The sequence below is a fragment of the Schistocerca gregaria genome, chromosome 4, assembly GCF_023897955.1.
Source record: "Schistocerca gregaria isolate iqSchGreg1 chromosome 4, iqSchGreg1.2, whole genome shotgun sequence".
NCBI classification, from domain to species: Eukaryota; Metazoa; Arthropoda; class Insecta; order Orthoptera; family Acrididae; genus Schistocerca; species Schistocerca gregaria.
In genome coordinates this window covers 705,533,408-705,821,765 of record NC_064923.1, presented here as the reverse complement: position 1 = coordinate 705,821,765, position 288,358 = coordinate 705,533,408, and the positions used below count along the sequence as shown (strand labels likewise).

General features: G+C 42.9%; 1 protein-coding gene and 1 pseudogene across 1 annotated transcript; both read left to right on the top strand.

Moving 5' to 3' along the window:
• The first annotated feature begins 104,927 nt into the window (after positions 1–104,927).
• On the top strand, positions 104,928–287,662 carry LOC126266976 (uncharacterized). Its single transcript, XM_049971711.1, has 3 exons — positions 104,928–105,072; positions 245,471–245,550; positions 284,817–287,662. Exons 1-3 carry the CDS (start codon positions 105,055–105,057, stop codon positions 285,019–285,021), a joined length of 303 nt encoding a protein of 100 aa, XP_049827668.1. The 5' UTR covers positions 104,928–105,054; the 3' UTR covers positions 285,022–287,662.
• LOC126268445 (5S ribosomal RNA) lies at positions 202,365–202,482 on the top strand (annotated as a pseudogene).
• Positions 287,663–288,358: the final 696 nt, after the last annotated feature.

Below are 288,358 nucleotides of genomic sequence, written 5' to 3'. Positions count from 1 at the left end.
AAGGTCAGAACACCATACTATTCACAGACCACAAGCCACTTGTTGATGCTGTAAAATACCTGTCAGTGGAGGCCATCCCACAACATTATCGATATCTGGATTTTATCTCACAGTACTCAACAGGCATAACGCGCCTTCATGATGCAGGCATATTATATTTTTGATTAGCTATCGAGGGTTAATACAATCTCCACCGGACTATGAACAGTTAGCTGTCCTCCAGCACAGTGATATTGGTATTGCCAAACTACTATGTAGCAATCACACCAACCTCAAAGTTGAAACATGCACCATTCCAGGCAGAGGAACATCGGTCCTTTATATTGTCTCCCTCAACAAAATGGACCGCTTTTATGACAAACAATATGATGTAAAATCTTCAACCAACTGCATGGCCTATCACACCCCAGCATCTGCCCCAAGGCCAGACAACTCACTGAACATTTCATGTGGCCAGCTGCTAAACCTGAGCAGAGACATTTGAATCTTGTCAATGTAACAAGTTAGGACGACACACTCAACCGCAACTCTGTCAATTCGAGATACGCAAAGTCCGCTTCCACCACTTCCACACTGATCTCGTGGATCCTGTTACCGAGTCATGAGGTTACAAGCTCCTTTACTCTGCCATAGACAGGTTTCACGATATATCAAAGCAACATCCATCAAAGACATTTCAACTGAAACAACAGCATGCGCTTTTGTCACCAATTGGATACCATGCTTCGGCACACCAGAAACCATTGCTTCAGACCAGGGATGCTAATTTGAATAGGCGCTCTTCATGGCACTCTGCAATCTGTGTGGTATTAAATGTACCCACACGACCTCTACTTGCCATGGCAGGTCTTTGTCTGAGGCTCTAACTTACATCCTTCTTGGAGTGTCTACAAAGAAGATCTCCATGCATCGTTGATCAAAATCTAATACACTGAATCTTCGGTCATAATGACTCACCAGTAACACGGAACAACAAACGTTCAGTCCCACCAACACCTGTGCAACACGTCAAAGAATGCATCTGATGCTCCCATATATCACTGCCCACTCCTCACACCACACTTGGAGAACTGGTACGCATAATCCTTTCAGACTGTAAACAAGTTATGTTTCATGGTAATATAGGCCCATACCAAGCCATCAAACGAAGCACATACACTTTCAACGTTATTATCAATGATCTACATCTACATGACTACTCTGCAATTCACATTTAAGTGCTTGGCAGAGGGTTCATCGAACCACAATCATACTATCTCTCTACTATTCCACTCCCGAACAGCGAGCGGGAAAAACGAACACCTAAACCTTTCTGTTCGAGCTCTGATTTCTCTTATTTTATTTTGATGATCATTCCTACCTATGTAGGTTGGGCTCAACAAAATATTTTCGCATTCGGAAGAGAAAGTTGGTGACTGAAATTTCGTAAAAAGGTCTCGCCGCGACGAAAAACGTCTATGCTGTAATGACTTTCATCCCAACTCGTGTATCATATCTGCCACACTCTCTCCCCTATAACGTGATAATAAAAAACGAGCTGCCCTTTTTTGCACCCTTGCACAGCCATTACCATCACCATCAAGCGACTAAAACCAGCGTGTGTACTTCGAGACAGCAACAACTCAGATTATTCCAATATCTTCAGGTGCCACCACCTCTAACAGCCATGAAGATCGCCGCCCCAATTCTAAACCATCTGTCACCATTGAGCACAGTGTTGCTTCCTTCAGCCCAAATGATCTTACCCGCAAGCTCTTGGATCACAGCTTAATTATAATCACACTTAACAAATACTCTCCTCCGAATGATGCTGCATTAATTCGATGGCTAGATCGCACTTATTCCCTTACATACAACATTATACTACCATTTTGTCTGACGTGCCTGATAACAGCATCCTCACTGTTACATGCACTAGGACTACTCATTCATAAACAACCCACTCACTCAGACTGCATAACACATCAGATTCAGCTGCTGGGGTGAGCACATCCCCAGCGCCACCTCTGCCTCACGTATTTGGCAACATCTAAATACCATTGTCCCATCATTGACATCAATACCATCTACGCATCATAAACATTGCACCAAACTGCACAACACCTACCATTGAGAGTCCGATCATGCCTCGCACCAGCACCTGCCACAGCATTGTCGATCACATGCATTTACACCAGCTATCACTGAGGAATGGTCTGACTATGACTCACACACTGTGCTAGCCATGGTATAGTCAGTCACTTGCATATATGCCATCAAACCACATTCTCCAGCCATCTCTGCACCATCTTGTCAGTTGATGTCCCCATAGACAACCTCCCTTCAGTGCACTGGATTATGGGAGGGGGGGGGGGAGTCCTATGTGAGCAATATCGATAACTATGAGCATCACTGGCAAACAAGCACTGTTTCATCTTTTTATGGGACAAAGATGCTAGGGCATTTTGAGGTGTACTTATGAGTGGATGTGTTTCATGTAATGTGTTGAATCACTAAAGTGTGTATCAGTATCACTGCTTCTCTCTTGTTATTGATATGTTCCTACCATCTTGTAGCGAATTCCAACAAATGTGTATAGTTTTCCCAATCTGTTCTAACGCATCAAGTGACTACCAGCATCTAGTGCATATCTGTGGTGACTGATTCTGTTGTGGAGTACTGTGATTATTTTCGTATGGACGACCATGGAATGAATGGAAGGGAGAGGGTGAAGCATCATGCTGTGACATAGTTTCCTAATTTGGAATGATGTGTGATGTGTGAAGTGGCAGGCCACTAGCTACAATTGCGTATATTCATTTTTACTGTCTTAGTTGCAACACAAATATTGTTCCTCAGTGACAACCTCATTAACGCAGTTGTGAACATTCAATCATTTCGTCATGCGCAAGTGCTGCCATCTGTCGGGCATCACTATAAAAACATCAAAACGGGGATGTAGCAGTCCAAAGCAGCTTATGACTGCCAGAATAGGAAGAAGTGGTTGGTTAACAGTAATCCTCAGTGTAACTGAAATATGTTATTGTTAATTTGCATGGTAATTATTGAATTATCGGTTTCTTTATTAAAACAGCCAATATTCCAGAATTCATTAGTTTTGTCAAAGAATAAAGTCCACTGTACAAAATATATTTACAATGGATGTGCGTATTTCCATAAATCTTATTTCTAAGCTCCTCTAAAAATGACCCAAGTGTGTTAGGGTGTGAATAAAAATTTTGTTTCCTCCATTAAAAAAAAATCTGATCTGAAAGGGTTAAAATTTTAGTATGGCTTCTGCTCACAGCATTTGCACCCATTAGTTCCAGGTCTAGTGTATGTTAATGGTACCTGTTACAGAAGTGAATATGAACTATAGTGGTAAAATAGATAGTGTTCAGTATATAATTAATGTGGTCAAAGCAGTGGTGCACATGAAACAGAAATACAAGGAAGCCCATGAAAACTAAAAGAATAATAGCATTAAATTAACATAAATTATATTTGAAAAGTTGGCAATGCTGTTAGTGGATAAAATTCAAAACAGAAACAAAGGCTAAGTTCTGGTCCAATGACCAAAAGGTACATGTAAAAGTAAACTGTAAGAAAACCTCGTCCTGACACGATGACATCCTCAGTTAAGGAAATATTCGGAAATCAAAATCAAAGCTCTCCACTACGTTATACAATTTCTCTGCAGATGACTGAATTCTTTTCCTGTCTGTAGACCATTGAGTGCTATAGGGTTTGTGCAATTTAAATCACGAAAAGCTTTTAGCACTTATCTTCAACAGGAGTATTTGTGTTGGCTGCATTAGATTTTACGACTTCACAAAATAATAATTATTATCGTAAAATATATTAGCCATTACGTGGACTGTGTTATTTCCAGTTAGAGAAAGTTATTTGAAGATTCCAAGTACTTTCTTTCCGATATTTCTTCTGTACATCTAGGTAACTATGCTGACTCTTTGGCAATGAAGCACTGTTCTTTCTAAAAAGAAAAAGGAAAAATATTCAGTGCTCATTTCCTTTAAAATGGGCTTTTAGGACCATGTAAAATTAATGAATTCTCCGTATCTTTCAAATAATGGAGACAGTGAATCTTCAGGAAACTAATGCAACAATTATACACTCACAGTTAACAGTCACCGGTAGTCATCTCCGACAATATTAATAACGTATGAAATAAATTTCGCCGCCATGACCTAAAATCAAAGTTATCGCGTCCCAAATCCTGACTGAAGCTCTAAACATCCCTGACTGTTGGGTGGTGCCATCCAGTGGGCAACGCGTGGACTACTTCCAACCACTTGCTCTTCCTCGCGTCTGCCAGATCGCGCGGTGTGTTTCTCTTTACAGCCGTGTCCACGCCGGCACAATTGCGCGGCACTCGCTTGTCAGTTGTCAGTAAAGCTTAGTTAACAAGACGACACTGAGTTGCATGCAACTGCGCTACCGGCCACTGGGCATGTGCAGCGCGCGTTTGGGCAACTAGTTGGCGAAATTAAACATTTTTGGCTTGTTCTAACTTTAGCGATAATAGTTGCATGAGTATTAAGGTTAGGTATGTCGGTAGAGAGTAGACAAACTGAAATATTAGAAATTGTTCGGTTTTTGGGTATCAATGCTAGGCATACATATTTGCAGGATTTTAATGACGTTGACTACCTAAACAAACAGCGACGTGGTGTTGCAGTTGAGACAGCCAAACGCGATCTGAACATGGATTCGTAGACAATATCTGAGCTGTAGAGCAAAATCCATGTAATTGAAATTATTGGAATACTTACACAAGGGAATTAAGAAAAATCTGAGCTATAGAGCAAAGTCCATGTAATTGAAATTATTGGAATACTTACACATGGGAATTGAGAAAAATACAGGCAAGCAAAACATCGAGCTGCGGAACAGCCCACGTCTATAACGCTAAGATCCCATGGTTCGAGCTGGCCGATACTTTTTTAAGGAAAGTAGTTGACAGAAGAAAAGGCTATAGGAATCTGGAAAGCTGAATTCTTTATTTAATACTAATGTATTTAAAACTTCACAGCATTGCTTCCCACTCACAAACTGTAGTACAGATGATTAAAACCAAAGACTGCGATTCATTGGCAGAACACTTAGAAGGTGCAACAGGTCTACTAAAGAGACTGCTTCACCACACTTGTCCGCCCTATTCTGGAGTATTTCTGTGCGGTGTGGGATCCGCACCAGGTTGGACTGACAGATAACATCGAAAAAGTATAAAGAAGGGCATCTCGTTCTCTATTATCGCGAAATAAGGGAGATAGTGTCACAGAGATGATATGTGAATTGGAGTGGCAACCATTAGAACAAAGGCGTTTTCCGTTGAGACGGGATCTTCTCATGAAATTTCAATCACCAGTTTTCTCCTCCGATTGCGAAAAAATTCTGTTGGCGCCCACCTACACAGGGAGAAATGATCACCACGATAAAATAAGAGAAATCAGGGCTCGCATGGAAAAATTTAAGTGCTCGTTTTTCCCGCGTGCCGTTCGAGAGTGGAACGGTAGAGAGACAGCTTGAAGGTGGTTCATTTAACCCTCTGCCAGGCAGTTCATTATGAATAGCAGAGTAATCACGTAGATGTAGGTGTAAAAAATTGAAGAGTGTCTTCCAGTACAATTTCTTTCAGCAAGATCAGTGAGCAACTGAGCTGAAGTTTTTCCTTCATGCAGTCACGAACTCAAACACGTTTCTTATCTTTTTTTTTGTCTAGTACAGCGATTTCATTCAAAGAAAGGTTAACACCACCATAACTTGTACAGCTGGCATTTTTTTTTCGGCGATTCATTCCCTTCTGCTCTAAGGCGTGCTGTAGGCGCTCTTCAGCCATTTGGTTCTAGGAAGCTTTATTTGATTCTTTATTTTTTATTTATTATTTCTTGGAAAATGGTTCAAAAGGCTCGGAGCACTATGGGCCTTAACATATATGGTCATTAGTCCCCTAGAGCTTAGAGCTACTTAAACCTAACTAACCTAAGGACATCACACAACTCCCAGCCATCACGAGGCAGGGAAAATCCCTGACCCCGCCTGGAATCGAACCCGGGAACCCGGGCGTGGGAAGCGAGAACGCTACCGCACGACCACGAGCTGCGGGCTTGGAAAATGGTGGAGGCTTATTTCTCGCAACCGGGAATTTACAATTTGCCGAGGCGCGCGCTACACACGTCCGTCCGTTCGCCACTCCTAGACGGAACTGCCAAAACTGTCATTTTACACGGTACTACGGCGCTCAAAAACTTCGAAACTGACGTGCACAGGGGTAGCGCCGTGTCTACTATTAGGCTTAACGCAAAATGGAGTGAGCAGTATGTCCGTTAAGTGCGCAGCAACGTTGCAGTTTGCACGGACGCTCTCCCGCGTCAGCAAAAGTGGAGAACGAGGAATGCCGTGTGAACAGAGCACGCACGTACGAACCATTTCCTTTGACGTGCCGCCACTGCGCTTAACTTGTTCGTTGTTGCGCAAAGCGGCGCGGTTTGGCGTTTCACACCGACAGCGCCCCGCTGAGCCAAACCTCTTTCCTTCGATTTCAGCTGTACATCTCGGCGCGACCGGTGTGAACGCGGCTTAACATGGTGTTCTAAATGTGGCAGCGTTAATTAATGCATCGGTGCTGGACTTCGAGAAAACTCGACAATCACCACACATTTCGAATTTTATTCTCATTTTTTCGTAAAAATATTGACTGTCATACACTTTTAAAGCATTTTTTCGTAAATAGGAAAGCTTCGATGATAATTCTCAGTAGAGAACCTAAGGTTATTTTAAATTCAAGTATTTTCACCTGCAGAACAAAGCTCCGTAATTATTAAGCCAGATACAACTACCGTTCAATGATGATGTGCTCGATGCTGGCGGTATCTGTGAATCATATTTGCATTGAATGTATCTAATATTTTCACTTTAGTAATTCTACTTATTTTAGGTTCAGGGATTTAAACTATCCAATGCTACTGAAATCAAAGAATTCCTTTACAGTTATTTTTTAATAAATCTTCTCACATTGCTGTTTATTGAGTGTGGGTCACAGTGTTAATTTCTTTCCTGACTGTAGACAATACAAATATTATCAATTTAAAAGAACCGCGACCACCGTCTAGCAACCCTTAGCACTCAGTCTGCAGGCCGCAAGTGGCGCATCGGAACCATCCGACCGCCGTTTAATCCTCAGATGAGGATGCAGATAGGAGGGGCGTACGGTCAGCACACGAGCTCTCCAGGTCGTTATGATGGTTTTCTTTGACCGGAGCCGCTACTATTCGGTCGAGTAGCTCCTCAATTGGCATCACGAGGCTGAGTGCACCCCGAAAAATGGCAACAGCGCATGGCGGCCCGGATGGTCACCCATCCAAGGGCGGGGCACCCCCGACAGGGCTTAACTTCGGTGATCTGACAGGAACAGGTGTATTCACTGCGGCAAGACCGTTCCCCTAGCAACTCTTAACGGTCACATAATATTTTCATGACACTCAAAATGAGATTTTCACCCAGCAGCGATGTGTGCGCTGATATGAAACTTTATGGCAGATTAACACTGTGTGCCGGACCAAGATTCGAAATTGGTACCTTTGCCTTTTGCGAACAAGTGATCCACTAACTAAGCTACCAAGCACGACTCACGACCCCTCCTCACAGCTTTACTTCCGCCAGTAAATCATCTCCTGCTTTCAAAACTTCACAGGTGCTCTCCTGCGCACACGCGTTTGAAGAGTGATAATTTCATTCTGGAAACAGCCCCCAATTTGCGGCAAAGCCATATCTCTGTGATATCCTTCTTTCCAGGAGTGCAGGCCGTGCAAGTTTCGCAGGAGAGCTTCTGTGAAGTTTGGAAGTTAGGAGACGAGGTACTGGTGGAAATACAGCTGGGAGGAGCGATCGTGAGTCGTGCTTGAGTAGCTCATATGGTGGAACACTTGTTCATGGAAGGCAAAAGCCCCAATTTCGATGTCAGCCTTAACCACTCATCATCGGATGCCATATAGAATGGCGTAGGGTCAGCACACCGCACTCCGGAGTGTTAAAAACAGGAAGAGTTAAGAGACAGTAATTGACATATGCTCAAGTGCCAGTATTATGTAGAATGACCTGGTGCTTCCTGTCGGAAGATTCAAGTGGCATCCTGGAGACATTTTTTTCAGGTGGCCAAGAACTCGGTTGCGAGAACCGACTTGGTGCCCACAGGCGAGGCAAATATGAGTCGCTCCAGCAGGAGGGTTAGTCATAAGCTCATGTCTGCGCGATCATTGTTAAGCCATACTTGGTCGTGCATCTTGCTTCCATCTGCGGCCAGTTTCCTCCATTTCCTGCGATCGTCAACGACTTTCTTCCACTTGTCACTGTCAATATTAAATGCGAACGTATCACGTTTGACGCAATCCCTAAAGCATAGTGAAGGTCTCTTTACTCCCGCTATTTCACTGAGTAATGTGCGCCGAGGCATACGGGAGTGGTCCATACGATGCCGATGTCCTAACCAACACAGGCGACGTTGCTTGAGGGTGGCAGTGACACTCTGTTGTTTTGCAGTTCTCAGAACCACAGCATCCTTCCATGATATTCCTAAGATGCTCAGTAAGCACCGCAGGTGAAAAGCGTTGAGCTTTCGCTCCTGTTTGGCATACGACGTCCAAGTCTCAGCCCCATACAGTTGAGCACTCATCACATATGACTGATACAAAAGTATTTTTGTCGACAATGTGAGATGTTTGTTGTCCCCTGCACGTGTGCGGAACGCTCCGAAAGTGCAGGCAGCCTTTCCTAATCGTATATTTATCTCGTCATCCAGGGAGAGATCTCCTATCGTTATTGAATCAAGATAGCAAAATTTATGGAATACCTTCAACAAGGAGCCGTCCAGTTTGATGAATGCGAATCTGTGCATCCTTGTGCCATGACAACCGTTTTAGTTACGTTTATAGACATGGTGAAGAACTTGCATGCAGTATATAATTTGTTCACAAGCCGCTGCAGATTGTCTTGAGTATGGGCTACAAATGGAGCATCGTCAGCAAATAAAAGGCTATTTACAAGCAAGTCTTCTCGGAAGCGCTTGGACCTGAGTAGAGGGAAAAAAATGGTTCAAATGGCTCTGAGCACTATGGGACTTAACATCTGTGGTCATCAGTTCCCTAGAACATAGAACTACTTAAACCTAACTAACCTAAGGACATCACACACATCCATGCCCGAGGCAGTATTAGAACCTGCGACCGTAGCCAGATGGCCTCTCGTACCCTGCGGCACGCCGTTGCAAGGAAAGAATGATAAAACTGAGCGCCTGGAACCGCTAGACCACCGCAGCCGGCTGAGTAGAGGAATGTTGTAGAGCTCCCCATCAGCTGTGATATACAGATGAACGCCCAGGTTAGTTTCACGAAAAGCAACTTTGAGAAGCGCTGAGAAAAAAAAATTGAACAGAGTGAGAGCCAATACGCAGCCTTGACGAACCCCACTTTTCACAGCAAACGGGTCAGATGTGATTCCGTAGAAGACCACAGCACCTACCACATCTTCGTAAAAAGTCATCGTCTTTAAGAGCTTTGGAGGACACACTATCATCAAAAGTACCACATACAGTCCTTTCCTTCTGACTGTGTCTAAAGCCTTGTTTAGGTCGATAAAGTCAATGAACAGAGGGGTTTTCTGCTGGCGGCACTTTTCCTGAATTTGCCGGAGTGTTAAGATCATATCAACTGTAGAACGTTAGGGACAAAACCCACATTGTTCCTCAGGCTATATGCGCTCGGAAAACTTCTGAAGCCTACCCAACACCACAAGGGCAAATGTTTTTCTAGGTATAGTCAGAAGTGGGATTCCACGGTGACAGTTGTAATCGCCGAGGCCACCTTTACCTTTGTATAAAGTAACAATATTGGCATCGCTCAAGTCTTGCGGCACAGTACTCCCAGCCCCACATTTCAGTAAGAGGTTGAAAAGCAGCGGAAAAACTGGCTTAAGTTCTACAATTTCTATGGAGATGTTGTCTTTGCCAGAGCACTTCCCACATTTGAGCTGTCCAATTGCTCTTTGCAGCTCCTCCACTGTAGGCGTGACATCCAATTCATGGTAAGATGCCATCTGAGGAATTTCATCCACTGCTTTTGGACTAATGTTGATGGGATGTGAATAGAGGTTGGATTAACGTTCAACCCAACGGTGCAAGTGACGATTTCGATCTGTGATGACATTTCCATCTATTTCCTTAAGTGGTACGCTCTTTTTGGAATGGGTCCAATGGCCCGTTTGATGCCCGAGTACACACCATCAATGTCGTCAGCATTGAAACACTCCTGTATGCCAGGGCAATGTTGCTCCCAATATGACAGTGATTTGAACAGCTGCCTTTTCTTTGCTTAGTAGGAGTGTGTGTAGAATTGCATGGGTTTTTATGCCAGATGACAGTGACCTGACGCTTAGCCTCGAGGAGAGGTTTCACGACATCTACGTTCTCGATGTACCAATCCTGAGATTTGCTTCCACATTACCGAACACATTTCCTGCCGTAAAGGTAAGCAGCGATTTTATCTTCAGCCAGTCTTCAGAAATAGGAGCGGCTGGGTCCCAAGGATCCATCTCTTTGCGTATCTCGTCACTAAATACTTCTACTGTAGTACCGTTTCTTGTTTGGCAAAGATTAATTTTTGTTTTGCAAGGAATTCTGGGAGAGTGAAACTTTTTAGTCTCGAAGCGCACTTTTGTCGCTACCAGAGCATGATACGTGTCACCGTCTGCACTGAGGAAAGAACGTGTATGAAGGAAGTAACGCAGATCTTTCCTTTTAGTTAGAATAAAATCTAATTGGTGCCAACGTTTTGGGCGGGGGTCGATCCAAGATTATAGATAAAAAAAGCACTCCGTCTTCAGGCCACGAGTGGCCTACCGGGACCATCTGACCGCCGTGTCATCCTCAGGGGAGGATGCGGATAAGAGGGGCGTGGGGTCAGCAAACCGCTCTCCCGGTCGGTATGATGGTATTCTTGACGGAAGCCGCTAGTGATCGGTCGAGTAGCTCCGCAACTGGCATCACGAGGCTGAATGCACCCCGAAAAATGGTAACAGCGCATGGCGGCCTAGATGGTCACCCATCCAAGAGCCGGCCACGCCCGACAGCGCTTAACTTCGGAGATCTCACGGGAACCGGTGTATCCACTGCGGCAAGGCCGTTATTATAAATAAAGACAAAAACAATATACAGGTCTCATAGTGCACAGAATAATATACAAAACTAGAAAACAAATAGCTAAAAAAGTCAGAATTAAAGAAAACATCCTGCTGCCAGATGGGCTCTCGTACCCTGCGGCACGCTGTTGCAAGGAAAGAATGATAAAACTTCGTACCGGTGCATGAACAACATTATTTAGTTAATGCAGTATATCACATAAACAGAGAAGGAAAAAGAAAATACTAGAGTTATGCGCGCAACGTACGAAACCGAAGTAAATATGTAAGGCACACTACACTAGGTGAAACTATCAACAAACTATATATAACAGACGCGTCCAGTGATTCAAGTAAAACAGTGCCAAACGAAGCAAAGTAGGCATGGGGCACGAAATCGCTTCGCCAGTTAAGCAGTTTTGTTGATTCCTCCTTTTTTGCTTTATAAATTTCAAGCTCCTCTAACAAATTGAGAGCACGGACTTTTTCCACTCTCTGGAGAATACGCACACTATTCTCAATGCTCCCTAAACAATGACCAGTTTCGGATGATTGCTGTCCCAGAGCAGTTTCGTTCTGTGGCTGTGGATGTTCTATAAACCTTAATAAAAAGAGCGCCCCTTTTGACCGATATAATATTTGTCACAGTTACTGCGATCAATCCTGTATACTCCAGAGCCATCAAATTTGTAATATGTCCTATTCAGTTTTATTCGCAGTTTTTGGGTGTTGTTAACCTGAAAGCCACATCTGACATGACACTGCCGGCCGGAGTGGCCGAGTGGTTCTAGGCGCTAAAGACTGCAACCGCGCGACCGCTACGGTCGCAGGTTTGAATTCTGCCTCGGGCATGGATGTGTGTGATGTCCTTAGGTTAGTTAGCTTTAAGTAGTTCTAAGTTCTAGGGGACTGATGACCTCAGGTGTTAAGTCCCATAGTGCTCATAGCCATTTGAACCATTTTTTGACATGAGATTTCCTAAAACATTTTTCTATTTGCAGGGACATTTTGCCGTTAAATTTCATAGGAATTGTTTCCGTTCGTTGTGTGTGTGAGTGTGTGTGCGTGACTGCTGTTTGTTATACGTTTTGTTTAGCCTACTGCCGGCGTTAGCTACCGCAATCTGCTTTAAAATGCTGAGTTCTTTACGTATTTCGCTTTCGTCCAAAGAAAGACGAAGGAGCCAGTGAACGATGGAGATGAGGAGGCCTTTTTGTGTCGGAGAGGATGGCGCGAACTGGCATTGATGATACTATCTGTACAAGTAGGTTTTCTAAAAATCGAAAACTTATGTTTCTCATTAACTTTCCTAATAGTAAAGTCAAGGTAGTTAATGGAGCCCTCTTCTTCAACTTAAGTAGTAAGAGTTATTTTTGGATGCATGCTACCTATTGCTTGGGCAAATGCGTCGACCTCACGGGTGTCGCCTTGTATCATTATCTTCATTATGTTGTTTGCTTTGTTTTCGTGGCACACTGAGAAGTTGCACGAGGTCCTGGTACTTTTTCCAACAAGTGTTCTCCTAGAACACAGACGAGATATCTGAAAGCAAACGGTATTTACTTTTACAGGGAAAACATTCACCATGTATAAATAAGAACGTAAATAGATAAATATGTTTTAATGAAAATTATTTCAAAAGTAAAAATTATTGGACGAGAAAAATAATTATCGTGATTATTTTCAACTTCGCAAGAAAACAAGATAGAAAGGATAAAGCGAAAAGATGCTATTTATTGCGTTCTACATATTGTGTGACGTGTTTGCATGTATATAGTTTCTCGAGCAAACAAATGTATATGTTCAAAAATGTATGGATGACACTGTTCCTATTCTTTCAGTTCTCAGGAGTGTGAACAGTTTACCAGACGACATTTGACAAGAACTTTCACTATCAATTCTGCTTACAAACTCTAGTGTCACTGCTTACTCCTACATTTTGTTACTATATTTAGATTTGTCCGTAAAAAGGATAGTCCCCCAAAACCTCATTTTCACCATTCAGATATCCAAATTGCACAGTAGATAGCTCTCACAACAGCGGAAATTTTAGCGCTAACATGTTAACGAAAACGACAACTGAGAACAGATGAGACTCAGTACGGGAATACAACGCCAGGGGCGCTGCGGTAGACGTCCTATGAGCAAGAGAAAGAAAGTAGACCGTGTAAAAGGGGCTTAACTTGTGAGCTGTCCACCAAAAATTGTGGGTTACCAAAGCACACTCTTAATGCCCCGTATATTATACCAGTAACAACACCACTTCTCTCCATACCTGGCTGTGGCTGCCGTCTTCTCTGGCTACAGGATAAAGACACGTCCGCTCTCCAGATAGGTGCTGTCCACGACAGCTTGATCACGTCCCGCACTGACCGTAGACTCCACGGGCTGCCTGGTAGCTCGGCACACTACGTTCCAGCTGAACTTCCTTAAGGCTGCTGACCACCAACTAATTGCTCTCCCACCGGCCGTTGTGGCCGAGCGGTTCTAGGTGCTTCAGTCTGGAACTGAGTGACCGCTACGGTTGCAAGTTCGAATCCTGCCTCGGGCATGGGTGTGTGTGATGTCCTTAGGTTAGTTATGTTTAAGTAGTTCTAAGTTCTAGGGGACTGATGACCTCAGAAGTTAAGTCCGATAGTGCTCAGAGCCATTTGAACCATTTTTTGAACTGCTCTCCAGTCTCCTACTTCCCCAGAGAACGATCCCAGAGGCGCTAAAAACAGACTCTGCGATAAAGCGAGACCTGTGACGGAGCGTGCCATACAAAATTTGCCCAACTCTCGGCTTTAGCAGTGGGACCGCCAAAATTTTAGTTTCGCACAGCACAATTAATATGTTTATGCATGCCAGCTTTCTGAATTGTCTGAAATTACATGTTCATTTTATAAAAGTCAGCATGTTAGAACAAAAGATTTTTATTATGACGTTTCATTTTCTGTGGCTATTTCGCAGTTGGAGCAGTGTTCCTGAGAAAGCAGCCCTGCGCTCATCATGGTGGATGGTTTTCTGACGGAAACATTCTTACATCCTCTGTTGTCGGCTCTGAATCCCATTAACTCGAGCTGGGCCCGCTTTGGGGAGAATAGCCAATCTACAGAATCCAGGCGATGGTCCAATATGTGGTATCGATAGCTCCGATGCCACAGCGTAGGCCCACTACGAGAACGGACGAACTACGCCGACCACAGCGCCCTCTAGCCGACGCTGTGGAGCTCAACGAGCGCCGCTCAGTTTTCGGCCCATTTCATCAAGAGCAGACGGCCTGGACACATCGCATCTACTATCAGAGTGCGTTGGCTTGCTATTGAGACTTTGTACTACTTAAGACGGGAATACGTTCCGCACCTCCGTGCTCATAATCGTAAAGTTATGTAACCATTTATTAACTTGTGCCGGCCGGTGTGGCCGAGCTGTTGTAGGCGCTACAGTCTGGATCGGTGCTACCGCTACGGTCGCAGGTTCGAATCCTGCCTCGGGCATGGACGTGTGTGATGTCCTTAGGTTAGTTAGGTTTACTTAGTTCTAAGTTCTAGGGGACTGATGACTTCAGATGTTAAGTCGCATAGTGCGCAGAGCCATTTGAACCATTTTATCAACTTGTTTTTGCCTATGTCAAATATCTTTAATTTTACACCTAGTACCGAAGTGCTTTACCTCTCCTGCTCCTACTCGCTTTCTTCATTTGGCCTATTTTACAGATCACAGGAGCACACACACGCGGGATACAAAACAGTATGTGGGTATTGAAAGCCGGGCTGGCGCGTGTGCTCCCTAACCTCCCCCCTGAGGTAGTGTAGCCCTATGCATGTCACAGCTGCCATACAGCCCCACTGAATAATTGTTAGCAGCGTTCATTCTCTTCTGCGTGGACCGCGGTGGTCTCGCGGTTCTAGGCGCGCAGTCCGGAACCGTGCGACTGCTACGGTCGCAGGTTCGAATACTGCCTCGGGCATGGATGTGTGTGATGTCCTTAGGTTAGGTAGGTTTAAGTAGTTCTAAGTTCTAGGGGACTGATGACCACAGCAGTTGAGTCCCATAGTGCTCAGAGCTATTTTTTTTTCTTCTGCGTGGTATCAAATGACAGACACCGCAGCAGCATTTCGCCACCAAGGGAGAAATGCCTCCACCTTCGTAACTCAACAGTTGGCATCATTGGTATGAGAATTTCTGTATGGTGCGCAAAGGTGCAATTGGCACCAAACAAAGATAAGTCCAAGGTCATCCACATGGGTGCTAATAGCAATCCGATAAATTTTGGGTATACGATAAATCGCACAAATCTAAGGGCTGTCAGTTCGACTAAATACCTAGGAAGTACAATTAAGAGCAACTTAAATTGGAAAGACCACATAGATAATATTGTGGGGAAGGCGAAACAAAGAGTGCGCTTTGTTGGCAGAAAACTTAGAAGATGCGATAAACCCACTAAAGAGACAGTCTACATTACACTTGTCCGTCCTCTGCTGGAATACTGCTGCGCGGTGTGGGATCCTTACCAGGTAGGATTGATGGAGGGCATCAAATGGCTCTGATTCCTATGGGACTTAACATCTATGGTCATCAGTCCCCTAGAACTTAGAACTACTTAAACCTAACTAACCTAAGGACATCACACAACACCCAGCCATCACGAGGCAGAGAAAATCCCTGACCCCGCCAGAGGGCATCGAAAAAGTGCAAAAAAAAGGCAGTTCGTTTCGTATTATCGCGCAATAGGGGTGTCAGTTCACTGATATGATACGTGAGTTGGGGTGGCAGTCACTGAAAGGCAGTTTTCTTTGCTGCGAGATCTATTTACGAAATTTCAATCACCAACTTTCTCTTCCGAATGCGAAAATATTTTGTTGACACCCACCTATGTAGGGAGAAATGATCATTATAATAAAATAAAAGAAACCAGAGCTCGAACGGAAAGATTCAGGTGTTCCTTTTTCCCACGCGCCATTCGAGAGTGGAATGGTAGAGAAGTAGTATGAAAATGGTTCGATGAACCCTCTGCCAGGCACTTAAGTGTGAATCTCAGAGTAACCATGTAGATGTGGATGTAGATCTACTGGCTTGTTCCGTAGCCTCTTCTGTACAGCTCCAGTTGGCGGGAAGCCTTTGCATTGAACGGTTGTGTTGTAACAGTGTAACGTATGGAACCGTGCGCAGATGGTCGGTCAATGCGATTTAAGCAACGTGCAGTCATTGAATTCTTGACAGCAGAAGCTGTCACCCAGAAAGAGTTCCATCAGAGAATGAAAGCAGCTTATGGTGATTGCGTTGTTGTGAGCAGTGTGCGTCGTTGGGAAAGTTAAATTTTAAGAGGTTGAGGCGGGAACATCTGACGTGCGTGACAAAGAGTTGGACGTTTTGTGACAGCAACCACTGAGTTTCACAACCAAATGTTGACAGACTGATTAAGGGCGATCGTCATATCACGCAGAGAGAAATTGCAAGCACAGTCGGAATTTCACATCATTATGCTTCTGAAGAAGACGTTGAGAGAACTGGGAGACCGTGATTGCGGAAACAGAGTGTCGACTTCTTCCGTGACGGCTTCAGAAAACTTGTTCATCGTTGGCAGAAATGTGTCCAATTGGCTAGTGATTACGCGGAAAAGTGAATATTGGTAATTAAAGATCATATTCTAAGGATTATTTCTGTGTTTGATTTATTAAAATATTCCCATCCAAACCCAATTAATGGATGTGGAGGCATTACTTTTCATTCAACCCTCGTATATTGCTTTACTTTTACTTCTCTACATGCCTGCCAAGTTTCATCACGACTATGGGAATGTTTATTTCTGAGTTCAGTTGGTTATGGCAGACTTGGAGAAACTTCTGGACTCTCTTCCTGGCAGAGACGAGGTAACTCCTTGCTACAGATACTCTGCCTCAGCGATAGCTGCCTGGCAGCGTTCTTTCACTCGCACATCTTTGCAGTCGATGTATTTCTTATGCTCTTGGATAACACGTTAAAATTTACAATTTTCATTATATCTACCTATTTCAAGGTGTAGCTTCCTATATTCTTTTCTATTCACGACAGCGAATGATACAGTTAAAAAGAAATGACGCAATTTTCCTTGCATGTTGCTTCGCGGTGCGGGCCTGTCAGATTGTTGATGTACTATTCGCCGTGAAGAGTGGACCACACCTCATCTACATGTGCATCCATTTGATTTTCTGGAATTCAAACCTAAGTGCCTGGCAGAGGGTTCGACAATCCATCTTCAGACTATTTCTCTACCGTTTCACTCCAGAATAGTGCGCAAGGAAAACCGACATATAAGTCTTAATGTGCGATAGCTCTCTTATTTTATTGCAATGATCATTTCTTCCTCTTTCCGCTGGAATCACCATAATACGAGGGTGAGTCAAATGAATACCTTAAATTCGTAATAACAAAGCGAATTTTCACGCCGTTACCCTGTTAAGTTGGTAAGCGTGCTACTATCAGCGTGCAGAATGGCCTGTAGGTGGCAGCATAGTGCAGATGCACACTAGACGCACACATACCGTCGCAGTATCGGTATAAAGATGGCCGCCCCACTTGCGACTTGCACCAGGGTAGAACAGCGTTCTGTTACTCGATTTTTGCATAGTGAAGGTGTGAAACCTATTGAAATTCATCGACGAATGAAGGTTCAGTACGGTGATGCATGTTTGTCACAGCAGTAAGTCTTCGAATGGAGTAGGAAATTCGCTAATGGTGTGACTTCAGTGGAAGATGTTCCTCGTCCAGGTCAGTGGAAGCCATAGTGAAGGAAAGCCGCATAGTGACACAGCATGTTTACAAATTAGTCATGGGTCAGCACACCAGTCTGTGCATGATGTGCTCCAGTTTCACAAAGTGTCTGCAAGATGGGTGCGACGCGCAGCTGACTCCTGACATGAGAGAACGACGTGTTGATGCTTGTGAAGAACTACTTCGGCGCTTTGAACGAGAACGTGATGGCTTCCATAGAAGAATCGTTACTGGGGACGAAACCTGAGTTCACTCCCAGCAACCGGAAAGGAAGAGAGCGAGCAAAAATTGGCGCCATTCCTCATCACCAAATCCAAAAAAGTTTCGAACACAACCATCAGCAGGGAAGGTTATGCTGACACTCTTTTGGGACGAAAAAGGCGTCATTCTGGAGCATAACATGCCTAGAAACATCACTGTCACCAGTGCATCATACACAGATCTCCTAAAACATCATTTGCAGCCTGCAATCAAATCAAAGCGACGTGGATTGTTGTTAGCAGGTGTCCTTTTGCAACATGACAATGCAAGGCCCCACACTGCCCGTACAACAAAATGGTTCAAATGGCTCTGAGCACTATGGGACTTAACTTCTGAGGTCATCAGTCCCCTAGAACTTAGAACTACGTAAACCTAACTAACCTAAGGACATCACACGCATCCATGCCCGAGGAGGATTCGAACCTGCGACCGTAGCGGTCACGCGGTTTCAGACTGTAGCGCCTGGAACCGCTCGGCCACTCCGGCCGGCCCTTACAACAGTTGCAACAATCACAGACCTGCATTATGAGTGTTTTTCTCATCCACCATACTCACTAGACCTTGCCCCAAGTGATTTCCGTAAGTTTGGACCACTCAAAAGACGCAATGGGAGGAAAGAAGTTCCTTTCTGATGAAGAGGTACGCCACGCGGTGCATGAGCGGTTGCACGGACTACCAAAAGAATTTTTTGCTAAAGTAATGTATGCACTTTGTAACCGCTGGAGGACTTGCATTGAGTGTAGGGGAGATTACGTTGAAAAGTGTTACAGCTTTGTACCGCTTCTGCACAATAAATAATATTTAATAATATATTTAACGTTTTCATTTGACTCGCCCTCGTATTTTTGCATTCAGAAGAGTAAGTTTGTGATTGAAACATCGTGAAAATATCTCGCCGCAACAAAAATGGTCTTGTTATAACGATTGCCACCCCAAGTCGCATACCTCTCACCCATGTTACGATAATTCAAAACGAGCTGTCCGTCTTTCAACTTCTTGTTTTCTTCCGTCAATTCTATCTGGTACGAATACTATACCGCAGAGCAACATTCCAGAGGAGGACAGACAACCGTGGTGGAAGCAATCTCTTTAGTAGAGCTTTACGTCTGTTGCGTGTAACGAATACCAGTAGAACGTTACCTATCACCATGTGTAGAGCCAGTACTGAAGTGTGGAGGAGGTTATGTTATGGTATGGAGTTGTTTCTCGTGATTACGGTACGGTCCCTCACTGGGCTAAAGAAAACGCTAGATAGAAAAGGATGAGGACGTATTTTGCAGCACTGTGCGCTGCGTACGGTAGTGGAAGAGTTCGGAGACTATGACTGTTGCTGCCAGCATAACAACTCACCATGTGCTAAAGCAGCATCCGGGAAGCGATCGTTGCGGACAATGGGATTCCTGAAGTGGACCGGCTTGTTCCGAGTCCCGACCAGAAGCCAATGGAACGCTTTTGGGGAGAGTTGGAACGTTTACTTTGCTCCAGATTTCTCTGGTTTCGGTTCTGGTTCTGGTTTTGTCATTCTTCCACATATTATCAGACACCTCATCCAATGTGCCCCAGGCAGAGCTGAAGCCATCATAAAGTCGAAGGGTGGACACACGCCGTATTAATATCGACTAACATGTGATCGGATACTTCTGATCAGCTAGTGTACTAATAAAAGAGAAGAAAGACTGTTTCAGTAGACTGCTCTGTAGATAAAGAGGAGAGGTGTGCAGGTAGTGAGAGCGCATTACTCTTCAGGTAGCTATAAGGCGAGATTGCTGCTGGGATACGAGGCGTACCCTTACCTGTGCTCCGAAGCTGGAAAAGTGTGCAGTTTCTACGTGTTTTTGTGGAAGATCGTTCCAGACGCGCGTTCGAGATGCCGAGAAAGATTCTGAGAAAGTAGTTGTGCTATGGAACGGTACAAAGTGGGTTTTTCTTTCTTGAGAACGAGTTTTTGAGGCAGAAATGTTAAGAGTCCGAAATGTGTAAGAAGCGATGGACAAATTTAGGAGACGGCGGGATAAACACTGTGACAGTACCTACGTTCATCCGAACGAAGTAACGTAATAACTGTGTAAATACTGGATCTTCAATAAGATCGAGTACATAACATAACAATACAGTCAGTTTCGCAAAGATATTTTGTTTTGCCCCTAGTATGTTTTGAAGCAGTTTTGTGATTGATATCGTGGCATAAGATTGGTGCGCGTTTCTGACAAGCTTTGGCCTCCGAAAACTTATATTGCTACGCCAGTCTTTTTCGAACATGAGGGGCGTTCAAAATTAAAAAAAGGGTCAAAACAACACTCACGGTATAATTGATGACCCTTCAAAATTAATCACCAGAGGCCTTAGCACAACTGTCCCACTGTTTCAAGAGTCGAAAAATTTCCTGTCCCCAGATTTCCTGTGGCTGCGACAGGAGCCCGTCCTCCACCACGTCCAGTTTGTCGTCCGAGTTGAGGCGCTTCCCTTTGAGATGTTTTTTAGCGGACCAAAGTCGTGGAATCGCAGGGCGGCATGTCCATGCAATAGGGCGGATGCTCCCTCTGGAACTTGCCCTCTGCTCTTACTATGACCTTGGAGACGCGTGTACGCTCGTTTTCGTGGAGCCTAATCACTCCCTCCATGAGCAGCCCAGGCCGTTTGCTCTTGGTGGACTTGCGTAGGGTACGAAGTATCTCGCACTAAAAGTCAACATCTTCCGTGTTCGAGGAATTCGATGAGTATTGGACTTCGGACGTGGGAAAAGACGGCGAGCGTCACCTTACCTGCTCTGAATTTTTTAGAGGGAGGTGAAGACGCATGCTCAGATTGTCCAGATGTGTCACTACGTTATCACAAAGCAGCGTATGCGGATTTCAACAGGTTTGGTTATTACAATGCTTCGTACCTTTTAATTCCAACACTCCTTGTAAATGTAGCGTATGAAATAATGCAACACAAGGCAGTTGAGATAAGGAAACAGGTCGGCGACTGTAAAGTAAGATGTTTTCAACAAAGGACAGACCTTGGCCTGAAACAAGAATGTAAATTACGAAAAAAAATTTTTTTAAACTGAAAAAATTGCTCCAAGCAATTACAAGTAAGCGATAGGAGAACTCAAAGTATTTTTTTAAAAAAACGTTGATGCAGCAGGAAATTGAAAACTAAATGGACAGAGAAAACGCGAAACGTAAAAATGTGCTATAGAATACGTCAGATACTATGTGCAAATTCTTACAAGTAAAACAGGTTTATTTGATAAAACATACGGTGTTGTTTCAAAGTTTAGAGAGTTTTAGTGATGGAGAGAGCAAGAAAAGATTACAATGCCAGGGCAGGACATAATATTCGCGACAAATTCTCGGAGATACTGTACATTATTTACGTTTATATAAGCTATAATGAAGAAAATAAAATCAAAAAGAAAGTCGCTATTAAAAAAAAAAGCTACAGCTTAAGTTTAACTACGACGGTTTTGTTAACAAAGTGGAACCTCCTTTTCGAGACTAGGTGGGACTGTAGGCCGGAAAAAAACATACAATGCGTTTTATACACTGAAATAATTAGTAAGCTCCTTTTGAACCAGATTACTGCGTCGTTTATGCGCGGCACGAAGACGCAGGCGTTTCACCAGGATATTTCGGTCTCACTTGTTGCACCAAGAGTCGCAAATAAACTCGGACAGCTGAACACAAGACCCCCACCCCCAGCCGTAAGCTTAAAGGCTTCATCGTATCTCTGTAGGTGTAATAACGGCTTTAGTCGTCAGCTATCATCTGTCATCACTGTCCGTCCCGATAGCTGAATGGTTAGAGTGACGGACTGCGTTCTAAGGGGCCCGGGGGATTTTCTCCGCTCAGGGACTGGGCGTTTTCTTGTCTTCATAATCTTCTCATCTCCATCCGGCGCGCAGGCCGCCCTATGTACTAAGACTTGCACCAAGGCGGCTGGACCTGCCCCGTAAGGTGCCTCCCGGCCAATGACGCCAAACGCTCATTTCCATCGCTACCGCTATGTTCGAACAACACGCAAGTGTTACGGAGACGCTTCTGGAACTCAAACGGGAATCCCTGGAGGGAAGAGGACGATGTTTTCGAGGAACGCTACTGAGAAAATTTACAAAACTGGAGTTTGAAGCTGACTGCAGAACCATTATACTGCAGCAAACATACATTTCGCATAAGGACAAAGAAGATAACATACGAGAAATTAGGGCTCGTACGAAGGTTTACAGACGGTCGTTTTCCCGTTGCCCTGTTTACGAGTGAAGCAGAGAATGGTATGACTACTAGTGGAAGACTGTGCCCTCTGCCACGTGCTGTACGGTGCCTTGAGGAGAATGAATGTAAATGTAGACATTAAATAGTAAACACCACCCAATGCTCTGCAAAATTATATTTATTTCGTCACGAATCGTCTTTCGGCTTCTGACGGTCGTTTGCTATATAAGGCAGTCACCCGAAAATGGTTCGTGACGAAATAAATATAGTTCTGCAGAAAGTTAGGAAGTGTTTCCTATATAATTCTACTAGCATGTTCTGCAAAACACCCAAGAAAATTCTGTTGATTGTAAACGGCGACAGTTTCTTCATGCGAATCTTACCGTAGCCGAAGTCATCGCCATTATGCAAACAATTACATCATCATCATCATCCATGAGCATCCTGTATGTCCACGAAGACTACCACTTTACTTCCCTTCCGGAGTGTAAATTAATTTCCTTATAACAATCAAAAAGCCTGATCTCCTGTGTGCTTAAAACATGTCGTACAATACATCCGGTACACTGGAAATTCTTTCTTGACGCTAATATATTAAAAATACCAATCTATATATCATAACTTAATAATAAAAATATACATAAGTAGTTGGTTAAGAATATAAGACGAAGATAAGTAACTTAACACAAAACAAAAGAAGCGAATATATTACATTATTTCCTTAGTATCAATATTGTACAGAGTTACTGTACTTTAGAAAAGTAAAAATGTATTAAAAATGGTGTGGATGCACTTTGAGCACACATTAATAACAGTCAGAAGAGGTTTCACATTAAAATGAGGTTCCACTGCATTCCGAGTAAGACGTCAGCAATTCTCAAGATTAAAATTTATGTGTGACGTACTAAGAGTAGGTAGTTTTCTTTACACAATATAATAATTTTTCTTTTAAAGTTACTACATCCTGCCTATAAATTCATCTGTTGAGTAGAATGATGTTGTCGTTCTTAAATTCTTTTACTTTGTTTTTAAACGTTAGTTGGCTATCTGTCAAACTTTTAATGCTATTTGGCAAATGACCAAAGACTTTTTTGGCAGCGTAATTCACCCCTTTCCGTGCCAAAGTCAGATTTAACGCAGAATAGTGGAGATCACCCTTTCTTCTAGTATTGTAGCTATGCACTTGGTTATTTTGTTAACTGGGATGTGTTATTAATAACAAATTTCATAAGTGAAAGAATGTATTGAGAAGGTACTGTGAATACCCCGAGTTCCTTAAATAAATGTCTGCAAGGTGATCTCGCGTGAACTCCAGCTGATTACACGCTTCTGTGCGATGAGTACTTTTTCTCTTAATGTGAATTACTCCAGAATAAGATGCCGTGCAAAAGTAATGAATGAAAATAGGCATAGTATGCTAATTTACTAATATGTTTATCACCAAAATTTGCAGTAACCATAATGGATTAAGTGGCTGAACCAAACCGTTTCAGCAGATCATCAATGGGTTCCTTCCAGTTCAATTTCTCATCAGTGCACACACCCAGTAATTTTGAATATTCTGGCTTAGCAACAGACTTCTGCTCAAAGTCTATATTTATCAATGGTGTTCTGCCGCTTACTGTGCAGAAGTGTATATACTCTTTTTTTCTCAAAATTTAGTGAGAAAGCATTTGCATAGAACTACTTACTATGCTAACAAACGATTACATCGATAGGTCGTGAGGAGAACCAAAGTGCTTAGGATCTTTGGTAGTGTTAACTCTGCCGCGTGGAGCGCGGGCAGAGCAGAGAGTCTGGCTGGAGTAGGGAGTGGAGCAGGGTGTTGTGTGACGCTCCCGCGAGTTGGGGCGCTTCCAGGGTTTGGCAGCATGTAATTGTGCTCGACTTGCCATGATAGTTTCTGACACGGTGTTGCGGACGGGAAGCATTAGCTGGTGCACATCAAGAGCCCGTTTCGCCAGGTGACAGTGTCGAGAAGAAGGCGCGCCATCATCCAGCTTTTGCAACAGCGGCGGCCGACTATGAGTGACTGTCGCCACCTCCTCGACCGACGACTTCAAACCTTCAATCAGCCAACAAATAAAACTGGAAGCACGTAAAGTTTTAGAACTGTATGGCAGACCTCAGCTTTGTAAACTGGGCAATTTGTGTCACCAAATTACAGCAACGAAGCATGAACCTTTGTAGCTCATTGTCCCAATTTCGTTACCAAGCAGGATCCCTTCGTTTTCCGGAATGAACCGGAGTTTCGTTGAAATTCAAACACCAGCATTAAAGTAATATCATTTCATTTCACTGCTTTAATTTCAAAGTTCAGTTAAAGTATTCACAGCTGGCTACTATATTTAGATTACATGAGCACAAATTAAGAGTGCGAGTTTTGTTACCATATTTTAACTTACCTGTGACTGCAGCTCAGTTTGGTATGTACTAAATTTTACTATTGTTAATTTTTCAGGATCATTCAATTCAAGTTCAAAGTTAAATCTCTTATTTCTAAATTACGTACATTCAAGTAGCTTTTGAAATGCTTGTTGAGGTAGCCCAAGACTAATCTTATTTTATTGAATTTCGTAGTGCTTCAGAAACAAAGTTCACTATTAATTTCAGTCACCAAATTAACTTTCAGTTTTCCGGTTTTATTAATTCTTTTGCTAAATTAAGTCAGAGTGTAGCGAGATGTAGCCCTTTCCTCCCTCTTTACCGACAAATTAACTTGTGTGACGATTGCTTTTCCCAAATTTCCATTAGGTGCACGCGGTTTAATGTTTCACTGTCATTAAGGTCGATAAGTGAGGGGGAGGTTACAGGCGGTCCATTGTCGTCACTAATGAGAGCAGGTTCTGTCACTACGCGAGTCTGGGAGAGCACATGTATAACGTAGATATGGTGAGCTGCCTACTGCGAAGTGTATTCGCCCACGAGATACACTTCTCATTCCAGGCTTCTTGATGTCTGTGTGTGTGTGTGTGTGTGTGTGTGTGTGTGTGTGTGTGTGTGTGTGTGTGTCTGTGTGTGTAGAGGGGGAGGGGGGGAGGGGGGGGGAGGGGCATCATTTGCTACTCGTGGTCACGTTTGATGTTTCTGCAGGGTAAAACAAGAGCCCGTTAGTTCGAATAACTTACGGGTTTGCTCCGGGTGACGTCGTCGAACCCGCCGATATTTCGACAGGAGCACACATTGCCGCCCGGCAGCAAACCCGTGGTGAAAACAAGTAACCTGGCTTGCAAAATCACAAGGCCTCTCGCCAGCTGAATGCGTGTGGGACATGATTAAGCGAGAACTTACTCCAGAGCCTCGAATAACCATTACAGAAATGCTTGGGGTAATCCATCGCAGGACCCCCTTCGGCACCTTTATGACCATTTTTTGTGTGAATACACGCTTGCATTGCCGCCAGAGGCGGGTGCACTGTGTTTTAATGCGACTGTTTGGAAGATCTTTATTGTCCCATGTGGTTTCATTTGGTCTATATCAGAAGAAAGGTGTTATTTCACCAGGCTCCTTTTAAATACATCACACAAGAGTGATCATAGCTTCAATTTGCTTTACAAAATAACACATCTTGCACTAGAGTGCTGAACTAGTTATACCTAGAAAAAACGGTGAGTCTGTTATCACAGTACAAGATCTTGCACGTATGTGAAGGAAACTATTGTATTTAGTGAATTATAGCCACTCTGTGAATGTGCCAGCAACTTAATCAACAAAAGATATTTGAGAACAGATAATAATGGAGGAAAGAGAACCACTTGCATGAATATTAAGAGCTCAGATGGAAAGCCAGTTTTAAGCAAAGAAGGGAAAGCAGAAAGGTGGAAGGAGTATATAGAGGGTCTATACGAGGGCGCTGTTCTTGAGGACAATATTATACAAATGGAAGAGAACGTAGATGAAGATGAAATGGGAGATATGATTCTCCGTGAAGAGTTTGATACAGCACTGAATGACCTGAGTCGAAACAAGGCCACGGGAGCAGACAACATTCCATTGGAACTACTGACAGCCATGGCAGAGCCAGGCCTAACAAAACTCTACCATCTAGTGAGCAATATGTATGAGACAGGCGAAATACCCTCAGACTTCAAGAAGAATGTAATAATTCCAATCCCAAAGAAAGCAGGTGTTGACAGATGTGAAAATTACCGAACTATCAGTTTAATAAGTCACAGCTGCAAAATACTAACGCGAATTCTTTACAGACGAATGGAAACACTGGTAGAAGCCGACCTCGGCGAAGATCAGTTTGGATTCCGCAGAAATGTTGGAACACGTGAGGGAATACTGACCCTACGACTTCTCTTAGAAGCTAGATTAAGGAAAGGCAAACCTACGTTTCTAGCATTTGTAGACTTAGAGAAAGGTTTTGACAATGTTGACTGGAATACTCTCTTTCGGATTCTGAAGGTGGAAGGGGTAAAATACAGGGAGCGAAAGGCTATTTACAATTTGTACAGAAACAAGATGGCAGTTGTAAGAGTCGAGGGCATGAAAGAGAATCAGTGGTTAGGAAGGAGTGAAACAGGTTGTAGCCTATCCCCGAAGTTATTCAATCTGTATATTGAGCAAGCGCTGAAGCAAACAAAAGAAAAATTCGGAGTAGGAATTATAATCCATGGGGAGAAAATAAAAACTTTGAGGTTCGCCGATGGCATTGTAATTCTGTCAGAGACAAGTAAAGGACCTGGAAGAGCAGCTGAACGGATGTAGTCGAATTTAATCGGGTGATGCTGCGCGAATTAGATTAGGACATGAGGCGCTTAAAGTAATAAAGGAGTTTTGCTATTTGGGGAGCAAAATAACTGATAATGGCCGAAGTAGAGAGGATATAAAATGTAGATTGGCAATGCCAAGGAAAGCGTTTCTGAAGAAGAGAAATTTGTTAACATCGAGTATAGATTTAAGTGTCAGGAAGACATTTCTGAAAGTATTTGTATGGTGTGTAGCCATGTATGGAAGTGAAACATGGACGATAAATAGTTTGGACAAGAAGAGAATAGAAGCTTTTGAAATGTGGTGCTACAGAAGAATGCTGAAGATTAGATGGGTAGATCACATAACTAATGAGGAAGCATTGAATAGGATTGGGAAGAAGAGAAGTTTGTGGCACAACTTGACCAGAAGAAGGGATCGGTTGGTAGGACATATTCTGAGGCATCAAGGGATCACTAATTTAGTATTGGAGGGCAGCATGGAGGATAAAAATCGTAGAGAGAGACCAAGAATGAATACACTAAACAAACTCAGAAGGATGTAAGCTGCAGTAGGTACTGGGAGATGAAGCTTGCACAGGATAGAGTAGCATGGAGAGCTGCGTCAAACCAGTCTCTGAACTGAAGACCACAACAACAACAACAACAATAAGGAGCAATGCTGTGTGGACTTCTCCTTGACGCGAGCGAGGTCACTGAAGATAAAGCAGGCCTAACACTTCTGCTTAACTCAGGTATGCAGCGAAGTGGATAGGCGGTACGGCCGCATGATTTTAATTTTAACAAATGCACAAATTCCACTCCTTTCTACCCCTGATCTGTTTCAAAGTGCAAATTTAGACTGTTTCCTTTGTTATTTGTTGTTCCTTGTAAATGGTAAACACTGATAATTTAATTGAACAATGATAGAGACTAAGGTCGGGAGTGTTGCTACAAATTTTTACGATCTCGTTGTTCTTTTACTCTTTGTGACGAAGCTTTGCAATTTAGTGGCCGAATAGTTCAGAAATCAAGTCCATAACCAGGTTTTTCATAGTTGAACTTACACAGTAATACTTTAAATCATTAGATAAAATATTTGTTTATCGTCGTAATGTTTTTGTAACGATGTAATTAAAATTGTCAGCAGAAGGGAAATTGTTTCAAAACCTAATTTTTTGTGAGTACAGCACAAGTAAGCGTAGGGGCCTACTCCAAATTCTCTAGTAATAAACCGTATGGATATGAACTCTAAAAATCACAAACTCGTATTTCACCCAGGAAACGACGTCTTATTATTACAGAACATAAAGGAACACAGTTAACTGAGTAGTAAATATTCTCCTGATCTTCCGACTCTAATCATTCCGAGAAAATATAGCTAACTGCAGCCTTACGACCCTAACTGTTGCCACCGTAATAATGGGAAAAAGTAGCTTCACAAGTAATGTCAATCTAGCAAGCATCTGTTTGAGTATGAAATTCTATTTCAGGTTTTATGACCACAAAAAGAAGAATTCTCTTTCAGTGAAAAGGTGCCAGGGCGCTATCTCATTACTAAGCATGGCACGTTTCGCTGGTTCAGAACAGCTCGTCGGTGATTCTCCGAGCTCGCTAGAGTCACTTAAACGGACATCTCCAAAGCCAAATAACTGAAACCTATTTTTTTTAGGACAATGACGGCTATCGTTTACGGCGGCTAGTTGTCCTTACTTTGCTATCGTTCTCCTTGTTTCCAGAGGCAATAAATCCTTGGCCACTCAGTGCTTACAGATCTGGTTCCCCAGACGATTATCAGAGGACCAATTACTTGCTACCGAGCGAGGTGGCGCAGTGGTTAGACACTGGACTCGCTTTCGGGAGGACGACGGTTCAATCCCGCGTCCGGCCATCCTGATTTAGGTTTTCTGTGATTTCCCTAAATCGCTGCAGGCAAATGCCGGGATGGTTCCTTTCAAAGGGCACGGCCGACTTCCTTCCCCGTCCTTCCCTAATCCGCTGAGACCGGTGACCTCGCTGTCTGGTCTCCTTCCCCAAACAACCCAACCCAACCCCAATTACTTGCTTTCTAAGTTTTTACGGGATGTCCCGAAACTTCTGGGTCAAACCTATAAAATACATCTGAGTGTTTTTACGTAAGAAATCAATGGTTGGCAAGGAATACTTCAGGTGGTTCGGAGTCTGCAATGATCAGTGCGTGTGAAGAACATATTTGTAAACTTATTATCTTTAACGACAAATAATGTCCTGCATCAAAGTAGGTTTGAAAAGCAATACGTAATCGTTTATGAGTGCCAGGAAAATATGTTAAACACGATTTGCATACATTTTACAGGCACTTACAATCATTCAACGTAGCGCAGCAACGTGTACCGTTCGGATATGCAAACAAATGTACATAGAAAAGTTTCAAACCGACGTCGTCCTAATTGGGATAAATTTGTCACCCTAAACAAAACTGGGTCTTTCAAACTGCAGAGAGGTAAACAATATATTCTATAAAGAATTGTTCATATACTGAAATCAGTAACCTTAATTAACTTTAGAAGAATGGAAACTGAGAGAAACCAATCTCAGGGAAGGTCAAGAGGGTTAGCACCCCGTTTGCGGGACGGAGAGATGCACAGGCCCCGGATCAAATCCGCCCAACGGATTAACGAGGATCTGCGCCAGCCAGTCTGGATGTGGTTTTCAGGAGGTTTCTCACATCCCACTAACGAATAACGAGGTGGTACCCAACCCGCCTCAAATATACGATTCGTAAACATTTACAATACTTTCGCCTGAATAATACTACATGCAGACATTTTGGGTAGTCGTATTCCGTCGTGAGGTGTAATGAGGTGGCGATAGCAAGGGTATTCCGGCACCAGTCAAACTAACCATGGCACATCCGGTAGTAACCATGCTGATCCTGCGCTGGCACAAGAAAAAAAGGATATCTATCTCAGGGGAGATCAGATTGGGTTCCGGAGAAATATAGGAACATGTGAAACAGAACTGACCCTACCAACTATCTTTGAAAATATGCTGAAGAAAAGCAAAGCTTCGCCCATGGCATTTACACACTCAGAGAACCCTTTTCGCAGTGTCGACTGGAATATAATCTTTGATATGCTGAGGGCAACAGGAGCGAAAGATTGTTTACAACTTGTACAGAAATCAGACTACAGTTATAAGTGAAACTTCCTGGCAGATTAAAACTGTGTGCTCGACCGAGACTCGAACTCGGGACCTTTGCCTTTCGCGGGCAAGTGCGCTACCAACTGAGCAACCGAAGGACGACTCACGGCCGGTACTCACAGCTTTACTTCTGCCAGTATCCGTCTCCTACCTTCCAAACTTTACAGAAGCTCTCCGCAATATCCTTTCTTTCAGGAGTGCTATTTCTGCAAGGATCGCGTCTGTAAAGTTTGGAAGGTAGGAGACGGATACTGGCAGAAGTAAAGCTGTGAGTACCGGGCGTGAGTCGTGCTTCAGTAGCTCAGTTGGTAGAGCACTTGCCCGCGAAAGGCAAAGGTCCCGAGTTCGAGTCTCGGTCGAGCACACAGTTTTAATCTGCCAGGAAGTTTCATATCAGCGCACACTCCGATGCAGAGTGAAAATCTCATTCTGGATACAGTTATAAGTGTCGAAACACATGAAATGGAAGTAGTAACTGAGAAAGGAATGCGACAAGCTTGTAGCCTATCTTAGGCATTATTGAATCTGCATATTGTGTAAGGAAAAATTTGGTAATTGAATTAAAGTTCAGGGAAAAGAAGTTAAATCTCTGAAGTTCGCCGACGACATTGTAATTCTATCGGCTAATGCAAAACAGTTAGTAGAGCAGTTCAACAGAATGATCAGTGTCTTCGAAAGAGGTTATAAGGGAGAAATGATCATCACAATAAAATAAGAGAAATCAGGGCTCGCACAGAAAAAAGTGCTCGTTTTTCCCGCGCGCCGTTCGAGTGTGGAACGGTGGAGAGACAGCTTGAAGGTGGTTCATTGAACCCTCTGCCAGGCACTTTATTGTGAATAGCAGAGTAAGCACGTAGATGTAGATAGAAAATTCATCCTTGCCAATGGGAAGGAAAGCTGTTCTGCAAAAGGTATATTTATTAACATTTACGACAAACTATCTTGTATGAAGGACAACCACGCTGAAAGCAGACATCTTGAATAATAATAGCCACTAACGTGTTCATGTGGAGTCTAAGCTTCGAAACCTGTCATTAAATAAATTATTTGCAAAAGCAGCCAAGCAGTTATTCAAAACATTTACGACAAACATAAATGTGACGAAGTATTTGCTAAAAATATGCACTTCTACTGTAGACTTTCATGGAAGGCAATCGTTAACGATTAACGGTGTAGACAAGAAGCATTTGCTGTGTGGTGCCGCAGAAGAATGCCTAAGATTATATTCATGGATCAGGTAGCTAATCAAGATATACTGTGTCAAACTGAGGGGGGAAATGTTTTATGGCACAGCCTGAGCAAAAGAAGGAATCAGATGATTGCACACATCCTGCAAGTTCAAATAATCACCAGTTTAGTAATGAAAGGAGTGCGAGGGTTAAATATCGTCGAGGGAGACCAACTCAAAATTACAGCAAGTAGTTTCAAATAGATTCAGGTTTCAGTAACTATGCAGTGGTGAAGAGACACACGTGATAGACAGGCTTGGTGCTTTGCATCGAATCTGTCTTCGGAATGAAGACCGCAACGCCATCAGCAAAATTTGAGGAAATTGTAAGGGAAATTTACTTGGCCGTAAAATGCGCACTACAAATCAGACAGTATGGAATACTAGTTTTTTGGTTTTAAGCAGAAACTGAAATTAATTACTGCGGAGAAAACCGTTAAAACTAGCTGGAGCACACGGTCATTGTTGATGGTAGATGCATTTTTGTTGGTGGCCAAACGGACTTTAGGAAGAACGCTGTAAAACTTAGAGGAGCTTACATCTTTTAATGCGACATCTTTTAATATCGCAGTCGATTTTCGGGCGGGGCCGGGAGCTGTTATTTACAGACGAAACGGAATCGTAGCTTGGGGCTGTGGCCAGACCATTTAAGGTTCCGCGCTTGCATTCTAGTTTGCAAAACGCTTCATGATGATCGACAGTTAATCTCACGGACGCTGTAGCAATTTGGAAACGCATAAATGCCAGAATACTAATTGTACTCGGCCTTGCGTCTCCACGCCACGATCTGTTAAGCTCGTATTGGTCGTTGACGGTAACAATAAACCATTATAACCCACACCCACACCGTAGCGGTCGCTCGGTTCCAGACTGTAGCGCCTAGAACCGCTAGGCCACTCCTGCCGGCACACAGACAAGAAAGATTAGTTACCGATACGCAAGGAACTCAGCTATAGTGCATCCTATCAGTACAAAAGCTAACGGACAAGAAAGCGCAATACGAGCAGAAAAGTTCTTGACTTACTTTCTAAAACAAAAAAACGTATTGTAATCGAACGAAATCAGCCATAGGCTGACTGCCGCTATATCTTTGAAACGTTATTTATCAAATTATAATTACATTTCACAAAGTTACTGTATGTAAGTTATTTAGATATGGAGTTATTTACACTAAAAGTTAGATTAGTGCGTATTTTTGTGCTTTCCGTCGTTTTCCGAAGTTACATTTACATACAATTACGTGGGTCTGTCCATGTAATACTTCATAGTGTAGCAAGAATTACACCTATTTTGCAAACAACGTATTTAAGCAGTGGGATTAAATAAAATGTGAACCCAGAGTTAAGTTTTATCTATGGATTATGCGGCACAGTTCCGCAGTGCCGATCTTCCTACAGTTTGTTCATCGTCGAGGCTTTTACCACTGCGATCGTCTTTTCAACGTCAGCAGCGCCGTCTCTGAATTGATGGAAACCCATATTTGCTAAACTTACTATTGTAAGGTGAGGGGGACCCAGCGATCTGTATTATTTATTACAAATTTCAGCCGTCTTGATTGCAACACAGTCCAGTAGAAAGTGGAGAACCGGCATCGTTTGACCAATAACCATCTTCAGAACTTTCACTGTAAAAGGAATATGCTCTTACCCAAAACACGTTTCATGTTGCGTATTCGGCCTTGCGACGATAGGCACTTGTGTGCCTCAACGAACTGTAGTCATCCATCTGTCTGGTGCGCTACGTCTAAACTGCAAGTTCTGCCTTGAAAGGTCGTGTGAGAATTGATGCGAGCCAACCTATAGGGATGCTAGGCGGCAGAATTCGTTTCAACCGGGCTTTGTGAGCGGCACACAAGTACACTCTCTCTCTCCTCTTCCTGCTGTCATGATGACGAGCCCTTCTGACCAGAAGTATAGAAGCTTTGTCTTCTGATAATGAAGTGGACGTGTTTAACCGACTTCCTTCGTGTTACAGCGTGAGTGCTGCGTTTATGTGATTGTACATTACATGGCTTTTCAAATCATGAAGACTTAAATTTCTTTCCGCTATACATTTTGCAGTCGTGTTTAACGTTGGAAACTTTACGTTTTGTTTGCGTTTTCAACAAATTTGGATCACGTGGGGATCAATATCGAATTTTCATTCAGTCAGCCAAGGTTCACTCAAAAAACGTGCTGGATTCGATGGTAATTTAAAGACAGCAAGTCCGCTGAATTGAATTTGCACATGAAATACGTTATCTTGCACTCAGATACTGGATATTACATTACGTTGAGCATAACTGGGATTTTCAAAGGTTAATTATTTTATCACCACTTTCCATGGCCTTTGTTGAAGTTAACTATCCACATGTTCCATACGTCCCCACGAGTTGACTCAAGAACTATGTTCTCGAAATGTGCCATATTCACTCTGGTTGTATTTAAAGTTATGAGGAGATATTCTGTGCTAAGCAGACATTGCAGTTTTATTAAATAAAATTTTCAGCTATGCACATAAGTTCGTGGTGCTGTTGTACTTCGAGACACTAGCCAGCAATGATGGAGACATCGAGATAATTTCTGCCACCATACTAGCTCAGAGTTTTCATATTATTAGACAGAAGTCACAGATTCAAATAGCATTTGTATTCCTTGAATTGTATCTACGGTATAAGATGCAGTTCCTTTGCATGAGCAATTAATAACTGCAATGCACTGTTTAGTGAGGTCTGTAATTTCAATCTTGTCTTAGTTAATTCTGGTTACGCCCTCATTTATTGTATCATTGCTCTGCACTTTACGACAGTACTTGCCATTCAGAAACTTAAATAAAATCAAACAGATTGCGCTTATTCACATATGGGTCTAATGTAATATAAAGGAGTATATTTTAGGGCATAAAATGGCAATCATAGTCTCTTATGAACCTTAAATTACATTATAAGTAGGAGGGCAGACTTTCAACTGTACCTGAGAAACTATACAGTGGTAGTTGACGATTGATATTTCCAGGAACCGATTAAAGCGAATGTATGAGGTGAATATGGTTGTTAATTCGCTGTAAACTGTTACCTAGTCACTACTGGATTGTACTGCTGTTAATACTATCAAAAACTGCAAAAGAAAATCCATATGTCTCTGATCAGCAGATAAATTGTCTGTCAACTTATGGGTTGTAGTTATACAAATCAATTAATAGTTACTTATTCGCTCTCATCATTACCTGGTCTTCACTTGAGATGTTACATGAGATGTTATATGACACCACGCATTCATATAACTGATTCACCTAGAAGAGGAATGGAGTCATCTCCTTCATTACGGATGCACAAATACATCCGACTTAGTGCGAGAATCTCAGGGTAACGAGCGTGGAGTAACTGGACAGGGACTGCGGGTAAGTGGCCCTTGGAGGGAATGTAGGCCGGTCGTGAGGCGTACCGGTATGGTGCAGTGGATAACGCACCTGCTTAGTAAGCAGGAGATCTATGCTTCGAATCCCGGTCCGGTACACATGTTCACTCGCCGCTACTGATGTCCCAATCCAGATGACATCAGTAATCGCTTCCCTTTCCTTTCTCTGATCCTCCACCTTCAAGTTGACACATGTAATGTATCACAGCTACGGGTCCCGCGGGGTGTCTTTTCTTTCGGGCATGTCTTAAAGAACAGACACCACGCATTCACACACCTGAAATGCGCTGAATCAGTTGTTTTAGACTGCGCCTGTTGTTGTCCAGTAAAGCATCTCGGTTCAACACGAAAGTGTATCACCCAACTTCCACATTAATATCTCTGAGCACATGAACAAATAATACCCTTATCGCCTTATCGTTGGACTGGAAGCAGAGACCTTGGTCTATAGCCAACATGACTCTCTGTCCTATGCATTTTCTCCTACACTACTGGCCATTACAATTGCTGCACCACGAAGAAATGCACGTGATAAACGGGTATTCATTGGACAAATATATTATACTATAACTGACAAGTGATTACATTTTCACACAATTTGGGTGCATAGATCCTCAGAAATCAGTACCCAGAACAACCACCTCTGGCCGTAATAACGGCCTTAATACGCCTGGGCATTGAGTCAAACAGAGCTTGGATGGCGTGTACAGGTACAGCTGCCCATGTAGCTTCAACACGATTCCACAGTTCATCAAGCGTAGTTACTGGCGAATTGTGATGAGCCACCGTTGACCAAACGTTTTCAGTTGGTGAGAGATCTGTAGAATGTGCTGGCCAGGGCAGCAGACGAACATTTTCTGTATCCAGAAAGGCTCGTACAGGACCTGCAACATGCGGTCGTGCGTCATCCTGCTGAAATGTAGGGTTTCGCAGGGATCGATTGAAGGGTAGAGCCACGGATCGTAACACATCTGAAATGTAACGTCCACTGTTCAAATTGCCGTCAATGCGAACAAGAGGTGACCGAGACATGTAACCAATGGCACCCCATACCATCACGCCAGGTGATACGCCAGCATGGCGATGACGAATACACGCAATTTGCGTTCACCGCGATGTCGCTAAACACGGATGCGACCATCATGATGCTGTAAACAGAACCTGGATTCATCCGAAAAAATGACGTTTTGCCATTCGTGCATGCAGGTTCGTCATTGAGTACACCATCGCAGGCGCTACTGTCTGTGATGGAGCGTCAAGGGTAACCGCAGCCACGGTCTCCGAGCTGATAGTCCATGCTGCTGCAAACGTCGCCGAACTGTTCGTGCAGATGGTAGTTTTGCAAACATCCCCATCTGTTGACTCAGGAATCAAGACGTGGCTGCACGATCCGTTACAGCCATGCGAATAAGATGCCTGTAATCTCGACTGTTAATAATACGAAGCCACTGGGATCCAGCACGGCGTATCGTATTACTCTCCTGAACCCACCGATTCCATATTCTGCTAACAGTCATTGGATCTCGATCAACACGAGCAGCAATGTCGCGATACGATAAACCGCAATTCCGATAGGCTACAATCCGACCTTTATTAAAGTCGGAAACGTGATGGTACGCATTTCTCCTTCTTATACGAGGCATCATAACAACGTTTCACCAGACAACGACGGGCAACTGCTGATTGTGTATGAGAAATCTGTTGGAAACTTTGCTCATGCCAGCAAGTTGTAGGTGTCGCCACCGGCACTAAGCTTGTGTGAATGCTCTGAAAAGCTAATCATTTGCATATCACAGCATCTTCTTCCTGTCGGTTAAATTTCGCGTCTGCAGCACGTCGTCTTCGTGGTGTAGCAATTTTAATGGCCAGTAGTGTACATTCTTACGTAAAATATTTGGTGTATGAAATCTCAGTGGTACTAGCTGTTTTGATCCTAGCTGGATGATCGAATGGACGAGCAGACTTCAGAAAGTACGTTGTACGTTGTTATGGCAAGCCTAGTAACGTTTTTTGAGGCGTGCTCTACAATTATGGGGGACACAGATACATGATAAACCTGCCACTACTATTGTAATTCAGCATGCTTTTACCTAGATAACAGAAAAACCTTTCCCTATGTTTTCACGTATACTATGCCCCAACAGAACAAATAACCCTGTTACGAGGAAAGCCACGTATAATCCTCTTACTAAAATTTAGTTTAGTTTCCAAATAAAGTACACTCTGGGAGGATAGTCCTGGTAATAGGAAAAGCTAATCAATAGAGTTACCCTTTTTACAAGAACTGACCGTGTGATGTGTCTAATGGATAAGTAAATCAGACTATTCAATTCTTTCCCTAAGATTTTACCAAGCAGTTAAACAGAAATGCAGTGTAAATAATATTATACTGAAGCTAGGACAACTCGGTTCCAAGTTCATTTAGTAGTTTAAACCATGTACTAGTGGTCGCCAGCCTACCCTGGCAATGAAACAGTGATGTATTGGAAAAGCAGAAGTATGAATTTTGCCTACTTTCTCCCTACTGTAATTTGGTTCTTCTACTTAATATTACTACACGTAAACAATACTAGTGAAGACACCGGAATTTCCTTTCGACAACTAGACCCTTATACATTACGTTTAAAAAGAGAAAAAAAGCTTAGTAGATAACTTCAAGGAAGCTACAATAAAAAAATTTGCAGTGGGGGGGGGGGGGGGGGGACATATAGAAAAGCATTTTCTATAATAAACGAACTTAATTACTAAAATATTTAGATACTAAAGCACAAACGTTTTATACTGAACATTCCAATTCACAGCAAACCTCTTTCTTGCTAGAATATATTTTCGAAAAAGCTATTATTCTTTGAACTAACTCTGTATAGTCATTTACCTGGTTCTAGTAACTTTGCTACACTCTGAATTTTACGCAAGCAAACTTTTATCATAACGCTTTGAGATTGTTAAGAAAACACAAAAACAATTTAAGTGGTGCCTCTTTATATTAACTTGGCACTTCATGTAAAGTAGGATACGCGGATTCATCAAATACTAGAAGGAACCCCATATAGGTGTATGGTTAGGATGAAATAACAGGATGAAACACATTCCGTAAAGTTCAAGAATGATTATTAAAACAAAGTTTAAAGTAATGGTTCACTGTGTACAAAAGTAAATTTGCTATAAAAGTCTTAGCTGTAGGCATTGGTGTGGCGAACAATTATGGCGGCTACACTACCCACAATACGACCTGTAAGTCTCTTGCTGTACGGGTTCAATTCCTCTTCTTGGCGTCGGTCAATTCTACATAAAGTAGCCTAACAACTCGCAGCTATGCCAAACGCCGTTTGCAGTTTCCATCCCAGGCATTTTGTGAGAATCTCCAGGCACAGCTTCTCCTGCTCCACAAGGGTGTTACCACAGTCACTGCTGCCTACAGACTATGTGACTTACTTCCCGCGCTTGCTCTAGGTAGCGCTCCAATTCGCCTTTGCTCCATTTTCCACTCCGCAGAGAAACTTTCGTTTTAAACAAAAGCACACTGGCTTTTACATAACACCTATTTCTTATATAGTTCCTAAGCACGACCAATTCTTATATTGTCAAATTTGCATTAACATGAACAATTTACACGCACACAAATATTTTTAAACACGAGAGGACATCAGAAAATTATTAAAGATAATAAAGAATTTACATAGTATTTTACACGCATTACTCACATACATTACTAAGAACTTCAGTCTTCAGTACAGTACACTTAACTTTACACACACAGAAAATATAGTAACAATGTGCGAAAATGTTAAAACAAAAAAAATTATAAAAAATTTAAATGTACCATAAACAAATTTTGTTATAACATGACACTATTTTTGAATATAGTCGCCAAATGTCTAACGACGATTGCGGCTTCGTACTAATGACTCTATTACCCAGAGAGAGATACCTGCTCCTTCATCAGGGAGAAATTCACAAACTGCTTTGTGAACGTCCATATCATTAAAAAGTCTGTGTCCCTACATGTTCTTTCAGCACGTTCATGGGGCAAAATCTGGACACGCCGATCAGCAACATCAGCATCTGTGCGGCCTTAGTCAAACTTATTGGAGCATTCCGCCATAATTTCACATTGAATCTCTCTACAATTTAGACGTTTTGCCCACAAGAAGCGTCTCTCTCGATACTTCAGCTTTGGAAAAAGTTTCCGATTGCCACGACATTTAATTCACGCTATTTGATCTCTCTGTTACTCAGCAGAAGAGTGTCTGGAAGAAGCCCGGAACACTTACTCTCTTCTGATAGTGCGCCACTCTTGTTGCCCAGTAGGCAACGGCCTTTCCGCAGTGGATACACCAGTTCCCGTCAAATCACCGAAGTTAAGCGCTGTCGGGCGTGGCCGGCACTTGGATGGGTGACGATGGCCGCCATGGGCTGTTGACATTTTTCGGGGTGCACTCAGCCTCGTGATGCCAATTGAGGAGCTACTCGACCGAATAGTAGAGGCTTCGGTCAAGAATACCATCATAACGACCGGGAGAGCGGGGTGCTGACCACACGCCCCTCCTAGCCGCTTTCACCTCTGAGGATGACACGGCGGTCGGATAGTCCCGGATTGAAGACGGATTGCTTATTGCCCAGTGGTCTTAGCGTGGGACGATATGTGTAGCCTACGTACAACAGCAATGTTTTAAAGAGTGTAGCTGAATTTTAGGTGCCACTGTAATGCATGTATTCAGAGAGGAGGCCGCTACTCTGAACAGCCTCTAAAAACCTAAGTTGAATCTATAAGGTGTAAAATGTTTGTCTACTATACAATAATTATTCGTTTCTGACAGTTAGTTCCTCGTCTCAAAATAAGTGATTCAGGATCATTCACTGTCTGCAAATTTTCGCTCTTAAAGTTTGAAGTACCCTCTAGATGTAACAGTTTACACCATGAATTATTTTTTAAACTAATTATACATGATGAACACCAATGAAGCGTCGTAAATTATAATAATAAATTTATTATTTGCTGGTACAAAGAATTGTGCAAATGCTTGCTACACGAGAAATACGCCCATTTGCAACTGCATAAGTACAGCGATCTCACAATCCTCTTTTACAATAACTGTGTTTCTCACGTTGTGGTGTGATGGGGTATGAAGTGGAACTTTTCTCTTTTAGACTATCATAAGAACAGATAATTTGGTTCAGATTTTATGAAACGTTTGAAATTGTTCAATAATTTATAAACCAAATACGCATTAATTTTACCACGAAAATTAAATATGTAGTTTGCATCAATTATAATGTTTGAAACACTCAAAGAAGTGAGTAACAATGGAAACAAGTTGATCTGCTATTGCGACATAAAAATTAGGTCGACGGATACAAATTAGCGGAAAACTGAGAAAAAACGGAAGTGAAAGACCGTATGTCAAGTAATTGATCATTTAAGTTAGTAAAAAATGCAAATCCTACAGATACTAGTAAGTGGAGAAAGAAGAAAACGTGGAACAGCTTATCAACGTAAGAGAAACATGTTTAAAATAGATTCATAGCTTCGGTGCATCTAATAGGTAAATAACACGTTTAAATAGGGATCAGAATATATTGTATCCAAAATTATATCCAACATGGATTAAATAACATTATGTTCTCCTATTGATAATTAATATTTCGTTGCACCGTTTGACCAACATTTTACACCATGTGCTTCGACGAGAATACTGCTGATACAAAGCCGAGAGAGAAAGGCACATCAGTCGCAATTAATGCTTTACGAGCTGTGGAAGCTAACACTAGAATGTAAAAAAGCAAAGCCATTAGGACGTCTACTTTCCCCTGACCCTGAGATGTCCGCACAGTCATGGCTGCCTAGTACGTCTCTCTGGTCGTATTTGACCAGACTTGGTCGCGCTGGTAATTAGTTTACGTGTCCTCCTTCTGCTTCATTTCTATCATTAGTCCCACTGATCATCGAAAGCTTTTAGTGTCATAATAAGACGTACCGGGAACAAACACGTCGACAGCTGTTAGTTCGCGTACAGAAAGTCTTTTATAAATTGTGTCAGCCCTGAAAAGGGCAGGTGCTCGAACTGACGACTCTCTAACGCGACGCAAGCTTGGTTACGTCGAATGGTGTTTTGCGGAACTCTTTCAAAGATTCGTACGTTGCCATGGTATGATTGGCGGCATGCTGAATGCGATTCATTAATTCCTCTACGTTTCTAGGTGGCTCCCGTCTGCGTGGGTGAACTAGAACCTTGAAGAATCCCCACAGGAAGAAGTCCGGGGGCCATGTCCTACGAGCACCTCTGCCAATTACTCAGGTGTCGAAGAGTTCATTTAAATATCCGTGCACAGCACGACTGTTATGTAAGGGCGCCCCATCATGTAGCAATCACATGCGTAGCCGTATGTCCAGGGGAACATCTTTCAGCAGGCTAGATAGAGTTTCCTGCAAAAATTGAAGATAACTTGTGCCGGTAAGTCGAAGAGGTAGACGGGCCGGCCCAGTCAGATGGTAACCCACAATGGCTGCCCAAATGTTGAGCGAAAACCGTTCCTGCTGCCTGTGGACGCACGTGACGTAAGGATTTTCCCTTGCCCAGTAATGAAAGTTTCGAGAGTTATAAAGGCCATCCCGAGGGAATGTGTACTCGTCGGTAAACACAATGGCACCGAAGTTGGGATCTCGTGTACCAACGCAGAAACCACCGGCAAAACCCTAGCCAATGTTCACTGCGCGCCACAGGATCTAGGTCTCGGACAGGGTGGAATCTAAATTGATGCAGGCCATCATCCCCAAAAATCTCCCAGACTAACCGATAAGTGTTTCCCATGTCGTGTCCAACCGCTCCAGCACTTGTAGGTGCTTCCTCGAAGTGCTCGACAACAGTCTCTTCAAATGCAGCATCACCATGATATCCCGCTAACGAGCCTGTTTCGCCAAGTCGCCGGTGAGTTGTTGTAGAGGTTTGCCGGTGTAGGTGGCTTCTTGCTGTATAAACGTTATTTAAATTTTGTTCCGTATTTGCAGTTGCTTACTACAATTTTTAAGCTGTTCCTTTATTTTGCTTTAAAAGAAATATTTACATTTAAATTTTTTATTATTTTCAAAATACTACTCAAGGTTTTACTTTCACTTTGTGTGCATGAAACACGATTAGGAAAACTATCATTTTCACCAGATAAGAGTTTATTGCTTTGTTAATTTTTTATGCGGTTCAACAAAATAATACAACGCTACTTGCAATAAGCATAACATTTTTCACTCCCTCTTCAATATTTCAGGCAGTTCACTTCAGCAGCTTTATTTGCAAACTTTGTTGACCACCTGGCTGCTCTCTGAGAATTTTGGCAGTCCCTTTGAGACACCCTTTCCTGCTCTATTCACTTTGCAGGAAGTTTTGCTGCCCAATGTCTTACGATCATTATTATTATTATTATTATTATTATTATTATTATTATTATTATTATTATTATTATTAATCGCTTGTGAGGAACGGTATCAAAAGCCTTCTGGAAAGCTAGGAATATGGAATCGATCTGAGACCCCTTGTCGACAGGACTCATTACTTCGTGGGAATAAGGAGCTAGCTGTGATGCACAAGAACGATATTTCCTGAATCCGTGTTGGTTATGTATCAATAAGTCATTTTCTTCAAGGTGATTCATAACGTTCGAGTACAGTATATGCTCCAAAATCCCACTGCAAACTGAGGTCAGTGATATGGGTCTGCAATTCAATGGGTTACTCCTATTTCCTTTCTTGGATATTGGTGCGACCTGTGCTACTTTCCAGTCTTTAGGAACAGATCTTTCGTCAAGTGAGCGGTTGTATGTGATTGCTAAGAAAGACGCTATTGTGTCTGCATACTCTGAAAGGAACCTGATTGGTATACCATCTGGACCGGAAGACTTGCCTATCTTAAGTGATTTGAGTTGTTTCACAACACCTATCTACTTTTATGTCACTCATGCTAACAGCTGTTCTGGTTTAGAATTCTAGAATATTTATTTCGTCTTCTTTCGTGAAGGAATTATGGAAAACTATTTAGAAATTCCGCTTTAGTGACACCATCATCGGTAACATTTCCATCGCTATCGCGCAGTGACGGTATTGACTGTTTTTTGCCACTGGTGTACTTTACATACGACCAGAATCTCTTTGGCTTTTCTACCATATTTTGAGACAATGTTTCATCGTGGAAACTATTGAAAGCATCTCGCATTGATTTCCGCACTAAATTTCGAGCTTCCGTGAAACTTATTCAGACTTGGGGATTTTGCGTTCTTCTGAATTTGGCATGCTTTTTTCGTTGCTTCTTCAACAGTGTTCTGGCGTGTTATGTGTACCATGGTAGATCAGTCCCGTCACCTATTAACTTATGTTGTATGAATCTATCTATTGCTGTCGATACTGTATCTTTGAATTTGAGCTATATCTAGTCTACACTTATATAATTATCTTGGAAAGAATGGAGACTCTCTCTTGCGTTTATTTTTAGTGGTTTTGGTTGATATGGTTTTGAGCCTCGCTACAATGACCTTGTTTTCACTAAACCCTGTATCTGTCATGACGCTGTCTATTAGATCAGCATTATTTGTGGCTAAGAGGTCAAATGTGTTTTCGCAACCATTTACAATTCGTCTGAGCTCATGAACTAATTGTTAAAAGTAATTCTCAGAGAAAGCATTTAGAACAATTTCGGAAGATGTTTTATGTCTACCAACGGCTTTGAACATGTATTTTCGCAAACAAATCGAGGTTAGATTGAAGCCTCCACCAATTATAACTGTATGAGTGGGGTACTTATTTGTAATGTGATTCAAGTTTGCTTTGAACCGTTCAGCTATTATATCATCTGAGTCGGGGATCCGGTAGAAGGAGACAATTATTATTTTGGTACGGCTGTTGAGTATGACCTCTACCCATAGTAATTTGCACGAACTATCTATTTCAACTTCATTTCAAGATAAACTACTACCTATGGACACAAACACACCACCATCTACTTTATTTAATCTATCCTTTCTGAACACGGTTTGCGCCACAGTAAAAAATTTGGCAGAATTTATCTCCGGCTTTAGCCAGCTTTCTGTTCCTATAACGATTTCAGCTTCGGTTCTTTCTATCAGCGCTTGAAGCTCTGGTACTTTTCAACACAGCTACGACAATTTACAGCTACAATACTGACTGTTGCTTGGCCGATTCTCGTCGTTTCTTTTCCCTGTACCCTTTGAGACTGGAGCCCTTTTTGATCTTTCCCGAGACGTTCTAACTTAAAAAACCGGACACCGCTCCTGCTAGCCGTAACCGCCTCCTGTATGTAGTGGACATCTGCCCTATTTAGCGGAATCCGAAACCCCACCACCCTATCGCGCAAGTCGAGGAATCTGCAGCCTACACGGTTGCAGAACCGTCTGGGCCTCTGATTCAGACCCTCCACTCGGCTCTGTACCAAAGGTCCGCAATCGGTCATGTCGACGATGCTGCAGATGGTGAGCTCTGCATTCATCTCGCTAGCAAGACTGGCAGTCTTTACCAACTCAGATAGCCGCCGGAAACCAGAGAGAATCTCTTACGATCCATAGCGACACACGTCATTAGTGCCGACATGAGCCACCACCTGCAGTTGGCTTTTCCCTGTACCCTTCATGGCATCCGGAAAGACCGTTTGCACATCTTGGATGAGTCCCCCGGTATGCACACAGAGTGCACATTGGCTTTCTTCCCATCCTTACCTGCCCTGTCCCAAAGGGGCTTCATCACCGGCCTAACATTGGAGCTCCCAATAATTGACAGCCTCGATTGCACTGTTTGCCTAGAATTTATACAGGGCCACCAAATGTTGAAGATATACAAGCAATCCCACCCTCTGCGCTTGTAGGGACCTCTCGCAAGGGAACCTCCCCATCGCACCCCCCTCAGATTTAGTTATAACTTGGCACAGTGGGTAGGTCTTGAAAAACTGGACACAGATCAATCGAGAAAACAGGAAGTCGTTGTTTGGAACTATGAAAAAATTAGTGCATTGGGGAGGTTCCCTTGTCAGGAAGACTGGCCACTGCATCAATAGGCGAGGCCGCCCTTGCTGGCTCAGAAGTTCTGTCAACAGTGGCCAATACCTCAAACGTGTTACGAAGGCTAAGGGTACACCCTCGCGGCCAGCACCAAATTTCGCTTTCCGCCCAGGGATTCGCGGCCCCGCCAATCACCGCCAGGCAAGTGTCTATCGGCAGTGACGTCCGAACCCGAGGGCGGAGTGGCACCAGAGATCTCAGGCGATGCTACAGGTTCCAGAGGCGCCAAAGCGCTGCCTCGGGTATCCCAATGTCACCGCGGCCCAGGGCAACAGCCTGGAGCCGGTCGCAAACGGCCAACACAGCTTCCAGCTGTTTACGGACGGTGGCCAATTCCCCCTGAATACGCACACAACAGGCGCAGTCCCTGTCCATCCCTAACAATTATTTTTTTCCTCTCTTATCTCACAAGCCGTCCAAAACAGATGACTGACGACTAGGCGAATGTACACTATACGGGTACTAAAACGCGATGATGCTACAACTCTCAGATACTGTAATACGCCCGAAATGTGTGAACTAAACTATGCAAGTATTCAAAAACACGCAAATAAATTAAGAACTAAACCATAAAACAAATAAGTGAGCTAAGAGTGCCGCGCGGGATTAGCCGAGCGGTCAGGGGCGCTGCAGTCATGGACTGTGCGGCTGATCCCGGGGGAGGTTCGAGTCCTCCCTCGGGCATGGGTGTGTGTGTTTGTCCTTAGGATAATTTAGGTTAAGTAGCGTATAAGCTTAGGGATTGGTGACCTTAGCAGTTAAGTCCCATAAGATTTCACACACATTTCACTTTTTTTTTTTTCTTTTTTTTTTTACTAAGAGTACGACTTGCTGCTGGCTGCTGCTTATCCAACGGCGTCAGTGAGCTCACTCAATTACGTAATCAGTATCTTTCTCGTAAGTTTCCTCGTCCGTTCGTTCTTTGATTCTTGGTTTATTTGTGATATCATCTGAATCTGGCCATTTACGTACGCGTAGTATTCCACCTAAGCCAGTTGTCATGTGGCGCTACATTTATATTCATTTCGGTAACAGCTATCGCTTACCACCCTGTACTGTCTCGTTCTGTTGGCTTTGATCTATTACTATTTTTATATCCATTTAATACTGAATATGAATTACAGTTTACTTTCTAAGCCCCCGTAATATTTGCTATTGTTTGTTTTACTGAACTTACTGCGAGTTTATGCCGCTGTGTACGAAGCTAACGAATGTCCCGTCACGCAACCCGTGCATCATTCAAGACACCATTTAGTTATTTCCGTTATTTTTGCCGCCAGAATTTTTTCTATCCTACGTTGTCATAGTCACTTAGTTGGTTTAGCGTTGTCTTCTTCTACAGCCTTCAGCTTATTTTGCGTTTTTTCATTTGTGTCATAAATAAACAGCACTCGACTTGCTTTGCTATTCTTGAAGTATTTTCAAACAAAGATTTGTTTATCACTGTTACAAATATTTAAAAACTATTCTGCTACATACTTCAAGTTTTTCGTTATGTGCATTAATATGGTACTGGTGTCTTGTTGTAAATATATACTGTGGTCCATCTCTAATCCTATACATCGTATATTCTGGCCTCTCCACATATACTCTGTCAAATGTCTGTTTTTCACCCGTGATATGCAGATGTTTCTTCTGCTGGGTTACTTTTCTGTATCATATCTTGTTTCTTTGTTGTCATAGTAAGATTAAGAAAATTTGCCCGTCGTAACCTTTATAGTGAAGAATGTTAAAAAAGACAGATAAAGTTCTGAATGAAAGAAGGAGAACAACTAACAGCACGAAAAGAAAATTAAGTATGTTGTCAGGTAACTTGGGCACCTGGTAATTGTCAATTACCTAGCAATACGAAGTACGTTATAGCCCCCTGAGGTTAGTATTCACAACATTTTTTCATACTGCTGACATTTCATCTAATAATTGTTGTGGCGGTATTTCCGTGAAAGAATGAGGCACTTCATTCACAACTTCCTGAAATTCTACCCACATTTGTTGCTTCTTAAAACTGAACTGATAACTTTGTCTCCCACAAAAGAATGTAGTATACCTTTGTCCATTTTTTTCTAGCGGCTGGCTGTCGAGTCCATGTTTACTGAACTTCAGTACAGGACCTTCTAATACCTCACTCTTACCATTTGTGGTATTATGGCACTTTCATCGCCAAATCTTCCGTTCACAACTAATTCACCTCTCCCTCTGGTTTGTGTGCTGCAAGACCAGTACTGCTTCAAGAAAGCTTGTACAAGTTCTTTATATCTCTTACGTGTGTTATTGAGCTCTGTTGCCCATAATTTTGCTTATCCTTCTAACCTACTGGTTATAAATTTGAGTTTTTGTTATTCTGTCATTTCAGGAATGATGCCATTAAACTGTTCAACGAAGGCTACTGGTCGTATAGTTCCATAACTAGAGAAATGATGGATTTTCTAGTATTAGCTTAATTTGCTACGTCACTTACATAAACAACACCGCGACCGCTACGGTCGCAGGTTCGAATCCTGCCTCGGGCATGGATGTGTGTGATGTCCTTAGGTTAGTTAGATTTAAGTAGTTCTAAGTTCTAGGGGACTGATGACCTCAGAAGTTTAGTCCCATAGTGCTCAGAGCCGTTTGAACCATAAACTATACCTTTCTTTCTTTGTTGTTCGCACCAAATTTCTACTTTTTCTTTAACTTCATTTTCTATTTTTTCTTGCACCTCAGTAAGCACTTTTTTCTCTCTCTCTCTCAATTTGCCTTGAATTGGACTCTTGTTACCTTTACAAGATGATTCTACATGTGAAATATTACAACTAAGTATTTCACGGTCATTTCTGATATACGCTTCGGTAGCTTTGGGTTACTGTTGTCTTACATTACTAAAGACATTGATTGTTGTTTATATTACACCATTCTTATCCTTAAAACCCCTATTTAAATTTTTTGGTTTCGTGGTTAATCTTTTGATTCATTTCTGTTTCACAAACTTCTAATTTTTTACCCCATTCTTTGGTTTCATAATCTATTTCCTTGCAACATCCTAGGATTTAGCTACGAGAATTGTAACATTTTGTTCCAAAGCATCGAACCTGGCGATATTCTGAGCTGTTCCTACCGTAGCTTCTTTCAACCACTACTCTACTTTATTTAGAGTTTTATTTAATTCCACCTTATTTTCTTTCAGTGTCTCCTTGCGTTCTTTTCTTGTTATTCTTTGTTCTTGCAAAATTAATTTTAGCATAGATCTTATATGCTGATCATTTGGCAAAGTGTCGGTTGATGGTGTACCATGACTTACTTTCTTTATCACAGACATTCTACTAATACTAATGTTCCAATCAAAAATCTTAGAGTGCTATATGCAAGTGCGACACTTACATTACTTTTCTTCCTCGATGTGCTGACGCTGACTCTCGTCGCTGCGGGCTGCACCGCTGGATGCACCTCCGCTATAGCGGTGTGCTGTAATTGGCACTTCCAACGCGCCTTGTACTGTTAACTGTGCCGGCCTGTGCTTACTGCCGCTACATCTGTTGTCTTCGTCTGCCTCACGCTGCTCTGCACGCTACGCTGTCTCGTAGCATGAAGAATCTTCAAGTGATGATTTATAACGTTATCCCACGGACCGCGCATAATGTTAATTTTTATTCACGTAGCAATTCAGCGCTTCCAGTTCCAAACCCACATTCATTGCAAAGGAAATTTTTTGCGGCATCAGATATTACAGTTAAATTAAAGTTCAAAAACTGTGCAAATATAGTTCAAAGCCTACTTATCACAGCTCTCGTGCACTTCTCTGGTCATTTACAGTTCACACGAATCGCAGTCCTTACACAGTTCACTGTTCGGTTACAGTTCACAGTCCTCGCTAATAAAATCTAGCCTTATCATTCTAAAGCACTTCGATTTCAAAGATTTTCCCCACCAGTGATGCCATGTACTACAAACTGATGACACGAGAGGGGAGACAGGAAGGGTAATACACTACTGGCCATTAAAATTGCTACACCAAGAACAAATGCAGATGATAAACGGGTATTCATTGAACAAATACATTATACTAGAACTGACATGTGATTACATTTTCACGCAACATGGCTGCATAGATCCTGAGAAATCAGTACCCAGAACAACCACCTCTGCCCGTAATAACGGCCTTGATACGCCTGGGCATTGAGTCAAACAGAGCTTGGATGGGGTGCACAGGTACAGCTGCCTATGTATCTTCAACACGATACCACAGTTCAACAAGAGTAGTGACTGGCATATTGTGACAAACCAGTTGCTCAGCCACCATTGACCAGACGTTTTCAGTTGGTGAGAGGTCTGGAGAATGTGCTGGCCAGGGCAGCAGTCGAACATTTTCTGTATACAGAAAGACCCGTACAGGACCTGCAACATGCGGTCGTGCAATATCCTGCTGAAATGTAGGGTTTCGCAGGGGTCGAATGAAGGGTAGAGCCACGAGTCGTAACACATCTGAAATGTAACGTCCACTGTTCAGATTGCCGTCAATGCGAACAAGAGGTGACCGAGAAGTGTAATCAAAGGCACCCCAAACCATCACGCCAAATGATACGCCACAATGGCGTTGTCGAATACACGCTTCCAATGTGCGTTCACCGCGATGTCTGCAAACATGGATGCGACCATCATGATGCTGTAAACAGAACGTGGCTTCATCCGAAAAAATGACCTTTTGCCATTCGTGCATGCAGGTTCGTCGTTGAGTACACCATCGCAGGCGCTACTGTCTGTGATGGAGCGTCAAGGGTAACCGCAGCCACGGTCTCCGAGCTGATAGTCCATGCTGCTGCAAACGTCGCCGAACTGTTCGTGCAGATGGTTGTTGTCTTGCAAACGTCCCCATCTGTTGACTCAGGGTTGAGACGTGGCTGCAAGATCCGTTACAGGCATGAGGATAAGATGCCTGTCATCTCGACTACTAGTGATACGAGGCCGTTGGGATCCAGCGCGGCGTTCCGTATTATCCCCTGAACCCACCGATTCCATATTCTGCTAACAGTCATTGGATCTCGACCAACGAAAACAGCAATGTCGCGATACGATAAAGCGTAATCGCGATAGGCTACAATCCGACCTTTATCAAAGTCGGAAACGTGATGGTACGCATTTCTCCTCCTTACACGAAGCATTGCAACAATGTTTCACCAGACAACGCCGGTCAACTGCTATTTGTGTATGAGAAATAGGTTGGATACTTTCCTCATGTCAGGACGTTGTATGTGTCGCCACCGGCGCCAACCTTGTGTGAATGCTCTGAAAAGCTAATCATTTGCACATCACAGCATCTTCTTCCTGTCGGTGAAATTTAGCGTCTGTAGCACATCATCTTTGTGGTGTAGTAATTTTAATGTCCAGTAGTGTATATGCGTTCGGATTATAAAACCTTTCTCTCGAAAATTTCTCCTCGTCGTACACATATATTATTCACTCCATTGTTTAGTGCTTCGCGCTCGGGCATTAAGCTGCTGTAGTGGCGCAGAGCGATTGACAAACTTCTAGAGCGTTTAAAAGCAATACTTTCCGACGCTCATAACCGCGTAATGTCGTTATTATGACCCAAAGTTTGGAGCGGGATCGGTTGCTGGAGCTGATACCGTGCTAGTCTGCTTTTTCTCGTCAAAATAAATGGTCAATATAATGATGTTTCCTTGTAAAACACATTTCGTTTGTCTACATACGAAACAAACAAAAGACAAACATGTAATGATATTGGCCAAAAAATTAATTACTTACGGTGGGTCTGTAACTGAGGTTGTGCGATACTCATATCGTGACAACGATTAGGCCACTTGGCTTGTCACAGCATCCCGATCCCGTCAAATGGTTTTACCAATTAGGAGTTATCTTAAGAAGCGGTGCGAAGTGAGATAAATGCGTCAAATCAGTAATACGAGGGCTATCCACAAAGTACATTACGTTTTGGAATTAAAAATAAAGTAATGGAAAAAATTTATTACATATAGATGAAAGCCACACTTAAATATTACTTTTCTACATAGTTGCCATTTAAATTAAGGCACTTACCCTAGCGATGGACGAGCTTGGAAATTCCTTCGCCGTAAAATTTGGCCGCCTGCGCCTTCAACCACGTGGTTACCTCTTCTTGAAGCTGTGCGTCGTCATCAAAACGCTGCATAGCCAACCACTTCTTCATTGCTGGGAATAAGTGGAAGTCGCTTGGTGCCAGGTCGGGACTGTACGGCGGATGAGGAAACAACTCCCACTTAAAAGATTCAAGAACTTCACGAGTGGCATTTGCCGTGTGGGCCCGGGCGTTTTCGTGAATCAGCAAGATCTTTGAGCCCAACTTTCCCCTGCGCTTGTTTTGTATTGCTCTTCTGAGGTTGTGCAGAGTTTGGCAATACCTTTGAGAGTTTATTGTAGTGCCTCTTTCCAGGAAATCCACAAAAATCACACATTTTCTGTCCCAAAAGAGCTAACCACGTGGTTGAAGGCGCAGGCGGCCGAATTTTACGACGAAGGATTTTCCAAGCTCATCCATCGCTACGATAAGTGCCTTAATTTAAATGGCAACTATGTAGAAAAGTAGTGTTTAATTGTGGCTTTCATCTGTATATAATAATTTTTTTCCAATACTTTATTTATTTTTAATTCCAAAACGTAATGTACTTTGTGGATAGCCCTCGTATTAATGCTAAAGGGAAGACAGATTATTGGAAGAATGCACTGCATATGCAAGGTCAAGTCACATTAATGTTACCATTGCCATGTTCGACGTCAATATGCAACAAGCATTCACAGATGACAGGTAGCAGCATAAGTAGTGGAGGATATACGAGGTGCATTCAAGTTTTAAGGCATCCGATTTTTTTTTCTGATTAACTACTCACCCGAAATCGTTGAAACTGGCGTTACTTCTCGACGTAATCGCCCTGCAGACGTACACATTTTTCACAACGCTGACGCCACGATTCCGTGGCAGCGGCGAAGGCTTTTTTAGGAGTATGTTTTGACCACTGGAAAATGGCTGAGGCAATAGCAGCACGGCTGGTGAATGTGCGGCCACGGAGAGTGTCTATCATTGTTGTAAAAAGCCAAAAGTCACTAGGAGCTAGGTCAGGTGAGTAGGGAGCATGAGGAACCACTTCAAAGTTGTTATCACGAAGAAACTGTTGCGTAACGTTAGCTCGATGTGCGGGTGCGTTGTCTTGGTGAAACAGCACACGCGCAGCCCTTCCCGGACGTTTTTGTTGCAGTGCAGGAAGGAATTTGTTCTTCAAAACATTTTCGTAGGATGCACCTGTTACCGTAGTGCCCTTTGGAACGCAATGGGTAAGGATTACGCCCTCGCTGTCCCAGAACATGGACACCATCATTTTTTCAGCACTGGCGGTTACCCGAAATTTTTTGGTGGCGGTGAATCTGTGTGCTTCCATTGAGCTGATTAGCGTTTTGTTTCTGGATTGAAAAATGGCATCCACGTCTCATCCATTGTCACAACTGACGAAAAGAAAGTCCCATCCGTGCTGTCATTGCGCGTCAACATTGCTTGGCAACATGCCATGTGGTCGTCTGTCAGCGTTCGTGGCACCCACCTGGATGACACTTTTCGCATTTTCAGGTGGTCATACAGGATTGTGTGCACAAAATCCACAGAAATGCCAACTCTGGAGGCGATCTGTTCAACAGTCATTCGGCGATTCCCCAAAACAATTCTCTCCACTTTCTCGATCATGTTGTGAGACCGGCTTGTGCGAGCCCGAGGTTGTTTCGGTTTGTTGTCACACAATGTTCTGCCTTCATTAAACTGTCGCACCCACGAACGGACTTTCGACACATCCATAACTCAATCACCACATGTCTCCTTCAACTGTCGATGAATTCAATTGGTTTCACGCCACGCAAATTCAGAAAACGAATGATTGCACGCTGTTCAAGAAAGTAAAACGTCGCCATTTTAAGTATTTAAAACAGTTCTCATTCTCGCCGCTGGCGGTAAAATTCCATCTGCCGTATTGTGCTGCCATCTCTGGGACGTATTGACAATGAACGCGGCCTCATTTTAAAACAATGCACATGTTTCTATCTCTTTCCAGTCCGGAGAAAAAAAATCGGAGGCCTTAGAACTTGAATGCACCTCGTATAAGGCGTGCCGGGGCGGGGGAGGAGAGAGTGATGCAGAAACCACTGTAGTCGTCGTAATGCGGAAACGTAGCGATTTCTCTGACGCCCAAAGAGGATGACCATTGTAATTTGGACCAAGAGTGGAAGCATTTCCGAAACGGCTAAAGCACGTAAACAGTTCGCATGCCACTGTTCTTTAAAAAAAAGAATACACTGACGCCAACGAAAACTGGCACTCAGGCAATAGTGGTGCACCAGTGGCCGCAGATAAAAGGGGCGATGCGTACGGCCAATAACGGCTGCAACTGGTGCCCAACTCATGGCCCAGATGAACCAAGAGGCTACCAAGAGTGTCCCTGTAACATCCGTTCAGTGAACGTTGCTCTTTATGGGCACCCACAACAGGCTGATGTTTCATGCAGCCGTGCTGACTGCCATTTATCGACACCGAATCGAAGTGGATGTCCACTGAGTGGCGACAGGTCATCCTTTCTGATCAGTCACTTTCTATATGCTATCGGACAGATGGTAATTAGCATGAATGGCGAGAAATGTCTGAAAGCAAATACCTTGCAACAATTATGTTCTTGGGAAAGTTTTTGTGGCATTCTCTGGTGATCTCGTCATTCTGGAAGTCATAATGGATGGAGCCAAGTGTTCATCTACTGAGAGCATGTCACCCCCACATACAGTTAATTTTTCCTCAGTATGATGGCATCTATAAGCAGGACAACGCAACGTGTCACACAGCTTGCAATGTTCAGGAGTGCTTTGAAGAACACCAGGATGAGTTTACCGTACTCTCTTGGGCACAAAACTCCTCAGAGTTAAGTCCTGTCGACAATCTGTGGGAATGACTCGACTGGGCTCTTCGCATCCTGGATCCGCACCAGAAAAACATAGCGCAGCTGGCCATGACACTGGAGTTGGTAGAGTTCCACATTCCTGTCAGTATCTTCCATAACCTCATGGATTCTACTCTTACGCATCTTGAAGGGGACTGCGCTGCTAAAGGTGTTTACTCAGGCTTTTCACAAGTGGTGACATCAATGTGACTGGACAGATTACAAAGCAAATGCAGACAAGACGCTAGTGTGAAAACTTCTAGAGCACTGTGCAGTATTTGGAGTTGAAGAAACCAGAGGCATGCTGGTAGGATAGTACAAGGTCTCTATAGCCCACACGAAAGTGTAACTGGGTGGCAAAACGGATCAACCCATATACAGGGTGTTACAAAAAGGTACAGCCAAACTTTCAGGAAACATTCCTCACGCACAAGGAAAGAAAATATCTTATGTGGACATGTGTCCGGAAACGCTTACTTTCCATGCTAGAGCTCATTTTATTACTTCTCTTCAAATCACATTAACCATGGAATAGAAACACACAGCAACAGAACGTACCAGCATGACTTCAAACACGTTGTTACAGGAAATGTCCAAAATGTCCTCCGTTAGCGAGGATACATGCATCCACCCTCTCTCGCATGGAATCCCTGATGCGCTAATGCAGCCCTGGAGAATGGCGTATTCTATCACAGCCATCCACAATACGATCACAAAGAATGTCTACATTTGGTTGCGTAGACAAGAGCTTTCAAATGCCCCCATAAATGAAAGTCAAGAGGGTTGAGGTCAGAAGAGCGTGGAGGCCATGGAATTGGTCCACCTCTACCAATCCATCAGTCACCGAATCTGTTGTTAAGAAGCGTACGAACACTTCGACTGAAATTTGTAGGAGCTCCATCGTGCATGAACCACATGTTGTGTCGTACTTGTAAAGGAACATGTTCTAGCAGCACAGGTATAGAATCCCTTATGAAATCGTGATAAGGTGATCCATTGAGCATAGGTGGAAAAACATGGGGCCCAATCAAGACATCACCAACAATGCCTGCCCAAACGTCCATAGAAAATCTGTGTAGATGACGTCATTACACAGTTACGTGCGGATTCTCGTCAGCTCACACATGTTGATTGTGAAAATTTACAATTTGATCACGTTGGAATGAAGCCTCATCTGTAAAGAGAACATTTGCACTGAAATGAGGATTGACACATTGTTGGATGAACCATTCGCAGAAGTGTCCCCGTGGAGGCCAATCAGCTGCTGATAGTGCCTGCACACGCCGTACATGGTACGGAAACAACTGGTTCTCCCGTAGCACTCTCCATGCAGTGACGTGGTCAACGTTACCTTGTACAGCAGCAACTTCTCTGACGCTGACATTAGGGTTATCGTCAACTGTACGAAGAATTGCCTCGTCCATTGCAAGTGTCCTCGTCGTTCTAGGTCTTCCCCAGTCGCGAGTCATAGGCTGGAATGTTCCGTGCTCCCTAAGACGCCGATCAATTGCTTCGAACGTCTTCCTGTCGGGACACATTCGTTCTGGAAGTCTGTCTCGATACAAACGTACCGCGCCACGGCTATTGTCCCGTGCTAATCCATACATCAAATGGGCATCTGCCAACTCCGCATTTGTAAACATTGCACTGACTGCAAAACCACGTTCGTGATTAACACTAACCTGTTGATGCTACGTATTAATGTGCTTAATGCTAGTAATGTAAAGCAATGAGTCGCATGTCAACATAAGCACCGAAGTCAACATTACCTTCCTTCAATTGGGCCAACTGGCGGTAAATCGAGGACGTACAGTACATACTGACGAAACTAAAATGAGCTCTAACATGGAAATTAAGCGTTTCTGGACACATATACACATAACGTCTTTTCTTTATTTGTGTGTGAGGAATGTTTCCTGAAACTTTGGCCATACCTTTTTTTAACACCCTGCGGTTGGAAAGTTTTAAGAATGAATCCGCTACTGCTTACTGGTTTGGCGGGCAGTACAGGGAGGGTGGGGAGTGAGTCATTGCCATGTCCTTGAACGCCCTCTAACAGGAAACTGCGTTTCCTTTATTCAGTTCGTTGTGGCAGCTGGCTGAGTGCGGGTCTGTTAGGGCTTGTTGCTGGATTCTGTGTGCGTTAAATTAGACCTAAAAACGGAGCAAGGAGTGAAATTTTGTTTTAAAACCGGGAAATCAGCTTCTGAGACTTACGAACTATTAGAAACAGATTTTGAGATAATTATACGAACCAGTCAAATGTTTTTGTTTGGTTCAACAGATTTAAAAATGGCCGCGAATCATTTGAAGATGACACGGTTCGGCCGTCCTTCCACCACAAAAACAAATGAAAATGTTGTGGAAGTTCGCGACTTAGTGCGCTCTAATCGTAGACTCACAATTAGGGAGATGGCTGATGAACCCAATTTAAGTTTCAATACAGTTCAATTTTAACTGAACGTCTATCGAGTATCCTCAAAATTCATTCTAAAAGTGTTAAGTGACCAGAGACAATACCGACTTTAAGTGTGCCAAGAACTGATTAATCAGATTAAAAATTACTTAGATTTGTTAAACAGGATAATAACAGGTAACGAATCGTGGGTACATGGATATGATCCTGAAACCAAAGTGCTGTCTTCACAGTGGAAGACTCCAGGTTCACCATGACCAAAAAACGCACGTCAAAGTCGGTCGAAGGTAAAAATAATGGTGTTTTTTTCGATTCTACCGATACTGTGCATCATGAATTTACCCCTGGGGGACTGACAATTAACCAGGAATATTACAAATATGTTCTTGAGCGTTTGCGCGAAAAGGTGCAGAAGAAAAGGCCTGCATTGGATGCTACACCATGAAAATGCTCCGGCTCATCGTGCCTTCCCAATAGTTGAATTTTTGACCAAATTCAAAATTAATGTGGTTTTACAACCACCATATTCCCCTGATTTGGCCCCTGCGAATTTCTACCTGTTTCCTAGACTGACATTTTTACTGAAAGGGAAGAGATTTGACTCGATTGAAGACATCCAGGCAAGTACAGAGAGTGTCCTTAACACACTGTAGGAGAAAAATTTCCAGGAATGTTTCCAAAAGTGGAAACACCGTTGGAGTCTGTGTGTCCAGTGAGAAGGGGACTATTTTGAAGGAGATGCATCACAGGAGCATGTAAGTCCCACCATTGTACAATTACAAGTTCATTCTTAAAACTTTCCAATGACACCTCGTCCATCTACCCTTGAGGACCATGTCCACCCCTACAAGCAGTTTCTTTTTCCTCAGCATGGTGGAATCTATCTACAGGGCAATGCCCACACGAGAGTGTAACTGCTCCAGAAACTGAAATGAGACCTTTGGAAGAAAGTGGACGTAGTTCTCGCGAAATTCTGTAGAATAAATTTAGAGAACCTTTATTCGTAGAAGACCGTGCGGCCGTTGATGGCACCATCATCCTGCATCTTGCCTATGAAACACGAGAATATAGTAACAGAAATGAAGTAATCGTGTAACATTGATAGCCGCGAGGCCACATCCAGAGAAGTGCGGCCGCCGGGTTGCAAGTTTTATTTCAGGTGACAGCACATTGGATGACTTGCATGTCAGTGATGAAGTGATGATGAGGACAACACAACACCGAGTCCACGAGTGGAGAAAATCTTCCACCTGCCCGGGAATCTAACCGGGGCTGTATGGTAGGCAAACACGTTGCCACTCGGCTAAGCAGGTGGACTATGGTAACGGAGATAAGTGCACATACAAATGCATGTAGACAGTCCTCTTATTTGTCTCGCTGAATATGCGAATGGATAGCGACCAGGCCAAATATCTCACGAAATAAGCATCAAACGAAAAAGCTACAAAGAACGAAACTCGTCTAGCTTGAAGGGGGAAGCCAGATGGCGCTATGGCTGGTCCGCTAGATGGCGCTGCCATGGGACAAACGGATATCAACTGAGGTTTTTTTTTAATAGGAACCCCCATTTTATTACATATTCGTGTAGTACGTAAAGAAATATGAATGTTTTAGATGGACAACTTTTTTCGCTTTGTGATAGATGGCGCTGTAATAGTCACAAACGTGTAAGTACGTGGTATCACGTAACATTCCGCCAGTGCGGACGGTATTTGCTTCGCGATACATTACCCGTGTTAAAATGGGCCGTTTACCAATTGCGGAGAAGGTCGATATCGTGTTGATGTATGGCTTTTGTGATCAAAATTCCCAACGGGCGTGTGCTATATATGCTGCTCGGTATCCTGGACGATATCATCCAAGTGCCAGGACCGTTCGCCGGATAGTTACGTTATTTAAGGAAACAGGAAGTGTTCAGCTACATGTGAAACGTCAACCACGACCTGCTACAAATGATGATGCCCAAGTAGGTGTTTTAGCTGCTGTCGCAGCTAATCCGCACATCAGTAACAGACAAATTGCTCGAGAATCGGGAATCTGAAAAACGTCGGTGTTGAGAATGCTACATCAACATCGATTGCAACCGTACCATATTTCTATGCACCAGGAATTGCATGTCGATGACTTTGAACGTCGTGTACAGCTGTGCTACTGGGCACACAAGAAATTACGGGACGATGACAGATTTTTTGTACGCGTTCTATTTAACGACGAAGCGTCACTCACCAACAGCGTTAACGTAAAGCAGTAATATGCACTATTGGGCAACGGAAAGTCCACGATGGCTGCGACAAGTGGAACATCAGCGACCTTGGCGGGTTAATGTATGGTGCCGCATTATGGGAGGAAGGATAATTGGCCCCCATTTTATCGATGGCAATCTAAATGGTGCAATGTATACTGATTTCCTACGTAATATTCTACCGATGTTACTACAAGATGTTACACTGCATGACAGAATGGCGATGTACTTCCAACATGATGGATGTCCGGCACATAGCTCGCGTGCGGTTGAAGCGGTATAGAATAGCGTATTTCATGACAGGTGGATTACTCGTCGAAGCACCATACCATGGCCCGCACGTTCACCGGATCTGACGTCCCCGGATTTCTTTCTGTGGAGAAAGTTGAAGGATATTTGGTATCGTGATCCACCGACAACGCCTGACAAGATGCGTCATGCATGTGCAAACAATGTGGGAGGCGAACTACCTGCTGTCGTTACAAGTATTGCCAAATGCATTGAGGTTGACGGACATCATTCTGAGCATTTATTGCATTATGTGGTATCTACAGGTAATCACGCGGTAAAAGCACGCGTTCTCAGAAATGATAAATGCACAAAGGTACATGTATCACATTGGAACAACCGAAATAAAATGTTCAAACGTACCTACGATCTGTATTTTAATTTAAAAAACCTGCTTGTTACCAACTGTTCGTCTAAAATTGTGAGCCATATGTTTGTGACTATTACAGCGGCATCTATCACAAAGCCAGAAAAGTGGTCCCACTAAAACATTCATATTTCTTTACGTATTACACGAGTGTGTAATAACAAATAGGGATTCCTATTAAAAAAAACACACACACAGTTGTTATCCGTTTGACCTATGGCGGCGCTATCTAGCGCGTCAGCTATAACGCCATCTGGTTTCCCACTTCAAGCTAGACAAGTTTCGTTCTTTGTAGTTTTTTTCGTTTGACGCTTCTTTCGTGAGATATTTGGCCCGGTCACGATCAATGGACCACCCTGTGTATGTAGATGCCAAGGTAGGGAGTGTGGCCCTTTACAAGACCACATGTGTTAACGGCGTGCGACGAAAGGCATTTGGGCTGCGCGCTGTGACGGAAGTTCCGGTTCCCGCGGAATTACCGGCCATTTGCCAGAGAGCCGTTGCTGTGGCAAGCTTTTTATTCCGGGTATTGCGTACAGCTGGCCCGTCACGCGAGCGGTTGCTCCACCTCCCTGTCAGCTGGGGTTCCACGGAGGCAGTGGCTGTGGCAGCGCCGGAAGGCTTTCGGGATAGCAACGCCACATATGCTCAGTCACCACCGGAAATCAGCCTGAGATCAACAGCCGGAAGCGACATACACGGCTTTACTTAAAACTTTGTACACTTTTTTAGTAGATAGTACAAGATAACGAGCAATAGTAAGGCGTACTACTCCGATTTCGAAATAAATCGCAAGATAAATTTTATGCGTAACTGGTGTACACCAGTCTTATTATTTCATACATACTACATTTGAAAGGTAAAGGTACATCTCGAGTCTGGACCGTTCATTGTTTCTATTTTTCTTCTATTTTTCAAAACTCACTACACGTTGTTGTTGTTGTTGTTGCCGTCAGTCCTGAGATTGGTTTGATGCAGCTCTCCATGCTACTCTATCCTGTGCAAGCTGCTTCATCTCCCAGTACTGACTGCAACCTACATCCTTCTGAATCTGCTTAGTGTATTCATCTCTTGGTCTCCCTCTACGATTTTTACCCTCCACGCTGCCCTCCAATGGTAAATTTGTGATCCCTTGATGCCTCAGAACATGTCCTACCAACCGGTCCCTTCTTCTAGTCAAGTGGTTCCACAAACTCCCCTTCTCCCCAATTCTACTCAATACCTCCTCATTAGTTATGTGATCTACCCACCTAATCTTCAGCATTCTTCTGTAGCACCATATTCCGAAAGCTTCTATTCTCTTCTTGTCCAAACCATTTATTGTCCATGTTTCACTTCCATACATGGCTACACTCCATACAGATACTTTCAGAAACGACTTCCTAACATTCTTCCTGTTTTCAAGCTTAATCAGTGTTCAGTCTTTCATGGCTATCCACTGGGCCGTCTTATCACTAAATCTGATGAGCGTGGGATGGAGAGTTTTTCTTCTAAGGACAAACAAAGCTCGTTAGCGTTTTGAAAAATTCTCTTATTTCTGACAATTTGGACGCAAAGTAGGCGTAAAGCAACATTTTCGTAAATATCGATGGCGGAAATTGGCGATGTACGATTGAATGTATTTCAGCAGTTTCTTCACGCGAGCCATTTTCTCATTCGCTGTAAATAAAATGTCAAGACGTTTCAAAGCGCTTGATAAAGTTTTTAACCTGCCTTTAGAAACAAAAGCTGTATTGTTATAATAGAAACTGGAAAATAACATTGGAAATTCTACAAAAATTTGTGCAAATACACGTGTCTTTTCATTATATTACCTTTCACATGTAATACGTACGAAATAATATTATTAGTGTTGGAAAAATGTAAATAAAGAAGAAAAGAGCGGGACCAGATCTGGCGATGCAACGATTACGGAGAACGAACGCTATCGGTTGCAATGCACCAGTACATCACTGACGCGTAAAAATTTCTTTGCGATTTTCTCAAACTCGCCTAAGTAGCATGTCTTACTGCTTCCACTTTAGCCGGTTGGTGTGGCCGAGCGGTTCTAGGCTCTTCAGTCCTGAACCGCGCTGCTGCTGCAGTTGCAGGTTCGAATCCTGCCTCGGGCATGGATGTGTGTGACGTCCTTAGGTTTGTTAGGTTTAAGTAGTTCTATGTTCTAGGGGACTGATGACCTCAGATGTTAAGTCCCATAGTGCTGAGAGCCATTTGAACCATTTGAAATAATGCTTTTGGAAATAAATATGCAAGCTCAAAGCGGACTCCATCCGGATGTGTTATCAGCGACATGAGATCATATGTCTTGCTGAAGCTAGATGGACCTACAGCTATTGCTCGTATGTTCTCAGGAAAGAATACCCCATTCTTCTTCCGGTCTTCTTGCCTCACTGTCACAGCTCCAGTCGCTTACAACAGTCTTGATGCTTCACCCACCCTGCCATGATACCTACTATCTCAGGTATTGGTGTGCAATTGGTTTTTATAGACAATAATGCTGTGGGATGTTACTGGCTCTGCCAGGTACTGGCATGCGATGTGCTTTTGCAGAGAATTTAGTTAAATGACGCAGTTTTTTGCTGTTGTATGTTTGCGGTGAAAATACTGGTGGCAATAGCCTTAGAACTTCCAGTAAATACATGGTTATATGCTTTTTTATTCAGTGATCATACACAGGATGCACTATGTCAACAGGTTCTTTGTTTAACACCAGTACAGAATACAGAAAATAAACCCTTCTTTTAAGCACAGAATTCAGCATGTATTTCTCTCAAACTTATTGGCAGTACATTAGTTGTAACCACCATACTGACCCACTGTTCAAACTCGTCTACTGTTCTTACATAGACACACTGTAATGTCCCTATACACAGCTTTAACACAAGGTAGCCTTCTGTTTAGTCTTTCCAACGAATAGCACTATTTGTAGATCGAATAATTTTGTAACGGTGGAGTGTTGTAGTAAAGATGTGTCACCAATACTCACACGGAGTGCAGAGTCATCGTACACTGTTGTAATGGATAGAGTTAGAGCAGCACAGTAAATGTCCAGAGAAGGACGGCTGAGGTGATACCTGGCCATCAGCTGCTGCTTGATGTAGGCTTTTGTATGACTCAGAACATTCCATTTCCCCTCCGTAAACCGCACTTTAACACTATTAGCTGCATTCTCTATCGCTACCACAACATGCTGCTCTCTGTCTGCAGTTGCTTCTATACCAATATGTAAACTCTTTAAAAAACACTGGCGGTAAGTTATTCACTGTAGTGAACAGTAGTGGTGCCAAAGCCTCAAGTGGTATCTTCTTATCCACTACGTCCTCACTGGAATAATCGGTGATGGCGCGTATGATGCGGTACCAACCTTCATCATGCCTCAAGCGGTATTTTCTTATCCATTACGTCCTCACTGGAATAATCGGTGATGGCGCGTATGATGCGGTACCAAGCTTCATCATGCCTCAAGCGGTATCTTCTTATCCATTACGTCCTCACTGGAATAATCGGTGATGGCGCGTATGATGCGGTACCAACCTTCATCATGCCTCAAGCTGTATCTTCTTATCCATTACGTCCTCACTGGAATAATCGGTGATGGCGCGTATGATGCGGTACCAACCTTCATCATGCCTCAAGCGGTATCTTCTTATCCATTACGTCCTCACTGGAATAATCGGTGATGGCGCGTATGATGCGGTACCAAGCTTCATCATGCCTCAAGCGGTATCTTCTTATCCATTACGTCCTCACTGGAATAATCGGTGATGGCGCGTATGATGCGGTACCAACCTTCATCGTGCTGATCAGAGCCCCCGTGCACTTCAGCGAGTCAGGAACAGGCTGGGTGTCTTCAACCGACAATAACAGCTGATTGTCCTGCTCCATCAAATTGACTAGGTGCGCAACAGGATCCCAGGATGCTACCACTGCTGCGGGTCCCGACGGGCTGGGAGACTTCGCTGTTGCGGACCCCGACAGGCTGGAGGACGTCGCGTCCACTGATGACCAAAGAAGAAAAATGGTTACAAGCGATGATAGAAGCACAAAGACCATCTTCCTCACACAACAATAAACATAGACATTAAGCAGGGGCTACTTAATCATCCACAGCTTCTTCCTATTCTGCTGCTGCTGCATCTGGCCGGAGCTAGACGATCTCAGCTGGGGTTTCATGCTGACTGACTGATTGCAACTGAAGCTGCAGACGCTGACGCTGACGCTGGAATGACGAGCCGATCCTTGGCTCGAGAATGGTGCAGTCTAGACATACATATGTCATTCCTGCAGTTACCTCAGCAGGTAAGGCCAACGCGTGGTTGGCCTGTGATGCGGTTGTTGGCCCAGTCCACGGATGAGCCGGTTGCGGGAGTGTTCCGTCCTCTCGTAGAACTTCCTGGCGATGGCGCGGAACCTTTCTCGGAGAGGCAGGATCCCGGTGTCCTCGTGGAGTTGGCGCGTCGAGAAGCGCCTCGCATCTGCCACCAGACCACGGCCGCATACTCTAACAGTGGCAATGACGACTGCGGGTTTAGCAGTGGATACAGGGGGCGGAGGCGTCCAATTGCTCTCCCTTTCACATCACGGATGTGATGCTTCCAGGTGAGCCTGCGGTCTAGGGTAACCCCTAGGTATTTCGCCGTCCCACTCCATGGGATAGTTTCTCCCAGGATTTCGAGCGGCGTAAGCCCTGGCGGCAGAAGTCTTAGAGCTGTTGGGGCCGCCTTATGTGATCGGATGCTGCGTTCCTATTGGCTACCGTCATTTTCAAGCGTCTCTGGCGGTATACTTGAGTGTGTGTGTGGGTGGGGGGTGCGCTTGGGCTTTACTTCCAGATGGACCGGAAAGAGCACCGCTATTTTCAATTTCCCGTCAATTACTGTGGGTGGGTGTGGGGTGGGACATCAACACAGCCCTAGGACAAAGAAATTCAAAATTCCCAATAACAGGGTAGGTGGTGAGGGGCAGGGGTGGTGGGAGGTGGGGACCCACGTGCCGGGTGAGGAAAACGTAACGTCATCCACGGTGGGGTTGGACGTGGTTGGGGGGGAGGGGGTATTTATTTGATAGATTCAATTAATTTAAAAATTCTGGATGTAGCACGGGTAAAATACAAGCAGCGAAGTGTTATCTACGACTTTTAGAGGAGGGAGAGAGCAATTACAGGAGTCAAAGGTCATGAAAGAGAAGCAGTATCTAAGAAGGGAATGAGACAGGTTTGCAGCCTGTCCCCGATGTTATTCAGTCTGTGCACTGAGGTTGCAGTACAGGAAACGAAGGAGGATTTTGGAAAGGGAATTAAAGTTCATGGAATAGTAACAATGACTTTGAATCACTTTGAGGTTTGCCAATAACGTAACTCTGTCAAAAACGGCAAATGACTTTTAAGAGTAGTTAGACGGAATGGATAGTGTCTTGACAGTACACCCAAGGAGACGAGGCTAATGAAATGTAGTCGACAGAATTATACAGTACCATAAAAGGAGAAACTAAAAGTGAATCGTGCTACACAGGGAGCAAAGTAATTAATGACGGCCGAAGTAGACAGGAACTAAAAATCTGAATAGAAACAGCAAGAAATTCATTTCTGAAAAAAAAGAAATTATCATCGAAGATAAATTATGTATTAGGAAGTCTTTTTCTGCAGGATTTTGTCTGGAGTATAAACTTGAGCGGAAGTGAAACGTGGATGATACACAATCCAGATAAGGAAAGAATAGGAAGTTTTCAAATGTGGTGCCACAGAAGAACGCTGAAGATTAGATGAGTAGAATGAATTACTAAAGAAGAGGTGACGAATAGATTTGGGGAGAAAATAAATTTTTGGTCTAACCTGATTTAAAGAAGGATCAGTGGATAGAACATGAGGCATCAAGGCCTTACAAAATTGTCATAAATAGCACATAGGCGTCCAAGAGAAATGACTTTATAAATGTTTCTTGTCTCCATCACACAAAAGGTACCTAGCTTGCGTTTGTATGTGGTGGAGACACGTAACATTTATAATGTCATCTCTCTTGGACGCCTTTGCGCTACTTACGACAATTTTGTAAGGCCTGCATGTTATAGGCAATTATTAACATCACCATTGCTTGCTTTGATGTTGTAACCTGTATGTGTCCTAAGATCCGATGATGGCGGCTTTAGTTTCGCCGAAACCGATAATCATGGAATAAAAAGAATTCCTGCGATCTTGGCTACCAGCTTTTTGTTTACATATCGTATTTCCTGGAACAAGAATGCGAAGCATTACGTGTAAGCTTGAATCCCATTGTATGACTACCATCAATTTTCTTAAATGATCAAGCCAAATATGTGAAACTCTTGCATGGAAGAGTTAAAGCGTCTTCGTCCTGGATGACAATCTTAATTTCATCGTTCTTGTTAAATGTCGTTGAAGCATAAGGTTTATGCGAAAAGTGCTCCTGGCGTATGATTCGCTCATCATTTTCCACTGCTCACACTAACGAGCCTTTAAAAAAAAAGAAAAGCTGGCAGTTGGGTATCTACTCGTTATCTGTGGTTTTCAGGTGCCCATGAGATCATGCTGGCATTGCAAACATTGTGTGAGAAAGCATAAGGAGCATTTGTACTGGTTCGTGGAGCTGTTGCAGTCCCAGTTTTTGGTCTTCGTATCGTCTAAGTTTATCCATCCGCTTTTCATCAACTCCGCTGCCACTTAGTCTGGCAGTACCGACCATCTATAATTTATTTTTCTCAACAGTGAAAACGTCCAAATTAATATTTCCAGTGTTAAACCACCCTGAATCCAGAAGATTCAATATTTACTCTTCCTCCTCCTCATCCTCCTATTGCTGTTGCATCTTCTTATTATAATTACTATTATTATTATTGTTATGAGTTTCTACAGATAGAGATAAGAGCAAAAATCCTAGTACATATCGAATCAAAATAATGCAGCATCTAGCTACATTTATGTGGAGATTCAGTTTGGAATTATTTTGTTATGCCAACTAGCCAGTACAGCCGTGGTGTCTGTCAATCAGTAAGTAGTTCCGTTAATGTAGTGGGTTAGTAGATACGTTCGTACCGCTTTTCCTTAAGTTCAGTAAACACAACAGATACACATAAAAGCGACTTCATTCGTCAGTAATGTATTGTACTTCAATATTTACAACAGTCTGCCAACTATGCGGTAACTTTTCACTTCCCCAATTGTAGAAACCACGTAGTTTAGAGGCGAATAGCACCTCGAGTCATGTTCGGAGAGCATTTTCACCCGCAAGGTAAGCTCCTCGCAGGTTTTCCGTTAGAAAGCTGAAAAGGTGAAAACCTGAGAGCGAAGATCAGGCGAATAAGGTGGGTGCATTATGACTTCCCAACTCAAACCTTGTACAGTGCTTTTTGTCAGTCAAGCAGAATACGGGCGGACGTTACCGTACAGTAGCACAGCTTCACGCAGTCTTGGTGGTCGTTCTTCTTTCACTGCGCCTGCCAAGACGTCTCAGTTGTTGACAATAAATTTCAGCAGTAATCAACTCGGGCAAGAAATACGCATAACACCACACTGTCGAATTCGCATTACACCACACTGTCGCTGTTCCACTAGATGCATCCATATGTTGAGGCGCGCGATCTTTGCACGGGGAGTTGCTGCTTTGTCTGGGCTCAACCACACCTGTCCTTTCCTTATGTTAGCATAAAGATACCATTTCTCGTCACCAGTAACGATACAGGACAGGAATGGTCAGTGTTGTCCACGACCCAATTGATGTCCATAAGGCCACTGGCTGATTTGTAATTTTGGCTTAGAGTAAGCTGATTTTTAACCTTCTCCACTGCATGCAAATATCACACAGTGATGGCATGATCAGAGTTCATCACGTCTCCTAGTTCTGGAGCACAATGACGTGAATAATCATGGATTAATGCATCTGAACGATCTTCATCAAACTCCGGAAGTCTTGCTAAACGTGGCGTCACTGTCAAAACAATCCTCCTTAAAACGAAAAAACCGTTTTCTTGCCGTGCTCTGTCCAATGGCACTATCGCCATATATGGCGCAAATGTTTCTGTCTGCCTCCACTGATGTCATCCCTCAACTAAACTCAAACAAAAGAATATGTCGGAAATGTTCCGTTTTCTCCCATTGGCCCTCCGTTTTCTAGCGTCCACAGCTGCAGTCACTGTCTCCAAATGACAAAATGACAATATGTAAACTCCAGTAGAAACACTGAACTACAAATAAAAAGTTATAATCGACAAATAAAGCCATAACAACCGGAATACCAACAAGTGATACAAAAAGCGCTACGAACTTATGCCTCAACCTAATACTACAGTTGGTGCAAGGCACTATGGACCTTCAGATTAGATGTTCTCTCTCTCTCTCTCTCTCTCTCTCTCTCTCTCTCTCTCTCTCTCACACACACACACACACACACACACACACCTGAATTTTGCTCCACATTCAAAAGCTTCTATTCTTTATCAAAAACACGTAACTTTTAAAAACTGATGTCCAGCTCAATGTAATCGAACGCCCTGTATTATTTATCTAAATTATGTGAAATATGTGATTTAGAGTATTTATGTGTCAAAATCAAGTCAAGAAAAGAAAATATGCGAAAAATACGTCAGCAACGCATTGTTTGTCAACTGTCACAAAGTTATTTTTATGTCTTAAATATCTGTCAAAATACGTTAAGGGTACAACTTACAGTATTTCTGCACCTAAGTTGTTCTATAACTGTGCAAGGCATATGTGCTCTGCTAAAATATCAGGCTAAATAGGCAGGTGACTTGTCATCCTAGGCTTAAACAAGACTGTACCTAAACCAAACTTGACAAAACATCGTTTTGGGGTGGAAGAAGATAAGACACACAGTATTTACGTCAAGTATCACTAACTTACAGTATATCCATGTCAGACATTTTTCAAACAAAGCAAGCAAAGTGTTACAATGCTACCTCCAAGTCTAAAATATCTGACAAAATACGTGTGAGTATCGGCTACTCGATCGTAGGCTTACTTGAGTCAGTATCATCAATTGTATTTTTATATCGCAGAACATTAGACATTAGTTTCTTCCGCTTAAAGTATTGCTGGGTGCGATGAAGAATTACTGGAAAAGTCCATACACTATGTGATCAAAAGTATTCGGACACCCCCAAAAACATACGTTTTTCCTATTAGGTGCAGTGTGCTGCCACCCCACCGGTGGAGAGCCTGTGACCATCGTACGTTGGCTGGGGCGAGGAAGCGCACACAGGGTTGAGATAAGTAATATTGACTTGGTACATATGTACCGTGTATTTGTAAAAAAAAAAAAAAAAAAAAAAAAAAAAAAAAAAAAAAAAAAAAAAAATGGTGTCTTGCCGCTGAAGGTGTTGATTTTAGTCTTTGACTACGCCCATTTAGGCAAGCTGTTTTATACACTCCTGGAAATGGAAAAAAGAACACATTGACACCGGTGTGTCAGACCCACCATACTTGCTCCGGACACTGCGAGAGGGCTGTACAAGCAATGATCACATGCACGGCACAGCGGACACACCAGGAACCGCGGTGTTGGCCGTCGAATGGCGCTAGCTGCGCAGCATTTGTGCACCGCCGCCGTCAGTGTCAGCCAGTTTGCCGTGGCATACGGAGCTCCATCGCAGTCTTTAACACTGATAGCATGCCGCGACAGCGTGGACGTGAACCGTATGTGCAGTTGACGGACTTTGAGCGAGGGCGTATAGTGGGCATGCGGGAGGCCGGGTGGACGTACCGCCGAATTGCTCAACAGTACATCGATGTTGTCGCCAGTGGTCGGCGGAAGGTGCACGTGCCCGTCGACCTGGGACCGGACCGCAGCGACGCACGGATGCACGCCAAGACCGTAGGATCCTATGCAGTGCCGTAGGGGACCGCACCGCCACTTCCCAGCAAATTAGGGACACTGTTGCTCCTGGGGTATCGGCGAGGACCATTCGAAACCGTCTCCATGAAGCTGGGCTACGGTCCCGCACACCGTCTTCCGCTCACGCCCCAGCATCGTGCAGCCCGCCTCCAGTGGTGTCGCGACAGGCGTGAATGGAGGGACGAATGGAGACGTGTCGTCTTCAGCGATGAGAGTCGCTTCTGCCTTGGTGCCAATGATGGTCGTATACGTGTTTGGCGCCGTGCAGGTGAGCGCCACAATCAGGACTGCATATGACCGAGGCACACAGGGCCAACACCCGGCATCATGGTGTGGGAAGCGATCTCCTACACTGGTCGTACACCTCTGGTGATCGTCGAGGAGACACTGAATAGTGCACGGTACATCCAAACCGTCATCGAACCCATCGTTCTACGATTCCTAGACCGGCAAGGGAACTTGCTGTTCCAACAGGACAATGCACGTCCGCATGTATCCCGTGCCACCCAACGTGCTCTAGAAGGTGTAAGTCAACTACCCTGGCCAGTAAGATCTCCGGATCTGTCCCCCATTAAGCATGTTTGGGATTGTATGAAGCGTCGTCTCACGCGGTCTGCACGTCCAGCACGAACGTGATCCAACTGAGGCGCCACGTGGAAATGGCATGGCAAGCCGTTCCACAGGACTACATCCAGCATCTCTACGATCGTCTTCATGGGAGAATAGCAGCCTGCATTGCTGCGAAAGGTGGATATACACTGTACTAATGCCGACATTGTGCATGCAGTAGAAAATCGTATAACGAGAGTAGGATTCGTTATCAATAGGAAGGTAGGGCAGTGAGCGTGTTATTATGAACAGTTCAGTGCTAAAGTTGGTATCATCAGAATCGGTAGCAAACCAACAACGACAACGACAGTCCAGGTGTACACGCCGACGTCGCAAGCTGAAGATGAAGAGACAGAGAATGTATATGACGATACTGATAGGGTAATTCAGTAGGTAAAGGGAGATGAAAATCTAATAGTCAACGGGCATTGGAATGCGGATGTAGGGGAAGGAGTAGAGGACAGTGTCACGGCAGAATGTGGGCTGGGTAGTAGGAATGAGAGAAGAGAATGACTACTTGAGTTCTGCAATAAATTTCAGTTCGTAATAGCGAAACTCGGTTGAAGAATCACAGGAAGAGAAGGTATACTTGGAAAAGGCCGGCAGATACGGGAAGATTTCAGTTAGATTACATCATGGTCAGGCGGAGATTCCGAAATCAAATAGTGGCAAATACTTGATTAAGGTGTACCCAGGAGCAGAATGTTGAAAATTTGGTGGACAAATGTGGTAAGGAATGAGGAGGTTGTCCGGAGAATCGGCGAGGAAAGGAGTGTATGAAAAACACATACAAGAAGAAAGGACAGCGTGGTAGGACAGAGAGGTACGAAGCTTGACATGCTTGTCTGTTAAAAACAATGAGTAACTTCACTTGTTCCAAAGGGAGCTGCAGAGGGCAAAAACTGTAGAGGAAAAAAAGAGATTTGAATGCCTCCAGCAAATAATTGAGGACGTAGTTTGCAAGTGCTTCTCTGAGATGAAGAGATTGGAACAGGAGAGGAATTCGAGGCAGGCCGCATCAAATCAGTCAGAAGAGTGATGAATAAAAAAAAAGTAAATGATCTAATGGATAACGTGGGAAGTTCTCTCAGGCTGTTCGCGTATGTCACTGTTGGTACAGAGTAGTCGCAGTTCTAGAAAATTGAAGCGCAGGAAGACATCCAAATGATAGACGTTTGATGCACGCACTGACAGTGTACCTTCCGCATAAACAAGTGTAATGTATTGTGCGAAAAGGGTAAAGGATCCAATATCGTATGAATACAGGATTACAGAACAGACATTGGAAACAGCAATGTAGCCTACAATTACGGATAATGGGATGTAAGGGGAAAGGTTAGGGCTCATGTACCATCATATGTCATTTCTTGTTACTACCTTCTTGACGTAAATACCACTGAAACAGGTAGGCCTTTGGAAATCAATTTCAATTAATTAAAACACAGATTCAATAAGATATCAGATCTCAATAATGGGGCAATAAAACAGGTAGGCCTTGATTAATAAGAGTTTCAGCTAACCAAAATTATGAAATAGGTCTTAATTTAATACAAAAGAAACAGGCAGGCCTTCAATAATTACAGCTCCAGTTAAGTAAGACTACCAGACATAAAACAAGTAGGCGTTCATGAATAATTGCTTCAGTTAGGTAACCAAGAGTTTGAATTGCCTCCTCACAAGGGATGCACCAGAAGGCTTATAAGGAAGGAGCACAAGACTACTCTAAATAGGAAGGCCAAGAAAGGTTGTAACGAGAGGGCCGGCCTTCCATGGCCCTTTTCGTTGGTACAGACCGGCAAAGAAATATTAACACAGCAAGGTTAATTACGTGAAAGCAACAACAGTAATTAGCTAAACAGTATACCTGCGTCACTGGAAGATACCGTCTCTACAACGACGGCGGAAGGCTCGAGAGAAAACTAGGCTGCCAAACCCAATTGCATACCCTCAGCAATTGCAAATTTTGAGACCCAGGCACCTACTCAGCCAATATAATTAACTTACCGCGTCGCATGCTACTACGTAAGCTACTGGAGCCAGAACCGCCAGTCGCAAACATCACCTGTAGTAGCCATCAGCTCGCCACCGCCACCCGCCATTTTCAACAGATGCTGTGGGAGGGCAAGGCCGCCACTTACACTGGGATGCTACCAGTGTAGTCGAATGAGTGCTAATAAAATACTTTCGTCTGTGAATGATATAAAATCATTCTATGAATAAGCAATCATTGTCAATAGCCAATGTCAATATCCAGATTGATCACTATCATATTTCTATTTTTTTTAAATACCTATTCATGAGTTTCGGCCACTTCTATCATCAGAATCACATTTAAAAAACTCAGTACGCTCTGTAATTCTTCAGGCCATCCCGGGGAGGCGTTGCCTCACCACAAAGAGATTGCGCTGTCAGATCCTGCTAATTTGACGATGGAGATAGAACAGCGACAATTTGTGTTCTACAAGAATAGTTACTCTTCTCGAGATGAAGGCACTGCTCCCAGTTTCCCCGACAGAGGTTCCTGAAGAGATACAAGAAACGCAGAAGGTCGTGTATTTGTCATTTGTCATTTGTTGGCCCGGTATCTGGCCAAATCAGCAGAATTCTCCTCAAATATAACATCAGAAGCGTGTTCCATCCACTCACGAAGATCAAGGCTCTGCTAGGGAGTGTGAAGGATGACCTGCGACTATAGAAACTGGGCGTTTACTACGTACCATGTGAATGTAGTATGGACTACATCGGCCAGACAACCAGTACCATTGATATCAGGTGCAACGGGTACCAAAGGCACACCATACTGAGACAAGCAAACAAGTCAGCGAGTTCCGTGTATTGTTTAGAACTCAGTCATTCTGTGAAGTACAATGATGCCAAGATTTTAACACGAACATCGAGATACTGGGGCAGCGTCATCAAATAATCTATTGAGATGAAAGTCACGGAGGATCTTATTCGAGACACCGGTTTCCAATTGAGCTCGACTTGAAATTCGGCACTCGCTCTTCTGAAGACGCAACGGAGGCAACATCAAGAGCGCAAGGGGCACAAGTATGAAGCTGGAAATGAAGGTAACAAGCAAGTACATGTAACGAAAGACGTCCTTGAAATGGTACCTCAGGCAACAGACAATACAGAAGGAAGTTCTTCCGAATTTAAAGCGGAAATTGGAGGACCATCGGCCTCAAAATAACACTTAAGCCGCTCCTAGCGGGCAAGGACTTCGGATGGAACGCCTAATACGGCATACCACGGAAACAGAACGTCCTAGATCACAGGGTGGCGGCTTTTACGTCATTCAGAACTTAATACTGCATAACTGACAACGGATAACAACCACAAAGTACACGCACAGCTAGCGGAAAGGCCGCGGCTAGAATAAAACGCCACGGTCGCTGCTATTAGTCGGCGCACACCATGGATAGAGAGCCTGACACAGAGCGGACCACAGACGGAGCGCCTAGCGCAACAGACACATAAGTACCGGACTCGTTCCACTCACACCCTACACTGTGCATCCGATATATGACTTATCGGACACAAAAGATATAGTAAACCTAATTGTTGCAGGTTGCTGGCGCTGATCAAGAGCTCAACACCGGCACACAGTCAAAGGTATCGACATGCATGATACCCACTACTAACAAAGCCTAGCCTTGCACGACATATCGCAGGCAGCAAGACAACCGCTACTGCTCTTACCTCCCGACATAACTATCGCAGAGGCTTTTTTCCCTTGACTTTTGCCTTGGCAGTTTTTTTGCTCTGCGCTTCAAACCACTACCCTTCGTTCGACTTCGACCCAGTCTATCTCCAGATGAGGGTGTATTAATGGTTAACCTAAACGAGACGTACGCAAACATCGCAGTATCCACATCTTGCGACACCTCACTTAAACTAACCCTTATGCAGAAATGGCAGTAGAATTTTGAGTTGGCCATTATGCCGGTGTGGGCGTGGAGGGGCTCCACCTCCTTTAAAAAAAAAAAAACTGGAGTCAATATCAGACAGCACCTGAAGAAGACTGCGAGTTACGTAGCTTAAATATCGGCCAGGTAAGACGTAAATAACCGGCACAAACCCAATTATTCAATACACTCTATTTTGTCAGTTACATGTACATATAAAGATACAACAGTGATCAAGACTGACAGTTACACTAAATACAATATTTTGCCTTTTTATGATGTTTGACTATCCTACCAACGACTCATTCCCTCGACCTCGCCACACCGTCACGAACCAAGCCCGAAGAGAAGCGGTTCCTTCCTTCCGGACCGCTCCAGATTAGTTGAATGATTTGATTCTTTCCAATGGATGTTTCAATCCCCTAGATCTTTATCTACATGGTTACCCTTCATCTCTTATTTTATTACGATGATCATTTCTCCTTACGTAGGTAGGTGTCAAAAAAATATAATCGCATTCGGAAGAGAAATTTGCTGATTGAAATTTCGTAAATAGATCTCGCTGCAAAGAAAAGCGCTTTTGTTTCAGTGACTGCCACCCCAACTCGCGCATCATATCAGTGACACTCTCACCATTATTGAACGATAACATGAAACGAGCTGCCATTCTTTACACTTTTTCGATTTCCTCCGTCAATCCTACCTGGTAAGGATCCAATACCGAGCAGCAATATTCCAGCAGAGGACGAACAAGTGTAAGGTAAGCTGTCTCTTAAGTCGGTTTGTCGCATCTTCTAACTGTTCTGCCAACACAGCGCAGATTTTCGATGGATGCAGTTTTATTAATCACATTTGTAACTTTGTAGCCTTCCTCCTCTACATAGTGTGTAAAAGAACGACGTTCGTCCAAGAATACACCCAGATATCTCGTTATTGCGGTTCTTCTAATAAATAGATCGTTTAATTTAATTTTAGGATTTCTTGCTAGGTTCCCATTCAGCTGGACGTACGTAGATGAATGAGGTGCTAGTGACAATATGACACTGACACAATCGTTCAAGCAGATAGAGCGCTGTATTACATTTTATAATTCTTCTGGAGCCAACGCGTGCGACGAGCAAGAAGTCGTCTTCAAACGCTACCAGTCCACTTACATTACCGCTGCCATGTAATTTCTGTAGTATGAGCTCTAATGGTGCATCCCGAAACTTTGGACCACACACTGATCCCTGAGGACAGCCTTTTTATATGACCTTTGTCATTTGCTTTCGTTGATAATTTAAGATTGATGCCTGGAGCGGCAACAGTCTCTCAGGCAGTTGATCAGCGCCCCTGGAGACTGCACCTACCTAAAGCGATTAAAGAAAGACGGCCAATAAAGGTTATTGAAAGTGTCAGTAATAGGATTAATAGATGAAACAGAGAATATCCAAAGACGAACAAGGAGGTTTGTTACAGGTTCATAAAATAAGCGCGAAAGCGTCACGGAGATGATCAGCCAACTCCGGTGGCACATGCTGCAAGAGGGGTTCTGCATCATTGTGTGACTCACCTTTACAGTTCACAGACTACATGTTCCTATAAGTCACCAATATATTGCTTCCTCCCATGTATATCTTGTGAAAAGACAATGAGGGTGAAATTATAGGGATTCGAGCTCACACTGCGGTACTCAAAGTACCAAATGGTTCCAATGGCTTTGAGCACTCTGGGACTTAACATTTGAGGTCATCAGTCCCCTAGAACTTAGAACTACTTAAGCCTAACTAACCTAAGGATATCACACGCATTCACGCCCGAGGCAGGATTCTAACCAGCGGTCGCGTGGTTCCAGACTGAAGCGCCTAGAACCTCTCGACCACACCGGCTGGCCACAAAGTACCATCTGCCACAGAACTTACAGTACAACGGCGATAACTGATCTTTGCGGACAGTAAAGTTCTCGGCTCATAGTCTTATTTCTCATTGTACTGTGGTGAAATTTAGGTAGCGCGCTCCGTATTATTCTGACAACCCAATAATTTTGCTTGTAATTGTCTCACTTGACTGACGCCAGTCACACTAAATACATGGTGGTTATAATGAAACTTCCGTTACTTTAGAGGATCCTCATGAAAAACGTGTGATCGTAGGACAATAAAACCAAGTGGAAACATTTTTAAGGACACGCAGAAGAGAAATAACGTATGAACGACTGAAAGAAACACATATTAATTCCCACGTCACATGTTAACATTCGTTAATTACATAACATGTTTACGTTCCAGGATACAAACGGTGCTCAATGTTATACCTGCTATACCTGCAGGAGAGGACAGATGATTTAATCTGTGAAAAGGGGCCAAAATGAGTGGCTGTCAGTTGCACTCTAACATACTACTTCATTCATTTGACAAACATTAAAAGAGTAAAGAAAACATTAAAAACAGAGCAAGCCAAAAATTAATTTTAGAACTTAACTCTCGGCTAAATGCGCCATTCAATCTCACGCCTCAAGGGCAAAACAACTTTAATTTAAAACCGGCTGAAGGCCGATAACTTAAGCCTCAAAACAGCAACTTGCATTTTAAAAGGCAGAAGGCCGTATCCTAAAATTTCTTTAAATCCGACTGAATGCCCAAACAATCTCACGCCTTAAGGGCAAAACAACTTTAATTTAAAATAAGCTAGTAGCCATACATAAACAACAAGGACAAATAAGAAATGGCAACACATCAAACGGCGCTCAGAAGTTTCCAAGGGTCGGCCTGGAATTCAAACACTAACGCTCGCTTAGGTGAGACAGGCAGTCGGTCCAACAATTCTCAATCCGACGGCAACCTGACCGACAGACAGTTAACGTACCAAGCGACAGGATAACTTCCGCTCTACCCGATCAGCATCGAACAGGGAGTTCAGTGAAACAAACCAGAAGGTATGGGCGCACACAGCGAATTACACATCAGCTGTCAAGCTATACGCCGTGCTGTACAGCCACAGCACGGTGAGGAAAATACACTGCATGAATTTACGTCAACTCCCAGGGCAGGGCAGGTAACCGGAACGTTAACGGCCACAAGGCAGAAGATATCGCTGGTTCATTTCAATTCAAAAATAATCAAGTTATGTCAAACACCATAGGAGGGCGGCTAGAATTTCGCCAGCTTGAAAACACACTTTTTTGCTCACAGGAATGTCCCAACAGCCCACAAAGAAATTCAAAACCACAATGTGAACAGTTGGGGCTGGCTGGTAGATTAAGTAAAGACTCAACTTTCGTGTCCGGGATCGGTGAGCCACGGACCTCGTAGCAATGGGAACAGCCCCTCACAGTCCGACTGCGCGTGGACCCCGCCAGCAGCCCCAACCTTTAACGCGTCAAGGAGACTTCCTCGCTGCTCCACACCAACCGACCGACTGCCTGCACACGGCACAACCAGAAACTACAAGCGCGAGGCCAATTGTTCGCACGTGGACCATGGAATGTTCAGCTGTTGCTGACACTGCTAGTGTGTTGCTTGAAGATTGCACATTGCCTCCAACATTCTTGAGCCATGACAACAGTAACGTCTTAACAGTTGTGGCTCAACTGATGCTCTTGAAGAGTAGCAGCACTATTGCTGTTGTTTTGATAAAACAGCTTAACGATTAAAGCCCTGCGAACCTTGTCCAGACCCTTGCTGACTGTCTGCAGCTGTAATGCACGCTGACTCCTGTGTTTCAACCCTATGTCGCTGCACCAGTACCGGCGAATATTGCAAGTCGTAACACCCTACAAACAACACAAATCCTGCAGTGCATGCACAGTCTGAATATCATTCCTAGAAAGTAGGGTACCAATACGGTAAATAGTTTTTTGTATACACTGACTCAAGTAGAAAAATGTTAATTACAACCATCCTGTACGTTTACTCGTGGTTTCTGTACGGTAAGCCTTAAACCAAAGCTCTGTGATGGATGATACTAGTCAATTAAGGAGGGATGCTAACGCAATATATCAAGAAAAACAAAATTCTTCGTCTCGCCTCTGATATCACCTGATAGTCTGCGTATAGAGTGTGTGTGTGTGTGTGTCTGCGCGCGCGCGCGCGCGCGCATGTGTGTGTGTGTGTGTGTGTGTGTGTGTGTGTGTGTGTGTGTGTGTGTGTTTGCGTGTGGCGTGATTGGTGCTGAAAAACAGATAAACAGTGTAGCACTATCTTTTTATACTACGAACTAGTGTGTGTATTGTGTATGTTGCGTGTGCGACGATTCGGGCTGAGAAATAAATGACCAGTGAAGTTTCTATCATACGTAATAACTTCTATGAAAGAGTGTATAATCAGAAAGGCATTCTATATTAGGTGTAAACCGAATTATGTTGTACTCTTTTGAACACGCTGGCCTTGTCTGCAGGAGGGTGGGTCCTTTATTCGTTATGCAGCCATCCGATTTAGGTTTTCCGTGTTTTCACTAAATTACTTGAGTCAAATGCTGGGATGGTTGCTGAATTAACGCCACGGCGGACTATTTATCTCATTCTTCTCCAACTATAATTGTAAACCTGTAAATCCTCGATTGTAATTTATTTTGTTCTTACTTAGTCTGTAATACCACAAATTGCCCATAATCATGTAAGTTATCAACGGATAGAAAACAACTACTAATACTGCGTGTCTCATTACACATGTTGTCCCGGCCTACTAACATTTCTTGGAAACCTGAGTACTCCATGATAATATAATAGGTTTTGTAAGGGACTGTATCGTCACGCTGCTGCATCACACATGATACCTAATGATACTTTTAAGTTGTATCAAATAATTTTGGCTGCATTACATATCAGAATGATTCTGCTAATGCAGATGAGATAGGTCGTCAAATTCTTTTTTTGTTTTATTTCTTTTATGTTTCTAATATTTATGTTTAAGAAAAGTGACATACGCCATTTGAAAGTTAACCATTCCGGCATTCCTGCAAGGTATTTTAAATTACCTAAAACTCATTATCTTCTGAAACAATTAAACATTAAGCTCTGTACGAGCGCCATATAACATTCTTCCCTAACTGTACTATTGGTCCTGTCACTGGAAAAGTTAAATATAACACTACTGGTTCTTACTATAATGTTGGTTCATAAGTTCGTAGTGTTTTTATTTTGCATGTTGGTATTCCGGTTCCTATAGGTTTATTCATCGATTGTCATTTTTTTATTTGCAGTTTACTGTTGCTACTTGAGTGTACATTTTGTTATTTCGTCATTTGGAGATTGTGAGTTGAGCTGTGGACGCCAGAAAATGCAGTGCCACTCGAAGAAATCGAAATATTTCCGTCACATTCGTCTGTTTGAGTTCTCTAGAGGGGTGACAGCTGCGGTGGCATCTAGAAACATTTGTGCCATATATGTGGATAGTACAACTGGATAGAGCACGTCAAGAAAATGGTTTTCTCGTTTTGGGTAGGACCTATTTGACATTAGTGACTCTCCAAGTTCAGAAAGACCTTCGGGACTTCATGAAGATCATTTAAAAGCAATAATCCACAATGTTCCACGTCAGCATCCTCGAGAAATACAAATGTGACGAACTGCGTGCAATCCACCTTCGTGCGACGGTTCCATGCAGTGGGCTAAGTTAAAAAATTTGGTTTATGCGTACCACGTGCTCTAAGCCAAAATAAAAATCAACAGGTGGCCATATGTGCATCTCTGCTTTCTTGTCATCAATTGACTCGTGAACATCACCATTATATGCAGTCATATCACCAACTCCCCCCCCCCCCCCCCTCTCCCGCCCATGAGCCATGGACCTTGCCGTTGGTGGCGAGGCTTGGGTGACTCAGCAATACAGATGGCCGCACTGTAGGTGCAAACACAACGGAGGGGTATCTGTTGAGAGGCCCGACAAACGTGTGGTTCCTGAAGAGGAGCAGCAGCCTTTTCAGTAGTTGCAAGGGCAACAGTCTGCATGATTGATTGACTGGCCTCGTAAGACTAACCAAAGCGGCCTTGCTGTGCTGGCACTGCGAACGGCTGAAAGCAAGGGGAAACTACAGCCGTAGTTTTTCCCGAGGGCATGCAGCTTTACTGTATGGTTAAATGATGATGGCGTCCTCTTGGGTAAAATATTCCGGAGGTAAAATAGTCCCCCATTCGGATCTCCGGGCGGGGACTACTCAAGAGAACGTTGTCAACAGGAGGAAGAAAACTGGCGTTCTACGGATCGGAGCGTGGAATGTCATATCCCTTAATCGGGCAGGCAGGTTAGAAAATTTTAAAAGGGAAATGGGTAGGTTACAGTTAGATACAATGGGAATTAGTGAAGTTCGGTGGCAGGAGGAACAAGACTTCTGGTCAGGCGAATACAGGGTTATAAATACAAAATCAAATAGGGGTAATGCAGGAGTAGGTTAAATAATGAATAAAAAAATAGGAGTGCGGTTAAGCTACTAACAACAGCATAGTGAACGCATTATTGTAGCCAAGATAGACTCGAAGGCACGCCTACTACAGTAGTACAAGTTTATATGCCAACTAGCTCTGCAGATGGTGAAGAAATTGAAGAAATATATGATGAAATTAAAATAAATTATTCAGATAGTGAAGGGAGACGAAATTTTAATATTCATGGGTGACTGGAATTCGAGTGTAGGAAAAGGGAGAGAAGGAAACATATTAGGTGAATATGGATTGGGGGTAAGAAATGAAAGAGAAAGCCGTCTGCTAGAATTTTGCACAGAGCATAACTTATATAATGGTAGGACAGAGATTTAGGAACCAGGTTTTAAATTTTAAGACATTTCCAGGGGCAGATGTGGGCTCTGACCACAATCTATTGGTTATGAACTGCAGATTAAAATTGAAGAAACTGCAAAAAGGTGAGAATTTAAGGAGGTTTGACCTGGATATACTGAAAGAACCAGACTTGTGCAGAGTTTCAGGGAGAGCATAAGGGAACAATTGACAGCAGTGGGGGAAAGAAGTACAGTAGAAGAAGAATGGGTAGCTCTGAGGGATGAAGTAGTGAAGGCAGCAGAGGATCAAGTAGGTAAAAAGACGAGGGCTACGAGAAATCCTTGGCTAACAGAAGAAATATTGAATTTAATTGATGAAAGGGGGAAACATAAAAACGCAGTAAATGAAGCAGGCAAAAAGAAATACAAACGTCTCAAAAATGAGATCGATAGGAAGTGCAAAATGGCTAAGAAGGGATGGCTAGAGGACAAATGTAAGGATGTAGAGGCTTATCTCACTAGGGATAAGATAGATACTGCCTACAGGAAAATTAAAGAGACCTTTGGAGATAAGAGAACCACTTGTATGAATATCAAGAGCTCAGATGGATACACAGTTGTAAGCAAAGAAGGGAAGTCAGAAAGATGGAAGGAGTATACAGAGGGTCTATACAAGGGCGATGTACTCGAGGACAATATTATAGAAATGGAAGAGGATGTAGATGAAGATGAAATGGGAGATACGATACTGCGTGAAGAGTTTGACAGAGCACTAAAAGACCTTAGTCGAAACAAGGCTCCAGGAGTAGACAACATTCCATTGGAACTACTTACGGCCTTGGGACAGCCAGTCATGACAAAAAACTACCATCTGGTGAGCAAGATATATGAGACAGGCGAAATACCCTCAGACTTCAAGAAGAATATAATAATTCCAATCCCAAAGAAAGCAGGTGTTGACAGATGTGAAAATTACTAAACTATCAGTTTAGTAAGTCACAGCTGGCTCTGAGCACTATGGGACTCAACTTCTGAGGTCATTAGTCCCCTAGAACCTAGAACTAGTTCAACCTAACTAACCTAAGGACACCACAAACATCCATGGCCGAGGCAGGATTCGAACCTGCGACCGTAGCGGTCTCGCGGTTCCAGACTGCAGCGCCTAGAACCGCACGGCCACTTCGGCCGGCTCAGTCGTAGTATTTCGAGAAATGAGATTAGTGTGATTCCTTAACCATTACATGGTCAAATAAAAATTCTTTCACAAGAGTAGCAATCCCAGCGAGTTACTAATTTATCTGTTCGGTGTATGAGTTCGTTGAGTTGTCTATAACTTTCATAAACACTACATATACACATAACAGAGTCTTTGGTCATCTATAATATTCAGAAATCTCATGGATTTATGGCAATGAACTCGTCTAGCCATGTTCGGAGCGCATTTTCATCCGGAAAGGAAGCTCCTTGAAGGCTGTTCGCTAGAGAGAGAAAAAGGAGAACATCTGAGGGTGCAAGATCATATGAATAAGGTACTTCCCAAACCCTTGTATAGTGCTTTTCGTTAGTTTAGCTGTCGCAGAGTAGCACCACTTCACGTAGTCTTCCTGGTCGTTTTTCTTGGATAGCGTCTGAAAGACGTCTGATTTGTTGACAGTAAATGTGAGCAGTGATGGTTGCAACTTGGGGAAGCAATTCACAGTACGCCACACCGTAGTTTTTTCACCAGGTGCATAACATTATCTTTTGTGGATGTGCACAGCTCTTTGCACGGGTTTTTACAGCTTTGTTTGGTCTCAACTGTTCCTTTCCTTTCCTTAAGTTAGCATAAAGACCTGCGGGTCCTAACACACAATGGTTTATCAATAAAAAAATTAGTGGAAGTTTCACCAGCACCACGAACTTGAGACATGGTTACCATGAACGTCCGATAACCGAGAACATCACGAGGAGGTATCTGCTCCAAAGACGTTGCAGTCGACTTAGTACTAGTATCAATACGGACTATCGCAACAGTCCACCGACACTGACCGACAGGGTTGTCAGTAACACAAAAAGGAAAATCAAAACCATCTCCTCGAAAAGCAGTCTGTCCTTTCAACACATCAACCAAAACGGACGAACAGATGGTCATGTTATACTCAGTCTCCACATCCAAAATAGATTTGTAAATAGTAGGCTTCCATCGGAAGACACGATGTATCCTACGACGAGGTATGCTGCCTACTGTGCGTCAGCTACTGGAAACACGCTATTTATAGACGACACGTCACCCAAGGTCACGGAGACCAAGTATAACATGAACATCAGTTCGTCCGTTTTGGTTGATGTGTTGAAAGGACAGACTGTTTTTCGAGGAGGTCGTTTTGATTTTACTTTTTCTGTTACTGATAATCCAGTCGGTCAGTGTTGGTTGACTGTTGCAATAACTTGTATTGATACTACTAGTAAATCTACTGCAACGTCTTTGAAGCAGATACCTCCTCGTAATGTTCTCGGTTATCGGACGCTTATGGTCACTATGTCTCAAGTTCGTGATGTTGGTGAAACATCGACAAATTTTTTTATTGATAAACAATTGTGTGTTAGAACCCGTAGGTCTGGTAAACTTTCTCATAATGATAATATTTATGTCTTTATTCGTGGTAGAGGTGTTGATACGAAATGTAAGATAGTAGGCAATATTGTTGACTTCAGTCCTGAGACTGGTTTGATGCAGCTCTCCATGCTACCCTATCCTGTGCAAGTTTCTTCATCTCCCAGTACTTACTGCAACCTAAATCCTTCTGAATCTGCATAGTGTATTCATCTATTGGTCTCCCTCTACGATTTATGCCCTCCACGCCGGCCTCCAATGCTAAATTTGTGATCCCTTAATGCCTCAGAACATGTCCTACCAACCGGTCCCTTCTTCTCGTCAAGTTGTGAGACAAACTCCTCTTCTCCCCAATTCTATTCAATACCTCCTCATTAGTTATGTGATCTCATCTCGAAACTCAAGAATTTTAATGTGTAAAAAGCTTTCAGCTAATTACAGTATCTCTAATTAATTAACATTGTGAATGAACTGCGCTATAAACAAGAAGTTCTGTAAACTATCGTTGTCATCGGATTGAACTAGCGTTATAAACAGTGATCTGAATTCTGGACTATCGTAAATGAAACACCGAAATTTAATTGTCTTTAGCAAATTACTGAAGGACTGTGATAAATTTGAACTATGTCGTTGTTGGATAAATGCGAATACTGCTAATCTGGTGCCACAGATGAAGTAAGTTATTTTCCACAGACTGATCGTGCTGCCGCGTGGGATTAGCCGAGTGGTCTAATGCGCTGCAGTCATGGACTGTGCGGCTGGTCCTGGCGGAGGTTCGAGTCCTCCCTCGGGCATGGGTGTGTGTGTTTGCCCTTAGGATAATTTAAGTAGTGTGTAAGCTTAGAGACTGATGACCTTAGCAGTTAAGTCCCATAAGATTTCAAACACATTTGAACTGATCGTGCTGGCCTGCATAGCTGCACTAACATGTGTGCGCAATGTAAAAACTGGTCACCGCAGTTAACAAGTATACTTCGTATGGAATAATGTGTGTTAATGTCAACTAAAATGAGGGTTAGAGTACATTTCTGAACGAAGGCCAGTCCACACCCACGTCAACTTTCAGCATCCACATCTACATACATACTCCGCAATCCACCATACGGTGCGTAGCGGAGGGTACCTCGTACCGCAACTAGCATCTTCTCTCCCTGTTCCACTCCCAAACAGAACGAGGCAAAAATGACTGCCTGTATGCCACTGTACGAGCCCTAATCTCTCTCATCTTATCTTTGTGGTTTCTCCGCCAAATCTAAGTTGGCGGCAGTAAAATTGTACCGCAGTCAGCCGCAAATGCTGGTTCTCTAACTTTCCTCAGTAACGATTCACGAAAACAACGCCTCCTTTCCTCTAGAGACTCCCACCCGAGTTCCTGAAGCATTTCCGTAACACTCGCGTGATGATCAAACCTACCAGTAACGAATCTTGCAGCCCGCCTCCGAATTTACATTTATCTATAATTAGGGTTAACTGCCATACTTTACACCAATCACAAATCCAGTCCAAGTCATCTTGTATCCTCCTCCAGTCACTCAACGACGATACCTTCCCGTACACCACAGCATCATCAGCAAACAGCCGCACATTGCTATATACCCTATCCAAAAGATCATTTATGTAGATAGAAAACAACAGCGGATCTACCACACTTCCCTGGAGCACTCCAGATGATACCCTCACCTCCGATGAACACTCACCATCGAGGACAACGTACTGGGTTCTATTACTTAAGAAGTCTTCGAGCCACTCACATACTTGGGAACCAATCCGATATGCTCGTACCTTAGTTAGGAGTCTGCAGTGGGGCACCAAGTCAAACGCTTTCTGGAAGTCAAGGAATATGGCACCCGTCTGATACCCTTCATCAATGGTTCGCAACATATCATGTGAAAAAGGGCGAGTTGCGTTTCGCAGCAGCGATGCTTTCTAAAGCCGTGGTGATGCATGGACAGCAGCTTCTCTGTCTGAAGAGAATTCATTATATTCGAACTGAGAATATGTTCGAGAATGCTGCAACAAACCGATGTTAAGGATATTGGTCTGTAATTTTGAGGATCCGTCCTTCCACCCTTCTTATACACAGGCGTTACCTGCGCTTTTTTTACAGTCGCTCGGGACTTTACGTTGGGTAAGAGATTCGCGATAAATGCAAGTTAAGTAAGGAGCCAATGCAGTACTCGCTGTAAAACCGAATTGGAATCCCATCAGGACCTCGCGATTTATTTATTGTCAACCCATTCAGCTGCTTCACAACTCCAGGGATGTCTACCATTACGTCCTCCATACGGGAGTCTGTACGAGACTCAAACGGCGGTATGTTTGTATGATCCTCCTGCGTGAAAGATTTCTCAAATGCTAAATTTAAAATTTCAGCTTTCGTTTTGCTGTCTGCCGTTGCCAGGCCAGACTGATCAGAGAGTGACTGGATGTAACCCTTCGACCCGCTTACCGATTTTACGTAAGACCAGAATTTCCTTGGGTTTTCAGCATCGAGGTGATCAAGAGAAAATACTACCAAAGCGAGGCAATGAACTAAGGACAAGTTCAATAACATGTCGTTACATTATTGTTATTGGATACAAATCGTGACAATAAGAGAAGTTAAGAAAAAAGAAATGTTTCAGTGAAGAAAACAATAGAGAGGCATATGAGCCGTGCTGCGGCATGCGTTGGCCGGCCGGATTGGCCGAGAGGTTCTAGGCGCTTCAGTCTGGAGCCGCGCGACCCTCTACGGTCGCAGGTTCGAATCCTTCTTCGGGCATGGATGTGTGTGATGTCCTTAGGTTAGTTAGGTTTAAGTAGTTCTAAGTTCTAGGGGCCTGACGACCTCAGATGTTAAGTCCCATAGTGCCCAGAGCCATTTGAACCATTTGGCACGCATTGGTGCTGTTTGTAGGTTTCCTCCTTCTGTTGAAGGCCAGACCGTATCCTTTAGTTGGCGTGATTGCTTTTGTTTTTGTCTTCTTCTCGTCTTGACGGGCGCTACTCGCTTCTCAAGCGTTGCCTGTCCGCTAGTGGCAGTAGCGGCGGTTATCAAAACTGGCTCAAATGGCTCTGGTACTATGGGACTTAACTTCTGAGGTCATCAGTCCCCTAGAACTTAGAACCACTTAAACATAACTAACCTAAGGACATCACACACAACCATGCCCGAGGCAGGATTCGAACCTGCCACTGTAACGGTCGCGCGGTTCCAGACTGAAGCGCCTAGAACCGCTCGGCCACAACGGCCGGCTAGCGGCGGTTATCGATATGCAGTAACTGTTGCCCTATCTTTGGGCGACGTCGTTTTTCCGTGTCGTGTGAGTGGGCAGTTCAACTGGGTACTCAGAAGGAGACAAGTCCACGCAGTTCGGGGACAGGCTGGGACCGCTGGCAGTGTGTGTGGACTGCCGCGGACGGAGGGACCGTGGTCACGAGGGTGCACGACCTCTCGTAAGCCAGCTCGTGCAGGCTTTAAGATGAGTGCATTTCAATTCAAGTAGAGAAACATCCACCATTGTGACAACTCGCGATTTTCAGTGACCCGGATCGAGTTGCTGCTCATAGTGTCGCGGAGGCGAAGAGCAGCGAGCGGAGTGCTTGGGGAAAGCGGGTCTTTCCTCGACTTCTTATTACTATTTACTGCGTTCAGCTTGTTACAATTTGTTAGATTAGATTAGATTAATACTTGTTCCATAGATCATGAATACGACACTTCGTAATGATGTGGAACGTGTCAGGTTAATAAAAGATGTCTGTACAAGAAATTACATTACACAAAATATTGCATGACACTAATGATTAAGGTTTTTTTTTTTTACTTAGTTTATATCTAAAAATTCAGCCAATGAGTAGAAGGAGTTGTCATCTAGAAATTCTTTTAATTTATTTTTAAATGTTACTTGGCTATCTGTCAGGCTTTTGATGCTGTTTGGTAGATGCCCAAAGACTTTTGTGGCAGCATAATTTACCCCTTTCTGTGCCAAAGTCAGATTTAACCCTGCATAGTGAAGATCATCCTTTCTCCTGGTGTTATAGGTATGCACACTGCTATTACTTTTGAATTGGGTTGGATTATTATCAACAAATTTCATAAGGGAATATATATACTGTGAGGTTACTGTGAGGATCCCTAGATCCTTAAATAGATGTCTGCAGGATGACCGTGGGTGGGCTCCAGCAATTATTCTGATTACACGTTTTTGTGCAATGAATACTTTTCTACTCAACGATGAATTACCCCAGAATATGATGCCATACGAAAGCAGTGAATGAAAGTAGGCATAGTAAGCTAATTTACTGAGATTCTTATCACCAAAATTTGCAATAACCCTAATAGCATACGTAGCTGAACTCAGACGTTTCAGCAGACCATCAATGTGTTGCTTCCAGTTTAACCTCTCATCAATGGACACACCTAAAAATATTGAAAATTCTACCTTAGCTACAGACTTCTGTTCAAATTCTATATTTATTACTGGAGTTGTGCCATTTACTGTACGGAACTGTATATACTGTGTTTTATCAAAATTTAAAGAGAGTCCGTTTGCTGAGAACCACTTAATAATTTTGTGAAAAACATCATTTACAATTACATCACTTAGTTCTTGGTTTTTGGATGTTATTACTATACTTGTATCATCAGCAAAAAGAACTAACTTTGCATCTTCATCAATGTGGAATGGTAAGTCATTAATGTATATCAAGAACAGTAAAGGACCTAAGACCGAACCCTGTGGGACCCCGTGCTTGATAGCACCCCAGTTTGAGGAATCAGCTGTTGTTTTAACATTACACGAACCACTTATTTCAACTTTCTGCACTCTTCCAGTTAAGTATGAATTAAACCATTTGTGCACTGCCCCACTCAAACCATAATGATTTAGCTTATCTAAAAGAATTCCATGATTCACACAATCAAAGGCCTTTGAGAGATCACAAAAAATACCAATGGGTGATGTCCGGTTATTCAGAGCATTTAATATTTGATCAGTGAAAGCATATATAGCATTTTCTGTTGAAAAGCCTTTCTGAAAACCAAACTGACATTTTGTTAGTACTTTATTTTTACAAATATGGGAGGCTACTCTTGAATACATTACTTTCTCAAAAATTTTTGACAGAGCTGTCAGAAGAGAGATTGGGCGGTAGTTGTTGACATCCGACGTATCCCCCTTTTTATGCAATGGTTTTAAGTTCAACCAGCGGTATTTTTCCTGCCTGGTGTCCGCTAACGCCTCAGTTACCTGCCCTGGGCGTTAGTGTATGTAACAGCAGTGTACCTTTCCTCGCCTTGCCGCTGCTGTCCGTTTAGGCGTGTAGTTTTCACAGCTTTCTTTATTGTAGGTCGTTTGTGATTCTTCTACTCTGGTGCTAGTGATTCCTTCCTCGTTCCGGGCGCTCTAAGCACAGTATTCTGGGAATGTAGTGCAGTCCGTCGGTTCCGGCTTTGGCGTGTTGTTCCATTCTTGCATTTGCTTTATTGGACGTCAGGTAGCTTCAGCAAGATTTTCATTAGTCATTCGTTAGACTTCCACTAGCCTGAGTTACTATCTTGTTAAATGAATGCAACTCTTGGCTGCCTATCTCATCGCTCGCGATAGTGTTTGTTGCCGGACCTTCTCAGAGGTCGATTCCTGCGGCACCGTCTGTGACTGGTCCTTGTGTTTTATTATTGTATTGTTTATTGCAATACCTTGTAATGCCTACATTAAAGGTTATGTATGTCTAGTTAATAGTTCCGGTCGCCTTCTGGAATAAACCTAACAGTGTAAGGGTTGTGTTACAAGATTTACCATCATCTTATTTCACCCGGTGGGTGGTCAGTTGCTTGTTTCTTTTATTTAACCTTTCTTGTATTTGCTGTTTTACAGCAGGTTTCTAATTGTTTTATATAATAGCCGTTCCTGGTGTGTAAGGCCTTCAGCTGTGATTGTGGTCATTTGCTTTGAAAAAATAATTTGGTATTTGTATTTTAGCAGTAAGCCTTAAAACCATATTTACTGCCATTTCTGGCGTCTGATATCTTCTGCTGTGTGTGTGACCACTTACCTTTTAATATTGCAATACCTGTAAGTTGTACATTGCTGTGAGTTCTTCAATATTCTTAATTTATTTCCATTCTTGGCGTGTAAGGCCTTCAACCTTGACACAGTGGATTGTTTTTTTTTAACATTATTTATCCTGCATTCCCTTGACTATCAGGTCTCAGCGTACATCTTTAAATTATCAAGATACACTACTGAATGGAGTAAAATCAGAGGACTGCGCTCAGATGACAAAACTTTCCCAAAATGTTGTGATCAAGTTTTGAAAATCTCTTGTCTACTGTACAATCTAACGGTGCAAATCAGGGTACAAAAATGCTGCAAAATACAGGGTGTTTGAAAAGAAGTCCCTAGTTTTATGTATAAATTTAATAGGGAAATTAATGAGTACATTAGACCTCAATTTGGGACTAGTTTGTTGCCCTGCACACGTCGAGACGATATGCTACTTCTCGCCACGTATTCACCAACATTTCAGGTGTAACTGTCCCAACTACCGCGGTCATTCTTTCCGGTAACTGATTGATGTCTCTGATCTTTTCACTTTACACAACATTTTTTGCGTGACCCCAAAAGAAAAAGTCCAATGGGATTGAGTCTGGGCTTCGTGGTGGCCAAGGTACTGGGCCAAACCTGCCTATCCACCTTCCTGGAAAGCGAGTGTCGACAACCGCACATACATGGTTACTGCACCTTTGGGCATTCCTAATCGTAGACTACGTCTGGCCAATGACTTCTTCGGGCTCCGAACACACGAAACACGGATCTGTTCAACATCTTCAGAAGTTCTCGGTCTACCTGGAGATTTTGCTTTTAAAACACTACCGGGTTCCTTGAAAGACTTTGGATATGACGGATAGTTTTTGCTGTAGGTGGTTCACCACCATACTGACGTCTAAAATTACGTTGCACTGTTATAACTGGCAACGGCCTTGCTGCCTAGGATACACCGGTTCCCGTGGGATCGCCGAAGTTAAGCGCTGTCGGACGAGGCCGACACTTGGATGGGTGACCATCCAGACCGCCATGCGCTGTTGCCATTTTTCAAGGTGCACTCAGCCTCGTGATGCCAATTGAGTAGCTACCCGACCGAATAGTAGCGGCTCCGGCCAAAGAAAACCATCTTAACGACCGGGAGAGCGGTGTGCTGACCACAAGCCCCTCCTATCTGCATCCTCACCTAAGGATGACACGGCGGTCGGATGGTCCCTAATGGGCCACTTGTTGCTGAGTTACACTGCACTGCACTGCACGCACTCTTGAACTGAACTGAGGGAAAAGAGGAAATAAACAGCACTGGTGCCATTTCAAGGTCAAGCAGACCTGCTAACTGCAATGGAGCCAACCTTGGAGAGTTGATGAATCAAACACCACAAACTAGGATAGTGTATGTCACTTTGTATAGATTCGAGGACACATTAAAACTAGGGAGTTTTTTTATCAAACACACTGTATATCACCAAGAAATCACAAATTAATTACCTTAGATTTTTGCGAACAGTATTCAAAACTTTTCTTCAAATATAACGCATGTATGTTTACACTAATGTTAACGAAATCACCTGTGTTGCCGGTCTGCTTCCCCTTCTGGTGAAACAATCGGTAGATTCGTTTCACACTTCGTTGGCTATCAGTAGCCAGTTATACAATGAAGTGCATGGGATAGTACATACATATACATACGACAGCATTTTCGCTTACATACGGTATAAAGAGACAGTGCATTGGCGGAGTTGTCATTTGTACTCGGGTGATTCACGTGAAAAGGTTTTGGACGTGATTATGTCCGCACAGAGGAAGTTAAAATACTTTGAACGCGAAATGATAGTTGGAGCTAAACGTATGGGACATTATGTTTCGGAAATCTTTAGAGAATTCAATTTTCCGAGATCCACAGTGTCAAGAGTGTGTCGAGAATACCAAATTTCAGGCATTACCTCTCACCAGACAACGAAGTAGCCGACGACCTACACTAAACGACCAAGAGGAACGCCATTTGCGCAGAGATGACAGCGCTAACAGAAAAGCAACACTGCGTGAAACAAGCGCAAAAATCTACACTCCTGGAAATGGAAAAAAGAACACATTGACACCGGTGTGTCAGACCCACCATACTTGCTCCGGACACTGCGAGAGGGCTGTACAAGCAATGATCACACGCACGACACAGCGGACACACCAGGAACCGCGGTGTAGGCCGTCGAATGGCGCTAGCTGCGCAGAATTTATGCACCGCCGCCGTCAGTGTCAGCCTGTTTGCCGTGGCATACGGAGCTCCATCGCAGTCTTTAACACTGGTAGCATGCCGCGACAGCGTGGACGTGAACCGTATGTGCAGTTGACGGACTTTGAGCGAGGGCGTATAGTGGGCATGCGGGAGGCCGGGTGCACGTACCGCCGAATTACTCAACACGTGGGGCGTGAGGTCTCCACAGTACATCGATGTTGTCGCCAGTGGTCGGCGGAAGGTGCACGTGCCCGTCGACCTGGGACCGGACCGCAGCGACGCACGGATGCACGCCAAGACCGTAGGATCCTACGCAGTGTCGTAGGGGACCGCACCGCCACTTCCCAGCAAATTAGGGACACTGTTGCTCCTGGGGTATCGGCGAGGACCATTCGCAACCTTCTCCATGAAGCTGGGCTACGGTCCCGCACACCGTTAGGCCGTCTTCCGCTCACGCCCCAACATCGTGCAGCCCGCCTCCAGTGGTGTCGCGACAGGCGTGAATGGAGGGACGAATGGAGACGTGTCGTCTTCAGCGATGAGAGTCGCTTCTGCCTTGGTGCCAATGATGGTCGTATACGTGTTTGGCGCCGTGCAGGTGAGCGCCACAATCAGGACTGCATATGACCGAGGCACACAGGGCCAACACCCGGCATCATGGTGTGGGAAGCGATCTCCTACACTGGCCGTACACCTCTGGTGATCGTCGAGGGGACACTGAATAGTGCACGGTACATCCAAACCGTCATCGAACCCATCGTTCTACCACTCCTAGACCGGCAAGGTAACTTGCTGTTCCAACAGGACAATGCACGTCCGCATGTATCGCGTGCCACCCAACGTGCTCTAGAAGGTGTAAGTCAACTACTCTGGCCAGCAAGATCTCCGGATCTGTCCCCCATTGAGCATGTTTGGGACTGGATGAAGCATCGTCTCACGCGGTCTGCACGTCCAGCACGAACGCTGGTCCAACTGAGGCGCCAGGTGGAAATGCCATGGCAAGCCGTTCCACAGGACTACATCCAGCATCTCTACGATCGTCTCCATGGGAGAATAGCAGCCTGCATTGCTGCGAAAGGTGGATATACACTGTACTAGTGCCGACATTGTGCATGCTCTGTTGCCTGTGTCTATGTGCCTGTGGTTCTGTCAGTGTGATCATGTGATGTATCTGACCCCAGGAATGTGTCAATAAAGTTTCCCCTTCCTGGGACAATGAATTCACGGTGATCTTATTTCAATTTCCAGGAGTGTATGTGGGACATACGACGGACTTCTCCGTGAGGCGACATTTAGCATTACTGGGGCTATGGTAGTAGGCGACCGACTGCAGTGCCTTTGCTAGCAACACGACATCCCCTGCAGCTCCTCTCCTGGGGTTGGTTGAGACGACTGAAAAACCGTGGCCTGGTCAGATGAGCCTCAATTTCAGTTGGCTCGAGTTGATGTATGGCTCTAGTGTGGCGCAGACATCACGAAGCCGAGGACCCAAGTTGTCAACAAGGCACGGTGCAAGATGGTGGTGGCTCCACAATGGTGTAGGCTGTGTCTATGTGGAAAGGATTGGGTCCTACGGTCCAGCTGAACCAATCGTTACCTGGTAATGACTCACAGTCCCAAACAATGATGTAATTTTTATGAATGACAGTACACCGTGTCACCGGGCCACAATTGTTAGCGACTGGTCTGAGAAACATTCTGTGCAATTCGAGTGAATGATTTCGCCACCTATGTTGCCCGATACGAAACCTGTAGGGGCATAATCGAGGGGTCATTTGGTGAATAAGTTCCGCGGCCGCCACAGTCCCGCAATTATGGACGGCTATACAGGCAGCATGGCCCGAAGGTCCGACACGATATTAGGAGGTATCCCATTACCTTTTGTCACGTCAGTGTATATGTTTAGGGGTTTCAGTGGAACATCTGTTTCACACAAACCTGCTGCAGATTGACGTTAATGGCATGGTCCTGTAAGTTAGCGGATTACTCCTACTGCCTTTCTTGAATATTGTTGTGACCTCTGCAACTTTCCAGTCCTTGGGTACGGATCATTCGTCGAGCGAGCGGTTGTATATGATTGCTAAATATGGAGCTATTGCATCAGCATTCTTTGAATGGAACCTAATCGGTCTTCCGGAATACTTCCTTTTATCAAATGATTTAAGTTGCTTCACTACTCCGAGGACATCTGCCTCTATGTTTCTCATGTCGGCAGCTGCTCTTGATTCGAATTCTGGCATATTTACTTCGCCTTCTTTGGTGAAGGCATTTCGGAAGGCTGTGTTTAATAACTCTGCTTTAACAGCACTGTCATCGATAGATCGATAGTATTTCCATTTCTACCATGCAGAGAAGGCATTGACTGTCCGCTGCCGCTAGCATACTTTAAATACGACCAGAATCTCTTTAGGTTTTCTGCCAGCTTTCGAGAAAAGGTTCCGTTGTAGAATCTGTTATAAGTATCTCGCACTGACGTCCGTTCTAAATTTCGAGCTGCTGTAAAAGATAGTCAATCTTGGAGGGTTTTGCCTTCGTTTAAACTTAGCATGCTTTTTTCGTTGTTTTTGCAGCAGCCTTCTGACGTGTTTTGTGTAACACTTGGAATCACGTCCTTCATTTGTTACTATATTTCGTATAAATCTCTCAAATGCTGCCGATACTATTTCTTTGAATTCAAGCAAAATATGGTCTACACTTACATTGTTAATTTAGAAGGAATGTAGATTGTCTCATAGGAAGGCGTCAAGCGAATTTTTAAATGCTCTCTTGGCTAGATACATTCTTCGTTTATTTTTGGAGAATTTGGGAATTACGGTGTTTCGTGTCGCTACGACAACCCTGTGTTCACTAATCTCTGTATCAATTTTGATGCTCGTTATTAGCTCAGGATTATTTGTTCTTGGAGGTCAAGTGAGTTTTCACCACCTTTTACTATTCGAATGGGCTCATGAACTAACTGCTCGAAATAATTTCAAGTGAATGCGTTTAGCACAACTGCGGATGATGTTTTGTGTGTACCCCCGGATTTAAAATCGTATTTTCGCCAACATATCGGGGGTAAGCTGAAGTCACATCCAACTGTAATTTTATGAGTCGGGTAAGGAAATGAAATTAGGCTCAGGTTTCCTTTGAACCTTTCAGCACTTGTACCATCCGAGTTGGGAGGTCGGTGGAAGGATTAATATTTTCTTCCGGTTGCCAAGAATGACCTCTACCCATACTAACTCACAGGAACTATCTATTTCAGTTTCACTACAAGATAAACTACTACTAATAATAACAAACACGCCACCACCAACTGTATTTAGCCTATTCTTTCTGAACGCGGTTAGGTCCTTCGCAAAAATTTCGGCTGAACTTACGTCCGGCTTGAGCCAGCTTTGAGTGCCTCTAACGATTTGAACATCAGAGCTTTTTATTACCGTTTGAAACTCTGGTACTTTCCCATCACAGTTACGACAGTTTACAACTGTTGTACAGATGGTTCCTAGATCTACATTCTCCATGTGTTCGACCAGCACCCTTTGAGACAGAAGCCCTTTTTGTTCATGTAACCTAATAAACCGCCCAGTCGACGCTGCACAGCCGCCGCTATCCGTATAGCTACCCCCTGCGTCTAATGGGCTTGTGACCTATTTAACGGAAACCGAAACCCCAACACACTATGAAGCAAGTCGACGAATCTGCAGCCTACACTGCCGTAGAACCGTCTGAGCCTCTGATTCAGACCCTCTACTCGGCTCTGTACCAGAGGTCCGCAATCGGTCCTGTAAACTGCGCTGCAAATGCTGAGCTCTGCTTTCATCTCGCAAGCAGGCTGGCAGTCTTCACCACTTCTGATAGCTGCTCGAAACCAGAGAGAATCTCTTCGGATCCAAAGCAACACACATTATTGCCACATCATTGGTACCGAGGTGAGCCACCACCTGCAGCTGGGTGCACCCTCTGCTCTTCACGGACTGATTCGAGCCGTCATGTACACTGTCTACACATTGGCTTTCTTCCCCTCCTTGGCTGCCATGTCTCTAAGAGGATCCGTAAAGCGCTTAACACTGGTTCTCCAAACTACCAACAATCCCACCCTCTGCGACTGCCCGGATCTTGCAGACTGCGGGGTTTCCTTGGAAACAGGACAAGTAGGTGCATCTCTCTGGAGGGACGGTGTCAGCTATAGACAGACTAACTGGAGAGGCCTTTCATTCAGCACCCTATCATGCCTCGAGGTGACCTCCCACTCGACCACGAGCGATGGGTCAACCTCAGTTCCAGCAGTAACTGGGCTGGCCACCAACGTGGACCGTGTGGTGGACTCATGGGTCTTGCTGGACTTCCGTTGGATCTTCACGGCCTGTCCATCCACAGCAGCCTCAATGTGTAATCGAAGCCAGCACAGCCTGGAAGAGAGAGCGAATTGTCACCAAATCGACTCGCATGTGTAACACAGCAATTACAGTACCTATCCATACTGAACGCCTTCGAATACTATACTAAACACGAACAAACGATCATCGACACGGGATACGAAACTTTACTGTAGACCCTGAAGAGAATGCAAGAACTTTGTCTAATAAGATAGATTAACGCGCTGAGATTCCAAAGATTACCAAAGCACACAGGTCAGAGTAAATAATTCGCTCCTGTTTAGGAACTTGTAAAATGTCTCAAAATTGTTTTCATTATCGACGCAAACGGAAATACGAGAACTATGTCTTGTGAATATTAAATTAACATGCGGGAATTCAAAAACTAAACTACCAAACCACACAGATGAAACTATATAATTCACTTCTGGTTATGAACTCGTAAAATGTCACAAGAATCGATTACTTCTCTGCTCCTGCTGTTTCTCAGCAGCCGGCTGCTGCCTGACTGGCTGAAATCTATATTTTTTATGTTTACATATTTACTTCTTAACAGAGAACGAACATACACTCCTGGAAATGGAAAAAAGAACACATTGACACCGGTGTGTCAGACCCACCATACTTGCTCCGGACACTGCGAGAGGGCTGTACAAGCAATGATCACACGCACGGCACAGCGGACACACCAGGAACCGCGGTGTTGGCCGTCGAATGGCGCTAGCTGCGCAGCATTTGTGGACGTGAACCTTATGTGCAGTTGACGGACTTTGAGCGAGGGCGTATAGTGGGCATGCGGGAGGCCGGGTGGACGTACCGCCGAATTGCTCAACACGTGGAGCGTGAGGTCTCCACAGTACATCGATGTTGTCGCCAGTGGTCGGCGGAAGGTGCACGTGCCCGTCGACCTGGGACCGGACCGCACCGACGCACGGATGCACGTCAAGACCGTAGGATCCTACGCAGTGCCGTAGGGGACCGCAACGCCACTTCCCAGCAAATTAGGGACACTGTTGCTCCTGGGGTATCGGCGAGGACCATTCGCAACCGTCTCCATGAAGCTGGGCTACGGTCCCGCACACCGTTAGGACGTCTTCCGCTCACGCCCCAACATCGTGCAGCCCGCCTCCAGTGGTGTCGCGACAGGCGTGAATGGAGGGACGAATGGAGACGTGTCGTCTTCAGCGATGAGACTCGCTTCTGCCTTGGTACCAATGATGGTCGTATGCGTGTTTGGCGCCGTGCAGGTGAGCGCCACATTCAGGACTGCATACGACCGAGGCACACAGGGCCAACACCCGGCATCATGGTGTGGGGAGCGATCTCCTACACTGGCCGTACACCTCTGGTGATCGTCGAGGGGACACTGAATAGTGCACGGTACATCCATACCGTCATCGAACCCACCGTTCTACCATTCCTAGACCGACAAGGGAACTTGCTGTTCCAACAGGACAATGCACGTCCGCATGTATCCCGTGCCACCCAACGTGCTCTAGAAGGTGTAAGTCAACTACCCTGGCCAGCAAGATCTCCGGATCTGTCCCCCATTGAGCATGTTTGGGACTGGCTGAAGCGTCGTCTCACGCGGTCTGCACGTCCAGCACGAACGCTGGTCCAACTGAGGCGCCAGGTGGAAATGGCATGGCAAGCCGTTTCACAGGACTACATCCAGCATCTCTACGATCGCCTCCATGGGAGAATAGCAGCCTTCATTGCTGCGAAAGGTGGATATACACTGTACTAGTGCCGACACTGTGCATGCTCTGTTGCCTGTGTCTATGTGCCTGTGGTTCTGTCAATGTGACCATGTGATGTATCTGACCCCAGGAATGTGTCAATAAAGTTTCCCCTTCCTGGGACAATGAATTCACGGTGTTCTTATTTCAATTTCCAGGAGTGTATTTCTCCCAAGGAGAGACCAGTTTGTCAATCCCATCACTGCAGATTCTTTGACCTTCTTGACAGAGCCACAACGTCCTCTCCGCTTCTACATCTACATCTACATCTACATCTACATGGATACTCTGCAAATCACATTTAAGTGGCAGAGAGTTCATAGAGCCATGTTCACAATTCTCTATTATTGCAATCTCGTTTAGCGCGCGGAAAGAATGAACACCTATATATTTCCGTACGAGTTCTGATTTCCCTTATTTTATCGTGGTGATCGTTCCGCCCTATGTAGGTCGGTGTTAATAAAATATTTTCGCATTTGGTGGAGAAAGTTGGTGATTGGAATTTCGTGAGAAGATTCCAGGGCAACGAAAAACGCCTTTCTTTTAATGATGTTCAGCCCAAATCGTGTATCATTTCTGTGACGCTCTCTCCCATATTTAGCGATAATACAAAACGCGCTGTCTTTCTTTGAACTTTTTCGATGTACTCCGTCAGTCCTATCTGGTAATGATCCCACACCGCACATCAGTATTCTATAAGACAACCGTACTGTAGGCAGTCTCCTTAGCAGGTCTGTTAATTTTCTAAGTGTCCTGCCAATAAAACGCAGTCTTTGGTTAGCCTTCCCAACAACATTTTCTATGTGTTTCTTCCGATTTAAGTTGTTCGTAATTGTAACACCTAGGTATTTAGTTGAATTTACGGCTTTTAGGTTAGACTGGTCTATTGTGTAGCTGAAATTTAACGAGTTCCTTTTAGCTCTCATGTGGATGACCTCACACTTGTACCGCTTCACCAGAGTGAAGGCCTCGTAGCTGTACCTTAAGTTTTGGAATCAGATGAAAATCGGAGGGGGCTACGGTGGGACTGCGTGGATGACGATCGATGACAGTGAAATCAAGTCGTCGGATTGTTGCAGATTTCGCAGCGCCCTTTGTGGTCTGGTATTGTCATGCTGAAGGAAAGGGTGTTCCATGTGAGGACTAACTCTTCGATTTCGGAACGAGATTACAACACCCTGTTTCTCACGCACCAACATAGTTACGTTACACACCATCATGTCACACGCTACAATTCAGAGCGCTCCAGCGGCAGAGGGCTGCATATATGTAGACACGAAGAATGAAGACGTAGAAAATAACGTTTGTTTTATTTAAAAAGCTTTAACAGTTTCCACATACAAAATCGGGAGGCATTACATTTCCGCGCGCCCTCGTAGTGTAGATTTAGGTTTGAGAAGTGCCAGCCGCTGTGGCCGAGCGGTTCTAGGTATGCATCTACATCTACATCTACATCCATACTCCGCAAGCCACCTGACGGTGTGTGGCCGAGGGTACTTTGAGTACCTCTATCGGTTCTCCCTTCTATTCCAGTCTCTTGTGGAAAGAAAGATTGTCGGTATGCCTCTGTGTGGGCTCTAATCTCTCTGATTTTACCCTCATGGTCTCTTCGCGAGATTACGTAGGAGGGAGCAATATGCGGCTTGACTCCTCGGTGAAGGTATGTTCTCGAAACTTGAACAAAAGCCTGTAACGAGCTACTGAGCGTCTCTCCTGCAGAGTCTTCCACTGGAGTTTATCTGTCATCTCCGTAACGCTTTCGTTATTGCTAGAAGATCCTGTAACGAAGCGCTCTGCTCTCCGTTGGATCTCTTCTATCTACCCCATCTGGCACGGATCCCACACTGGTGAGCAATATTCAACCAGTGGGTGAACAAATGTACTCTAACCTACTTCCTTTGATCGGATTGCATTTCCTTAGAATTCTTCCAATGAATGTCAGTCTGGCAACTGCTTTACCGACGATCAACTTTATATGCTCATTCCATTGTAATCACTCCTAATGCGTACTCCCAGATAATTTATGGAATTAACTGCTTCCAGTTGTTCACCTGCTATATTGTAGCTAAATGATAAGGGATCTTTCTTTCTATGTATTCGCAGCACATTACACTTGTCTACATTGAGATTCCCTCCCCCCATGAACCATGGACCTTGCCGTTGGTGGAGAGGCTTGCGTGCCTCAGCGATACAGATAGCCGTACCGTAGGTTCAACCACAACGGAGGGGTATCTGTTGACAGGCCAGACAGACGTGTGGTTCCTGAAGAGGGGCAGCAGCCTTTTCAGTAGTTGCAGGGGCAACAGTCTGGATGATTGACTGATCTGGCCTTGTAACATTAACCAAAACGGCCTTGCTGTGCTGGTACTGAGAACGGCTGAAAGCAAGGGGAAACTACGGCCGTAATTTTTCCCGAGGACATGCAGCTTTACTGTATGATTAAATGATCATGGCGTCCTCTTGGGTAAAATATTTCGGAGGTAAAATAGTCCCCCATTCGGATCTCCTGGCGGGGACTACTCAAGAGAACGTTGTTATCAGGAGAAAGAAAACTGGCGTTCTGCGGATCGGAGCGTGGAATGTCAGATCCCTTAATCGAGCAGGTAGGTTAGAAAGTTTAAAAAGGGAAATGGATAGGTTAAAGTTAGATATAGTAGGAATTAGCGAAGTTCGGTGGCAGGAGGAACAAGACTTCTGGTCAGGCGAATAAAGGGTTATAAATACAAAATCAAATAGGGGTAATGCAGGAGTAGGTTAAATAATGAATTAAAAAATAGGAGTGCGGTTAAGCTACTACAAACAGCATAGTGAACGCATTATTGTGGCCAAGATAGATACGAAGCCCACACCTACTACAGTAGTAAAAGTTTATATGCCAACTAGCTCTCCAGATGACGAAGAAATTGAAGAAATGTATGATCAAATAAAAGAAAATATTCAGATAGTGAAGGGAGAGGAAAATTTAATAGTCATGGGTGACTGGGATTCGACAGTAGGAAAAGGGAGAGAAGGAAACGTAGTAGGTGAATATGGTCTGGGGCAAAGAAATGAAAGAGGAAGCCGCCTGGTAGAATTTTGCACAGAGCACAACTTAATCATAGGTAACACTTAGTTCAAGAATTATAAAAGAAGGCTGTATACATGGAAGAAGCCTGGAGATACTGACAGGTTTCAGATACATTATATAATGGTAAGAAAGAGATTTAGGAACCAGGTTTTAAATTGTAAGACATTTCCAGGGGCAGATGTGGACTCTGACCACAATATATTGGTTATGACCTGTAGATTAAAACTGAAGAAACTGCAAAAAGGTGGGAATTTAAAGAGATAGGACATGGATAAACTAAAAGAATCACAGGTTGTACAGAGTTTCATGGAGAGCATAAGGGAGCAATTGACAGGAATGGGGGAAAGAAATACAGTAGAAGAAGAATGGGTAGCTTTGAGGGATGAAGTAGTTAAGGCAGCAGAGGATCAAGTAAGTAAAAAGACGAGGGCTACGAGAAATCCTTGGCTAACAGAAGAAATATTGAATTTAATTGATGAAAGGGGAAAATATAAAAATGCAGTAAATGAAGCAGGCAAAAAGGAATACAAACGTCTCAAAAAAAGAGATCGACAGGAAGCGCAAAATGGTTAAGCAGGGATGGCTAGAGGACAAATGTAAGGATGTAGAGGCTTATCGCACTAGGGGAAAGATAAATACTGCCTACAGGAAAATTAAAGAGACCTTTGGAGATAAGAGAACCACTTGTATGAATATCAAGAGCTCAGATGGAAACCCAGTTCTAAGCAAAGAAGGGAAAGCAGAAAGGTGGAAGCAGTAAAGAGAGGGTCTATACAAGGGCGATGCACTTGAGGACAATATTATAGAAATGGAAGAGAATGCAGATGAAGATGAAATGGGAGATACGATACTGTGTGAAGAGTTTGACAGAGCACTGAAAGACCTGAGTCGAAACAAGGCCCCCAGAATAGACAAAATTCCATTGGAACTACTGACGGCCTTGGGAGAGCCAGTCATGAGAAAACTCTACCATCTGGTGAGCAAGATGTATGAGACAGGCGAAATACCCTCAGACTTCAAGAAGAATATAATAATTCCAATCCCAAAGAAAGCAGGTGTTGACAGATGTGAAAATTACCGAACTATCAGTTTAATAGGTCACAGCTGCAAAGTACTAACGCGAATTCTTTACAGACGAATGGAAAAACTAGTAGAAGCCGACCGCGGGGAAGATCAGTTTGGATTCCGTAGAAATGTTGGAACAAGTGAGGCAATACTGACCCTACGAATTATCTTAGACGCTAGATTAAGGAAGGGAAAACCTACGTTTCTAGCATTTGTAGACTTAGAGAAAGCTTTTGACAATGTTGACTGGAATAGTCTCTTTCAAATTCTGAAGGTGGCAGAGGTAAAATACAGGGGGCGAGAGGCTATTTACAATTTGTGCCGAAACCAGATGGCAGTTATAAGAGACGAGTGACACGAAAGGGATGCAGTGGTTGGGAAGGGTGTGAGACAGGGTTGTAGTCTCTCCCCGATGTTATTCAATCTGTATATTGAGCAAGCAGTAAACGAAACAAAAGAAAAATTTGGAGTAGGTATTAAAATCCTTGGAGAAGAAATAGAAACTTTGAGGTTCGCCGATGACATCGTAATTCTGTCAGAGACAGCAAAGGACTTGGAAGAGCAGTTGAACGGAATGGATAGTGTCTTGAAAGGAGGGTATAAGATGAACATCAACAAAATCAAAACGAGGATAATGGAATGTAGTCGAATTAAGTCGGGTGATGCTGAGGGAATTAGATTAGGAAATGAGACACTTAAAGTAATAATGGAGTTTTCCTATTTGGGGAGCAAAATAACTGATGATGGTCGAGGTAGAGAGGATATTAAATGTAGACTAGCAATGGCAAGGAAAGCGTTTCTGAGGAAGAGAAATTTGTTAACATCGAGTATAGATCTAAGTGTCAGGAAGACATTTCTGAAAGTATTTGTATGGAGTGTAGCCATGTATGGAAGTGAAACATGGACGATAAATAGTTTGGACAAGAAGAGAGTAGAAGCTTTCGAAATGTGGTGCTACAGAAGAATGCTGAAGATTCGATGGGTAGATCACATAACTAATGAGGAAGTATTGAATAGGATTGGGGAGAAGAGAAGTTTGTGGCACAACTTGACCAGAAGAAGGGATCGGTTGGTAGGACATATTCTAAGGCATCAAGGGATCACCAATTTAGTATTGGAGGGCAGTGTGGAGGATAAAAATCGTAGAGGGAGACCAAGAGATGACTACACTAAGCAGATTCAGAAGGATGTAGGTTGCAGTAGGTACTGGGAGATGAAGAAGCTTGCACAGGATAGAGTAGCTGCATCAAACCAGTCTCAGGACTGAAGATCACAACAACAACAACAGCATTGAGATTCAATTGCCATTCCCTGCAGCGTGCGTCAATTCGTTGCAGATCCATTCTTGACACCGGTGTGTCAGACCCACCATACTTGCAATGATCACACGCACAGCACAGCGGACACACCAGGAACCGCGGTGTTGGCCGTCGAATGGCGCTAGCTGTACAGTATTTGTGCACCGCCGCCGTCAGTGTCAGCCAGTTTGCCGTGGCATACGGAGCTCCATCGCAGTCTTTAACACTGGTAGCATACCGCGACAGCGTGGACGTGAACCGTATGTGCAGTTGACGGACTTTGAGCGAGAGCGTATAGTGGGCATGCGGGAGGCCGGGTGGTCGTACCGCCGAATTGCTCAACACGTGGGGCGTGAGGTCTCCACAGTACATCGATGTTGTCGCCAGTGGTCGGCGGAAGGTGCACGTGCCCGTCGACCTGGGACCGGACCGCAGCGACGCACTGATGCACGCCAACACCGTAGGATCCTACGCAGTGCCGTAGGGGACCGCACCGCCTCTTCCCAGCAAATTAGGGACACTGTTGCTCCTGGGGTATCGGCGAGGACCATTCGCAAACGTCTCCATGAAGCTGGGCTAGGGTCCCGCACATCGTTAGGACGTCTTCCGCTCACGCCCCAACATCGTGCAGCCCGCCTCCAGTGGTGTCGCGACAGGCGTGAATGGAGGGACGAATGGAGACGTGTCGTCTTCAGCGATGAGAGTCGCTTCTGCCTTGGTGCCAATGATGGTCGTATGCGTGTTTGGAGCCGTGCAGGTGAGTGCCACAATCAGGACTGCATACGACCGAGGCACACAGGGCCAACACCCGGCATCATGGTGTGGGGAGCGATCTCCTACACTGGCAGTACACCTCTGGTGATCGTCGAGGGGACACTGAATAGTGCACGGTACATCCAAACCGTCATCGAACCCATCGTTCTACCATTCCTAGACCGGCAAGGGAACTTGCTGTTCCAACAGGACAATGCACGTCCGCATGTATCCCGTGCCACCCAACGTGCTCTAGAAGGTGTAAGTCAACTACCCTGGCCAGCAAGATCTCCGGATCTGTCCCCCATTGAGCATGTTTGGGACTGGATGAAGCGTCGTCTCACGCGGTCTGCACGTCCAGCACGAACGCTGGTCCAACTGAGGCGCCAGGTGGAAATGGCATGGCAAGCCGTTCCACAGGACTACATCCAGCATCTCTACGATCGTCTCCATGGGAGAATAGCTGTCAGTGTGATCATGTGATGTATCTGACCCCAGGAATGTGTCAATAAAGTTTTCCCTTCCTGGGACAATGAATTCACGGAGTATATATATATATATATATATATATATATATATATATATATATATATATTGTGAATAGCAACGTTCCTACGACACTCCCCCGCGGCACACCTGAAACCACTCTTACTTCGGAAGACTTCTCTCCATTGAGAATGACATGCTGCGTTCTGTTATCAAGGAACTGTTCAGTCCAATCACACCATTGGTCTGATGGTTCATATGCTCTTACTTTGTTCATTAAACGACTGTGGGTAACTGTATCGAACGCCTTGCGGAAGAAACACGGCATCTACCTGGGAACCCGTGTCTATGGCCCTCTGAGACTTGCGGACGAATAGCGCTAGCAGAGTTTCACACGATCGTCTTTTTGATACCCATGCTTATTCCTCCTGCCGTCCGGGACCACGGGGCTGCTACCGACGCAGGTTCGAATCTTGCCTCGGGCATAGATGTGTGTGATGTCTTTGTGTTACTTAGGTTTGAGTAGTTCTAAGTCTAGAGGACTGATGACCTCAGATGTTAAGTCCCATAGTGCTTAGAGCCATTTGAACCATTTCGTTTGAGAAGTGCAAGCTGATTTATTCCGGATTGGCTGTCCACTGAAATATCTATCCGAATAAGCCGATGCAAAATAATCAGGTCATCGTCTTTTACCAGGGTCCCGCACCACAGTACTGCAAGAAACACTTCTTTAATTTTAAAATTTTGTGGTGCGTGTTACTTTGTGGTGCGGGCAACTATGGTTCAGTCTAGGTAGACCGTGCTTCTGGTGCCAGACCACTTTGTGTATGACTGAGGTAAGGCACGCCGGACAGCCGTAAGCGAGGGCAGGCCGTGAGAATACTTGGTGTGGACGCCGCCGAAGAGCAGGCGCAGCTAGGTAGCTACTAGCTAGTTAGCCAACACCGAAGCTGTGCGGCGCCGTCCGCGAGTACGACCCCGAGAGGCGGGAGAAAGCACAGAGGGCGCTCTGCTCCATGGCGCCGCGCCGCTATAAGGGGGGCGGACGTCGCGCCGGCCGCACTCACAAGGTGCGTCGCCTCGCTCACGACCACACGCTGCCCCGGCGTCGCCCCGACCAAGACCACGACCACACGTCACCCACACACAGGCAGCGCAGCGCCCTTCTCTCGTCACCTTCCACACTACACCGCCGAGGACATGAAGCCAACACGGCAGGTAGGACAGCCCCTGCATTCATCTCCTTCACCACTTACAAAATTACGCGTCTGTTTCCCACCGAAAGGGCAGGAAGGGTACGGTGGTTTTTCGATTACTCCTTAACAGTTCTGAGTTAACGCTATCGGATTTGTAGGTCCGACTTCTGCATCTACGTCTTCTAACAACCCTACCACAACAAAGGTCAAAATTTAATAATGATTGTGGTGTTGCTCACGCTCCTAAATACTGCATTTTCTGGCAACTACAAAGTTATTATGTGGCAGGTGTCATTATAAATGGTTCAAATGGCTCTGAGCACTATGGTACTTATCTGCTGTGGTCATAAGTCCCCTAGAACTTAGAACTACTTAAACCTAACTAACCTAAGGACACACACACATCCATGCCCGAGGCAGGATTCGAACCTGCGACCGTAGCAGTCGCATGGTTCCGGACTGCGCGCCTAGAGGTGTCATTAGAGCACAGTTAATAAAGTCATTTCATGTAATAATGAATATACTAGGCACTCATTTTTTCGTGTTTCCTACGCTGGTCTCGTTGTAAAATCATGGCTCAATCGTCCAAGCTCGGATGCAAAGAGGCCTATATTTTATTCTGCTGTATTTAAAAGTTTTGTAGATGCGCTTCACAAACCATTCTTGAAGATCACACTTTTGCAGGACAATGGTGATGTAAAAAAGTAATCAGCACTCCGAATTTAAGTTACACTTCTTTTTTATTACTTTTGCTGCAATATCACGTAACACACAAAACATTACTTCACAATACAAAACATACTTGAAAACATCTTCCTCACTGTTAAGGCTCACATTTTATAAACGGCTACAATATGCGCCTTTCCAACATGGCGTCCAAGACTTGACTTTCTCAAGGTCCGACTATCTAACTAACTAACTAACTAATAATCGCTTACGCGCCAAAAAATCAGAGTTACAAGTACGTCAAAGATCACAGTGACAAAAGAAATAATACACATAAGAATAATATCATTGCAACATAAACATATCGATGTATCAAAGTATCTCTACATTAATTAAATCAAATCTGAATGTTGTCTCAGAAATATGTTAACTACTTTACAGAAATACAGTAGAATATTGCTGGTATCGAGAGGTTCAGCTGAGGTGCCGTAATGGTTGCGTAATTCAAGTACCATTACAGTCTGCATGACTGCTCCGCAGTTTACACTAAAGTCCTTGACAGAGGGTTTAGAGAACTGGTTTTAGACTGTTTCTTGACTGTCTTTCCGTCCGAGCTCTTATTTCTCTTATTCTATTATGATGATCATTTTTCCCTACGTAGGTGCAAGCCAAAACAATATTTTCCCGCACGGAGGGAAGAGTTGACGATTGAAATTTAGTTAAATAACCTCGCTGCAACGAAAAATGTCCTTTTATTGGTTGACAACCAAACTCGCGTTTCATTTTCGTGACGCTCTCTCCCCTATTTCTCGATGACACAAAATCAGCTGCCCTTTTTTGAAAAATCCTATCTGATAAGGATCCCACTCCGGGCATTAAAATTCCAAAAGAGGCAAGACAATTGTAAGGTAGACAGTCCCACCTGCTGCGTCTTCTAAGCGCTACGGGAATAAGACGCACTCTTCGGTTCGCTCTCCCCGCAACGTGATCGTTGCAATTTAAGTCGCCTGTAGTTGTAATCCCTAGGTATTTAGTTAACTCAACAACCTCTAAAATTTGTGTATTTTTAATGTGACCGAAATTTAAAGGATTTTTTAGTACTCATGTGGAGGGCCTTACACTTTTTATTGTTTAGACGACCTTACAGATATCTTGTCTAAATCATTGTCCAATTCGTTTCGTTCGTTGCTGACCTTACCAGACCAGTTATCGTCATCAGCGAGGACCCTCAATACGTCTTTGAGCACATCCAGATATCACACTGCACGCGACGACCTTTCTAGCAGGAAGTGTAAAATACACATATTTTTATCGGGAACTTCTATTTACTGTATTTACGCGTCGGAGAATGATAACTTATTTCTCGTCGGAGAGCGATAACATGTATACATAAGTTCATTGGAAACACACAGAATTTCGTATAGCTCCCTTTGAGTTCACTTTCAGGAAATAATGTTCGACCTTTTCTGTTTTTCTTTCCCATTCATTTTTTTCTAATTGGCGATTGTTCTCATTTTGCGGGTATAGAGAACATTGGTATATTCTAACGAATTTTCTACTGCATAGTGTAGTAACAAATTGAATCATTTCAGTGTCTCGTTGTGTGCGATAACGAAATCCCTCATTGCTTCCTTTTTGACAGAACCGCAAATCGGGTAATTCACAAACCTGAACGACACAGAATTATCGTAATCACACAGAAATTCATCTTACTGGAACACTATCAGTTTTATTGTGATATCCGGTATTCTAAAAACACACTTGTGTGCTACCTGTTTAAGTAATAATCACACGCAATTTGGCTGACGAAAAAAACATTTTTAAAATATATAAATCAAGCATTTATAAAATATTAGGACCAAAGCCTTAATCTTCACGTACCATTCACCTTTGAAGCGTCGAAAGAATGGCTTTAAATGCCTCTTTGTGCACTGTAATTAGTCTTATCTTGTGCTTGCAGTACCTATGGGAAGTATATATTGGGGGTCGTTGTGTATTCCTAGATTCAACATTAAAGCTGGGTCTTGCAACTTAGACCCTTATCAGATTTCTTCCGGATAGTTTGCTTGTCTAAGGTGTTCTTTCGAAGGCAGTACAGTCCAGAATCGGCATGCCAGTCAGACAAAATCACAGTGAGCGCTGAGGCAATCATCATCAACTCACCAGGCAGAACATACGTTTGGTAAAACACGGTGTCCTGCTGCGTGAAGACGTCCGTACCCACCTGCTGTACATCCCCTTCCGACGGGTCCTTTTTAAGGGGCCGAAAGCGTAATAATAGCATGGGGAGAGATCAGGACTGCAGGGCGGGTGTTCGAGTGTCTCCCACTTGACTTAACTTCTGCGTTACGATGTTTACGATATTCTACATCCACATCTACATCGACGTGATTACTCTGCTATTCACAATAAAGCGCCTGGCAGACGGTTCAATAAACCACCTTCGAGCTGTCTCTCTACAGTTCCACTCTCGAACGGCGCGCGGGAAAAACGAGCACTTAAATTTTTCTGTGTCAGCCCTGATTTCTCTTATTGTATCGTGATGATCATTTCCCCCTTTGTAGGTGGGTGCCAACAGAATGCTTTTGCAATCGGAGGATAAAACTGGTGATTCAAATTTCATGAGAAGATGCCGTATCAACGGAAAACGCCTTTGTTTCAATGATCGCCACTCGAATTCACGTATCATGTCTGTGACACTATCTCCCCTGTTTCGCGATAATACAAAACGAACTGATCTTCTTTGTACTTTTTCGATGTCATCCGTCAGTCCCACCTGATGCGGATCCCACACCGCACAGCAATAATCCAGAATAGGGCGGACAACCGTGGTTGTAAGCAGTCTCTTTAGTAGACCGGTTACACCTTCTAAGTGTTCTGACAATGAATCGCAGTCTTTGGTTTGCTCTACCCACAATATTATCTATGTGATCGTTCCAATTTAGGTTATTTGTAATTTTAGTCCCTAAGTATTGAATTGGGAGCCTTCAGATTTGTGTGACTTATCGCGTAATCGAAATTTAGTTGATTTCTTTTAGTACTCATGTGAATAACTTCACACTTTTCCTTATTCAGGGTCAATTGCCAATTTCTGCACCATACAGATATCTTATCTAAATCATTTTGCAAGTCGTTTTGATCATCTGATGAGTTTACAAGACGGTAAATGACGACGTCAACTGCAAACAATCTAAGACGGCTACTCAGATTGTCTCCTATGTCGTTAATATAGATCAAGAACAATAGAGGGCCTATAACAGTTCCTTGGGGTACGCCGGATGTTACTTTTGTTTTACTCGATGACTTTCCGTCTATTACAACGTACTGTGACCTTTCTGACAGGAAATCACGATTCCAGTCGCACAACTGAGGCGATACTCCGTAGGCACGCAGTTTGGTTAGAAGACGCTTGTGAGGAACGGTGTCGAAAGGCTACTGGAAATCTAAAAATATGGAATCCATTTTACATCCCCAGTCGATAGCACTTATTACTTCATGAGTGTAAAGAGATAGTTGTGTTTCACAAGAAAGTGTGTTGTCATGAAGCGGCGGCACCCCTTGTCGAAGTTGGTTTTCGACGGATATGCAGCCCCGTATACATTCGGCCTTCTCCACTGGATGTCAACAGGTCTTTGTCCTTCAGCAGCCAAGAAAAGAATAACAGCACGTTCGTCTTGCTTCGATGAATTTGGTAACGATGTCGTCATAATTCACGTTTGAGCATTTGCTGCAGGCACGTCGGAAAGACTAATCTCTTACCCGCACGTCGGTGCTTATAGCCGCAACGGAGTCGCTCTACGTTGTACATACGCTGCAGCAACCATCTGAAGCTGAAACTTTCTGATCGGCCCTTATATGTGCAGACAACGGCCTTGACGCAGTCGATACACCGGTTCCCGTGAGATCATCGAAGTTAATCGCTGTCGGGTGTGGCCGGCACTTGGATGGGTGACCATCCAGGCCGCCATGAGCTGTTGCCATTTTTCGGGGTGCCCTCAGCCTCGTGATGCCAATTGAGGAGCTACTCGACCGAATAGTAGCGCCTCCGGTCACAAAAAACCATAATAACTACAAGGAGAGCGATGTGCTGACCACACACCCCTCCTATCCGCATCCTGAACTGAGGATGACACGGCGGTCGGATGGTACCGACCGGTCACTTGTGGCCAGAAGATGGAGTGTTTATCAGATGTCTGGTGGCTGACTTTCTTCAGCGTCTCCAATGTAGTCTGCCATGGGTCAAACAAACCTGTTACCATTCTCGCTGTCATTCTCCCTATACGTTCAGTATCCTCTGTTAGTCCTATTTGTTATGGCTCTCATACACATGAGCAATATTCTGGGACGAATCGCACAAGTGTTTGGTAAGCAGTCGCGTTTGTAGACAGACTGCTTTTCCCTAGTGTTCTTCCACTGAATCGAAGGCTGCTACCTGCCTTACTTACGACAGAGCCTATGTGATAGTCATGTCTACAAATGGTTACAGCCAGGTATTTCTTTGAGTTCATCGATTTCAGTTGCGACTCGTTGACACTGTAGTTATAGGATATTATGTTTTCTTTCTTTTTCCAATTTATTTATTTATTGATTTTTTTAAAGTGTAATTTAAAGAGATAGAGAGCACCCTGTTCGTTTTTTTTTTCTTTAGAATATATGACAGTGAAAGTGTCAGGGTGGCCGTGAAACAGGCCACTGTGTATCTACGGATATGGTAAGTCACACAAAATTTGTTGTTGTAAAGTGGTGAGAGATACTTTAGATTTATAACAATTAAAATTCATGGATAGGTCCTTAATTGTCGTTTGTTTTTATATTTTTTAAACAAATGTGAAGATGGGTAACACAGCCTCCTTCTTGTGCTTTGCCTTTATCCCGTATCTTCACGGCGTTCGAGGGTTAATTTCTTGATTTGACAATGCTAATGAAAGAGGGTGACTGATTTCCGTTCTGTCGCCACCCCTTACACCCGGTGACGCAAACTGTGCACCTCATCACTTTGCGAGTAGTGTTATCACGTGAAAGTGTGCGGGCGTGTCTCGTAACGCTTCCGAATCGTGTAAGTGACGGGGGACGTGGGTCCGGAACGTGGCTCCGGGACGTGGGTACCAGCCCGGTATTCATCTAGTCTCATGTGGGAAACCGCCTAAAAACCATATTTAGACTGACGGTAGACCGACCTTCGTCGTTAATACGGCGAGGGAATTCGATGCGGCGCCGGTCCGCCTCCCCGAGTGCCGGAGGCTATCCGTGACGATATGGGTGACAGTGCCTGAAATCAGTATTCTTGAAATGACAAACCGCGAACGACAGATTTACAATAGTGTTTTCCTCCATTTTCTAGAAATAAGGGTCACGGACCACTTGCTACTGACAAATATGTCCAGTTTCGAAGCGGTAAGGAAAACTAAAAGAAAATTAGCTGCCTGTAGAAAAGTAACAAAAGCACAAAGGTGATGTTGCAGTGCCCACTAAGACGAGGGATTACGTCGGTACCAACTGTGATGCGTCATCCGCATCGTTCTCGTTTCCTTCACTATATACAACATCAGGGGTATTTCTGTGCACTCCCCCTCACCATAATTTGCTGTGTGTGAATCCTGCACCTCTGTTAAGATTGTTTGCATACATTCCAATTTCCACAACCTGTTTGATGATTGAGTCGCAGCAGGTTGAATCCTAGGTTGGAATCCGTGTCTGCTCAAAACAGATCTTGTGCTTCCTTGTAAGGTTATGACAGGCAACAGCTCATTTTTCTGGGTTCCTGCACTCATGTGCCTCTAATTTTCGTTATAGTGCTGGGAAGCGGTTCGAATAGACTGACCCACGTACATACTATCACTCTCACGTGGAGTATCATAAACACCTTAGACTCCGAGACCATGACTATCCCTGACAGGCCGTGACAGCTCTTTAATTATCTTGAGAGGGTGAAATACCATTTCAGTGCCATCTATACTTCATCCTCCATAGAAAGGAAGAAACTTCGTATGCTGATACTGTTGTATTGCTTTACTAAACTTGGATATGCGCTTTCCGGAGAAAGGTGACTCGATTTCATATGCTCTAAGGGCATGTTGTCTAAATAAAGAGGTTAGATGGCTTATGGCCTCGCCATAATTTTTCTCGTGCGATGTGCTTTTAATTCCATATATCAGAGTGTTCAGCCCACTTTCTTTCAGAATGGAAAGTGAGGCTGTGCCGTTGAGATCGTGGTCTGTGTGGATCGTTTTACCTTTTTTTTTTTTCTTTACCTGTTTGATGTGTCCAGCAACGAATTCCGCTCTTCGGTCATACTCTTCATCTTACGTCCTCATTTACTAGTACCATGGAAGTTATTCAGTAACGTCCTACAACGTATCCTACCATCCAGTCCCTTCTTCTTGTCAGTGTTTTCCACAATTTCTCTCCTTGCCAATTTTGCGGAGATCCTCCTCATTTCTTAACTCATTAGACCAGTTAATTTTCAAAATTCTACAATAGCACCACACCGATTCTCTTCTTTTACGATTTTCCTACTGTACATGATTTGCTTCCACTCAATGCTGTGCTCTTGACTTTCATCCTCAGAAATTTCTACCTTAAGTTAAAGCTGATGTTTGATTCTAACAGTCTCCTTCTTTTCCTGTCCTAGTCAGCTTTATACACCGATGAGCCACACTATTATGAACCACTTGTTTAATAGCTTGGGTTTGTCCGTATTTGGAACGAAGTAATTCTCTGATTCTGCGTATCACGGATCCGACAGTTTGTTGGTAGGTTGTGGACATATGTGGCTCATTTACACTACTGGCCATTACAATTGATACACCAAGAAGAAATGCAGATGATATAGGGGTATTCATTGGACAAATATATTAGACTACAACTGACATGTGGTTATATTTCCACGCAATTTGGGTCATACATCCTCAGAAGTCAGTACCCAGAACAACCACCTCTGGCCGTAATAACGGACTTGATACGTCTGGGCATTGAGTCAAACAGAGTCTGCATGGCGTCTACTGGTACAGCTGCTCTTGCAGCTTCAACACGATTCCACAGTTCATCAAGAGTAGAGACTGGCGTATTGTCACGAGTCAGTTGCTCGGCCACCATTGACCAGACGTTTTCAGTTGGTGAGAGATCTGGAGAATGTGCTGGCCAGGGCAGCAGTCGAACATTTTCTGTATCCAGAAACGCCTGTACACGACCTTACAACATGCGGTCGTGCATTATCCTGCTGAAATGTAGGGTTTCGCAGGGATCGAATGAAGGGTAGAGCCACGGGTCGTAACACATCTGAAATGTAACGTCCACTGTTCATAGTGCCGTCAATGCGAACAAAAGGTGACCGAGACGTGTAACCAATGGCACCCCATACCCTCACGCCGGGTGTTACGCGAGTATGGCGATGACGAATATACGCTTCCGATGTGCGTTCACCGCGATGTCGCCAAACACGGATGCGACCATCATGATGATGTAAACAGAACTTGGATTCATCCGGAAAAATGACGTTTTGCCATTCGTGCGTCCAGGTTCGTCGTTGAGTACACCATCCCTGTCTGGGATGCAGCGTCAAGGGTAACCGCAGCCATGGTCTCCGAGCTGATAGTCCATGCTACTGCAAATGTCGTCGAATTCTTTGTGTAGTTGGTTCTGGTGACTCAGGGATCGAGACGTGGCTGCACGATCCGTTACAGCCATGCAGATAAGATGCCTGTCATCTCGAGTGCTAGTGATACGAGGCCGTTTGGATCCAGCACGGCGTCCCATATTACCCTCCTGAACCCACCGAATCCATATTCTGCTAACAGTCATTGGATCTCGACCAACGCGAGCAGCAATGTCGCGATACGCTAAACAAACCGCAATCGCGATAGGCTACACTCCGACCTCCATCAAAGTGGGAAACGTGATGGTACGCATTTCTCCTCCTTACACGAGGTATCACAACAACGTTTCACCAGGCAACGCCGGTCAACTGCTGTTTGTGTATGAGAAATCGGTTGGAAACTTTCGTCATGTCAGCACGTTGTAGGTGTCGCCACCGGCGCCAGCCTTGTGTGAATGCTCTGAAAAGCTAATCATTTGCATATCACAGCATCTTCTTCCTGTCGGTTAAATGTCGCGTTTGTAGCACTTCATCTCCGTGGTGTAGCAATTTTAATGGCCGGTAGTGTAATTCGCCAATGATTTACGTACACGGTGAAAGTGCTCGATTGCGAACCACATGGTTTTCATAGGCCTTACATCAGGTGAATTTGGACGCCGAGACATCAAAGTACGCTTGCTATGGTGCTCATCAAACCACTGTAACAAGGTTCTGGCTCCAAGACACGGACAGTTATACTGCTGAAATATGACATCGCCGTCGGGGAAGACATCAAGCATGAAGGAATGCAGATGACTTGTAGCTGTCAGCGTGTCTTCGATTATTACTGCAGGTCCCATGCAAGCGCAGGAGAATGCCTTCCATAGAATAACACTGCTCCCACCACCCTACGTCCTTGGCGTCCTGCACGTTTCGAGCCCTCATACACATCGACCACGGCGTTTACGGAGACGACCATCGACCTAGTCTAGCAAAAATGTGATTCCCCCAAAAAGCCAACATTTCTCCATTGATCGACGGTCGATTCCTGATGGTCCCGTGCCCACTGCGATCTTAACTGACCTTAATGAACATGTAGGGGGTGTTCTGCAGCGGAGCCCCATGTTCAAAAATGTACGCTGAATGGTGTGCCCCGAATCCCGAGTACCAGCATTGTGCTCTTTCGGCAGAGACGCCTCCGATCGCCAGCTACCTTGCTTTACAAAGCAGACAAGCGTGCAAGTCCCACGTTTTGTGAATAGTAGTGGACGTCCAACCATTTAGCCTACCTAGTGGTAGTTTCACTGTCCTTCTATCTCTTTCCGTAGATGATTACGACAGTAGCACGTGAAAATTCGACAAGCTTCGCCGATTTCGAGATACTCTTCCACAAGATTTGCCTAATCTGTTATCTGAATGGAGTATCCTGTTTGCAGCCAATATCTTCGCTAGAGTGATCCCCATCCATCTCTGCCGCGCTTACATACTTTTCGTAGCGCCTCATGTGTCTACAACGTCACCAGGTAGCATCCAATCTCGCGGTAGGCAGTGGCCATAATGTTTTGGCTTATTAGTGTATAAACACCTTTCCTTCTTACCATGGTTTGTTTTGCAGCAGAATTCCTTCACTTCGTTTAGTTCACGGCCCTCAATTTTTATAGTCAGATGCTCACAACGCTCAAGTAGAACGTCTAAAGTGGGTAGCTTTGCTTCCTTCTACATTTTCGCAGCATGCCTTATGTTGGGCTGTATCAATGAATTTCTGCAATGATTATTGGTGATGAGGTCAAAGAAAAAGTTATCATCAACGTAATTCCAGTGACAGGACGGGCGAAGGGGAGCGGTATTTAAGTCACAGTCCTTAACTGCACGTGAAGAGAAGATCAACCACGTGATTTGGGGGCACACGACCATACGATCGGTCATTTCGTAATATTTTCCATTATACAAAAATTAAGTGCCAGTCAATCTGTGTCGCAGTAATTTGAAGCCTAGTCTCAATGTATCATTGATAGATTCTTTAGTAATTAGAGATACGGCTTAGAAACTGCGCTTACTTTTATTCGTTTGGTGATATCGGCAAACATCCAGTTCATAATGTGGTGTGCACAGCTGCCAACAATAGTTGCCATTAATTCTGTTCAATACTAAGCCAGTCTGTACGTTGGAGAGTCACGAGAGCTATCAATAATGTGGTGTTCACAGCTGCCAACAATAGTTGCCATTAATTCTGTTCAATACTTAGCCAGTCTGTACGTTGGAGAGTCACTAGAGCTATCAATAATGTGGTGTTCACAGCTGCCAAGAATAGTTGCCATTAATTCTGTTCTATACTGAGCCAGTCTGTATGTTGGAGAGTCACTAGAGCTATCAATAATGTGGTGTTCACAGCTGCCAACAATAGTTGTCATTAATTCTGTTCAATACTGAGCCAGTTTGTACGTTGGAGAGTCACTAGAGCTATCAATAATGTGGTGTTCACAGCTGCCAACAATAGTTGCCATTAATTCTGTTCAATACTGAGGCAGTCTGTACGTTGGATAGTCACTAGAGCTATCAATAATGTGGTGTTCACAGCTGCCAACAATAGTTGCCATTAATTCTGTTCAATACTGAGCCAGTCTGTACGTTGGAGAGTGACTAGAGCTATCAATAATGTGGTGTTCACAGCTGCCAACAATAGTTGCCATTAATTCTGTTCAATACTGAGCCAGTCTGTACGTTGGAGAGTCACTAGAGCTATCAATAATGTGGTGTTCACAGCTGCCAACAATAGTTGCCATTAATTCTGTTCAATACTGAGCCAGTCTGTACGTTGGAGAGTCACTAGAGCTATCAATAATGTGGTGTTCACAGCCGCCAACAATAGTTGCCATTACTTCTGTTGAATACTGAGGCAGTCTGTACGTTGGAGACTCACTAGAGCTATCAATAATGTGGTGTTCACAGCTGCCAACAATAGTTGTCATTAATTCTGTTCAATACTGAGCCAGTCTGTACGTTGGAGAGTCACTAGAGCTATCAATAATGTGGTGTTCACAGCTGCCAACAATAGTTGTCATTAATTCTGTACAATACTGAGCCAGACTGTACGTTGGAGAGTCACTAGAGCTATCAATAATGTGGTGTTCACAGCCGCCAACAATAGTTGCCATTAATTCTGTTCAATACTGAGGCAGTCTGTACGTTGGATAGTCACTAGAGCTATCAATAATGTGGTGTTCACAGCTGCCAACAATAGTTGTCATTAATTCTGTTCAATACTGAGCCAGTCTGCACGTTGGAGAGTCACTAGAGCTATCAATAATGTGGTGTTCACAGCTGCCAACAATAGTTGTCATTAATTCTGTTCAATACTGAGCCAGTTTGTACGTTGGAGAGTCACTAGAGCTATCAATAATGTGGTGTTCACAGCTGCCAACAATAGTTGCCATTAATTCTGTTCAATACTGAGGCAGTCTGTACGTTGGAGACTCACTAGAGCTATCAATAATGTGGTGTTCACAGCTGCCAACAATAGTTGTCATTAATTCTGTTCAATACTGAGCCAGTCTGTACGTTGGAGAGTCACTAGAGCTATCAATAATGTGGTGTTCTCAGCTGCCAACAATAGTTGCCATTAATTCTGTTCAATACTGAGCCAGTCTGTACGTTGGAGAGTCACTAGCGCTATGAGTGGGTCACTGTTGTTCGCCTTCTTTGTGTACTTGAGGAAGGCTGTATACATTGCGGCCTCGAAGACAGTGGTCGAGATTTTCGTGTAACAACGACAGAAAACCCTAGCTTCTTCACTACTGAGTGTATTCCAAAAGCCGGTATGCACGTTCCTCCAACAATCCACGGACTTTCTCTTGATAATGTGTGGCATTAACAAATCCTTATCGTTCGGCAAAGATCTGTTGTCTTTCCACTATGCTAATATTGTCCTTTAGAAGCTTGGGAATTGCTAAAACACAGCTAAGAAAGAGTGTCTGTTACTGAAATTTACTTCAGATCTTAAATCAACGGAGCGAACCAGAACTCCGCCAACAAAATTTAGGAGGCTGTTCAGGGATTTTTTCCGAGTATTTAAGTGTAAGGGGCCCATGGCTTCATGTGGCTCGTTGCAGGGTAATAATGTAATTACCATTTATTAGATTTGTTACCTTTGTTTCTGTGAAAACAATGTCACAGCACTGAAGTAACCTGTAATATGAGATCTCCAAAATGTGCAGTGTGAAACAATAAACAAAATGTAGTATAATTTAGTTGGGGCAAAAGCAGAGCACAGTTTCGTTGTGCTGCTCTACCACTGCGTCCAGTGACCCATTCTCGACTTGTCTAGTGGCCAATTTTCCATCAGAAAACGCATCCTTACTGCTGTGTATCACTATTAAAGTGTAATTAACATTGTCGGGAAAACAAACAAAATGAGATATAACTGAGGTGTATGGAATGAAAGCTTTAGAGTGAAGAGTAAAGTGGGCGTTACGGTTGTTAACAGTGGATACCGTGAGTGAATGGAACAAGTTTGTCTTTAAACAAGACATGCAGCACATACCCTCGACATTTATAGACGTTATGCAGAAATTTTCAGTGCAATACATATGAAAAGATAAATGGAGGTAATAAATAAAACAAAATGCAATTGTTCTACAACTGGCCACCGGAGGCGATTCCTTTTACAAAAATATGAAGCCAATATGCCTGAACAGCCTACGAAAATTTGTCGGTGCCATTTGTGTTCAGGTCGTATATTACGAAACTGTGACTTTGCGACTGTGATGTGGCTGTTTGGTGATACGTAACAGATCATTATATGTGTTACGTTTTGCCGTGATTTTCAAGGAAAAATTTACGTTTAGGTGGATAGCTTAAGTGTACAATGGAAAAGTAAAGTCAAGTCGTATGGTACGTGATTGTCATTAAAAACACGTATGGGAAGCAGACAGTTTACAGCAGTGCTGCTCTTGATGCTGCAGTCCTGTAGCACAGCTGCCCCAAACCTCTGATGTGCAGTTCGTAGTCCAGTGCCTTCCTATGTAGGTGAAAGAGCAGAGGACCCTCAACTGCGCGGTTTCACATTTATGGAACAAAAATGGGCTTCATTTACCAGTAATTTTCTTAATTTATTCCACGACAGGTTTCGAAGCTTAAAGATTCATCCTCAGGTGTCTCCAAATAATTATGGGAATATAAATATGTGGCGGTCGGGCCAGTCAGTCATTGGGATCACACCTACGTCAAACAAAGATATGGGAGTGAAGGACGAGCGACCACAGTGCCTCCCTGGACAGCATTGCCTGATTTCCGTCTCATGTTGCCCAGGTGGGCATTGTGGTTGCTAGTACGGTACTATGCTCCCATGTCTTTGTTTGACATGGGAGTGATTCCCATAACTGACCGGCCCTACCACCACCTATTTATGTTCCCATAATTATTTGGAGGCACCTGAAGATGAAGCTTTAAGCTTCGAAACTGGTAGTGGAATAAGTTAAGAAAATTACTGCCAGCTGAAGCTGATTTATGTTCTATAAACACGTTCTTCAGTTGCGGCTGTTCACTTGATCAAATATTTTGTGTGGTTCCAGCTTGCGGCGGCGCGTGCATGAACAGGATCAGAATCGTGGCGCTCAGACAAGTGGAGAAAAGAAAAGATACATGTTTTCACCACTCATGTGAAGGCTCTAGCGTGCGGCTACACGCCAGTTCCTGGACATAAATGGTGAAAACTGCGCGCAAGCACGCGTGACTACGTCGCGTGACAAATTTCATCACCTCTAGTTTTGCGCGGCGTGCCATTTAAATACAACCACGCCAAAACAAATTTACACGTATTATTATCGCTATCGCAACTGTAATTATTGCAGTTATTAACAGGAACGCGTACACCACCTTTGAAGATTCTCCGCGAGGTGGATTACAGGCGTCGCTGGATCGATGTGTGTACGTGTACGAAGTCACATCGACATCTACATCTACATATCTACTCCGTTAGCCACCTAGCGGTGTGTGGCGGAGGGCACAATTCGCGCCAAAGTCATATTCCCCCCCCCCTTCCCCCTCCCTCTGTTCCACTCGCGGATCGCGCGAGGGAAAAACGACTGTCTGAACGCCTCAGTACGAGCTCTAATTTCCCTTATCTTTGAATGATGATCATTGCGCGATTTGAAAGTTGGTGGTAATAATATGTACTCTACATCCTCGGTGAAGATTGGATCCCGGAATTTAGTGAGCAGCCCCTTCTGTTCAGCGCGTCGTCTATCTGCAAGTGTGTCCCACTTCAACCTTTCTATGAGATTTGTAACGCTCTCGCGATGGCCAACTGTACCAGTCACGAATCTTGCCGCTCTACTTTGGACCTTCCCAATCTCTTGAATCAGACCCAACTGGTAAGGGTCCCATACAGACGAACAGTACTCCAAGACTGGACTAACTAATTTATTGTACGCTATTTCCTTTGTTGAAGGACTGAATCGCTTCAGGATTCTACCAATAAACCGCAATCTAGAGTTCTCCTTACCCGCAATCTGATCATTCCATTTGAGATCATTTCGTATAGTCACACCCAGATACTTGACTGACGTTACCGCTTCCAAAGACTGGGTATTTATTTTTTACTCGTACATTAATGGGGATTTTCGCCTTGTTATACGCAGTGGATTACAATTACTAATATTGAGATATAACTGCCAGTCATTACACCGCTCATTTATTTTCGGCAAATCATCATTGATTTGCTCACAACCTTCGTGTGATACCACTTTCCTGTAGACTACAACATCATTGGCAAACAGTCTAAGGTCGCTGTCAATACCACCAACCAGATCGTTTATGTAAATCGTAAAAAGCAGAGGACCTATTACGCTGTCCTGGGGCACACCTGAAGTTACTCTTGTTTCTGTTGAAGTTACCCCGTTCAGGATGACATATTGCTCCCTGTCTGTAAGAAAACTTTCTATCCAGCCGCATATGTCATTGGATAGACCGAAAGCGCGCACTTTTGTAGCAAGCGACAGTGCGGAACTGAGTCGAACACCTTTCGAAAGTCGAGGAATATGGAATCAACCTGGGAGCCGGTATCTAGAGCATGTTGTATATCATGCACATCAGACCACGTCGTCTGGGTGCTCCATATTTTATTTTATGTGGCGGTGTATTTTAGCTTATAGTGTATCATATTAAATGCGGCGTAATAAGGAGACCAGCTATTCATGTCTCAAACCGTCTAAAAACCGCACTCAATCGTGCCTGTGCGCCATGGACCACCGTTAATCCTCCGCGCGCATTCGATGCTGATCTGACTCGCATTCCTGTACCGAAAGTGGTAGCGCAGTGGTCGACACGCTGGTCTCGCGCGAGGGTGGATGACGGTTCAGAGCACCCATCTGGGCACACAGATTTAGGTTTTCCCTGATTTCCCTAAGTCAAATGTTGGAATGCTTCCTGTGAAATTGTACTGCTGGTTTCCTTCTTCATCCTTAATCTGAGCTTGTCTACATCTACATCTACATCCATACTCCACAAGGCACCTGACGGTGTGTGGCGGAGGGTACTTTGAGTACCTCTATCGGTTCTCCCTGCTATTCCAGTCGCGTATTGTTCGTGGAAAGAAAGATTGTCGATATGCCTCTGTGTGGTCTCTAATGTCTCTGATTTTATCCTCATGGCCTCTTCGCGAGATATACGTAGCAGAGAGCAATATACTGCTTGACTCCTCGGTGAAGGTATGTTCTCGAAACTTCAACAAAAGCCCGTACCGAGCTACTGAGCGTCTCTCCTGCAGAGTCTTCCACTAGAGTTTATCTGTCATCTCCGCAACGCTTTCGCGACTACTAAATGATCCTGTAACAAAGCGCGCTGCTCTCCGTTGGACCTTCTCTATCTATTCTGTCAACCCTATCTGGTACGGATCCCACACTGGTGAGCAATATTCAAGGAGTGGGCGAACAAATGTACTGTAACCTACTTCCTTTGTTTTCGGATTGCATTTCCTTAGGATTCTTTCAATGAATCTCAGTCTGGCATCTGCTTTACCGACGACCAACTTTACATGATCATTCCATCTGAAATCACTCCTAATGCCTACTCCCAGATAATTTATGGAATTAACTGCTTCCAGTTGTTGACCTGCTGTATTGTAGCTAAGTGATGAGGGATCTTTCTTTCTATGTATTCGCACCACATTACACTTGTCTACACTGAGATTCAATGGCCATTCCCTGCACCATGCGTCAATTCGTTGCAGATCTTCCTGTATTTCAGTGCAATTTCCCATTGTTACAACCTCTCGATATACTACAGCATCACCCTCAAAAAGCCTCAGTGAACTTGCGATGTTATGCACACGGTCAGTTATGTTTATTGTGAATAGAAACGGTCCTACGACAGTCCCCTGCGGCACACCTGAAATCACTTTTACTTCGGATGACTTCTCTCCATTGAGAATGACATGCTGCGTTCTGTTATCTAGGAACTCTTCAATCCAATGACGCAATTGGTCTGATAGTCCATATGCTCTTACTTTGTTCATTAAACGACTGTGGGGAATTGTATCGAACGCCTTGCGGAAGTCAAGAAACACGGCATCTACCTGGGAACTCGTGTCTATGGCCCTCTGAGTCTCGAGCTGGGTTTCACACGATCGTCTTTTTCGAAACCCATGCTGATTCCTACAGAGTAGATTTCTAGTCTCCAGAAAAGTCATTATACTCCTCGGTCTGTCGACTGGGCGTTAAATACTAACTTTCCGTCCACCCTTCACCCTCCTGTCTTGCGAACTACACTGAGGCGACAGAAGTCATGGGACATCTCCTACTATCAGGACGGACGCCTTTTTGCTCTGCGTAGGCCGGCAGCTCCACGTGGCATGGACCCAGCAAGTCGTTGGAAGTCCCCTGCAGAAATATTGAGCCACGCTGCCTCTGTAGCCGCTCATAATTGAGAAAATCTTGCCGGTGCAGGATTTTGGGCACGAAGTAACCTCTCGATATGGGAGGCAGTTCTTTAGCTCGAACTTTCCAGTATTTTCTTCAAACCAATCGCGAACAATTGTGGCCAGGTGACACGGTGCACTGTCACCCACAAAAACTCCATCGTTTTTTGGGAACATGAAGTCCATGAATGGTTCCAAATGGTCTCCAAGTAGCCGAACATAACCATTTCCAGTCAATGATCGGTTGAACCAGGTCCATTTCAAGCAAATGCAGTCCACACCACTGTGGATCCACCTCCAACTTGCACACTGCCTTGATGGCAACCTGGATCCATGGATTTGTGGGGTCTGCGCCACACTCGGATCCAGTCATCAGCTCTTCCCGACTGAAATCGGGACTCATCTGACCAGGACACGGTTTAGCAGTCGTTTAGAGTCCAATCTACATTGTCGCAAGCTCAGGAGAGGCGCTGCACGCGATGTCGTTCTATTAGTAAGGGCACTAACGCGGTCGTCTGCTGCCATACCCTATTACCGCCAAATTTCTCCGCACTGTCCGAATAGACACGTTCGTCGTGCGTTCCACACTGATTTCTGGAGTTACTTCACGCAGTGTTGCTGGTCTGTTGGCAATGACAGCTCTAAGCAAACGCCGCTGCTCTCGGTCGTTAAGTGAAGGCTATCTGCCACTGGGCTGTCCGTCGTGAAAGGTAACACCTGTAATTTAGTATTCTCGGTACACTCATGACAACGTGCATCTCGGAATATCGAACTCCCTAACGATTTGCGAAATGGAATGTCCCAAGCGTCTAGCTCCAACAATTCCGCGTTCGAAGTCTGTTAATTTCAGTCGTGCGGCGAGAATCACGACAGATACATTCAGCTGAGTAGAAATAACAGCTCCACCGATGCACTTCCCTTTTAAATCTAGTGTATGCGATACTACCGTCATCTGTATATGTGCATGTCGCTATGCCATAACTGTTGTCAATTCATTGTAGCGCTCTGCGCATCACGCTGTACGAGCAGACAGGAAAATTTTCACGCAATAACCTCACTTACTCAGACAAGTGCTGGAAAACTCCATTTTATAAGCGAACGTGAAACACAAGCTGACTCTGAATAGAATATCCCAACAGAGGGTAGACTTTCTCTTCAATTGCAACGGCCAAGGACGCCATCAGACTTACATGAAACGTATAAAATAGCTTCAGAATTATTTCACTTATTCCATTAGTGCTTCCTTTGTAGTTTTGATGTTGAGCAAGTTGATATTGCCCTTTCTACTACCCACCAGTTTCATTTTCTTTGCTTATTCTTAAGCCGCATTTTATGCTAAGTATTATGTCCAACACTTTTAACAATTCTCCCTTAGATCCGGCCAGAAGGACTGTATCGTCTGCCAAACTTAGCACTGATAATTCATGTTGTACTTCCATTCTTTCATAGAAAGTTTGTTTCACTTCCTCTAATACTTCTCATAATGACAATATACAATAACGAAAAAATCGCAGTACCAAGGAGGAATTGTGGTGCATAAACGAAAGATGGAACGCGTGTTTCTACGTCTGAAAGATGATGTCTGTTCAAATTTCTCACTAGTCGCAAAAGGGTGGCGCTAGTAGCGCCAATATGAGGATGAAAATCAAAGTTGCTTTAAATACACGCTGTCAGGGTCGTGAGCGTCAGTTATCTTTGATACTGGATATGGTGAGTTGATGTGCGTCAAGATTGCTTAAGGCGACAAAGACGCCATTATCAGCACCTCGCTGAGTTTGAACAAGGCCGTGTAATACGGCTAGGGGAAGATGGATGTTCCTTCTGCTATACTGCAGAAAGATTTGGCAGGAATGCTGCCACTGTATATGATTGTTGGCAGCGGTGGTCACGAGAATGTATTGTCGCAAGAAGACAGGGCTTCGGACGAGCACGTGGTACTAGTGATAGGGAAGACAATGGTGTTAGGTGTACGTCTCTCGTGTGTCGTGCTGTATCCGCAGCAGCAGTTTGAGCGGCAGCTGATACCACAGCGACACAACGAACCGTTACGACCGTCACACTTCAGTGACAGCGCTGAGACAGACACCCCGGAGCGTGCATTTCACTGCCCCCAAACCACCGCCATTCAGTAGTGTCAAGCGAGAGCTCACTGGGAGGCAGGTTGTGTTTCCTGATGAAATCTGGTTCTGACTCGGTGCCAGTGACGCCCGTGGCTAGGAGAAGGGCGACTGAGGTCCTGCAACAGACCTTCTTTGTCTACTAGACTCACTGGACCTAAAGCTGCTGTTATGGTCTGGGATGTGATTTCGTATGAACACTCTCGTGGTTATCTCATGCATTCTGACTGTAAATTTGTCTGTCAGTCTGGTGATTTGACCTGCTATGCTCCCATGGGCACCATTCTTGCGGGGGGGGGGGGGGGGGGGGGGAGTTCATCAGGATAACACTCACCCACATATAGATGTTGTAACCAGCACCCCATACAGTGCCGACATGTTGTCTTGCTCGATCGCCAGATTTGTCCATTGGAGTATGTATTGGACATATTCTGACAACTCCAACGTCATCCACGAACGACAGACCAAGTGCAACAACCATGGAACTCCATTCCACAAAATGAAATCCAGCACCTGTGTGACACAATGCATGTACATTTAAAAGCTTGTCTTCAACATTCTGGTGGTCTCACAAATTATTAATCTAGCAGAATTTCACATTTACAATGGCTTACCTCGTGTTTATCCGTGATCTTGCAATGTTAATCACTTAATATTCAGATAAATGTATTCCGGAAATTTCACTTACATTAATTATGTTTTGGTGTTGCGATATTTTTTCCGTCGGAGAATGATAACAGGACGTACAGGGTGTACAGGGTGAGGCGAAAGTCTGGTTACACCCCTATAAAAGTATAACGTTGTAAGGAATCATAATGGCCTCTAGTGTGGGGTGTCTGTAGGTGTGGGCACAACTTTTAAGAGCTATGGTGACAGCGGCAGCCATCTTGAAATCCGCTGTCTTGGATTTGGGTTACATGTTTAAAATGGGAGGGGCACGTCATTTTGAGCAGCCTCTTCCTCAAGAATACACATGTGAAATTTGTTTTAAGATTTGTTTATTTGTTTAGCTGACTGGAATATTCTCCTTCAAATTCTAAAGGTGGCAGGGGTAAAATAAGGGAGCGAAAGGCTATTTACAATTTGTACAGAAACCAAGGTGGCAGTTATAAGAGTCGAGGGGCACGAAAGGGAAGCAGTGGTTGGGAAGGGAGTGAGACAGCGTTGTAGCCTCTCCCAGAAGTTATTCAATCTGTATATTGGGCAAGCAGTAAAGGAAACGAAAGAAAAGTTCGGAGTAGGTATGCAAGTCCATGGAGAAGAAATAAAAACTTTGAGGCTCGCCGATGACATTGTAATGCTGACAGAGACAGCAAATGACTTGGAAGAGCAGGTGAACGGAATGGACAGTGTCTTGTAAGGTAGATATAAGATGAACATCAACAAAAGCAAAACAAGGATAATGGAATGTAGTCTAACTAAGTCAGGTGATCCTGAGGGAATTAGATTAGGAAATGAGACACTTAAAGTAATAATGGAGTTTTGCTATTTGGGGAGCAAAATAACTGATGATGGTTGAAGTAGAGAGGATATAAAATGTAGACTGGCAATGGCAGGGAAACCGTTTCTGAAAAAGAGTAATTTGTTAACAACGAGTATAGATTTGAGTGTCAGGAAGTCGTTTCTGAAAGTATTTGTATGGAGTGTAGCCATGTATGGAAGTGAAACATGGACGATAAATAGTTTGGACAAGAAGAGAATAGAAGCTTTCGAAATGTGACGCTACAGAAGAATCCTGAAGATTAGATGGGTAGATCACATAATTAATGAGTAGTTATTGAATAGAATTGGGAAGAAGAGGAGTTTGTGGCACAACTTGACAAGAAGAAGGAACTGGTTGGTAGGAAATGTTCTGAGGCATCAGGGGATCACAAATTTGGCATTGGAGGGCAGTGTGGACGGTAGAAATCGTAGAGGGAGACCATGAGATGAATACACTAAGCAGATTCAGAAGGATGTAGGTTGCAGTAAGTACTGGGAGGAGATAAAGCTTGCACAGGATAGAGTAGCATGGAGAGCTGCATCAAACCAGTCTCAGGACTGAAGACAACAACAACAACAACAACAACAACAACAACAACAACATATTTGTGTATGAGCTACGATCTGTAAAACTTAGGACATTTATCGGAGTCTGCATTACAGCATATGCTCAATATGACCTCCCTTGCGCTGCACACCCAATCTGAGTCTTTTTTGCTAGTCCTGCAACACACGTCGCAGGACCTGTGGGTCAACAGAGGCACTGGGCTACATTGTTGATTTTTACCTCATATAAACTGAATTCCCCACAGATAAACGTCAAGAGGTGTAAGATGATGGGAACGTGTTGGCGATTGGATAGGAGCAATCCTACTTATCGAGTGACCTCAAATCATTTCATCCAGAAACTGTCTGACTTCAGTAGCATAGTGGGACGGTGCACTGTCTTGATGGAAGAAGGTTGGGCAAATACCCTGGGGATTCAACAGCGTTGGAAGCACATAATCGCGGAGCATGTTAAGATACCTCTCCCCATTCCAGCTTACCTCAATAAATATCGTACCCTAAATTATTGTGTCCTAAACCCGACACCAGACCATCACTTTCTCACCACCAGCCTCTCTACAGAGATTCACCCACGAGGGGTTCGCATATGACGAGTAACAATGATTCTGTTTGTTTGCTTCTCCTTGCACATAAAAATTGCCTTCGTCACTCAGAAACATTCATCGTATGAAGCTTGGATTCCTATTACACTGATCCAGAGCCCATTCTGCAAACTGCACCCGCCAATCAGGATCATCCTACAAGAGATGATGTTGTAACTGTAATTTGTAAAGATGCCATTGCTGTGTGCAACACATACAGATTTGAACGCTTATGACACCAGATATTGCTGATAACCGGCACGTACTGTAATGTGAACTTTTCACAAACAATGCCACAATTTCCGTTGTAGTCTCCTCGTAAGTGGTTGTTTTGGACGTCCACTGCGTGGTTTGTCTACACGGAATTTGTCCAGTAACGTGGACAGTGTCATTTGTTAAATGTCATTTCTGTCAGGATGCCAGACACTGAAGTCGCCAGAAATCACTCTGGTACTTCGTCCATCACTCATTAACACAATTTCAATGCGTTACTGCTGTGCAGGTACCATTGTGGATCAGCCACAACAATATACAACACTTGCAATTTCAAACTTTAACAGGCCATAACTCCTACGCTAATAAAGATATCTTAAAACTGATTTCAGATGAGTATTCCAGAGAAATAAGCTGTTCAAAATTATATCACATGACCTCCTTCCCATTGGAAACATGTAACCCTAATGCAAGATAGCGGATTTCAAGACGGCCGCAGTTGTCGCTATATCTCCTATAAGTTGCACTCCGATCTACAGACACCCCATACCAGACGCCATGAACATTCCTCGCACCGTTAGATTTTTTATAGGGATGTATCTAGACTTTTGTCTCATTCTGTACTGTTAACGAGTGTTTGCCTAAGCACCCTGCAATACAGCTTTTCGACGCCCAAATACCTCCGATGTATGCTAGAATCACTACCTGGTACCACTGCCAATCATTCTAAATGCTCTATCTTCGCTTGCCACAATGTCACTGAAATAATTTAAAACAACAATAATGTCGCTGTTGAACCTATGTGCCGTTAGACTAATCCTTGCCTTCTATGTATGAGCAGCAACGTAAGACAAACACGTGCAGACAGTCACATTTACATGAAAACCGTTACAAATATGAATTCTAAGTGGCATATGTATATAAAACAGCATCGATAGATACACTACTTATCTGGATGCTACTGAATTGTTGTGTGTCTATATACCTGTATTCAGTGATCCATGTACTGTGTGAACAAAGAGGGTATAAACCAAGTGACTTATAAACATCTACTGAGCAATCTGTACGGTATATGACAATCTGAATTAAGTTTGTCACAGGAACACCGTCTCGTACTACTGGTTTCTGGAATAAAGTCATGAATGGATAAATTGTTATGAAATATTGAATTACTGAGCCACTTTCGTGAAAATTTTAAAAAATCCTTCAAGAACCGCAACATGTAATGTCTATAATGAGACTCCTGTTGTCTGGTGAAAGATTGTGTCAAACACATTTTCAGGAAATTTACGTCGACTACATCTATTGCAAATAGATATGTTCACGAAACTACTTCGATATTATAATATTATCCATTGCCGAAAAGTAAAAATTTTTTTCTGCTTAGTTCTCTACCGTCACGCCTATGTGCTTTCACGATCAACTTAAGTAGCTTGACAACAGCTTTTAACTCTGAGAGAATGGAAGTCTGAACGGAAAATAAAATATATTTTTCATAACAATTATTCCTTTGGATTATTGCCTTTAATATTCATATAACTTTGATCTTCATATAACTTTAGTCCGCTGTAAGATAAATGTTCATTTGGATATAGAGAAAAATATTCGGCGCCAGAGGTAAATCTCTGTAATGTTTCCTCGGCATATCTGAAGTTCTGTCGCTGTAGCTGACTACTAGTGGAGTCGTTGCGTAGCAGATGCTCGGCGATCGATGCGAAAAAGACAAGATGGAGGTATTACCTTGCCAATTATTTAATGAAATTAGAACATGTAAAATAATTCCCGCCGCTGCTCCGGTGCGCCGTCCCATGGTAGATCTCTGTCAGAACCTTTTGAATTTTTGTAAACAGGCTATGGGACTGGGATATGCTGAGGCTGAACTAAGGACACTATATTACAACAGCGGTCGACAGTTAAACTGCGTGTCGTCACTTTATTAAACTTTCAAAGTTAAAGCACGCTTTGGTTCTCACATAAATTAAATTAACGACAGCAACTATGTTCGCAGTACATTCATTCGTATACTAAATACACTGAAGAGCCTACTAAATAGACTGAAGAGCCAAAGAAACTGGTACACCTGCCTAACATCATGTAGGACCCCCTCGAGCACGCAAAGTGCCGCAACACGACGTGGCATGGACTCGACTAATGTCTGAAGTAGTGCTGGAAGGAGCCGACATCATGAATCTTGCAGGGCTATCTGTAAATCCGTAAGAGTACGAGGTGGTGGAGATCTCTTCTGAACAGCACGTTGCAAGGCATCACAGATATGCTCAATAATGTTCATGCCGGGGGGGTCTGATGGCCAGCAGAAGTGTTTAAACTCAGAAGAGTGCTCCTGGAGCCACTCTGTGGCAATTCTGGACGTGTGGGGTGTCGCATTGTCCTGCTGGAATGCCCGAGTCCGTCGGAATACACAATGGACTTGAATAGATGCAGGTGATCAGACAGGATGCTTACGTACGTGTCACCTGTCAGAGACATATCTAGACGTATCGGAGGTCCCATATCACTCCAACTGCACACGCCCTACACCGTTACAGAGCCTCCATCAGCTTGAACAGTCCTCTGCTGACAAGCAAGGTCCATGGATTCGTGAGGTTGTCTCCAAACCCGTACACATTCATCCGCTCGATACAACTCGAAACGAGACTCATTCGACCAGGCAACACGTTTACAGTTATCAATAGTTCAATGTCGATGTTGATGGGCCCAGACGAGGGGTAAAGTTTTAAGTCGTGCAGTCATCAAGAGCACACGATTGGGCCTTCGGCTCCGAAAGTCCATATCGATGATATTTCTTTGACTGGTTCGCACAGTGACACTTGCTGATGGCCCAGGAGTTTAGAAATCGAGTTGAATGCTATCTGCAGGACCTGACCGTTATTTTGCACGACAATGGTCAAGCACGTTGCCGATTTGTTTGACTGATGGGGCTGCTAAGTGCTACACCACCTACTGCACTCCCCTGGCTTAAGCCTTCTTAAGTTCAACTCGATTTCTAAACTGAAGGAAACACTTCACGGTATTCGCTTGGGAGCTGCTACAAATTCGTCGGACAACAGACCTCGCCGCTCTAACTGTCAACACAAGTGGCACTGCTAACAGTATCCTACGACTTCCACATCGCTGGCAACGGGTTATATACGATGCTGGCGACTACTTTGAAGGTCAGCAAAATTTTGAAACACGAATCTATTTCGTACGAGCTGTAAATAAATAGTTGCCACTATTAAAGTTCCAACCCTCGTACATGCATGCTCATACAACACACAGATACCTTGTTCAGTTATGTTTAGCGTCGAAGTTTTCGTTTACCTTTCACACTTTTGCTATGTGACCTTCATATCCAGCAAGAGTAGAACTCGTCCCGCACTCATCTTGGGAATGGTGCAGTTCTTCTTATTTCCGTGTTTGGGGTCCTCCGCAGTAGTCCCATATTTTTGACTGCGTATCTCGAGTTACTGCGTTCAAGGCAATTGCCATGCGACGTCATAGTTCAAGTATACTTGTTGGAAGGGGAGGCGCGTAGACAGAATCTTTCACAAAACCGCACAAAAAGGCGTACTCCGTGAGCTTAGGCGACCTCGGAGACCATTGGTGCAGTGCGCGGTCCTTAGACCCCTTACGGTCGATCGATCGCTGAGGCAGTACTTTCGACGAAAATCACGCCACGTAGTTTTATCTGAAACGGGGAACACAAAGCGCCTTTTGGTGCTGTGTTACGGTTCTCTAGACTCGATGTACATCACGTAAAGAACGAGTAAGTGAGCGAGCTAACTACTCCCAAAGGAAGCGCCTGACGTTGTAAGGCCTTCGAAAGCCTTACTTGCCTCCTCACATTTTCAGTAATTGACAAAGAAATAATACTTTCTTATTGGTAAACGAATATTTAAGTTCGTTCTTTACTCAGTCCCATTTCTGTGAAATAGTTTGATGATAATTAGCACCAGTGAGAACAGAGAATTGCTTGTAAGAGTATTACAATCACCGGAAAATCACTTGAAACAATGTGCTGCAGGCAGTGAAAGGACAGCGTTCGACGCAGGGGCGCTAAACCGCTAGAGGTGACACCAAGACAGTGACACAACACAAACTGAAAGCAGCAGAGGACGTAGAGACTGATGGATGTAAGAATGAATAACGACTAATGACATGGGAATTCTGTAGAAGTATTGATCTTAATAACGCTTTTGAAACAATACCAGGTGGATAACACAGGTGTGACTACTGAATAAGAATATTATCAAACAAGTTTTGTTTCTAGCAAAGTTTTGAACATAATCGAAACTGTGGTACAATGAATGGTAATACTTTAAGGTAACAAATGGTGCCATAAAACAAAGCGGGAATAATAAGCTATAAGTCAATAGGAACAATTTTAAGTCACTTAACGTACCCATTTACCTATGAATCAACGTCATGGAAAGATCGCTACGTTAAAGGGGAGCTCACCGTCATCTTGAAGGTAACACAGAGCACGTTATACGTATGTGTAGCAGACAAGTCACAACTGTGTTTCAAGATGAAGACTTTGGAAATTCAGTGACTAAAATTAAAATTTGTTTGTCACAGATTTTCACGCTAACATTTCGGTGCAGGCATATCAACAGACGAAAAGTTAGTCGCGCATATTAAACAGTAAAAATTAACACTTAGTACTTCAAGAAGATAAAAATTCTGCTGATGGCGCGTTATAGTGAAACTCGTACTAACCAGCAACTTACAACTGGAGCCAAGGTAATCCTTTAATTCGAATGTGTTAGTTGAAACCCACCTCAAGCTTATATCTTCCTTTATGTAGAAAACATAGTCTTGTGAATTGTCTTGATTACTCCTTGCTGCTGTAGTGTTACCTTGAAGCTGTGAGAAAGAAGGATAGGCGTTCCAAGACACTGAAGCAGAGACGATGCTGAGGGCAGACGAAACTAGGAGAGATATTGTTACATGAAGTAAACCGTAAGTGGAGAGCCTTGCGAAAATGCAGACGCCCCCTGACGCGGTCCCAGGGCGTATACTCTTCAAGGAATTAACATGTAACTTCATATGTCGTCTAGACGTTGTAGTCGGTTGTCACAGTAGAACTTTGTAACCAACAGGCACTTTCTAGTGTACAAAAGCCAGCTTGATACCAGCCCTGAGAACAGCAACGTCAGTAGACTCACAAAGGTTAGAAAGAGAGAGAAAACGCCAAAGAACTGTTGACCTAGCAGTCCCTAATCCGGGGAGCCTGAGAGGCGGGGCTAAATGACGTATAACAATAATGTTGCAAGTCTTATTTGGCAGAGCAGTTACGTTTAGCTTTCAGCTGAACAATGTTGATACCAAATACGGACTTACTGCAACTGCATTAACATCCCCGCCTTAGGAGCAGTAGAGGGGACCTAACTAAACCATGATTGGCAGGCACCTGCAAGAAACCTACGGGCGTGGCTGGGTGGCTTTAAGTGGGAAAAACAGTGTCCCCACGCGACTCTTTAAAACCCCTAGATTCCGCATTTTGGCAGAGTTCTCAGTCAGACGATCTGGGTGCCGAATTCGCATCCTTCGACTCCAGCTTCGGTCCAGCTCCGTGTAAGTCTGCTCTCTCACTTGGAGTGCCTCAGTGAACAGTGTCAATTTCAGTATGTTTTGTTTTTGTTGTGTACATAGTTCCGCGTAGTCAGCGCGTACACAACTTTCCCAATAAAGCGCGCCCCACTAAGCACAACAGCGCAGGTGCAGCGCTCGTCCGTCACCGCACTACGAGATGGCGCTGTCTTAGAGACGGACCAAATTCTGGTTCCGCCGATCCGCATATTAATATGTCTCGCAGCCAATGAGATTGCTGCTAACGTAGAACCTTTTCTCCTCGCGGATCTCACTCGCGCAGTGATACCTAAACGCTCGAGGTATTATAACGAGAGTACCGACCTCCGGTTAGTCAGTCTGCATTAGTCTATGGTCAAGTTTCAGTCTGCGCCTAAAAAGATTATCATATTCCTGTACATAGCCATGAAGATAAATGAATAGACACTTTGTCAAGTATCAGAGATATGTGAGAATAAGATTAACGTACCAAGACCAAAGGGACTTCAGATTGTCAATTGTAAACAGCATCCAGAATCAAGTTAAGTAATTTCTATGATTTTCATTATTTTGATAAATGTGTGTGAAAATTAATCAAGTTCTGTTTGAAGTTGGTCACCGTCAATCTGCTACTCTAAGGGTGCAAGTGGCATTTCTATCGTCTGACCTAACGGCAGAAGATGAACACGCCACGATAAGACCACGAGACATATTGCTGACACTCGCCTACTTCGTTAGAGCGACAAGTCAAATAATCTGATAGTGATTGTACCGAAGGTCTTACAGTACGCACACCACAGTTTTGCAACTAAGTTGTTACCTTAAGATGCTGCTAGTGTTTTACTGTGGTTACCTTCCACTCCTCGGACTTCTGCACTGGCTTCTGTTGTAACAGTGTTATTCATGCTTTTTCTAACCCTAGAACTAGCATCCAGTGTATCAGTTAGTCCTGACTGGAATAAACAACTATTTTATAACCCTGTTTGTCCAAGAGTCTCCACAACGAGTTCCCTAAAGAGTCTCAACACCTGCATCTCTAGTAAATGCCTGTACCAGTGTTGGCTCAGATAGAAGAAAACAATCAAATGCCTTCACTGTGAATTGTCCTTCTGCCTTTTGCTCCGTACCGCTCGGAAGCGCAGACTGACCAGCAACCCCTTTTTCCCTCTCCCACCTATGTCAGGACACCACATCCCTGCGCATTTTTATTAGTTGATGACAGCATATGCATTGGACATCTACCAGTACACGCGGGAGTGCAGGCATTGTCGGCGCATTTCATTGATGAAATTCTTCTCTGTTTATCAACCGAGTCATAGCGGCGTGTCGTCGCGACGTTTCGGCGAATTTCCTTCTCATAATCTCCAACTTCTCCTGAAGATGCAAGAAGAAAACTCGCTGCAACGTCGCGACAACACGCCGCTGGGCCTCCGCTGATAAACAGAGAAGAATTTCATCAGTCTACCAGTACAGTTTCATTAGTCGCGCTCGTTGCTACGAAGGCAGACTTTCCTCAAACGGTCGCCCAAGGAACGGGTCGTTGGGTCCGGAGTACGCTCGGCTCTGCTTCAGATGGCCTCGACCGACGCGAGGCGCTGCCTTCGCCTTGACACGCTGGGAGCAGAGAAAGTGCAGGGCTGACGTCTGTCGCTGCTTCACCCACTTCTGTTTCAAATAACAACTGACAGCTGACGTCTTAGTGTTCTGCTACTCTTCAGTACGTTTTAAAAGATAAACTACACCCCTTTTGTTATTGTTATACTATTTTACTGTGATTAGTTCGAAGCTGAAAGTTGAGAGTCATTTTCAAGACTGTTCGTGGGCTACATAGAAACAGCTTTCGCCAGTATAGCGTGTCATGAAAGTTCCTGTATCATGTGATCGTCTGCGGTGACGGATCGTGCGGTGTAGTGTCGTGTTTCGTGCCTTTTTGAATAATTAATTTCAATGATGTTGTACCGAGTTTCAGGGAGAGCATAAGGGAACAATTGACAGGAATGGCGGAAAAAAATGCAGTAGAAGAAGAATGGGTAGCTTTGAGGGATGAAATAGTGAAGGCAGCAGAGGATGAAGTAGGTAAAAAGATGAGGGCCAGTAGAAATCCTTGGGTAATAGAAGAAATATTGAATCTGATTGATGAAAGGAGAAAATATAAAAATGCAGTAAATGAAGCAGGCAAAAAGGAATACAAACGTCTCAAAAACGAGATCGACAGGACGTGCAAAATGGCTAAGCAGGGATGGATAGAGGACAAAGGTAAGGATGTAGAGGCTTATCTCACTAGGGGTAAGATAGATACTGCCTACAGGAAAATTAAAGAGACCTTTGGAGAAAAGAGAACGACTTGCATGAATATCAAGAGCTCAGATGGAAAGAAAGGAAAGCAGAAAGGTGGAAGGTGTATATAGAGGGTCTATACAAGGGCGATGTATTTGAGGACAGTATTATGGAAATGGAAGAGGATGTAGATGAAGATGAAATGATGCTGCGGGAAGAGTTTGACAGAGCACTGAAAGACCTGAGTCGGAACAAGGCCCCGGGAGTAGACAACAGTGCATTAGAACTACTGACAGCCTTGGGAGAGCCAGTCCTGACAAAACTCTACCGTCTGGTTAGCAAGTTGTATGAGACAGATGAAATACCCTCAGACTTCAAGAAGAATATAATAATTCCAGTCCCAAAGAAAGCATGTGTTGACAGATATGAAAATTACCAAACCATCAACTTAATAAGTCACGACTGCCGCGAATTCTTCACAGACGAATTGAAAAACTGGTAGAAGCCGACCTCGGGGAAGATCAATTTGGATTCCGTAGAAATATTGGAACACGTGAGGCAATACTGACCCTACGACTTATCTTTGAACATAGAGTAAGGAAAGGCAAACCTACGGTTCTAGCATTTGTAGACTTCGAGAAAACTTTTGACAATGTTGATTGGAATACTCTCTTTTAGATTCTGAAGGTGGCAGGGGTAAAATACAGGGAGCGAAAGGCTATTTACAATTTGTACAGGAACCAGATGGCAGTTATAAGAGTCGATGGGCATGAAAGGGAAGCAGTGGTTGGGAAGGGAGTGCGACGGGGTTGTAGCCTATCCCCGACGCTATTCGATCTGTATAATGAGCAAGCAGTAAAGGAAACAAAAGAAAAATTTGGTGTAGGTATTAAACTCCACGGAGAAGAAATAAACTTTGAGGTTCGCCGATGTCATTGTAATTCTGTCAGAGACAGCAAAGGACTTGGAAGAGCAGCTCAACGGAATGGACAGTGTCTCGAAAGGAGGATATAAGATGAACATCAACAAAACAAACCGAAATCGCTCAACTGGTGAAAGGCAACTGGTCCAGGCGCCGATACAGGGCACAGTTTTGGGAGGGAGTTCACTGTCCCTTCTGCCCTCCCTACCTTCTCCTCATCGACTGTAATCGCCCTTCACTCCCACTTTACGTCTATATCTACATTTACACAGATACGCCGCAAGCTACCGTACGGTGCGTGGTTGACGGTATCATGTAAGACTACCAGTCGTTTCCTATCCTGTTTCAGTCGCAAACACAGCGAGGGAAAACCGACTGTCTATATGCCTCTGTGTGAGCCCTAATTTCTCGCATCTTATCTTCGTCGCCCTTACGCTCAATGTATGTTGGCGGCAGCAGAATCGTGTGGCAGTCAGCTTCAAACGCCGGTTCTCCAAAGTTTCTCGACATTGTTTCTTGAAAAAAAGGTCACCTTTCCTCGGGGATTCCCATCTGAGTTCGCGAAACATCTCTGTAACATCTCTGTTGTTCGAACCCATCAGTAACAAATCTAACAGCCCATCTCTGACCTGCTTCGATGTCTTCCTTCAATCCGACCAGGTACAGATCCAAAACACTCGAGTAGTACTCAAGAATTGGTTGCACCAGTGTCCTACATGCAGACTCCTTTACAGGTGAACCACTCTTTCCTAAAATTCTCTCAAGAAACCGAAGTTGACTATTCGCCTCCCCTTCAGCAGTTCTCAAATACTCGTTCAAAAAATGGTTCAAATGGCTCTAAGCACCATGGGACTTAACATCTGAGGTCATCAGTCCCCTAGACGTAGAACTAACCTAAGGAAATCACATTCATGCCCGAGGAAGGATTCGAACCTGCGACAGAAGCAGCCGCGTGGTTGCAGACTGAAGCGCCTAGAACCGCTCGGTCACATCGGCCGGCAATACTCGTTCCATTTCATATCGCTTTGCAGTATTACGTCCAGATATTTATAAGATTGGACTGTGTCAAGCTGGACACTAGCAATACTGTATTCGAAGATTACAGGTTTCTTCTTCTTACTCATGCTCATTAACATACATTTTCCTACATTTAGAGCTAGCTGTCGTTCATCACACCAACTACTAATTTTGTCTGAGTTACCGTCTATCTTTCTCCAGTCACTCAACTTCGACACGTCACCGCACCCCTCAGCATCATCAGCAAACAACCACAGACTGCTACCTACCCTGTCCACCAAACCATTTATGTAGATAGAAAGCAACAGCGATCCTTTCACACTTCCCTGGTGCACTCCTGACGATAACCTTGACTCTAATGAACATTCGCCGTCGAGGACAACATACTGAGTGCTATAACTTCAGAAGTCTTCGGTCCAATCGCATATCTGTCAAACTACTCCGTAAGCTCGTACCTTCTTCAACAGCCTGCAATGGACAAAGTGTCAAATGCTTTCCGGAAACCTAGAAATATGGACTCTGCCTGTTGCCCTTCATCCAAAGTTCGCAGTAAATAATCTGAGAAAAGGGCAATCTGAGTTTCGCACGAGCGATGCTTTCTAAGACCATGCTGATTAGTGTACATAAGCTGCTTAGTCTGAGGAAAGTTTTAATGTATTCGGACTGAGAAAATATTCAAGGATTCTGTAGCAAACAAAAGTTAGGAATATTGGTCTGTAATTTTGCGGGTCCGTTCTATTACCCTTCTTATACGCCGAGTCGCCTGCACCGTTTACCAATCACTTGGGATTTTGTGTTGACGGAGAGTTTCACGATAAATGCAGACTACGTAAGGGGCTACTACCGTACAGTACTCTCTGTAAAACCGAACTGGGATGTCATCCGGACGTGGTGGTTCATTTGCTTTCTAAACTTTCAGTTGTTTCTCTACACCAGGAACGCTTATTACTATGTCGCTCATATGGGAGCCTGCCCGATGGTCAGATGACGGTACGTTTATACGATTCTACAGTGTGAACTATTTGTTGAACGTGGCATTTAAAACTTCGGCATTCGTTTTGCTATCTTCACCTGCCTCACTAGACTGATCAGCAAGTGACCCGATGGAAGTGGTAAGGTGTGGCGGTGGTTGCTGTTATATACTTCGTGCACATATCTTTCCACAGATGCCGAATCTCTACTAACCTCCACTTGTCGACAGTTATGCGTTCTCTTTTGAAATGAGAGTGCAACAGCCCCTGCTTCCTCAGTATCTTCCGAATTTCGTTATTAAACCGCGGTGGATCTCCTCCCTCCTTTGTCTACTTACTAGGAACATAACAATCCAGACCACGATTTACAATGTGCTTAAACTTCGCCCCTAATTCAGGTCAACTTTGACCACTACAAAGACAATATTTTTGTCAACTGCAATGAACGCTGTCCCTCATATGGCCTCTAATCTATCTTTCTGATATACATTCCACTACTCGCTAAATATCTCGGAGCTTTCCCCTTCGGGTTTCAGCCAGCTCTCGGTCCCAATAATGATTTGAGCGCGAGAACTTTACAGTAGGGCAGTAAATTCGTGAACTTTATTACGAATACTTCTACGTTTTCTGGTAAATTTTGACGAAATATCTTTACTCTAAACGCGCTCTGACTTCCCTTTCTGCGTATCGAATGAAGAGTGTTCATCAGAGCACCTCAGACTATCGCCTAGCCTAAAAAGAACCTCATGTGCATTACACAAGTACTCTGTTACCCGAGTAGGTGATTCCTTCGTATAACACACCCCTGACCTATGAATGGGAGTCCTACAAATCCCCCATCACTCCAGGGACAAAGCGCCAATCAATGGAATGGCATCATTCGCAATCCACAACGAAATCAAAAAAAGCAAAACAAATTTTGAGCACCAGAAGTATTATCGCAACGGTGTTTTCGGATCGTAAGGGTGTTCTACTCATCGATTACGTGCCTAAAGGTGAGACCATATATGCAGCAGCCTACCGTCAGACGCTTCAACGACTTCAGCGCGCCATTAAAAACAAGTAGCGAGAAATGCCAACCAGTGAAGTCATCTTCCTTCACGATACCGCACGTGCGCATGCAGCGGGAGTGGAGGAGGACTTGCTTCAGCGGTTTCAGGGGGAAATGTTTCAACATCCGCCATACATTCCGGACTTAGCCCCAAGAAATTATCACTTATTCCCATAATTGAAAGATTCTTGTAATTTATGAACTTAAAGAAGGAGTTAATCGTTTATTCAAAACCTGGTGACAACTGAGTATGCAGAAGGAATAGAAAAGTTGAGAAAACGGTACGACAAGCGCCTAAATTTGAGCGGCGACTACATAGAAAAGTAGGTTCTGTGTCAAATTCTAGGTAAAATACAGTTTCATTTAATTATAACAAATAAAAATCTCTGTGGAAAAAAAAGTTCTTTACTTTCCGAGTGACCCTCGTATCTAACGTATTCTAATGTAATAATAATTATGTATGGATATCAGTACATTGTTTTTTCATAACGTGCAAAAAATTTTCAATTCACTAACATATAGCCCCTGAGAAGCCTACAGCCGACAGTATGAAGAGTAAATGAATCATGCGATTCATTTCAGAACTATAACGGCAACAAACCTCTCATAACTTTCATATCAAAATTTACACAATACAGAATCAAATTGCATGTTAACAATTACCAATATTTCGCTAAGCGCTACTATTATGAACATTAGGAACACTGGCCCGCGAATTATGGCTATGCGAAATGTAAAACATGTGAATGCTGCTTTAGACGTTTTCTGTTACCTGCGGGGAATTAGTTTTCCTTTTCTATTCCTTATACGAGGCTGTTTCCGTTTCTGTCTTCTCCTACCCAGCTTCCCTTGGCTTCCAAGTTCTACCTGTATACACAAACCGTCCTGAATCTGTTATAGATAGCACATACGGCCACCCTGTGAATGTGGGCGTTCTCCCGGCTGAAGTGTTACCTGTCAGGACTCAAGCGCATTCACGTGAACAGACCCTCACACAAGCCACTGAAACGTATCTTGTGTTACAGCTTGTAAATTATGAATTCCTTGTCACACTCGGCTCTCTTAATTTTCGTGCCGCTTTATTCTCAGAGGGTAAGGTGCAAAATTTGGAAATTGATGTACAGGGGTTGGATAAAAATATGGAAAACCAGCCGGAAATATGTGCTCCAACGTAAATGCAGGTGCAAGATAAGTGTGCAGATTTGACACGGAACGGCACCTGCGCAGTGTGTTCGTGCATTATCCTCCTGAAATGTAGGGTTTCGCAGGGTTCGAATGAAGGGTAGAGCCACGGGTCGTAACACATCTGAAATGTAACGTACACTGTTCAAAGTGCAGTCAATGCGAACAAGAGGTGACCGAGACGTGTAACCAATGGCATCCCACACTATTACGCCGGGTGATACGCCAATATGGCGATGACGAATACACGCTTCCAATGTGCGTTCACCTCGATGTCGCCAGACACGGTTGCGACCATCATGATGCGGTAAACAGAACCTGGATTCATCCGAAAAAACGACGTTTTGCCATTCGTGCACCCAGGTTCGTCGTTGAGTACACCATCGTAGGCGCTCCTGTCTCTGATGTAGCGTCAAGGGTAACCGCAGCCATGGTCTCCGAGCTGATAGTCCATGCTGCTGCAAACGTCGTCGAACTGTTCGTGTAGATGGTTGTTGTCTTGTAAACGTCCCCATCTGTTGACTCAGGTATCGAGACGTGGCTGCACGTTCCGTTACAGCCATGCGGATAAGATTCCTATCGTCTCGACTGCTAGTGATACGAGTTCGTTGGGATTCAACACGGCGTTCCGTATTACCCTCCTGAAGCCACCGATTCCATGTTCTGCTGACAGTCATTGTATCTCGACCAACGCGGGCAGCAATGTCGCGATACGATAAACCACAATCGCGATAGGCTACAATCCGACCTTTATCAAAGTCGGAAACGTAATGGTATGCATTTCTCCTCCTTACACGAGGCATCATAACAACGTTTCACCAGGCAACGCCAGTCAACTGCTGATTGTGTATGAGAAATCGGTTGGAAACTTTCCTCATGTCAGCACGTTGTAGGTGTCGCCACCGGCGCCAACCTTAGCTCTGAAAAGTTAATCATTTGCATATCACAGCATCTTATTCCTGTCCGTTAAATTTCACGTCTGTAGCACGTCATCTTCGTGGTGTAGCAACTTATATTGCCAGTAGTGTAGTTTACTTTCAGAAGCAGAATTATTAAGACTGAAGAATGAATAAGTAAAGAATCCTAGTTGTAGCAAATGCAAGTGTGAAGATAAGCCAATGAGAGTGATCAGTTGATTGTGAAGTATTAATAATACTAATTCAATGCCGTGTATATGTTATAACCAGTTTAAAATAAAATTTTCTTACACTTTGCTTGTGACTTGATTACTTTTTATTACGGTTACAGTAAAGGTAGCTCAAGATATCTTAAGCTCTCTCTCTTTGAGGTTTTTCTGTATCCGCCACTGGTCAGTAGTGGCTGGTAAGCACGAAGTTGTAATTACCTCGCGAGCGGTTCGTTAACGGACCTACGTTTACTGAAATTTCTTTGTTTCTAATATTGTATATATTCGTGCATACGCCATTAATTATGATACATCTGCATATAGACAAGTAGTAAACCTTTAATGTTGTAGGGAAATGCAAGAAGACTTAAAGAGATTCGTCGCTTGGTGCAGGGACTGGCGGTTTGACTTCTACATAAATATACGTACTGCGCATAAATAGCTGGAAAGACCCGTTACGGTGAGATTACACGATCGTTAAGTCACAGAACGCACTCATGTCCTTTAAATGGAGTGTACGTGCGAAGCGATTTAGAGGTGAACGATCACATAAAACCAACAGCAATAAAGGCCGTTCGAACATTACTTGAGTATTATTTCTATCCAAGATCCTTACCGGGAAATAAAAAAATTCAAAGGATAGAAGTTCGTTTTGTACAGGTCCTTGTAGCACACGCGTAAGTGTCACGGAAATGTTCATCCAACTGATCTGGCAGACGCTGTAAGCGAGGCGCAGTGCATCACGATATGGTTTGCTGTTAAAATTCCCAGAGCGTACTTTCCTAGTAGCGTCAACCAGTATACGAGCATTGCTTTCTGTTACATATTATTTCACGAAAAGACCTGACGGCAAAATTTCAGAGATTGGAGCTCACACCGAGGGTTAACAACAATCTTTCTTCCTGCGCACCGTTTGCAACAGTGGTACACAGTGTACTCTATACACGACAAGGTGACTTGCGGACTTTATATGCACATGTAGAAAGATTGCGGGAATGAAAATAAGGAATCAGATAATTCAGTGCCAACAGGTATTGTAAACCTTCACGTTTTCCCGGCGTTGTGGTTCATCATCGTTTCGTCCAGTTGATCATCAGTTGGTGATCTACGCTTAGTCGTGGATGCAGCTTTAAGCTAAGAAACCTGTCGTTACAAATAAGATCGGTAAACTGGGGTTGCGCTTCTTCAGTTATCAAGACGTTCTTCCTGTGCATCCATTGCTCTCCTCAGACCAGATTGTTCTAGGCTTGTCGTTTGGTTTTTGCCCTTGGTCAACTTGCCAAATGCAAATTTTGGACCTGAGTATTTCGCTGTTTTGGACATTTTTCTGGTGCAATTTCTGACAATTGCAGATGTTTAGATATGGTCAGTCCCTTTCATAGTGTCCATTTCGGCTTTACTCCTGTTGTCAATTCGATTGTTTATTTTGTTAGTCGGTCTGGGTTCACTATTTTAATACCACTAGCATTTTCATCTGCGTTTTTTAATGTCGTCATGGATATTTATCTAGTATTTTGTTTCCAGTTTGCCTCTGAATCGGTATTGTTCCTCCATAAATTTTGGACCTCTGATTTTCTTATGATTTGATATTCCTTCTTCTCAGTGTCTTCGAGATGTAATGTCGAGAGCTAAGATAGCTAACTAGTCTGCTAATGCTAAGAATGTGTCGTTAGTGTAAGAGAAAGCCCGGAACTCCTTATCTTTACAGGTAGACTTAATGGATAAATACATTAACGTTACTGGAATACCTCTGCGTGATGCTGTACAAGTGTCTAAGGGATCGGTCCTCGAATAAGCTACTGTGGGGTGGGGGGAATGCAACGATTAACATATTCAGCTAATAGAGATGGCACACCAACAGCGAAACTTTAGGAACTCACAGACGATTACCAACCTCCGGCTACTATCATCACCTCCTATCAACTACAATCATTTTAGAAGACTTTGTGATTCTTTTACGAGAAAACGTGGCTCTCGCATAAACGTCATATATAAACATTCGGACCCAAAACCTATTACAGTGCCACTAATAGAAGCTACGCATATATCTGGTAGATGATAAGATCATACCAAAAGACACTAAAATGTTTTGCACAAATCACGGAATAATTTAGATCGATGAAAGAAGTTTGGGAACCACTCGCCATTTCGAGGATATATTGGTTACCGTGTACATGTTGAAAGATCCATGTTGGAAAGTTCGAACGGTCCATCAGTATCAGAATCATCGAACGTAACGGCACTGCATGTTGGGACGGATGGAGAAATCGGCCGTGGTGGGGCGCGCGCTGTGGAAGGCAGACCACGTAATGAAATTCGCCGACACGTAGGTTCTCGCTGTGGAGAAAAACAGCCGCGGCCGTTCGTTCAGGGAAGCCATCAAAATTTTCAAGCACGACAGTTGTTTCAACGAGAAAGAAGAAAGTCTCGAAGAAACACAAAGTCCATGGATTCCGCACTGCAGCGAACTACCGTTGCAGGTAACAAGGGGAGAAAACTGCAGAAGTAGTGGCCAGAGAAAGGTTCTCAGCCGGCCGTTATGGCCGAGCGGTTCTAGGCCCTTCAGTCCGGAACCACGCTGCTGCTGTGGTCGAAGGTTCGAATCCTGCCTCGGGCATGGATGTGTGTAATTTAGTTAGGTTTAAGTAGTTCTAAGTCTAGGGGACTGATGACCTCAGAAGTTAAGTCTCATTGTGCTTACAAGGGAACCTCCCCATCGCACCCCCCTCAGTTTTAGTTATAAGTTGGCACAGTGGATAGGCCTTGAAAAACTGAATACAGATCAGTCGAGAAAACAGGAAGAAGTTGTGTGGAACTATGAAAAAATAAGCAAAATATACAAACTGAGTAGTTCATGCGAAGATAGGCAACATGAAGGATAATCTGAGCTCAGTTGCGCCGTGGTCCCGTGGTTAGCGTGAGCCGCTGCGGAATGAGAGGTCGTTGGTTCAAGTCTCCCCTCAAGTGGAAAGTTTTTCTTTATTTTTCGCAAAGTTATGATCTGTCCATTCGTTCATTGACGTCTCTGTTCACTGTAATAAGTTTAGGGTCTGTGTTTTGCGACCGAACCGCAAAGCCGTGCGATTAGTAGACGAAAGGATGTGCCTCTAGAATGGGAACCGAAAACATTCGATCGCAAGTTCATAGGTCAACCGATTCCTCCACAGGAAAACACGTTTGATATATTCTATAAGACACTGGTGAGGGCGTGTGCGTCATATGACAGGAATATGTTGTCGACCCACCTAACTTGTACACTTGGCGAATGGGTAAAAAGATTCTTGTACATTGCCCGATTTTGGTTTTCTTGTGGATGTGAGAATTACTCCCAGAAAAGTGATAAAAACATAAGAGTTTGTCACATAAACTGCAACAAATGAACCCAACAATTTCACAGTCGCACAATTTTCCCTGTGCTCTGTCAAAACATATGTTTTTAACGTTCTCAAATTTTTCCGTGTGTAGACCGTCAAATCCTGCATATGTCCAAGCAAATCTGAATATGTCCTGGAATTTTGGAAAGCGAAGTTGATTATGTGAGAGTGCCTGAACTTTGATAATTGTCTGAAAATAAAAAAATAAAATTTTACATTCGAAGGAAGAGTTGAACCAAGGACCTCTCGTTTCACAGCTGCTCACGCTAACTACGGGACCACCGCGCTCCGGATCTCAGATCATCGTTGATGTTGCCTGTCTTTGCATGGACTAATCAGTTTGTATATTTTGATTATTTTTTTCTTAGTTCCACATAACTTCTTCTCGTTTTCTCGATTGATCTGTGTACAGTTTTTCAAGGCCTATCCACTGTCCCAACTTATAACTAAATCTGAGGGGGGTGCGATGGGGAGGTTCCCTTTTTAGAGCCATTTCAAAGATTCTCGGAAGTTCACATAACCTCCTGCCGTAAACACGATTCCAGTCCGCCACTAGCAATAGATGGCGAATCTTCGACATTTCCGGGCACTAGTTCTGTCGACACATCAGAAAAACCAATAAACGACCGGAGGGAAGGTCCCGAAAAGGGTGCCAACAGGCTTTATCACAGGCAATACCTTGCATAATAGTTGAGTGAGGGTAATGGCGAATACAGCAGCTCGTCACAGCGTATGGATATTTGGAAATAATACCTACATGTTATATGCAGTGGAACGACCACAAAAAATCAGTAGTAAAGAATTACGTATGATCTGACAATCAGCACCTCTATGATATGTTATTCCCGATTATTCAGTGAATGCGAATCGGTAGAAATGTATTGCCCAAATGTGACATATGAAAATTTGTACCGGACCGGAATTCGAACGCGGATTTCCCACTTATCGCGAGTGAGAAGTCAGCTCTCGAGCCCCGGTCTGGAACAAATTTTCGAATGTCACAATTAAGAATGGTATTACATCCGAAATGTTCAGAGTCAGTTGTGAAATACAGCATTACGTATATGTCAACCATTCACGTTTTGACAGTAACGAAGCCCTAGCGTAACATATTGCAGAGCCATGAAAATTTGTTCGGGGGGTACTACGCAAACATTGTCTTTGCCGGTGGCAAGCGGCTGTGGTTTATTCCTGTAGACTCTGTCCTTGAGAAGATACCAAAGAAAAGATGAGGGGCCTGGAGATTCGGAGATCTGGGTGGCCAATTAATGTTTCCATTACGTGACACGATACGATCAGATAGGAAACATCACTTGAAGAAGTGCCATGGTCTGCTGAGCGACATGGCAGGTTGCACCATCCTGCTGAAATCACAGTTTGTTGGTTTCCATAGCCAATAATTGTCTAATGAAAGTTTTTACCATGTCGTGATAACATTCACCGTTCACAGTGACAGCGATCCGTTCTGCATTTGAAAGAAAGCATCAAAGGAGCGAGCTCCCACACCACATTTGACACGTTACTAGAGGAGAAGACTATCGTGGATAACTTCTGGCTCTTCAGTGACACGAATGCGACAATTCTGTTTATTAAAGCATTCACTAAGACGGAGGTCAAGACGAGTTTCATCGCTCTTCAGAAATTTCTTAGCGAAACTGGGTAGTTATGCCAGTAACTGCAGTCTTTCTGGCAAGTCAGTGGGCAATCTCTTATGGAAAATCTGAATTGTATAGGGATATGTGCATACGTTATGTGTTAAAAATCCAAGTAACAAAGGTTTGTGTATGCGAATTCTTGAGACTGACGAGGAAGTGACTTTAGGATACTGTTTACCACTGAAGAAGTGAATGAGGAATTTGGAGTCTATCGGCAACATTGCTAGTGTCATGGAACTGATTCACGCATCTTCTTATGATGCGTTTTGATGGGGCCGTACGAACATCACATTTTCTTCTGTACGAGCGCAGGGCTTGCAGGACACTTTGTTCTTTGTTAAGTACAGTTCAAGTACAGCATCAATTTCTTTACTACTCCACTTTCCAGGATTAATATTCAAGGTCGTAGCAACAATCTGGAAACAAACTAAAACTTTATAATTAATTTATGAAATCTTTTATACCCATTTCAAATGGGTACTCTACTTTTAGTAAATCTTAGATTTGTTGGTTGTGCCTTGGAAAGTGGTGTCTGCACAAGTAATCGCAGACAAGACGCAAGTGCGACCAATTCTGCAGGACTGAAACGTTTGGAGTCCTTATCTAGCAGTCACGGGAGGAGACAGCAGCGAATTTGATACCATGCTGATTTAGAGAAATGGAACTCCAGAAAAACTGTCGAACAATTTTGCTGTCTCCATAGCATATTTCTCGTAATGATCGTGGGAGTAAAACGAGAGAGATTAAGGCGTGTAGAGGAGTACATAGAGAGAAGTTTTCTATCTCTCGCTACGAGTGTGGAGTAGGACAGAAAATAGTTGATATATGAAGTAGCCTCTACTACGCTCTGTAGAGTTCTCAGTATAAAAGATAGTGTGACATATTTCGACAGGAGCCAGTGTTGGTCAAAACTAGAAGAAAAGTTCCTAGAGTGTCATATCCTGAAACCAATACCTCTTGAGATGTGGATAAAGCTGTCTTTTCATTCCCGTGTGTGTGTTACATCGAAGCAGACATTGTAGGCAGTGCCGCTTACGATTACTACGCATACTGACAAAAATGGTTCAAATGTCAATGAGCACTAGGACTTAACTTCTATGGTCATCAGTCCCCTAGAACTTAGAACTACTTACACCTAACTAACCTAAGGACATCACACACATCCATGCACGAGGCAGGATTCGAACCTGCGACGTAGCGGTCGCGCGGTTCCAGACTGAAGCGCCTAGAACCGCTTGGCCACACCGGCCGGCGCATACTGACACATGCTTCAAGCCTACTTTGCAAAATCACGCACTCTTTCAAATACACCTGCCTTCATTCGGAAGGGGCCACATACCTTCGTCACACGCTCCTGTAACACCTGCACGTTGTCTGTTGGATGAGAATACACAAGTCCCTTTAAATGTCTCCATAGCCATAAAATTAACGGATTCAGATCTAGTGAACGGGTAGGCCGTGTTACCGGATCTTCTCGAGCAGTCTACCGCCCATGAAATGCTGCGGTACAGTAATGTCACACGGTCCAAGAAAACAGAGTGGAGCCCCGTCGAGCATAAACCAGTGTCGTTGTCTTTGTGCAAGTGTAAGGTCCTCCAATACCAATGGTAATTTCGCACAGAAATATTTAATAGGTAGCACCCGATATTCTGTTTGATAAAGTGTGCTACTACGAGTATGTCACCGACAATTCGCCCTCCTACCATAAGGTCTCCATGGTTGTTCGACGTTTCGCATCTGATCACACTTGCGTTATGTTGAAATTTAATGTGTCGTCTCTTGAGAATCCCGCTTCATGTGTAAATAAGAATAGCGGATTTACAACGTCTATGTATCAATGGGTATTGGTCTCTGCATTTATCATCATTGGAATTTTTCTTCTAGTTTTGGCCAATACTACTTTCTGTATGAATATGTGACACTTCTTTAAACACCCCAAGGACAAGGACATTTTACTGACAAGTGATGTTACAGGTAATTCGCTATTTTATATGGTAATAGATTCAGACAACGTGAAACACGCATTTCACAGTGAAGAGTGCCCAAGAAGTCGAATCAATACAGAGTGCACCCCTCTGGCGGCAACGCTGACGTGTAATCTCGCATTCAAACGATCATAAAGGTACCGAACAACACTCTGCGATAAATTTTCCCAAGCACCTTCCACCTGTTGTTGCATTTCGACAAGGGTTCTTCTCCGCGTCCCATGCGCATTCAGAAGGCGAGAGATCTGGTGATCTTGCTGACCATCACGCTGCGTCGTAGCAGCCGTATGTGGACGCACATTGTCCTGCTGTAAAACCACTGCGTCTTCGTGTCGACGAATTGTCAGCAGCACGGAGGTAACAATCTGTGCAGTGTAGCAGACACAGTTTACTTTAGTTTGCACGACCACTAAATGTGACCGCAAGTTGTAATACCCCCCCCCCCCCCCCCCGAAACCATGAAGTCTGGATGCCTGGAGACCGACCTATGCGGAATATATGTGTGCGACATTCACTCACATGAATAGAGAACCTATTCTTACAGTTTTGTACATGGCTGTCTTTCAGCAAACTTATATAAGTTTCAGTAGCGAAGTAACACAGCCAAGCGGTTGCAAATAATAGTTTAAAACATTGACCTGTGCTTCGACACCTTTAAGGCTGTCTTCATCAGAATGAAAATTTAAAAGCCGTAAAATTAGATTGCGAGAAGCCAAAGTTTAGAGAAGACATGCTCAAGTTAAAAATTAAAAGCTTTCCAGCCTTTGGTGCGTATAGCTCGTAATGTTACGGCTTTCAAATTTTCATTCTGATGAAAACATCCTTAGAGTTGTTCAAAACTAGATCAGAGTATTAATAAATTATTTGCAACCTGGTGGCTGCGTAACTTCTCAATTGAGAAACTGTTGTCAGCACTCTCCAGTCGACTCTTTCATGATGCCAGAGCAGCCGTGCCTGGTGGTGTCGTGATAGCTTGGCCAGAGGCACACGCGGTATTAATGCTGTTGTAGGTAGTGGGTTCACAGTGGTCCTCGGTGACACATCAGGTGCAACGAGTTAACTTTCTTCGCCGAATGTTCTGTCGGACACCAGCTTTCACAGTGTGTCGAACTTGACGTGCGTCTCTTATACCTGCAGATCCAGAACCCGGTCTACAGGTGTGGTTATGTTCGACAGGCCACTGCTGAAAGAAGCGCCATAGCACCTGTACATGTGCCCGACATGTGCAGCAACCCATCTACACTCCTTAAGTTGTTCAACAGGAGTACGTACTCGTTGGCGGGACATGGATCCACCCTATAAAGTATGTTGCACACAGTGTTCGCCTCTAAACTCAGCATAGACATTTCCTGCAAAATCCAAACAGAAGGTGCACAGATAGACCTTCAGAGTGTCATCTGATCGCCGATGACCTTGACAAATGAATCACTATCACTACAATCCCTCACTGGGCACTTATTATACCCTGGCGCCATTGAATACAACAGTTGAGGAGGTTGCAGTTTTCCGGCAGTGTGTATAAAGTTATACTCCATACTTTCCTTTAGTATGGTTCAGGTAAATGACGGTCTAAAATCACAGCCAAAAACTGAAAAACTACGCCATATGGTTTTGAGCAATAGATGATTACAGGTGTATGAAATATTAGACACCATAGTTGTATCAGAAGACAGTGGGACAACGTGTAACATGAATAATTAACTGCAATAAAGAATTGTGCAACGTGGGTACCACGCTTCCGAATATTCACCGCAATCAAATGAGAAAACGAAATTCTCAAGATTATTTTTCACAATTTTTAGAAAAATGTGGTTTTAACTTCTTTCGATGTCACAAATTTGCATTCCAACATCCCGATTGGTCAGACCCACAGCATTATCAGAAGTAATATCTTTCGTAATGCCGGCATGAAAAGGATGCATTTTAGCTTATCCTACACTTACTTTAGCTACGGCGGTAATGTATATCAGCAGCCAAATGTCCTGGCTGTAGGTAACTCTGTCCCGGGATTGCAAGCAAATATTCATATGAATGATTTAGAGAACAGAGTCTTCGGTTTGAAATTAGAATATCTGAGACATAGTCTTCTATAAAAAGTTCATTGATGACGTTTTTATTATTGTTAAAGGCAACAAAGACAGGTTAACGGGTATTTTCAACGAGCAGCATCCAAAAACCAGCTATAAAAGGATAGTAAGACCAGTTTCCTGGGTTTGCTTGTTATTAGCAGAGACAGAAGCTTTGGTTTTCCTATTTTGCGAAAGCCTTCGATGTCAAACGCGACCATTTGCAATGATTAGAATCATACACTCAGGCACAAAATTGCTTACTTTCAGCCAGCGAGTAACTGCTTATTGAAAGTACCATTGGATGAGGAGGACATTATTTTAGAGTTTATTATTCTGAAGCAAGTAGCTTTAGCCACTAGCTACAAACAGTCCCTGATTACTTGGCTTTACAATAAACGTAGGCGGGGAAGGATGCCACGTGCTAACGGAGCTGTAAAATACCTGTTAATGCAATAAAGGGGAAGTATGTCAGCTTCATTGGTCAATGCTTTCCTAAAAAGACATAAGGCTGCGTTTTGTACAAGGAACCAACTTAAATTCAAATTAAGACACGGGTTTGATGATCAGGGCAGGGATTCTGATGCCAAAAAAACTTGGTTCCTCGGGGTATATAAGCTAAGCTGTGGTTCTTTCGAGTCCTTCTATACAGGCCACCCATTATAAAGAGCATCATAATCTGAACAATAAGACAGCTTTCAGTCAGCATCTTCGAAAGCAGCACCATTCTCTGGGTAATATAGATAGTACTTAGGAGTTCTTCAAAATACAACGAAGGGGTTGAAGAAGGACATTTTGGAAGAACTGGAGTCTTAAGAATAAAATAAAACAACGTAATATAATTCTAAATAAAGTGGTAGATTTTCAGTTTAACAAATTCTTTACTCTCAGGTATGTGTTGCAAACGATACTTCTGCAATTATTTAGAATGTCTGTGTGTTCCGCCTCCCCTCTTCCCTCATCATCCCTGTGCCCCCATTTTCCCTTTCCCCTCCGTTCCAAAACTTTTCCTTCTTATTACCACCCTCTCCTTGATTGCAACTGCAATTATCCCACTCTTCTATTTTTCCTTCCCCACTTCCTTCCTTTAACCTCGTCCCTATCCTTTCTCCACATCCTCTCTCCCCACCTCCACTACACTAGGCGCCTTCCCCTCATCCCCTTTTCCTAACTCTCCCCTTTCTCACTTCCTCCAAGTCCCTCGTTGGCTTTGATATATTAATTTGTTCTACTACATGGTAACTATCTGCCGAAGCTGCATGGTGAATCAGATTTCGGTGAGAAGTCTTTGTCTCCGAAATAAATGACCAGTATTTGAGATAATCTGAAACCGGTTTTTCGAAGCGTCATGATGTTTTTAACCTTGGAATTGGCCTATCCATGTTAGGTTGTGTAGTTGCTATAGCGTGCTGTTTAATTCACTTTGATGTATTCAATATATTCACATTGTAATTTACGCTCATTTGCAACCTGTATATTTTAAATTCTTATCGTACCCGAATTGGCTACGATATTTATCCGAGATGTCTTTACACTATAGCTTTCCTGCTCTCTCTCTCTCCCCTGTGTCTCTCTTTATGTACAATTTTCTTATTTACTTTAATCATTCGTTACATAGCTGTTGGTGTCTCTTGATAACTTTCTGATAAGACCACGCCTTCTCTAAAAGACCTGTGTGTTTACTCACACGGCATTGTGGCCATTCGCAATATGGTCTGAAACGTTGGTCCTACGTGTCTTGTGAGCAACCTATGCTTGACGGGCATTATGTTTTGTCATTTTATTTTATGGTACACAGTTTCTCCAAAAATAATTTTGTGTATAATCGTGGAAAATATTTATTGTAGTGCAGAGCTTATATTTTGTGCTCATCATTGGTTCGCACTTTCGTAAATAAACGTTAGAGCTTACTCCGACAATCCTCAATCAAGACTCCACCTTGCCACTTATGCCCCCGCCCTTTTCCCGCTCCCGTCTTCCCTTCCTGTGTTCTTCCCGAACCATTTGATTCCATCTATCTCATCCACTTCCTTTTCTTACTGTTTTTCTTTTTCCGCTCCCCCTTTCCCTTACACCCCATTTCTCTTTCCACTAACCCTTTTCTGGTAATTGTATTGATCACTCAAGTGCTATTGTTTACATAACTTCAATTTATTTTTCGTAATTACTCCTGCATGTGAGCCTACTACAGTATATCTCTTTATGCACAACGTAGACTAGTAAACGTTCATTTCAAAAACGTAAAAATGACCAGGCTTGTGGATATCTTTTGATGGCATATTTTTATTCTTTTTTTAAACATTTGTGTGCGGTTTATGCTCATGTTTGGTTTCCTTGCCACAATTGTGCTACTAAATGGCAACGCTATGTAGACTACAATGTAGCTATACTCTGTTGCAATTCTATGATGATTTACTGACGTTTTCAGTAATAGTCTCTCAGCATGGCACTCTATAGTTTGCAATCATCACTCAGTTATATAAATACAGAAAACTGCTACTAGTCATTTTTTTTAAAAATAGTTATTTATTCCATTAACAGGTTCTCAAACTATTTCATGGTATAAATAACTATTTCAAAAAATGACTGGATGCAGTTTTCTGTACTTACACTGAAGAGCCAAAGAAACTGGTACACCTGCCTAATATCGTGTAGGGCCTCCGCGAGCACGCAGAAGTGCCGCAACACGACGTGGCATGGACTCGACTGATGTCTGAAGTAGTGCTGGAGCGAATTGACACCATGAATCCTGCAGAGCTGTTCATAAATCCGCAAGAGTAAGAGCTGGTGGAGATCTCTTCTGAACAGCACGTTGCACGGCATCCCAAATATGCTCAATAATGTTCATGTCCGGGGAGTTTGGTGGCCAGCGGAAGTGTTTAAACTCAGAAGAGTGATCCTGGAGACACTCAGTTGTAATTCTGGACGTGTGGGGTGTCGAAATGTCCTGCTGGAATTTCCCAGGTCCGTCGGAATGCACAACGGACATGAACGGATGCAGCTGATCAGACAAGATGTTTACGTACGTGTCACCTGTCAGAGTCGAATCTAGACGCATCAGAGGTCCCAAATCACTCCAACTGCACACGCCCCACACCATTACAGAGCCTTCACCAGCTTGAGCAGTCTCCTGCTAACATGGAGGGTACATGGATTCATGAGGTTGTCTCCACGCCCGTACAGGTCCATCCGTTCGATGCACTTTGAAACGGTACTCGCCCTACCAGGCAAGATGTTTCCATTCATCCAAAGTCCAATGTCAGTGTTGACAGATCCTGACCAGGCGTAAAGCTTTGTGTCGTGCAGTCATCAAGGGTACACGAGTGGGCCTTCGGCTCCGAAAGCACATATCGATGATGTTTCGTTGTATGGTTCTCACGCTGACGCTTGTTGATGGCGCAGTACTGAAATCTGCAGCAATTTGCGGAATGGCTGCACGTCCGTCACGCTGAACGATTCACTTCAGTCGTCGTTGGTCCCGTTCTTGCAGGATCTTTTTCCAGCCGTAGCGATGTCGGAGATTTGATGTTTTATCGGAATCCTGATATTCACGGTACACTCCTGAAGTGGTCTTACGGGAAAATCCCCACTTCATCGCTGCCTCGGAGATGCTGTATCCCATTGCTCGTGCGCCGACTACAACACCACGTTCAAACTCAAATCTTGGTGGGTCAAATGTCTCTGAGCACTATGGGACTTTGACATCTGAGGTCATCAGTCCCCTAGAACTTAGAACTACTTAAACCTAACTAACCTAAGGACATCACACACATCTATGCCCGAGGCAGGATTAGAACCTGCGACCGTAGCAGTCGCGCAGTTCCAGACTGAAGCGTCTAGAGCCGCTCTGACACCGTGGCGGCCAGATCTTGATAACGTGCCATTATGGTAGCAGTAGCCGATCTAAAAGTGCGCCAGACATTTGTCTTAAGTGAGCTTTGCCGACCGCAACGCCGTATTCTGCCTGTTTACATATCTCTGTATTTGAATACGCATGCCTATACCATTTTCTTTGGCGCTTCAGTGTATATCGAATTAAGAGTTACGGGTTCTTAAACATCCGAAATGGATAAGCTTAATCAATCTAACATCTGAAAACTATGTACCCCGAAGAAACTTGTGAACGGTCTTCCTCGTCGAACTGAACCCCTCTCCTCTCTTCGCGATATAAGTGATGTATCCGATGATGAGGAGGGGGGAGGGGGTTGAAGGCTTGACTAATACTGAATATCCTTGTTGACACGGCGAATTACTTGGTCCACAAAACTACGGGAAATTAGACATAAATATAATTAAATGCTGATATATCGGTTTAAACCGTTCGGTTGTTTTCGGCGCGAGTCGTAAGGATTTTACGGGTTGTTCCGAAGAATACGGAACGGTTTACAAGTGAAACGTTAGCTGAAGTCGAAGTGTGATTACGGTTAAATTCCTGCAGCTTTACGGGTGACTAATTGTTCTGTCCCGTTTCTCCTCGCATGTATTCGTTATGTCCGGTTCTCCTATTTTCCGTGTGTATATCCTACATCTAGGCCAAATTGTTGGCAAGTAATTTAAGAGTCATGGATGCGTGTCATCCTGCCCTACAATAAAGTTTCTTTTGTTGAAACCACTGCTGAAACGTGTCATTGTGAGAGATTTCAGTTATTATCGTGAAATCCTTACGGAATTGCTTAAGCATTACGTTAACTGTGGAGTTGTTTAAGGGAAGTAGGCGAGTTGTGAGTTTCCTTCCTCGAAAGTATTAGTGCACTCATGAAGAGACGTTGGTTTCCCCATCACAGACTCCAAATAAATAACTCACAGCTCTGTCACTGTGGAACTAATGAGGCTACAGTCGTATTGCTGTCTCGCTTAATTTTCATTGTTATGTTGAGCTACAGACAGCCATCAATTAACCCCTGTTCACCCGCTGCAGCAAACTAAGAAAAATAAAAGATGAACAGCTAACCATAAACATCAGACTGCGTGGAGTACTGATTACCAAGGACACGGGAGTCGTATTTCAACATGAGAAAAGGCACTTAATGATTAACGTGTCGTAAATTCCATTCTGTCATAGCAGACTGTTGTGAGTATTACAACAGATTGGTAACGTCAAAAATAATCCAGAATCATATATTTTCGTTATGAGTGTTACAATATTTGATAACGTTGAAAAAATCTGGAAACATATATTTTGTACAAATTTTGGGGACAAATTCTTCACACTACGACGAGTAAAACAAACTGTGTGTACGAGGCGTGTTTTTTAAGTAAGGCCCGTTTGAATGGAAGTGTGCAACGAAAAGTTATTTCAAGTAAATTTATTTTCAGAAAGAGTTTACTGCTGTTCTCACGTCGTCGTCATCATTGTAACGTTTGCCAGTGAGGTGTTGTTTGAGGTGGAAGAACAGATGGTAATCGCTCGACGCAAGGTCAGGACTGCAGGGTGGGTGGTCTAAAAACACCATGCCTATCCCAAAACACCAACGCGAATATTTTGCACTGGGACAGAGTCTGTTTAGCCTTCACCTTTACATGCGAATGTGTGTCTCCATTCCATGCTGTGTTGCTTCGATTCGGGCGTGATATGCGAAACCCATGTTTCGTCTCCAGTTATGATCTGACTCAAGAAGTCGTCACCTTCGTGATAACGAGTCAAGAACTTCATCGCACGCTCAAATGTTTGGTTTTTGTGGTCCTCTGTTAGGAGTTTCGGGACCCAACGGTAGCACAGTCTCCCAAACTTTAGGTGTTCAGAAACAATGTTGTAATGCGCTGATCTCGACACGTCAGGAAATTGGTTTGAGAGACCTGTTATTGTGAAGCGCCTGCTCTCACGAATCCTCGCTTCAACTGAAGCCACCAAGCCGTCTGTAATCAAAAAAGGGCGACCGGAGATGTCCTCATCATGGACGTTGTCACAGCCATCTTTGAATTCTCGTACCCACTTACGCACTTTTCTTTCACTCATAACAGTATCACCGTACACTTCGCAAATCTGTCGATGAATTTCTGCAGCAGACAGGTTCCTTGCTGACAAAAACCGTATCACTGAGCGAACCTCTCACGCAGCGGGCGAGTTGACTTATTTCAGATAGTAGCTCTCATTCCAGTCTGGAATGTTTTAAAACTACAGCATTTATTTGACCGTCTTAGCGCAACATCGTATCATCTATCGGCAGCAAGTAAGGAGTCTTTAGTATTTAAATCAAATATACAGTTTTTGTACGACACTTGAAAAGACTACGAGTTTTTAAAATAAAAATTGTAATATTTCCAATTTGTGCACTGGCTATTGTCAGTGTAATAGTGTTCTGTTTCATGAAATTTCGGGCAGGATGCCGAATATCTTCCTGCTACAATATTTCTGGCTCTGTCCGGGTAATAGTGGCGAAAATATAGCGAGCTCCCGTAGTTGGGCCTCCACCGCCACGTGCATCGGTGCTCTATTGTCTCTGCACGTGCGCTGCATGAGCGCACGAACTTGTGCTGCAAGTCAGTCAGAGTGTTGCTGCGAGCGTCCTCCGTGGTGGAAAATCGTCTCATAGGTATCAGATCGATCGCCCTCAGGAGGTAAAATCGCAGACGAACCGGCTACGCAGAGCACCAAGGTTTCGTATAACAGGATTCCATGCAGAATCTATCTGGAAACCACCATTCCAACTGGTAAGGGACTGAAAGTCGTATTTCCATTGACTCATTGATGCTGGACTTCACATATTTCACATACACGCTACCATTCTTGTTTGATTGTACTTCATCGAGCTACCAGTAGAAATGCAGTGTTCGGCGATAGAAAACTTGCTGGCTTGGATGAGGCCAGTAGGCTGCAAGTCTGAACCTGAATAGTAAACGCCTCGTACCGTACATTGGATTTGCTGCATTCGTGGAATTGATAACCTTCTTACCTCTCCAGCTAATTAGATAGTTCAATATAATAATTTTTTTTCATAATGCGAGGCCACAGTCATAATATATTTCTTTAAAGTCAGTACCGCCATTAGACTGTTGTTTATTTGCAGTGTTACGTTTACACTTACACAATCATGATTTCGGCTTCAAAGTGCCATTATGAAGTGTTTTAAGTATTATACAGTGCCTAAGATGACATACTGTCGTATTTTAAAGCCGTATTTGAAGCCGAAATCATGATTGTGTAAGTGTAAATGTAACACTGCAAATAAACAACAGCCTAATGGCGGTACTGACTTTACAGCTTTTCTATATGAACGAGTACCTAAAGTCTCTAATCTGTGAGGAAAAGGCATCTACACCAAAGAAAATTTGCAAAACCGAGAGAAGTAGATGAAGCTATAACCGAATTGTCACTGCTCAGTACTTTACCAATAACGATTAGAAACAAAGTTCGGTTAACTTTATATATTTTTATTACGTAAATACTAACGCGAATTCTTTACAGACGAATGAAAAAAATAGTAGAAGCCGACCTCGGGGAAGATCAGTTTGGATTCCGTAGAAATATCGGAACACGTGACGCAATATTTACCCTAGGACTTATCTTGGAAGATATATTATGGAAAGGAAAAACCTACGTTTCCAGCATTTGTAGACTTAGAGAAAGCTTTTGGCAATGTTGACTGGAATACCCTCTTTCACATTCTAAAGGTGGTAGGGGTAAAATACAGGAAGCGAAAGGCAATTTACAATTTGTACAGAAAACCAGATGGAAGTTATAAGAGTTGAGGGGCATTAGAGGGAAGCAGTGGTTGGGAAGGGAGTGAGACAGGGTTGTAGCCTCTCCCCAATGTTATTCAATCTGTATATTGAGCAAGCAGTGAAGGAAACAAAAGAAAAATTCGGAGTAGGTATTAAAATCCATGGAGAAGAAATAAAAACTTTGAGGTTCGCCGATGACATTGTAATTCTGTCAGAGACAGCAAAGGACTTGGAAGAGCAGTTTAACGGAATGGATAGTGTCTTAAAAGGAGGATATAAGATGAACATCAGCAAAAGCAAAACGAGGATAATGGAATGTAGTCGAATTAAGTCGGGTGATGCTGAGGGAATTAAATTAGGAAATGAGACACCTAAAGTAGTAAAGGAGTTTTGCTATTTGGGGAGCAAAATAACTGATGATGGTCGAAGTAGAGAGGATATAAAATGTAGACTGACAATGGCAAGGAAAGCGTTTCTGAGGAAGAGAAATTTGTTAACATCGAGTATAGATTTAAGTGTCAGGAAGTCTTTCCTGAAAGTATTTGTATGGAGTGTAGCCATATATGAAAGTGAAACATGGACGATAAATAGTTTGGACAAGAAGAGAATAGAAGCTTTCGAAATGTGGTGTTACAGAAGAATGCTGAAGATTAGATGGGTAGATCACATAATTAATAAGGAAGTATTGAATAGGATTGGGGAGAAGAGAAGTTTGTGGCACAACTTGACCAGAAGAAGGGATCAGTTGGTAGGACATATTCTGAGGCATCAAGGGATCACCAATCTAGTATTGGAGGGCAGCATGAAGGGTAAAAATCGTAGAGGGAGACGAAGAGATGAATACACTAAGCAGATTCAGAAAGATGTAAGTTGCAGTAGGTACTGGGAGATGAAGAAGCTTGCACAAGGTAGAGTAGCATATAAAGCTGCATCAAACCAGTCTCAGGACTGAAGACCACAACAACATTATGTAAGCTAATTTTTAATTGACAGTAGTTCGTGGAAAATTTGTAAATAAGTTTTTCACAGTATTTCATTAATGAAAATAACCTATGGTCCCCAGTTCCTCACCGGAACTAGAATAATTAAACTAAAACTGAATTTCATACTCATAAGCAATCTTACATAAGAATAGTTGTTGGTACCATGACGCACACTTTGAAGTACTTCACACCACACATGTCACAGTAGCCAGATAATAATCAAATAGCAAACACAAACAACATATTATACTAATTCTCGAGGATCAATTTAAGTAAGATTGTTTACTGGCTGTGGACAGAAAAGTTTTGTTACGTCACTCACCGTATGAAACGTCCCCTTAGAAAAATTTGTACAAGACTGTGCTGAAACTGACACGTATTGTTTTTAGCGCAACGCAATCTGACTTTCAAAAATCCCTACGAAAGAATGGCCCTGACTAACATTAACCTATACCTTTCACAAATCACTTACCTCACCAAAAATCTTCGTTACTCGAACTACTGCAATACAGCGAGCGCCACTACTGCCAGCTAAATAAAAGATTCAAACTATGGAAGGCACTAACTACTGATAGGCATAGTTAGCGAATGAAAGATTTTGATAGAGAGCAAACAATGTGTTTACCTCAACAGTGTTCAAAAGTCATAATGTATATAGCAGTTCATGACATCTAGTCTTACAAATTTCAAAACTCCGCCATCTCTCTCCCCACATCCACCACTGCTGGTGGCTCACCTCCAACTGCGTAACGCTACGCGCTGTTAACGTCCAGCTGCCCAACACTACAATGGCGAGTATTACAAAAATGCCAACCAGCCACTGATTGCACACAGCACTGCCAGTGATTTTTCATACAGAGCTCTATGTGGCGTTACCAATAAAAAAAACCTAAACAGCCTACTTACATAGCCCCCATGCTCTCCACAAAAAATTTTAAAAATTGTTTTGGGCACTTGCCAATACAGATTTGTAATTTTTTTCATAATTAGAATAACAAAGAAATGAAATGCACACACTTATCGATACAATGTTGGTCAAAAGCTAAAATTTTCTCTCAGTCCATAAAGACAGTCCTGATCGTTCATCACAGTAAAATAGCAGTGTTTTTGCTTAATGTCTGAGCAGTGAAAGAAAATGCACACGGAAGTAGTGGATTTCCATGCAGTCTTGAAGAAGTAGTGTTGTCCTTCCAACGGAAAGACAGTGCTGACTCTTGACATCCTGACAGGTAATGGGCCACAACAGAGCAGACCCACTGTAGTCCTAGTATAGATTATGGAATTGGTGGGCCACCAGAGGTGCAGACCCACTGCAGTCCTTGTAGAAATAATGGTATTGGTGAGTCATCAAAGGTGTAGTCCTTGTAGAGATGGCTAGCAGCCAACTGTTGCGACTGTGCAGGTGCACAATCACCATCGAAGAGTCTTGTGGACAATATAGCAAGTCCATAAACCACCACTTGTTCACTCACAAAGAATTTGTTTGAAATGTCCTTAGAACCAGCAATGCTGTTATCCAGTCCCTTGCTGAATTATTAACACACGTGCAAACACTATCAGTCCCTACTTCTGACATATTGTCCATATACTATGACCAACAGAAACGTGTGCAGTGAAATGTAATTCACAAGTTACTTAATTTGATGAACTGATGTCAATTAAAATTTTATAACATAATACAATAACAAAGGTACAAAATACATCATTAAAGAACATAACAGTACAGATAACATTTGTAATAACACAGACTTTACAAAAGAATAGAAATAAACATATACATCAGTGTTACAGGAATTATGACATAAGTAAATACATAAAAGATCAGAATAATTTTTGAAACATCAACTTCACACATGAGCATTAGAACAAAACAGAATAAATAATGTGTAAACATCTTTACAAAGTAAATAACATGTTATTAATGCAAATTATATTTGAGGATAACAGTATTCCTCAACATAGTGAATGTAGCTTAGTATTAGAAGAGAAAAAATTCTATGAAACAGTACACAGAGAAGGAAGAAAATAAATACACAAGTGTACACAAACACATAGTGGGATAACACTAAAGGAAAGGACAGGGTTTGTTTTCAGGGTAACATTTGGTACTGCAGTCCAACCCAAAACTTCATTCCATAGATTGTCCCTCTTATTTCAACATTTGCTCCAGCCAAAAAAAAATCCTATCCAAGCATGCTTTCTGTATTCTGTTCACATCGTCTTTCAAAAATAGTTTTTCTCCACTGTACACTACTTTTTTGGCCAAACCATTTTCTTACACCTTCTCAATGCTTTTCTTCCAATTCATCATAGTTAGTTTCTTATATAGTCTACCCCCTCCTAAGCTAACTTAAACCTACTGAGATCAGATGCTAAACTAAGGGACGACGCAATGCAGCAGCACAAAACAATTAACACAAACAGCAATGAAAAAAATGCAAATTGGCAGAAAAAATGCAGCAATATAGGACATAGCAAATGCAACATTACAACTAATATGAAGCAATGAGCAGCAACAAGAAAAATAAATCAGTAGTAAAACTGGCTTAACAGAGTAATACAAAGTGAAATTAAGTAACACTATGCCTGGCAAACAGCAGCAGCAAATGCAATAACTTATATCTAAACATGACAAAGCTCAAGCAGAAAAAAATAGTACACTAAAGACAACAATGCAGATAAGGGAGATGTCTATTTACATCTTAATGTCTATATAATTAAAGTGGTGCACCACAAAAGCTAATTCTATAAAAAATTACCAAGTAGTTGAAAAGAAAATTAAGTGTGCAGTGACAGTTATTAATCCCTTCATATTGTTATTTCCTTTCGAAGTGCTCCTTTTTCGAAGAACGTGGATCTATTGACAGAAAGTGTTCACATCAGCAAATGCATTTAATTTTATTTCATAAAACCAATGCTGCAACACAGCTGGAAACCAGATATCAAATGAAATAAGCAACTATGAAAGGCAAAGCATAAAAATATCATTCAATAGTCATGTGACATTTCATAAGTTAGTACAAATTCTCTCAACTCTCGCAGAAAGACGCTTGTCATTATCAGGTGTGCAGATGTAAATAAGTATCTCTTCCAAGTAATGAGCGTGTCGTTTTTGCGATGCTTTCTACAAAGGAATGTCAATAGCGTGGTTAATGGCCTCCTTTTTTTCCTTGTGCCTCTGAAAGGCACACACTAATGGCTTGTTTCCAGGTGGCTGTCACGCAGCTGGGTGCCCACGACGCATTACGTGCACGTGGTCACTTAATTTTCTTACCGAAATATTTATGACACCAGTTTCCGCTACAGTGGCAGTCTCATATAAAAATATTTTCACAGGTTGAGAATTTGCGTTACAAATGTGTAGAAAATAAACTCCTATTAATAAAACAGTGTCCAAAAAATTTTAGTTGGCATTGTAATACATTCACGCATTTACACACATTTCATAACTCTTAAAGTAAGATTCTTGGTTTCCAACAACCTTTTTCACAAACCAGAGTCCCTAACCACTACCTATTATTCCTTACCTTATTCGTTGACACGTCTTCAATATTTCAACATAACAGATGCATAGCATAATCAAATAACTCATATAGAATCAGCTTATTGATCATAAACATACCGCAACAGCGTAATACACATCGTCATCATAACATCATAAAACCTCAGCCTAATCTCAAAATCGTCGTTGCTTCCTCCAATAATTTCAAAACCTAAAAAAAATTCTCTGCTCATGTCAAAAGTGTCATCTACCTCAAACGTACTTTAAAAATCATGATCTCATACCAAATACATCATCCAAAGCTCTCATTGTATCACAATGGTTCCGAAAAAAAATGAACATTTCAAAAAGTACAGACAAAATACAATTACATAAGTCTGAAGTTATCCAACTGTGTAATTACGTAAACATCTGTCACTGATGTAGTAAAATAAATATTTGTCTCTCTCAGTTAAATGATCACATAGCTGTGTAATTCAGTGATAGAGAAATGTGGTACCAATGTGTAAAGTTGTAAAAGCAAATACCATATTAGCTAGGGCTCCTTGTGCTTGCCACACATGGTACACAAAGTAAGCGTGTACCCCCCTGAGGATTAATGTAATTATATCCTCAGGTGTTACAGATTACAGCAATCGAATGAAATGTATCACGGAAAGCCTTTGTATCATTGTACTTCAAATACCTTTAAAAATAAATGTTTTAAGTACAAAATTAATCACTCAAATACGTGTACTGTAGCGTTAAACTGTGCATCTTGTTGTAAGATAATCTCTGTGGAAGTGTCGTAGTTATCGTCCTCCGAAAGCTAAGTTCTGCAGAAGTCAATGTACTTACCTCATGATAAACAAAAGTGAAATGCTTTGCGTATAGATATCGTAGTTACTACGCTTATTGCCGTGATTAAGTAAGTACTGTACTGTAACGTATCGTTGTGCTACAGAAGAGGCTGTCTCATTGTAGCTATACCACAAAGTTACTACTAAAACATGTTTTCCTTTCCAGAAGAATTCAGAAAAACTGTGCAGATATAAAATAGATACACCGCAAAAGCACAATGTAAATTGTGTCACACATTAGCAGCGTCGTGATATAATCGTGTAGCTATCAAAGAAACCAAATGCTAAGTCATCTTTAATCTCACAGAAAGTACTTCAAATAAAGAATGTCTTTTCAACTAAACCAAAATGTTGCATTAAAATCTCATTAACAGTATATGTTCTAAGTATGTAAGCCTTATAGTCGTTATGTAATCGTGCAATTAACAAGCAAGAATGTAAAAATAACAACACTGTGTCATCTGTTCACTAAAACAATGCATTCGTAATTTCTGTTTAAAAATGTTCCCTAGGTTCTAGACTGGATAGTTAACTTCAAAACATTGTTGCATGCTAACAGTTTCTCTGTGTGACAACGAATACTAGAAATGTGAAGTGAAATGTTTTACGGCAAAGACAAAGTTAAAAAGCAGATTAACTTTCAATAAACGGTTTTACATGTGAAATGTGGTGTAAACCTTTACTCTTCCTAGTACGCAGAGCTTCAACTTCAACGCAATTATCATGTGGTATACGTCGGATTCTGTAAGGTCCATTGTAAACTAGAAAGAACTTGTGACTCAAGTGTTTCTTCTTATGTGACAATGAATGAGCTTTAATGAGAACTTTCTGACCAATATATAATTTATTTGCATTTGCTTTACCGTGTAATTTTCTCCTTTTGTCTGCAGCAGAATTTATATTTTTAATAGCCAAATCACTTATGTCTTTGTGTCGAAGTTTACGTGTATTTGGAAAAGGTAAAAGCTCTCGATTCTGTTCGGTGGTTCTTTATTCTTCAGTACAAGAACAGGTGGTAAAGCAATGGAGTCATGAGGCATTTCATTCAGCACGTTTTGAAATAAGTGTAAATATCTGTCCCAATGCTGATGCTTTCTGTGACAATAAAGTCTGCAAAGCTTATTGATTTCTTTCATAATCCGTTCAGACGGGTTACAATGTGGTGAGTACAATGAAATAAAAACAGATTTGCTTTTATGGTTTACGAAGCATGCGTGACCAAACAGCAGATCTGAATTGCGGTCCGTTATCTGAAATGACTTCACTAACGTGTCCAACTTCACGTAAGAAATTTTTAACAAATGCGTTGGATACAGACCGTCCAGTGGCTTTACGTAACGGAGTGAAAGAAACAAATTTTGAAGTTAGTTCAGCAGCGACTAGAACGTACGAAAATCCATTAGATGTTCTGACAAGTGGTCCCAAGAGATCAACAGCAGCAAATTCTTTTAATTTAGAAGTAATGATAGGAAACAATGGAGCACGATGCGAGACAGTAGATGGTTTCGCCTTTTGACAACGTTTACAAATAGACAAGACGCTTCGAATTCTCTTTTCCATATTGTTAAAATAACAAGTCGTTCGAAGAATATGATAACATTTTCGTGGACCAAAATGTGCATAGCTGAAATGAATGTACCAAATGAGCTTATTCACGAAATCATCTGGAATGCAAAGTACCCATAGCTTGTCATCAACAGTGCATAGTTTGAACATAATGTTGTTTCTAACCAGATAATAATGCCGAATCTGTGTGTGTGTCTTTTCATTCCATTTACTTTTGATGTCTTTCCAAATCGGATCTTTATCTTGTTCATGAGCCATGTCCTTTAAAGATGTGGTGATGAAGTTTTCAAAGGCGACTTTCTGAATGTAAAGAATACTGAAATTTTTCTCGAGGTTGCTTTCTGTGTTACTTTTCCCAAGCCCAGCCGGTGCGCGTGACAGTGCGTCCGCAACAATGTTCTCCTTGCCGGGAATGTAGACTATTGTGAAGTGGAATTCTTGCAGAAACAATGCCCAACGTTTTAATCTGTCATGATTTAATTTTGAAGACATAAGAAATTGTAATGCACGATGATCACTGTATACTTTTACGTGCTTACCATAAAAAAGAAACGGAATTTGTTAAATGCCCAAACGATAGCTAAAGCTTCTAATTCAGTAACGGAATAATTTTTTTTCAGATTTTGTTAGCACTCAGCTAGCAAAAGCAATGGTTTTCTGAACGGTAGTGTCATTTTCTATGGCTTCTTGAAATAAATGGGCACCAAGACCGACTTTAGACTAATCCGTACTAAGGCAGAAATCTTGTGACAGATCTGGATGAGCTAGTATTGGAGCGTTAAGTAGCGATTGTTTCAAAGAATTGAATTCCAACTGTGCTTGTTCGTCCAATTTGCATATTCAGAACACGACGGTAAAAATTTACGAGACCTAGAAAACTGCGGACTTGTTTTTTTGTGGATGGAACTGGAATGGCTCTGATTGCTTCTAACTTTTCAGGATCCGGCTGAATGCCTTCAGAAGAAATAATATGTCCCAAAAACTTCACCTTTGTCCTACCGAATTCAGACTTTTCCAAGTTAACTGTAATTCCAGATTCTGCAAAAATATGTAACACGCTGTTGACGATGCGATTATGTTGTTCCCATGAGGCTTCTGCTATCAGAATATCGTCCACATATAAGGTGATGTGACGTTTTAAGAACTCAGGTAATATGGAATTTAGCCCGCGAATGAATGCTGCCGAAGACATGTTCAAACCAAAAGGAAGTTTCCGAAACTGATAACAAACGCCGAAACGAAGGAAAGCTGTGTATTTTCTACATTCTGGATGAAGTTCGATGTGATAAAAGCTGGATCTGAGATCAATGGAAGACAACACTTTTACAACCATTAAAATTTTGAAGAAGTTCTTCCAACGTTTACGGCCTGTCTATTTCAGCAATAATGATAGTATTGATTTGTCTCGAATCTAAGACAAGCCTGATCGATCCATTTTTCTTCTCAACAACATGTAATGGATTGTTGTATGAGCTTACTGAAGGCTCAATAATGCCCTCGTCAAGCATAGATTGTATTTCTGTTCTGACACGGTCCCGATAATATGCTGGAATTACATATGGTCTAACACAAAATTTAGTATGCTCACGAACACGAAATTGGTATTGAAATCCCTTGATTGTTCCTGTTTTGTGAGTAAAAACTGTGGAATGTGCTTGTAAAATCTCAAAAAGGTCCTACCTATCAGTGTCATTACAATTCTCAACTGTTTGAATTTTATTCTGAATTAAATCATTAGTTTCAAATGTGCCGTCGATATCATCCCTGTCAGTACTTGTAGAGTGATTGTTAGTGTCTAGTTCCGTAGAAAATTGCGAACTGTTGTCTAACACAAGGTAAAGCCGATTAATTTCCTCGTCATGGTTTGAGAGCCAATCTTCAAATTTCAAAGCTATTGACTTACCTTCTTTCTCTAAACTTATTTCAGCATCGTGAAAGTTTAAGATTGCTTTGTATTCGTTCAAAAAGTCTACTCCCAGTATTATTTCCGTCGACAATAATGGAACAATAAGAAAGTTCATAGCGAAGCTGTGGCTTTGACAAAAGAATTCTAAGTTGTTTTGTTGGCGTACATCTACACTTTTTCCAATGACTGCACCTTGTAATTTAATCTTGCGTAACGGAAGTGTGGGGCAATCGTTCGATTTGTTGCATTTGCTAAAAGCTGTTTCACTAATTACTGAAATGGGACTGCCTGAATCAAGTACTGCCGTAAATTTTACGTCATTTACAGTAATGTGAATCACAGGATATGCAATGCTGTTATGTTTTACGTCGTGTTCCTGGAGTAAGATATTCCTAATGTCTTCCATTTTTACGTAATTACTAGCTACGGCAGCTGCGTCGTCAGTTTCATAAGTACGTTTTGTGGCTTCCTGCGGTATGAGTCATTGCCTATTGTGTCTTTGTTGGCGCGCGTCGTTATTGGGATTTGGAGACCTAACTTCTACAAATTCACCTTGTCGAGAGAGCCCTGCTCTGTTTGAATACCGCCAGTTCTGCTGCAGTTCAGGTCTGTCGTTACGATCATATCGTCTGTCGTCATGTCTGTAGATGCCATAGTTTCTTTCTTGTCGGTCACGTGGTGGAGAATTTCTCCCTGAATCGTAACCGCGCGCTGGACCGTTGCGTCTTAAATTATTCTGTCTCCCGTTATAATAATAGTTCTGGTTGCCATATTGTCTGTTTCTATGATTGTCTGTGTAATATTCATTACTACTGAAATGCGATCTTTCTCTGTAACTATTACTCTGCCAGTGGTTGTCATACGGGTGGTGTCTGTTTTGGTTACGATTTGTGTTGTGAGAATAGCCTTGTCGTGTATTACTTCTGTCATCGCGGAATTGTGACAGGTGTGACCTGTAATTGATGTGCTCCTGTTTTCGCGTTCCGCGATTGTCAGTGTCAATTTCCAGTTCTTTTAACATCCCTGAAAAGCTTCAATGTCGTCTTTGCAACGTCCTGCCAAAATAATATTCCTTAAATGTTCCGGCAATTTCATTTAGCAAATGCGGATGAGTTCTGAAGGGCTGTATGGGTTTGAGAGATATTGATTCTTATGCAACATGTCTTCAAAATATTTGACAAGACTGGAAAATTCAGATTGTTCAAAGTGTTTCATCATCATGATGCTATGTTTTACTCGCTCTTGTGTAGCTTGAGACCAATATGCTGAGAGGAAGGCATGATAAAATTCTCCTTCACTGTGACAACCGTGAATGACCGATCGCATTCTAACAGCTGGTTCACTCTCCAAGTAGCCACACATAAATTCTAATCTGTGCTCTAATGACCAGTTGGGAGGAAAACAATGAGAGAATTGATGGAGCCACGCTTGTGGATGAATGTCGTTGCCAAAATTCTTAAATGTTTTGAATTTACGTGCAGTAATGAACAGCTTATAGTCAGAATCATCGTGTCGGCGAGTAGCACATCGGTCATTGTTACGTCGTGTCAGCGGTTCCATCTCAAAATTCGGCGCACCTTGCCAATTTCTTTCATGATTTCCGAAATGCCCTGTGTTATTATTTTGTGGCTTTTCCGTATTTCTAAGTTCCTCTTCCCGTGTTGGAGCGCGAGTGTCCTCTGAAATATGTAATTTTTGTATTACCTGCGTCAACTGATCTTGAACTTCCCGGATTTCTCTTTGGTGTGCGTATTAATTTGATTCAGATTTTGTTTGAATTTCTTAATTTGTTCATACTCTTCGGTGTCAGTGATGGCTACAGGTCTTGTGTCATTCAAATCAACATCTACCTTTGCAGATAAATTAGTGAACTGATCCGAAAGTTCGGCTACTTTCTCCGATAGTGAGCACATTTCCTCAGTGTGTTTTTCTGAACAAAGTTTCAGAGTATCCATTTGTGTTGAAATCGAATCTACTGTGTCCTTTAAGTTTTCCTGAGTTCTTGCAAGTTGCGTAACCGAATCGGTGGATGCAACTGAGTCCATTTTAGCTTGCAAGGTGTCGTGATTTTCACGAACAATAGTTTGCAGTTCTTTTATGGCTGCTTCGTGATTCTGTAATGCATTTTCATGCCGCGAAAAAATAGGTTGAAAATGCTCACAAATTTGTGTTTTTTCGTCATTACAGATTTTTTTACATTTAGATTCAATGTTATGTAACTCAGTAGTTAAATCTTCACGTGTTTGTTCAAGTGTGGTGTCTAACTTCCGAAGATTTTGTTCCATTGTGTCTAACTGTTGCTGTGTTTATCTCTAATTTTGTTCCTTTGTGTCTAACTTTTGAAGATTTTGTCCCATTTGTTTCTGATTTTGTTCAAGCGTTGTGTCTAACTTTTGTAGCCTTTGTCCCATTTGTTGCATTAACTGTAATAACAGTGAACTGGTGTCTGAAACATGTTCCTCAGTGCTATTCGGCAGTGCATTTGAACCGACAATATTCGCATTTTGAAAAGCAGAAAGTGTGTTTTGATTTATTTGAGAAAACGGCGAGGACGCAAAATCTGAATCTACAGTATTTGCAAGATTGTGTCCTGTCATTTCGGAATCCTGAGGCGAGCTGTTGCCGACAGATCGATCGATAATGCTTCCCTGTTCACTAATTGTTTCACTGCCTACGCCATTATTTGCAGCCCGCTACATTTCCCTACGCACAATTACCAAATTACTACTTTGAACATTAGTTAATTCATTACATGTTCGCGCTAACACACTGCTTTCGTCTTCACCGTCATTTCTCAGCCTAGCCTAGTATTACGTTTTTCACGCGCCATTATTGTCACAATATTTCACACGACAACACAGAAAACCACAATCTGAAGAGCAAAATAAGAGAACACATTAACGTAGCACTGAAAATAAAATCTAGTTAATTGCAAGCGCTGCTGCGAAATACTTGGTGCAAATCTACATGCATGCCACAACTGTTTTACTGTACAACAATGAAAAACTACATCTACAAAGGAAATTCTGTCTATAATTACGCGCTAGCAATAAACAAAAGCTACACTAATTACACAAACTACAAGAAAAAATCAGAAGATTCCAGTGAGGTATCCTCGGCTAAGTTTCGATATATGAAACGTCCTCTTAGAAAAATTATACAAGACTGTGCTTAAACTGACACGTATTATTTTTAGCGCAACACAATCTGACTTTCAAAAATCCCTACGAAAGAATGGCCCTGACTAACATTAACCTATACCTTTCACAAATCACGTACCTCACCAAAAATCTTCGTTACTCGAACTACTGCAATACAGCGAGCGCCACCTAAATAAAAGATTCAAACTATGGAAGGCACTAACTACTGATAGGCATAGTTAGCGAATGAAAGATTTTGATAGAGAACAAGCAATGTATTTACCTCAATAATGTTCAAAAGTCATAATGTATATAGCAGTTCATGACATCTAGTCTTACAAATTTCAAAACTCCGTCATCTCTCTCCCCACATCCACCACTGCTGGCGGCTTACCTCCAACTGCGCAACGATACGCGCTGTTAACATCCAGCTGCCCAACACTACAATGGCGAGTATTACAACAATGCCAACCAGCCACTGACTGCACACAGCACAGCCAGTGATTTTTCATACTGTCATAATTGTAGCAAGCAGAAAGATTGTTTGAATTTATTCGTTGGTAAGGACTGCCATTTATCTAGCAGTTACGCTGATTTTTCTTTGTAATATAAGTTATAAATTATGCCACAAAGCTATAAATTACAAATTGTGCTTTGACAGAGAAATTCAGTGTCCAAGTTACCTACAGTTTCACTACCAATTTTTCATTATGAAAGTTACTTTATTTTTAGCAAATGAATTAATACTGGCTTTTGTATCATTCTATTTCTGACATTATTCATACTACAGCCAAAGATTTCGTTATTACATAATTGTTCAAAAGTTGGAAAAATTGTGTTTTGATAATCTAATAAATTAATGTTCACTTCATTTTCTTTTCATTTTCTGATTATCTCGGTTCATACAAAGGGATGGATGGATACTACATGAATAACGACTTAGGAAAATTATTTACGTGACAGTATGCACGAAAACAATGTTATTTAAGCAATAAAATTCCAACTACACTGGTCAGCCTATTACACTTCTAGTTATAAAAAGTCTAGATATTACTTCACTTTATGATGCCATTGGTTTGTCGAGCTACTTCATTTAGCTATAGAATAGGGCACAGGTTGATCTTCTTGACATACCATAGCCAATAACAAGGGTCCAGAGTACTCTTGATGTTTATGTGAATTACTCTTGCTGCGTTTGTACTGTGCCCAATAAATGCCATACACATAGCTTGTCCACATTAAACATCCGCCAAAACTACCATTACAGTTTTCACTAAGCCGCACTTAGGAAACTTTTTATTTCTGCACTTTTGCATAGCCACACCGGCGAATAAACACAACCAACGACAGCAACAGTCTCCTCGCGATTCCTAACTGCTACTTTTCTGGCGCGCTCGCACGCCCTGTGATAATGGATTTACAATTTATTGTACTTTTTGACAGTAGCTTTTCCCTGACTAGGCCAGCGTGTCTACTTACAAAATGTTAACATTCCATGTGTATTCTCTTTCTTAAATAGTATTTGTAACTTGACAAAATATTTCAAAGAACAATATTCAGCACACAACTAATAAAACAAGCTTCGTAAAACACGTAGAAAATGTATGTAGATGTGTTATAAATTCTACAAATACCAGCCTTGCGCATTGCGGGAACATTTCCAACACTGTATATGGTAGATAAACAATCGTTTTGAAGGCCGTGTACTCTTCCATGTCCTGCCGATTGTAAATTTGTAGTACTCTGTAATGATTTGACGAAAATCTATTGTTCAGGAACACAGTTTGTAGGTGTTGCAGTACGACGTCTGGAAACACCAAACAACCCTCTTTCTCCTTCTCCATATTATGTATGAAGTAACTGCCGGAGGCAGTCCGAACCATGAGGCTAAACCATAAAGTACCATCAGCCTAAGGTCAAACCGAGCGAGGTGGCGCAGTGGTTAGACACTGGTCTCGCATTCTGGAGGACGACCATTCAACCCCGCGTCCGGCCATCCTGATTTAGGTTTTCCGTGATTTCCCTAAATCGCTCCAGGCAAATGCCGGGATGGTTCCTTTGAAAGGGCACGGCCGACTTCCTTCCACGTCCTTCCCTAATCCGATGAGACCGATGACCTCGCTGTGTCTCCTTCCCCAAACAACCCAACCCAACCCCAACTTCAAAATACTGTTGGTTTTTTAAGCATATGAGTCGAGTGTTCGCTCATAAAAAATCTGTCCACCACAGGAGACAAAGGACTCCCCATGACGGCGCAATGCTATGTCTATAGCAACTTTGGGCCAATTCCACACGTCACACCTATGGTCAGTGAGCTTAAATGAATGACTTCATCAACGACCTTGAATATCTGACGCCATATTTATTTATTTATTTATTTATGCATTTATTTTACCTGGCAAGATTAGGGCCTTCAGGCCCTCTCTTACACCTAACCAGGCATACTCAGATTGAACGAGTTACAGTTTCTAAATAACATTAAGGACATTTAACGTATTATGCAGTATTGATGTTAAACAAAAAATTGAGATTATAACAGTAGTACAATGATAATTATAACAATAAAAATAATTATAACAATCAAGAATAATAATGATAATAATAATGATAGAGATGGCGCTGGCAGGAAATTTAAAAATCAAAATGAGGAAGTGGCAGAAAATTTCAAAGTAAAAGATGACACAGGCGGGAAATGTAAAAACATAAGATGGCGATTGCAGGAATATTTAGAAAACTCAAGACGGCACTGGCGGAAAATTTGCAAAATATAAGATGATATTGGTGAAAAATTCAAAATTATTCTACATGGTGGAGGGAAGGAAATTTAAAAATCAAAGATAACGAATTTCGGGAAATTTAAAGATTGCAAGATAGTGCTGGGGTAAATATTGAAATGGCTAGATGGTGTTGGTGCAAAATTTAAATATTTGTAAGTTGGCAGATGACAGGAAATTTAAAAATTAGAGATGGTGGATTGTAGGAGATTAAAAATGACAAAATGGTGAAATGGCAAAAATTTATAAACTGCTACATTGCCCGGGTGGGTGGTTTAGAAATTGCCAGATGACATTGATGGGAAGGTTTAAAAATACAAGATGGCAATAGTGTGAAACTTTAAAAAATACTTGATGGCAGCGGCAGGAAATTTTGAAATGAAATAGCCACAGTGATTAAAAATCCAGTATTGCATTGGTGAGAAAAATTTTTAGCATTCATTAAAATGAATCAGTCAATGACAGTGCATTTTTTTTTACCTAGAACAAAGAGGTCAGTCAGTGTGGGTAGACTATCATGTTGAAAAGTATCTTAATTTATTTGTTGTATTCAGTTATACCATGGCATCTTCTCACCCAAACATTTATGTAAGCATCTTCACCTGAATTAGCACCACATTAAGGAAAAAATACTGCCAGTACAGCAGTATTCCAAAAAAACTGCATGAATTCCTTACCTGCGTAAAGTGTTCCACCCCTGTACTTCACCTCTCTCTATATATGTTTTCTTTCTTAATGTTCCCACATTAGTCTCATCATCACCATAGCGACTCTTTGATTATACAGCTCTGCATATACTGTACTACCTCCTGACAAAATTTAATAACATGTGTGTCGATAGTACCACTAAAAAACTACATACAACTGTTTCAAAACGGCTTCCATATTAAAAACATAAATAGTGATTTTCATATGTCTGTATTTCTTACTTTAATGAGGCAAAAATATTATATTGCAGATGGAATTAAAGGAAAGCAAACAAAAAGTAGGTATTAGTAGACATACATTTTATTGTAATTTTTTTTATATTTTAATCACAAATCATTTTATACTTTGTGCTATCACACACAGTGGATGTAAAAATATTGAAAACATACCCTCAAAATATAGCTTTCATCATCTTCCTAATAAACGTCATCACTGTCTTCCCATTAGAGATCCACAATTTTTTTAAAAAGAGAACAAAAGTAATGAATTTATAAATTTAGAATTACGATATTAGTTCGGCTCTAATTATAAAGTGGTACTTACCTCAACGTTTCCCCTCTCATTATTGATACGATTTTGTGTTGATACTGTTATATGATTAACATCTGTTGTCATATCTGTAACTGTTATAGAAAATAACAAAGATAATCAAGTTACGTATTTACAATTACAATCTTAATTCGACTGTAGTTACAAAATACTTTGAAGTCATTAATTTCAATAAAGATGTCCTTACGCTCGACGTCTCTACTTTCGTTTACATACATTTGGCAACAATTTCATGTTCAACACTCCTCCACATCATCTCACATGGAACAAAACCACATATAAGATTCATGTTAATACTCGGATTGTAGAAGGAAATGTAGCACATGTGTGCCTAATATGTTTCATTTAGAAAGCTAACTCGAGGAGATGCATTGCAGAGCAGATGCGGTAGGCGGCACGTCTTTTCATAAGTCGACGATTCGATGTTACCTGCGAGAGTGGCATTGATACAGTGCGTGAGAAGCATCCTGCGTGCATTATGTATGCATACTGCGAGAGCAAACTGGTGTAAAGAATTTCTGTTGTCAAAGAAACGCCACTGTCCTTCTCCTATGCAAACGTACCGTTCTTCTTCATATATATATATATATATATATATATATATATATATATATAATCCCGCTTTGTAAGTCTTGGAATCTTTGTTTTTAAAATTTTATATATATATATATATATATATATATATATATATATATATGTGTGTGTGTGTGTGTGTGTGTGTGTGATAGTCTCAAGAAAGAAAGAAAAATTATTTCAAAAGCCATCAACAGTATGCATTCCGAAAGCTTTCAAACAGAAACCGGGATATACGGTGCTGTGTAGTCTAAGTAACACATGTGTACTACAAGATGATTTAAAAAGACAGTTTCCTGCAGAGCAGTAACCCAATAAAAATCAACAACAACTACTGTACAGTATCATACTACTTAAATATACGAATGACAGACGCGTGACAAACTGAAATTACCTCGAGTTTAGACTTTAAAATAATAATTTTTTTTGGATTGTGGAACATCTTTTCATCTTACTGCACATTCCGATGTTTTATTCGTTACTTTCACCCTATTGTCACTTTCCAAGGCGAAGCAATGCTAGTTAGTTTATAGGGGGAGTATCATTAACCATCAGGATACTATTGGGTTGGGGAATGATTAATCATTCTCTGCAACGTAGTTGATAATAGTACAGTTTCCTGTCGTAACTAGTTTTAACCAAGTACTATGGATTGGTGATAAGTAATCTACTATATGCTCACCTTGTCACTTATAAATCTTACGTGCAATTGAAAATGTGTTTACATTCAACGGTTTGGCTCCAAAATTTATCTAGACAGCAACTGTCTTACAAATACATGGTCACACAATCACAAACACTAGTAACATTTCATCTCAATATTTGTCAGCTAATGAAGCTGCTCTTACTAATTTGATAAAAATAAATTGATCATTGTCCTAATCTGTGGAAATTAGCTTTGTCTCCCTCGATGTATTTCGATTTCCTTCATTACTTTTACCAATAAATAAGAACACGTAATTTCACAGGAAATCACCATGTAAACTGACCATCATTAATCTAATAGTATCCACCACGCATTCAGAGTGTTGGTGGTCACCACGATCAGGACAATGGTAGTCACAGTGTCAACTGATCATCATTACCTCAATAGCATCCATTTGAAGTAATGATGGTCATCATGACTGCGGTAAAGGCAGTCGCCATTTCAGCTGACCCTCACTTGCCAAATACTATCCACCTTGTGTTTGGGATAATTACAGCGACCATAATGGAATAATGGCAGTCACCATGTAAACTGACCCTCAGTACCCCAGGAGCATCCACCACTGATCAAGGTTATGGTGATGACTGTGATTAGGGTAAGGGCAGTCATCCTCTAAACATATCATCGTTGCCCCAATAGTAACAGTTTACAAATTTTTTTTATGTCTCAGATGGCTAGAAAAAATTTAAGGAAGAAACATAAAGCTAAATGGACAGCAGAAGATTAGCAAAAAGCAAAACAAGCTGCAGCTGAAGGTTTATTGATTAGAAAGTCTGCTAAATATTTGGAATACTTTGTAGCATACTAAAAATCAGATTAAGGAGTGAAAATGAATCAAATTATAGTTTAAGAAGGAATTGTGCACACCATGTTAAGAGGAAACTCAAGGAGCAGGAATTTCAACTTCTTTCAACTTCCCATCTGACCCGTGCCCAGCACAGCATAGAGCAATATTGATACAGTCTCTCCCCGTAACTTTCAGTGAGGTATTATATTAGTCTCAATTTCAGTCCTTTAATCAGCTGTGCCTAATGAGGGATACAGAAAATATTGCCAGTTTCTGTTGAAAACTCAACGACATGTCCACAAGAAACTGGCGTTGCTGCCTCCAAAGAAGACAAGCTTAAGCTGACTCTGTGGTGGAAAGAGCATTTAAACCCATTTCTCAGTTGCTACACATTATTTAATCTAACTTAAAATAACTTACGCTAAGGACGACACACACACATCCACGCCCGAGGGAGGACTCGAACCTCCGACGCGGGGAGCCACGCCAACTGGGGCAAGGCGTACCAGACCACGCGGCTCCACCGTGCGGCTATGCTCAGAGAAGCAGAGCGATTTGCTACATGAAAAATGTGAATAGATCGAAAACGAAGTGACTGTCGGAAGAAGTGACTCAGAATACAGAAAATTCAAAACAATCTTCGATTAAATTAGAAGCAAGGGTGATAACGTTAAGAGTGCAATGGGAATTCCATTGGTAAGTGCAGAGGAAAAAGCAGATAGTTGAAAAGAGTACGCTGAAGGCCTCTGGCGTGTTAGAAATGAAACAGGAGTCGATATAAGAGAGATAGGGGATCCAGTATTAAATTCCGAATTTAAAAGAGCTTTGGAAGACTTAAGATCGAACAAGGCAGAAGAGATGGATAACATTCTACCAGGCCGGGTGGACGTACCGCCGAATTACTCAACACGTGGGGCGTGAGGTCTCCACAGTACATCGATCTTGTCGCCAGTGGTCGGCGGAAGGTGCACATGCCCGTCGACCTGGGACCGGACCGCAACGACGCACGGATGCACGCCAAGACCGTAGGATCCTACGCAGTGCCGTAGGGGACCGCACAGCCACTTCCCAGCAAATTAGGGACACTGTTGCTCCTGGGGTATCGGCGAGGACCATTCGCAACCGTCTCCATGAAGCTGGGCTACGGTCCCGCACACCGTTAGGCCGTCTTCCGCTCACGCCCCAACATCGTGCAGCCCGCCTCCAGTGGTGTCGCGACAGGCGTGAATGGAGGGACGAATGGAGACTGTGTCGTCTTCAGCGATGAGAGTCGCTTCTGCCTAGGTGCCAATGATGGTCGTATGCGTGTTTGGCGCCGTGCAGGTGAGCGCCACAATCAGGACTGCATACGACCGAGGCACACAGGGTCAACACCCGGCATCATGGTGTGGGGAGCGATCTCCTACACTGGCCGTACACCTCTGGTGATCGTCGAGGGGACACTGAATAGGGCACGGTACATCCAAACCGTCATCGAACCCATCGTTCTACCATTCCTAGACCGGCAAGGAAACTTGCTGTTCCAACAGGACAATGCACGTCTGCATGTATCCCGTGCCACCCAACGTGCTCTAGAAGGTGTAAGTCACCTACCCTGGCCAGCAAGATCTCCGGATCTGTCCCCCATTGAGCATGTTTGGGACTGGATGAAGCGTCGTCTCACGCGGTCTGCACGTCCAGCACGAACGCTGGTCCAACTGAGGCGCCAGGTGGAAATGGCATGGCAAGCCGTTCCACAGGACTACATCCAGCATCTCTACGATCGTCTCCATGGGAGAATAGCAGCCTGCATTGCTGCGAAAGATGGATATACACTGTACTAGTGCCGACATTGTGCATGCTCTGTTGCCTGTGTCTATGTGCCTTTGGTTCTGTCAGTGTGATCATGTGATGTATCTGACCCCAGGAATGTGTCAATAAAGTTTCCCCTTCCTGGGACAATGAATTCACGGTGTTCTTATTTCAATTTCCAGGAGTGTAAAATAGAGCTCCTACGCAGACATAAATACTGCACACAAGAACATAAAGTTCCGAATAGCACAAGAACAAGAAAACACACTCAAATTGCTGGATATAACCATAAGAAAAGACATCACAAACACAGATTTGACATATACAGATAAACCACAACAAGTGACACTATCCTAAATGCTACCTCAAACCACCAGCAGAATAAGAAACACGCCACAATCATATACATGTTAAACAGACTGAACAAACAGATTGAACTAAACAGACTAAACACTTCTGATTACCAGAAAGAGCTGGCCATTATTAAACAAATAACATTAAAAATGGACACAAAGAAACGCTAGTAGACACACTAAACAGAAAAATAAAGACACAAATGATTAAATAAGCTAATCAAACCACACATCAACACATACAGCCTGCACTACCACAAAAAAGGTATACGATGACATACCATAACAAATGCTTACGTAAAATAGGTAACAAGGCATAAACATTGCTTACAGAACCAATAACTCAATACTAAAACACATCCTGCAACTGAAATTAAAACCAGAGAGATATCAACAATCCGGTATCTGCCAGCTCATTTGCAGATTCTGTGAAAAGTGTACATTAGAATGACTGGCAGAATATTTGACGCAACATACAAAGAAAACGTCAGAGCACTGAAATACGGTACAAACCATTCAACATTTGCAGGTCGTCTAAAGCAGGAATACCACAGACCAAGTACTATTGAAAAAGATGTCAACATCACATGAGTCAGTAAAGACGACTTTCCAAGAAAATTTCTACATGCACAAAGCATTAACACAAAATAAATAGTTGCTCAATGACCAAATAAATACTGGAGACCAGGAACTACACACAATAAATGAATAAATGACATAAAAAATAAAAGGGGCTTTTTTCATCTTTCACCTTCTCCCTGAATTTCATTTCACTCCTTACGCCTGACGTTTTCCTCCAACTCAATCTCAATCACACTACAATGCAACTACATCCACTCATCTCTGCTTCTCCCTCCACCACTTATTCACAAAAAACGTTCATCATTATTCCTTCAGTGCTTTTACACAGTACACAAATACACAACAACATAATTAGATAGAACAACACACACATAATTAATTGTAGACACAAAGAAGAAATACTGGACAAAGACAGACTAGTGGCGATGTTGGCAACACTACAAAACACAACGACCAATGAACAGCGAACAGTGGCGTAAGAGAAAGCGTGCTGTGTAAAATGTAAAAAAATGCATAGTTCCGCAAAGCAGCGAAAGCATAGACGGCACGTATCAGTGTCTAATGAAGAAATAAACCAAAGACATGCTAGCAATCGGCATTTCCTGATGGGGGCGAAAAACCAAACGGAAATTACCGTAAGTAAAAACCAACAAATGGTTAACGAACTGTTTTTCGATCTTCAAAACAAATAAAATTGTAAATATCTTCAATTGCGGATCACTGATGGCACTTTTCTTCAATAAACCGAAACGCCTCTGCGGACAAGATCACGCATTTTCCTATAGTTGTAACAACGGAGCAAAAATACACTCAGGAAGGGTAATATACAAGATTTACAGAAGCCAAGAGGGAACAATAAGAGTGGAAAACGAAGAACGAAGTGTTCGGATTAAAGATGGTGTAAGACAGATATGTAGTCTTTTGACTTCGATCTGTACATCGAAGAAGCAATGATGGAAATAAAACAAAGCTTCAACAGTGAAATTAAGTTTCGAGGTGAAAAATTATCAATGATAAGATACGCTGAAGATATTGCTATCCTGAGTGAAGGTAAAAGGAATTACAGGATCTGTTGAATGGAATGTACTGTCTAATGATACAGATTATGGATTGAGAGTAAGTTGAAGAAAGACAAAAGTAATGGGAATTAGCAGAAACGAGAACTGCAAGAAACTTAACATGAGAAATGGTGATCACGAAGTAGATGAAGTTAAGCAATTCTGCTATCTAGGCAGCGACATAATACGTGACGGACGGAACATGAAGGACACAAAAACTAGACTGTTACTGGCAAAGTGGGCATTCCTGGCCAAGACAAGTCTACTAGTATCAAACATAAGCCTTAATTCGATGAGGAATTTTCTGAGAACGTAGTTCGGAGAACAGCATTGTTTTGTAGTGAAACGCGGATTGTGGGAAAACCTCAAAAGAAGAGAATCGAAGTATTTGAGATGAGGTGCTACAGGCGAATGTTGAAAATTAGGGGGACTGTTAAGGAATGAGGTTTTCCGCAGAATCGGTGAGGAAAGGAATATATGGAAAACACAAGAAGAAGAGACAGGATAGTAGGACATCGGTTAAGACATTAGGGAATAACTTCCATGGTACTAGAGAGAGCTATAGGGGGTAAAAACTGTACAGGAAACAAAGATTGGAACACATCCAACAAATAATTGAGGACATAGGTCGCAAGTGCCTGTCTTCTCTGGTACAACAGTTTAAAGCTACGTTCTAACATAAACAACGAGGCACTATGCAGAAGATGTCGACATTTTACTCACTGTGCAGTTCGTAAAGTTTGTGTCAGCTGTGGACTATCGTATGTAAAAGACATGTGAACTGTAACCCAAGTTCATTAAATCTCCTAGCCGTAGTTCATAGCGCGCCACTTACAGGAAGTCGTAAAGCGTCCCCCAAGATGTACACGTTAATTACACGCTTCGTTATTTGCGGGTAAGCTTTTGAGTCCACTCTCATACATCCTGTGTTTTTCGCCCAGTATTGCTGTAGTAACAATAACAATGATTGAATAAACCGCTGTTTTATCGCAGGAGAAATCGCGTCCTCTCCTTGTTCTGTCAACAGCCTTTCGAAAAGTGTGTTACACCCTTTCATTATTTCTTATTGTTTCAAACCTCCTCACCTGTATCTAGCTATTGCAACTATTCCAGCGTTTGCCGAATCTTCAAATGACATTTTATTATTGTTAATTTTGTTGTTTCGCGCAGCTCACCATGTTAGTCTATCCCGTGCAAACATCATCTCTGGCTAACTATTACAACTTAACACGCGTTTGGAACTGCATACTGCAGTCAACACTTGATCCCTCCCCCCTCAGTTATTACCTCACCTCCCCCCCCCCCCCCCCCCCCAACACAGAGACATACACAAACACACACTTTCCTCCATAATCGAACTGATTATTTCTTGATGAATCAAGAAATATTCTATGCGTCGATTCTTTGTCCTTGTCAAGTTGCGCGTATTCGTCATGTATTCTATCTCATCATCTAATCTTCAGCACTGTTTATAGTATTACATTTGAAGGGCTTTAAATCCATTCGTCTACATTTAGTGTCTCATTTACAAGCTAATTCTCGGAGCGGCACCTGATTTAATTCGGCTACACTGTTCTTGTTTCACCTTTTAAACACTATCCATTCCGCGAAGTAAGCTTCCAACTCAAAGCTAAAGCATAAATATGTTACAACTTTTCCGTCAACTTTAATTTACTTCACACATTTCTCCTGCGTTTCCGTTACTGTTTACTGAAAGAATGGACTGAATACCATGGAAGGTAGCCTTCAACCCAATGTTACTCCCTTCTCAACTATTGCCTCCCTTTATGTTCCTCGACTCTAATAACTGAATCTAGTTTGTGTGCAAGTTGCACATAACATTCTACTCCCTTTCTCTCACTCAGCTTCCTTCAATATTTAAAAGATTTCATTCCAGTCAACATTGTCAAAATTTTCTCTAGATCTGTAAGTACTATGAACATAGTTTTACGTTTCTTGTCTCTTTTCTATGATAAGTCTTAGCGTTGGTATTGCCTCGCGTATTTCCATATGTAGACCTCACGTGTAAATAGTGGTAAGGTACACGTTTGCTGTTTTGAAAAACTGTTCAGTAAAGTTTCAGTACAACCTCATAAATAAGATACTTCGAGTATATCTATTACGATCTATTTACCCAGACAAGTCATTGTTTTCAAATATTTGTAGAGTAACGACGTATTTTTATAATCATGAATTTTATCCAAAATTTTATTTTTCGATATTCGTCAATGAATACTTAACGATGTTTACTTACAAAGTAATTGCACTTAACATGAGCTACAATCTATGTACTTCTGTTTACTCGCTGGAGAAGTAACGAAACATTACTGAAAAAACTATCAAAAATAAAAATTTAAAGAGTTCGAATTGTTTTAGTTTGTGACAGTAAGAATTTAGCTGTAATAAATTATAGCAACCTCAAAAATTAAACCATAATTCAACACAAGATAAAATTAATTTTATTTTTGCTTTGCTATAGCGCATAAACAGTGTTAAGGATGACTTAACATTTCTGCCATAACACTGTCATTTAAATTCACGTAAACCGCGGGTAAGGACACAGCTTAACATTGTTTACTTGCTCGAGTAGCAACAACTTTTGAAGCACATTTGCGTTCAGCAAAGTATTCAGGATGTTTATCTGAGTAGTACTTATCCACGTCAACCTCGAATTAGTACAAATCGTCCCTCAAAAGCATTTTCCTGCCATCAATGCCACATAGCTTACTGTTCGTAGCAGCCATGTTTTTGTCACTTACAACTGTTTACATGAATTCAGAGCGTGACAGATTTGCCATTATTGATAATCTGAAGTTAGATATAGAGTTGCGGTTTCTTGGTGTATCGTGAAGCTGTCAACTAATATGACCAAAGCACATCACGTACCATGTTTCACATTCCGTAACACTGTTTCGCAGCTTCATATGTTTCCGGAACCCAAACAGGCTGAGGTCAATTTTTACCAGGCCTTCTACTATCCGGTACATAATTCGTGTTTTATTTTGTAACTATTACTTATTAAACATATGGTTCAATAATATTCACACCTCTCGGCACCTGCCGCTTTGGAATTGTGATTATTACATTCTTATTGAGGAATTTCTCCTACATCTTCCATACCAAGAGGAACTTTGGCGAGGCTGGTCCTCACAAGGACTTCAGTGGTACGGAGGGAATGCTGTCTACACCATGTGACTTCATCTAACTTGACTGTCATTGTTCTGTTCATTTACTATCGCCCTACCATCATATTTTCATCTACTTTCTCTTCCCTTTCCATAACACTGCCTTCAGATCTGTTTCTTCTGTATAGCCTTCACGTACACGGGTTCGACAGAAACAAGGAAAAACTGCGAGAAATGCACTCATCAACAAATGCAAATGCTAGTCAAGCCTGCAGGTTTCTCGATGTCAGAACAGAGTTCTGTATGGCTGTGATTTTATCGGATCTAACTGGATTTGAACGTGGTCAAACTGTTGGTTCTCGTATGATAGGTTGCTTCGGTAAGCAACGGAGCCGAAGCTTTTGGTGGTTTCCAGAGGCACCTCATCGAAGATTTATACCACATACAGCGAAAGCGAAAATACATCATCCGCTCACAACTGAGACGAAAGTGTGTGTTGAGTGATCGTGACAGACATTTCGTGGTATTCCACAGACACCGTGGTTACTATGCAAGGCCGCATTACTGCAATGAATTGTGTGACCATTTTGGCTAATCATGTCCACCTCATGGTACAATGCTTGTTCCCGAGTGGTAATGCTGAGTCACTTCTCACGCAGCTCACAAGATTAGTACTTAATACGAGCACGGGGATAAATTGTCGGGTCTCATCAGTGCTATTGAAACTTTGAACACACATGCCAATACATTCAGAAAGAATCTTTCATTCTGCAGTGGGATGTGTACTGCTTTGAAAGGTCTGCGGGACTGAGCCCCGCTTCACTAGTAATCTCTCAGAACTCTTCACACCAACGCACATCCTACTGCTGAGTGAAAGAGCGACTCAGGAAACAGTGTGGGTAACCCATCTCCGCAATATCCTTTCTTCCAGGACCTTCAAAGTATTCAGAAGAGCTTCAATTGCTTGGTTGGTTGGTTTTTTTGGGGGAGGGGACCAAACAGCCAGGTTTAGGAAAGGACGGGGAAGGAAATCGGCCATCCCTATTCAAAGGAACCGTCTCTACATTTGCCTGAAGCGACTTAGGGAAATTACTGAAAACCTAAATCAGGACGCCGGACACGGGTTTGCACCGTCGTCCTCCCGCATGGGAGCCCAGTGTGCTAACTACTGCGCCACCTCGCTGGGTAGAGCTTCTGTGAAGCTTGGAATGCAGGAGAGAGGTACTGGCAGAATCGAAGGTGTGAGGGCGCTCTAGTTCAGCAGGTAAGGGCATTAACTCGTTCATTCTTGGGAACTAGTTCACTGGTGATCGCTCTTTTTTGGGAACCGTTCATTTTTACTCGTTCACCAATCAATTGCGCTTGGTATATGGTTCTTATCAAAAATTGAAAAAATTTGAAAAAAACTAAAGGTGGAAGGCGCCAATAGGGGGCACATGCCTCTCCCCTGGAGTACAGAGTTTTTATTCATAACAGAATTCTCACGCACTTGTAATTTTCATGATTGTGCAAAACCTTTCGTTTAGGCAGCTGTAGCGTCATGTGGCTCACTGCAGTGAAATATTAAGGTGGCGCACGAATAACCGGCCCCGAGTACAGACTGCTCGCCAGTTACGCACGATTTCTTGACCGCTACGGCTCAGAATAGGTAAACATGTAATAATTAGGCAGTGAAGAAATAACATATAAGCTAATGCAAACAACAACTTCGAAACAATAGATGACGATTGGTGGGCGACAATGAGCAGTCTAGTACTCGGGGCTGATTTTCGTGCGCCACTGAAATGATATTGTAGAAGTTATCATATTCTCTTTACAAAAGGTGACACCAGACGCTCCATTATGGAGCACGGGCTTCATTCGGTTGTAAGTCGGTCTGCCTTCCAAAACAATGAACATGCTCTTTTACAGTGGATCAAAGAAAGACGGAAAATGGCTACTCGTGTGTGCCATGCCGACTTCCTTTGCATGTGTAGTAACAAAAAAATCTTGCCTTTTTACAAGTATTTCTTTTGCTGTTTATCGAAATAGTGAAGTAAGCTGATATGCCGTTTTGTTACCTGAAAAGATGTACGTATAACATACCACGTAATAATTTTTATGTAATTTACCGGTCGTGGACGCTGAATAGAATACGAAAAGAACCAGAAGTTCATAGTTCAAGAAAGGTTTGAAACATATCAAGAATTGGCGTGGGCAGCGGACGAAACGAACAAGAACTCGGTACTGAACTTACTATAAGCAGACGCCAGAGGGACTGCGAAGAAGGACGAGCCCGGCAGAGTCGAGACAGACGGGAACGGGACCGAGGCTGGAACGAGACCGGCCGACGTGCCGTTGCGGGAACGTGACCGACCGTTTCCCGTTCCCTGGAACTATAAGTAGAAAGCCGCGACAGAAGTGAACTATGAAAGACCGTTGCTTAGAATTCGTTCCTCGCTCCTTCCGTTCATCTTGACGAACAGTTCCTTTGGATCCGTTAGTTCGCGAACGACCCATCTCTAGCATTAACAGCAACAAACATGGTTCTGGGTTCACGCCTCAGTCCATCGAGAAGGGTATTAACCGCCAGAAACATCTGTCAGGAAGTTTGGATCATATTTAGCTGTCCGTGCAGCCTCAGGACTTCGTATTTAGCAGGGCAAGCGACTCTTTGGCTTCCTCCTCTGTCCTGTGCTCCGATATTGTGGCGCTGATTTCGAGATCAGTTGAGAGCTGTTCTTGTCAGTTCTCATTGACTGTCTTCTCCACTGTATTATTATTATCTGACACAGAAAGCAACAAGAAGACTTCTTGGGTCATATCTCAAGAAGCATTACTTACAATGGCTTTCGAATATGTGATCACAAAATCATTATCTATATTTAAATGTACATCTACATATTTACTCCTAAAACTACTGTAAAGTTCTTGGCGTAGGGTATGTAGCATAGTACTACGTATTAAAGCTTTTTTTTACCATTCCAATGGCCTGTGGTGTGCGGGAAGAATAATTTGCCTTCTCGTTCCCTACAGCAGCGGGATTGAAAAATGTTTCTGAAAACTTTTACGGAATCGCGCAATAATGGGCCGGTTCATGTTTGTTGTGGCGCTATCTCATGACTCAAACAAACCGGTGACCATTCGAGCAGCCATTCTTTGTGTACATCAATATTCCCAGTTTGTCCTGTTTAATATGAGTCCCTCAAACTTGAACAATAGTTGTAAGTAGGCTGTTTACGTTTTCTTATTGGTAACGCCACGTAGCGCTCTGTATGAAAAATCACTGGCTGTGCTGTGCGCAGTCTGTGGCTAGTTTGCATTGTTGTCTGCCATTGTAGTGTCGCGCAGCGGCAGCTGGATGCTAACTGCGCGTAGCGTTGGCAGTTGGAGGTGAGCCGCCAGCAGTGGTGGACGTGGGGAGAGAGATGGCGGAGTTTTGAAATTTGTAAGAATTGGTGTCATGAACTGATATATATATTATGACTATTAAGGTAAATACATTGTTTGTTCTGTATTAAAATCTTTCATTTGCTAACTATGCCTATCAGTAGTTAGTGCCTTCAGTAGTTTGAATCTTTTATTTAGCTGGCAGTAGTGGCGCTCGCTGTATTGCAGTAGCTTGAGTAACGAAGATTTTTGTGAGGTAAGTGATTTGTGAAAGGTATAGGTTAATGTTAGTCAGGCCCATTCTTTCGTAGGGATTTTTGAAAGTCAGATTGCGTTGCGCTAAAAATATTGTGTGTCAGTTTAAGCACAGTCGTGTATAATTTTTCTAAGGGGACGTTTCATAATCTAAGATGGGACGCAAGCGTGATTTGTACGCAGTCTCCCTCGTAGACTAACCATTTTCCCAGTATCCCGCTGAAGAGATAGAATATTGTTTTGTGAATTAATTTACGTGGACAGTTGTAATGGTTTGCTCGTGCATCACATTTTCTTTTGAGATAACGGAGAGACTCATATAAAATATTAACTAGAGTTGAACGTTGTGCAAAGGAAATATCTCTGTCAAATATTTTTTTCTTTTGTCTCTCTACCTCATTTTCTTACTTCCTTATCTGTTATCTTCCTAGCCTCTATCTGTACAGACGTATTAAATGTGTAAATTATTTATGATAATAACAGTTACCATCAAACAGACATATCACATTATACTTCTCGTTTTTCCTTACGCTAATGCCATTTATGTATTTTCAGCAGCGTCTTTCAGGATAATAATTAGCCGGCTTGGACGTTCTCTCTTTAACCGCTATTGTGGCTATCTCATTTAGAAACAACTACCTGTAGTAATTGTATAGGGCCTGCTTTCTATATTACGTACGAAGTCCGATTCGCTAGTGCGAACAAAATTGGCGCAATAGAGATATTTAAAACTCATGGTCGCAGAATAATTGACCAAGCCATCTATTTCTAAAGCGTAATATTTTATGTTCTCAGAATTAGGTTTGAACCGACTGTGTGACGCGAATCCTAAAAAACGTGATACGCTGCCGATTAACCTTACTTTTTCATCCGCCTTACTTACGACTGAGCTTTGTGATCATTCCCTTTCATATCCATACAGATGTAATACTCAAGCATATTCATGACTACAACTTAATTGTTGTTGTTGTTGTTGTGGTCCTCAGTCCTGAGACGGGTCTGATGGAGCCCTCCATGCTACTCTATCCTGTGCAAGCTTCTTCATCTCCCAGTACCTACTGCAACCTACATCCTTCTGAATCTGCTTAGTGTACTCATCTCTCGGTCTCCCTCTACGATTTTTACCCTCCACACTGCCCTCCAATGCTAAATTTGTGATCCCTTGATTCCTCAAAACATGTCCTACCAACCGATCCCTTCTTCTAGTCAAGTTGTGCCACAAACCTCTCTTCTCCCCAATCCTATTCAATACCTCCTCATTAGTTACGCGATCTATCCACCTTATCTTCAGTATTCTTCTGTAGCACCACATTTCGAAAGCTTCTATTCTCTTCTTGTCCAAACTAGTTATCGTCCATGTTTCACTTCCATACATGGCTACACTCCTAACAAATATTTTCAGAAATGACTTCCTGACACTTAAATCTATATTCGATGTTAACAAATTTCTCTTCTTCAGAAACGCTTTCCTTGCCATTGCCAGTCTACATTTTATATCCTCTCTACTTCGACCATCATCAGTTATTTTACTTCCTAAGTAGCAAAACTCCTTTACTACTTTAAGTGTCTCATTTCCTAATCTAATTCCCTCAGCATCACCCGATTTAATTGGACTACATTCCATTATCCTCGTTTTGCTTTTGTTGATGTTCATCTTATATCCTCCTTTCAAGACACTGTCCATTCCGTTCAACTGCTCTTCCAAGTCCTTTGCCGTCTCTGACAGAATTACAATGTCATCGGCGAACCTCAAAATTTTTACTTCGTCTCCATGAATTTTAATACCTACTCCAAATTTTTCTTTTGTTTCCTTTACTGCTTGCTCAATATACAGATTGAATAACATCGGGGAGAGGCTACAACCCTGTCTCACTCCTTTCCCAACCACTGCTTCCCTTTCATGCCCCTCGACTCTTATAACTGCCATCTGGTTTCTGTACAAATTGTAAATAGCCTTTCGCTCCCTGTATTTTACCCCTGCCACCTTTAGAATTTGAAAAAGAGTGTTCCAGTCAACATTGTCAAAAGCTTTCTCTAAGTCTACAACTGCTAGAAACGTAGGTTTGCCTTTTCTTAATCTTTCTTCTAAGATAAGTCGTAAGGTCAGTATTGCCTCACGTGTTCCAACACTTCGACGGAATCCAAACTGATCCTCCCCGAGGTCCGCATCTACCAGTTTTTCCATTCGTCTGTAAAGAATTCGCGTTAGTATTTTGCAGCTGTGACTTATTAAACTGATAGTTCGGTAATTTTCACATCTGTCAGCACCTGCTTTCTTTGGGATTGGAATTATTATATTCTTCTTGAAGTCTGAGGGTATTTCGCCTGTCTCCTACATCTTGCTCACCAGCTGGTAGAGTTTTGTCATGACTGGCTCTCCCAAGGCCGTCAGTAGTTCTAATGGAATGTTGTCTACTCCGGGGGCCTTGTTTCGACTCAGGTCTTTCAGTGCTCTGTCAAACTCTTCACGCAGTATCGTATCTCCCATTTCGTCTTCATCTACATCCTCTTCCATTTCCATAATATTGTCCTCAAGTACATCACCCTTGTATAAACCTTCTATATACACCTTCCACCTTTCTGCCTTCCCTTCTTTGCTTAGAACTGGGTTTCCATCTGAGCTCTTGATATTCATACACGTGGTTCTCTTTTCTCCAAAGGTCTCTTTAATTTTCTTGTAGGCAGTATCTATCTTACCCCTAGTGAGATAAGCTTCTACATCCTTACATTTGTCCTCTAGCCATCCCTGCTTAGCCATTTTGCACTTCCTGTCGATCTCATTTTTGAGACGTTTGTATTCCTTTTTGCCTGCTTCATTTACTGCATTTTTATATTTTCTCCTTTCATCAATGAAATTCAATATTTCTTCTGTTACCCAAGGATTTCTAGCAGCCCACGTCTTTTTACCTACTTTATCCTCTGCTGCCTTCACTACTTCATCCCTCAGAGCTACCCATTCTTCTTCTACTGTATTTCTTTCCCCTATTCCTGTCAATTGTTCCCTTATGCTCTCCCTGAAACTCTGTACAACCTCTGGTTCTTTCAGTTTATCCAGGTCCCATCTCCTTAATTTCCCACATTTTTGCAGTTTCTTCAGTTTTAATCTATAGGTCATAACCAATAGATTGTGGTCAGAGTCCACATCTGCCCCTGGAAATGTCTTACAACTTAAACCTGGTTCCTAAATCTCTGTCTTACCATTATATACTCTATCTGATACCTTTTAGTATCTCCAGGGTTCTTCCACGTATACAACCTTCTTTCATGATTCTTAAACCAAGTGTTACCTATGATTAAGTTGTGCTCTGTACAAAATTCTACTAGGCGGCTTCCTCTTTCATTTCTTAGCCCCAATCCATATTCACCTACTATGTTTCCTTCTTTCCCTTTTCCTACACTCGAATTCCAGTCACCCATTACTATTAAATTTTCGTCTCCCTTCACTATATGAATAATTTCTTTTATTTCATCGTACATTTCTTCAATTTCTTCGTCATCTGCAGAGCTAGTTGGCATATAAACTTGTACTACTGTAGTAGGTGTGGGCTTCGTATCTATCTTGGCCACAATAATACGTTCACTATGCTGTTTGTAGTGGCTTACTCGCATTCCTATTTTCCTATTCATTATTAAACATTCTCCTGCATTACCCCTATTTGATTTTGTGTTTATAACCCTGTAGTCACCTGACCAGAAGTCTTGTTCCTCATGCCACCGAACTTCACTAATTCCCACTATATCTAACTTTAACCTATCCATTTCCCTTTTTAAATTTTCTAACCTACCTGCCCGATTAAGGGATCTGACATTCCACGCTCCGATCCGTAGAACGCCAGTTTTCTTTCTCGGGATAACGACATCCTCCTGAGTAGTCCCCGGCCGGAGTTCCGATTGGGGGACTATTTTACCTCCGGAATATTTTACCCAAGAGAATGCCATCATCATTTAATCATACAGTAAAGCTGCATGTCCTCGGGAAAAATTTGCGGCTGTAGTTTCCCCTTGCTTTCAGCCGTTCGCAGTACCAGCACAGCAAGGCCGTTTTGGTTAATGTTGCAAGGCCAGATCAGTCAATCATCCAGACTGTTGCCCCTGCAACTACTGAAAAGGCTGCTGCCCCTCTTCAGGAACCACACGTTTGTCTGGCCTCTCAACAGATACCCCTCCGTTGTGGTTGCACCTACGGTACGGCCATCTGTATCGCTGAGGCACGCAAGCCTCCCCACCAACGGCAAGGTCCATGGTTCATGGGGGGGGAACTTAATTGTGACGCAATGATATTGCAGTCATACGACACTAATTTTCTGTTTCGATTTTTGGGAACAGTTTATCATTTTTTTAAAAGTTCCAATCTTTGCACCAATTTGAAATGTTATCGAGATCTGACAGGTCATACACTATGTGATCAAAAGTATACGAACACCTGGCTGAAAACGACTTACAAGTTCGTGGCGCCCTCCATCGGTAACGCTGGAATTCAGCATGGTGTTGGCCCACCCTTAGCCTTGATGACACCTTCCACTCCCACAGACATACGTTCAATTAGGTGCTGGAAGGTTTCTTGGGGAATGGCATTCCATTTTTCAAGGAGAGCTGTACTAACGAGAGGTAGCGAAGTCGCTCGGTGAGCCCTGGCACGAAGTCGGCATTCCAAAAAATGGTTCAAATGGCTCTGAGCACTATGGGACTTAACATCTGTGGTCATCAGTCCCCTAGAACTTAGAACTAATTAAACCTAACTAACCTAAGGACATCACACACATCCATGCCCGAGGCAGGATTCGAACCTGCGATCGTAGCAGTCGCGCGGTTCCGGACTGAGCGCCTGAACCGCTAGACCACCGCGGCCGGCGTCGACATTCCAAATCATCCCAAAGGTGTTGTATAGGGTTCGGGTCAGGACTCTGTGCAGGCCAGTCCGTTACAAGTATTTTATTGTCGTGTAACCGCTCCGCCACAGGCCATGCTTTATGAACAGGTGCTCGATCGTGTTAAAGGAGCAAACGCCATCTTCGAATTGCTCTTCATCAGTGGGAAGCAAGAAAGTGCTTAAAATATCAATGTAGGCCTGTGCTGTGATAGTGCCGCGCAAAAACAACAAGGGGTGCAAGACCCCTCCATGTAAAGCACGGCCACACCATAACACCACCGCCTCTGAATTTTACGGTTGGCACTACACACGCTGATAGATGACGTTCACCGGGCATTCGCCACACCCACACCATGCCATCGGATCGCCACATTGTGCACCACGATTCGTCACTCCACACAACGTTTTTCCACCGTTCACTCGTTTAATGTTTACGCTCCTTACACCAAGTAAGGCGTCGTTTGGTATTTACCAGCGTGATCCGTGGTTTATGAGCAGCCGCTCGACCATGAAATCCAAGATTTTTGTCCGACATCCGCAGTGACAAGAGTGTGCCGAGAATACCAAATTTCAGGCGTTACATCTCACCACAGATAATGCAGCGGCCAACGGCCTTTACTTAAAGACCAAGAACAGCGGTGTCTGCGTAGAGTTTTCAGTGGCAACAGATAAGCATTACTGCTTGATATAACAGTAGAAATCAATGTCGGACGTACGGCTAACACTGCCGTTAGGACAGTGCAAATAAATTTGACTTTAATGGGCTATGGCAGCAGACGACCGACGCGAGTGCCTTTGCTAACAACACAACGTCCCCTGCAGCGCTTCTCCTGGCCCCGTATCCATATCTGTTGGACCCTACACGACTGGAAAGCCATGACGTGGCTAGATGAGTCTCGATTTCAGGGTAAGGGATAATGGTAGGGTTCGAGAGTGGCGCAGATCGAAAGACGCCGTGGACCGAAGTTGTCGACAGGGCACTGTGCAAGCTGATGGTGACACCATAGCTGTGTGGGGCTGTGTTTAGATGCTATGGACTGGGTCCTCTGATCCAACTGAACCGATCATTGCCTGCATATAGATATATTCGGCCACTTGAAGACCTTCTGCAGGCGTTTGTAGGCTTCATTTTTACGGTTGACAATGCACTCAGAATATTCTGGACAAATCGAGAGAATGATCTGGCCACCCAGATTGCCCGACATTAATGTCATCGAAAATTTATGGGACATAGTAGAGAGATCCGTTCGTGCACAAAATCCTGCACCAGTAATATTTTCGCAATTATGGATGGCTATAAATGTACCATGGCTCAGTATTCCTGTAGGGGACTTCAGCGACTTCTGGAATACATATGACGTGGAGTCGCTGCACTACGCTGGAGTAAAAGAGTGCGACACGATGTCAGGAGGTATCCGAACTGAGTGTATTATGTATCCACAGGACATGTGGCCTGCAACTGAAAAAATGTCATGATCATCCTTCCATTGGCAAAATATTCCGAACTAAACCCTCATTTAGACCTCTTGGAAGAGACTGCTAAGGGTGAGGTGACATCGAGGAAAAGTTTAATAACCAACGAAAGAGTAACGTTCTACGAATCGGGGCGTGGAATTGCGGCGGCCCGGTTCCTTTCGTCCTTTTACCTGCACCTGCCTGTGAACTCGTTACAGTAGATCGCCGGTAGTAAACCGAGCAGAAACCTGCCTTAGTGCAACTCGTACCAGGCTCCATACAACGTAACTATTCCAAGAATCGGGAAAAGGTCTTAATTTTGAATCAAACGGGGGAATACTGGCAAAGCTTCGGTATATTCTGAACCTTGACATGTACTCGTTCAATGCCAAGTCCGTGCTAATCTTAACACAGTCATGCACAAACCCTTTCATCCACGTTAGCAAGTTTATGGTAACGTATTTCCCGAAATCTGAACAGCTACTAAGCACGGATTGTTCTTAAATGAAAATGCTAGCAATGTTATTAAGTTGATCTGTGTCTAATGCTCTCAGGTTTTTAGTCACCGATCTGCTCAATATGCCACGCGGAATTGCTGTCTTTTCTCACACACAAAATTACTTTAAAAATCCGTAATTTCTAAAAAAAAAAAAAAAAAAAAAAAAAAAACACGCCGGAATAAATATGTCTTCACTTTAAAACACTTTTGAAACATGTAGCATAACTAAAACCGGCAAATAATAACTTCCCTCGGAGCTCATACTACACACGACCGTACCATTGAATGGCAGGACTCCGACTTTTTTACACTGCTGTATGCACTCTATGTGTCCAATACCAAAGACGCGCGAAAAATACTTCGTTCTGACTGATCACTTTTCTTTAAGGTCAACAGAAAAACATTATTTTCCGGCGTTAGTCCGCTCTTTTCATGACTAACCAATCAACATATTACACACTTTCAAACTGTGCTCTTTCCCAAAATAAATATTTAACATCCTGATATTTTGTTTATACTTTACGCTATTAACTAATTTCATTTGCACTCAAATTAGTTGTCATTTTACCATAAACTTACTTAACATATTATAATACAAAATTCCCCTTCGTCTGCATTCACACTCGCTTAAAACTTTCTCACACTAGTTCGTAAAATTTTCATCAGTAGAACAATAACCCACATATTTACTTTAGATCACATCACACATCATTCACACTACTAAAAGCATATACAATACTATACAAGCATAAATAAACAAATAGACTTTCAAGAAATAACCAGAACAATTCACAAAAACATTCTCTTGACCTGTTTCTTGAATGTCTTTGTGTGCTATTGTTCTCTAGCAGGTGAAAATCAGAACTACGTACTCGACTGAACCAGCTTCAGACCATCTGTCACTGTACACACATGTGTCATTCTCACGATACACAGGCTCTACACAAGGGCGATACAAGGCGGCAAGCCTCAGGTGTTCTAAAACTACCATAGATTACCGAGAACTGTCACAAGTACGCGTAGAGCACAGGTTGTTCTCCAAGCACTAACGGTGTTTCTTGTACGTTATGTGTGTTGCAGACATATTAGGCGTTACTTAATTCCGATGGCTTTGGTTCCATATGTGATCACTGTCTTATTAGTTTCCTTAGAAACCGAAAGAAGTCAGCTGCCGGAAACTGTGTGAGGATACATAAAGGATCGTGTAACCCAGGTAACATTTTTGGTCTACATAATTATTCTCCTATCTGTCACTTAAAAACAAGCAGTGTTTATGGCGAAATTGAAACTTTCATTGTTTCATTCAGTTTTTATTCGAAAATGGTAGATTTGTAACATGAAACAGGGATAATGAACTAAAAATAAAAAAACACATATTTATCACACAGCTGTAGAAAAAGTAATATCCTCAAAAAAAGTAGAATGAAAAAAACGCAAAACAAAACCACATCAAACACCCTTTCAAAACTTCGTCGATCTTTTACAAAACATGTTTCTATTAGTCATAAACAACTTTCGCTTTTATCAATTATAACAGGAATGTCTTGCCTTTGTTACTGGTAAAGAAAGTTTTATTAAGTACATAATAACAACTATAATTATAGAGACATTCTGTGTTTGTGCATTTAAGCTATACCTGCATCAGAAGAAATTGCTCTGGTTACCTAAGAGTGCCGACATTACGCGATCAATTAATTTTTATTACTTCTGAAATGGAATTAACATTTTGTATGGATATTGTACGTTGGACTAACACTAAGCGATGTGCGTTTCTAATTATGTGCAAAGCACAAACAAAAAACAAAAGAATGCGTCTGGTCCAATTTTCTCTGTCACACATTCATTTATGTTTCTTTTCCTACCAAAGCTACCAATACTACCGGTAGTCCAACCATTTACAATCTCACTTATGTGCTCTACCAGTACTACCGAACTTTAGACATAATAGTGTGGCGTACACCTGTTTATTGGTTAGCAGTTTCCAATAACAGCTGTGCTGTAGGGTCCAGAAGTAAAAGTCGGCAGTATACAGTATTTAGCGTTTTAGAGATGTTCTCCATTTACTAACGATAGATCTCGCCTATGTGAATAGATATGTTTTTTCGACAAGGACTACTACTCACGAGCGCTCTAAGGCGCTGCAGTCATGGACTGTGCGGCTGGTCCCGCCGGAGGTTCGAGTCCTCCCTCGGGCATGTGTGTGTGTGTTTGTCCTTAGGATAATTTAGGTTAAGTAGTGTGTAAGCTTAGGGACTGATGACCTTAGCAGTTAAGTCCCATAAGATTTCACACACATTTGAACATTTTTTGCACTTCTATTCATACAGCGGGAGTATCACTAAAAAAATCAGGTAGAAGGTAAAGTATCTGAGGATACTGAACGGGTAAATCAGTAAGTAAAGGGAGCGAAAATCTAATACTCATGCGAGATTGGATGCGACTGTAGTGGAAACAGAAGAAGAAAGTGTTACAGGAGAATATTAGCTTGGTAGTAGGAATGAGAGAGACTAATTGAGTTCGGCGATAAATTTCAACTTGTAATACCGAATATTCTGCTCACCAATCACAAGACGACGAGGCACACTCGAGAAAATTCGGTAGATAAGGGAAGATTTCAGTCAGATTACATCATGGTCAGGCAGAGATTCCGAAATCAGTTATTGATTCTAAGGCGTACCCAACAGCAGACGTAGACTTCGATCATAATTTAGTAATGATGAACAGTAGGCTGAAGTTTAAGAGACTAGTCATGAAGAATCAATGAGCAAAGAAGCGGGATACGGAAATACTAAGAAGTGAAGAGACACTCTTGAAGTTCTCTGAGGCTAGAGATACTCCGAAAATGAGTACCTCAATAGGCAGTTCAGTTGAAGAGGAATCGGACACCAAAGAGGCAGGAAATGGAAACGTAAATACAAGGAAGGTAACTGCGAAAAAGCCATGGGTAACAGAAGATATACTTCAGTCGAGCGACGAAAGAAGGAAGTAAAAATATGTTCAAGGATATTCAGGAGTACAGAAATACAAGTCGTTGAGGAATGAAATAGATAACAAGTGCAGGGAAGCTAAGACGAAATAGCTGCATGAAAAATGTGAAGAAATCGAAAAAGGAATAATTGTCGGCAGGACTGACACAGCATATAAAAAAGTCAAAACAACCTTCGGTGAAATTAAAAGCAACGCCGGTATCATTAAGAGTGCAATGGGAATTCCTCTGTTAAATGCAGAAGAGAGAGCGCATAGGTTGAAAGAGTACATTGAAGATCCCTGTGAAGGGGAGCAGTTGTCTGATGACGCGATATAAAAAAAAAAAAAAACCGGAGTCCACAGGAAAGGGATAAAGGATGCATATTAAAGAGAGGATATAAAAGAGCTTTGGACGACTTAAGATCAAATAAGGCAGAATTTCTAAAATCATTGGGGGAAGTGGCAACCAAACGATTATTCATGTTGATACTGTATGAGATTAGTGATATACCATCAGACTTTCGAAAACGCATCATCCACACAATTCCGAAGATTGCAAGAGCAGATAAGTGCAGGAATTATTACATAGTCAGCTTGATAGTTCATCCAAGTTGCTGACAATAATAATGTACAAAAGAATGGAAAGGAAAATTGAGAATCTGTTAGATGACGATCAGAAGAAGAACTACTAGATGTGATAAATGTAATGCACAGTCTAATGAGTACAGAACACGGTTTGAGAGTGATTCTAAGTAAGACTAAAGTAATGAGAAGTATCACAAATGAAAACAGAGAGAAACTCAGTATCAGAATGGGGTCACGAATATGACGAAGTTGAAGAATTCTGCTACCTAGACAGCAAAATAACGAATGATGGACGGAGGAAGGAGGACATAGAAAAGCAGACTAGCATTGGTAAAAGGGCATTCCTGGCCGTCAGAAGTCTACTAGTATCATTAAACACAAGGTAAGAAATGAGAAGGTTCTCCGCAGAATCTACGAGGAAAGGAACGAATGGAAAGCATTGGCAATAAGAAGGGACAGAATGATAAGACATGTGTTGCAACATCAGGAAATAGCTTCCATGGTAGTGGGAGCTATAGAGGGTAAAAACCATAGGGGATAATAGAGATTGGAATGCACCCAGCAAGTAACTGAGAACGCAAGTTGAAGTTCTATTCTTAGATGAAAAGTTTGACACAGGAGGGGAATTCGTTGCGGGTCGCATCAAACAAATGAGAAGACTGATGACTGGAGAAAAAAGGTTGTCAATTGGAAGGGATCCTGCTCTTCCTTGTCTACATTGTCAGTATAGATATAGAGATTAATGATAATGATGTCAAAATAGCGACGATGGTTACTAAATCCATCAAGAAGGCACGGGGAATATTTATGCTGGAAAGCGAAGGTAATCAGTTTTTAGCACCCTACTTAAACAATGGCTGGGTACCACTTAGTTACAATATGGTCAAAGTTTAAACTGATTATAAATCGCAGTCTCGGCGAGTATGTGCTGAGTAAGCAATTAAGGACGGAAAATACCCACCGTGGTTTAATAACACAATCCGTAAAATGCTGAGGAAGGAGAGATTGTGAAAACGTCGACAGGCAAAAGCTGGTCTACAAAAAGATCGTTGCACGAAGAGTACAACTTCCACGTCTTACCTTAGCGACGTATCTTGCCGAGAACCCTACCTAATAATTGTTTTTTCACAATGCGTGGCCACAGTCATAATATATTTTTTTAAAGTCAATACCGTCATTAGATTGTTGTTTATTTACAGTGTTACATTTACAGTTACACAATCATGACTTCGGCTTCAAAGTGACATTATCAAGTGTTTTACCGTCTAAGATTCGATATTTCTGGCAGGGCCTACTGCTTTGTTTCATCACTGAGTATACCATCTTCACTGACTTTAAAGACTGACTTTAAAGAAAACCTACCTAAAATCACTAAGCGGGTAGAAGATTTCCACCGAGTCATTCGTCGACAAGTCTAATGTGGCAATAGAAGACTGCAAATGGAAAGCTAAACCTTTAAATTTCGCATTTAAATAATCATTCACGCTGGAGTATCGTGCAGACATACCATCTTTTGACTGTCGAAGACTTCGTCTATGCTGAGAATACTCTCTGGCTCTTACTTAGTGTGCATTTTTATAGCGATTCTCTCGACAGCGCATAGTCCCAAGCGACTGGAAAAAAGCGCTGGTGATTCCTGTATATGGGAAAGAACGGACCCGCAATATTACAGACCCATATCCTTAGCACTGATATGTTGCAGAAATGTGGAACACATTCTCAGTTCAAATATAATAAATTTCCTTGAGACTTAAAAGCTTTCGTCCATGAATCAGTACGGATATTAGAAAACAGTGCTCGCACGTGATTCAGCTTGCCTTTTTCTTGCACGATATCCTGAGAACCATGGGTGAAGGTTCAAATGGTTCAAATGGCTCTGAGCGCTATGGGACTTAGCAAATGAGGTCATCAGTCGCCTAGAACTTAGAACTACTTAAACCTAACTAACCTAAGGACATCACGCACATCCATGCCCGAGGCAGGATTCGAACCTGAGACCGTAGCGGTCGCACGGTTCCGGACTGAAGTGCCTAGAACCGCACGGCCATCGCAGCCGGCCACGGGTGAAGGACAACGAGCAGGTTCAATATTTTTTGATTCCCGGGAAGTAGTTGATATGGTGCCCCTATCCAGGCTATTAACGAAGTTTCGAGCGTACGGAATAGGTTCCCTGATATGTGAGTGGTTCGAAGCCTTGTTAAGTGGTAGCAGCCAGCACGTTGTCCTTGACGGTGAGAGTTCATCAGGAATGTCCAAGGCAAGTGTGACAGAACCGCTCCTGTTTTCTACGTACATAAATATGGTTCAAATGGCTCTGAGCACTATGGGACTTAACTGCTGTGGTCATTAGTCCCCTAGAACTTAGAACTACTTAAACCTAACTAACCTAAGGACATCACACACATCCATGACCGAGGCAGGATTCAAACCTGCGACCGTAGCAGTCGCGCGGTTCCGGACTGCGCGCCTAGAACCGCGAGACCACCGCGGCCGGCGTACATAAATAGACTGACGGATAGGAAGACTACTGTTTGGTTATGACGCTGTAGTATTCTGGAAAGTATGTCCTTGACTGACTAGGATACATGATGCTTTAGGCAGAATTTCTGTTTGCTGCGGAGAATGGCAGCTTGAGGCAAATGCAGAAAATGTTAGTTAATGCAGATGAGTAGGAGAAACAACCTTGTGATGTTTAAATATAGTATTAGCGTTTTGCTGCTTGTCGTAGTTGCGTCAACTAAATATCGAGGGTAACATCTACATCTACATCTACATCTACATCTACATGACTACTCTGCAATTCACATTTAAGTGCTTGGCAGAGGGTTCATCGAACCACAATCATACTATCTCTCTACTATTCCACTCGCGAACAGCGAGCGGGAAAAACGAACACCTAAACCTTTCTGTTCGAGCTCTGATTTCTCTTATTTTATTTTGATGATCATTCCTACCTATGTAGGTTGGGCTCAACAAAATATTTTCGCATTCGGGAGAGAAAGTTGGTGACTGAAATTTCGTAAAAAGGTCTCGCCGCGACGAAAAACGTCTATGCTGTAATGACTTCCATCCCAACTCGTGTATCATATCTGCCACACTCTGTCCCCTATAACGCCATAATACAAAACGAGCTGCCCTTTTTTGCACCCTTTCGATGTCCTCCGTCAATCCCACCTGGTAAGGATCCCACACCGCGCAGCAATATTCTAACAGAGGACGAACGAGTGTAGTGTAAGCTGTCTCTTTAGTGGACTTGTTGCATCTTCTAAGTGTCCTGCCAATGGAACGCAACCTTTGGCTCGCCTTCCCGACAATATTATCTATGTGGTCCTTCCAACTGAAGTTGTTCGTAATTTTAACACCCAAGTACTTAGTTGAATTGACAGCCTTGAGAATTGTACTATTTATCGAGTAATCGAATTCCAACGGATTTCTTTTGGAACTCATGTGGATCATCTCACACTTTTCGTTATTTAGCGTCAACTGCCATCTGACACACCATGCAGCAATCTTTTCTAAATTGCTTTGCAGCTGATACTGGTCTTCGGATGACCTTACTAGACGGTAAATTACAGCATCATCTGCGAACAGTCTAAGAGAACTGCTCAGATTGTCACCCAGGTCATTTATATAGATCAGGAACAGTAGAGGTCCCAGGACGCTTCCCTGGGGAACACCTGATATCACTTCAGTTTTACTCGATGATTTGCCGTCTATTACTACGAACTGCGACCTTCCTGACAGGAAATCACGAATCCAGTCGCACAACTGAGACGATAACCCATAGCTCCGCAGCTTGATTAGAAGTCGCTTGTGAGGAACGGTGTCAAAAGCTTTCCGGAAATCTAGAAATACGGAATCAAATTGAGATCCCCTGTCGATAGCGGCCATTACTTCGTGCGAATAAAGAGCTAGCTGCGTTGCACAAGAGCGATGTTTTCTGAAGCCATGCTGATTACGTGTCAATAGATCGTTCCCTTCGAGGTGATTCATAATGTTTGAATACAGTATATGCTCCAAAACCCTACTGCAAATCGACGTCAATGATATAGGTCTGTAGTTAAATGGATTACTCCTACTACCCTTCTTGAACACTGGTGCGACCTGCGCAATTTTCCACTCTGTAGGTACAGATCTATCGGTGAGCGAGCGGTTGTATATGAGTGCTAAGTAGGGAGCTATAGTATCAGCGTAATCTGAAAGGAACCTAATCGGTATACAATCTGGACCTGAAGACTTGCCCGTATCAAGCGATTTGAGTTGCTTCGCAACCCCTAAGGTATCTACTTCTAAGAAACTCATGGTGGCAGATGTTCGTGTTTCAAATTCTGGAATATTCCATTCGTCTTCCCTGGTGAAGGAATTTCGGAAAACTGCGTTCAATAACTCCGCTTTAGCGGCACAGTCGTCGATAACAGTACCATCGGCACTGCGCAGCGAAGGTTTTGACTGCGTCTTGCCGCTTGTGTACTTTACATACGACCAGAATTTCTTCGGATTTTCTACCAAATTTCGAGACAATGTTTCGTTGTGGAACCTATTAAAGGCATCTCGCATCGAAGTCCGTGCCAAATTTCGCGCGTCTGTAAATTTTAGCCCATCTTCGGGATTTCTCGTTCTTCTGAACTTCGCATGCTTTTTCCGTTGCCTCTGTAACAGCGTTCGGACCTTTTTCAATTTATGAGGTATGAATATCTCAATTGCTGTTGCTACTATATCTTTGAATTTGAGCCACATGTCGTCTACATTCGCATAGTCAGTTCGGAAGGAATGGAAATTGTCTTTTAGGAAGGCTTCTAGTGGCACTTTATCCGCTTTTTTAAATAAAATTATTTTGCGTTTGTTTCTGATGGATTTGGAAGAAATGGTATTGAGCCTAGCTACAATGACCTTGTGATCACTAATCCCTGTATCAGTCATGATGCACTCTATCAGCTCTGGATTGTTTGTGGCCAAGAGGTCAAGTGTGTTTTCGCAACCATTTACGTTGCAAAGCGATACGAAATCGAATGAGCACTTACGAATTGTAGTAGGGAAGACGCAAGAGTGTCTTCGGGCTATTGACAGAATTTCAAAAACGTGTGCCTCTTCTACACAAGAGAGAATGTTAGGGGTCCCCTTGATGTCGGATTAAAGTAAGACGTTAAAGCAATTCAGAAGCGTCCTGATAGATTTCTTACCGGTAGCTTCGATCAACACGCTTCGTGAACTCAAATGGGAATCCATGGAGCGAGGACGACTTTTTTTTCGCAAAATACTGTTGAGAAATTTAGAGAATATACATTTCCAGCTGACTGCTGACTACTGCAGCCACAGTACATTTCACGTAAGAGTTTCTAAGACAAATAAGAGAAATTAGGGCTCTTACGTAGCATATAGTCAGCCGTCTATCCCTCGTTTGGCAACGGTCTTGCCACAGTGGATGCACCGGTTCCCGTGAGATCACCGAAGTTAAGTGCTGTCGGGCGTGGCCGGCACTTGGATGGGTGACCATCCAGGCCGCCTTGCGCTGTTGGCATTTTTCGGGCTGCAAAAAAAAAAAAAAAAAAATGGTTCAAATGGCTCTGAGCACTATGGGACTTAACATCTGTAGTCATCAGTCCCCTAGAACTGAGAACTACTTAAACCTAACTAACCTAAGAACATCACACACATCCACGCCCGAGGCAGCATTCGAACCTGCGACCGTAGCTGTCACGCGGATCCAGACGGAAGTGCCTAGAACCGCACGGCCACTCCGGCCGGCTTTCGGGCTGCACTCAGCCTCGTGATGCCAATTGCGGAGCTACTCGACCGAACAGTAGCGGCTTCGGTCAAAAATACCATCACAACGACCGGGAGAGCGGTGTGCTGACCCAACGCCACTCCTATCCGCATCCCCCACTGAGGATGACACGGAGGTCAGATGGTCCCGATAGGCCATTCGTGGTCAGAAGATGGAGTGCTAGCCCTCGTTCCATTTGCTAGTGTAACCGGAAAAGATATTTTAGTATCCCGCCTGGAAGGCGGCACGTGGGTCTGCTCCTGATATCTGCAACATAAGCCGAATGAAGGAAGCGAGTAGGAGCAAGTGAGGCAAAGCGCTCTAATCTCTCTCATTTTACATTCGTGATCTCCTCGGGAGGTATAAGTAGGGGGAAGCAATATATTCGATACCGCATCCAGAAATGCACCCTCTCGAAACCTGGCGAGCAAGCTACACTGCGATGCAGAGCGCCTCTCTTGCAGAGTTTGCCACTTGAGTTTGTTAAACATCTCCGTAACGTTATCACGGTTACCAAATAACCCTGTGACGAAACGCGCCGCTCTTCTTTGGATCTTCTCTATCTCCTCCGTCAACCCGATCTGGTACGGATCCCACACTGATGAGCAATACTCAAGTATAGGTCGAACGAGTGTTTTGTAAGCCACCTCCTTTGTTGATGGACTACATTTTCTAAAGACTCTCCCAATGAATCTCAACCTGGTACCCGCCTTACCAACAATTAATTTTATATGATCATTCCACTTCAAATCGTTCCGCACGCATACTCCCAGATATTTTACAAAAGTAATTGCTACCAGTGTCTGTTCCGCTATCATATATAATCATACAATAAAGGATCCTTCTTTCTATGTATTCGCAATACATTACATTTGTCTATGTTACGGGTCAGTTGCCACTCCCTGCACCAAGTGCCTATCCGCTGCAGGTCTTCCTGCATATTGCTACAATTTTCTAATGCTGCAACTTCTCTGTATACTACAGCATCATCCGCGAAAAGCCGCATGGAACTTCCGACACTATCTACTTGGTCATTTATATATATATTGTGAAACGCAATGGTCCCATAACACTCCCCTGTGACACACCAGAGGTTACTTTAACGTCTGTAGACGTCTCTCCATTGATAACAACATGCTGTGTTCTGTTTGCTAAAAACTCTTCAATCCAGCCACACAGCTGGTCTGATATTCCGTACGCTCTTACTTTGTTTGTCAGTCGACAGTGCGGAACTGTATCGAACGCCTTCCGGAAGTCAAGAAAAATAGCATCTACCTGGGAGCCTGTATCTAACAACATCCCTGTTTCCGGAATCCATGTTGATTCCTACAGAGTAGATTCTGGGTTTCCAAAAACGACATGATACTCGAGCAAAAAACATGTTCTAAAATACTACAACAGATTGCCGCCAGAGATACAGGTCTATAGTTTTGCGCCTCTTCTCGACGACCCTTCTTGAAGACTGGGACTACCTGTGCTCTTTTCCAATCATTTGGAACCTTCCGTTCTTCTAGAGACTTGCGGTACACGGCTGTTGGAAGGGGGGCAAGTTCTTTTGCGTACTCTGTGTAGAATCGAATTGGTATCCCGTCAGGCCCAGTGGACTTTCCTCTGTTGAGTGATTCCAGTTGCTTTTCTATTCCTTGGACACGTATTTCGATGTCAGCCATTTTTTCGTTTGTGCGAGGATTTAGAGAAGGAACTGCAGTGCGGTCTTTCTCTGTGAAACAGCTTTGGAAAGAGGAATTTAGTATTTCAGCTTTACGCGTGTCATCCTCTGTTTCAATGCCATCATCATCCCGGAGTGTCTGGATATGCTGTTTCGAGTCACTTACTGATTTAACATAAGACCAGAACTTCCTAGGATTTTCTGTCAAGTCGGTACATAGAATTTCACTTTCGAATTCACTGAACGCTTCACGCATAGCCATCCTTACGCTAACTTTGACATCGTTTAGGTTCTGTTTGTCTGAGAGATTTTGGCTGCGTTTAAACTTGGAGTAAAGCTCTCTTTGCTTTCGCAGTAGTTTCCTAACTTTGTTGTTGTACCACGGTGGGTTTTTCCCGCCCCTCACGGTTTTACGCGGCACGCATTTGTCTAAAATGCATTTTGCGATTGCCTTGAACTTTTTCCATAAACACTCAACATTGTCAGTGTCGGAAGAGAAATTTTCGTTTTGATCTGTTAGGTAGTCTGAAATCTGCCTTCTATTACTCTTGCTAAACAGATAAACCTTCCTCCCTTTTTTATATTCCTATTAACTTCCATATTCAGGGATGCTGCAACGGCCTTATGATCACTGATTCCCTGTTCTGCACATACAGAGTCGAAAAGTTCGGGTCTGTTTGTTATCAGTAGGTCCAAGATGTTATCTCCACGAGTCGGTTCTCTGTTTAATTGCTCGAGGTAATTTTCGGGTAGTGCACTCAGTATAATGTCACTCGATGCTCTGTTCCTACCACCCGTCCTAAACATCTGAGTGTCCCAGTCTATATCTGATAAATTGAAATCTCCACCTAAGACTGTAACATGCTGAGAAAATTTATGTGAAATGTATTCCAAATTTTCTCTCAGTTGTTCTGCCACTAATGCTGCTGAGTCGGGAGATCGGTAAAAGGAGCCAATTATTAACCTAGTTCGGTTGTTGAGTGTAACCTCCACCCATAATAATTCACAGGAACTATCCACTTCTACTTCACTACAGGATAAACTACTACTAACAGCGACGAACACTCCACCACCGGTTGCATGCAAATCTATCCTTTCTAAACACCTTCTGTACCTTTATAAAAATTTCGGCAGAATTTATCTCTGGCTTCAGCCAGCTTTCAGTACCTATAACGATTCCAGCTTCGGTGCTTTCTATCAGCGCTTGAAGTTCCGGGACTTTACCAACGCAGCTTCGACAGTTTACAATTACAATACCGGTTGCTGCTTGGTCCCCGCATGTCCTGACTTTGCCCCACACCCGTTGAGGCTGTTGCCCTTTCTGTACTTGTCCGAGGCCATCTAACCTAAAAAACCGCACAGCCCACGCCACACAGCCCCTGCTACCCGTGTAGCCGCTTGTTGCGTGTAGCGGACTCCTCACCTATCCAGCGGATGGGTGTGAAGCCGTTCATGTACCAAAGCTAACAGTTACTGGAAGTTACAAAGGGAAAGTCTATAATGGCTAGCCCCCCTACAAGTAGAAGCTAAGTTGCTAGGTCGTCTGCTCTTGATCATCTGGGCTGAAAGTAGAGCGGCGCTCGTTGAGCTCCACAGCGTCGGCTAGAGGGCGCTGTGGTCGGCGTAGTTCGCTCTCCTAGTGCCAGCCTACGAGGGTGCACCTACGCTGTGGTATCGGAACTATCGATACCACAGAAGCGACTAGTTATAGTACAGGATACCATCCACCATACCATGCTTTACGGAGTATATCTGTAGATGTCGACAGACACGGCTGTACGACCTTGAATAAGGGTATGTCATTCATCTAGAACCCACTATTTGATCCGAATCAAAGGTTTCAATTGGTCCATGAAACTGATTTTGCGTTCGACTGTCAAGCCGACGACAATACAACGACTGACAGCCGAATCACGTGACACCCGAAGTTATGTCGTTGTACTTTACATGAGCATTCCTTCTAACACTGCACCGCCACGCTGGCGAATATTTAACAGTGCCGAAGCCTAGGCTTTAGGAGGGCCCTCACGAATTGGATGCAGGTGTTTTACCGCCAGGAGAAACACCGCCTGTGCTTAGAGTCGCCTGCGACACGCACATGTGGAGCGTGTGTGGCGCCGGACGGGAGACGGGAGAAAGCACTCTCGGCTAATCACCGCTTGCAGCCGGAGGGACACGCAGCTTAACCGCAGCCTACGGTATACCTTACCGGGTCTCAGCTCTCCTGCTATTCGTCACGCCGCGAAGAGACTTTTTTTGGAGTGTCAAGTGTGCTGATGCTCCCAGCAGAAGCAGGACCGAGGGAGGTGACGCCGTGGTTACCACACTGAACTCGCATTCTGGTGGTGGCAGTTCAAATCCCCTTCCGGCCATCTCTATTTGGGCTTTCCATGATTTCCGTAAATTCAAGATGGTTCGTTTCAGAAGGGCGTGGCCAATTTCGTTTCGCATCCTTCCCCACCTTAGCTTCACGCTCCGTCCCTAAATGACCTTTTTGTCGATGGGCCGTGCGACTCTAAATCTATCTTCTTTCCCAGAAGCAGAGCTACATTATTTCAAGACAGGTGGTAAGTCTACCGAAAAGCAGTTGCTCTAGTTGAGCACAATCTTTCAACATTATCATTATCACTTCACAGATTTATTCTCATCTTTTCTTAGGTCTTTCAGGATCTGCTCTTTCCTGTATCTGTTTTGGCAGTCTGTCTTCATTCACTGTGTTAATGTGTTGTTTTCACTTTCTTCTGTAAGCGTTCAGTATTCTCCCAGTAGTATAAACATTAATTCTGTTCTTATTTCTTCGTCACGTAATCTTGAGTGTCCTTTAATCTTTCTTAAAAATCTCATTTCCGCGATTCGATCTTACTCGTGCCCTTCTTTGTAGCGACCTAAACATCTTTTGTTCTGTTTGTAGTACCACATACGGATACGAAACGTTGAATCCTAGTTTCGGTATCTCGACCTTTACTGTAACTTCTACCTGCCCCTAAACAGCAGAAATAAGAGATTTTTCTATGTTTTATCTGTAGATAATCATCTTTGAAAGGACTGGTGTTTACACTGAAATGCCATTACTCTGGTTTTGAATTTTTATTCTTTCGTAATAATTATCCTTTGAAACTTTGGTCAAGTCTATGCACAGATCTTTGAAGATCATTTTATCTTTTTTGTATGCCTGTAAGACCATCAGCAAGCAGTAAAACATTTATTGTTGTACCCTCATTTATTTTATTGCGGGGCTTAAATTAGTAGGTGAAATGTTATACCCTTGACCGGTCTTTGAGTAGTTGTTAATTTAATATTCTTAATCCTTCCTGTACTGTTTCTTATACCAACTATATGGTATAGTTTTTTAGCGTATGAATTAAATGTCGGGGATAACCTTTGATGCTTATAATTTCCAGTAGTTTAGATCTGTTTACATTATCGAACGCTTTGTTACAAGTCGATAACTGTAATGTGGATTGTCAAGTTGAATTCTCAGCGTTTTTGTACTATTTGTTTTCGAGTGAGATTATCCGTGTAGCAACGACCTTTTCGAAATAGTGCTTGTTTTTCTTCCAACATCACATCAATTATTATCTTAAACTGATTATTTATTATCCAGGCGTATACTTTACAGGCGAAGTTGAGTAGGCTTATCCCCCTGGAGTTTCCGTATGTGTTTCGTTCATTTTTCTTATATAGAGATATTATTTCAGCTTAATTCCAGGCATTAACATTCATTTATTACTTGTAAGAATCGTAGTTCGAAAAACATTCCCCCATATTTCAGAAACTCAGTGGTTATTGCGTCCAGACCACAATTTTTCCTATTTTTTTTTATTCTTTCAGTGCTCATCTTAGTTCTAATGGTGCTGCTGGGTATGCTGTATTTAATTTTCTATAAATGTTATCTCCTGGCTACACCACAACCATTCGTATTAATTTTTCCATATTTTGTCATCAATTTATTTAACCTTACTGTGTCTTTTTCTCTAGTATCAAAGTGTTCGTACTTTGTAACCTATTCATTGTCGGCCTTGAATATCATCTCATCTTAACGAAAAGTCCAGTGCAAGTCCAGACGAAGTTAGGGATCTGACAAAGTTATGTATCTTTATGTTATGGAACCTGTCGACGACAAATATTTTAACTCCAATCAGAATCTACTTATTTGGAGGGAACGGATGGGGATCAGAGATTGGGAGGGGTAGAAGACATTCAGATACAGGGGAACACAGAAAAGGTGAGAAAAATTACTCATTCCATGCCTATGCTTCTATTTCAATAAAGCTTGATTCAATACAAGGACCTTAATACTACTCGTATTTTTTTGTATTCAGTAATAATGAACGAACGAAATACATCAAGGTTATTTATTTGAGAAGTATTTTAACTCTAACACACCCAGTTTGCACTCGCACTATACTTTGTGTCATTCTGGATTGTTCCTGATGAAAAAAACTACTGTTCCTTACCATTTACACGCGATTGTTAACTATAACAACTTAAACCATTTTAAATCGGAACACAACTTCTCTGGACCTAAACTTCCCTGGACCTTCTCCTTTGGGGATGCATAAAAGACGTTGCCTGTCACGATATTCAACAACTCCAGAGAACATGCAGGAATGTATCTTGCTTGCTTGAAATTCCTTTCAGGAGGCAACACTTGAAGGCAGCGATGAATTCTTTCATCCAGCGTGCGGATCAGCGTATCAATGCCTATGGTCACCACTTGTAAACCATTATCTACACTCCTGGAAATGGAAAAAAGAACACATTGACACCGGTGTGTCAGACCCACCATACTTGCTCCGGACACTGCGAGAGGGCTGTACAAGCAATGATCACACGCACGGCACAGCGGACACACCAGGAACCGCGGTGTTGGCCGTCGAATGGCGCTAGCTGCGCAGCATTTGTGCACCGCTGCCGTCAGTGTCAGCTAGTTTGCCGTGGCATACGGAGCTCCATTGCAGTCTTTAACACTGGTAGCATGCCGCGACAGCGTGGACGTGAACCGTATGTGCAGTTGACGGACTTTGAGCGAGGGCGTATAGTGGGCATGCGGGAGGCCGGGTGGACGTACCGCCGAATTGCTCAACACGTGGGGCGAGAGGTCTCCACAGAACATCGATGTTGTCGCCAGTGGTCGGCGGAAGGTGCACGTGCCCGTCGACCTGGGACCGGACCGCAGCGACGCACGGATGCACGCCAAGACCGTAGCATCCTACGCAGTGCTGTAGGGAACCGCACCGCCACTTCCCAGCAAATTAGGGACACTGTTGCTCCTGGGGTATCGGCGAGGACCATTTGCAACCGTCTTCATGAAGCTGGGCTACGGTCCCGCACACCGTTAGGCCGTCTTCCTCTCACGCCCCAACATCGTGCAGCCCGCCTCCAGTGGTGTCGCGACAGGCGTGAATGGAGGGACGAATGGAGACGTTTCGTCTTCAGCGATGAGAGTCGCTTCTGCCTTGGTGCCAGTGATAGTCGTATGCGTGTTTGGCGCCGTGCAGGTGAGCGCCACAATCAGGACTGCATACGACCGAGGCACACAGGGCCAACACCCGGCATCATGATGTGGGGAGCGATCTCCTACACTGGCCGTGCACCTCTGGTGATCGTCGAGGGGACACTGAATAGTGCACGGTACATCCAAACCGTCATCGAACCCATCGTTCTACCATTCCTAGACCGGCAAGGGAACTTGCTGTTCCAACAGGACAATGCACGTCCGCATGTATCCCGTGCCACCCAACGTGCTCTAGAAGGTGTAAGTCAACTACCCTGGCCAGCAAGATCTCCGGATCTGTCCCCCATTGAGCATGTTTGGGACTGGCTGAAGCGTCGTCTCACGCGGTCTGCACGTCCAGCACGAACGCTGGTCCAACTGAGGAGCCAGGTGGAAATGGCATGGCAAGCCGTTCCACAGGACTACATCCAGCATCTCTACGATCGCCTCCATGGGAGAATAGCAGCCTGCATTGCTGCGAAAGGTGGATATACACTGTACTAGTGCCGACATTGTGCATGCTCTGTTGCCTGTGTCTATGTGCCTGTGGTTCTGTCAGTGTGATCATGTGATGTATCTGACCCCAGGAATGTGTCAATAAAGTTTCCCCTTCCTGGGACAATGAATTCACGGTGTTCTTATTTCAATTTCCAGGAGTGTATTATATCCCTTTTCGCGCCCACAATGCATTACAGTGCTACAAAATGGTATTAATGATTCTCGTTTCTTATTCAGTGGAATGTCTTGTTTACGTGAATACGTGATATGTTTTTGAGCAGGTCTTGAGGAGGGGAAGTGGATTATCGAATAAGAAACATAGAGTGTTATTTTGTAATGAACAAAGATACAAAGGCAACCATACAGTCTTCTGTTTGCTAAACAACATTTGCTAGATTCTTTTTCTTATTTTGTTGCCAGATAAAATGTTATTTGGGCTGCTTAAGGTAAATGAGACATTTTCTCGCTGTTGTGGTCTTCAGTCTGCAAGGTTGGTTTCATAAAGCTCTCCATGCAGCTCTGTTCTGTGCAGATCCCTTCATCTGCCGGCCGGTGTGGCCGAGCGATTCTAGGCACTTCAGTCTGGAACAGCGCGACCGCTGCGGTCGCAGGTTCGAATCCTGCCTCGGGCATGGATGTGTGTGATGTTTAGGTTTAAGTAGTTCTAAGTTCTAGGGAACTGATGATCTCAGAAGTTAAGTCCCATAGTGCTCAGAGCCACTTGATCCCTTCATCTCAGAATCAGTACTGCAAACTACGTCCACTTCAACTTGCTTACTGAAGTCAACCCTTGGTCTCCCTCACAGTTATTACGCTCTACTCTTCCCCCTATAGCCAAATTGAGGATTTCTTGATGCCTCAGAAAGTGTCCTATCAACCGATCCCTTCTGTAAGTCAAGTTGTACCAAAACTTTCTTTTTTCTCCTATTCGATTCAGTTCCTCTTCATTAAATATTCGAGCTCCCAATTTAATCATCAGCATTATTGTGTAAGACAATATTTCAAAAGCTTCTATTCTCTTCTTGTCTTAAATGTTTTTCTTCCACGTTTCACTTCCGTACAAGGTTACACTCCAAACATATATATTCAGATTAATTATTTCCAGTCAAGAATTCGTCTACGGCGCAGAAGGAGTCATTAAAAAGAAACAACTTTAATATAGTGTGTAAAAGTCTTTTCATCTCTGCATAGCTACTACAGCATACATCTGTTCGATCCTGTTTACTCTAATCAGAATCAAGCCGTGGTATCCTCTCTAGAATTTTTTCTCCCCTCCCCCCCCCTCAAACAATCATTCACACACACAGATACACACACGCACCTCATTTACCAAATTTACTATTTTGGGTGCCTGCGCATGCATGCTAGCAATCAAAACGTCCTCTTAGCCAAGTTGTACAATAACGTTCTAAAAGCCACGTGCGTTCAGGCATTATGGTATTCAGATTTACGCAGCAACGTTGCTCGTGCCTGTTTACTATTTGAATGTAACCACATTTATTAAGTCGTAGTCTCTTACGTCTTGAAATGCAGCAGACCATTTCCTAGTTCCATCCACAACCCACTTGTCTGTATACATTCCCATCTATCCTATTTTGTTCACTAGGGTGACGAATACGTCTTTCACTCTAGTAGGTATTCCGATCCATTTATTTGTGGAAGCCATCTTTTATATACCTGTTCTAAATGGCAAGCATCGCCGATTTCTTGCCGCAGCGGGTGGGGTGGGAGACAATTTACACTACTGGCCATTAAAATTGCTACACCAAGTAGAAACGCAGATGATAAACGGGTATTCATTGGACAAATATATTATACTAGAACTGACATGTGATTACATTTTCACGCAATTTGGGTGCATAGGTCCTGAGAAATCAGTACCCAGAACAACCACCTCTAGCAGTAATAACGGCCTTGATACGCCTGGGCATTGAGTCAAACAGAGCGTGGATGAGGTGTACAGGTACAGCTGCCCATGCAGCATCAACACGATACCACAGTTCATCAAGAGTAGTGACTGGCGTATTGTGGCGAGCCAGTTGCTCGGTCACCATTGACAAAATGTTTTCAATTGGTGAAAGATCTGGAGAATGTGCTGGCCAGGCGAGAAGTCGAACATTTTCTGTATCCAGAAAGGTACGTACAGGACCTGCAACAAGCTGTTGTGCATTATCCTCCTGAAATGTAGGGTTTCGCAGGGTTCGAATGAAGGGTAGAGCCACGGGTCGTAACACATCTGAAATGTAACGTCCACTGTTCAAAGTGCAGTCAATGCGAACAAGAGGTGACCGATACGTGTAACCAATGGCACCCCATACCATCACGTCGGGTGATACGCCAGTATGGTGATGTCGAATACACGCTTCCAAGGTGCGTTCACTTGAATGTCACCAAACAGGGATGTGACCATCATGGTGCTGTAAACAGAACCTGGACTCATCCGAAAAAATGACGTTTTGCCATTCGTGCACCCAGATTCGTCGTTGAGTACACCATCGCAGGCCCTCCTGTCTGTGATGCAGCATCAAGGGTAACCGCAACCACGGTCTACGCGCTGATAGTCCATGCTGCTGCAAACGTCGTCGAATTGTTAGTGCAGATGGTTGTTGTCTTGCAAAAGTCCCCATCTGTTGACTCAGGGATCGAGACGTGGCTGCACGATCCGTTACAGCCATGTGGATAAGATGCCTGTCATCTCGACTGCTAGTGATACGAGTCCGTTGGGACCCAGCGCGGCGTTCCGTATTACCCTCCTGAACCCACTGATTCCATATTCTGCTAACAGTCATTGGATCTCGACCAACCCGAAGAATTGTCGCGATACGATAAACCGCAATCGCGATAGGCTACAATCCGACCTTTATCAAAGTCGGAAACGTGATGGTACACATTTCTCCTCCTTACACGAGGCATCACAACAACGTTTCACCAGGCAACGCCGGTCAACTGCTTTTTGTGTATGAGAAATCGGTTGGAAACATTCCTCATGTCAGCACGTTGTAGGTGTCGCCACCGGAGCTAACCTTGTATGAATGCTCCGAAAAGCTAATGATTTGCATATCACAGCACCTTCTTCCTGGAGGTTAAATTTCGCGTTTGTAGCACGTCATCTTCGTGATTTAGCAATTTTAATGGCCAGTAGTGTAAATTCCGACTTACACAGTTGTTATTTAGACTGCTTATAGAAATAATTAAAACAACGTAATGTATGTTACAATCTGACGCAGAAAAAAGCCTATGCTTTTCACTGTACGGCAATAACACAAGGTTCTGGTTTTGTTCCAAAAGAGTTACCTTTTTCGACAAAGATTTTAAGGACGAATACTTCATACAACAAATTCATGGCACGTATTTTGCTCGTGTTTTGCTGACACGGATATAACTTACACTTCTAGTGACAATAGGAATTGATTAAACCACTTCTGAATAAGACACATTTCCACTTTCTTGTTTTCTTCTTTAGTGCATCTGGCTTATGACAGGTTTCGGCTGGAGGCTCTCCAACGTCCCCTGTTCTGAGCATCTTCCTTCAACTATTTGTATGTTCTTTCTCTTCTAATGTCATCCATCACTTCAGTTCTTTTTCTACCTCTTCTTCCCGTTTCTTCCACTTTTCCTTCTACAAATCTTTGTTGCAGACAGTTCCTACGCCGTATACGCCGCAACAGAGACTTTTTCCTCTTTCTGATCACTTTCAATAATCTTCTTCCTTCCCCTGTTATCTTCATTACTTCTTCATTCTTAAGTCTGTCAGTCCACTTCACCTTAAGCATTCTTCTCCAACGTCACATTCCAAAATTTTCTTAATAGTTTTCTTCTTTCTTTTTAACTTCCATTATTCACTGCTGTTTAACGCTACACTCCAGACATAACATTTAACAAATCTTTTCCAAAGTTCCAAAGCAATTCTTCTAGATGCTGCTTCACCTTTTCAAATGCTCTCCTTTCCACAGATATCCTCCTCTTTATTTTTTCTCCACAGCATCCATCCCATGTCACTAAACTTTCCAGATACAGAAAGACTTTTATTCTTTTATTTTTTCCGTATATGAATAAGTTAACTGGAGCTTCCCTTTTACTTATTCTAATCACTTCTGTCTTTTCTTCCCTTCTTGCAATACTCTTCAACATGTTCTGCAGCTCCTCTTCTAATTCCGTGAGCACCGCTTAATCATCAGCGTATTTTAGAGCCGTTATTATTTCTCGTCCAATTGCAATGCATCTTGCATCATCTAACGGTTTACCTATCAGTTTTTCTCCATTCTTCTTCTCCATATAGCTTGAGCAGCTTCTGTGACAGTAATAATCCTTCCCTTACACCCCTTCCGATATTGATCCCTTCCGTCTCCTCATTCCCTACTCTGTCATTTTTTACGCTGAATACATTTCCTTTATTATCCTATCTTGCCAGTCGATACCTACATCATTTACATTCTCAACAGTACACTCCAGTGCTCTTTCGAAAGCCTTCTCCCTGTCAATAAAAAGAAGCACACACATCTGGTTTCATTTATATCATTTTTTCTCCAATCATTCTCGAACAAGCTACAGCATCTCTCGTTCTTTTACCTCTTCTGGGACCGGACTGGTCTACCCCAGCCAAAACAGAACTAAATGTAGCTAAATAAATTGCGAAATTGTTCACAACCTGCCGGCCGCGGTGGTCTAGCGGTTCTAGGCGTGCAGTCCGGAACCGCGCGACAGCTACGGTCGCAGTTTCGAATCCTGCCTCGGGCATGGATGTGTGTGATGTCCTTAGGTTAGTTAGGTTTAAGTAGTTCTAAGTTCTAGGGGACTGATGACCGCAGCAGTTAAGTCCCATAGTGCTCAGAGCCATTTTTTTGTTCACAACTGCACAAAAGTCACTCCATATTTACAGTCTATATTATAATGTCTGTAACTTGAAAATAATGAGAGTTATATATATATATATATATATATATATATATATATATATATATATATGAGAAAACTATATAAGAACAGAGTTTAGGTCCATTTAGAGGCCTTTAAACAAATTGTGATGTATTTTGAGGTCAACATTTACGTTCTCAGATTTGTGATCGGTATCGTTGATACTGACGATTCTTCTTTAGTGTGTCACCTAGAAAAGCATTTATATTTTCCTTGAACCTAAAGTGAAAACCATGGCCAGTTTGTTCTATATACTGGAATTAACATTCATTGCGCGTAATTTTATAAATTCCAGATTAATTACATTTGTCAAATAAGTTTTAAAATTGCTGGGCATTTTGTGTCTAGCTTGGTTTAGAAGGCTATTTTTGTTTTAGGCCATTTAAAGATTTTATGATTTTGGCAATTTTTTGTGAACTGTTGTTTAAATGTGGGATACATGCAGTGAGTATGTTTTCTTGTATTTTCCTCTATTAATTACTTGTTTTCTTTTCTCCTTTGTCTCTCAAATTATCTGTTAATGTGTGTCAACAGCTATTAACTTTAGCTAGCTCTTGCAAGAAACTGCCACTAAGGGCAAATGTGTGACAGATGCCTAAAATCAGAAGAGTATTTTTTTTAATTTTCATCAATAAATTTTGATGAACTTCGCTCTTTAAGAAGCTCAGTAATATGTTTCTGTCCAGTTATACTGACTCAATGACCCCTGTTCATGTGCTATATTGTACTATTTGTTGTACAGAACTCAACAAGTTATAGTTTTTTTCGAAATTAAGGCGTAGTCTACTAGCAGATCAGTATTTATCAAATCTTTGAAATACTTAATTTTACGGTCGTCTGTTGCTACGTCCCTAACCAGATTAACTGTAAGATTTGTCAACTGCAAAAAATACCAAGCCTGTGTGACATATCTTTTAGACAGATAAGAAATAAGACTGAACCCAAAACAGCATCCTGCGGGACTCCGTAATTTCTTCAACAGTTAATAACTTGTCAGTGTAAAATTAGCCATTTGTCGGATGTGAGGTAGTGGTTGTTTGACTTTAAAAACTCGCAGCAAAATAAGTACACTACGAATGAAATAGATAGGAAATGCAGGACAGCCAAGGAGATATGGCTGAATGAAAGATGTGAAGAAATCGAAAAAGAAACGACCGTCAGGAGGTCTCATTCAGCATACAGAAATGTCAAACCAACTTTTGAGGAAATTAAAAGCAAGGTCGGTAGCATTAAAGGTGGAACGGAAATTCCACTGTTAAACGCAAGAGAGAGAACAGATATGTGGGAAAAGTGCGTTGAAGGCCTCTGTGAGGGGAAGGGCTTGTGTGATGACGCGTTAGAAGAAGAAATTAAAGTCGATAGGCCTGGCATTAGGGATCCAGTATGAGCGTCAGCATTTAAAAGAGCTTTAAATGGATTAAGATCAAATGAGACAGAAGAGATGGGTAATATTATGTCAAAATTTCTAAAATCATTAGAGGAAGTGGCAACAAACCTACTATTCACGTTAGTGTGTAGTGCAGATGACTCTGGCTATATACCATCTGACTTTCGGAAAAACGACATCCAAACTATTTCCGAAATTTCAAGAGCCAAAAAGTGCGAGAATAAAAGCGCAATCAGCATCCAAGTTGCTGAGAAGGATCAGGTACAGAATAGCGGAAAACAAAATTCAGTAACTGTTAGATGTCGATCACTTTGCCCACAGAAGCAATTCTCACGTTGTGGCTGATAATGGAAGCAAGTTTGAAGAAAAACATAATGTTCTCCGATCCAGAAAAAGTGTTCACCAATGTAAAATTGTGCAAGATGTTCGAAATTCTGAGAAAAATATGAGGAAGTTACAGGGAAATACGGGTAATACCCAATATGTACAAGAACCAAGAGAGTACAATAAGACTCGTAAACCAAGAACGATGCTATTAAGAAGTGGGTAAGACAGAGACGTAGTCTTTCGCCCCTACTGCTCAATCTATACAGTGAAGAAGCAATGATGAAAACAAGAGAAAGGTTCAAAAACGGAATTAAAACTCATGGTGAAAGGATATAAATGTTAAGGCTCGTTGATGACATTGCTATCTTCAGTGAAAGTGAAGAAGAATTACGGGATCTGTTGGATGGGATGAAAAGTCTAAGGAGTACGGAATTCGCATTAAGAGTAACACGGAAAAAGACAAAGGCAACGAGATGTATCAGAAATAAGAATAACGAGGAACTCAACATCAAAATTGGGAAGTTAGACGAAATTAAAGACTTTTTTACCTTGGAAGCAAATTTACCCACAACGCAAGAAACAATAACATAAAAAGCAGGCTAGAACAGGCAAAGAGGGCGTTCCTGGCCAAGAGAAGTCTACTGATTTCAAAAATTGGCCTTAATTTGACCAATAAATTACTGAGAATGTACTTTTGAAGCACAGCATATGTTAGTGAATCCTAGTCAGTGGAAAAACCTGAACAGAATAGAATCGAAGCGTTTGAGACGTAGTGCTACAGAAGAATGTTGAAAAACAGGTGGACTGATACGGAATGAGGAGGTTCTCTGCAGAATCGGTGAAGGAATATATGGAAAACACCAACAAGAAGTGACAGGATGATAGGACATGTGTTAAGGTACCAGGGAATAACCTCCAATAGCACTAGAGGGAACTTTAGAGTTCAAATCTTTCCTTTGCAGTTCTTACTTACATCCAATAGATAATTCAACTTGTAGGGTGCAAGTGCTACTCCGTCATGAAGATTTTAGCGCAGAAGAGAAATTCGTGGCGGGCCGTACCATACCAATCAGAAGACTGACGGCAGAAAAATAAAAATAAAAACTCCTTTAACTACTTTGACTGTACTTCACACAATACAGCAACGTGATTCGAGAGACAAAGCTCTTCTCACGTTGTCGACAATCATGTTTAAAGCAACAACCGACAACATTTTAATGAGAGCATTGTCTCTCGAAAGGCATTGTGTACAGTCAAAACAGTTGAATGCTCTCAAAAATTCTTCGTAGCGTGGCAGTCAGATGCAATAACTAGAGCTCCAGAGAGGCGTTTAGCTCAGACCCTTGTGGCAACAGTTAAACTGTGTAAGTGGACAACAGTATTATTGCACCTGTGACTGAGGACCCATCGGCCGGCTTATTGAGTCGGCGTTTAATCGGCGTTGACAGTATTGGCACAGCAGACCTTAAAACATTCACAGTGCGATCCATATTCCTTAGTGACCACTGTAACGTCACCATGTGTTTCCGATAACGACGGAGTGCAGTAAGATCGTGGCGGAGTACTACGTGGTGTTAGTTATGTCCATCATGTTGATAGGGAGATGGCATTACGACCTGGATTAATTTCACTGTTTATAACGCGGACCATTTAGCTTTGGGCGACGTAAAGATGTATACAGTTGGTTATGGGTGAGTCAATTTTTTTTCTTAATTGGACATCACATCCTTTGTAGCAAATGGAATGACCGCAGGAAAATATCTATTGAAATAATGAGGAAACACAACTACATAAAGCACGTAATGGACTCACAGTTTGGTACTGGATTTTAATACTGAATTCAGGGGTCGTTCTCCTATTGATTATTCACTTTAGATATAAAATATTTTTGTTTATTACTGTTGGTATACCAATGGATGTGTTCCCGATAAACTGTCATCCCAAACAAATATATGATATAAGTCATCCATCGCGTTAGACATCCTCTTTGTTTCTGTAACATATGATTAGTAACAACAATTAGGTCACAAATTTGTTTATTTCAGGAGTAGATTCATTCTGAATTTAACTATTGTCACCACCACTGGAACTCCAGCATTGAATTAATCTATGTTTGGAATATAACCTCTAACAATTGTCGCTGTTACACACATTTGACTGAATAAGTGGCTATGGCGGAATTGTCGGAGGACAAAGTGTACCAAGTAGCGTCAACACAACATGAACTATTTGGCTGCGAGAAAGATATACATACGAGAGTTGGAACTATTTATTTACAGCTCGTACAAAATAGATATGTGTTTCAAAGTTTTACTGAGCTTCAAAATAGTCACCAGCATTACGTATAACCCGTTGCCAGCGATGTGGAAGTCTTAGGATACTCATAGCAGTGGCAGTTGTGTTGACAGTTCGAGCGGCGCTGACTATTTCCCGACGCATTTGTAGCAGTTCTGAAGCGAATGCCATGAAGTGTTTTCTTCAGTTTGGAAATCGAGCTCAACTCACGAGGGCATAAGTCACGGGAGTGCAGTAGGTGGTATAGCACTTAGCAGCCCCATCAGTCAAACAAATCGGTAGCAGCTTCCACTGTACGTGCTTGAGCATTTCCTGCAAAATGATGGTCAGGTCCTGCAGAAAGTGCCGTCGTTCCTGTCTCTATGCTGTTCATTTATGGAACACAACCTACGACCAGCTTAGAGACAGAAGGTTACCGTATATCTCGCACTGCTGTGATCCCGCGTTCTGTTCCGTTTTTTATTAGTCTTTGGTTGGAGGCTAAATTATAACATTGCTTTATCTTCACATAAATCTTTACAAAATTAGTAAATTACTTTTGGAGTAGATTACGTGTCTTCGTACCCCCCAACATACGCTTGTATGACAAATAAACGCAAATCAATGAATGTAAAATTTTGTGCGTAGCACAGGACTGAAGTGTTATAAACTGTCAGATCAATTAACTACACGTTCATAACCAAGCAGAAAGCAATAAAAACGCACATGGATTTTGTGTTCCACACAATCGTTATTATTCACTGCTGCTTTCTGGAACAACCACGGCTACATGATTAATGAAAAGTAAATAATGTCTCCATATTCAGTTAACCGATAGCCACTGAATTTTTTGTATGCAGCTGGCAAGCGCCTATATTAACATCAATTCTTCTGAGACAAAACTTGTTCTTTCAGCTTTATACGATATTTTTTTTTACCAGTGTGTCATTTTCACTTGCCGTAATCACCATTATTATCTTTAAACTTCCAAAACCAACAGTAAATTTAAACAAAAAAATAAAAATAATGAAAAAACAGTCAATTTAATTAGTGAGTTTATACATGGTGTTAGCGGTATAGGTGCAGATATTTCTATAGGTGGCTGGGGAAGTGTACTGAAAAACATTACGTCAGTGTTTATTTGCCGAATAGCATGTTTTTAGGTTGGTGAGAACGTCTACCTACACACGTTGCACGCAAGTCAGTAATGGTATTTTTCCTGAGCAGCAGGTCAGATACTGAAGCGCAGACACGTGGACACAAAAGAAATGGTCCATAGTGAAAGGCGTAGTCCAGTTACGACAGTACAAAAAAAACGAGGTAGTAAATTATGTGCTATGTTTGTGGGAAGACTGCTAGATGCACAGAAAAAACAACTGGCGGAATGAACTGGGTAAATATTAAGATACCAATTATCACAATATCTGTCCCCTTACTCCTAACAACCTGTATTTTGACTACCCAAAAAACAGATTGCGGGGGGGGGGGGGGGGGGGGGTACAGTGTATATCTTTACAGTGTGAATGTAAAGGTGGCTGTTTGGCGCCATCCAAACCCTCCCTAACCAGCTTTTCCCTCGTAAACTTCCATCAGTGTCAGTTTTATAATCCAACTGTAGCATTCCATGTATACAAATCATGTACTTGGTGGCACCTGGCGTCCCTTTCAGCTTGGCGACCAAAGCGACCGCTGCTAATTGCGGTATGCCCTGTACAGAAATCTTACAACTGTTGCTTATGTGGCACACCTCTCACATTAGCACCCCAAGCGGCGGTTTTTAGCACTTGGAACTTAAACCGACCCTGACAGCCATCTGACGTACAAGGTTGGGCAAAATATGGGAACACCAAAAATATAATACATTTCGATGCCGAGTCCGGTGTAGGATTCCTGCTGGCATTCAAGACAGCTGCCAGTCGTCTCGGAATGGATAAAACGGAGGTTCTGTATAGTTTTCAGAGGATACTTGCACCATTCTTCCTGTAAAATAATAGCAAGTTCAAGAAAGGACGATGGAGTTGGATAGCGATCGCATACCCTCCTCTCTAAAGTTGACCACAGAAACTCAGTAATATTGAGATCTGGTGACTGTGGTGGCGAGGAGTAAAGCAAACGTCAACCTGTACCAATAGCATTATTGATTGCCGTACGCTTTCTGCCCTACCTTCCTGTTATTCAGTCTTTTTCTCGTGGTCACCTCCCCTTTAGTAATCCCGTCCCGGAGATCAGAACGGGGGCCCAGTCTGCAATTTTTTGACAGTGGTGAGATCAACACGACACTTTTCAATCACAGGCCACATGTCCTGCGGATATACATTATGTGTCTTTAATACAGTGGTTCCGATTGCATTCTGCATCTCCACGCCGTTGATAATTGCTGATCAGCCACGATATGTCTGCTCAGATCATCACTGAACTATCATCATGTTTCAGTCTTGGGACTTTTGCATTGCTGGTGAGTGGTTTTTGATTTCCAACTCCTCTTGAAATTATCAGTTTACGCAGCTCTCTTTGTATTGTTTTGGTGCTGACAGGGCACGAGTGTAGGATGTTCAGTGCTGCGGTGAATTTTGCGCCTGCTCTCCTCTCATTTTTCGTCATCACCCTTTTCAATGACCGTCTGTCACAATCACTCAACATGCACTTTCGTCAGCGTTGTGATTTGGTGGATGATGTTTCTTCGCTTTCCCTATATGTGGTACAAGTCTTCGATATGTTACCTCTTGAAATACCAAACACTCAGTTACCTTTTTGATCGAAAGCACCCACCATATGAGCACCAACGACTTGGTCCGCAGCTCGTGGTCTAGTGTCTAGCGTTGCTGCCTCTGGATCACGGGGTTCCGGGCGATTCCCGGCCGGGTAGGGGATTTTCTCTTGCCGGCGGACTGGGACTTTGTGTTGTCCTCATCATTTCATCCTCGTCATCATCATACGTGACAGTGGCTACACTGGATTGTGTACCAATTGGACTGTGTAAAAATTGGGACTTTCTGCGGGTGCTGATGATCGTGCAGTTGAGCGCCACACAAACCAAACATCATCATCATTAACAACGATTTGCCCACAATCGAATTCTCTTAGCTCCGACATAATGCAGTCATAACTACATAGAACAATTTTCTGATCACAACAGTTACTTGCAACGTAGAGAGAACATTGCACAAGTGCCGTTCGTGGTCAGATACAACAGCGCAACTGCAGGCTTGGCTAGTATCTTAGTACCTGCATTTATGTTCTAGCATACACTTCTCGCGGCGTTCCCATCCCTTTGATCACGAAAAGGACTTATTTGTAGCAAGACAAGTGTCCAGACGGACAGTGCGACAACATCTCTACCACCGTGACGACGTTTGTGGCGTTCCTAGACGCGGCTACGGAGAGACACGCGCTGGGAGTGGCGCGCACAACAAATACACTGGACACAGGAGGGGCACATTGTCGTATTTACAGAGTGAGTCCGTTTTCTGTGTACAGCATCACGACAGACGTTATCCGTAGGTGGAGGCTACGAGGAGATTATATTCACCATCGTTCTACGTACTCGGCAGCTACCGTGTGGTACAGAATACCACTGGATGCACAACACTATGACCTCTGGTTCGCATAGCTGGCAATATGGACAGAAACCATTATATTCTCCTTTCGTTACAACAGGTGGCTGCGGATCATCTTTGGGGTCTCTGTCAATCTCTCCTTCAGCGAGATAACGCAAGACCACATGTTCCCTGTCTTGTCCTGACCTGCCTCTATATAGAGGGTCCTCGAATGTTGCCGAAGCCAGCTCGTACTCCATATCTCTCAGCCACTAAAAGTGTATGGTTTTAGACTATAGAGAATCTGGCACACCATCATTCCTGGGACCTTGCGACTGATTATCTTAGGCAGAAAGTCGAAGCAGCATGAAGTAACATACTCGTACCAATGCTGCGTGGTCTCGTCACTGAAGCAACGAACTAAACGTATCTCACCGAACATACAAAGCTGCTGTGTGAGGACAGACAGTGGAAAACTTGGAGCTGGCAGAATATGTGTCGATGAAGACGACCTACCGCTCCCCTCCTGACCTGGTCGGCCAAAAGTAGAATGTCTCCACTCCCTTTCTGGTGCAGATCCTTCGCGTCCGGAAGATGCTCATCCAGACAAAATTGGAAGTTACTCGGGCGGTAGAAGTAGATATCCTCGGTGTAGCGAAGCAGCTTTAATCACTTAATAAAGGCGTCTTCCGATCCAAATAGTACACCAATTACATTCTGCACAGACTATATTGACAGAATAGTCCTATATTTATCAATCGCACTGTACCGCTCGCCCAACGAAACATCATTCCTATGCACTGCAAACTTGCGCAGCTCACGCCAGTAATCAAGAAAGGATATAATGTTCGATGTTATGAATTATCTCGTAGGCAACGGTCTATTCTCAAATCGTCAATACAGATTCAGCAAATGATGTTCATGTGAAACACAACTAGCTATTTATTCGCACTAAGTAATGAGTACTATCGACAGGGGATCTCAAATTGATTCCATATTTATAGATTCCAAGAAGGCTTCTGACACCCCGACTCACAAGAGCCTTCTAATCTACGTGGCAATAGAGTACCGTTTCAGCTGAGCGACTGGATTCGTGATTTCCTGCCAGGAAGTTCACAGTATGCAGTGATCGACTGAAAGTCATCGAGTGAAACAGAAGCGATATCTGGCGTTCCTCAAGGACGTGTTATAGGTACTCTGCTATTCGTGATTTACATAAGCGCTTTTGGAGACAATATGAGTAGCTCTCGTAGACTGCTTGGAGATGATGCTGTCATTTGCCGTCTTACAAGGTCATTACAAGATCAAAATCAGTTGCAAATGACTTAGACACGACACAGGTATGGTGAGAAAAGTGGCAATTGGCTCTGAATATGGAAAAATGTGAAGCCAACCCCACTAGTACTGTAAGAAATCCAGTAAAATTCAGTTACACGATATCTTACACAATTCTAACGGCTGTCAATTCAAGTAAGCACCTAGGAATTATAATTACGAACAATTTTACTGGAGCGAACACACAGATGATGTTGTGGGGGAGACAAAGAAAAGACAGCGCTTTATTGACAAAACACAAAGAAGGTCTACGAAAGAGACTGTCTACACTACGCTTGTCCATACTGTTCTGCTAACAAAGTATAAGATACTTACCAGACAGGACTGAAGGAGGACATGGACAAAGTCCAAAGAATGACAGATTTTGTATAGTTGTGAAAGAGGCGAGAAAGTGACACAAATATGACAAGCGAGATGGGGTGGGAATCTTTATAACTAGGGCGTTTTTCATTGCTGCGAGATTTTTTTCACGAAATTCCAATGACCAACTTTCTCCACTCACTGTGACAATATCTTATTGTCTTCAAGCTGCACAGGGAGAAAGGATCATCGTAATACAATAAGAGAAATAAGGGCTCTTACGGAGAGTGAAACGTTAGAGAAAGAGTAGTTCGAAGAATCCTCTGTTGGGCACTCAAGTGTTGAATTGCAGGATAGTACTGTGGATGTAGATGTAGAACTATGGTCGCCACTTAGAGCTTGTTAGGTAGCACAGTAGTTACATATACTTTTAAATCCACTGTTAGTTCATTTCTGATCGATGTGTTACAAGTACAGATGATGTGTGGCCAGTCATTGTGAGGGAGGTATATACAGTAAGTTTACTGTGGGTAAAATAGGTAACTGATCGCCTTGTAGTAGCCTCTTCACCGGACGATGGTATTCTTACACTCTCTCCCTAAGTGCAGCAAGACTGAATTTTAGATGAATTGCAATACTGTAAACCAGAATGATAGAAGAAATAATCTCCATATAAACTACTCGTCCCTATCTTGGATTTAGAATGAAATGTTATGTTCTGTTGCAAATCCCTTTAATAAGCTGCCGGTTCATAACAGGTAGAAGAGTATAAACCCTCTGTCATTCAAAAGCAAAGTAAAAGTGTATTTATTTGCCGCTACATCCACAACTTATCAGAATATTTCAACTCAAAGATGGTAAGGTTCGGTTTGTGGAAGAAAAATCTGCGGTTGTAGGAAGCGTATGAAATGTGGAAAAAGTGTCGATAGCGGTGTCATATTTTGAAAAAAAAATACGTTAATTTACTCGTGTAAGATAGCATCTCATTTTATGACTTCAGTCCTATGACATTTCTGACAAATTATAATCTACTTCCCTGGCGCAAAGAGTTTGCTTTAGGAGCAAATAAAATCCTGGAAAACTGATTGGAGGATCATAAAGCTCTTGTAAACAAAGGAAAGCGGCGCTAGTTTCACCTGCTATATGTCCAGTGGCTTGGGGGAGTCGCCAGTACAGGTAACCCAGAGCACATTAGGCAGCCGTGCGCGACGTGGTTTTCTAAGGCTCGACTTTCCCGTCAGGCTTACGGCCCCTTGGGTGTGGGCGGTGGAGGGGGGGGGGAGGGAGGTAAGGGAAGTAATAGCGTCCGGTGACGACCGCCTGTCACTGGGGAGACGCTGATTTGCGTGCGCCTATTCCAAGTATGAACACGTCACCGCAACTCTCTCCAGGACGAAAATTGCGCACACGTCACATCCGCGCTGTCGGGTCCCAGCAATATGCCCAGCTGCAGGCCTCATGTGTCGGTGTCACTTGCATCACCTACAGCACGCTGAGGAGCTGAAAATGGTCGCACAGTATTGAACTGGGTTGAGCTCTGAGGAACCTGGGATGGCAGAAGAACTGTCTCGATCAGCTGTTTTCTGATGCTTTCAGCAGTGAGGTAAAGCGCATTATCTTACTGAAAATTCCCCTACTCCCAAGTGACAACAGTCGTGTTGCCAATCAACACGACGTATGAGGATGGTTTCGCATGTACATCGGTCTAGCGTGTCTTCTAAGTCGGTAAATGGTGCGTGAAGATGGTTGCGACGCTGCTTTGTGTTCTTAACAGAATAACTGTAGAGTATCAATTGTTTATCAACGAGCACCCTGCCGTCCATAAGCCCTATTGTAGTAAAACAGCAATGCATTAAAAAAATGGTATTCAATATCTACCTGTACAACTTACAATGGTGGTCCATTGATCGTGACCGGGCCAAATATCTCATGAAATAAGCATCAAACGAAAAAACTACGAAGAACGCAACTTGTCTAGCTTGAAGGGGGAAACCAGATGGCGCTATGTTTGGCCCGCTAAATGGCGCTGCCATAGGTCAAACGGATATCAACGACGTTTTTTTTTTTTTTAAATAGGAACCCCCATTTTTTGTTACATATTCGTGTAGTACGTAAAGAAATATGAATGTTTAAGTTGGACCTCTTTTTTCACTTTGTTATAGATGGCGCTGTAATAGTCACAAACATACGGCTCACAATTTTAGACGAACAGTTGGTAACAAGTACGTTTTTTAAAGTAAAATACAGAACGTAGGTACGTTTGAACATTTCATTTCGGTTGTTCCAGTGTGATACATGTACCTTTGTGAACTTATCATTTCTGGGAACGCGTGCTGTTAGAGCGTGATTACCTGTAAATACCACATTAATGCGATAAATGCGATAAATGATGTGCGTCAACCTCACTGCATTTGGCAATACGTGTAACGACATTCCTCTCAACAGCGAGTAGTTCGCGCCTTCCGTAATGTTCGCACATGCACTGACAATGCGCTGACGCATGTTATCAGGCGTTGTCGGTGGATCACTGTAGCAAATATCATTCAACTTTCCCCACAGAAAGAAATCTGGGGACGTCAGATCCGGAGAACGTGCGGACCATTGTATGGTGCTTCGACGAACAATCTAACTGCCATGAAATATGCAATTCAATACCGCTTCAACCACACTTGAGCTATGTGCCGGACATCCATCATGTTGGAAGTACATCGCCATTCTGTCACACAGTGAAACATTTTGTAATAACATCGTTACAACATTACATAGGAAATCAGCATACATTGCACCATTTAGATTGCCATCGATAAAATGGGGGCCAATTATCCTTCCTCCCATAATGCAGCACCATACATTAAACCTCCGAGGTCGCTGATGTTCCACTTGTCGCAGCAACTGTGAATTTTCCGTTGCCCAGTAGTGCATATTATGCCGGTTTACGTTATCGCTGTTGGTGAATGACGCTTCGTCGCTAAATAGAACGCGTGCAAAAAATCTGTCATCGTCCCGTAGTTTCTCTTGTGCCCAGTGACAGAACTATACACGACGTTCAAAGTCGTCGCCATGCAATTCCTAGTGCATGGAAATATGGTACGGGTGCAATCGATGTTGATGTAGCATTCTCAACACCGACGTTTTTGAGATTCCCGATTCTCGCGCAATTTGTGTGCTACTGGTGTGCGGAATAGCCGCGACAGCAGCTAAAACACCTACTTGGGCATCATCATTTGTTGCAGGTCGTGGTTGACGTTTGACATGTGGCTGAACACTTTCTTGTTTCCTTAAATAACGTTACTACCCCGCGAACGGTCCGGACACTTGGATGATGTCGTCCAGGATACCGAGAAGCATACATAGCACACGCCCGTTGGGCATTTTGATCATAATAGCCATACATCAACACGATATCGACCATTTTCGCAATTGGTAAACGGTCCATTTTAACACGGGTAATGTATCACGAAGCAAATACCGTCCGCACTGGCGGAATGTTACGTGATACCAAGTACTTGAAGGTTTGTGACGACTACAGCGCCATCTATCACAAAGCGAAAAAAGTGGTCCAACTAAAACATTCATATTTCTTTACGTACTATACGAATATGTAATTAAAAATGGGAGTTCCTATTTAAAAGAAACGCAGTTGATATCCGTTTGACCTATGGCAGAGCCATCTAGCGGGCCAACCATAGCGCCATCTAGTTTCCCCCTTCCAGTCAGACAAGTTTTGTTTTTTGTAAATTTTTTCGTTTGATGCTTATTTCATTAGACATTTGGCCCGGTCACTATCAATGGACCACCCTGTATATGTGAAGGCTAAACTCAGGAACTACTGTAGTGATTTTGATACAGTTTTCAGTAACAGACTGACTCACAAGGAAGGATTGTGCAGATAATCTATTATCGCTATGCCAGCCAAGTCTTCTGGCCGTAGGCACATACTGCTACCTGCATGAAGCCGTGACGTGTCACTAGTTAGTTGCTATACGAGGGCTATTCGGAAAGTTAAGTCCGATCGGTCGCGAAATGAAAACCACAGTGAAAATCAAAACTATTTCATTTGCAACAGTTTGCTATACTTTCCAGCTACTTCTCTACCTAGTCTCCACTCCGACGTAAGCAAATGTCTCAGCATTGTACAAACTTACCAATACTATCGTCATAGAAGGCGGCCGCCTTTGCTTTCAGTCACTTCTTTACGCTTGTGTGCAGTTCGTTGTCTGTGCCAAAACGTTGTTTACATATCCAGAGATTCCTGCGAGCAGAAATGAAAATCAGAGGGAGCCATGTACGGGCCACATGGTGGGTAGACTTCACTTGTATGTATGTTATCGTAAACACAAACCTGAGAATATGAATTGACAATGTAAATGTGCCATTGAGCTCAAAGCCAAATCACTTACAAGAAACTGAAAAGAATCCTATGCGTGTGAAAGCCGATCTCATTCATAAGCAAACCAATAATTTCAATTTCAGTAGGCTTGGTCAGTGCGAACTGTTTGAAAAAAACGTAGCTGTATAAGAAAAACTGTAATGTCGACCGGTATAAGACTGCAACCTAAAACACACGAAAATTTGTGCACTGGCGTATGGCCCTGATAAAATAAAGATACTGATATAAGCTACATTGCGCAAAGGAAACGAAACAATCACGTTTTACGGACCTCGCCTGCAAAATGAAGAACCGGCAGAAACAGCAACACAGCAAGACTACGCAACAGCTAAAAAATTGCAAAAAAATCTAACTACAACTGATACAGGAAAATTGGGTTGATAAGTTGACACAGAATGCCGATGAAACACACGCTCAACTTTTAAGTTCTAAAATTTCAGTTAGGAAGGAACATATAAAAATATATAGAGTCTAATACGAAATTTCATTTAATCTAATAACTTCCATGGTACACTACATTAACTCAGCAGATCAATAAATAGAATAATTATCAAAAATTTGACTGTGACGATGGTGAACTGGAACAACAATACAAAATTAAAAATAATTTTTTTTACCTGATCAGACAATACCTTGTTCTTCACATTAAAACCATTTTTTATGTCTGTATGCTATCCAACCATTGTTCTGAGTCATTATCGCTCCTCACAATAAATCTACAACTCACATAGATCCACTGCAACTTCCATCTACTGACTGACAAAGATTCTACGACTCCACAGTTCTCCCATCGCAGATACTGTTGCCTAACAATTGTTTCTATGACCACAATTTTTCAAATGTATCATTTTGATTTACAAATAGTAACACATCCAATGACATCATCAAAAAACAGCCATCTTACAGCGGGCAAAAACTCTACAGGGGAGTCCTCGTTGCCCCTGCAGTGTGCGACCGAACATTGTCATGAAGAAGGAAATCCTTGTGGGGTTGCTTGAAATCAGGCAAGAACTCGCAGCCACCCCCAGTCTTAGCATCTTTTCGTGCTCGCTGTGTCCTCAGAACAGCCGGCCGTGGTGGCCGAACGGTTCTAGACGCTTCAGTCCGGAACCGCGCGACCGCTACGGTCGCAGGTTCGAATCCTGCCTCGGGCATGGATGTGTGTGATGTCCTTAGGTTAGTTAGGTTTAAGTAGTTCTAAGTTCTAGGGGACTGATAACCTCAGAAGTTAAGTCTCATAGTGCTCAGAGCCATTTGAACCATTTTGTCTTCAGAATAGAAAAGATCGACGTGACGCGATCGACAGGCATACTACACACGCTGCCCAACACATCTCTGCAAAGTTTCGTCGTATTTTCACTGTCGTTTCCATTTTGCGACCTATCAGAACTTACTTTCCGAATAACCCTCGTATATCCACCACGTGGTGAAGTACATTTTAATATTAGTATCCTCTGTAGTCAAGTGCATGAGCTGTAAATGAAAATTTCTGATAGGCCAAGATTCGAATTTAGATCTCATGCATACCACAAGTTCTCTGTAACGAATTAGGCCATTTGAGCACATCTCCAGGGTCGTACCAAACATTCTCTGTTCCTACGTTGTCCTCAAACAGAGGATTTCAGTCCACAGATGGATGACTGTATTTTACCATGCATCAGGAATACACAACAATGGAATTACATTTGAATTACTTCCAATTTTTACACTATGCGCTAATAAACTTATATATATATATATACACTCCAGGAAATGGAAAAAAGAACACATTGACACCGGTGTGTCAGACCCACCATACTTGCTCCGGACACTGCGAGAGGGCTGTACAAGCAATGATAACACGCACGGCACAGCGGACACACCAGGAACCGCGGTGTTGGCCGTCGAATGGCGCTAGCTGCGCAGCATTTGTGCACCGCCGCCGTCAGTGTCAGCCAGTTTGCCGTGGCATACGAAGCTCCATCGCAGTCTTTAACACTGGTAGCATGCCGCGACAGCGTGGACGTGAACCGTATGTGCAGTTGACGGACTTTGAGCGAGGGCGTATAGTGGGCATGCGGGAGGCCGGGTGGACGTACCGCCGAAATGCTCAACACGTGGGGCGTGAGGTCTCCACAGTACATCGATGTTGTCGCCAGTAGTCGGCGGAAGGTGCACGTGCCCGTCGACCTGGGACCGGACCGCAGCGACGCACGGATGCATGCCAAGACCGTAGGATCCTACTCAGTGCCGTAGGGGACCGCACCGCCACTTCCCAGCAAATTGCGGACACTGTTGCGCCTGGGGTGTCGGCGAGGACCATTCGCAACCGTCTCCATGAAGCTGGGCTACGGTCCCGCACACCGTTAGGCCGTCTTCCGCTCACGCCCCAACATCGTGCAGCCCGCCTCCAGTGGTGTCACGACAGGCGTGAATGGAGGGACGAATGGAGACGTGTCGTCTTCAGCGATGAGAGTCTCTTCTGCCTTGGTGCCAATGATGGTCGTATGCGTGTTTGGCGCCGTGCAGGTGAGCGCCACAATCAGGACTGCATACGACAAAGGCACACAGGGCCAGCACCCGGCATCATGGTGTGGGGAGCGATCTCCTACACTGGCGGTACACCTCTGGTGATCGTCGAGGGGACACTGAATAGTGCACGTACATCCAAACCGTCATCGAACCCATCATTCTACCATTCCTAGACCGGCAAGGGAACTTGCTGTTCCAACAGGACAATGCATGTCCGCATGTATCCCGTGCCACCCAACGTGCTCTAGAAGGTGTAAGTCAACAACCCTGGCCAGCAAGATCTCCGGATCTGTCCCCCATTGAGCATGTTTGGGACTGGATGAAGCGTCGCCTCACGCGGTCTGCACGTCCAGCACTAACGCTGGTCCAACTGAGGCGCCAGGTGGAAATGGCATGGCAAGCCGTTCCACAGGACTACATCCAGCATCTCTACGATCGTCTCCATGGGAGAATAGCAGCCTGCATTGCTGCGAAAGATGGATATACACTGTACTAGTGCCGACATTGTGCATGCTCTGTTGCCTGTGTCTATGTGCCTGTGGTTCTGTCATTGTGATCATGTGATGTATCTGACCCCAGGAATGTGTCAATAAAGTTTCCCATTCCTGGGACAATGAATTCACGGTGTTCTTATTTCAATTTCCAGGAGTGTATATATATATATATATATATATATATATATATATATATATATATATATATATATATATATATTACTTCAAATTTTTACATGACCCTTTACTGAACATTCGAGCGCACAGAGGCTACATGTTTTTTAAGTGCATGTTTTATGTAAATATATATGTTATATAGAAGGGGCAAACATTGTTAGCAAACATCTCGAAAATTCCTTACCTATTTATTTCACACTCGTTTTCAAATTTTTCAACCCAATTAATTCTAGACGCCCTAGCACACCATGAAGCAACAGTACAATACTTATCAATACCTGTAATCCCTACTGATTTACGTTATTGACACTCTAGCTGGTATACGTGCTGCTTGTTAGTCATCTGGTTTCTTGTTTGTTTGTAAACATAACTGGAGCGTGTTTCTTGTTCTGTAAGAAATGTTTAACCCCTGTTCCTTTAATATATTTCCTACCTTGTGTGTTGCTTTTTGTTTTAACAAACAGTTAAAGTGTACCATTTTTTTCTGTTAGTCATATGATGAGTTTTACTGTTTAGTGTTTCTGTGTGTGCAGTAGTGTCTGTGGGTTTCTTTGATGTTTGTGTTCTCTGCTTGTTTCCATTTTTCTTTAGTTGTGTTTTAGTTTTTTTGTTGAGTTTTTGTAGTATATGAGTGTTGTAACCATTGTTTGCCGCTATGAGTTGTATTGCTTGTAATTCTTTTTCATAGATTTCTTTGTTGAGTGGGATGTTATTTAGCTTTTGTACCGTATGTCATATGGCACGTGATTTTTTTATTATTTGGGTGGTTGGATGAAGCGTGTGTAATTGTATCTGCAGCTGTTGACTTTGTGAAGAAGTCAAATGTGTGTTTATTGTCATCTCTCTTTATTGTTATATGCAAGAAATGTGTTTGCTTTTGTGTTCCTTTCTCCATGGTGAATTGAATATTTTTGTGTATATTTTTATGTCTTTATGAAGTTTATCAATTTCCTGTTGGTTCATCTGCCATATAGATTATCTCATCCACATATCTGTACCACTAAACAATTCTGTATCCTTTCATTCAAAAATTGTGTTTTCTGTGCGGTTGATGAATATGTTTGCCAATGTTTCTGATATTGGGGCCCACTGAAAGTCCATTTTCTTGTAGGCAAAATTCCTTTTCAAATTGAAAGTAATTTTGGGATGTGATTCCTTTGAGGGTTTCAGTTATTTCCTTAATATTGTCTGCAGGTAGTTTGTTGTATGTCAGTAAGTTTTCTTCAATTACTTTTATTGTATCTGCAAAGGACATTGAGGTGTTCATGTTCTCTATGTCAAAGAAGATGAGTGGTGCTGTGTGTGGGATTTGTAAGTCTTTTATTTGTGTTATAAGTTCATTTGTGTTTTTCATTGTTCTGCTGTCCTTCATTTCATAATATTGCTTTGTGATTTCCTTCCTGTGTTTTACCATACGGGTATGATGGTGCATTCCTGAAGTTATGGACAGCCGTCAATGGAACGAGGGTTTTGTGGACCATGGGGTAGCTTTGTAAGGGATCCGTGATCCCATGAACATAGATATTAGTATCCGACACCAAGGTCGATAGCAGACAGGAGTCGATTGTCGAGTGCTGCAGCAGGAGGCAGTGAGACTAGTGTCGAGTGAGCAGTAGTACTGGAGAAACGGGCGAGAATGGTGGTCGCGTGGGTAGTAAACGGTAAATTCACCGGAGTATGACAATGAGTACGTCCCCCTGATCGCCATGGGGTTGCCCCTCATCGATACCAATTTGCGAGTGATATGAAACCAAAAGTGACACGTGCCGAATTACGTGTTTCGCGTCAACGCCTGCAACGACCATGGATTGCAGTGAGGATTGTTGTGAATGTTAACCATCATCATTGCGTGTGACGAAGCACTTAAAATCAGCAACCAGTCAAAGATATAACCGTAATTAGATGTGTAAGGCGAAGGTAGCAACTTCCTCAGAATTTGTGTGTTAGTAGAAAGTACATATCAGTGAGTGCATCGCAACCTTTATGGTCTTTAATAATAGACCGACTTTCAAGCATTAACTATTCCGTCTCAGAACAGCCGCACTCGGTTTAAATACCTCTGAAGCCACAGCAGAAAAGCCGATAGCCTTTCATCCATCAAGCACATGGTCATATAATTATAATAATTAAGTGTTTTCGACTTTAGTATTCACACAAAACCCAATAAAGCACAAAGTGGGGGTGTTTCAGCTTCTAAGTGTCAGTGATTTTCGGTTCCTCCGTGAGATGTGTTGTTTTTGTTTATCTGTTAGTTTGTGTTCAATGTCTTTGAAGTAGTTTTTATGTCTGTCTTGAAACGTCCTGTTGGTCATACATAAAAAAGAACCTCAAACACATGAGACGCATACTTATAGATAAACAAAAACAACACATCACACAGAAGGTGCCAAGAACGTAAATAATTATATCTAGGGATGACAGGTGTGACTTCTAAAGTAGGTATAAACAACATGTAAGAAGCTGGAAATACGAAAATCGCCATTCTACCTTCGCCAAACAATTGATAATACATGGACATGAACCATCCAACATGGAACATGACATGACAGTTATTAGACACAATCACAACAAAAAGCTCCTGACATTTCAAGAAAACTTTTACATAAAAATAGGCATTGTAATGGCAAAGAAGGTACTCAATGACCAAATCAATATAAACAATAACTCTCCGATCATGTTTGCCACAAAAACAATAACAAACAGAGATCCGAAATGTAACTAGAATAAGTAACTAATTAACCTTCCTCTCCCCCCTTCTCTCTCTCTCTCTCTCTCTCTCTCTCTCTGTCTCTCTCTCTCTCTCTCTCACACACACACACACACACACACACACACACACACACACAACAAATGGAAATATCAAACCACACACGTGGCACAAACAAAAGATGAGAGAAAAACACTGCACACCGAAAACGCACACATGTTGATCACAAAATGAAAAGTGCAAGTGATGTATGCAATGTGTTGAAATACATGTGGTTGAAGGAACGCCGGAAATCGGCCAACTGGAGCATGGAAACTAATGAACACATCTTCACGATAACACAAATGGGCTAATGATGCTGGAAATCGCAAGTAACACCGAACAATACATTTACATCGCGAAATTTGTGCTACAAAAGTTGCTTCGGACCTAAAAAAAAAAGAGAGAAAAACATGACAAAATGTAACATAGCAACATATTGCAACTACCACGTAATACTTTTATTATATGTATAAAAAGAAATATGTGTTACACTGACGACGCTTCATAAATAAAAGAAGCAAAACGCGTATATCGATAAACGCCTTCAATTAGTTGCATAGACGGAACATACCTCCACGTTTTTTAAGAAAATGTTCCGTTTCATTAAAAGAATTGTAACGCTATATTTATAAAAACTGGTATTTCACTTCTCAGTTAGATATAAAGAAATATTTGTTAGATGATGAAAGTTGCTATGGTAATATCTCCTCAAGAACGCAAAAGGCATGATGAACACAAACTTTGGACTCCAGCTACCAGAATCGCTTTTTGGCCGGAAGTACACTCGGAAAAGACCACGCTTATACAGCCTTAATTAGCCTGAGAAGCTTAGAAGGTGTTGCAGTTTGTGAACAACATAAAAATTCGATTAAATAAAAACAAAAAAATCACTGCAAGCCATAGTCTACGCGAACGTAGCAGTGTGCGCTAAGCTAGTTCAACAATATTACCAAATACTCCTGTCGTCAAGCACAATAGCTACCCACATCATGATTCTAGGAGGCGAAAGAAAGGGCCTCAAGATTCACTACTTCCTGTACGCTTCACTTAGAAGGGAAACTCATCACTACCACCATAGAATACCACTCAGTGCACCAGTCAACGCGAGCGTCACGCCATACAAGTCTGTTTTCTGCGGTACTGTGTAAGCGGCAAACAAGGCCCGGCAATTGGAGATCTCACATCCGCTTCCAGTAGTCTGCTCCCGACGGTTTGAGGTGACACTCGTTCCGCGACATCTGCCCGGATTTTAATTGTTGCCATCAGTCTATTCTACAGGTTTGTCCGCTTTTTTCGGTGTAGACCTTCTGGGAGGACTCGTTCCTACCTTCTTAATCCACTGCTCTCCATCTCGTCAAGTGTCGTTCTACAGAAATTGCATTATATCCAAACTGTCTGTGTGATCTGTTGGAATGAGTGGCTGGTACCTCAATCCAGTGGTTTGGCCCTTTCTGATAGTTCTAAAGACGGCGAAAAACTGCACGTGCTCGTCCTCTAGGCATCCTGTGTTGCGTTCTCCACAATGTAATAGATGAAATGTTGTGTGATTAGGTAGTATACAGAAGAAACTACGTTTTAGAGTCGATGGGTTACTTTCGTCATTCTTTTATATCAAAACAAAGTTCCTTAGAGTGCTTCATACTTCACATTGTTTCTTTTGTCTAGATGCATGTAAGAGCACCGTGTTTGCAGCTATGGGTTATTTATGAATAACTAACTAGCCAAAGTGACTTGTTATTTATTGAATATATACTTTAGGTGTCACTAATTGTCTGTACAAATTTATCACATGTTTCAGCAGTTTACATCACTGGGAAACGAACATTTGGTGATCCGACGGTCACGCGCCATCAGTGTGCTATCAGATGCGTATTTGCATCATTTCTCATGGAATCTGAAATCTAAATTGTTTGTTGTACGAAGTTCGACCATTCTTGCTCTGCACTGCACACATTTCATCGCATTGTGCAGTATTTTAACTCGTTTTACCATCGCCCAACTCATACCTTTCATACAGTGGTTTCTTTGTCTGGTTTCATCATAACGGGAAAAATAATGGAAACAATGTGCAGAACAAAATTCACCGAGGAGTTTGTTCAAATCAGACCTAAACGTGAACTGGACATAATCACGTCCATTCCCGCTACAATCTTTGTGATTTATCCCACCCCAGAACTCTTAGTATTCTGAGGCACAATTCAATCTAGCATTCAATCTTTTTGATACGATAAAAAAAATCACAAAACCCAATAGCCAGTATGTTCTCACGCCTACACTCATCTGTAGAAGTGGTTTTTTCTGCACTGAAGATACTGAAAATAAGCTCGCACACGGATGAAATTTTAATAAACACATCTCATAGGCCTGTAAATAGTGGAGTATCAGTTTGGTAGCATTGGATGAAGATATTTTCGGTACAACACTTTCCTCTTGCGTTAGTGTGTCTTAGATTTGCCCTCTTCGATTCTCTCACAAATCCCATTTTGTTTCCATTGAGCGCTCTAGTTCAGATTTAACCTATTAGATACTTATTCCTCAGTGGTATACAAATGTTCGGCGCTGAAGAATTATTACCTCTAAGACAGCTCTCTCCGCCTCTCTCTTGCTTGCTTAACCTTTTGTAACCTACTGTTGAGGATACACCCTTCAGTTCGCCCAGCACCTCAAACTGCAGTTCACAAGGAGCTACACATGACGTCTCTTGTTTTCGAACACCTATAGTCAGTCGTACACAGTGCAATCACTTGATTCGAGTTCTGATAGTCATCTGCTGCGGAGTAAGGAGTAGCGAAAAGCTAACATGTTTATCATTCGGTCGCTTGATCAAGGACAAGTTCTAATTTGATAATTTAAATATTCTTTGGGTACGAGCAATAATTTGCAACTCACAAGATACATTACGTGAAACCGAATTCCACTAACAAAATTTCAGAGCTTGTTCAGAGATATCTACGGATTATTTTGATGTAAGGTACTCGTGGTCTCCAGTGGTTCATAAATGTAACAATATAATTATATTTTATTCGTTTTGTTATCCTAATTATGTTGGTTTCAGTGGAAATACATCCACAACAGTGAAAAAGCGTGTAATATGCAATCACCAAAACGTATAACACATAGGAAAAAGTACTGTGGCATCACTGTGAGTACACTCTATTTTTTCAATCATGTTTGATACGGATCAGTTTCATTTGTCTCGTTTTTATTTGAATAACAATGGAGCACAATATTCCTTTATTGTAGGTTTGGAAATATGAGCCTCATTGGTAAAGGAAAGATATGCAGTTGTGCTCCTCACATCCATGAGTCCTCGTGCCCATCATTCCCTCTGCCTCTCTCTCTCAACTACTAAGCGGATTACACTGAGGGGACAGAGTGCTGACGATGGTCGTGTGACTAGGGCCTCCCGTCGGGTAGACCATTCGCCTGGTGAAAGTCTTTCGATTTGACGCCACTTCGGCGACTTGTGCGTCGACGGGGATGAAATGATGATAATTAGAACATCGCAACACCCAGTCGTTGAGCGGAGAAAATCTCCGACCCAGCCGGGAATTGAACCCGGGCCATTAGGATTGACAGTCCGTCACGCTGACCACTTTTTTTTTATATCTCATTTTGTTGTCTTTTGATCGTTGCAACTGCTCGGGGCGGACGTCGTAAGACAACCGTTTAAGTTCGTTATTGATCGATTAACTCAGTTTTTTCGTTACAGAGGGCACGGAACCCTCTGACCGAACACGCTGAGCTACCGTGCCGGCAACCACTCAGCTACCGGAGGCGGATGACATAGTCATGGAATACCTGTATTCACATATATTATATCTCGTACACAAGATATAGAAGAGCAGTGGATTAGCGGAGCTGTCATTCGTACTCAGGTGATTCATGTCAAAAGGTCTCCAGTGTAATAATAGCAAAACGACGGCAATTAAGAGACTTCGAACGCGGAATGGCAGTTTGAGCTAGGCGCATGGAACATTCAATTTTGGAATTCGATATTCCGAGATCCACAGTGTCAAGAGTGTGCCGAGAATACCAAATTTTAGAAATTACCCCTCACCACGGCCAACGCAGTGGCCGACCGCCTTCACTAACGAGCAAGTGCAGCGACGTTTGCATAGAGTTGTCAGTGCTGACAGACAAGCAACACTGCTTGGAATAACTGCAGAAATAAATGTGGGACGCACTACGAACGTCTCCTTTAAGACAGTGCAGCGAAATTTGGCGTTAACAGTCTACAGCACCAGACTACCGACGCGAGTGCCTTTGGTAGCAGCACGACGTCACCTGCAGCATCTCTCCAGGGCTCGTGACCATAGCGATCATACCTGTGGCGTGGTCAAATGAGTCCCGATTTCGGTTGGTAAGAGCCGATGGTAGAGTTCGAGTCTGGCGCAGACACCACGAAGCCATGTTGTCACTAAGGCACTGTGCAAGCTGGTGGTGGCTCCATAATGGTTGGGCTGTGTTTGCGTGGACCATTGACTGGAAATGGTTATGTTCGGCTACTTGGAAACCATTTATAGCTATTCGTGTGCTACATGTTCCCAAACGACGATAATTTTTATGGATGACAAAGCACCATGTCACCAGACACAGTTGTTCGTGTTTGGTTTGAATGACATTCTGGACAGTTCGAGCGAATGATTTGGTCACCCAAATCGCCCGACGTGAATCCCATAGAACATTAACGGGACAGAATCGAGAGGTCAGTTCCCGCACAAAATCCTGCAAAGCCAACACCTCCGCAATTATGGACGAGTGTAGAGATAACAGGGCTCAGTATTTCTGCAGTGGACGTCTGACTGACGACTTGTTGAGTCCATGCCACGTCGAGCTACTGCACTATGCCGGGAAAAGGAAATCCGACTGGATATTAGGAAGACTCCCTTGACTTGTCATCTCAATGTATGTTGATCATTTTTGGAAAATTTGTGGTAAGGTCTTAGGGACCAAACTGCTGAGGTCATCGGTCGCTAAGCTTACTCACTACTTAATCTAACTTAAACTAACTTACGCTAAGGACAACACACAGGCCCAAGCCCGAGGGAGGACTCGAACCTCCGACAGGGAGAGTAACGCAGATCGTGACAAGGTGCCCTAGACCGTAGTGGCTACAACGCACGGCATGTTGGTCATATAATTCCTTTGCTTGTGTAATATATTTATTAACTTGATGCCATTTCTCAAACATTTCAGATCGTTTGTAGTCGATAGTTTAGGGCTTCTATCATGTATTCAAATTACTTGAATGTTAGATCGCCTTTGCATCCTTCGTTTTCATTAAATTAAAATTTCTCCTTGTGTGAGCGTCATACCACATGGTTTTGTTTGTTGTCGATCAATAGTGGGTTTCTCTGGACTCTTTCTCACATTTAACGGCTCTTCTGTTATCGGAAATTTACACACTTCTAACCGCCACACTCTGTTCTTTGTATTAAGTAATAGTTTTAGCTCAACAGTAAGTACTGGCATTACCTGTCGTTGAATGTAATTCTCCTCGCAGTCACAAATTCAGATCAATCCTCTACAAAATTTCGTGTCGATAATTGTCAACGATTAAAAATACATATGCTTGGATACTTACACTCAGACATTGCAAACTGCAAAGACATTTGCACTGCATGAGTCTTCACCCATACGATGGCACATATTACACATAGGATTCATTAGCCTTGCAGAATTCCATCCTAAAATTAATTGATCAGTTTCCTTCATAAATACATCTGTGAAACCCTCATTGCGGTTGCGAACAGAGTTCTGCCTAAAAATGGCCACAAATCAATTTAAAAGTTGTTTCAGTATATCTGTTCGACATTTAAGTGAAGTTACATGAGAGCGGTTAGCTTTTAAAGAGAAGTCGGGGCAAGAGATCAAGCGGCAGGAACTTACTATGTAACGAGCCACCGGAGATCACGGGTTCATTATAGCAAAAGATTCTAGAAGTATTAGTGAACAACTTCCAAAATTTTGTCGATGAAGTTTCAGCTCACCCTGGACAGATCGCCGCATCTGTAACCCCTTACCACTCCCGCAAGACACTTATTCCGCACACTGCAAAACGCTTCACTCATCCATGAAACTGTTGGCCACTTCAGAATTTCCTAACTGAAATAAGCACACTTCTTCACTACGGATCTATCTCGAATGTCCACAGAATCAAAGACACAACACTATACTCTTACAGCATGCAGCAGATATATTTTCATGCGTACTCAATTTTACTACTACAGGCTGTGCCAGTCTCTGTCTACAAATACTGTCAGCATTCTACATCTACATCTACATCCATACTCCGCAAGCCACCTGACGGTGTGTGGCGGACGGTGCCTTGAATACCTCTATCGGTTCTCCCTTCTATTCCAGTCTCGTATTGTTCGTGGAAAGAAGGATTGTCGATATGCCTCTGCGTGGGCTCTGATCTGTTTGATTTTATCCTCATGGTCTCTTTGTGAGATATACGTAGGAGGGAGCAATATACTGCTTGACTCTTCGGTGAAGGTATGTTCTCGAAATTTTAACTAAAGCCCGTACCGAGCTACTGAGCGTCTCTCCTGCAGAGTCTTCCACTGGAGTTTATCTATCATCTCCGTAACGCTTTCGCGATTACTAAATGATCCTGTAACGAAGCGCGCTGCTCTCCGTTGGGTTTTCTCTATCTCTTCTATCAACCCTATATGGTACGGATCCCACACTGCTGAGCAGTATTCAAGCAGTGGGCGAACAAGCGTACTGTAACCTACTTTCTTTGTTTTCGGATTGCATTTCCTTAGTGTTCCTCCAATGAATCTCAGTCTGGCATCTGCTTTACCGACGATCAACTTTATATGATCATTCTATCTTAAATCACTCTGAATGCGTACTCCCAGACAATTTATGGGATTAACTGCTTCCAGTTGCTGACTTGCTATATTGTAGCTAAATGATAATGGATCTTCCTTTCTATGTATTCACAGCACTTTACAATTGTCTACATTGAGATTCAATGTAGTCATGCGTCAATTCGCTGCAGATCCTCCTGCATTTCAGTACAATTTTCCATTGTTATAACCTCTCGATATACCACAGCATCATCCGCAAAAAACCTCAGTGAACTTCCGATATCATCCACAAGGTCATTTATGTATATAGTGAATAGCAACGATCCTACGACACTCCCCTGCGGCACACCTGAAATCACTCTTACTTCGGAAGACTTCTCTCCATTGAGAATGGCAAGCTGCGTTCTGTTATCTAGGAACTCTTCAATCCAATCCCACAATTGGTCTGATAGTCCATATATTCTTACTTTATTCATTAATCGACTGTGGGGAACTGTATCGAACGCCTTGCGGAAGTCAAGAAACACGGCATCTACCTGGTAACCTGTGTCTATGGCCCTCTGAGTCTCGTGGACGAATAGCGCGAGCTGGGTTTCACACGACCGTCTTTTTCGAAACCCATGCTGATTCCTACAGAGTAGATTTCTAGTCTCCAGAAAAGTATTATACTCGAACACAAGACGTGTTCCAAAATTCTACAACTGATAGACGTTAGAGATATAGTTCTTTCGAACGCTACGCTCCTGCCAGAAGACTTAATCCACCGTTATCCCAACGGAATCTCTTCTGTCACCGACTTTACTCAATGTGTACTTCAATTACCTACCCTAAGGAGCCAAAGTGAAACTCGCTTAAATCGTCGACGATGTCGCGATTTTTATGATTGGTACGAAACACTGTGTCAGTGTTGCCCGTCTGCAAAAACAAATTAAATGTGCGGTCAAATTGGTACAGAGCCAATAAGATTATTCTAAGCGGCAACAAGACAACAACCATCTATTACTCTAAGAAACGACCCAGACTATATTAATTAGTATGGTCACAGGATTCCATGGCCCGCCAAGTTAGATGCCTTGAGATCGCTTTAGATGTCAGCTTATTCTTTTTCTGCAGCCATGTTCAAGGTAAACGTGAGAAATATCTCCAGACGGCGAAAGCTCTCACCACATTCTTAAACTAGACACGACGTGGAACGAAAGACAACAGTCCAGTCTTCCTGGACCTCCTCTACACTAGTACCACTTGGGGTACATTCACCTCCAGAAACTTCAGTTAATTGAGAACAAAATATTGTTCTGTATCCTCAGAGTACCACGCTTGGGGGTGCATGCGGGACATGTATGACGCCACTCAACTGATACGACTGTGTAAGACATGAAAAAAAGCAGTTAATCTCTAATTTTTTTTTAACTAACTACAGGATGTTTCAAAAATTACCGGTATTTTTGAAGCGGCAATAAAAACTAAACGAGCAGAGATAGAAATACACCGTTTGTTGGAATATGCTTGGCACAACAGTACATGTTCAGGCGGACAAACTTTCGAAATTACAGTAGTTACAATTTTCAACAACAGATGGCGCTGCAAGTGATGTGAAAGATATAGAAGACAACGCAGTCTGTGGGTGCGCCATTCTGTACGTCGTCTTTCTGCTGTAAGCGTGTGCTGTTCACAACGTGCAAGTGTGCTGTGGACAACATGGTTTATTCCTTAGAACAGAGGATTTTTCTGGTGTTGGAATTCCACCGCCTAGAACACAGTGTTGTTGCAACAAGACGAACTTTTCAACGGAGGTTTAATGTAACCAAAGGACCGAAAAGCGATACAATAAAGGATCTGTTTGAAAAATTTCAACGGACTGGGAACGTGACGGATGAACGTGCTGGAAAGGTAGGGCGACCGCGTACGGCAACCACAGAGGGCAACGCGCAGCTAGTGCAGCAGGTGATCCAACAGCGGCCTCGGGTTTCCGTTCGCTGTGTTGCAGCTGCGGTCTAAATGACGCCAACGTCCACGTATCGTCTCATGCGCCAGAGTTTACACCTCTATCCATACAAAATTCAAACGCGGCAACCCCTCAGCGCCACTACCATTGCTGCACGAGAGACATTCGCTAACGATATAGTGCACACGATTGATGACGGCGATATGCATGTGGGCAGCATTTGGTTTACTGACGAAGCTTATTTTTACCTGGACGGCTTCGTCAATAAACAGAACTGGTGCATATGGGGAACCGAAAAGCCCCATGTTGCAGTCCCATCGTCCCTGCATCTTCAAAAAGTAATGGTCTGGGCCGCCATTTCTTCCAAAGGACTCATTGGCCCATTTTTCAGATCCAAAACGATTACTGCATCACGCTATCTGGACATTCTTCGTGAATTTGTGGCGGTACAAACTGCCTTAGACGACACTGCGAGTACCTCATGGTTTATGCAAGATGGTGCCCGGCCACATCGCACGGCCGACGTCTTTAATTTCCTGAATGAATATTTCGATGATCGTGTGATTGCTTTGGGCTATCCGAAACATACAGGAGGCGGCGTGGATTGGCCTCCCTATTCGCCAGACATGAACCCCTGTGACTTCTTTCTGTGAGGACACTTGGAAGACCAGGTGTACCGCCAGAATCCAGAAACAATTGAACAGCTGAAGCAGTACATCTCATCTGCATGTGAAGCCATTCCGCCAGACACGTTGTCAAAGGTTTCGGGTAATTTCATTCGGAGACTACGCCATATTATTGCTACGCATGGTGGATATGTGGAAAATATCATACTATAGAGTTTCCCAGACCGCAGCGCCATCTGTTGTTGACAATTGTAACTACTGTAATTTCGAAAGTTTGTCTGCCTGAAAATGTACTGTTGTCCCAAGCATAATGCAACAAACGGTGTATTTCTATCGCTGCTCGTTTAGTTTGTATTGCCGTTCCAAATATACCGGTCATTTTTGAAACACCCTGTATATGCGACACCCGTTACTGCAGCTCCAGGTAACAGGCCAAACACGCATAAGACCATCATTGGCACCAAGGCAGAAGCGACTCTCATCGCTGAAGACGACACGTCTCCATCCGTCCCTCCATTCACGCCTGTCGCGACACCACTGGAGGCGGGCTGCACGATGTTGGGGCGTGAGCGGAAGACGGCCTAACGGTGTGCGGGACCGTAGCCCAACTTCATGGAGACGGTTGCGAATGGTCCTCGCCGATACCCCAGGAGCAACAGTGTCCCTAATTTGCTGGGAAGTGGCGGTGCGGTCCCCTACGGCACTGCGTAGGATCCTACGGTCTTGGCGTGCATCCGTGCGTCGCTGCGGTCCGGTCCCAGGTCGACGGGCACGTGCACCTTCCGCCGACCACTGGCGACAACATCGATGTACTGTGGAGACCTCACGCCCCACGTGTTGAGCAATTCGGCGGTACGTCCACCCGGCCTCCCGCATGCCCACTATACGCCCTCGCTCAAAGTCCGTCAACTGCACATACGGTTCACGTCCACGCTGTCGCTTCATGCTACCAGTGTTAAAGACTGCGATGGAGCTCCGTATGCCACGGCCAACTGGCTGACACTGACGGCGGCGGTGCACAAATGCTGCGCAGCTAGCGCCATTAGACGGCGAACACCGCGGTTCCTGGTGTGTCCGATGTGCCGTGCGTGTGATCATTGCTTGTACAGCCCTCTCGCAGTGTCCGGAGCAAGTATGGTGGGTCTGACACACCGGTGTCAATGTGTTCTTTTTTCCATTTCCAGGAGTGTATTTCTGCTTGCTATAGCGACCACTCTAGCCATCATCTGTAGACTGTTGCTTTTAATTGGTAGTTGTGGCTTTCTCTGGTGAGCATCGTGTTGGTGTTGCAGGTGGTGCTCACGCTACTGGTGCTGATGTTCCTGGCCGTCCTCTGCAGCTGCGAGACGCTGCCACACTCCAGGACCAAAAGGTGAGAAACTACTACCACTTTGTGTTTTTGCTTCCTCAACAGGCATGGACACTTGGTTGACTCTTCTAATTTGCAGTGGTATAAGATTTCCTATGATCGGCTCCAGGCAGATGCATTCTGATAAAACTTTCTTATGAGCTCCACACATGAGCAATAGATTGCAGCAATATATTACAAAGTCGTGTGATCTGTCCGTCGACCGTAAGTGCGTTTATTTACTGTTGCGTGCATTCTGATAAAACTTTCTTATGAGCTCCACACATGAGCGATAGATTGCAGCAATATATTACAAAGTCGTGTGATCTGTCCGTCGACCGTAAGTGCGTTTATTTACTGTTGCGTGCATTCTGATAAAACTTTCTTATGAGCTCCACACATGAGCGATAGATTGCAGCAATATATTACAAAGCCGTGTGATCTGTCCGTCGATCGCAAGTGCTTTTATTAACTGTTGTACGCGCGCGCGCGCGCGCGCGTGTGTGTGTGTGTGTGTGTGTGTGTGTATGTGTAAATCAAGATAGATCGATAATTGCTCGTAATTGCCAAATAAAATGATCAGTAACGTGCAACGAACCGCCAAAGTGTGGTGATATGGCTTGCTATTTGTGTCTCGTTTGTCTAGGTATTAACCCTTTGACTGGTACTTGCGAGACTCTGGGGACGATCGTCGTGTGCTGAATACAGGTGGAACGACGCGCACGCCAATTCTAAGTATTTTTTTTCTTTTTTAGGGGGGAGAGAGAGAGAGAGTTAGGAGTATTATCTACATAATTTACACATACTCTTATATTCTCTTAAAATAAGGGTAAACGCGATAATTTACTACTGGAGCTGTTTTACGTAAATTGTAAAGCACTGAAAGGCGCACATTGTTACGGTGCGTTCCTTACAAGATAACTTTGTTAGTTTCCGAACACAAATTTTCTGTCGGACTTGGCATGTCGTGTACTTTTTCGTACTGTTATATCTCCTTTCTTCGATTTCTCCTGCATCAGTGACATTTACTTGGGTTTTCACCAAACTGTCCCACGCGCGTTTGTTGTTCTGTCATACAGCCAACAAAATATGATCTGTAGTTGTATACCAACTATCGACGAACAAACTATGTCCATCGTCCAGATATCGTTGGAGTAATATGACAACTGTTTTTCAACTACTCCAGTACCATTATTATCGTCTGTTCCTGCACCAACAAAATCAACTATCTCCAGTACGTTATTTATGCCAGAGTAACAAATTAGAAAACTTTTAATGCCAAATCTGCTTTTCTTTGCATGTATATACTGCTTTATTTTCAACAATCTTTGAAAGGCATCAGGATTTGTCTCTATAGAGTTTTTCAAAGGCGTGGAAGGTTTCCTTGAAAACTTGTCGAAAAAGTGATTAATAAGGCAGGTTTTCGAAAAATAATCCCCGTTTTGAGGTGTCATTAAAGTGCAACAGAGACAGAAAAGGAAGATCTTTGGAAAAAATCAGGATTTGCAACAAAGGATCTGCCCACCAATATTCACTCGAATTTAACATTTTTGCTCGTGCCATAAGAAAATAAGACGCAATAAAAACAATTTCAGAAACATTTGTGTCAATCTACTGCTCACTCTCGAATTTTCTTTGTTTATACACAGGGTAATGGATAGGGATAGTACTTGTTTCCTGGTAAATATCCCCAAAAATTTTTGAATTTGCAAAAACTACAAAGAAACATAGATAACTTTCATTTATATTTACGTGAGCTTTCAGATCTGGTCAGGATCTGTCAAATGGATACTGTTTTTTATTTATATTTGCACGCTTCCGTTTCATTTGTGTTTTGCATGTTGGCTGTGTGGCTTCTTCATCCCAGGATGATCAGTTCTTCGTTTAATTGAAACTAGTGGCGTTTGCCTTCTTGATGTCGTCAGCACTGCAGTAGTATTTACAGATCGTGGAGACTGAAAATCAACACGTGTGGATAGAAAACAATTCACAATAGAATCTTCTTCTTGAAATGGTCCAAATGCTTCTGAGCACTATGGAACTTAACATATGAGGTCATCATTCCCCTAGAACTTAGAATTACTTAAACCTAACCAACCTAAGGACATCACACACATCCATGCCCGACGCAAAATTCGAACCTACGACTGTAGCAGTCGCACCGTTCCGGACTGAAGCGCCTAGAACAGCTCGGCCATGGCGGCCGGCTCTTCTTCTTCCAACATTTTCATAAAGATAGCGATTCTTCAGTATAATTATCCATCTATATCTATCACATCGATAATCAGGAGCTTTTCATCCGTCATGACGGTTCTTTAGTAGTGCTGCTCTCCAGTGAACTTCGTATGCTACTACCGTTGCCGCGCGGGGTAGTCGTGCGGTCTTGGACGACTTGTCATGGATCGCGCGGCTGCCCCCGTCGGAGGTTCGAGTCCTTCCTCGGACATAGGTGTGTCTGTTGTTCTTAGCGTAAGTGTTTAAGCCTAGGGACCGATGGCCCCAGCAGTTTGGTCCCATAGAACTTACCACAAATTTCCAAACATTTTCCACTAGCACTAAGTGATAAATAACCGCTTGTCGCAAAAATTCTACTGCAGTCAAATGACGCATGAACACGTCAGCGATGGATTTCTGTGACGGTCAACGGCAGTCAAAGGGCTACTAGTGATTGTGTAGTTGTGTTTTGTTTCGCTATGCTCACCTTACATTGGGATTGACGAGTATTCAGGGCAGCACAAACCGCTCTGAAAAGTGAAGCAGAAAGCTTAGTTTCAACTTATATTAAGTAGGAATAAAAATATGAAAACACTGATACTCGTAGACTTATCAGAGAATAGAATTTCAAACTTGTGCTTTACAAAGAGATATCCGTGGGAATTTCGTAGTAATAGTCACAATATACTGGACTCCATCTGGTGATACGGAGTTATTCATGGTATAACTTAATGGATCATTAAACTTCTTAACTAGTAAACAGAAGTAACTGAAATTTTTATTGCTATCTGTCCTCGACCTATCTTTAAGTCCCTTGCAAAAAAAATGGCTCTGAGCACTATGGGACTTAACTTCTGAGGCCATCAGTCCCCTAGAACTTAGAACTACTTAAACCTAGCTAACCTAAGGACATCACACACATCCATGCCCAAAGCAGGATTCGAACCTGCTATCGTAGCGGTAGCGCGGTCCCAGACTGAAGCGCCTAGAACCGCTCGGCCACTGCGACCGGCCTAAGTCCCTTGCATTTCATACAATCTAACCCTTCCTATGCATTTACTTCCATACCCCGCATGCAAAATTATGATACATAGCGGAGGGTACTTCGTGTATCACTCTCAATTCCTACCGTTCATGTTCCAGTACCGAAAGGTCCGCGGGAAGAACGATTGTTCATAAGCTGCTTTGTGAGCTCGAATCTGTCAGTTTTATCTTCATGGTCTTTCGGCAGGATAATCATGGGAGGAATCAATATATTGGCTGACTCTTCTAGGAACGTACGGTCTTGGAACTTTAACAGTAAACCACTAAATGGTGCATGACGCGTCTCTTGCAGCGCCTGCTACTGCCTTTGGCCTACCATCTCTCTGACGGTTTCGCGCTTACAAAATTAACTGGCAATGAAACGTGTTGCTCTTTGTGTTGTAGTTGTCTCCAGTCCAGAGACTGGTTTGATGCAGCTCTCCAGGCCACTCTATCCTGTGCAAGGTTCTTCATCTCCGAGTAACTACTGCAACTTACATCCTTCTGAATCTGCTTAACGTATTCATCCCTTGGTCTCCCTCTACGATTTTTACCCTCCGCGTTTCCCTCCAGTACTAACTGGTGATCCCTTGATGCCTCAGAATGTGTCCTACCAACCAACTCCTTTTTCTAGTCAAGTTGTGCCACCAATTCCTTTTCTCCACAAGTCTATTAGTACCTCCTCATTAGTTACGTCATCTACCCATCTAATCTTCAGCATTCCTCTGTAGCACCACATTTTGAAAGCTTTTGTTCTCTTCTTGTCCAAACTATTTATCGTCCATGTTTCACTTCCATACATGGCTACACTTTCAGAAAAGACTTCCAACACTTACATCTATATTCGATGTTAATAAATTTCTCGTCTTCAGAAACGCTTTCCTTGCCATTGCCAGTCTACATTTGATACCCACTCTACTTAGAGCATAATCAGCTATTTTGCTCCCCAAATAGCAAAACGTATCTACGGTTTTAAGTGTCTCGTTTCCTAATCTAATTCCCTCAGCATCACCTGATTTAATTTGACTCCATTCCATTATTCTTGTTTTGCTTTTGTTTATGTTCATCTTATATCCTCTTGTCAAGACACTATCCATTCCGTTCAATGCTCTTCCAGTCCTTTGCTGTCTCTGACAGAATTACAATGTCATCGGCAAACCTCAAGGTTTTTATTTCTTCTCTCTGGATTTTAATTCCTATTCCTAGTTTTTCTTTTGTTTCCTTTACTCCTTGCTTAATATACAGATTGAACAACACTGGGGATAGACTACAACCATGCCTCGCTCCCTTCTCAACCACTGCTTCCCTTTCGTGTCTGTTGACTCTTATAATTGCCAACTGGTTTCTGTACAAATTGTAAATCGCCTTCGCTCCCTGTATTTGACCCCTGACACTTTCAGAATTTGAAAGAGACTATTACAGTCAATATCGTCAAAAGCTTTCCCTGAGTCTAGAGATGCCTTTCCTTAACCTACCTTCTAAAATAAGTCATAGGGTCAGTATCGCCTCACGTGATCCAGCATTTCTACGGAATCCAAACTGCTCGTCCCCGAGGTCAGTTTCTACCAGTTTTTCATTCATCTGTAAAGAATAAGTGTTAGTATTTTGCAATTCTGACTTATTAAATTGATAGTTCGGCTATTTTCACATCTGTCAGCGTCTGCTTTCTTTGGCATTGGAATTATTATATTCTTCTTTAAGTCTGAGGGTATTACACCTGCCTCATACATCTTCCTACCCAGATAGTAGAGTTTTGTCATGGCTGGCTCATCCAAGGCTATCAGTAGTTCTAATGAAATTTTGTCTACTCCAGAGGCCTTGTTTCGACTTAAGTCTTTCAATGCCCTATCAAATTTTTCACGCAGTATCATATTTCCCATTTCATCGTCACCTACGTCCTCTTCCATTTCCATAATATTTCCCACAAGTACGTCACCCTTATGTACACCCTCTATTTACTCCTCCACCTCTCTGCTTTCCCTTCTTTGCTTAAAACTGTTTTTTTTTTTAACTTTCCTATACTCAAAAAATGGTTCAGATGGCTCTGAGCACTATGGGACTTAACGTCTATGGTCATCAGTCCCCTAGAACTCAGAACTACTTAAACCTAACTAACCTAAGGACATCACACAACACCCAGCCATCACGAGGCAGAGAAAATCCCTGACCCCGCCGGGAATCGAACCCGGGAACCCGGGCGTGGGAAGCGAGAACGCTACCGTACGACCACGAGATGCGGTCTCCTATGCTCAGTATGTCTATCTTACCCCTAGTAATATATGCCTCTACATTCATACATTTGTCCTATAGCCATCCTTGTTAGCCATTTTGCTCTTCCTGTCGATTTCATTTTTGAGACGTTTGTATTCCTTTTTGCCTGCTTCATTTACTGTATTTTTATATTTTCTCCTTTGATCAATTAAATTCAGTATCTCTTCTGTTACCCGAGGATTTCTACTAGTCCCCGTCTTTTTACCGACTTGATCCTCTGCTGCCTTCACTATTTCATCTCTCAAAGCTATCCATTCTTCTTCGACCGTGTCTCTTCCCCCTTTCTTGTCAATCGTTGGCAATGCTCTCTCTGAAAGTCTCTGCAACCTCTGGTTCTTTCAGTTTATCCCGTCTCATCTCCTTAAATTCCCACCTATTTTGCAGTTTCTTCAGGTTTAACCTACAGTTCATAACCAATAAATTGTGGCCAGAGTTCACATCTGCCTCAGGAAATGTGTTACAGTTTAAAATCTGGTTCCTAAATCTCTGTTTTTACTATTATAAAATCTATTTGAAACCCTCCAGTGTCTCCATGACTCTGCCATATATACAACCTTCTTTCATTATTCTTACACCAAGTGTTGGCTATGATTAAGTTATGCTCTGTGCAAAATTCAACCAGACGGCTTCCTCTTTCATTCCTCACTCCCATTCCATATTCTCCTATTGCTTTTCCTTCTTTTCCTCTTTCTAGTATCGAATTGCAGTCATACATGGGCATTAAATTTTCGTCTCCTTTCACTATCTGAATAATTTGTTTTATCTCATTATACATTTCTTCAATCTCTTCGTCATCTACGGAGCTAGTTAACACACAAACGTTTACTACTGTGATAGGCGTGGGGCTTCGTGTTTATCTTGGCTGCAAAAATACTTTCAATATGTAGTTCATAGTAGCTTATCCGCGCTCCTATTTTCCTATTCATTATTAAACCTACTCCTGCATTACCCCTATTTGATTTTGTTTTTATAACCCTGTATTCACCTGACAAGAAGTCTTTTTCTCCCCGCCACCGAACATCACTAATTCTCACTATATCTTACTTTAACCTATCCATTGTCGTTTTTAAATTTTCTAACCTACCTGCCCGATTACAGGATCTGACATTCCACGCTCCGATCCATAGATCGCCAGTTTTGTTTCTCCTGATAACGACGTCTCCCCACCCGGAGATCCGAATGGAGGAGTCCGGAATATTTCACCCAAGAGGACGCCATCATCATTCAACCATACAATAAAGCTGCATACCCTCATGAAAAATTACGGCTGTAATTTCCCCTTGCTTTCAGCTGTTCGCAGTACCAGCACAGAAAGGCCGTTTTGGTTAATGTTACAAGGCCAGATCAGTCAATTATCCAGACTGTCGCCCCTGCAACTACTGTAAAGGCTACTGCCCCTCTTCAGGTTCCATACGTTTGTCTCGCCTCTCAAAAGGTACCGCTTCGTTCTAGTTACACCTACGGTATGGATATCTGTGTCGCTGAGGGACGCAAGCCTCCCCAACCATGGCGAGGTCCATGGTTCATTGAGGGTGGGGGCGGGGGAGGAGGAGGTGTAGTGTTGCTCTTATGATGATATCATTTATTTCCTCTATCAATCATATTTGGCACGTATCCAGTATTAGTCAAACGAGGGTTGGATGGACTACATTTTCTGAGAATTCTTCCAATGAATCTCAGCCTGGCAAACTCCTTACCTGCCACTAATTTTGTGTGGTTGTTCCACTTTAAATCGCTCCGTACACATATTCCTTGATATTTTATGGATGTGACTGGTTTCGACTATTGTCATGCAGACGTGCAGATCATACAAAATGAGACTTACTTCCAGTTTATGCCGCCCGCCAAGATGCCCTCGGCTGCGGCAAACTTTTCATGTCGGAATGTGTGAATTGCAACCTACGTCGTCAATTATTTGCTGTATTCCAAATCTCTATCTTCCTCTGCAGTTTTTACCCCCTATTGCTCCCTCTAATACCATGGAAGTTACTCGCTGATACCTTAACAGATGTCCTATCATCCTGTCCCTTCTCCTTGTTAGCGTTTTCCATATATTCCTTTGCTCTCCAATTCTATGCAGAAAATTTTCATTTCTTACTTTATCAGTCCACCTAATTTTCAACACCAGTTTTTCCTCAGGTAATGTCTCATTGCCACATAATGCTATGTTCCTAACAAACATTCTCAGAAATTTCTTCCTCAAATTAGGGGTATTCTAGTAGACTTCTCTTGGCCAGGAATGCCCTTTTTGTCAGTGCCGATCTGCTTTACACTCCTTGCTCCGTCCATAATGGCTTATTTTGCTGCCTAATTAGCAGAATTTCTTAACTTCATCTACTTGTGACCATCAATACTGATGTTAAGTTCCTCGCTGTTCTCGTTTCTGCTATTCATCATTACTTTCGTCTTCTTTCCACTTTCAATCCATATTCTGTTCTTATTATATTGTTCCTTCATTTCAACAGATCATTTAATTCTTCTTCAATTTCACTGAGGATAGCAATGTCATTAGCGAATCATCATTGAATTTTAATCCCAGTCTTGAAGCATACCCTTACTTCCGCCATTGGAGTGAACAATAGGAGTGAACGACCGCGTCCCTATCTTACACCCTTTTTAATTCGAGCTCTTCGTTCTTGGTCTTCCCTCTTACTGTTCCCTCTTGGTTCTTGCACATATTGCATATTACCCTTCTTTCCCTGTAGGTTACCTTCATTTTTGTCGGAGTTTCAAACATATTACAGCATTTTCCATTGTCTAACGCTTTCTCCAGGTCTACAAATCCTACGAACGTGTCTTGATCCTTCTTTAGTCTTGTTTCCATTATCAGCCGCAACAGAGTTGATCTCTGGTGCCTTTACCTTTCCTAAAAATCAAACTGATCGTCATATACCAGGTTCTCAGTTTTCTTTTCTACTCTTCTGTCAGCAACTTGAATACATGAGTTGGTAAGTTGATTCTGCGTTAATTCTCACACTTATCGTCTCTTGCAATCTTCGAAATTGTGTGAATCATGTTTCTCCAAAAGTCTAATAGTATATTGTCAGTCAGATACCTTCTACACACGAACGTCAATAGTCGTTTTGTGGAAACATCCTCTAGTGAGTTTGGAAATTCCGATAGTTTATCATCTGTCCCATCTGTCATGTCTGACCTTATATCGTCCAAAGCTTTTTTAATCCTTTTTCTAATAATTGATCCCCTACCTCTTCCCTGTCGACTTCTCTCCCTTATACAAGCCTTCAATGCGCTCTTTCCAACTACACGCTCTCTTCTGCGTTTAGCAGTGAATTCCCATTGCACTCTTAATATTACCGCACTTGCTTTTACTTTCATCGAAGGTTGTTTGACTTTTTTGTATGTTGAGTTAGTCCCTCCGACAATTATTTATTCACATTTTTCATGCAGCCGTTTCGCCTTAGCTTCCCTGCACTTGCTGTTAATTTCACTCGTAAACAATTTGTCTTCCTGCGTTTTTTATACTTACTTTTTTTCGTCGGTCGGTTGATGTATGTCTTCATTTATCTATGACTTCTTCCCAGTTATTTTCCTTCTACCGATGTTTTTCTTTTCAGTTTGTGTGACTGCCCACTTTAGAGATGTCCATTTCTCTTCAACTAAACTACCTACTGAGCTATTCGTTATCGCAGTGCTCATAGCCTCAGAGAACTTGAAGTGTTCTCACGTTCCACGTCCCAATCCTGAAATTAAAATGTTCATCTCTTTTGATGACGCCACCTAAAATACTCCCCACCCGGAGATACGAACGGGGTAGTAGTTTATCTGCGGAATATTTTACTCCAGGAAATGCCATCATTATCCTCCATCATCCAAGGTTCAGGAAATATAATAATGTGGTAGTCTTTCCATTTCCTATCATGGCCGAAGAACTAGACTATGGTTGTTTTCGCCCATGAGTCTTCGATCTTGATCTATCTGAAGCATCATTTGCTCTGTTCATCAATTCGATACTGGTGCCCGCTGCTGCCAGGTACCAGAGGAAGTATAGGATTGGGAAAAGAAATACCCCTAGCCCTCGAAACCTAATAGCGTCAGGGTCGGAAAAAATTGGCCGATCAGGGTCGGAAAAAACAAGAGTTGGCCGAGGATGGCCAGACAGGAAAGATAAAAGTGAGGAACCTGGCATCAGTCTCATCGTATTTGGGAAGGAGGGGGAAGGAAGTCAGCCGTGCCCTTTGAAAGGAACCATCCCGGCATTTGCCTGGAGCTATTTAGCGTAATCACGGAAAACCTAAATCAAGATGGCCGGACGCGGGATTGAATCGTCGTCCTCCCGAATGCGAGTCCAGTGTCTAACCACTGCGCCACCTCGCTCGGTAAGTGGAAGCCAGGACTCATCTCGGGGTCCCGTGGTTGCCAGCCACGAACTCACTAGGTGCGAGTCCCCTGGAGAGTCTAGGTACTTATGGAGAAGTAAAGCAGAGATGAATTATACAGGAGTGAAACATTTATACCAGTTGCGATTATCGATTAGACTCGTAGCTAGTTGCAAGTAATCGCACCTTCGTAAGATAGCTCAGCAGTGACACGTGTTCCCCACAGTTCTTCACGAATAACAGAAGGTATTATCCTAAATACTGTACACGGAAGAAGCACCTTAAATGCAAAAAAATGTTCCTTTTCGAGGAAGAAGGGTGGAGGATGCCATAATGAAGGAAATAATGTCACAGTCTGATAAAAGCAGTATTTTACGTGTTTGCGTGTCGCGCACAAAGTCATACGGGGGCGAAATATTGACTGTGCTGACGAGAGATAGTAATGATAAGAAAAATTCTTTCGGGCAGTGCTCCAAAGCGAGTTCTTAGCTGTGAGGTCAGACTGAGTACCCAAGTCCAGTTCCCGGCAATGCCAGGAGTTTTCGTTCTAGAAAAGTAGCCTGGCGGGCAGAGCGATACGCTGACCTCTATGCCTCTCTATACCACACGCAAATAACGCCATATCGCAAAGGATGACATGGTTGCCGATCGGCATCGGGTGGTCTGCTAGGCCTTATCTCACAGATCTAGATATATGATATGTTCTAAAATTGTAGACATGTGAATATGCTCTAAAGCTGTAGACATTTGAATATGTTCAAAATTGTAGACATGTGATATAGACAAGAAAAAATTGAAGTGTGCCAGAAGATTTTAATGTCGAAACTAAATGGCGCTTGTGGTGGTTTTACAACAAAATGTCACACAGACACAAACACACACACACACATACGGAGAAACACACATACGTATACCAAATCATTATGATAATCTGTAAAATAGTGAGCTGGTCCAACTTGGAAACACAATACATCGGAGATTCTGCTTGGAATAAATTCTACAAGTTCTTGGTAGGGTTCCGGATGTACGTATCACCAACCATGTGTCTACGCAGAGGTAACGAAGTTCCCGTACGTTACGGGCCGGTGATTGGTGGGTGTGGAGCAGGTGCCTCATAGCGTCCAAGATGTGTTCCATGAAGTTCAGATTAGAGTAATTTAGTGGTCCGAACATCAACGTGAGTTCAGTAGCACGATTTTGCTCTTGTCACAGGCACAGTTATCCTGATTGAAGATGCTACTGCTATCGCGGAAGATATCTAGTATGAAGAGATGTACAGGGGTTGGACAAAAACATAGAAACACCGAGAAAAAGCTCTTCCTTTAAGGTAAACGTAGATGCCAGTCAAGGTTGCAAGTAACGCTGTTATACGTGACTACAAATGGCATCTGCGCAATGTCTTCAATACTTTGCAAGTCAGTGTAATATTCTGTGTAGTTGTGAGCGAATTATGCCTGAGATCAGTGAATTCGAACGTGGGCAAATTGTGCAGGTGCTCCCGTAACCAAGGTGGCCGAAATATCTTGTACTTCAAGAGGCACCAGGTCAGAGATTTATGCCGCGTACTGAGGAAGGGGAAAACATCATCTGAGAAGTCATAACGCGGCCGAAAGTCTGAGTTGAGTGATCGTTACAGAGAGTCATTGAAGAGGATTGTGATGATAAATAAGAGGACGACATCTGCAAAAGTCGCTGCAGAACTGAATGTCTCACTCGCGAACCCTGTCGGCACCAACACGAAGAGAGTTCCATAACCTGGGAATTGCAAGGCCAACTGGAATTCTAAACCACCAATCAGTGAAGCAAATGCCTTTAACAGGAAAACGTGGCACCGAAGCCATAAAGCCTGGACAATGGAGCGATTTCTTTTACCCTTATTTTATTTGCTGCCATTTACCGATACCTGCCACCTAGATGCTAAGACAGGCCGTGCATTTAGAATATCATGTTTTACATATACAGAACAGGTTACTTCTTCTTATTTTAATTCAGTGTAATGATGTTGCAATTTTAAGTAATTGTAAACTTAAAACTAATTGCGGAATGGAAATACCTAAACCTAAGAATTTATGTTACAAAAGGAAAACAAAAAAAGGATAGGGCAAAATTTAGATTTAATGGATGACAGTTTATAGTAGAGGGGAGCGGTTAGTACCATCATCTTAGGCGACCGGGTGTGAAGGTGTTGATATGTTCGTCGAACCGTTGACTTCCGGACACCTTTAATTAGCTGAATTATTATAGCCCTCACTTTTAATCCTTAACTTAGTTTATATGCGTTATGTATAGCTTGTCTGGTAATGTTACTGTAATGTGAGCTTTTGTAACTATTGTAATTCTTCATACCTATGTACAAGTTTAGAGTGGCTCTCTGCGGTAGAGACATTCTAATTCTAATATACACGTTTTATAGGGTACTAACAGGTTTATTTTGTGGTCCCTTTATGTGTCTAAGCTTACTTAATGTTTAGGTTACATCTATATATTTGCTTATGTGAGTTTTGTGCCATGTGCATACTGATTCTTGATTTTTTTAGTCTATCGTTCGTATTCGTCTATCCTGTTGAGTTAATCTTTGTGAGGCATATTATGTTGTCTGTGGTTTACTCGTCTATTCCGGTACACAGTGGATAGTGCAGTAGAGGTTGTATTGGCTAGTACGTTGAATGTACTCACGTGTCTTTGTTACGTACTATGTTGTGTACGGTGTTATTTGTTAATGTATTTCTGTGTTGTCCTGTTTGCCCTAGAATGTTCAACAGTCTACAAGCACTTCTGGGGTTCCAGTTTCCGCGCATGTACTGTTTGAACCGTTGCTGACTGTCATGCGGTGTAGGTACGTGGGATACGGGCCGTATCCGATCAGAAAGTCAACCATTCCACGGCTAGAGTTGGCGCAGCTCATCTTCAGCCGCTCCTGAATAGCGGGGAGTATATTGCGTACACAGCGCCCCTTATCACTAACCTCTCATTCTTGTTGCCGGGTCTCCATTTGCCAGAGTATAAACTGGCGCTTGTTCATATTTGGTACTGGGGAAATTTGCTGAATCCTGTCAGATCTGCCTCTCTTTAACCAATACGATGCTGCACGATATCTGATCGTAATGTCGACTGGGTATATTAACAGTTCCAAACACAGAGATTCATTTGATGTGGTGGAAAATGCCGCAGATAGTCTTAATAGTACAATTCTCTGCCCCCGCCTGCCAGCTGACTCGTTCGCAGCGAGTTTTAGTCGGTGTGCCCGTGCACTCCCAGCAAAGCACAAAACTGAATGGAAGAGCGCACAGTGTTACATTCGTATCAGTGTGGTTGGTAGTCTGTAAATGGGTGAACTTGTACCTACTAGTTCGTGTAATATTTTTTTCTGCTTTGTCTGTCGTCATTTTCCAGTGATTCCTTCATCAGAATATTTGCGACTGTTAGTTTGTTCGTGTTGCATCATTCCATAATTGTGTAAAAATATTCCACTTGCTTTCTCTTCTAGGTGGTCTCTGTGGTCAGCTGATATGACAACTAATTCATCATCCGTATACGCAATTACTCCATCTGGTCTCGTGTCTGTTTCAGTAGCTGAAGGAGGGCTTCAGTGGATATATCCCAGAAAATGGACCCAAAGGCCCTTGCGGGCAACGTTTGGTTATTTTCTTAATAACCTTGCGATCGCCCGAGCGCCATTCTACGACCCTGTCCCTACATAAGTCTAAGAAGTTGTGTACTGGGTCTCAGGTACCTGCAGTTCTTTAATCCTCGCGAACATTGCAGGCCACCAGAGATCGTCAGTGGTACCTACAGTGTCCATGGTTACTGCAATTGCATACATTGGTGTGGTTTCTGAAACTGCTGTGATTGTTCTGTTTATAGCATCATCAATTGATTTGTCTTCCCAGAAACCAAAGTGATGTGCACTAGGGCCACTAAGGGAAATGTGCGCCTGACGCCGGTTACAGAGGAGTCTCTCCTGGATCTTTCAAATGTTCAAATGTCTGTGAATTGCTAAGGGACCAAACTGCTAGGGTCATCAGTCCCTAGACTTACACACTACTTAACCTAACTTAAACTAACGTATGCTAAGAACAGCACACACACCCATGCCCGAGGGATGACTCGAACCTCCGGCGGGAGGGACCTCTCAATCCGTGGCATGGTACCTCAAACCGCGCGGCTGCTCCAAGCGGGCCTGGATCTTTGCTAGTGTGTTTATTAGACAGACTGGTCTGTAATATTTTAGATCTGACGGGTCCCATACGCGAATTATTTGATCATTATTGAATTGGCTGGCTTCCAAACGATTGGTTCTATGCCGTGTCTTAGGGCATCTAGTATGCAGGTTAACATTGGAACGAACTGTAGTGGATTCCATCTGCTTCAGGTGCCTTTTTCTTTTTCAGTCTTGCAATCGCTAACTCAACCTCCTCTTGCGCAAGTGGGCAGATGACAGTTGTTGTGTGGTACAGTCCCTCAATCTGTTATCGTAATGTGGTGTGTTGTTCCTGGTCTGTGGTCATGGCATTGTCATGGAGGAGTTTATCCAGCAAGTTCTCTGCTGTTTCCCTCCATTCCTGTATCATGAAACCGTCTCCCTGCGCGCATACTTCATGTTACTTATTTTTAATTGGTTTGTAATTATCGGCAGTTTCGCAGCAACCGTGGTGCTGTGCTCGGAATTAAGCTGTAACACACTCAAGAGTGTTTCACGTATACGTAGCATCTTGAACCTGTTGTGAAAGGTCGAAATGAACTCTCCCATGAATCCTAAAGTGAGACTTTCATATTTTATCTAGGTCAAAGTGTTCAGATCTTCTCACACAAGCTGGTGCGTTAGATTTTGTAGCGTTTTTGCAGCAATTGGCAGATGTTTCTGTCCCCAGAATGATTCTGTCTGTTTGTTTCGTTGTCTGAAAACGAAGAGAATCACTATGGATCAATGGAAGAAAGTCTTTTGGTGGAATGAGTCGTGTTGCACACTGTTTCCAACTATCGGTCGAGTTTACTCCATAAGAGTGGAACATCGTTGGTATTAGGTGATGATTTGGGGAACTGCGTCGTGCCGTTCCATGAGCCTCACTGGTGCCCTGCAAGGACGCATTACTGCCGAGGACAATGTGACCATTTTGGCTGATCAGGTCCATCCCATGATAAAAAGTTTGTTCCTCACTGGTGACGCTGAATTCCAAGATGCCCAGACCTTGTTCACACACCATAACTTTTATTGAGTATGAGGATGGATTTTCCCAGTTCCCCGGACGCTCCATTCATCAAATCTCAGTATCATTCAGGTTTTGTGATTCACTTTGGAGAGAAGGGTGCGTGGTCGCTCACCACCTCCATCATTGTCACCTGAATTTGCAACTACTTTGCAGTACGAATGGTATAAGATTCCCATGAAAACCATGTAGGCCCCGTAGTTAACCATTCCGGAACGGCTTAAAGCTGTTTTGAATGCCAACGGTTTTCCTACACCCTGTTAAGCATGATAATGTGATGTATTTTTGATGTCTCCATATTTTTGTCCATATCTTTTATGCGGTACACAATAATGTTCATGTAGTTCATAACTGTCATGACGCCTTCGATTACGACTTCAGGCCGCGCGGCCGCTACGGTCGCAGGTTCGAATCCTGCCTCGGGCATGGATGTGTGTGATGTCCTTATTTTAGTTAGGTTTAAGTAGTTCTAAGATCTAGGGGACTGATGACTTCAGAAGTTAAGTCCCATAGTGCTCAGAGCCACTTGAACCATTTTTACGACCTCAGGTCCCATGGGAGTCGTGGTGAATGTTTCCCACAGTATAATACTGTACCAGTCATCCTGCATTCACGGAGCGATGTGTGCTCAAGCAGTCGTTCGCCTACACGAGGTCGTATCCTGGTGTAACAAGAAAAGCGATTCACTCGACCAGCCGACACGTTCACGGTCAAATCTCGATAATCCCGTGACCACTGCAATCTTAATTGACGGTGTAGTTGGGCTATGACATAAAAAGGTATTGGTCGTCTGTACAGAGCCCCATTTTCAACAATGTGTGCTCAATTGTTTGCTCCGAAAAGCTTCGGCCTGCATCAGATTTTTTACTCTGTCGTCATATGTGCTACAAATCTTTGCCTACCCTTCTTTACCGATTGGGGAAGCCTCCGATATCCACATTCTGTGATGAACTGTAGACATCCAACACCTTCTTGCCTATTCTGGTTCCCACTGTCCTGAACAACTTTCGGTACATGCTAACGACAGTCGCACCAGAACAACCAACCAACTTCTCCATTTCCTGGCAATAACAATGTGTCAAAGTCGCTCCCAATTTGAGTTCCTTATCGACAGTAGAATGATTTGCCATTCGTCTCTGCTCTTCTCATCCACTTTCTTCACTGCGTCACATTACTGCAACAGCACCAGTCAGCCTAGGGTCACGCAGTGAGGAGTGGCTGTGTGTGTGTGTGTGTGTGTGTGTGTGTGTGTGTGTGTGTGTGTGTGTGTTTGTGGGTGGGTGGGTGGGTGGGTGGGTTGGGTGGGTCCATAGGTGGTTGGAGGTGCATGGACCGGTCGGTGGGTGTGTTTCTATCAATATACACTGCCCAAAAACCTGATCATTTTTTCGGTACCTTCCAATTGTCACCAAATGAGATGCATAAGTTTGAAATTTGGCTCAAAGATGCCTCTGACCTTCCTCTGCAATGGTTGAAAAGTGCCGCGCCCTGAGACGTCAGTTTCGGACATAGCAACGCTTCAAACAGCAAGGTGTTGACGCATGAGAAAAAAATGACCAGAGTTCAGAAGTTCATGTGAGTTGCAAAGTGGATTAATTACGACACATTGGCACCAAATTGTCACCCCACCTAAGTGGTGTCGAAGAGGTTGCCTGCCCCCAGCCGTTAGAGCAGCCGTGAAGCACCACTCATGTGAATGGATGTCGAAATCTCTGAAGGATACAGTCTGATCGTGCTCGACAAAGGTGTGTGAGTGACACTGAGGGCGTTGCCGAACTAGAGAATCTTAGAAGGACCCTTTAGCGTTTTATTCACGTACATGTCAATGTTGCACCCTTCTCTGTTACCGCCAGAGGAGTGCACGAAATCGGAAGGCTGGGAAAGCATAAACACCCTTTGCTGCTTGGATCACGTTCAAATTTCGTCAGTTGGTTTTGAATGGTCCCTAGTGGTCCCACCTCGTATACCAAAGCAAAAACTGCTGTCATACCACACTTAAAAGGGGTCAGCTGATGTTCAAGGGTTTTCAGCTCCATAATGCCCTTAATGTAGGGTTGTACAGTCCAGGAGGAGGGAGGGGGGATCAGCAATGCTGAATGTTGTCAAGAACGTCGCTCTGTTACTCATCGCATTGCTGTCTTTTTCGATCACAAAATATGGGGGAATCAACGTCCCAAGGGAAGAGGGGGTGCCATTTACATCTGTATCTACATCTACGTGATTACTCTCCTATTCACAATAAAGTGCCTGGCAGAGGGTTCAATGAACCACTGTCTCTCTACCGTTCCACTCTCGAACGGCACGCGGGAAAAACGAGCACTTAAATTTTTCTGAGTGAGCCCTGATTTCTCTTATTTTATCGTGATGATCTTTTCTCCCTATGTAGGTGGGTGCCAACAGAATGTTTTCGCACTCGGAGGAGAAAACTGGTGATTGAAATTTCATGAGAAGATCCCGTCGCAACGAAAAACGCCTTTGTTTTAATGATTGCCACTCCAATTCACGTTGTTGTTGTTGTTGTTGTTGTCTTCAGTCCTGAGACTGGTTTGATGCAGCTCTCCATGCCACTCTATCCTGTGCAAGCCTCTTCATCTCCCAGTACCTACTGCAACCTACATTCTTCTGAATCTGCTTAGTGTATTCATCTCTTGGTCTGCCTCTACGATTTTTACTCTCCACGCTGCCCTCCAATACTAAATTGGTGATCCCTTGATGCCTCAGAACATGTCCTACCAACCGACCCCTTCTTCTCGTCAAGTTGTGCCACAAACTTCTCTTCTCCCCAATCCTACTCAATACCTCCTCGTTAGTTATGTGATCTACCCATCTAACATCTAATCTTCAGCATTCTTCAATTCACGTATCATTAGTGTAAACAGTCTCTTTGGTAGACCTCTTTCACCTTCTTAGTGTTCTGCCAATGAATCGCGGTCTTTGGTTTGCTCTACCCATAATATTATCTATGTGATCTTTCCAATTAAGGTTACTGGTAATTGTAACCCTAAGTATTTAGTTGAATTTACAGCCCTCAGATTTGTGTGACATTGCGTAAATGATATTTAGCTGATTTCTTTCACTACTCATGTGAATAACCTCGCACTTTTCTTTACTCAGGATCAATTGCAACTTTTCGCACCCGACAGATATCTTATCTAAATCATTCTGCAAGTCGTTTTGATCATCTGATCACTTCACAAGACGGTAAATGACAGCATCATCTGCAAACAATCTAAGATTGTCTTCCATGTCGTTAATATAGACCAGGAACAATAGAGGGCCTATAACACTTCCTTGGGGAACGCTGGACATTACTTCTGTTTTACTCGATGACTTTCCGTCTATTACTACGAACTGTGACCTTTCTGACAGGAAATCACGAATCCAGTCACACAGCTGAGGCGATACTCCGTAGGCACGCAGTTTGATTAGAAGGCGCTTGTGAGGAACGGTGTCAAAAGCCTTCTGGAAATTTAAATAATATGGAATCGATTTAACATCCCCTGTCGATAGCACTTATTACTTCATGAGTATAAAGAGCTAGTTGTGTTTCACAAGAATGATATTTTCTGAATCCGTGCTGACTTTATGTCAATAAATCGTTTTCTTCTAGGTACTTCATAATGTTCTAATACAATATATGTTCTAAAAATCCTACTGCAAATCGACGTTAGTGATTTAGGCCTGTAATTCAGCGGATTAATCCTACTTCCCTTTTTGGGTATTGGTATGACTTGAGCAATTTTCCAGTCTTTAGGTACGTATCTTAATGGTTGCATATAATTTCACCCTTTATGTATCCTCCCAACAGCTTTTAGTTTCAATTCTAAGCAGCAGTGTCTCTGAAAAGTTTTCCTTGGCCGCCCATAAGAAAACAGCGTGATTTCGGCGCTGGGCGTCGCCGTTCTGACTTCCATCGCAGAGGCGTCAGAGAAGGGGTAAAATGCGGGTACGACGGCGTGTGATGACATTCCCATCGAGTGACACAAACACCATGCCGTTGTTCACAATTGTGGCGAATCTTTGGTACCAGACATTGTTAATCCAGCTCACATCTCACATGAACATCTGAGATGTGGCCTTTTTATCTGCGTTATTCATAAAACAATCCTTAACGCTAGCGGAGTTCAACAAGATAGAGCACGATGAAAATAACATATATATATTGAATATGCGTCAGATTTTCATCCGGATGACGACTCTTAGCGCCTTCTGGACAACGCCACTCGACTGAAGAGAAATATGCAAAATTTTCCTACGCCCAGAAAACCTAAAATCAGACAACATACATTTATTTGAAGATTACGGAAGTTTACTAATTTTGTTACTTGTTGTACTGAAAGTACGTATTACGAAGGAACCACATAGTTCGTCATCTAATGCAAAAGAAATACGAGGGCTGTTCGGAAAGTAAGGTCCGACAAGTCGTGAAATGAAAACCACAGTAAAAATCAAAAATTTTTTATTCGGAACAGTTTTCCACACCTTCTACCTACCATTCTAAATGGTTTCCGCTCCCGCTTAAACATTTGTCGTTGCGTTCTACAAACTGTCCAGTACTCTCGTCACAGAAAGCACCCGCCTGTGCTTTCCGCCAATTCTCTAATGTCTGCCTTTCGTTTTCTGTGGCAAAATGTTGTCTTCGTAGCCAGCGATTCATGTGAGCACAGGTGAAAAACGAAGGGAGCCAATTTACGAGAATATTGTGGGCGATCAAACAGTTCCCATCAAAAACGCTGCAAGAGCATCTTCATTGCCCCTACAGAATGCGGCTGAAAACTGTGTTGAAGAAAGAATCGCATGAAATTTACTTTATGTGGGCTGCGTAGCTTCAGGCGAAATCTCTCACCAGATCCACATACTTGGCGAAAGAAATGTTGTTTTAGGCATTTATATGTGATCACATTGCGCTCTGAACTGAAAAGAATGACGGGAAGCGATCGACAGACACATTAAAGGCACTACCCAACACATCTGTGCAAAGTTTCATCGGATTTTCACAGTGGTTCCCGTTTCGCGCCTAATCGGTCTTTACTTTCCGAATACGCCTCTTAAGCCACGGAGCTTGCACACAAACAAAATAAGTAACGAAGAGATTTACTCTCCAACAGCCCTTTACACCGTTAATTATAAGCAATTACGTAATGAAAACGAAGCTTAGTTAGGCCTGTATTATTGACAGTGCAACAAACGACTGAGCACAGTATCCGAGGCAGGCATTTCCTCCGTTCACCTCCACTCGTGACCTACTGCCTGGAATTGTTCGATACCACTACGTGTGCCAACTCTATGTGGCCTATTAATAACTGATTTTCTCTCTTAATGCTTAATATAATGTACCATAAATTTTATACTTTTCAGCAGATTACGTTATGTATAAAATATATTTTGTTAAGTTAGTGTTGTAAAAAGAGATATGGCCACATAAATGAAGCAGATGTAATAAGAGATTCCCCACCTGGGACATACGCTCTTCCTTCCTCCCGCTATTTGGCACAAGCAGAAAGAAATGGACGGGATGCACTGTTATACTTTCGCCGTCAGACCTTCGCCGTTTCACTCTATGGCCTCGAATAGTTAGCTTTGTTTTATTGCGCTAGCTGTGCTCTCGCTTACGAGTAAATTGCTAGGTTTCACTGCGAGCTGTAACTGTAGTCCTACACTGTAGTCCTACACCCCGGCGTCGTGACATGCACATGCTAATGTCGTGATGCTGCATATTTTCGGATAATTCACTACTCAAAAGAGACAAACTAACGAGCCAGTACTAATTTAGGTACTTATGTTGTACATAGGTAATACTCCAACAGAAGACGTGTTTGCGGAAACATTTACATGCTGGGGTACCATCTTTATTTTTTGGGAAACATTAATTCAGCTTTCCCAAGGTTTTTTGCCAAAACACCTTGCAGCACATTTTTCTCGTCGTCAGTAAGTTCTTATTTCATTGCAGCCTGATATATTATGAGAACAGTTGTATATGAAAATTAGCCGTAATTTTTTTGCATCTCTTGCGATATTTTACCTTAATTACATGTTATTAGGATTTTTAGGACTCATTAACATACTGGAGACCTTGTCAACTGCAACAATATATTTCTGCTTGATGATCGTACTAAACCTAACCAGCTACTAATTAAGGTAAAAGACATAGACGAGACAAGATAACGACAGCGTTCGCTTATTTTATTGTTAACATATACAGTTTCTTGAAATGTTTTTGTAATTTTTACAAAGCTATCTTTAAGGTCTGAAAAATTCCTCATAACGTTTCTAATTTGTTCTTGTTTTAGTGCAGTTAGCACATATTGAAATCGGTAAAGACCAAACGAAATACGTTTGGGAAAAAAAGCGAACGTAGTCAACAATTCTGTTTCGTAAACCAAGTACCGAAAGTTTAAACGAGCAAGTAAAACCCAAAGCAAAGATTATGGACGAGACATCGTTAAACTTAAGGTATCGGTAGGAAATTTATTTTCTGAAAAATACCCAAGTGAAGCTGAAGCCAAATTGAAATTCGTTCAGGAAAGCACTTCTTTACTGTACTAGAGAAACTGAAGATAACACTCGGTATAATATGTAGAGTGTAATAGAATTTCTATTCTTGTGGTCTTCAGTCCAGAGACTGGTTTGATGCAGCTCTCCATGCTACGCTATCCTGTGCAAGCCTCTTCATCTCCGAGTAACTACTGCAACCTACATCCTTCCGAATCTGCTTAGTGTATTCATTCCTTGGTCTCCCTCTACGATTTTTACCCTCCACGCTCCCCTCCAGTACTAAATTGGTGATCCCTTGATGCCTCAGAACATGTCCTACCAACCGATCCCTTCTTCTAGTCAAGCTGCGCCATAAAGTCCTTTTATCCCCAGTTCTAATCAGTATCTCCCCGTTAGTTACGTGATCTACCAACCTGCAGCACATTTCGAAAGCTTCCATTCTCTTCTTGTCTAAACTATTTATCGTCCATGTTTCACGTACATACATGGTTACAACCCGTACAGATACTTTCAGAAACGACTTCCTGACACTTGATGTATACTCGATGTTAACAAATTTCTCTTCTTCAGAAATGCTTTGCCAATCTACATTTTATGTCCTCTCTACTTCGACCATCATCAGTTATTTTGCTCCCCAAATAACAAAACTCATCTACTATTTTAAATGTCTCATTTCCTAGTCTAATTCCTTCAGCTTCACCTGATTTAATTCGACTACATTCCATTATCATCGTTTTGCTTTTGTTGATGTTCATCTTACAGCCTCCTTTCAAGACAATGTCCATTCCGTTCAACTGCTCTTCCAGGTCCTTTGCTGTCTCTGACAGAATTACAAAATCATCAGTAAACCTCTAAGTTTTTATTTGTTCACCATCGATTTTAATTCCTACTCCAAATTTTTCTTTTGTTTCCTTTACTGCTTGCTCAGTATGCAGTTTGAATAACATCGAGGACACGTATCTGTACAAATTGTAAATAGCCTTTCGCTCCCTGTATTCAGAATTTGAAAGAGAGTACTCCAGTCAACATTGTCAAAAGCTTTCTCTAATTCTACAAATGCTAGAAACATAGCTTTGCCTTTCCTTAATCTATATTCTAAGATAAGTCGTAGGGTCAGTATTGCCTGGCGTGTTCCGATATTTCTATGGAATCCAGACTCATCTTTCCCAGTGTCGTGTTCTACCAGCTTGTCCATTCGTCTGTAAAGAATCCTTGATAACATTTTGCAGCCGTGACTTATTAAATTGATAGTTCGGTAATTTTCACACCTGTCAACACCTGCCTTCTTTGAGATTGTAATTATTACAGTCTTCTTGAAGTCTGAGGGTATTTCACCTGTCTCATACATCTTGCTCACCAGATGATAAAGTTTTGTCATGGATGGCTCTCCCAAGGCTATCAGTAGTTCTAATGAAATGTTGTCTACTCCCGGGGCCTTGTTTCGACTTAGGTCTTTCAGCGCTCTGTCAGATTCTTCACATAGTATCATATCTCCCATTTCATCTTCATCTACGTCCTCTTTCATTTTCATAATAGTGCCCTCAAGTCTTGTATAGACCTCTATCTACTCCTTCTACCTTTCTGCTAGAAATTGCTATAACTATAAAAAATAGAGTAATTTCAAGTATTAGGTTTATCGCCAAATGAGGCGATATATCTGAATGATCAACGCACTAAGGTAGTAGATCTATGCGGTCCTTTCGTTCAAAAAAAAAAGTCTCTGAGCACTGTGGGACTTAACATCTGAGGTCACCAGTCCCCTATAACTTAGAACTACTTAAACCTAAGCTAAGGGCATCACAAACATCCATGCCCGAGGCAGGATTCGAACCTGCGTCCGTAGCGGTGGCGCGGTTCCAGACTGCCGCGCCTAGAACCGCTCGACCACTTCGGCGGCCCGTCCTTTCATACTTCCGTAATTTCTGCTGAGAAGAAATGGCATGATTTCGGAGACTATGCAGGATAAGCCAGCTAAATGAGAGCACTCCAAATATATCCGGAACTCGTGAATATGTTGAGTTGTAGTTCTCGCTAAGTTCACAGTGATCAATGACGCAAATTTTCTGCAGTACACAAGTGATTTCTGATACAGTCTAAGCCAAAACAAAAGAAACGACGCACTACGACGGAATTATCCGAATGGGGCTGGAATTGGTAGATGTGACGTACATATATAAACAAATTAATACAGTTTCAAAAAATTGGATGATTAGCAACTCGATAACGTTTTGATCCACCTCTGACCCTTATGCAAGCAGTTATTCGGCTTGCCATTCATTGGTAGAGTTGTTGGATGTCCTCCTGAGTAGTATCGTCCCAAATTCTGTCCAACTGGCACGCTATATCGTCAAAATCCCGATCTGTTTGGAAAGCCCTAGGCATAATGCTCCAAAAGTTCTCAATTGGGGAGAGACCCGGCGATCTTGCTGGCCAAGGCTGTGTTTGGTAAGCACAAAGAAAGGCTCCAGAAACTCTGTGGGCGGGCATTATCTTGCTGAAAAGTAAGCCCAGGATGGTTTGTCATTAATGGCAACAAAACAGGGCTTAGAACATCATCGACTGGCGCTGGGCTATAAAGGTGACGCAGATGGCAACCAAGGAGTCCTGCTATGAAATGAAATACCCACCCAGGCCATCAATCCTGGGTCGGGCCGTATATCAGGAGACTGTCAGGTTGATATGCCACCGCTGTCTAGGGATTCTCCTGATACGTATTCACTGGTCATTGGAACTCAGTTGGTAGTGGAATGAAAACTGATGCGTTATCCCTACTAAACACATGAGAGAAAATGTGGAATTTATTTCATGGTCCTATTATCCGACCTCGAACTGGCGTTACAAAATACAAAAATTTGCAGTTTATCGTCCTAAATGCACAACTCTCTTTCTAAACGAAGAAAGGCTTCCAAGATGCTACTCCAGGCAGGTGCAAAATGAACGTGCGCAATGGAAAATAATGAACGGTAAAATGATGATTTGGCCCTGTCTGACTATCCCCTTGAAGCAGATATTAGGATCTCTTAATGCTCTTTATTAACCTATAAATTACATTCTAAACATAAATGAATGATGAATGCAACGAATACTACTAAATGGTAAACGCTGTTGTTCAATATAGATTTATTATAGATTAAAATCAACGCTTTACGTACAATTATCTATATCTCCTAACTAAAATTATTGACCAATTGCCCATCTCTGCTCCTTATTATGACTGCACGAACTAATATCAATAACGCGAAATGACTGACATCATCTACGTACCAAATACTAGAAGACAGGCCGGCCGGGTGGACGAGCTGTTCTAGGCGCTTCAGTCTGGAACCGCGCGACCGCTACAGTCGCAGGTTCGAATCCTGCCTCGGGCATGGATGTGTGTGATGTCCTTAGGTTAGTTAGGTTTAAGTAGTCCTACGTTCTAGGGGACTGATGACCTGAGATGTTAAGTCCCATAGTGCTCAGAGCCATTTGAACCATTTGAACTAGAAGACACCACTTTCAAAGATGATCTACGGTGGTGTGGAACCTCAGTGGAAATGAACTAACGTGATCACAGCTGTTTAGCTTTATAGCCCTAATAAGCCGAAGCAGTGTGCGGTATCACCGTATGTACTGCGTCCGGTGCGTCAAAGTGATGGTTCTCGTATTTGTCTACGACGATGGAAGAACTCCAGCCTAAGTAAACTCTTTCAAACACTAGGAAGGCAAAAGGCGGTCCTCTGACTAATATACTCTAATACTGTCTTCTTCCCTCTGTGTTCTACAGACGAGAAAGGCGAACTCACAGCCACAAGGACGGAGTTCAGATTACGATTCAACGTAAGTGTAGGCAGAAAAAGTGTTCTCAATCACTGAACACTGCATACTCAACGACGACTTCCAACCCAGAGGCGAAGTCGAGGATCATATAAGTTCGCAACAGTACAGTGCCTAACTGTTCTAACTATAAACTCTCCTGAGAGCAAAGACAGCAAGCCCGTCTGTACCAACAAAGCTGATACCGAGCGACCATCACACACGGGCGCTCACAACGGAAGACCTCTTCTCTGCACCGCTTGCTTCCCAGCAAGGCTCGTCTCCTCACCCTCTTAATTCCGAAAACGAATCATATTCCCGAAACCGCGGAATGTTCTCCCTCTCTACAGATTCTTCCGAACGCCGACCAACCATATTTTAGTCTTTTGTCGTCCAGCGTGGTAAGTTTGCGAGGAAAAACCTATACTCGTTCAATGGTACGCTTCTGAGTAAAAATCCTTGGAAATAATCCAGCCTGCTTGGTTTCCGAGGTGTCGCTTCTTCGTTGCTCTCACCTGCGTTCAAGATTTTCAAATTTCGGAAGTGTCCGGTTATCCTTCCCGTCCGGCTACAACAGCGACCGATAGCGGCCAGCCGCCCCTGTATTCAGTCTTCGCGCTCAGATGTCCAGACTGTCCGTCTTGGTACTTCCTGTGTGGAGCTGGACCACCACACCTGTGTGGGCCTTCCACCCACAGATTGAGTTCCGCCTGCCGTTTCATTTCCACAGTCGTTCGAACCTCTACTAGTGTAGGCAGTCATTCATTAAGCCGTTCTGATAATAAAGACACTCCGTCACCTTTCATGGAATAAGCGTTAACAATTATTTAGAAGGCGTACGTGACATTCTCACTCTCCTTTATATATATACATATGTACGATGTACAACCTATCACATGATACCTAATTGTGTTTCTAGATCACAGCAAAGTATGTGGATGAGTGCTTGTAAGGTACGAAATTAAGCCACCATACAAGCTTTATATTCGATAGAATTTAAACAGTAAAGAACAGCACGCAACATTTTTGGTGCTATTACGGATTTAGGCTTCTGTCAACACTTTTATTTTTTGAACGTACAGATTACTTCGCCACCAGCAAGGTTTGTATCATATTTTTGTAACTGTATATGATTTTGTTTGGGGGTGGGGGGGGGGAGGACAGGGCTCTATTGATTCGACTTTGAGGAAACAATGCTGTGGTTCTTGCTCACAGGTGGAACTGTTGGTTGCCTCCGACATCACGTTAATTTGTCCTGTTTGCACTTGTATGGTGCCTGTAGTGCAGATACTATTTACAGCCATTGTTGGAAACACATCTAGCAACAAAGCAGCCACTTTCGTTTGTATCCATGCTGTTAAATTGTTACTACGAAACCGGTAGTGACCCGGGAGGTTCTATGCACTTCAGTCCGCAACCTCACTGCCGCTACGGTCGCAGATTCGAATCCTGCCTCGGGCATGCATGTGTGTGATGTCGTTAGGTTTAACTAGTTCTAAGTCAACGGGACTGATGACCTCCGATGTTGAGTCGAATAGTGCTAGGAGGCATTTGAACCATTTGATTCGGGAGGCTCTCAAATTTGATCGTCATCCAGGGCTCTAAAAAGCTGCTTAAAGTGTCAGACTCAGAAAGAGTATTACAGTCCATTGAAAACCCGAAGCAGGTCAGTAAAATAAACATTCAAATACCGCAAACTGTTCGGGATAGGTGTGAAATTTCCTCTTGGCCAACAAGACATACTGGACTGGTTTTGAATACTAAGGTCGACCAACTTAAGAACGAGGGCAGTATCTCTCGTTCTGTAATGAACGTGACTCTACCAACCTTCAGTTTCAAGACGTAGATAGGGAAACTGGTCTAGGAAGACTGGGAAGAGGGCTGACACCTATCTGCAATAAAGGTCAATATTCCTATCCAATCTCCTATTAGGGTCGTCTCTTCGTTTCAAAAATTTCAGGCGAACAGAAAGCTAGTATTAACGCTAGTACGATTGCATGATAAGCATAGTTCAACTCTTCTCCAGCTATCGAGTAGGCATCTTCTGTGGGTTGTAAACCACTTGCCATTGACTTGCAGTGTCTTAGAGGCACAACAAAATAGCTCACTTGTTGTCCCTTCCAACAAGCTCTCTGGTTTTACAATCTCTTAAAATACTCAAATATACAAAGCTCTTTTTGATTTTACATTAGAGTATTTGTGAAATATGAAGTAGTATCAGTGACTAAATTAACACTTTTATCTTCATATTAGAATTATATATTAATACCTTCAGGACATTTCCAGGGGCAGATGCGGACTCTGACCACAATCTATTGCTTATGAACTGCAGATTAAAACTGAAGAAACTGCAAAAAGGTGGGAATTTAAGGAGATGGGACCTGGATAAACTGATTAAACCAGATGTTGTACAGAGTTTCAGGGAGAGCATAAGGGAACAATTGACAGGAATGGGGAAAGAAATACAGTAGAAGAAGAATGGGTAGCTCTGAGGGGTGAAGTAATGAAGGTAGCAGAGGATCAAGTAGGTAAAAATACGAGGGTTAGTAGAAATCCCTGGGTAACAGAAGAAATATTGAATTTAATTGATGAAAAGAGAAAATATAAAAATGCAGTAAATGAAGCAGGCAAAAAGGAATACAAACGTATCAAAAATGAGATCGACAGAAAGTGCAAAATGGCTAAGCAGGGATGGCTAGAGGACAAATGTAAGGATGTAGAGGCTTATCTCACTACAGGTAAGATAGATACTGCCTACAGGAAAATTAAAGAGACCTCAGGAGATAAGAGAAGCACTGGTATGAACATCAAGAGCTCAGATGTAAACCCAGTTCTAAGCAAAGAGGGGAAAGCAGAAAGGTGGAAGGAGTATATAGAGGGTCTATACAAGGGCGATGTACTTGAGGACAATATTATGGAAATGGAAGAGGATGTAGATGAAGATGAAATGGGAGATACGATACTGCGTGAATAGTTTGACAGAGCACTGAAAGACCTGAGTCGAAACAGGGCCCCAGGAGTAGACAACATCCCATTAGAACTACTGACGGCCTTGGGAGAGCCAGTCCTGACAAAACTCTACCGTCTGGTGAGCAAGATGTACAGGACAGGCGAAATACCCTCAGCCTTCGAGAAGAATATAATAATTCCAATCCCAAAGAAAGCAGGTGTTGACAGATGTGAAAATTACCGAACTATCAGATTAATAAGCCACAGCTGCAAAATACTAACGCGAATTATTTACAGACGAATAGAAAAACTGGTAGAAGCCGACCTCGGGGAAGATCAGCTTGGATTCCGTAGAAATGTTGGAACACGTGAGGCAATACTGACCTTAAGACTTATCTTAGAAGAAAGATTAAGGAAAGGCAAACCTAAGTTTCTAGCATTTGTTGACTTAGAGAAAGCTTTTGACAATGTTGACTGGAATACTCTCTTTCGAATTCTAAAGGTGGCAGGGGTAAAATACAGGGAGCGAAAGGCTATTTACAATTTGTACAGAAATCAGATGGCAGTTATAAGAGTCGAGGGGCATGAAAGGGAAGCAGTGGTTGGGAAGGGAGTGAGACAGGGTTGTAACCTCTCCCCGATGTTATTCAATCTGTATATTGAGCAAGCAGTAAAGGAAACAAAAGTAAAATTTGGAGTAGGTATTAAAATCCAGGGAAAAGAAATAAAAACTTTGAGGTTCGCCGATGACATTGTAATTCTGTCAGAGACAGCAAAGGACCTGGAAGAGCAGCTGAACGGAATGTAGTCGAATTAAATCGGGTGATGCAGCGCGAATTAGATTAGGAAATGAGACCCTTAAAGTAGTAAAGGAGTTTTGCTATTTGGGGAGCAAAATAACTGATGATGGTCGAAGTAGAGAGGATATAAAATGTAAACTGGCAATGGCAAGGAAAGCGTTTCTGAAGAAGAGAAATTTATTAACATCAAGTATAGATTTAAGTGTCAGTAAGTCGTTTGAATGGAGTGTAGCCATGTATGGAGGTGAAACATGGACAATAAATAGTTTGGACAAGAAGAGAATAGAAGCTTTCGAAATGTGGTTCTACAGAAGAATGTTGAAGATTAGGTGGGTAGATCACGTAACTAATGAGGAGGTATTGAATAGGATTGGGGAGAAGAGAAGTTTGTGGCACAACTTAACTAGAAGAAGGGATCGGTTGGTAGGACATGTCCTGAGGAATCAAGGGATCACAAATTTAGCATTGGAGGGCAGTGTGGAGGGTAAAAATCGTAGAGGGAGACCAAGAGATGAATACACTAAGCAGATTCAGAAGGATGTAGGTTGCAGTAGGTACTGGGAGGTGAAGGAGCTTGCACAGGATAGATTAGCATGGAGAGCTGCATCAAACCAGTCTCAGGATTGAAGACCACAACAACAACACCTTCAGCTGCTGTCGGGCAATGATATATATCAATGGGGACAGGTGCAGATGTGTGCCCCGACCGGTACTCGAACCTGGGGTTTCCTGCTTACATGGCAGACGCTCCATCCATCTGAGCCACCGAGGGCACAGAGGATAGTGCGACTGCAGGGACTATCTCGCGCACGCCTCACGTGAGACCCACATTCTCGCATTATAAGTCCACACGCTACATTATTAGTGTCCCTACCCTACATTCGTTACTCGTGGAAGACATTCTTACCAAGTCCCGTAAGAGGTCGGGTAATATGTGTGCATCCGCACAGAAGAAGGTCATGGACGGTATTGGCAGAACTATATGTTTATATGGATATGGTCGTGTAGAACGAAATTAGAATAATATATTAATACCTTCAGCCACTGAAAGGCGTTGATATATATAACGGGGACAGGTGAAAATGTGTGCGCCGACCGGGACTCCAACCCGGGACCTCCTCCTTACATGGCAAATTCTCTATCAAGCTGAGTCACCGAGGGACTATCTCACGCACGCCTCCCCTGTGGATGCACACATATTACCCGAAGTCTTGTGGGACTTGGTAAGAATGCCTTCCACGAGTAATGAGGCTGTTGGACCGGGACACTACGAATGTAGTGTGTTGACATACAAGGTGAGAATGTGGGTCTCACAGGAGGTGTGCGCGAGATAGTCCTTGCAATCGCATTATCCTCTGCGCCCTCGGTGGCTGAGATGGATAGATCACCTGCCATGTAAGCAGGAGATCCCGCCTTCGAGGCACGGTCGGGGCACACATTTTCACCTGTCCCCATTGATATATATCAACGCCCGACAGCAGCTGAAAGTATTAATATATATTTCTAATTTCGTTTTAGACGTCTGCCGGTTATCCATGGTGTCTGTTCTTTCGAACATATCCAAATAAGTATACTTTTATCTTCAGGTGCATGCTCATCAGTTTCTGCCGAGTTATTTTTTCATATTCTGTGTTGCCTACAGTTATTATCATATCATAGTTCTTTACCTATAAATATAGTGGATATCTCTAGACTGTAAAATAATGTTAAATATTAGTTAAGACTCTTTATATTTCGATTTTTCTGAATAAATGTTTTTATATTTGTATCAAGTAGCTCTCAGTATAGTGCAAGAAAACAAAGCCAAATAAATAACAAAGGTACCGTTCAACAAATTGGTTAGCTATTTCACAGAAATTATCAGTTTCATCGAACAACCCTCGTCGTCAGGAGACACAATTTCTTATTAGGAGTGTACATTGCGGCTGGAAGTCGAAGATTCATGACAGTGTTTCGTACATACTTAATGGGCTCGTTTTGCTGCTTTTAGTATACCAGCCAGAAACCCTTCGCCAGATTCTTTAAATAATCGAACTCCCATCAGAAAAACAGATTCGAACGTCTGATAACTATACAAATGACTTAATATATATTTTACAAATTAAGTCATTTCTTCTCGAGAAGAGTTGAACGATGCTTGTCATACATCCGTACTAGGGTTGTTAGTACTTCCTGCTCGCCTGAAATTTTTGAAACCTGCGGACGTCCCTAAAATATGGATGGAAAGCAAATACTGGCCTTTGTTGCAGATAGTTGTCAATGCTCTGCCCAGTTTTCATTGGCCAGTTTCGTTCCACGTCTTGAAATTGGGGGATGGCAGAGTGGCGTTCATTATAGGGCGAGAGATACTGGCTTGCTTTATGAGCTGGTCGACCATAGTATTCGAAACTAGTCCAGTAAGTCCTATGACCAACAGGAGATTTCACACTTACTGGTTATTTTTAAGTAATTCCCGAATAGTTTGCAGTATTTAGGTTATTTTACTGCCTGCTTCAGGTTTTTAATACACTACAATATGCTTCGGAGTCTGACACTGTAAGCAGATCCTAGAACCCTGAATGACGATCAAATTTGAGGGCCACCCGAATCACTACCGGTTCCGTAGTAAAAATTTAACAATAAGAGTACAAAATTTCCTGGAAGATTAAAACTTCGTGCGGACAGAGACTCGAACTCGGGACTTCTGCCTTTCGCGGGCAACTGCTTACCATCTGAGCTACCCAAGCACGACTCACGATCCGTTCTCGCAGTTTTAATTCGCCAGTACCTCATCTCCTACATACCAAACATCACAGAAGCCGTCCTGCAGAACTAGCACTCTTGGAAGAAAGGATATTATGGAGACATGGCTTTGCCAAAACCTGGGGAATGTTTCCAGAATGAGATTTTCACTCTGCAGCGGAGTGTGCGCTGATATGAAACTTCCTGGCAGATTAAAACTGTGTGCGGACCGAGACTAGGTCTCGGGACCTCTTTATTCTGGAAATATGAGTGTAGACGAAATTAGCTTCTTTGTTGCTACATGCGATTCTTAGAATGGTTGTAAATAGCATGTGCACTACAGATACTAAGACCAAAAAAAAAACGACTCACCACGAAGGAATTATCCGAATGAGACGGAAATCGGTAGATGTGATGCACTTATACAGACAAACAAATGACTAAAATTTCAAAAAGGTGCATGAATTGTTCAAGTGAAATAGCTTTACAAATTGAGCAAGTCATTAACGCGTAGGTCCATCTCTGCCTCTTAAGCCGTCGGCACATGGACCGTGCTGTCGAACGTTACCGTTGAGCGTGCTGAGTTCAACGTGCTGCTGAACGCTCAGGAACGATGCTACTCGTCCATGTGGTACGTGGTCCCCAACATGGTATACGCGATCACAACGCACTCCAGCGGCAGTTGCGGGATGTTTCTAGCTCGTAAATCACACATCACACTGTTTACTAAACGGGCGCGCGTAAAATTCCCACGTTAGCTCTATTAAAACGCACATTTCCTCCATCGTCCACGAAAAGGAAAGTACTAAGCCCAGTCAACAAGCAAGGACACAGGTTTAAAAAAGTTCCATTACAAACTGTGCGATACAAATTTGCAGTACTTCTCCAGATAAGATAAACATTATTTCATCAGTCCCACAGTTTAGTAAAACCCCAAGGTCAGTCTTACTTGATCAGTGTTCCTACCTAGTAGCAGAATCTTCTCAACATGTGAGTTACGAAGCGTAAAAGCAAAAGGAACAAAATTTCTTTATACAAGTAGCGCAAGCTGCCCTGTAGATTAAGTCAATCGAACAGTCACCCCTCAAAAAAAGTCAGGTTGGCAACCCACGGCTCTCTGGGTGATTTCTAGACACTTCTTCAGCCTGCAATCTCATTTGCTGAAGTGGAATCGTCTTCAAATATGAATCGCATTACGAATTGAACCGCGACGTCCAGCGAAGACGTGTCTGGGGATGCCCGAGAGAGCGGTGGCATATAAATCTGGCTGTTGCCCGCCATATGACCCACAACCAGAGATGATGGTGTGCGGCGTCATTTCTTTTCATAGCAGGACCCCTTTAGATGTCATCTGTTTCACCCTTACAGCAGAGTGATACATCGTATGCCCCGCTTTGTCGCCCTCTACCTTGGCCAGGAAGGTCAACGGTCCACAACTAAAAACATTTGCAGTATTGTGGCTACAGCCCTCCAATCAGCTCGGGGTTTGATGGCATAACGCGCCAATTGGACATAATCTGGCATGACATCCCTCAGAAGGACTTCAACAAATCTATCAATCAATGCCAAGCCTAATAACTGCAAGAAGTGGACTGACACATTACTGACTTGCTCAGTTTGTGAAGCTCTTTCTTACGACTAAATCATCCACATTTCTGAAATTATAATCTTTTGTTTGTCTGTACATCTACATTAGATCTGCCAGTTTCCGTACCGTCGGAAAATTCCATCGTTGTGGTTATTTATTTATTTATTTTGTGTCTTAGAGTGTATCTGACGCTTAGTGATCAAAAGCTTTACGGTTGAAGACTCAAAACACTAGAAACGTTTTTTGAGTTCCATATTGTTTACCATATACTAACGAAAAAAATTACAAATGGTTTAAAAGTATGTTTGAAGTTTGCTGAATGTCGCTATGTGCACACATAATCAAAAGCTGGATGAATATTATCCGGTTAATTTGCGCTCCTTTTAACAAACGCTACTTTTTCACGCGTCTTAATGTTTATTCTTTCGTATCTCCTGAACTGTGTGTTTTATAACTATATATTTCTGCAGTTACACTAAGTGTTATATATGGATACTTCCGAAAAATGTGTTATGAATACACTAGTAAAGAAATAATAAATGAAATGATGCTGCAGTTTTAATGCGTGAACAGCGGGAATGTAGCAAGGAACAAATTTTATTTGCTGTAATTATTCTGTTTGGTAAGGGGTGACTCCGCCCAGTTGGCCGTGCGGTCTAACGCATGGCTTTCCGGGCAGGAAGGAGCGCCTGGTCCCCGGCACGTATCCGCCCGGCGGATTTGTGTCGAGATCCGGTGATCCGGCCAGTCTGTGGATGGTTTTTAGGCGGTTTTCCATCTGCCTCGGCGATTGCCAGCCGGTTCCCCTTATCCGGCCTCAGTTACACTATGTCAGCGATTGCCGCGCAAACAAGTTCTCCAAGTACGCGTACACCACCATTACTACACCACGCAAACATAGGGGCTCCCCTCGTGTGGTGTGAGTCTTTCCCTGGAGGGGGGGGGAGTGTATACCGGTGGCCGAACCGCACAATAACCCTGGGTTCCGTGTGGGGTGGCGGAGGGGTGAAGTGGACTATGGTAGTCGTCGTGGGGTTGTGGACCACTGTGGCTGTGGCGGGTACGGAGCCTCTCCGTCGATACTAGGTCCCCGGTTAACATACAGTACATACAAGGGGTGGCTCGGGGGTGAAAAGTTACGAAAAGTTTTGGTTATATTTAAAGTTGTTTGAAAGTCGCAAAGTATTCTCATTCTCAAATACTAGACGAATATAGTCTGGGTACTTTGTGCGCCGTGAGTTACACTACCTTAAGACATACTAACGTTTTCTATCTTTTATAGCTTTCTTAGTGTGCTAAACCTTTAACGTAACATTATACCTCTTAATGAGTAGATTATGGCAGCATTCTAAATTTTAAATTAGGTAGATAACTTTACCATATACTGAAAATCAAAGTTATCTTGCCTCTGGAGCCTGGTCCTCTTAGATAGTAGTATAGATTCTGGCTAAACATAAACAGTCATCATTATTTACACTACTGGCCATTAAAATTGCTACACCAAGAAGAAATGCAGATGCTAAACGGGTATTCATTGGACAAATATATTATTCTACAACTGACATATGATTACATTTTCACGCGATTTGGTTGCATAGATCCTGAGAAATCAGTACCCAGAACAATCACCTCCGGCCGTTATAACGGCCTTGATGCGCCTGGGCATTGAGTCAAACAGAGGCTGGATACTGTGTACAGGTACAGCTGCCCATGCAGCTCCAACACCATACCACAGTTCATCAAGAGTAGTGATTGACGTATCGTGACGAGCTAGTTGCTCGGCCAAAATTGACCAGACGTTTTCAATTGGTGAGAGATCTGGAGAATGTGCTGGTCAGGGCAGCAGTCGAACATTCTCTGTATCCAGAAAGGACCGTACAGGACCTGCAACATGCGGTTGTGCATTATCCTTCTGAATTGTAGGGTTTCGCAGGGATCGAATGAAGGGTAGAGTCACGGGTCGTAACACATCTGAAATGTAACGTCCACTGTTCAAAGTGCCGTCAATGCGAGCAAGAGGTGACCGAGACATGTAACCAGTGTCACCCCATACCATCACGCCGGGTGATACGCCAGTATGGCGATGACGAATACACGCTTCCAATGTGCGTTCACCGCGATGTCGCCAAACACGGATGCGACCATCATGATGCTGTAAACAGAACCTGGATTCATCCGAAAAGCCGGCCGCGGTGGTCTCGCGGTTCTAGGCGCGCAGTCCGGAACCGTGCGACTGCTACGGTCGCAGGTTCGAATCCTGCCTCGGGCATGGATGTGTGTGATGTCCTTAGGTTAGTTAGGTTTAAGTAGTTCTAAGTTCTAGGGGACTGATGACCACAGCAGTTGAGTCCCATAGTACTCAGAGCCATTTGAACCATTTTTGAACCATCCGAAAAAATGACGTTTTGCCACTTCTGCATCCATGTTCGTCGTTGAGTACACCGTTGCAAGCGCTCCCGTCTGTGATGCAGCGTCAAGGGTAACAGCAGCCATGGTCTCCGAGCTGATAGTCCATCCTGCTGCAAACGTCGTCGACCTGTTCGTGCAGGTGTCTAGCAAACGTCCATCTGTTGACTCAGGGATCGAGACGTGGCTGCACAATCCTTTACAGCCATGCGGATAAGATGCCTGTCATCTCGACTGCTAGTGATACGAGGCCGTTGGGATCCAGCACGGCGTTCCGTATTACCCTCCTGAACCCACCGATTCCATATTCTGCGAACAGTCATTGCATCTCGACCACCGCGAGCAGCAATGTCGCCATACGAAAAACCGCAATCACGATAGGCTGCAGTTCGACCTTTATCAAAGTCGGAAACGTGATGGTACGCGTTTCTCGTCCTTACACGAGACATCACAACAACGTTTCACCAGCCAACGCCGGTCAACTGCTGTTTGTGTGTGAGAAATCGGTTGGAAACTTTCCTCATGTCAGCACGTTGTAGGTGTCGCCACCGACACCAACCTTGTGTGAATGCTCTGAAAAGCTAATCATTTGCATATCACAGCATTTTCTTCTTGTCGGTTAAATTTCGCGTCTGTAGCATGTCGTCTTCGTAGTATAGCAATTTTAATGGCGAATAGTGTATATGGATATTTTCGAAAAATGTGTTACGAATACACTAGTAAAGAAGTAATAAATGAAAACGTTGGGCCTGATGCTGCAGTTTTACTGAATGAACACCTAAAATGTAGTAAGTAACAAACTTTATTTGCTGTAATTAGTCTGTTTGGTAGGGGGTGGCTCGGGGGTAAAAAGTTATGCAAAGATTTGAAGTTACATTTAAAGTTATTTGGAAGTCGCAAAGTATTCTCATTCTGAAATAGTTGTTGAATATAGTCTGGGTGCTTTGTGCGCCGTGAGTTACACTACCTTGAGACATCTAATATTTTCTAACTTTAATAGCTTTCTTAGTGTGTTAAACCTTTAACGTAACATTATACCTCTTAATGAGTAGATTACGACAGCGCTCTAAATTTTAATTTAGGTAGATAACTTTACCATGTGCTGAAAATCAAAGTTACGTTGACTCTGCAGCCTGGTTTCCTTAGATAGTATGAGGGTCACTCCAAACGAAATGCACACTATTTTTTTTTTTTAAATCCATCTTTTATTCTATATGTTTGAAAGTTTTACAGTGTGTAGATAGATCTTTTAGGAACAATATTTTCATTTCTCCACATAATTTCCATCCCTCTCGACTGCCTTACACCATCTTGGAACCAGCGCTTGTATACCTGCACGGTAAAATTCTGGACCAACCTGTTGGAGCCACTGTTTTGCTGCGTGCACATTGTTCCACGAAGAGAGTCTTTCAGTTTCCCAAAGATATGATAGTCATATGGAGCCAGGTCAGGACTGTAAGGCTGGTGTTTCAGTGTTGTCCATCCGAGTTTTGTGATCGCTTCCATGGTTTTTTGACTGACATGTGGCCGCGCATTGTCGTGCAACAGCAAAACATTCTGCTTTTGCCGATGTGGTCGAACACGAGTCGGTCGAGCTTGAAGTTTCATCAGTGTCGTCACATATGCATCAGAATTTATGGTGGTTCCACTTGGCATGGTGTCCACAAGCAAGAGTCCTTCGCAATCTAAAAACACCGTAGCCTAACTTTTCCAGCAGAAGGTGTGATTTTGATTTTTTTTTTCTTGGGTGAATTTGCATGATGCCACTCCATTGATTGCCTCTTCCTCTCTGGTGAAAAAAGATGTAGCCATGTTTGATCACCTGTCACAATTATTCCAAGAAATTCATCTCCACCATTCTCGTACTGTTCCAAAAGTTCGCTGCATACCGTTTTTCTTGTTTCTTTGTGAGCCACTGTTAGCATCCTGGGAACCCACCTGGCACAAACCTTCTTTAACGCCAACACTTTCAGTATTATGCAAACACTTCCTTCCCCTATCCCAACGTAGCGTGACAGTTCGTTCACTGTGCTGCGTCTGTCAGCGGTCACCAATTCGTTAACTCTCTGCACATTGACTAGAGTGTGTGCAGTACGAGGCCTGCCACTGCGAGGACAATCCTCAATATTGCCGTGCCCGCTTTCACACGTAACCTGCTTGCCCACCAACTAACTGTACTGTGATCGACAGCATCATCTTCATACACCTTTTTCAAACTCTTGTGGATGTTTCTCACTGTCTAGTTTTCACAGCACGGGAATTCTATGACAGCACGTTGCTTCTGACGAACGTAAAGTGGAGCACCCATCTTGAAGACATGCTGTGACGGCGCCACTCACGGGAACAGGTTGAACTAAGCTTAAAAACAAGTGGGAAGGATGTATCCACACACTATAAAACTTTCACACATTCTAACAACACTACCACAACAAGGTCAAAATTTAATAATGATTGTGGTGTTGCTCACCGCTGCTAAATACTGCATTTTCGGGCAACAACAAAGTTATTATGTGGCAGGTGTCGTTAGAGCACAGTTAATTAAGTCATTTCATGTTATAATGAATAAATTAGGCACTCATCTTTTCGTGTTTCCCACGCTGGTCTCGTTGTAAAATAATGGCTCAATCGTCGAAAATCTAGGTGATAATGATTCCAAGCTCGGATGCAAAGATGCCTAGGTTTTATTCTGCGATATTCAAAAGTTCTATAGATGTGTTTCACAAACCATTCTTGAAAATTAAATCTTCGAAAGTTAGCACAATGGTGATGTAAATAAATAATCAGCACTCCGAATTTAAGTTACACTTCCTTTTTATTGCTTTTGTTGCAATATCGCGTAACACACAAAACATCACTTCACAATGCAAAACATACGTGAAAACATCTTCCTCACTGTTAAAGTACCCATTTTATAAGCTGACTACGTTATGCGTCTTTCCAACATGACGTCCAAGACTTGACTTTACAGTCTCTAACTCTCTAACTAATAACCGCTTACGCGCCCAAAAATCAAGAGTTACAAGTACGTCAAAGATCATAGTGACAAAAGAAAGAATACACATAAAAATATCATTGCAGTATAAACATAATGATGTATCAAAGTACCTCTACATTAATGAAATCAAATCTGAATGTTGTCTCAGAAATTTGTTAACTACTTTACAGAAACACTGTAAAATATTGCTGGTATCGAGAGGTTCAGGTGAGGTATCATAATGGTTACGTAATTTGAGTACCATTACAACATGCAGAATGAAAACTGTGTTTTTACAAAAATAGTGTGTGTTTCTTTTGGAGTGACCCTCGTGGTATAGATTCTGGCTAAACATAAACAGTCATCATTATTTGATAGTCTGTCAGGTAACATTTTGATTCATTACTTCGACAGTACAGTGTTTTGAAGCCTGGCCTAGCTGTTAACATAGCTGTGGCGATGACTGTAAAAAAGACAAAATAACATAAGTGTCTTCTTTTTTTGCCACAGGTTCTTCGATTGGTTCAAAAAGGAGAAGAAAGAAAAGAAGAAGGAGCCGCCGAAGCGCACGGAGGTCCACCACTACCACCACCACTACTACTACTATTACTACATTCCCAAGTACAAGCCCACGGAGACGTACCACCACGCCAAGCACGAGGAGCACCCTCCCACAGAACACGAGGAGTCGCCTTCTTCGTGGGGCTTCAGTTAGGCTGCGGTGGGACCGCATCAGGGCTACATTAAATGACGCTTGTAATCTGTGGTAGCCCCAGAGTCGAAGCAAAGTAGTCGCTGTATCGTGACGACGGAAGTTGACTATCTGCGTTCGTTCTCTGCAGTCATGCGCAAAACTCGTTACCTGTAATTCAGAGACAAGTCTGTATAAAATAGGTGCTAAGCAGTTTGTTTATCGACAGGTAGACTTCTTGTTAATTAAGAGAAAATCATCGCTACCTTCACTTTATTTCCCTTGCTGCGACATACAAATTACTGAGTCGTATCATGAACACTTGCCAAACACATGAGAGTCGTGAAAAAACTCGGTAGTCTCTACCGCCTGGCGTGGAAAGAAGATCTCTCAGATTAATTCTGGAAAGTCGCTTCCCTAGCAGCTACATTCTACTTGAATTTAAATACGCTCTCTGGCGACCTCCCAACTACATTCTCGCAACATATCAGAAAAATGAAATCTCGTAACAGTCTAAAAGACTGAGATTCAGGCACACCCAATCAGACACATGATTGTCTACATCTATACCCAGCACCTATTACATGGTGGGTGGCGGGGGAGGAGGGTGGGGCATTTTTGGTTCCACTATCATTCCCCCCTCCCCCTTCGCCACCCTATTCCATTCGCAAATGAGAGATGGGAGAGCTATTGTCGATAAACCTGAGTATTAGTCCTAATTTCTTTCACTCTCTGGTCGTCATCATTTTACAAGCCATTTGAAGGGCTTATTTCAATAGTGGTACAAGTCCATTACTTCCACTTTTCTGTCTATAATGCTTCTGAAATTAGCGAGCCGAACAGAAGAATGAAAGGTTCATCTCTAGCACGAAGTCATATGCTTGAATATTTCTCGTATTTCAACTGCAGATTTTTCAGCGCTCATTTAACTTTAAGACTCCGTATCTCAATATGAACAAAAATGGACTTGTACCACTATTGAAATAAGCCCTTCATTTATGGTAGGCAGTAATATTTTTTTCTGACTCTTCTTCGAACGTACACCTTCTGAATTTCAACAATAAACGTCTCCGTGATACACAAAGTCTTTCTTGTACCGTATGCCACTGGAGTTCGCTTAGTATCTCCATAAAGTTCTCACACCGACTAAACAATCCCTTGACGACATGTGCAGCTCTCCGTTTGATCTTCTCTATCTCTTCTATTAATCCGTCTTGGTAAAGGCCTCCGACTGATCCATACTCACTCAAGAATCGGTCTTTCAAGCGTTTTGTAAGCCATTTCTATCGTGAATCAATTACATTTCCTTGAGATTCTTCCAACGAACGTCACGCTGGCATCTGCTTTCTTACAGTTTGTTTTACATGTTCATTACCCTTAATATTGATCCAGACTGTTACTCCTAGGTATTTTGAGGTAGTTATTGTATCCAGTGGCCTTTCCGTTGAAAAATTTCTTCATTTTAAGGAACCGACGCAAGTCTTGCATCTGCCTCTAAACCCGTCCCCCCAGACTGACATCTTTTCGTCTATGTTCGCTATTGGCTGCCCCCAAGCTATGCTGTTTCTGTTAGTGCCTTCCGTTAAAATTATTTTCGTGCTTCCCATTTATGTTGAGGAAAACACACTTGACTTTTCGTCTGCATTCTCTTCATGACGCCAACCAAATACGACACCAAAGGAGATGCTTGTGCTCTAAACATTCTCTCGTTAGCAACATCTAGACTGCCTGCAGCTTTGTGAATTCTGAATCTTACGTCGCCAACTCTCAAGTCACCCTTAGTATACATAAAACAGGTTTCAAATATTGACCCAATTATGTACTTGTACTAGAGCTCGTTCCCTAAGCTCGGAAATCATAAGGAACAATCTTCGCAAAAGCAATCTGTACAAGACGTTTCCAGACGGTTTACGAACAGTACACCGATGTACCATTTTGACATTTCATAATTTTCTGCAGCCCTTTTCAAACTATAGTTACTGCTACGCAGTGTTTAAGTGCTTGTTAGTGTGTTCTACAGACACTGGGAAATAAATAATAAAATTCTGCTGGCACATATTTGACAACTGGGCATGAGTGCGGTATGGTAATAGTGAGCAATGTAGACGTACACCATAGCGTTTCCGGCTGACGTGGATTAATGCCTTAAATTTTTGATTGACTGCTTAACATAGTTGTGTGGAGTGACTGAAGATACTCCCGCCACAGTAAGTTCCTACTTCAGGGAGACATGGACTATATGACGAGGCATTACATAAATTATAATTATTATGAATGTAGTTATTTTATTATTAATATTATTGCCTTATTTTGCCTGCTTAGTGGAAAATGTTTCGTCGTCTTGGCGGTAAAGCAACTACGAAGTTTTTTGATTCCTAAATGCAATTAGACTGAAAAATTGTTTACAATGCAGTGTATTTAGCGGAAGTTAAGTGTGGTTACTGGCAACAGTAATTGCTTTCTGTAACATCCAGTCTCAGTTTAAATAAGCATTTTAAATACAATCCATTGTTCATTTTTCGCACTGTAAAAATATCAGTCGACATTTACACTTCCTACAGCTAATTTTTAAAAATGTACCATCTGTATTCATATCTGTAAAGAAAGTAAAATGTCTGTTGTTACTCAGATATGCTGAAATAATAAAATTATGTCAAGACAATATTAGTCGATAAGAATCGGACACCAAGATGGGCCTTATCCTTTACTGAATCTAATACGTGAATGAAAATAACCACACCTTTCATGTGTTATGTATCCATTTCCAATTAACTCAACATGGTCTGGGTTAAGGTAAGTGTTGGCGAACGACAAAAAAAGATCTACGGTAACGAAATGCCGAATTATTGTTTGATGAAGTAATATTTGACTGCACATTTAGCAACTCAAAGAAAATTCTACAGTATAAGAAGAATATACGACGTATCAGAACAGTTAAATGCACTGACTGTCGTAGTAGGAATCGTTCACACGGAAAGTGAAATGAGAAGTACTTACAGCCGAACTTTTAAAGTAGTTTTAGACAGTGCATTCGTCATTTAGAACCAATGCATAAACAGAACATCCAAAATGCTCTGGTTCAATGGTCATATGATGCCTGTCCATACAGAGAAAAAAAACTCAGGAGGAAGTCTTCTTCCCATATCAAACTGGATGAAAATATGCTCAGCTAACAGGGACTTGGTCCTGGTACTCAATGCCTGTGAGTCATTATTCTAAAACATCATTCATCAAAACAAGTGAGTTTCAAAACAAAGTTAAAACGATTTGCTTCCAAGAAATACCGTAGTTCAAGATTCTTTGTTGTCCTGAGACGACAAGCACAGACCACAATGGATCGAGTCATTACCAAGTCTACAGC

Excerpts from the sequence above, each read along its gene's own strand:
- LOC126266976 (XM_049971711.1), top strand. Across the intron at positions 245,551-284,816 it reads CCACACTCCAGGACCAAAAG|GTTCTTCGATTGGTTCAAAA; the intron begins GTGAGAAACTAC and ends TTTTTGCCACAG.